Consider the following 288,358-nt stretch of genomic DNA (forward strand, 5'->3'; position numbering starts at 1 on the left):
TCAGTCCCCTCCCCCCACAGTTAAAATCACTCAATAGGATTCACATTTAACACCTTGATCGCCCCCTAGTGTTAACATTCCCTGCCAGTCAAGTTTACACAGTAATCCGTGCATATTTATAGCACTGTTCGCTGTATAAATGTGGATTTCCCCATAATAGTGTTAAGTGTCCGATGTGTCCGCCGCAATATCGCAGTCACGATAAAAATCACTGATCGCCGCCATTACTAGTAAATAAAAAGGCTATAAATCTATCCCCTATTTTGTATCCGCTATATTTATTTATTTATTTTACCAAGAATATGTAATGGCCAAAACTGAGGAAATTTTTTTTTTTTATATATATATATATATTTTTGGGGATATTTATTATAGTAAAAAGTATTGCTTTTTTTTTCAAAATTGTCGCTCTTCTTTTGTTTATAGCAAAGAAAAAAAAACGCAGAGATGACCAAAACCACCAAAAGAAAGCTCCATTTGTGGGGAAAAAAATATTAAAATTTCATTTGGGTTAAGTGTTGCGTGACCGCGCAATTGTCATTTAAATTGTGACAGCGCTGAAAAATGGTTTGGGCAGGAAGGGGGTGAAAGTGCCCAGTATTAAAGTGGTTAAACAGTTTTCCCTAGTCGTCTTCCAGGACAGCCCTTGAGAGATGGAGTCCCTCCCATCGAAACAGGAAACACATTGCCAGCAGTTCAAAAGGCGGTCCCTCAGATCCCTGGCCAGTCTTTTGTGTTTCCTCCGTCAGAGGAACATGTTGCCAACGGAACATGCTGGACTTCATCTCTCAGGGGCTTCCTGCAGGGAAATGGAGGGCGCACAGGGGACCGGGTCTTTTCTGTTGCACCCTGTGAAGTCTCACCTTTTTATGGTGTGGGCACGGGTACCGTTCAGCTTACAGGAGCAGGCCCGTTTTCTCTCCCCTTCCCGGTGCCGACATAGGTCTGTGGCAGCATGATGCGGTTCCACTTGGAGCGGTGGATTCAAAATTTGCGCCGTTCAGCTGGTGGCCGGAGACGCCGTTGCGTCATTTCCGGCGGAATCGCGTCATAGCTGTGCACCGAGACTTCCTGTTCCGGGTCTCCTGACGGCGCATGGGGGAGAAGGAAAGCCCAAGCTGGACCTGCATATCCCGGCCTGCCTCCAGCAATACAGGACGAGTGGCGGGATCGGAGAAAGGGGCGACCATGGAGGGGAATCCCCTGTTTACTCCGGAGGATGCAGGCACCAGCATTACCCAGGTAGGCTGCCGGGCATGTACTCAGTAGGTTGTTAGGTTAACTGTGGTGGCTGGGTGTCGCTCCATGGGGGGTCACATCCCAGGGGGAAACTTGGTGATGGTAGCAGCATGGGTGTACCCTGAGTAGGGGGAAGGGGGTTTGAGTCTTTTGTCTTTCTTGTCTTTTTCAGGCTAAAGAAGCCGCAAGGGAAGATAAGGCTAGCCGCAGGAAATGTGCAAGCTGTGGTAGCAAGTTATCATCCACTTATGATAAAAATTTGTGTAAACAATGTATCGCTAAATTGTTTTTAGGGTCCTTTAAAGAGGAAATGTCTTCCACCTTTAAGTCTCTTAGAGATTTAATTTCCAGTGTTAACATGGCTGCTACCACTAGTAGTGCTACTACAGTTTCCCTTTCTCCAAGTCCCACAATGCCTAGTTCCGGGGAGCCCCGTAGAGAAAGTGAGCATAGCCCCGAGTTGGTTAGACCCGAATCCTCTGTTTCAGATTCAGATCAGGAGGAGAATCAGGTCGCAACTAACAGAGTGTCTAAATACAAGTTATATATTAAAGAGGTAGATGAATTGTTAGGTGCCATCTATGACACACTAGAGATTGAAGAAGAGGAATCTCAATTATCTAGGCATGACACTATGTATGCTGCCCTGGGGAAGAAAACAGCCAGAGTGTTTCCTATTCATGAGGTCCTCTCTGATCTGGTCCGCAAAGAATGGGCGGAGCCAGATAAAGTCTTTTTTCCTGAATTCCCTCAAAAGAAGGTTTCCTTTTGACGAGAACCCAGAGGCAGTCTGGAACAAAGTTCCTAAGCTGAATGCCCCCCTGTCTAAGGTATCTAAGCAGTCGGATCTGGCCTTTGAGGACATGGGTCATTTGAAGGACCCAATGGATAGGACGACTGACATCAACCTAAAAAGGGCTTGGGATGCTTCCATGGCAGGACTTAAACCTGCATTGGCTACTTCTTGTGTAGCCAGGAACCTGGAGTTCTGGCTATCCCAGTTGGAGGAACACCTCAAGGCAAGTACCCATAGGGAAGACTTACTCAAGACCTTCCCTATGCTCTTTAAAGCAACTAGCTTTATTTCAGACGCAGCGACAGATGTGGAAAAATCTACAGCCAAATCTGCTGCGCTCTCTGTATCGGCTAGGAGATCGGTATGGTTAAAGACCTGAGCTGGAGACACAGCATCCAAGACAAGGTTATGCAGTGTTCCGTTTACTGGGGACCTAATTTTTGGGCCTGAATTGGATACCGCCTTGGAAAGGACGGCGGACAAAAAGATCTTTTCCTGCAAAAAAGAGAAATTTCTTTAAGAATTGTTTTTTTTTTCATCCCCCTCCAAAGAGTCTGAAAAAAGGGGAAAGAATTTAAGCCCAAAAAGCATTGGGCAGGCAAAAAAGGGAGAGGGGGCATACTTTTTAATCGCCCCGGTCCAGACCCCAAGCCACAGTGACGTCAGAGTTCCGGTGGGGGGAAGACTGAAGAACTTTCTTCCCCACTGGGAAAGAACAACCTCAAACAAATTCATTCCACAGCAAGCCACCATCCAAGTTCCTAGTGACAAAGTTGCCCAGTCATATTTGAAAAGGTTTTTGTGGTTGGTTTCTGTGACGGTATCGGTATGATATCCCCTTCTTCCCATAACGAAAATCACCCCAATATTCCACGAGGAGGGATATCCCTGGAATCGGCCAGAAAGCCACACATGCAAAGCTTACTGCTAGAACAAGACACTTTATTGCCACAAAAACTCAGCTTATATGTGGTTACAGCCTGTTAGGAACGCCCCCCCTCACACAGTGGGGTTTCCCATACAGATTATAGGAGACAAGTCGGAGCCGACCATGCAGACACATTTCTTTAGATAAAGACATCAGGGGAGTTAATTAATACACTGAAGCAATCAGAATAATTAACATACTACTTCTCTAATCATTTAGCCTGAGGATACAATACACATCTTTTAAGGGTAAACACAGATCTTCTTCACACAACACAATAGATCAATTAACGTTTAGAATAGTGAGGGGACATTAGCACGTCAATAACCTGTCAGAGGAATGAATCACACATGAAATTCCTTTCTACCTCTAACCCATATGGCTAGCAGGGAGCAGTAAACTGAGACATATAGGCAAATGTATCACAATGGCCCCCCTTTTGCTCCCTGCTCCGGCAAACCCGGTTGGACCTTCCCTGGTCCAGTAGGGTTGACGGGTTCAGAGCTTTTAGTCCGAGGTTAACTCCATTGGCATGACTGACCTCCCTTGACAACTGCTTCAGACTCAGGTATGTCACCGGGTCGTCAGATCACACGCCGTTCAGTCCCCAAGTCTTTGTGCGATCTGCAAAGTCACCAGAAGTCAGTGTGAAGACAGCGAATGGGTCTGTGCGCCGCCATCTAGGTGTCCCGCTATGGGAGGGGGCAGGTTATGGCTCTGAAGTGACAATCACAGGAGATTTATAAAAAGAAAAAGTTATATTTGTTGAAATGCTGTAGCACTGGTGCTCAGAGTCCGGGGGGGGGGAATCAGAGCCCCATAAGATCAGCCACCCCCTGCTCCCTCCGCAGCCGCCGGTTCTCCTCTTGGAGCTTCTCCAGCTCCATCTCCAGTTCATGGAGCCTGGGGGGGTCAGCCTGCTGTGACCTCAGGTGGTTGTTCTCCTCCTCCATGCGGCTTATGCATTCCTCCAGCTCTATGTACTCACGGATCAGCTCCTGCTTGCTCATGTCCTGCAGGCTCTCCACGTGGTCCTTCATCATCAGGAACTGGGTGGTGGTGTAAGGGGCCACCGGTGGGCCCTTGGTGAACATCCCGGCCCGCTGCGACTCCCTCTCCTCCAGTCGCTTCTTCTCCTCCCAGGTCAGCTTGTTATACGGCTTCCAGGACCTCTTCTTCTTGAAGGGTGGCTGGCGGTGCCTCTTTCTGCCCAGCTCCCTCCAGGGCCCCTCCGTCTCATGGCTGTCGCCCATGACCAGCTGACAATGGTGTTCCCTGTTGTCCGTAATACCAGATTGTACCGTGAGGACTTCGTAAACGGTGTCCGATGGTTCTTCCGGACCCAGCTCCTGGAGATCCCAAGCCGAGTCTACACAATGGGCTGCTGCTGGTGGGCGATACCCAGGTTGAGACCAATTTGACCTGGTGTTGTCACTCATGGGGCAATTCTGCTTGAAGTGACCCAGCTGTTTGCACCGGAAGCAGCGTTGTTCGTTGTCCTCCTGGCGTGGATAGCGAGGGCTAGATGTCATCGGTCTGTTAGGAGGTTGGTATCTAGCGGCTGGTGGGTGTGAGGGCACCGTTTGTGGTGGAGGTTGTACCCGTGGTGTGACCTGGTTTGTCTTGCGAGTATCCGCATATTCATCCGCCAACTTCGCGGCCTCTGGTAGAGTCATGGGCCTGCGATCTCTCACCCAGTCTTTGACGTCCGTCTGGATGTGATTGTAAAATTGCTCCAGGAGCATTAGTTGCAAAATGTCCTCTGCGGTGGTGGCCTGGCTGCTGTTAGCCCAGTTAGAGGCCGACCGGGACAACTGGCATGCCCATTCCGCATAAGAGTCTTTCGTGGTTTTGCGTGAGTCCCTGAACTTCTGTCGGTGGGACTCTGGGGTTACTGCATAACGAGCCAGGAGCGCTTCTTTAACCCGGGCGTAGCTATGGATATCTTGATCTAGCACGGTCCGGAAAGCATCAGAAGCTCTGCCTGACAGTTTGCCTGACAATATTGCGACCCACTCTCCTCTAGCTATTCGGTGCAGGTTACATTGTCGCTCAAAATCCGCCAGGAAGTTATCAATCTCACAGTCCTTTTCATCAAAAGCTTTAAAAGCGCTAAACGGAATCTTCCTTGCGTCTGCTGTGCTGTACTCACTGTTTGGAGAATGTGCGGCTGCTGGTTGGACTGCTGCCAGTTTTAACTGTAGCTCTGCGTCTCTTATTTGTTTATCCTCCTGTAGTTCTGCGTCTCTTCTTTGTTTAGCCTCCTGTAGCTCTGCGTCTCTTATTTGTTTAGCCTCCTTCGCTAACAGGTCCATCACTTTCAGCACCACATCCGGCGTTGGGTTCGGGCCGAACCAAGCTAGCTTCTCTCTCATTAGCTTGTTGGCTGGTGATTCCTCTTCCTGAATCACTGGTGTCTCCATCTCTTGTACTGCTGGCGTTGCTGCAATCACGTTCTCCTGGTCTAGCTCCATTAATTCTGCTATGATGACCCGCTTGGTTTTGTTGCTAGCAATCCTTCCACGAACTTCCAGTAGTTCTTCCAGTGTCTGCTTGGAATCCGGGTGTAAAGGGGAATAGAAGGGAAGATCCCGCTGCTACCAACCAATTGTGACGGTATCGGTATGATATCCCCGTCAACGTTCCCTTCTTCCCATAACGAAAATCACCCCAATATTCCACGAGGAGGGATATCCCTGGAATCGCCCAGAAAGCCACACATGCCAAGCTTACTGCTAGAACAAGACACTTTATTGCCACAAAAACTCAGCTTATATGTGGTTACAGCCTGTTAGGAACGCCCCCCCTCACACAGTGGGGTTTCCCATACAGATTATAGGAGACAAGTCGGAGCCGACCATGCAGACACATTTCTTTAGATAAAGACATCAGGGGAGTTAATTAATACACTGAAGCAATCAGAATAATTAACATACTACTTCTCTAATCATTTAGCCTGAGGATACAATACACATCTTTTAAGGGTAAACACAGATCTTCTTCACACAACACAATAGATCAATTAACGTTTAGAATAGTGAGGGGACATTAGCACGTCAATAACCTGTCAGAGGAATGAATCACACATGAAATTCCTTTCTACCTCTAACCCATATGGCTAGCAGGGAGCAGTAAACTGAGACATATAGGCAAATGTATCACAGTTTCCAACACACAGTACTGCACCAGTCCTTGAAATAAAAAGATTTAGAACAAGAAACAACTGAGTCGGTATAGAAACCGCATCAGTGATATAGGACTCCATCAGTGATATAGGACTCTATGGTGTGTCGTGTCAGGGGTAGGTGAGCCAATGATACCAGGTATAACATTTGTATAGAAAAATATCAAAATGTATTTAAATACATAAAAGAAAACATTTAGAATGCAATGATAAAATCATTGGTTGCCCTGTTAGACGAGATGCACATGAAAGTTAGATGCTAGTCGCCAACATGTTTCGCAAAAGGGAGCGTCTTCTGGGCGCCGCATTCATCTACAATACATTCTCATCTGATAATATGTGAAAGAAGAAAACAAATTAATCACATATAATGTTTAACGGGCATAGGATAAATGTATTCTTATATTAATACCCCCGCAGGGGGTTAAGCTGCAGCTCGGACAAGCTTCCACCTTGTGATCATTTCTATCTCCTCTCCCCCCTTTGTTGTATCCCATTTGTCTTCGCTGACATGGTTTGTTACTCCACAATTGTTGGTGAGCATGCATCTATTATTATTATTATTATTATTATTATTACTTTTTACGGTTTTGTATTAATATAAGAATACATTTATCCTATGCCCGTTAAACATTATATGTGATTAATTTGTTTTCTTGTTTCACATATCAGATGAGAATGTATTGTAGATGAATGCGGCGAGGGGATCAGGTACTACATTGAGGTCACCACATATAATAAGGGAACCCTGGAGAACTTTACGCATGAGGCCATTCCACAAATAAATCTATCTCTTGTTTGGGACATATACATTGACCAGAGTGTATTTAACACCATTGATATCACACACCAATATTATATAGCGACCAGAGGAATCAGAATGTTCCTCTATTAGAGAAAAGGAGACTGTGTCCCTGACAGCGATCATTACACCTCTTTTTTTAGCCTCCATGTTGGAAAAAAAATAATGCTGAAAAGATCTGTATGTACATTTGGGTGGAGCGCTACTGTGAAAGTGGGTCTCCTGAACACAGAGAACATCACACCGCGAGGAATCGGCTTCCTGCCAGAGCGACGCTCTCTTTACAGGGTGATTCAGACCATTTGCATTAATTGACAACATTTTAACCGGCATTACAGACAAAGTAACATAGTGCTATCAACATGGGCCTTGTGTACTCACGGCCCCGCTTCATCGAGGGTATTTCAAAAAAGCAGAATGTCCATCGAACACTGTTGATCCAGATCAAGTGGGTGTAACATAAGTCTCTGGCGGCTAGATAATCAAGGGAGATGCGATTCGTGGAATCTGAGAGGTGCGGTTCCTGCAAACAAGATTGGTTAAGAAAGAAGCACAAACATAAAATAAACCAAAAAAAATAAAATTTGAACTGTAAAAGGAGGGTCGAAACGACCCTAGTGCAGAAAATACTGCTCAAATACAGGGGAGCTTAAACGTGGAAAAGCTCCAAAGGCGGGACCCCAAATAGGGCCAAAACAACAAATGCACAGGGCAATGATGAAGGACAGAGGGTTCAGTCATTTTAGCGGTTCTTAGAGACTTGTTTCCAATCTGGGGATACCCTGCCAGGTGTATCAAAGCTAGCAGAGGGAGAATTGTCCTCGAGGAGAATCTTCCATTTCTGGAGTAGTTTGAAGCCCTTGGAAGGGGAGGTAATCACGTGCGTAGTGCCATCTTTGGTCACCATTAGCTTCGTTGGGAACCCCCATTTGTAGACGATGTTATGATTTCTTAAGGCCTTGGTGACCGTGTTCAGATTCTTCCGAAGTTGCAGGGTGAACTGCGACAAATCGGCATAAAACTGTAAAGGCGCATTGTCAGTGCCACCATGTTCCCCCTTGCGAGTTATAGACATCAGTTTTTCCTTAGACTGGTAAAAATGCATTCTAAAGAGGACATCTCTGGGAACATTCTCTGGTATAAAGGAGGGTTTGGGCAATCGATGGATTATATCAATAGACAGTTCAATGGCAGGGATATCAGGCATGAGGGCAGTCAGCATAGCATGGTCATGGCGTATGAACGCAGATTAGAGGGGGCCACAGTTTCTGGGATACCTCAGACTTTTACGTTGTTTCTACGTGACCTATCCTCTAAATCTGCTAATTTGATTTTTATCCACATTTGTTCTTCTTCAGCTGTATCATGAGCATCCACTAGGTCATTGATGGTGGTTGCGTATTCCCCCATTTTGGTTTCAATGTGATTTACTCTGTCACCCACTGCTGACAATTCAGTACTAAACTTCCTCATACAGGACATCATGTCCCCATGAATAGTGCTCCTTAAGGAGATGAGCATGTCCTTAAGGGTAGTGTCCAGGACTGGCTGATGCTGTGTGGGGAATGAGATTATGGAGTCAGGAAGCTCCCTTGTGTCTTCCTGTGAGTCAGCGTTGGACCTTACCTCACACTGCTGGGTGTCAGAATCATCCGCTCTGAAACTGGACTTTGCAGGGTTTCTGCTGAGCGGAGAGGGTGCCCGTGATGTCCCTCCAGCCTCAGGGAAGTCTCGATGGTCTGGCATAGCGATGGCCTGAAACTGTCCGTTGCAGGATCCAGACAAGGAGGAAGCGCCGGCGCCATCTTGCCCACGAGGCAGCGGCGATGAAGAGAAAAAGTCTGTGAGCTTTTTCGTCCGGTGCTCTGCCTGTCGCTTCTTCGTCATTTCGCCCAGCTGTCGGGCGAGTGTTCCGCCACTATTGGGGAGTCTCTGGGGCTAGAAATAGAGCCTCTGTGCGCTGTGAGCCGCTCTAAAAGTCCGCCGTAAGCCGGAGCTCAGGAGTCACACCGCCATCTCGGTGTAGTCCGGTGACAGCTGTTCTTGATCCTCTTGAGTCTATCCGGGTTGGTGTGTGCTTTCCATGTGAGAGCCAATCATTTTCAAACTGTTTCCTCAGACACATGCGGTTTGTACATGTGACTTTGTATGTACAGTTATTTTATCTATATCATATTTGATGAGATCTGTATGTAAAACATTTGTTTCTACCCTTATGAATTTTCTGTCACTTTGTGTAAATTGTTTACAAAATACTAATATTTATTTTGCATTTCTTGCATTATAGAACTTTCGTACCCATTTGACTTACAAAATACAGTAATTCAGAGTTTTTTTAACGTAAAAGGTGTCTACACCACTATGAATCACCACTAGTCTACCTATCCCTAGGGCAGTGTACTCTCATACATTTGCAAGATTGGGTACCATATACTTTGTTTTATATGAAGTCACCATTGTTCTTGTATATATTTATGTACTTATAATAAAATGTATATATTCTAATTTGCATATATATTTTTACTTGCATACTTGTCTGCCTATGATAGACCCATTAGGGGTTTCAATTGTGCATTGTACACAGGGTTTTCTATTTGTTTCAAATTTCAGGTCAGACAGACCAAGTGGTTTGTGATACACATGCCAATTCCTTCCCTTCCAATTCACTTGCTTTATGTAATCATTGCTGAACTGTACACATGCACATAATATATATGCTGTACGTTGTAATTCATTATTATAAATATTCCTCCTGCTGCAGCTTTGAGATCTTTATAACAGCAATCGGTGCTTGTATGGTGCACATCCCTAGATGCAACACAGAAAGAAAGAGAAAGAGACGTGCCATGCTACTTTACATCAGCATGTGGCACAAGTAAATGTCAGGATGAGGAAAAACAAAGCGCAGCACTAACTTAATAATCAATAACACAATAATAGTGGAACCCCTCTGTGGCAATCTCAATAAACTTCAATATTGCCACAATACCAGTCTCTGATATGTAACGTCACATAATACGCATCAAACTAAAAAGACCTACAAAATGACTGCAAACTTTGCAGGGATGGTGGAAACCCTTCCTACAGCTATTTGGCAGTGAACAGTGTCAGTAAAGCAGTGGAGGGTGTCCACTGCTTATGAGTGCAGCCTATTAGTGACCACTAGTGCGGCCTCATCTGTGCCCATATGTGCAGACGAGATCATTTACAGACATCAGCCAGATGATGGAGCAGAGATCTCCGGCTGTGACCAATGTATGTGAAACGCCAATCTCCATAATGTCCTGCCTCCTGGACCGGCATACGGGACATTACGGTAATCGGTTTTTCACATACAAAATCTGTTACAGCAGGAGGTTTCTGCTCTGTCATACGGCTGATGTCTGTTAACGATCCCTGCTCTGCAGTGAGATTGGGGTTGGTATTTCCATGGGCGGCACAGACCAGGATCTGAGACCCCCTCCGCCCACTACAGCAAGCAGGGACGGAAGTACATCCCTGCTTGCGTTGAACTACTAGTGGGAAGTGCCAAGACCGCTGGCTCAGAATACAGGAGGAATACTAGCCAGCGGTCTTGGACCCCATATACACTATTTGATTTTCTGCAGATTTTTGTCTACAGATTTACCAAAACCATATAATATGAGGTCAAAACTTAACCCCTTCCTGCCCAGACCAATTTTTAGTTTTCAGCGCTGTTGCACTTTGAATGACAATTGCGCGGTCATGCAACACTGTTGTACCCAAATTAAACCTTTGCCCCCCCCACACACACACAAATAGAGCTTTTGTTTGGTGGTATTTGACCATCTCTGCGTTTTTTTTATGCGCTATAAACAAGAGCAACAATTTAAAACAAAAAACCTTCTTTCGTTCATGGATGGACACAGCCTTAATCTTGACATAGTGGGAAATAGCCTTTCTTTAGGAGTGACTAGGCAGAAAGTGTTAACTTCAAAGCAGAACCGCCCCGTCCCACTGACTATCCTCTCAGCCTGCACCAAGCAGTTAAGTTTTTTTCTGCCTAGTCAAGGAGAAGACCTGGCTCCCTTCAGGCCCAAGGTTGGAGGCTTTTAGTTTAAGTTCATTTTTGGGATTTTTTGTTTAAGTTTTTCCTGCAATCTTTGATCAACTGCCGACTGGGTGACAGGCTGGATCCCAGGTCCTTGTAGTCCTCCCAGTTCCAGCCATCGAGCGTGTGCCGACCATAGCTACGCGCTGGATTGTCCACGACATGCCGGTCGCTCTACGGGGGGCCGGTGAGCTAATACGCTCCAGGGCTTGCATAGGACCAGTCTACAGGGCCGAGTCACAGTAGCCTGGCCGACAACCACCTCCGTTACCATGCGGTAGATGTGCTGTCCAGGATGCTTCCAGCATAAACCCACGGGAAGTGTGAGTGTAAGTAGCTACTACCTTTAGCAAGAAGACAGAGCTGGGCATCCCTGGAGAGGTGAGTAAAGGGCCTTATCCCTCTTCCCCCCCCCTCCTCCTCCTTCTTAGGCTCTCTGAGCTAGCTGCTGGGCAGGGATTCCTCTGGGGAGCTTCACTTGGGGAACCATAAGTCAGTAAATCAATGAATAAAGCTGCATAAGAGATTCTGCTTACCTGTGTGTCCTGCTCCATGCTGTCGGTGGCCATGTTTGGTGTGTCCATGCTGTATTTCTTTACTTACACAATGTATAAAGCTGCAGAAGAGATTATAATTTCCTGTGTGTCCTGCTCCATGCTGTCGGCGCCCATGTTGGTGTCCATGCTGTATTTCTTTTCCCACTGGCAGCCATGTTCTTATAGCCGCATCTGTATTGGCCTAGTTACACTCCGCGGCCATTTTCCTGGCGATTTCTGATGTGTACTGACTGCTGCATTACTCTGCTGCACCGTGGTTTTCTGCCCTGTTGGCCTCTAGTGTCAGATCAGCGGCCATTGTACCATGGATCAGACCATTTAAAAACTGCAGATGAACAGATAACACGTGAGAAATGTACTACAGCGCTAACTATTAAATTTTAAATGAAAAATAGGGGAAAAGCCTAGTGACGCGATCAACGGACGTTCATCCGTGTGAGGAGATCGCTATACTGAGCGGCTTGTAAGGCTATGTTCAAAGGCTGTATCTGAAGAGGGGATTCGTGAGTGCATCTGCTTTTTTGCTGTTGTCCATGCCTAATCTGTGATCCACAGTATTGCACCATATCTCTTTCCTTTTTTCTTTTTGATTTGTATCACCCTGAAGCAGCAAGGTGTCCTCATATGCTGTGCCATTTGGAAGCAATTAAGCACCAGTCCACACTTATTAATCTGAAGTATCAAGGTGTCTGCCTGTGTTTTGTTTGAAAGCTTAACACGTCAGCCTGTGTTAGCAAGTGGGTGTGGAACCCTATTTTTTATTATAAGTACTACTAATCAAACTGACATTTGCTACACTTGAGGTTGTTTTTTTTGCACTTATGGATCATCTCACAATTTATTTGTTTTTTTATTGTGTTTTCTTATTGATACCCACCTGAGTGTGTATTTTTGGTATAAATTCTGAACATATTGTACATATATCAGCAAAAGTTGATTTCAGCGCATCACTATTTTTCCTTTTTTTGAACAGATAACACGCTGCTGACTGAGCAGTCTGAAAGACTGACAAAAATCGCAGCCCCACAAACAGTCTTCGATCCCAGCTTTGGAGAGCACAAATCGACACACTCTGCAGGCAGCAGCTCTGCTATCTAAACCATCTACTACGGTTCCTGGGTGGTGAGTCCTCTCTGCTGCAGCCAGGAGTGGTGGGTTACTTGTTTGGGAGTCCCTGTGTCAGGGGTGTGGACAGCATGGCATCAGAAGCAGACGCTTTTTTCCCCCCCCAAGACACCTGAGCTGGCAATTGATGCCCCTGCACCCGGGGTATCGGACGCTATGTCGGCAATCCTAGATGCCTTTGTGGCCAAGGTGGAAGCAGTGCGTGGGAGAATGGGGGCTAGAAAGCGCCCCCGCCATCTGATGCGTAGCCGGATCCAGCTAGCGCTCATGACCCTGGCTCTGAGGTATCTGAGGATGTGGACCAAGATCGCCCGGACAGTGAGGACGACCTCGGACCCAGGTCAGCACCCGATAGGGCTCTAGTAAGTGACCTTATCACCGCAGTGCGAGATACTAAAAAAATACAGCAGTCTGCAGAAGCATCAGACACTTTTGGGTTCTGTAAGGCAACCCGCACTGCTAAAGTGTCTCCTTGTGTGTCTAATTAGACAAACTTTTATACAAGGAGTGGGATAAACCACAAAAAATGTATTCAGTCCCTAAAAATCTAGTGGTGCGTTACCCTCTTGAAGAGAGTTTCTTGAAAAGATGGACCTCGCCCCCGATAGTGGACCCTCCTGTGTCCAGATTAAACAAGCTCCACCATACCAGTGGAGGGGGCTCCCGTCTTCAAAGACCCTGCGGATGAGAATGCTGAGGCGATCATCCACAACCTGTACACGGTAGTGTGTTTGGCGGTACGCCCAACCATAGTTGGGGCCCTGATGTCTCAGACACTCACGGAAGGGGCAAAGATGCAGGCGGTGGTGTTACGTCTACTTTGGTTAAGATTTGGTCCGTCAACCAATCTTCCAAGAAAGTTCTGATGGACTTGCCCTTTAAGGGTGACAGACTTTTTGGATAATTTAAAGATGCTACAGGAGGTAAGAGCACACTGCTCCCACAGTCCAAAAAGGGGAAGGAGCCACGCCGTAGACAAGGGCCCTTCTTTACCGCACACAAGCACGTTTTTCGTCTGCCCAGTACGCGGGTAAAAGATCACAGGCCGATAAAGCGCCTGCTCAGGGACTGAGACGTCCCTGGTTTTGCAAACTCCACAAACCTGCAGACAAAGCTACGTCCGCATGAAGGTTTGCCCCCACCCATCTCTTCGTGAATTTGCGACCAGGTGGACATCTCAGGTCCCCGACCGGTGGGTTTGCAAAGTAATGTCTTCAGGGTACAAGATAGAACTTTTCTTGCCCACCAAAAAGATTTTTTTCCCGCCAACTACAACCGACTCGTCGGGAAGCCCTATTTGGGGCAGTTCAAGACCTGCTGAAACGCGTGGTGGTTATTCCTGTCCCAGTACAGGATCGGTTTCAGGGGTTTTACTCCAATCTGTTCATAGTACCAAAGAAGGAGGGCGTTCGCCCAATTGCTTCGTGAAGGTACAAGATTCCCGGATGGAATCCGTTCGCTCTGACGTCACTGCCCTCCAGCCGGGGGACTTTCTGGCATACTTGGACATCAGGGATGCCTATTTACATGTCCCCATATCACTATCAATTTTGGCTCTCCCCTTTTGGCCTGGCGTCCGCACCAAGGGTGTTCAGCTAGGTGCTTGCCCCAATTTTCGCCCTACTAAGACAACGTGGCATCGCCATCGTGGGCTACTTGGACGACCTTCTTCTGAGGGCCTCTTCAGCCTCTGAATTGGATGTGAGCGTGTCTATAACATGTCAGACCCTCAGACACTTTGGGTGGCTACTGAACATTCATAAGTCGGTTATGGTACCGACTTAACGCCTAGTATATCTGGGATTGATTCTGGACTCCTCAGAGGCAAAGGTTTTCTTCCCTGTGGAAAAGTTGCAGACCCTTCGGGCTGCGATGCGGTAGTTGACATCCCAGAAGGGTCGTCACTCTGCTTTTGCATGCAAGTCCCGGGCCTCATGGTGGCCTCCTTCGAGGCGACACCATAGGCGCAATCTCACACGCGAGTGCTACAGAAGGAAATTCTGTCCACATGGGACAAGCGCCCATCATCCCTGGATTATCAAATCAGGGTGAGCCACTTGGTCACTTGGCCTCCCTTGTTTGCTGGCTTCCCTGTCCGGGAAGTCGTTCCTTCCCTTTCACTGGATAGTCATCACGACAGACGCCAGCCTTACCGGTGGGGGAGACTGGGGGGTTCAGTCGACCCAGGGTCGCTGGTCTCCAGAGGATTCCGATTTGCTGATCAATTTCCTGGAACTTCAGACGGTCAGGCTGTGCCTCGCCGCATGGTCTCAGACTACAGGGGCGTCCAGTCAGGATCCAGTCAGACAACGTCACGGCGGTGGCATATGTCAACCATCAAGGAGGAACAAGAAGCTCGGCTGCAGCGTCAGAAGTCATCCACATCCTAAGGTGGGCAGAAAGGAGCATACTGGCACTGTCAGCCATATACATTCCAGGTGTGGAAAACTGACAGGCGGACTACCTGAGTCACCAGATGCTGGACCAAGGAGAATGGTCTCTGCACCCGGAGGTGTTTCAGCTCCTTTGCCCAAGATGGGGCACGCTAGACGTAGATCTCCTGGCGTCTCCATTCAATCGGAAGGTATTGAGGTTTGTGGCCAGGTCAAGAGACCCATGGGCGTATGCGACAGATGCGTTGATGGCGCCATGGAGTCAGTACCGCCTAATATATGCCCTCCCTCTAAAGCTCCTGCCTCTTCTGCTTTGCAGAGTGGAGGCAGAGGGGATTCCTATGATCCTAATTGCTCCGGATTGGCCTCTGTGTCCTTTGTACGCGATTTAGTGCGGCTAGTAGCAGACGTCCCTTGGCATCTACCGCTAAGAGGGGACCTGCAGTCACAAGGTCCCATACTGCATCCTGCTTTACAGTCGGTGGCTTAACGGCATGGCTATTGAAAGCCATGTACTAAGAGACCGGGGCCTATCGGATTCTGTAATTCCTACCATGAGAAAGGCTAGGAAGTTATCCTCTAGGAGGATTTATTATCGCACTTGGAGAGCTTACTTGGCCCTTTGCGAGGAAATTAAGTGGTATCCATGGACTTATTTGGTGTCCAGAGTCCAGCTGTTTTTACAGCGTAGGTGGACCAAAAGCTTGCTTTTAAGCACAATTAAGGGGCAGATACCTGCCCTGGCTTTTTTCTTTCAGCGACCCCTGGTGACTCTCTAGTGAGAACATTTTTACAGGGGGTTCGGCATGTGGCCCCTCCGGTCCGTCCTCCACTAACTCCGTGGGGATTTGAATAGCAGACGTCCCTTGGCGTCTACCCATACGAGAAGACCTGCTGTCGCAAGGTCCCATAGGTCATCCTGCTTTACAGTCAATGGCTTTAACGGCATGACCTCTAGGTGCCTCAGAAACCACCGTTTGAGAACATTAGGGAAGTTCACTTGACACTTTTTTAGAAAGTGGTCCTTTTGGTGGTTGTTAGGTCAGTTAAGATTTTGAGCTGGCAGCCTTGTCATGAAAGGCTCCCTATCTGATCTTCCACAAGGATAAGGTGGCGCTGCATCCGCAGGCTTTTTTCTTCCTAAGGTCATTTCGACCTTCCATCTCAAGGAAGACTTTGTACTGCCATACTTGTGTCCTCATCCGTCGAATCCTAAAGAGACGACGTGGCATCCCTTGGACGTTGTCCAAGCTCCGAGAATATACTTGTCTTTTTCTGCTCCGTTCCGGAGTTCAGACTCACTGTTTGTTTTGGAGGCTGGTCCCAAGAAGGGCCCAGCGGTCTCTTCGGCCACCATTTCGAGGTGGACCCGACAGATCCTTATCAGGCTTACGCCATAAAGGGTCGGGCACCTCCCTATCACCAGGGCAATGGTGCCTCTTTTGGCTTTCTGACATCAAGTGTCTGTTTCCCAGGTGTGTAAGGCGGCGGGCGACCTGGTTGCCTGGTCACACTTTCACTAAACTTTACAAGTTGATGTGAGTGCATCTTCAGATGCTTCTTCGGCCGCAAAGTTTTGCAGGCGGCTGTTTAGAATTACACCACCTCAGTTGAGGAGCTCTGTTTTGGGGTGAAGTTACATTTTATGCTTTTCCCACCCCTCATTTTGACACTGCTTTGGGACGTCCCACTATGTCAAGATTAAGGCTGTGTCCATCCATGAACGAATGAGAAAGTAGGATTTTATGCTCACCGTAATCTTTTTCTCTGAGTTCATGGATGGACACAGCTCCCACCCCTTTTTTTTTTTAAGTTTGTACTGCTTGCTACAAACTGAACTGCTTGGTGCAGGCTGAGAGCATATAGTCCAGTGGGACCGCACCCTGGGCGGGGCGGTTCGGCTTTAAAGCCGAACACTTTCTGCCTAGTCACTCCTAAAGATAGGCTATTTCCCACTATGTCAAGATTGAGGCTGTGTCCATCCATGAATTAAGAGAAAAAGATTTTACGGTGAGCATAAAATCCTATTTTTTTACTTTTTGATTTAATAAATATCACATTTAAAACAAAAAGTTTTTCCTCGGTTTAGACCGATACGTATTCTACATATTGTTGGTAAAAAAAAAATCGCAATAAGCATATATTGATTAGTTTACGCAAAAGTTAGTGTCTACAAAATAGGTGATAGATTTATGGAATTTTTATTGTTGGTTTATTTTTATTTTTTTATTTATTTTTTTACTAGTAATGGTGGCGATCTGCGATTTTTTTATTTTTTTTTGTGACCGTGACATTGCGGCGGACACTTTTGACAAGTTTTTGGGACCATTTACATTTATACAGCAATTAGTGCTATAAAACTGCACTAATTACTGTGTAAATGTGACTGGCAGGGAAGAGGTTAACACTAGGGGGCGCTGAAGGGGTTAATATGTTCCCGAAAGTGTGTTCTAACTGTAGGGGGGAGGGGACTCACAAGGGCACGAGACCGATGTGTGTCCCTCTGTACTGGGAACACAACATCGGTCTCCTCACCTCTGACAGGAGGTGGATCTGTGTGTTTACACACAGATCCACACTCCTGCCGTGATCACCGGCAATCGCAGGTGCCCGGCTGACATCGCGGCCACCAGGCACGCGTGGTGCCGGCGGCGCGCGCCCCCCTAGATTGCTGGGAAGAAAGTATGTCGTATGACGTCCACCTGGATCGGGGGAGGGTTCCTGCCGGCGTCATTTTATAATGGCCCGGTAAGGAAGGGTTTAAGAGTTTTTCAATTTGTATGCAATCAGGCAGGCCCTTGCACTGTATGGTTTTGGTAAATATGAAGACAAAAATCTGCAGAAAATCAAATGGTGTTTATGGGATCTAACAAACAGGAAACCACTGGAGATTAACTGTTTTTCTGCAAAATGTATCAGGCTGCTACAGAGCTCAGAAGAAGATGGATGGCATAGTTGGTAAAGGTAGATCAGCAACAAGGACATGGGGGAAAAACGTTGTTTTTCCCGTAGTTCTGCTTTAAAGAAAAGGCTGAAGAAAAGGTATTTATCGTACACCACGGGACACAGCCAGTCATTACATAATGGGTTAAGGGTCACCAGCGGTGATTGGACACTGGCAAACAAATTGAAGACAGTTCCCCTTGATATAACCCCTCCCATCAGGGAAGTACCTCAGTTTTTTCGCCAGTGTCTAAGGTGTTGGACGCGAGTAGGATGTGCTAAAACCAAACCAAAGAGACCTTCTGGGGGGTAAAAAGCTATGCTTTCAGATCCATCCAAGAAGACAAGATTTACGCTAAAACTTAATGAGATCCGGCTCTCAGACATGAGGCGTCACCTGTACTGTCTCTCTGCGGAGGACTGGGCTCTATTGTCCATCACTTTCGCTACTCAGCTAAAAGTCCTGGTAAGAGTCTCTTACAAGGCCCAGGGGAGAGGTCTCCTTCAAGTAGGAAACCATATCCCTGAAGGTTGGCGCACAAAACCCCGCCGTGATGGGTGAAGATTAGTTCTGTCTGGTTTTCAGCAGAAACACCTGCAACGGGGGTAAGGTATGAGGTTAGAGTCCTAAGCAGAGTCTTTAGGACCTTTCCTATATGTTAGTGGGTATCTTCTCTAATGCCGCCACTGGGGGAGAATAAAGAGCTGAGTTTTAAACTTGCCATGCTTTTCAGTGTCTGTTCCCTCGGGCCAGTTCACTACTTCCTCCACTGCAGAGCTCTGCCTTCAGACAGGTCTCCTCCCTCCTTCTTGGATGGCTGGGACAGTTTTCAGGTAAACTTCTCAAATGATAAGAGTTTGTTCCTTTCGGCCATAAGGGAGATGGCTTCCCTCACCTCTCCCCCGCTGCCGTTTACTTAGGGGGCACGCTTTATCGGCGGTGCGGGGGGGGGGGGCCAAGCGTCCGCGGGCACGGACAGATCTGAAACAGCTGCTGATTACAGGAAGCTATAAAGAGCTACAGATGCCGGCAGCTTATTCCTTGAATGGGACACAGCAGCATACGTGGACATGTAGGACTCCATGTGGTTGGGCTGGGTATTGGCAAGAGAGACACCCACTCTATGCATGAAACTGTGTGTTTAAGTTGCATACTTTATGTAGATTGCTAAACTGAGCACAGTAGTATATGCGTTGTGGTACCTCGGCTTTGCTTAGCAGTATGCCTTCCCATGGAAGAAATTGAGAAAAAAACGAAAAAAGCACTGCTGCCTGAGACAGGAGGCTCTAGCCGTGCCTGCTCGGTACCTTCCTCTCCTGTATTATCTGACGCACCTGTACAGGTTGAGCCATTGCCGCTATCAGGAGTAGTGGCTTCCCATGTGGAGCCTGGGCCTGCATATGTCACTAAGGACACTCTGACAGCAGCCCTAGACAACTTAGAAGGCAGAATCGCTACGTTAATCGCAACGTCCTCACAAAAGGACTAAAAGCGAAGCAGATCTCCTTATGTTGTTTTAGACCTCCTTTCAGAAAAATCTGAAGACGTGGATGATGATACACCAGCAAATAAGGATGAGGTGTCGGATGGATCAGGGACATCAGATGAGCCTTTCTCTGCTTCCCAGATGCTAAGGTCACAGGTGCAGTGTTATGCTGAAACAGTGCGTTCTACATTTAAGTTGCCCTCTTCGGTGTTTAAAGATCCTTCAGAAAATAAATTGGAATCTTTACTAAAATCATCCTTCCTTTTGGCTTGTTGAGTTGCCCAACCTGCTGTAGCAGCAGTGGGTATGTGTCAGGTGCTCAAGGATCAGGTAAAACAGGCTGAAGGATCTGCCTCGAACAAGTCAAATTTTGAGAGACTTTGCCTTAAAGCCTTATGTTTTTACAGTAGATGCCATGAGAAATTTGATTATGCAAGCATCTCGCCTCACACTCAGAGGCGAGAAAACTTTTGGCCAGTTTCCCCTTTCATGGCGAACGCCTCTTTGGGGAGGATTTGGAAAAATATATCCAAAAGATATCGAGTGGTAAGCCCACTCTATTACCAGAGTGGAAGAAAAAAGTGTCCTTGTTTTTAAGCATTCTCTTTCCCCGGCTCCCGGAAGATCTGCCTCCAGACAGTGGCAACAGCATTTTCCGCCAACCACAAAGATAAAGAAAATCAGGCTCAAAAGAACAAGAAGCCGTGGGGTTCAAAAGCAAATGAGCAAAACCTCTTTGTGAAGAGGCGCCCCGCTTGGCCGAGTGGGGGGACGGCATTGTCGGTTTTCAGCGGCATGGCAGACAGAAATCCAGGACAAGTGGGTAGTATCCACAGGATCCCTAGGGTACAGACTGGAATTTCGAGAGATCCCATCTTTTCATTTCCGAAGTTCAAGGCTCTCACTAAAAAGAGGATCCTTCAACGGTTTGGATCACTTGCTGTCTCAAGGGGTGATCACAGAAGTACCCCTAAAGGAGCAAGGTTCAGGTTTTTATTCAAACCTCTTTGAGTCCAAAACCAAACGGAGACGTTAGACCAGGGGTGGCAAACACAAGGCCCGCGGGCCGAAACCGCTTGTTACAGTGCCGCCCTTCAGGCCGCACAGCGGGAGGTAAGCGGCGCCCGCGGCCTGGACAGGGTTAACACAGGTCGCGGCCGCCGCTCACCTACCGCTATGCGGCCGCGCCTGTGTCATCTCCGGGCTCCGGCGCGGCTGATTGGCTGAGCTGTGTGTCTCTCTCACACACAGCTCAGCATCCACGCTGACAGTTCAGCTTGGACGCTGCTCCTCCTCTCCCCGCCTCTCTACACTGTGTGGCACGCCCACACCCCCTGCGTCTTCCCCGCTCACACATCTCCGGGAAGATGCAGGCAGCCCGCCCCTGACCCTCCATCCTGGGGTGAGTAAGCTCACCCTCTCCCACCTCCCAGTGTATATATTAAATGAATTTAAGGGATACTCTGTGGACTCTGGTGCAAGAGGGGGGCTTTGGTGGGCAGAGCCCCCCTTACATCAGTTTCCCCCTTTACATCCGAGTCCACAGCATTACAAGGGGGTCTGTGCGGACTCTGATTTAATGGTGCTCTGTGCGGACTCTGATGTAATGGTGCTCTGTGCGGACTCTGATGTAATGGTGCTCTGTGCGGACTCTGATTTAATGGTGCTATGTGCGGACTCTGATGTAATGGGGGTCTTTGCGGACTCTGTAATGGTGCTCTGTGCGGACTCTGATGTAATGGGGGTCTGTGCGGACTCTGATGTAATGGGGGTCTGTGCGGACTCTGATGTAATGGGGGTCTGTGCGGACTCTGATGTAATGGGGGTCTGTGCAGACTCTGATGTAATGGGGGTCTGTGCGGACCCTGATGTAATGGGGGTCTGTGCGGACCCCTACATTCCTGCACTGTGTATGTAGCATAATCCTGACGTAATCCTGAACTCTGCATTCTGTATGTAGTGCGACCCATATACAACTGGCTCTTTGAGGGCAACCACACTGCTGATGCGGCCCTCGATGAATTTGAGTTTGCCACCCCTGCGTTGGACCCATCTTGGATCTAAGATCTCTAAATCAGTGTCTAAACGTTCGCCATTTCCGAATAGAAACTATTCGATCCGTGGTCGCCACCCTGCAAGGGGGAGAATTCATGGTGTCTATAGACATCAAGGACGCATATTTACATGCGCCTTTTCATCCCGCTCACCAAAAATTCCTAAAGTTCATGGTAGAACATCGCCACTTACGGTTTGTGGCTCTGCCCTTTGGTGTGGCTACCACACCCCAGATATTTGCAAAGGTGCTAGCCCCTCTATTGGCAAATCTGAGGGCACAAGGCGTAGTGGTAACTGCCTATTAAGACCATCTGCTTGTCATAGATCGGTCAATGGCGGGATTAGATCAAGTCGTGCTCACTACAGTAAATTACCTGGAGCCTTTATAATGGATTATGATCCTACAGAAATCCTCTCTACAAGCCCAAAGAAGGGTAGAGTATTTGGGCATGATCATAGATGCAGCCCAAAGCAGGGTATTCCTGCCAGAGCCAAAGATCAAGTCGCTAAAGGACCTGATCCATAAGGTCAAGACAAAGAAAAGGCCCTCTATTCGCCTTTCCATGAGGCTATTAGGGAAGGTGGTGGCCTCCTTCGAAGCTGTCCTACGCCCAATTTAATTTAAGACTACTTCAGGGCAGTATCTTAACCGCCTGGAACAGGAAGATCCAAGCTCTGGATCTACCCATGCTCCTGTCTTTACAGGTACCCCAAAGCATCAGTTGGTGGTTGAAGACCAAGAACTTGCGGAAAGGGGAAATCCTTAATCCCAGTCACCTGAAAGGTGGGGTCTATGGATGCCAGCCTATTGGGCTGGGGAGCAGTCTTAGAAGAAGCTTCTAACACTGCGGAAGACCGAAGAGAACCTGCCCATCAACATACTGGAGATTCGGGCAGTATATCTAGCCCTCAGAACCTGGACACACAGGTTACAGGGCTACCCTGTTCGGATTCAATCTGACAATGCTACTGCAGTAGCTTGCATCAATCACCAAGGAGGCTACCCCGCAGTCAGAGTGCTCAGGAGGTGAATCGGATTTTGGCATAGGCAGAAGATCTTGTTCCTTGTCTCTCTGCAATCTTCATTCCAGGGGTAGAGAACTGGCAAGCGGACTACCTGAGTCGCCAGCAGCTGTCACCAGAAGAGTGGTCTCTCCACCCCGATGTCTTTCAGGCAATATGCCAGAGATGGGGGACCCTGGATCTAGACCTGCTAGCTTCCAGGTTCAACAGGCAGTTGGACAACTTTTGTATCCAGGACGAGAGATCCTCTGGTCTACGGATCGGATGCTCCAAGAATTCCCTGGAATCCGTTCTCGCTGATATATGCATTTCCTCCGATTTCTCTCTTACAAAGACTACTTGGCAGGATCAAGGAGGGAATTCCAGTACTCCTAGTGGCCCCAAATTGGCCCAGGAGGCCCTGGTATTCCGAAATCGTAAAGATGGTGGTAGGAAGGCCTTGGAAACTTCCGCTTCGTCACGACCTGCTGTCGCAGGGTCCAGTGTTCCATCCTTCCTTACAAAAGCTAAATTTGACGGCCTGACTACTGAGACCCACATTTTAAAGAAACAAGGTCCAGTGCTTTCTAAACTCATTAATGCTAGAAAGCCAGCCTCCAGGTTTTTCTACTATAGAGTCTGGAAGGCATATGTTTCCTGGTGTGAAACCTAGAAATGGAATCCTCAGAAGTATGACATAAGTAGGATTCTCGCCTTTTGCCAGTTAGGAGTGGGGTCTAATATCGGCTCTATCAGTCTTTTTTCAAAGACCGCTGGCATCTCATTCCCTAGTTTGGGCTTTCATTCAGGGGGTACTGCGGATAAATCCGCCAGTCAAGTCTCCCTTGTGCCCATGGGATTTGAATTTGGTATTGTCAAAACGGGGGGTGTGGCATGTCTGTGTGAGAGGATGTGGGAGGACACGGGAGAGAGCTCCTCGTTTGAATGACCCCCCTCCTCTATCAGTTTATTACCCTTAGCTGTTCACCATCCGTACCACTATGGTAGTTTTATTTGCAGTTTATCTGCCTATTTGTACCACTGATTATCTGGATTGTTTGACAATCACCAGCAGAAACGAGCAGTAACCGAAGGATGATTAAGCGTGGATGCTTTTAAATGAAACTGATACTGTGAACTATAGTGTTGGCTGCTCTAGTTGACTGCCGTCTGCCATCTGCTATCCTGATGCCAAGATTGATTAATGTGTAACTGCTGATATCCTGGACATCTTTGTTAATACCGCTATTGCTGACAGACTCTGAAGAATAAGGCTGGGACGGCTGAGAAGGCTACACCTAGGACAGGGCTGAGAGGCTTGGCTTTGTGTGCGGTCTTAAGTGTTGTGTCCCGAGCTGCAGATCGCGGAATACAGCTGGTGTCCATTGGCGCTTCTGGTACTAGGATCGCTCCAGGGCTGGCGGCTCCCGTCCCCCCTTCTCTCGCGCTCTATTGGGACTGATCTGAGGCGGGGGGAGAGCGAGTGGCGGGGAGCTGAGAGGCTCCACCTGGTCCCGACACGAATGCGGCGGCTGCCGCTCTTCTCGGCTCTTGCGTGACTCTGCAGGACGATCCAGGCGGCAAATTCGAATCAGTATCTGACAAGTGATGCTGGCTGGTTGCAGGCACTACAGCTGAACCTGGCTGACGGATCCCAGACCTCATTTCTGCTTATCTCTGCCCAGGACTCCAGGTAACCACAAAATACTTGTCAGCAGATATACTTTTGTGGACTTTTTTTTTTTTGCTTCTGGTTTTGCTTATAAACCTGGTGGCCAATGAAAATATACAAACAGAACACTTTTTGCTTTTCATGCCTTTGCCTCTCAAACCAACAAGTTTGTGTAACCCAGGGTACTTAAATTTTGTTTTTGTTTTTTCTATTTATTTATTTTTCCTGTGGTGAGAGGATTGAAATACCCAATTGAGTAGGGTGACCAGACATCCCCGGGTTTCCGGGGACAGTCCCCGGATTGAGGACACTGTCCCCGGACCAAGTCTGTCCCTGATTTTGTCCCCGGATTGGATTTAAACAGGGACTGGGGCAATTTCAAAGACAGTCAGTGTAGAATAAAAAAATAAAAATAAATCTGAATTACACCCCCCTGCTCTGCCGCTCCTTTAAGCTTAGGGGTGTATTTTTTCCATTATCTCTGCCCCTTCCTAATGATCATGTGCTGGTCAGAGTGGAGAGAATATTTCTTCAGTTTCGGGTGCATGCCCATTCGGCTCCACTCGCATGTTCATCTGCCTTGGCCCAAGTCCCGGCCAGCCGTCTGCCCGCTAATCTACTTGCCTTCCCTGGCAGAGTGATTTTCCTCCACTCCCCACCCAGTAGTAGCCGAGGCCCGGAGAGTAAGACTTGACAGGCTGTGAAGTGGGTCAGAGTGACAGAGAGTCGCTGATTACTGCCATTACTAGTAAAAAAAAATATGTCCCCGGATTTCATTTAAAAAATCTGGTCATCTTACAATTGAGGAACTGTTGATGGCTGCTTGATAAAAATAAAACTGCTGAGATATCTGTACGTTCTGTACTAGCAGGTATACTGAGGCTTGCTCTCCTTCCTTCCTTTTTTCAACTTATAAAAAAAAAAATACATAAAGTAGAGCGACTGGTGTGAGTGGGGTGAAAACAAGCAATTGGCAAATGCATCTGCATTTCAGTCCCTAACAATGACACGCAGCAAGAACAAAGCTGTGGGGAATGAGGAACATACTGTTAAGGACGGCACTATACAAAGCAACTCAGATAAAAAGCATCTTAATAAGCCTCAAAATAAACAGCAAGACATAACAGCCCGGCTTGAACAATTTGCCCAAACCCCTACTGCTGTTACTTCTTTGTCTAGCTTCAGACACGGACCAAAATTCAGCTAAAGGACCTTGCCCCTTTTTGCGATTCGGCACTGTGTCGCTTTAACTGACAATTGCGTGGTCGTGCGACGTGGCTCCCAAACAAAATTGGCGTCCTTTTTTCCCACAAATAGAGCTTTCTTTTGGTGGTATTTGATCACCTCTGCGATTTTTATTTTTTGCGCTATAAACAAAAATAGAGCGACAATTTTGAAAAAAAATCCAATATTTTTTACTTTTTGCTATAATAAATATCCCCCAAAAATATATAAAAAAAAATAAAAAATTTTCCTCAGTTTAGGCCGATACGTATTCTTCTACCTATTTTTGGTAAAAAAAAATCGCAATAAGCGTTTATCGGTTGGTTTGGGCAAAATTTAGAGCGTTTACAAAATAGGGGATGGTTTTATTGCATTTTTATTATTTATTTTTTTTACTACTAATGGCGGTGATCAGCGATTTTTTTTTTTCGTGACTGCGACATGGCATTCACTTCGGACAATTTTGACACATTTTTGGGACCATTGTCATTTTCACGGCACAAAATGCATTTAAAATGCATTGTTTATTGTGAAAATGACAATTGCAGTTTGGGAGTTAACCACAGGGGGCGCTGATGAGGTTATGTGTGACCTGAAGTGTTTACAACTGTAGGGGGGTGTGGCTGTAGGTGTGACTTCGATTGTATCCCCCTATAAAAGGGATGACACGATCGATGCAAGCCAGTAGAATTTATAGAAAAATGGCTTAAAGAAGTTCTGGGAAGAGATCAATTCACCCCCCTCTTTGCAGTAGAGCGCGCACATAGTCGTCGCATGGTCCACATCTGAAGGAGAGTATGTAAAACCAAGAACATTTATTCTGAAGATGATGAACTATAAAGATAGAGATATGATACTGCAAAGAGCTAGACAGTTGGCTGACATAATATAGACAAAAAAAACAGAAGGCTGTCGTTGCGCTGGCGTGAAATATTGAATTAGTGACAGTGAAAAAATGAACTGTAAGCTGCTAGCACTAAACAACAAAAAAAAAAAAAAGGGAAAACAAAAGGAAATGCAGCGCTAGTGAATGATAAATAATATATAGTTCATGAGAATATATAAATATAAATACAGGCTCTTCCTAAATGGAGAGCAAGAAAAAAAGAAAAAGTTCAGTGTGATAAGGAAGAAAAAATCCCCAAAAAGCCACTCGGTGATGAAGGGTTAAAAAAGGAAATTCGAGTATTAAACTTGTGATAAAAACTGCTGCCAAGAGGAGGCGCATGCGCGGGGTTTCCAAGATGGCCGCCGGCGTCTAAAGCTCCGCTCCACCCTGGCCTGTATTCGATCACCGGAGCTGACTGAGCGCCCCCCCGGCTACATCACCGGGTCCCTTCTGTAGCAGAGACTCTCTGGGCTCCGCGGATGTCATCGCCGTCCGCCAGGAAGAACTTAACGGGCCGGATGGCGGAATCTCCTGGCCCCCTCAGCTACGCCAAGATGGCTGCGCCGCGAGGCCTACATGAATCGGACCAGCCTGGGGCCTCTATTGCGGATCAGGACCAGCCGCCCCCGCAATCGCCAGGTACAGACTTCCCTCCCTTGGCTGTAGCTGCTTCCCCTGCCTCTACTGAATCCCTGCTGGACAGGATGGGAGCTGGATTCCCCACTACTCCCATGATGGATCCACACACAGGTATGCTGCTATCTGTGTGTGAGGCGCAGGAGGAAACTCCTGTCCCCACAGATTTTCCCTCTATGATGGCAGCCTTCTCGCAAATGCTATCAAAAAGCCTGGCTTTAAATGCAGCACAGATAACCTCATCCATACATGCGGATCTGCTGCATTTGGGGATGAGAATAGACACTATGGAACAGAAGGCAGACCAGGCGGTGGCACGGATTAACCAGAATTCCGACAGGTTGCAGGAGGTTCAGGACCAATTGGAGATGGCGTTCTCTAAGATCGATGATTTGGAGAACCGTTCGAGACGCTATAACTTTAGGGTACGGGGGGTCCCGGAGTCAGACAAGGAGGTGCACCTGGCGATTTAACACACTCATTAAAAGCCTCATTCCGGATATTGCGGAGCACCGTCTGGAGCTGGATAGAGCACACAGGGCCTTGCAATCCCCCCGATCGGATGGACTCCCCAGGGACATCATAGTGAAACCGCACTTCTATGCAGTCAAAGAGGAGGTGATGAAAAGGGCTAGGCGCGCGGACAATCTCACTTTAAATGGTCACGAAATTCAAATCTTCGCGGACCTGTCTCCCTACACAGTACAGAAGAGGCGAGCGCTCAAGCCACTGCTGCAGGTCCTTATGGGACGAGAAATAACTTACAGGTGGTCCTTCCCGCTCCGTGTGAACTTTTCATACAGAAACAAAAATGTTGGCTTCTCATCATTTCCAGAAGGAGAGCGCCTGCTGACCCAGCTGGGTCTGATCATCCTGGAACATCCAAATCCACAAAACAGCCGGGGGGCTCCCGGTTCAACGAAAAGGCCTCCGCCGGCAAGTTCGCTGCAGCAAACCTCGCTGACGCAGAACCATAAGCGTTCCAAAGAGAACTGTCAAACATGAGGACTTTTCCCCTGAGGTCCGTTTTATCTGATGGTGACTCTGACCTCTGGAGACATACCCCGTCCGGGACAGGATGGGGTTCCTCTGTCTCCCTCTTGTGTGTCAGGAATTGCCTTACTGAGAGTGGTTAGTCCCCTTTAATGGCCCGGAGGCATTATTGCGGCCTTGCAAGGATTTTTTTTTTCTTTCTCCCTTTTTGCATTAATGACTAGCTTCGCTAGACACATTAATCTTTCCCTGGTAGAATCGATAATTGACCCGCAGGGACGCTACGTCCTTATTTCAGGACATATATAGAGGGGGAACTATACACTTTTGTCTCCTCCTAATAAGGGACAAAGACTCTTTTTTGAATCGTTATTACACAAACTGCAACCGCACTTTAGGGGCACTGTTTTTATGGGGGGAGACTCTAACATGGCGTTTGACTTCTCGCTGGATAAGTCAGCGGACGGCACGACAAAACCTAAACGACCCTCCAAACAGAGCAGCAAAATAGCCAAGCTCCTACATACTGTAGGGCTTATAGACATTTGGCGGGAAGCCAACCCGCGCACTAAGGACTACACCCACTTCTCTGCCCCCCACAACTCCTATGCCAGGATAGACCACATATTCACCCAGGCCACGTCAATTCCTTTGCTGTGTAACTCAAAAATCGTTGATTCCCCCCTCTCGGACCACTCAATGGTGACTCTGGTTACACGGAGGCCACAGGGCTCTAAGAATCCGCCTCGCTGGCGACTGAGGGAATCGCTTCTAAGCGACCCTATGCATTGCTCGTTATTAGAGGAGGCCATTAGGGAATACTTCCATATTAACGCCACAAGTGATGTGTCTCCGGCCACCGTCTGGGCGGCGCACAAGACGGTCATCAGGGGAAAATTGATCCAGTTGACAGCTAAACTTAGACGGGAACACAGGGCGGACAATCTTAAACTTACGGAAGAATTCCGTACACTGCAAAAAGCACACAAACGCCAACCCACGCCCGAGACACTGGCACGACTGGACGAAGCCCGCGCGCTTCTTAACCTCTCCCTCACAACGGCAGCGGAGCAGCATCTTCGGTGGTCCGGGGCAAAATTCTACTCCCAAACTGACAGGATGGGATCTCGCCTGGCCACTAAATTGAGTCCCAAACAGGTCTTTGGCCTTCCCTAAAATCCGGGAGCCCACAGGGGACCTGACACAGAACCCTACTAAGATAATGCATTCCTTTCTGCGTTTTTACTCAGACCTGTACAGCCCTGCCGGGGCGCCTCCCAGCCCGATGGTGGGGGGGGGGGGGATTCCTTGACGAACTTCCATTACCATCTCTTACTAGGGAACACAGGGATTTCATGGAATCTCCTTTTACCCAGGAGGAGGTTTTGTCTACTATTAAGGCGCTCAAGCTGGGTTCCTCGCCAGGACCGGATGGCTTTTCCACCGGTTACTACAAAAAATTTGGAGAATGCCTGGCACCACACTTGACGCGACTGTTCAACTCTCTCAGGGATGGAGCCCGATTTGGTACAGATCTAAACTCCGCCTATATATCGGTCATTCCGAAACCGGATAAAGATCCTAGCGAGGTGTGTAATTATCGGCCAATTTCCCTGATTAACAATGACATTAAGATAATGACAAAAATGTTAGCGAACAGGTTGTCCAGCTTCATACCTTCCTATATTCACAAAGATCAGGTGGGCTTCATCCCTGGGAGACAGGGAACGGACCAGATCAAACGGGCTATTGATGTCATCTCCCTCCTTAGATCACATTGGGCTGGGGATTCGTCACAGGAGGGCTACATAAGGCCTTACATAAGGCCTTTGACTCTATTGACTGGGGGTACTTGACGGGGGTTCTGGGAAGGTGGGGCTTTGGTCCTAGCTTCCTTAACCTCATCGGGTCATTGTATTCGAGCCCTTCAGCGCAGGTACGGTTAATGGGCAGATATTCGGAATCCTTCCAGATAGGCAGGGAAACTAGACAGGGGTGCCCTCTCTCCCCTCTCCTCTTTGCAATTGCCATTGAGACTCTAGCTAGCGGTGGCGTTGAGATCAAATCCTGACATCAAAGGGGTAACATGTGGGCCTAGGGAGCACAAATGCGCATTGTACGCCGATGACCTCTTGCTCTTCGTTACTTCTCCCCTGCTGTCCACCCCAATCATACTTAAGACATTACGGGTATTCAGTGAGATTTCGGGATTGCGGGTCAATTTGGGAAAATCCCTGGCTATGAATGTCTCTGTCCCCCCGCTTCTGCTCAAACAGCTCTCCGGGAACTTCATTTTCCCTTGGGCTCCAGCTCAGATTCCATATTTAGGCATCAAATTGACACTGGATTATACTGGCCTTTTTAAGGCGAACTATCCTCCTATGATCAGTAAGTGCAGGGGGGATCTCGAGAGATGGGCCAAGTGTGGCTTGTCTTGGCTGGGTAAGGTGAATGCGGTGAAAATGACCCTCTTGCCACGTCTGCTGTATTTGTTCCGTGCTCTCCCGGTAACGAAACATTTCCTCACTAAATTCCAGGCAGAGGTTATCAGGTTTATTTGGGGGAAAAAGGGATATAGGTGTCCCTCGAGTGTCCTCTTTCGGTTAAAAACTCAAGGTGGTCTAGGGCTCCCTAACTTTTGGGGATATTATCGAGCTGCTCAACTGACACAAATTTCGACAACTTTCTTTCGGGGTCCTAAGCCTGACTGGCAATGGAACGTCAAGCCATCCCTACTCATACCATTGACTATGTTTTGGGGTGCGACTCCAAATGCAGACCAGCCATTTTATCTCCCACGCTTTCCCACTCTGTAGCACTTTGTACCAAACTATTCTCCATTGGCGCCCTGATATCACCCTTGACACCCCTTTCGCACCTATTTCATAACCCTGACTTTCCACCGGGGATGGATATCAGGGCTTTTAGGTGGTGGACGGATAAAGGCCTGTATAGGATAGGACACTTTCTCTCCCCAGCGGGCCCACTTTCCCTTTCACATTGCAAATCTCAACTCGGCATGCCCGACAGTGAAATCTTTAGGTTCTCTCAAATTTCCCACTTTCTCCGTACTACATGGACGGATAAATCAGTGCCCCCCACTATAACTCCATATGAACACTGGTGTGCGAACTCCAGGGATCAGAGGGGCGGGATATCACAGATATATATAGCCCTAATGACCAGAACTGATAAACCCTCGTATGCAAGGGCCTGGGAGGAGGACCTGAACACCACATGGAACACGGAGGTGTGGTACCGCGCCTTGAATCAAGCATATAAAGGGTATTCTTAATGTGTGTCTCATAGAAGCTAGTCTTAAACTTATGCTCCGGTGGTACTACGTCCCTGCCAGGCTGGCGAATGTTCCCAGGGTCCTCTCCACTATGCTTTCGGGGGTGCGAATTGGAAGGTAATTTATTACATACCTGGTGGTCCTGCCCCCGCGTTAGATCATTCTGGAAAAGGGTGTTTCGCACCATCGGATCCTTACTTGGGTTAGTGGTAACCCCGCAGCCTAATGTGGCCCTGCTGAACCAATGCATCCCAGGCCTTCCTAAACACTCCCGGATTTTAAGCATTTTTATTTTATTGGGGGCCAAAATGACCATTGCCAAATCCTGGAAGAAAACCTCAGTTTCCTTCATGATGTTTAAGAGAAAAGTTTCTTGGATCATGTCCCAGGAACAAATCGTAGCTAAGTGGGAGGATCAGGTGGAAAAATTTAGGTCCATTTGGGAACCCTGGGCTACCTATTGCAATGTGTCGCTCATTCCTGGGATGCCGCCTGGTAGCGAGACCACTCCACTCTCTGTCCGATTGTGTCTCTCTGTCCTTTTTCTCCCTCTCTCTCTCCCCCACGTTTCTCTCTCCCTTCCCTCTGACACCTCTCTTGGTGTTCTGAACTGCGATCTGGTTCCTTACAATGTTATGTTCTAAGCTCCAATCGTTACTGATTGATCCGGACCGGGCAAGCTGTATCAAAAGGGCGTTTTGGCGGCTGCAGGTCTGTGGGGCCTGGGGCCCCGGCTCTCAGGACGCAGCGTGATCCCTATTAGGGGCGTCCGGGGAGCGGGGGTCGGAGGCGCCGCGCGGCATTAAAGTAGTTGCTAGTACGCCTTTGGAACAGTCACAAGCTTAAATCACCCTCCACTGCTTGTTTAATATAGGGGGGCTGAACTGCTAGATTGTTTTGGTATTGTTAGGCTGGAGATTTGCTCTCCGGACTTTATGCAGCTGTCTGGAATAGCTTGACCGTTTTACTTGTTCATGTACCACTGTTCTTTTTTGACATTGTATTGGAAAAATCTTCAATAAAAACTTTAAATATTAAAAACTGCTGCCAAGAAAGGTGATCAAGTGAAATCCAATTTTCTGGTAATTAGAATGGTTCTTCACACCGCACACGTGAATTAAGACTGCAAAAAGCAGCGAACAGAGAATGCTTCCATAGGAGAAGCATTCTCTGTTCGCTGCATAAGATATTATCCCGGACCCATTGCTCAGTGTCTTCTGATAATTACACGGATTGGTTCCAGGGAGACCTGACTTCCCTATGCTCCATGAGACTGATTGAAAACAGTCTCTCCTTTTGGTAAGCAGGCAGTCTAATTCACGTGTGCGGTGTGAAGAACCATTCTAATTACCAGAAAATTGGATTTCACTTGATCGCCTTTCTTGGCAGCACTTTTTATCACAAGTTTAATGCTGGACTTTCCTCATGTAACCCTTCATCACTGAGTGGCTTTTTGGAGATTTTTTCTTCCTTATCACACTGAACTTTTTCTTTTTTTCTTGCTCTCTTTATTTATTTAGGAAGAGCCTGTATTTATATTTATATATTCTCATGAACTATATATTATTTATCATTCACTAGCGCTGCAATTCCTTTTGTTTTTCCTAAGTTGGCTGACATAAGACTGGACGGTGCAAAAATTATTATTTTTTTCCGGATTTCTCGGCTAGTGTCCAGCGCCAGAGGGCAGGATTTATGGAGATAAAGCGACGGATGAGACAAAAGGAACAGATCTATGCAATGTTATTTCTAGCAAAACTGAGTAAAGACTAAGGACTACACATTTTTTTTTTTACTTCGCTGGAGTTAGCCTCCCAACAGTTGGATAATTATAAAGGGCCAAATTAGTTCCCCCAAGACCGTTTTTTTTCTTCTCCCCCTCCCTCCTTGGGGGTTGTTTTTTTTTTGGGGGGGGGAGGCGGGACGGAAGTGATTTGAATTGATTTTTTTTTCTCCCTCCGATCTGTTTTCCTCCCTCCTCCACTCGGCGATGGGGAGGGGAGTGGATTAGAAGGAAGAGGCAGATGGGAGAGAGGGATGGTGTATTCTAACAAAGGGGTCAGGGGGAGCTCTGTTTTCTGGGGTTCTCTTGGATCATAAAACCCCAATGAATGTTTTTTTGTTTAATATTTTTTCTTTAATTAGTTACTTTATTTTTCCTTTTTTTAATGTGATGTTTGTTTGTTTTTCTTTGTATATAGGACGATAGGGGTAGATATATATATTTTTTTTTTAATGCTTGGTGGCGGGGCGAAGTTGTGTACTGGCAAATATCTATATCCCTCCGCCTTACACACCAGAAATACTGAAAGAATTTCTTCTGTTTGCATCTGACAAAACAGATTATTTTTGGTTAATAATTGGAGACTTTAATAAGTGTATGACCCCATCAATTGATATGCTCTCTGCATCAGATAAACAATATCCGGGGGGCCCTACGACCCTCGCTAAATATATAAAGGAGATGGGTCTGATTGACTTGTGGAGGCTGCGAAACCCATTGCTTAGACAGTTCTCTTGTTTTTCAAGCACGCACAAATCTCTCTCGAATAGATTTGGCATTGGAATTTTGTTCTATACTGCCTTTTCTCAGTGTCATTAAATATGAAGCTAGAGGAATATCAGATCACTATCCTTTGTTCGTATCCTTCTCCTTTAAGATCAACAATGGGGATAAGCTATGGAAACTTCATCCCTATTGGGTGACATCTCTTTCTTCAGATGTAATTTATATCACAGATTAAAATCTTTCAGCAAATTAATAGACTTACTGTCTCAGCCTTAATATACTGGGATGGACAGAAAGCCTACCTTAGAGGACTTTTTATCTCTCAAATATCAAAAAAAAAAGAAACCGTTTGGGAATTGGGAAAAAACACTGGCTGATATGATGCAAGCTGAAACATTGTATGTCCTTAACCCCACTAAAGATAACCAAACCCAGTGGCTACATAGTCAGGAAAAATATGCACAGGTAGCTAAAAAGAGAGCTGTAAACAAAAGATTTTTTTTCTGCAGCAATCGTATTTTGAGGAGGGAGAGGGAACAGGACATGTTTTGTCTCTGTAGTTAAGACGCAAAATCCCAATACCATTATAACAGAAATTCAAGACTCCTTAGGTAGGAAGATTAATGATTCATCCGAGATCTTGGAGGTCTTTAGGACGTTTTACCATGAAAGGGGATATGGAGCATTTCTTACAGAATATTAATCTACCGAGATTACTAGAAGAGGAAAAGGAGGCCTTAGAAAGCCCATTAACCATGGAGGAACTGAGAGAGGCAGCAGCAAATCTATCTAATAATAAATCGCCCGGTTCAGATGTCTTACCAGGGGAAATGTTTAAAATATATGGAGAGGTGTTGTTACCTGACTTACTCTCAGTTTTTAATTATGCTTTTGTAGAGGGGTCTCTACCCCCTCGATGAATGAAGCATAATTATTTCTATTTTGGAACCAGGAAAAGACTTAACTAAACTTGACTCATATCGATGTTGACATCCGATGTCAAACTTTTGGCAAAAATACTAGCAATTAGACTCTCAAAGTACGTCGGTTTTATTCCAAATAGATCGGCAGCTAACAATATTAGACAACTGTTTCTAAACTTACAATTACCTGTAGACAATAAAGGGAATAGAGCCATCATGTAATTAGACGCAACTAAAGCATTCGACAGTATAGAATGGGAATTCCTATGGGCATGTCTAGAACAATTTGGAATAGGAACACAATTTATAAGGTGGATAAAATTGCTATATAGCGCTCCGAGTGCAAGAGTACAGATTAATGGTTCTGTTTCCACTCCATTTCTGCTGGAAAGAGGAACGAGTGAGGGTTGTCCCCTGTCTCCATTCCTCTTTGCGTTGGCTGTGGAGCCACTGGCAGAGGCTATCCGAAATAGTTTGGATATCGTAGGATTTCGCAGAAATGGATCAGAGGAAAAAATAGCTTGCTTCGCTGACGATGCTTTATTATTCCTAGGAGATACATATATATCTCTGACTAAGGCCATTTCACTTATAGATGCGTATGGGAAATTTTCAGGGTTTGAAATTAATTAGGATAAATCAGTGATTATGCCTATAGACCCAATGCAATTGGAGCTTCCACACCAAAACCACCAGCTACAATATGTTACATCATTTAAATACCTAGGGGTGTTAATAACCCCTCAGGTCAAAAACTACATAGATGATAATATTATACCCCGTGTGGCAAGATTTAGGGAACAAGGTAAAATCTGGTGTAGGTTCCCATTAAGGGCAAACCTAGTGAAAATGGTGTGGTTGCCCCAATTGCTATACTTTCTACATAATTGTCCAATTTGGATAACATTAAAATTTATTTAGAACAATTGATGCAACTTTTAGAGATCTCATATGGAAATATGGAAAACCAAGAATTAAACTGGAAACTCTACAACAAGCAAAAGATAAGGGTGGAATAGCAATCCCCAATTCAAGATTCTATTATATGGCGGCTCAATTACAGCATTGGAGTGGATGGGAGGAGGTAGAAAATCAAGACCCCATACAGAATATTATAATGACACAAACTAAATCACTTCCACTGGTACAACAAATAGTATCCCATCAATTTTATAGGAAGAGGAAAATTCCAACTTTTTTCTTAATCCATAAACTCTGGGAAACGATTCCTATAATTACACATCACACAGGTTACACTAAATACATGCCATTATGGGACAATTATTACTTACCTGCGTTAAATAAATTGCCGGAACTTGTAGAATGAAAAAGTGCAGGACTAATGTTTCTATGCCAATTGTTTGAGGGAGATGTGATGCTATCCTTTGATGTATTGAAAGAACGGTACCAACTGTCAAATAAGAACTTTTACCAGTATCTTCAAATACGACACGCCTTACAAAGTTAGACGTCAAATTTCCTCCTACAGTATAAACCATAAGAGATACTGATGAAGGCAATTTCGTCTAGACCTATCAAACGAGGACTAATAGGAGATATTTATACGATGCTCCTAAGCCTGGAAAGGGTAGATCTACATGTTAATAGTTTTATATGTTGGCAAAAATACTTAGTATCCTGACTGAGGAGGAATGGAAGGAAGCTATGGAGGTTTTACCCAAAGTTTCTATTTCATTATCGCAGCAATTAACACAGCTTTTTATAATACATAGAATACATTATACTCCGCAAAAATTATACGCTTGGGGAAAATACACATCTCCTTTATGTCCGAGATGCTCTGTATCTAATGGATCTTTAATCCATATGCTCTGGCGCTGTCCGAAGCTTCATAAGTACTGGGGAAAATATTTCAGACATTGAATACACTATGCCATACAGAGATAGCTTGTGCACCAAATATGGCAATATTGGGCATAGTCCCAGTTGGTACCTTGCCTATAAAGATGATTAAGATGTGGACTAGAACCCTTTATCTAGCTCGTAAGCCTATCCTACAAAAATGGATAGATATAGCACCACCAACCCACAAACAATGGTGTGATAAGGTCAACTATATATTAAAAAGAGAAAAATTGGCATATAAACATAGGGGAGCTCTGTATAAATTTGATAATATATGGTCATACTGGCTTGATCCCGGCAATTTGTTTTACGATGGAATGTGCAGAGAGGTGGGAGAGGAGGAGGGAGAAGGGGAATGGAGATACGATTTGTAATAGACATGGTAGCAAAGATCGAACCTAATGCCGCGTACAGACGGTCATTTTTTGTGATGAAAAAAAATGAAGTTTTAAGTGATGAAAAAAAAACGACATTTTTGAAACTTCATTTTCAAAAACGATGTAGCATACACACCATCGTTTTTCAAAATGCTCTAGCAAAGCGATGTTACGTTCAGCACGTATGACGGCACTCTGTTCCATTGAAGCTCGCTTCATAACTTGCTTCTGAGCATGTGCGGGTTTAAAAACGTCATTTTCAACGTCGTTTTGCCCACGCACTATCATTTTAATTGACACAAAAAACGACATTTTGAAAAATGACACAAAAAATTCGAGCATGTTCGAATTTTTTTTTGGTCGTTTTTTTCAAGCCATAAAACGACGTTTTCCCCACACACTCATTTTAAATGACGTTTTCAAAAACGTCATTTTTTTTTCATCACAAAAAATGACCGTCTGTATGCGGCATTATGATGTATAGAGGTGTATTGTTTTTGTTGTCTCATCCCATTAGATGTTTGTTGTTGAGTTATTGCTTTTTTTTTTCTCTCCTTTGTTTTGTTTTTCCTTTGTTTATTGTTTGAATACTTTTACTTTGTTGTAATATCATATTGTTGTGATAGTAGTTTTCTTTATAAAAAAACCTTTGTACCATATATTATATAATGTAAATGGGAACATTTTCTTTCTTCCCGACTACGTGTGTAAAAAGAGCAATAACAAAACCAAAATAAAAAATTGATTTAAAAAAAAGAATTTATTATCAGTATTGCAAAAGCAACCTTTTGAACCTATTCGCCAGATTCCTTTTATTCTTTTAAGCAGGATAGTGGCCTTTTTGATTGCTATCTCTTCTGCTAGAAGAGTATCTGAATCAGCAGCTCTATCTTGTATTGAGCCTTATTTGATTTGTCACAAAGACAAAATTGTACTATGAACATGTACTAGGTTTTGTTCATTTTGCCAGATGGTCCCAAGAAAGGGCTAAGCGGCACCAAAATCCATTTCCAGGTGGATTAAACAAGTAATTATTCCAGTTTATGGTTTAAAGAACGGGACGCTTCCTTTTTCTGTTAAGTCGCACTCTACCAGGGCGATAAGTGCTTCATGTGCAGTGCATCACCAGGCTTCGATGGCTCAGATCTGTAAAGCTGCAACTTGGTCTTCAGTCCACACATTTTCCAAATTCTATCAAATGGACGTGAAAGGACATGAGGATGCCGCCTTTGGGCAAAGTGTGCTGCAGGCAGCAGTATAGGGCTTCTTGTCCATAAGCGGCCTCCTTGATCTGTCTCCCACCCTTGATTGAGCATTGCTCTGGGACATCCCATTATGTAATGACTGGCTCTGTGTCCCATGGTGTACGATAAAGAAAACATGATTTTTTAACCTGCAAAATTATTTTCTTGGAGTACACCACGGGACACAGAGGTCCCTCCCCTCTTATGGGAATCTTATTGCTTTGCTACAAAATTGAGGTACTTCACTAATGAAAGGGGTTTTATGGAGGGGAACTGTCTTCAGTTGGTTGTGCCAGTGTCCAATCACCACTGGTGACCCTTAACCCATTATGTAATGACTGGCTCTGTGTCCCGTGGTGTACTCCAAGAAAAGGATTTTACAGGTAAGCCGTTATAAAAATCCTGTTTTCTCTTCCGTTCATGGACGGACACAGCAGCAATTGACTTTAGGGTATTATATCCTTCCTTCCAGGAGAGACTAGGCAGAAAAAACAGCACTTCAAGTGTTAAAACACTTTTCAGTACAGCTCCTCCCAGGGGGTGTGGTCCCTCGGGTATAACCCACTCTCTGAATCAGCATCTCCAGTTTTTCTGCCTAGCGTCAGGAGTAGACATGGCCTTCTGGAGTCCATGTACTCTGGAATTTTTTTGCGATTTTTTTTTTTTTTTTTTTTTTCGCTTTTATTTTGTTTTGTTCCTGCATTTTTGAATCCTGAGATTCTACTATCAACTGCCGACTGGGTGACAGGCTGGATCTCGATCCTTGTAGTCCCCCCATGCTCGGCCATCGAGCGTGTGCCGGGCCTTAGCTCAGCTCTGGGTCGTCCACGACATGCCCCGTTGCTCCAACTACATGTTCCAGGGCACACAAGGCGGCATAGTGGTGGGTCAACATGGAGTCTGAACAGAGGCTTCTACCCCAACCATGCCTGAGTTAACCCTTAGTGCCCCTGCTGTCTCTGTAGAGCTCATACGGCAGTCCCTTAGGCTTTTATCGCCAGGATTGAAGTGACAAGCGGCCAGAAGGGGGGTAAAAACCCCCTCCCTGCGCCTGCTTCTGGGGATGGCTCTGACACGGAACCAGACCCTGCTGCTGGCTCTGGTTCTGTCATGTCAGATGTTGCAGGCTTAGCCCACACGGTCAGTGAGGATGACTCTGCTTCAGGGTCAGCGCTTGATAAGGCGTTTTGGAGCTTTTATCACTGCGGTGCGGGATACTCAAAAACTTGGACGGCGGAGACATCAGAGATGCTGGTCCCTTTTGGGTTCCGCACGCTGCGGTCCGTTAAAAAAAAAAAAAAAAGTCCTCCGTCAGCGGACCCCCCTGTGTTCAGACTGAACAAGTCTACCACGTTGCCTGTGGAAGGGGCTCCCACCTTTATGGACCCCGCAGATAGGAGAGCTGAGGCTGTGGCCCGCTCCATGCTCCCAGTAGTGGGGTTGGCAGTGAGACCGGTTTTGGCCGGAGCTCTAGTGTCACAGGCAATTACCGAGTGGGCAAAGTCCCTGCTGCAGGAGCTGGAGGCGCATAATGCTCCTGAGCTCCGTGTGGGCCTGGCTGACCAGTTGGTGCAGGGCCTGCAGTTTGCCTGTGAATTGGCCCTGGATACGCTCCTCTTGCTCTCCAGGGCCTCCGCCGTGGTACTATGCCACCTTGTGTGGCTAAAGTGTTTGGTCTGCGGACCAAACCTCTAAAAGGTCCTTAGGAGGACTTGCCCTTGAAGGGTGTACGGCCTTTTGGGGCGTCCCTGGATGACATCATTATAGATGCTACAGGTGGTAAGAGCACTCTGCTCCCGCAATCTGGGAAAGGTAAGGAGCCTCGTCATAAGCAGGGTCCCTCCTTTACCTCCCCCAAGCGATTTCTTTTCGCCCCCAGGTGCGGCAGGAAAATGTTTTCCAGGGTGCTTAGGTGCCCGCTGTAGATCAAAAAGCGCACCTGGTACCGCAAGCCTGCAGACAAGCCTGCTTCTCCATGTAGGTCTGCCCCGCCAGACACTCGGGTGGGGGGCCGACTTTGCGGATGCGCGGCTCGGTGGAGATCCCTCTTTCCGACCGATGGGTTTGCGAGGTAATTTCCTTGGGGTACAAGATAGTTTCTCTCTTGTCCACCAAACAGATTTTTCCCTCCAGCTTCCTCCGGTACGCCGGGAGGCCCTGTCAGGGGCTGGTCAGGATCTGCTGGTCAGGGAAGTGATTATACTGGTACCTTCAAGGGAACGGTCCAGGGGTTTTTACTCTAATCTGTTGTCCCCAAAAAAGGAGGGGGTCCGTCCAATCCTGGACCTCAAGGCCCTTAACTCTTTTTTGTCAAAGTGCAAAGATTCAGGATGGAATTGTTCGCTCGGTAGTGGCAGCTCTCCATCAGGGGGAATTTATGGCGTCCTTGGGTACTCAGGACGCGTACCTGCATATTCCCATACGCGCAAAATACCAGAGGTTTCTGCGTTTTACGGACGAAGAGGACCATTTTCAGTTTGTGGCCCTCCCCTTCAGCCTGGCTTCGGCACCACAAGTTTTCACAATGGTGCTCGCTCCGATTCTGGCCCTGCTAAGGCAGCGCGGAATCACTATTGTGGGAGACCTGGACGACTTTCTCCTGAGAGCTTCTTTCAGCTCAGACTTGGGAGAGGATGGGTTCATCACCTGCCAGCCCCTCCAAAAGATTCGGGTGGCTACTGAATGCCCAGGAGTCAATGTTGGTTCCGTCCTAGCGACTGGAATACCGGGGTTGGTCCTGGATTCCTCAGAAGCAAGTTTTTTGCAAGTTTTTTCTCCCGACGGAAGAACTCCAGACACTGCAATCTGCGGTGCATTTGTTTGCGACCCAGCAGTGGTCGTCGCTTCGCCTTTGCAAGAGAATTCTGGGTACCATGGTAGCCTCTTTCGAAGCGGTTCCGTATGCCCAATTCCACACCCGAGTGTTACAGAAAGATTCTGTCACGTTGGGACAAGCTTCCTTCGTCTCTGGATTATCAGATTTGGGTGAAGTCGCCTGGTCAGGTACTCCCTAGTGTGGTGGCTGACCTCTCCGGTACTTCGGACTGGGAAATTATTTTTGCCGTGCTATCGGACAGTGGTCACGACGGATGCCAGCCAATCCGGCTGGGGGCGTTCTGGAGTGTCCAGTCAGCCCAGGGCGCTGGACTCGGGTGGAGTCCCGTCTGCCAGTCAATGTCCTGGAGCTCTGGGCTATCAGGCTGCAACTCCCCAAGTGGTTTCTGGGTCTGCAGGACCGTTCGGTCAGGATTCAGTCCGACAACACCACGGCCGTGGCGTATGTCTACCATCAAGGGGGCACGCGGAGCTCGGCCGCGGTGGTGGAGGTTGCACACATCCTCCGGTGAGCCACAAGGTACGCTCCGGCTCTGTCGGCCGTGTACATTCCGGGGGTGCAGAGTTGGCAAGCCGACTACCTAAGTCACCAAACGCTGGACCAGGGAGAATGGTCGTTGCACAAGGAAGTGTTTTCAGAGTTGTGACAAAAATGGGGCACGCCAGGCGTGGACCTTCGGGCGTCCCGTCTCAATCGGAAGGTGTCACGTTTCGTGGCCAGGTCAAGAGACCCTTGGGCGGATGCGTTGGTGGCACAGCGGGGTCACTATCGCCTAAATCTACGCTTTCCCTCCTCTGAAGCTTCTCCCTCACCTGTTACGCAGAGTGGAAGCGGAGGGGATGCCAACAATCCTGGTCGCTCCGGATTGGCCGCGCCTTTCCTGGTACGCGGACCTGGTGCTTCTGGTGGCAGATGTCCCTTGGATTCTACCCTTGAGATTAGATCTTCTGTCGCAGGGTCCGATTTTTCCTCACCCTGCTTTACAGTCGCTGGCTTTAACGGCATGGCTGTTGGGAGCCAGGAGCTGGAGGTCCGTCGGACTCGGAGATCTCTACCATGCTACTTGCACGGAAGTCTACTTCACGTAGGGTTTGCCATCGTACGTGGAAGGCCTACATCTCTTCGTGTGCAGAGATGAAATGGCACCCCCGCACATACGTGCTGTCCCGTATTCTGCTGTTCCTACAGCGGGGAGTGGATCAGGCTCTCGCCTTTAAGTATGGTTATGAGTCAGATTTCGGCCTTGGCTGTTTATTTTCAGCGACCGTTGGCCACGCACTCCCTGGTGCGTACGTTTGTACAGGGGGTCAGGCTTGTGACCTTCCTGTGTGTCCTCCACTGCCTCCGTGGGACTTGAATTCGGTCCTCTCTGTGCTTCAAAAGGGCTCCGTTTTGAGGACATTCGGGAGATTCCTCTTGATCTCTGTCCCAGAGGGTGGTCTTAGTAGCCATTCCTTCGGTCAGACGAGTTTTTGATCTGGCGGCCTTGTCTTGCAGGGCTCTTTTTATAATAAGGACATTGTTTTACTATCCTTATGTCCTCAGCCGAAAAACTCAAAGGAGGCCACATTACTTCCCTTGGACGTGGTGCGAGTCCTACGGGCGTACTTGTCTGCTACGGCTCCGTTCCGGAGATCGGACTCACTGTACATGTCAGTGAATGGTCCTGAGAAAGGTCTGGCGGTCTCGTCGGCCTCCATTTTCAGGTGGATCAGACAGGTCGTGCTCCAGACCTATGCCCTAAAGGGGCGGGCGCCTCCCTTTCTGGTTACGGCGCATTCGACCAGGGCGGTTGATCCTTCTTGGGTTTTCCGCCATCAGGCGTCTGTTTTACAGGTGTGTAAGACAGTGATCTGGTCGTCAATCCACACCTTTTCAAGTTTTACGAGGTGGATGTGAGTGCATCTGCGGGTGCCTCCTTTGGCCGCAAGGTTTTGCAGGCGGCTGTTTCAGGTTGAAGTTCCCCCGTTGAGGGACTCTGGTTTGTTTGGGGTGAAGCTTAATTGCTGTGTTTTTTTCCCCACCCCTCAAATTTTTTGACACTGCTTGGGGACGTCCCCAAGGTCAATTGCTGCTGTGTCCGTCCATGAACGGAAGAGAAAATAGGATTTTTGTACTCACCGTAAAATCCATTTGAGTTCATGGATGGACACAGCACCCACCCCTCCTTTTTGTTTGTACTGTGTGTTACGAACTGGAGCTGCTGAGTCAGAGAGTGGGTTATACCCGGGGGACCACGCCCCCTGGGAGGAGCTGTACTGAAGTGCTGTTTTTTTCTGCCTAGTCTCTCTTGGAAGGAAGGATATAATACCCTAAGGTCAATTGGTGCTGTGTCCGTCCATGAACTCGGAGAAATGGATTTTACGGTGAGTACAAAAATCCTATTTTCTGGGGCCACTTACCTGTCAAAATTTAAATTTTTCATAGTCACCTATGATCCTCTTAAAACATTCTTTGATGCGTTGAATAAATGTTTAGTCTGATGGACATGTATTTAACATAACTGCTAGGTTCATTTGTGGTAACATTTCTATGTTTGCATTTTCAGGATGAGGATGATGAAGATCCCAAGGAAGAAGATGAGGAGGATGATGATGATGATGATGGATTCTTTGTTCCACATGGTTACTTGTCAGAGGATGAAGGGGGTGTTTCTGATGAGGTGAAGCTTAACTGTCAACCTGTCTCTGAAAAGAGTAGCTTTTTGCATTGTCTTTTAACTCTAACATTAGTTGATTGATTGTACTCTTATGCTTCATTTCCATGGACATTTTTACAGCCACTTTTTTTAGCCTTTTTTACAGCTTAAAAACGCTTGTCCATGTTTGTTTGTTTTTTGAGCTGGAGCTCAAAAACGCTGCGGTAGCGTTTTTGCGCGTTTTTTTAACATCTGCCCTTTTTTACAGCTCTAACGCTGGAGCTTCAGAACGCACCGGTCCTGGGTTTTTTTTTTGCAGCTTAAAAACAGGTCAGCTATCTACAGCTCAAAAACATCATGGTGGGCATGAGGCCATAGACTAACATGGAGAGCAGTTTTTAAGCTGCCAAAAACGCTCAGAAAAGTGGCTGTAAAAACGTCCATGGAAATTAAGCCTTAAAAAAAGTGCCCCTTTCACAATTTATTTTAATTTGAACTCACTTTCTTGTGCTTTGAGGGACACAGCTATTCATATTTGTGAACAACATATGGGTTATACCTGCCACCTGTTTGAGATAATACACTAAGCACAAAATACTTGTGGCAATGCTCCAGGGATCAAGACACTACCTCCAACCAATCCAGTTCATTTTCACTTAGTCTCCTAAAGGAGGTAATGCTTCACTAAATACTTCAAGCAACAGCTTAGGTAGATTAGGCTAGATCAACGGTCTATAAACTGTGGCCCGGGGGCCAGATGCAGCTCTTTGACTTTTATCTGGCCCTTGTTGCATTATTCCATCCACTGATGCCAACAATGTGGTATAATTCCTCCCACTGACAGCAACAATGTAGCAGAAATTCTTTAACTGATACCAAGGATAGGACACTATACCTCCCACTGACAGTGAGGCACTATTTCTCCCACTGACATCAAAAGGGCAAAATTCCTCCCACAGACATCAATGATGGGATAGAATTCCATTGGCACCAACGATGGGGCACTATTGCTTCCACTGACATCAATGATGGTGCATTGTTTACTCCAACTGGACGGTAGGACATTTTTTACCCCCCCACTGGCCCTCCTGAAGGACAGTAAACGGCCCTTTATTTAGAAAGTTTGTCGACCCCTGGGCTACATCCTGATCAGCCACCAAGCACTGGTTTCCCCAATTTGTATAATATGTAATGCAGAATCACCTTGCCCACCAGGATCCGTACCCCTGCTGATGCTAAAACCTTTTGCTTCCTCTGAAAAGGGTGGCGCCAGCGTTCCATTTCTTTCCTGTGTGGACAACTGACCCTGCCGTCTCAGGTTTAAACAAGCATCTTACTGCTGACAGAGTTTGAAACTTAGGGTCTGTTTCTACTTTCACAGGCCAAGCTCTGCAACCAGGAATTGCTTCACTTTCTGCAAATAATTTTGTGACTGGTAAGCTAAAACTGCCTGTAAAGATGCCCCTTACATGTGCCTTTTTGAAGTACGATATTTCTTTGGAGATGCACTTGACAAAATCATCAAAGATGTCAAAAGAGAAAAGGTCTTAATTCTACATGAAAGTGCAAAGTCCCCTCCCCTAGAGGGAGCTTCTACCTCCTCAAAAGGAAGAACACCTCAACGCTACACAGGCTCAAAACTCTGCTCTTCCTTTTCTGTGCAAGACTTGGAACCTAATTTTTATTTTTTTATTTTTTCTTTAACATGATTGTGTTTTTAACCTCTTCCCGACTGCCCACTGTTATATGGCGACACTGTACGGCACTCCTGCGCAAACCGATGTAGCTGTACTGCAGCTTGCGCAGGCGCTGTTGTAGAAGCGTGCCTGCTGGTCTGGCAAACTCTCTCCCCCGGGACCCGCAATTGCCTTGTACACAGGCAGAATGGGTAACTGCCTATGTAAACAAGCCATTTCCCCGTTTTGCCTAGTGGCATGTCAGAGATCTATTGTTCCCAGTGATTGGGAACAGTGATCTGTCATGTCACTGGTAGCCCATGCCCCCCCCCCCCCCCCCCATAGTTAGAACACACTTATCCCCTTGATCGCCTAGTGTTAACCCCTTTCCTGCAAATGTCATTTTTTTTTAGTCACTGGTCCAAAAAAGTGTCATTTGGGGTCAGATTTGTCTGCTGCAATCTTGGATTTCCCCCTTAAGATACGGAAACCCGTGTTTTACCCGATATAGAGTGGTACACTATCGCACCTAATCTATGCGAGTATCCCAGTTAGGGATGCTTTCTGTTTATTAAACCGTTAACTCTATTACACTATCAAGTCTTTATTTCATACACTTATTGAGGTACCATACTGACGGGTCCAGAATTCCGGTGCAACTACAAGAGCCCAAAGGTGGTTCATATGCGTGTTTTAACTGCGCTTACACGCAAAGTTACACGCTCTGAGGTGAGCATTAAATACCTAAGGGGAGCACCAAAGTGAGGAACACCACGGCATGTTCTGGATTACCCAGGAACTTTATTGCACCTAGCAGTTTTATAATCGCATGAACTTTATTACTTTTTGGATACCTTACACTTGCACAGGAGCACTTCTTTGAATGACCCAGGATGCAATATTGATAAACTATGTGATACTGGATGCTATGCACATGCACAGGAGCACTTTTTTATGCATCAGTGGGTCACTGATATTCTGTACAGGATCATAAAAGTGGGAATTGCACTTCTTTGCTCAGTAGCACTTTAGATTAATTATCATTGTTTATGCTTTTTATATACACATTTTAAATATATATTTTTTTATATTTAATATGTGTTCATTTATTGCACTGTTGTCACTTTTCACTGTTGGTAAAGAAGTTTTTCACTATTGGAGGCTTTTATAGGTTTCTTTTTACACTGGTATAGTGTATGACTTTGAAAAGCGCAGTGTATATATTTATCCACATTTGCATGATATGATGCATGTTTAACGCTTCCAGCTGATTTTTGATTAAGGCCGTTTGGATTAGTGGAGGCTCACAGGACTCTTTGGTAGTGCTAAGCTGTTGGGGAAGAAGAGATACTATTGTATCCAGCGCTTCTTCTGGGGGTAGAGATCAGCCGCTGAAGAGGGGTAAGGGTTTTCTCCCCTCCCAGTTTTGTGAACAGCCCCTGGACTTGCTGCTGATCATCTAACAGCATTCCATCGCCCATCTGAACTCCCCCTTCTGAGACCATCAGCTTGTCTCACTGCCTGGGGAACTTCCGGTTTGCTCCGGCATTCTAGCACTCTCAGCGCCCTCTGTATCATCGCCGCTTCTTCCATTATGGTTAGGATGGGAAAACGTAGGGGCACCCCCAGCCCCATTTCCTCTGCATTTTTGCAACTGTCCGCTATTTCTCCCAGACAGTCCCAGGCAACGGGAGCCATGCTGGGCTGCTGATCACCGTCGAACAGCCGCTTGTTGAGCTCCCATTCTCAAACAGGAACTCCAGTTTCTCCAGGTCACATGCCTGTTCGAGGAGATCCAGTACCTCATCTCGGAAGTCCAGGATGTCCAACAGCCATCACTCCCAAAGTCTGGGTCTTCGTATATTTATTTTGATGGAGCAGTCCCACGCCGACATAGCCAATGCCTTCTGTCAGGCTGCCATCTGCTGTACCTGGCCACAGTTGAGCCGCGAACAACTGGAGGGCTCTGTAGCTGGACCAATCTTCCGAGCTCCGTCTTCCACTCATCTCGCTGTCTCTGGAACACCTCTCGCGCACAGTACTGCGTCTAGTACATTTCTGTGGAGGAGGGAAGGATCTTCCCCTGATGGTGGCACTTGTTGCTAAGTGTCTCTTGCCAAAATTGCCGGCGGATCACATCCCCCCCAGCAGAGCATGGTGCGCTCCGTCGCTGGTCCCCGATGTAGCTTCCACATGCCTTGCATCCTCCTCTCGAACTCGACTGACCGGATCTTGAATCCTGGTGGTGGTTTGAATGTCCTGGACTGCAGGAGACTTCTCAACGCTGCCACCACTGTGACAGATCTCCGATACCCTGGCTGGGCAAACCCCCCCAATCACGAGGCAAACCACACAGGTGTTGAAGGTTAAACATGCAGATCATAAAACTGTTGGGTACAAAACATACACTTTTAAACACAGTTAGGGACATTACCCTTAGCCTTGTCATGGGGGACAAGGAAGAACCAATGGAAACTCATCAAACGGCTATATTCAAAAAGCTACAGTTAAAACACACCAAGGGAATATGATGAGCAGGCAGCCCCTCCTTACACATCCTCCGCTGGGATGTGTCTCCATGCCTTTTGTCTGTGTGCCATGACCTAACCTAATTAAACACAGTAAGAAGCGGGGAATGGGTAGAAGGGATGCAACTTACATAGAGACTTCAGTATATGATCCCAATGCCATTTTGTCCCCAAGTTCTCTGTTGGGCCATTGTCTTTGGGTTGGCGGCCTGCCCACAGCCCCCTCCAAAGGCACAGTGACAGTGGGTTCTGTGAGAGTCACAAACAAAGGTCATGGAGACTCAGCTCTGTCAGGGAATCTCTCAGCCCGTGGTAAGCCTATCAAAATTATCGGAAAGCTTGGTACATGTTCAAATATTAAAAGTTTTATAAAACATGTCGGTCAGATCCCTAGCAATGGCAAGGGTTTCTAGGTTATGGATTCTCTCGACTGACCTTATCCACTCCTCTATAGTTGGGGTTTGACAATACTTGGGACTTGGCTGCATTCAGTAGGTGTTTAGTCAGCGAATGGTTATACCTTTCAAGTGCCTAACCATGTAGTATGTCTGGTGACACCTCCAGCAGTGATCAGAAGTCTGAGGGAACCATCTTTTAAGTTTAGAGGATGTTGCATACCATTGTGTCAGCACTTTATAAGAGGTCTCCTGCAAACAAATGCTGATGGAGCACTTATGCAACAGGATACAAGCATTTCTCTTATCGTCCATGGACGGACATAGCTCCTTAAATCTTGACAAGTGGGTTATGTTCCCTGTTTACAGGAGAGGACTGGGCAGAAACATGTTAAATGGTTAAATACATGTCACATTAACAGAGTTGAACAGCCCTGCCCAGGGGGTGGTCCCTCCAGACATAACCCTCCTCACTGCAGCATGCAGACTCAGTTTTGTTCTGCCTAGCAAAGGAGCAGGACGTATGGCTCCCTTTGGGCCCAGCGCCCTGAGGAAAATATTTTACTTTATTTTATTTTTGTTTTGTCTTTTTGACTTCTATCAACTGTCGGCTGAGAGACAGGCTGGATATTATAGATCCTTGTAGTCTTCTTAGTTCGGCCAGCGAGCGTGAGCACAACTTTGCAAAGAGGCTGGGTCTGCCACGACATCCCCCATGACTCCTGGGATGGCCAGTGAGCTTTGCTCCAAGGTCCGCACATGACTGGGCTGTGATGTTGTCTCACTCACAGTGGACCGGGCCGACGGCTACTTCCATTGCGGTTGTACGCCTGTCTGGAATGCGTCAGTGAGTCGTCGCATGGACGGGTGAGTACAGTCCCTCCCTCTTAAGGGGGGTGGTACGGCTGAGCATTCCTGGGGTTTGGGTATCCTCCCTTTCCCCCTTTTTTCCCTCTGCTGTTTTACAATTGCTGTGGGGGGCACCTGGTTGAGGGGACTGTGCGCCTGTGTTTTGCCGCCGTTCTGGCAGCACTGGTGCAATTTTTTTGTGGATTTTCAGTTTCTATTGAAAATCCCATTGGTGGTCATTTTGTTGTAGCCGCGCCATGAGGCTCCATATGCTGTGCTCGGTGGCCATCTTGCCTGTGCCCTCGGCCTCTAGTGTTGATTCCTATTGCGCGCAGCGCCGTTCTCACACCGCACCATACAGCTTCCTCACGGTTTTCTCCTCACACAGAGAGAGGTGTGCGGGACATGGGCAGCGGCGCTGAGCAGTCTCCTCTTGTGTGGTGAGTCCCCTGGACCCCCCCGGGTCAGCGCAGCAGGAGTGGTGGTTTTTTTCTGTTCAGTCTGAACTGGGCCCTGGGAGTTTTTTACTTAAATAATGGAGTCAGTGTAGCTCAGTTTATCTGTAAGGACAGGTGCTGCATGCACCTACATGTTATATGCATTATGTAAATGTTCTTAAGCTACGGAGTCAGTATCTGGGTCCTTCCCCCAACATGATGGAGATGGCAGCAGGTTTTTAGCACCTGGGATTCCCACAGAGGCTTTATTATTGGTCCTGGACACTTTTGTGCCAGGGTGGGGGCGGACTGCGGATGGGCGGGAGTTAAAGAGTGCCCCCTTCCCACCGTTATCCCCTGGGGAATGCTCTGTAATGGAGCCATGGACCAGATACCTGGGTCGGTGCAGGATAAGGCATTATGGGTGCGCTTCTCACTGCTGTACGGGACTCTATTCAGCTGGTTTGTGGAGCTGGATTTCCGCCGAAGGCTCTGTCTTTTTTGGTTCACAATTCAGACCGCTCAGTGTAGGTTTTTTTCCTTCTGTGCCCTTCTCTGGTAATTTCTTAGATTCCCCTTTGAGGAGAGCCCTTTCAAGAGGTGGGCTTCTTCTCCGGTGGTGGACCCTCCGTGTGTCTTGTATAGGTGACCATTATCCCTATTGCGGGGACCCCCGCTTGTATGGATCTGACTGACAGCAGATCTGAAGTATTGACCCTTTCCATGTTTCAATGCTGGGGTCTGACTGGTGGCCTATTGTGGCCGCTACTCTGGGGCCTCAGTCACTCACGGAGTGAGCATTTTGCACCAGACAGCGGAGGAGCGCGACTCTCCCCTGAAGTTATTAGGCTAGCGCACCAGCTGGTCCAGGGCCTCATATAGGTTATGCACACGGTGGTGTAGTGGTTAACTAGATTACCTGGCACGAATCGGACACTGACACCAATCTGCCTGGAGCTTGCATTGTCGCTCCCTGTATCTGTGTGGGTTTCCTTCGGGTACTCCGGTTTCCTCCAAGGGTGTGTGCATACACCTACTTAATATTCACACACACTGTGTGTGTGTATTATGAGAAACCCTCCCAGGTCGTCAAAGGCCCAGCTGGGGGTCTAATCTGTCCCTGGGTGCGTAAGCGATCACGCCGGCACCCAAATCCTGCCAATGTATGTAGCCTTCCCTCCCTGTCTCTAGGTGGGGGGGCAGCTTGCAGGTCCACAATTCGGTAAAACCTTCCTGCTCTCCGACCAGTGGGTCTGCAAGGTGGTCTCTTTGGCGTACTAGATAGGGTTTCCTCCTATCCACAGAACAAAGTTCTTTCCTTGTGTCTTCCTCTCCCGGCCCGTCGGTCTGCCTTGGGCAGTGTGGGACTTGCTAAGCTGGGGGGTAATTTTACTTTCTCTTATCGTCCATGGACGGACACAGCTCCTTAAATCTTGACAAGTGGGTTATGTTCCCTGTTTACAGGAGAGGACTAGGCAGAAACATGTTAAATAGTTAAATACATGTTACATTAACAGAGTTGAACAGCCCCGCCCAGGGGGCGGTCCCTCCAGACATAACCCTCCTCACTGCAGCTTGCAGCCTCAGTTTCGTTCTGCCTAGCAAAGGAGAAGGACGTATGGCTCCCTTTGGGCCCAGCGCCCTGAGGAGAAATTTTATTTTATTTTACTTTCCTTTTTTCTTGAAGAATCTTCTTTCAACTGTCGGCTGAGAGACAGGCTGGATAATATAGATCCTTGTAGTCTACTCAGTCCGACCAGCAAGCGTGGGCACACCTTTGCAAAGAGGCTTGGTCTGCCACGCCATACCCCATGACTCCTGGGGTGGCCAGTGAGCTTTGCTCCGAGGTCCACATATGACTGGGCTGTGGTGTTGTCTCACTCACAGTGGACCGGGCCGACAGCTACCTCCATTTCGGTTGTAGTTCTGTCAGGAATGCGTCAGCGAGTCCTCGCTTGGACGGGTAAGTACAGTCCCTCCTGCTTCGGTGGGTTGGTACGGCTGGGCATTCCTGGGGTTCGGGGGTCCCTTCCCCTTACTTCCCTGCTCCTTTCCCTTGCTGCATTGCTAACATTGCCGCTGTCAGGGGGGAGGGGGCCTTCCTAAGGGGACTGTGTTATCTGGCCTGTGCTTTTTCTTTTTTGTATTGGGCTTTCCTGTGAGGTAAAAAGCCCTGTGATGAGCACAGATATATATGATTATACTTCAGCAGACGCTGACTGATTGGTGACACCTGTAACGGTTTTGCTTTTTATGCTGTATCTGTGTCTTATCCTTACATAAAACAGCCCTAGGAGGCTTTTCCTGTTTAAACACAGGTCCCTGCAAAAGTTACCTCACGGTTCTTTTCCTCACAGGCAGCGCTGGGCAGTCTCCTCCTGAGGGAGTCCCCTGGTTACCCCTGGTCAGCGCAGCAAGTGGGTGAGAGGCCCTGAATAGGGCTCTAGGAGCTTTTGTCTATTTGTATGGACAGGTGTGCATATTATAATACACACTATGTAAATATTGGAGTCAGTATCTGGGTCCTTCCCCACATGCTGGTGGTGGCAGCAGGTGTTAGCACCTGGGATTCCCACAGAGTTTTTATTGTTAGTCCTGGACACAGTTTGTGCCAGGGTGGGGTGGACTGCGGGCGGGCGGTAAAAGAGTGCCCCCTTCCCCCGTTATCCCCTGGGGAATGCTCTTATGGAGCCATGGACTAGGTACCTAGTTTAAAAAAAAAGGCACAATAAGGCATTTATGGGTGCGCTTTTTACTGCTGCAAGGGACTCTCCTAAGCTGCATAGTGCAGCTGGGTTTCCGCCGAGGGCTCGGTCTTTTTTGGATCACACAAATCAGACCGCTGTGTAGGTTTTTTCCTTCTGTGCCCTTCTTTGATAATTTCTGAGATGCGGAATGAGAAAAGCCACTGAGGGCTTTTGTAGTCCCTCACCGCCGGGCGGGAACCCCCGCTTGTATGGATCTGACTGATAGAAGATCCGAAGTACTGACCCGTTCCATGTTTACCATGCTGGGGTCTGGCTTGCGGCCTATTGTGGCCACTACACTGGGGTCTCAGTGGTCGCTGGCGCTATTTTTTGGGAGGTTTTTCAATTACATTGAAAACTCCCATTGGCGCCCATTTTGTCGTAGCCACGCTATGGCGCAGCTTACATTGTGCTGGCCATTTTCCTGTGGCCGCGTTCTGAACGCTCGGCGGCCATCTTGGAGTAGTCCTGACCCCTAGTGCTGTACACAACTCACAGAGTGAGCTTTTTGCACCAGACAGTGGAGGAGCACCGACTCTCTCCTGAGGTTATTAGCCTAGCGGACCAGCTGGTCCAGGGCCTCATATAGGTCTGTGATGCTTCATTGAATGCTGCGCCCTTGTTATCCAGGGCGTCTGTTTCAGAATGGTTTTATGCACACGGTGGTGTAGTGCTTAACTCCATTACTTGGCAGCAAAAGAGTCATTGGTTCGAATCTGCACACTGACGCCAATCTGCACACTGACGCCAATCTGCCTGGAGCTTGCATTGTCGCTCCCTGTGTCTGCGTGGGTTTCCTCCGGGTACTCCGGTTTCCTCCAAAGACATGTGTGCATACACCTACATAATATACATACACACTATGTGTGTGTATTATTTAGGGGCAACCCTCCCAGGCCGTCAAAGGCCCAGCTGGGGGACTAATCTGTCCCTGGGTGCATAAGCCGATCACGCCGGCACACAAGTCCTGCCAATTTATATAGCCTTCCCTCCCTGTCTCTAGGTGGGAGGGGCGGCTTGCAGGTTCACAATTCAGTGAAACCTCCCTGCTCTCTGACTAGTGGGTCTGCGAGGTGGTCTCTTCGGAGTACTAGATAGGGTTTCCTCCTATCCACAGAACAAAGTTCTGTCCTTGTGTCTTCCCCTCCCGGCCCGTCGGTCTGCCTTGGGCAGTGTGGGATTTGCTAAGCTGCAAGGTAATTTTACCTTTCCTGCAGGACGAGAGTTTTGGGGTTTTCTATGGGCCTCAGGCCCTAAATACCTTTGTGAACGTCGGGTAGTTCCGCATGGAATCCATTTGTTCGGTGGTAGCTGCGCTTCATCCGGGGGATGTCCTGACGTCCTCGGACATCAGGGACGCATACATGCATGTCCCGTTTTGCACATGTCACAGTGGTTTTTTTTCTGTGCTTCGTGATGAGAGAAGGGTCTCTGTCAGCCTGTGGCCCTCCCTTTTGATCTGGCGTCAGCACCATGGGTTTTCAGCTAGGAGCTTGCACTTATTTGAATTTTGTTGGGACAGCGAGGCTTTGCCTCATTGGCTACTTTGACGACTTTCTTCTGAGAGCAGCTTCTGTCTCCGACCTAGTGGATGGGTTATTCCCATTCAGACCCTCCGAAGATTCGGGTGGATGTTAAACGTTTAGGCCAGAAAGTGTAGCTCAGTGGCAGCAAGCCTGCCCTCCATGTGTGCGACCCAGGGTTCAAATTATGGGCATGCTAGGTTCCGACTCAGCGTTGGAGTATCTAGTGTTGATCCAGACTCCTCAGTGGCAAAGGTCCTTCTTCCCCTGGAGAAATTGCAGACTCTTCAGTCTGCGGAGAAGGTATTGGCATCACGCAATCGGTCTTCTCTCCGGGCGCCTGCTGGTTCGGGGTCTGTGGGTAGCCTCCTTCAAGGTGGTACTGTATGCCCAGTTCCACACCCTGGTTTTCCAGTGGAACTACTGTCCAGGTGGTAAAAATCTCTTGTCTCTGAAATCATTAGATTCCTGTGCGCCACCTAGTCAGAGTCTCTCTGAGTTGGTGACAGAGATTCCCGACTCTTCGGTCCGGGAAGTTGTTCCTTCCTTCCAGTGGTCGGTGTTTACGACGGATGCGCTGGACTTGCGTGGACCTATGACCACACCTCCTTGAATGTGTCTGGTCTCGGTAGCTACCCAGGGTCGGGCCTGGCTAGTGCCTGGTGGGAGACTGCCTGGGAATACCAGGTGCTGTCTACTGTTCATTGTCCTACTATTTTAGGCGATCAGGCTATGCTTCTCCTTGTGGTCGACCGATCTGGTTTCTGCCGGACAACGCCACGGCCGTGGCTTCAGTCTACCATCAGGTATGCCGGCAGGCGGACTACTGGAGTCGCCAGATGCTGGACCAGGGCGACTGGTCTTTGTGCTTGGGGTGTTTCGGCTCCCTTGCAGGAGGTGAGCCTCACATGGCATGGATCTCCTGGCAGCTTGTCTCCGCCGCAAGGGTGTCAGTTAGTGGCCAGGTCTAGTGATCTTGTACAGACGCGTCAGTCGCGCTGGTGGCCCTGTGTTGTCTGTATCGGTGATTTTTTGCCATTCCTCCATGGTAGTTGCTTCCTCGGCCGCTCCACAGTGTGGATGCTGAGGAGATCCCGATGATTCTAATCGCTCCAGATTAATCTCGGCGTCCTTGGTACGCTGATATCGGGCGCCTGGTAGCGGAGGCACCCTGGCGATTGCCAGGGCAGGAGGTTCCTGTCTCAAGGTCCCATACTTCCTCCTGTTGTACAGTCACTGACTTGCTTAACATGGTTATTGGAAGCCAGACTTTAGGTGACCAGGGTCTGTCTGACTCGGTCATCTCAACAGGGCACCGTAGTCTTCTTCCGGAGGATCTACCGTCGCACCTCTCTTGGTGCGAAGGGATGGAGTGACGTCCACGGGCGTACTCTCGGTGTCCAGGGTCCTGCTGTTTTTAAAGCTTGGATTGGATCTAAAAATTGCTTAAAGCACCGTTTGGGGGCAGATTTCAGCCTTGGCTGTGTTCTTTTAGTGGCCTTTTTGCGGCCCGTTCCCTTGTGGGTCCCCTTTTTTTGTGTGCAAGGGGTTTGTCATATACTTTCCCCTCTTGGCCCATCTCTTCCCCCATGAGTTTTGACTCTGGTGCTCTCGGTTCTTCAGGAACCTTCCTTTTGGAAACATCAGAGAGATTTTCTCTTGACACTATCTCAGAAGGTGGCCCCTTTAGTGGCCTTTACCTCTGTTAGAGGGGTTTCTGAGTTGGCGGTCTTGCCTTGCAAGCCGCCATGCTTGATCCCCCATAAGGATTAGGTGATGGTGCGCCCGCGACCTTCCCTTCTTCCGAAGGAGGTTTCGGCCTTTCATACTTTAGGCGTGGTACGCGCTTTGCGGGTATACCAGCCTACTACGGCTCCATTTCGGAGCTTCTGACTCTCTTTTGTGTCGGTGTCTGGTCCACAAAAGGGCCTGGCGGTCTCGTCGACCACCATTTCTCGGTGGATCGGGCAGGCCGTCATACAGGCCTATGCTCCTAAGGGCGGGCCCCCCTTTCCGGTCACGGCACTTTCGACCAGGGCAATTGGTGCTTCCTGGGTTTTTTTTTTTTTTTCGACATCATGCGTCGGTCTCACAGGTGTGCGAGGCGGCGATTTGCTCGTCCGTTCACGTTTTTTTCCAGAATTTACATGGTTGCTGTGAGTGCATCTTATGATGTTTTTTTCAGCCGCTAGTTTTTGCCGGCGGCTGTTTAAAGTTGCACCTCCTCCGTTGAGGAGCTCTGCTTGTTTTGGGGTGAAGTTAAAATTGTTTTTACTGATATATTTCCCACCCCTCGTTTTTTGACACTGCTTGGGGACGTCCCACTTGTCAAGATTTAAGGAGCTGTGTCCGTCCATGGACGATAAGAAAAAATAGGATTTTTTGTACTCACCGTAAAATCCTTTTCTCTGAAGTCCATGGACGGACACAGCTCCCACCCCTCCTTTTTAGGTTTGTACTGCTTGTTACGAACTGAGGCTGCAAGCTGCAGTGAGGAGGGTTATGTCTGGAGGGACCGCCCCCTGGGCGGGGCTGTTCAACTCTGTTAATGTAACATGTATTTAACTATTTAACATGTTTCTGCCTAGTCCTCTCCTGTAAACAGGGAACATAACCCACGTGTCAAGATTTAAGGAGCTGTGTCCGTCCATGGACTTCAGAGAAAAGGATTTTACGGTGAGTACAAAAAATCCTATTTTTCCTGCAGGACGAGAGTTTTGGGGGTTTTCTATGGGCCTCAGGCCCTGAATACCTTTGTGAACATCAGGTAGTTCCACATGGAATCCTTTCGTTTGGTTGCTGCACTCCATCCGGGGACGTCCTGGCGTCCTCGGACATCAAGGACGCATACATGCATGTCCCGTTTTGCGCATGTCGGTGTTCTTTCTGTGCTTTAGGGTGAGAGAGGGTCTCTGTCAGCACCATGGGTTTCCAGCTAGGAGCTCGCACTTATCCTTACTTATTGGGACAGCGAGGCTTTACCTCGTTGGCTACTTGGACGACTTTTTTCTGAGAGCAACTTCTGTCTCAGACCAAGTGGATGTGTTATTCCCATTCAGACCCTCCAAAGATTCGGGTGGGTGTTAAACACCAGAAGGTGTAGCTCAGTGGCAGCAAGCCTGCCTTCCATGTGTGCGACCCAGGGTTCAAATCCTGGGCATGCTAGGTTCCGACTCAGCGTTGGAGTATCTAGGGTTGATCCGGACTCTTCAGTGGCGAAGGTCCTTCTTCCCCTGGGGAAATTGCAGACTCTTCAGTCTGCAGTGAAGGTATTGGCATCACGCAATCGGTCTCTCTCCGGGCACCTGCGGGTCCAGGGCCTGTTGGTAGCCTCCTCCGAGGCGGTACTGTTTGCCCAGTTCCACACATTTTTTCCGGGGGAAATACTGTCCAGGTGTTAAATCGATTGTCTCTGATATCATCAGATTCCGGTGTGCCACCTAGTCAGTCTTTCTGAGTTGGTGACAGGGATCTCCGACTCCTCGGTCCGGGAAGTTTTTTCCTTCCTTCCAGTGGTCGGTATTTACGACTGATGCCAGCCTCTAGGGTTGTGGGCCTGGGGGGTCTGAGTCGCTGAACTTGTGTGGATCTGCGGCCACACCTCCCTGTATGTGCCCGCTCTCGTCTGGCCTCGGTAGTTACCCAAAATCGAGGCTGGCTAGGTTTTGGGTGGGTGACCGCCTGGGTCCACCAGTTGCTGTGGACCCTGTCTACCGGTCTTTGTCCTATTTTAGGCGATCAGGCTATGTTTCTCCTCGTGGTCGAGGAGGTTACAAGGTCGTCCGATCTGGTTTCAGCCGGACAACGCCACGGCAGTGACTTCGGTCTACCTTCAGGTATACCAGCGGGCAGGCCACTGGAGTCGCCAGATGCTGGACCACGGTGTCTGGTCTTTGTGCTGGGCTCCCTTGCAGGTGACACTCACAGGTCATGGATCACCTGGCCGCTCGTCTCCACCGCAAGGTTGTCAATGCTAGTGGCCAGGTCTGGTGATATGGTGCAGACGCGTCAGTCGCGCTGGTGGCCCTGTGGGGTCTGTATCGGCAATATTTTTGCCATTCCGCCATTGTAGTGCTTCCTCGGCTGCTCCACAGTGTGGAGGCTTAGGAGATCCCGATGCGTTTAAGCGCTCCAGCTTGGCCTTGGCGTCCTTGGTTCGTCTACCCTGGTGGTTGCCAGGGCGGGAGGTACCTCTGTCTCGAGGTCCCGTGTTTTCATCCTGTTGTACTGTCACTGACTTGCTCAACATGGCTATTGGAAGCCGGACTTTAAGAGACCGGGGTCTGTCAGACTCGGTCATCTCAACAATGCTGAGGGCACGGTAGTCGTCTTTCGGAGGATCTACCGTCACACCTGGCAGGCCTACTTCTCTTGGTGCGAAGGGATGGAGTGACGTCCACGGACGTGCTCGGTGTCCAGGGTCCTGCTGTTTTTATCGCTTGGAGTGGATCTAAAAACAGATTTTTAGCCTTGGCTGTGTTCTTTCAGTGGCCTTTTTTTGCGGCCCTTTCCCTGGTGGGTCCCCTTTTTTGTGTGCAGAGTGTTTGTCAAATACTTTCCCCTCTTGGCCCATCTCTCCCCCCATGAGTTTTAAATATGGTGCTCTCGGTTCTTCTGGAACCTTCCTTGTGGTAACATCAGTGAGATTCTCTCTTGACACTATCTCAGAAGGTGGCCCCTTTAGTGGCCTTTACCTCTGTTAGAGGGGTTTCTGGGTTGGCAGTCTTGTCTTGCAAGCTGCCATGCTTGATCCTCCATAAGGTTTAGGTGGTGGTGCACCCGTGACCTTCCCTTCTTCCGAAGGTGGTTTCGGCCTTTCGCAGGAATAAAGACATTTGTTTTTCCATCCTTCTGTCCTCGGCCGGCGCATCCTACAGAGGTTGCCTTTCATACTTTTGGGGTGGTACGCGCTTCGCGGGTGTACCAGCCTGCTACGGCTCAGTTTCGGCATTCTGACTCTCTTTTGTGTCGGTGTCTAGTCCACAAAAGGGCCTGGCGGTTTCTTCGACCACCATTTCTCGTTGGATCAGGTAAGCTGTCATACAGGCCTATGCTCTTAAGGGGCGGGCTCCCTTTCCGGTCACGGCACTTCCTGTTTTTTTTTTCGACATCATGCGTCGGTCTCGCAGGTATGCGAGGCGGCGACTTGCTCGTCCATTCACGTTTTTTCCAAAATTTACATGGTTGCTGTGAGTGCATCTTCTGATGCTTCTTTCGGCCACTAGTTTTTGCAGGCAGCTGTATAAAGTTGCACCTCCTCCGTTGAGGAGCTCTGCTTGTTTTGGGGTGAAATTAAAAATGGTTTTACTGATGTATTTCCCACCCCTCTTTTTTGACACTGCTTGGGGACATTCCACTTGTCAAGATTTAAGGAGCTGTGTCCGTCCATGGACAATAAGAGAAAATAGGATTTTTTTGTACTCACTGTAAAATCCTTTTCTCTGAGTCCATGGACGGACACAGCTCCCACCCCTCCTTTTTTAGGTTTGTACTGCTTGTTACGAACTGAGGCTGCATGCTACAGTGAAGAGGGTTATGTCTGGAGGGACCGCCCTCTGGGTGGGGCTGTTCAACTCTGTTAATGTAACATATATTTAACCATTTAACATGTTTCTGCCTAGTCCTCTCCTGTAAACAGGGAACATAACCCACTTGTTAAGATTTAAGGAGCTGTGTCCGTCCGTGGACTCAGAGAAAAGGATTTTACGGTGAGTACAAAAAATCCTATTTTTCCCCATTGGTAATCGGTAAATTTAGTATGTTTGATGTTTGTGCTGGATCACTGTGACCCTTTATCCTTTTCTCCTGATGCATGCTGGGGGAGGGGCTGTACCAGGAAGTGAGTCAGTTTGTGTGGGACTGGATGCAGCAACATGATACATAGAAGGTATTAAATCTGGTAACGAGAGAAGCCTGTTGTATTAAGACTCCTCCATGTAAGAAAGTCATCATGTTTCTGAGTAACAAACCCTTCCATGGTTAAGGAGTGCATCCGGCCTGTGTGTAACTTTCTGAGTGTATTCTGGCAGCATTGCTAGCAGCACCCTGAGAGACCCCACGTTTAAGGGACATAACCGTGGCGACAAGGATTGTGGATTTGGGAACACATGGCCTTCATAGGGTTTATTCAACCATTTGATCCTGCTGCTGAATAATGCAGCTCCTGGGTGGAGAGGCTGGAGCAGTATATGGAAGCAAATAGTGTGGCTGTAGAAAAGAAAGTTGCAGTTTTCCTTACAACATTGGGTCAAGCTGCATATGGCACTCTCGGAGACCTCCTTTCTCCAGACAAGTCGGCCTCTAAGCCCCTGCCTGAGTTAATTCAGTAGCTACATGAGCACTACAACCCAAAGCCATTAGAAATTGCAGAGCGGTTTAAATTCTACAGTAGAAGGCAGCATGCTGGGGAGGACATAAAGAAATATCATTGCTTTACGTAAACTAGCTGTCACTTGTGAGTTTGGAGACTACCTGCAGACGGCTCTCCGCGGCACGTTTGTCATAGGACTTTGCGATCCAGCCATACAGAAACGTTTACTCACAGAACCCAGCTTGACTCTGACGAAAGCTACTGACCTTTCTATGGTCATGGAGTTGGCCACACGACCCCACCCTACTGAAGGCACCACCTAAAACTCCTGCAAGCCAGGGAGAGAAAATATTCCACTCTATCACCCGACACCCAAGACGGCCGTCCCCAAATCAGCCTAAACCTCGTCATCCTAATTCTTCTGTCTCTAGGACAGCGACTTGCTACCGTTGTGGTAACACTACTAGTGCAAAAAACAGTGGGTTGATATGGCGCACTCTGGATATAGCTGTCTAAAAAGAACGATAAAATATATGAAAGGAAAGTGGATGGGCAGGGAAGGGGTTAAAATCAATGAGATTCCATATATGTTATATAGTCCATGTAAGGAGGCATACAGGAAAGTTGCTGAGTTAGTAGATAGCTGCCAGTCCAAAAAGCTAGAAGAGAACAAGAAGAAAGAGAACGGCACCCTCTAAGTGCAGCATATTTAAAACATCTTTAATAAAAAGGGATTAAAAACACTCACATTTGAGTAAAGATAATCTGGCATGTCAAGGGTTAAGTGTGTTTCATCCGCATTAGTCCCGGTGGAGTGTGTACATCACAGGCTGATGGTTGAGATCTGAGTCCTGTAGCACTCCTGTCTGCACTGAATGTGTTCAGCGCTGGGACGGGGATTGTGGAGGCGCCGTGATGTGATGCTGTCGTCACTTCCGGGATTGTCTGGCGGGCGGCGCTATGCGATCGGGACATGCTTGTCCCTTCTTTAGGCTTGACTACTCACAGTGCACCTGCTTGCAAGTTTAAGGATGTAGTTTATTTTCTTTGTGGAAAGATTTGTCATATTGGGCGTGTTTGCCGCAGCACACGCTCCCCGAACACTACCACAAAAGGTCGACGTAAACCGACATTTCATATGGATACTGACAATAACTGCTCCAGCTCTGATGAAGAGACCTGTGTCCAGCATGTTGGACTGTTTCGGGTAGCTGTAAGTACTCCTGCGATAAAAGTGCATGTCGCACTCAATGGCTGTCCTGTATCCATGGATGTTGATACAGGGGTGGCTGTCTGTCATTTCATGCACTGATTCAAAGGCATCGGGTCTGTCCCTACCGCTCCAACCTACGAATCTCACACTACAAACCTACATTTTGCAATGAATTGTCGGATTACTTCATTAATAAAATTGAGGGGATCCGACAAAGCATTCAGCAAAATAATTCCCCCCTCAACTCTCCCCGTAATGATTTACACAATACCTGCAGTAATTCACCACAACCAGGTAAGTTCACGCTGGAACCTATCTCTATCCATGCCACTAAAAATATCATCGGTACTCTGCGTAACAGCACCGCGCCGAATGATATCATCCCCACTAAACTGCTGAAGGAATGCGCCGACATCCTGGCACCTCCTATCACGCAGCTTATCAACCAATCCTTCAGGGAAGGCATAGTGCCCTCCCAGTTGAAGGAGGGTATAATTCGACCCATCTTGAAGAAACCCAACCTGGACCCCAAGGACCCACTCCACCGTCGTCCAATAACAGGTCTAAATGTACTCTCAAAGGTAATGGAAAAAGTAGTGGTACAACAGCTGCAACATCATCTAGATACCCACAACCTACTTGACCCATTTCAATCGGGATTCCGGCCTGGACACGGGACAGAAACCGCATTGCTCAAAATATGGGACGACGCTCTCGAGGCCGCAGATGAAGGAGAATCTTGTCTTCTGGTTCTGTTGGACCTGAGCGCAGCCTTCGACACAGTAGACCACAAGCTTTTATTGACTCGGCTAGCTGAAGTAGCCAGAGTCGCAGAAGGCGATTTATCTTGGTTCTCCTCTTTTTTGGAAAACCGATCGCAAATAGTGAAGTTGGGACCTTTCACTTCTGAGAAACGCACGGTATCGTGCGGAGTCCCTCAAGGATCCCCTCTGTCGCCGGTGTTATTCAACATCTATCTTCGCCCTCTTTTTGAGATTATTAGCAGTCAAAAACTGCTCTACCACTCATATGCAGACGACACGCAACTATATTTCCGCATTTGCAATAAAAAGGATCATCACCTCAATCTAGAGACATGCCTCTCTTTGATAGAGGACTGGATGACAAAGAGTTATCTTAAACTCAACGGAGAGAAAACAGAACTTCTCCTGTTTCACGCCAAGCGTATGAATCAACCTACAACAACTTGGACCCCCCCGCCCATTCTGGGCAAAATCATCACCCCTAGCGCCAAAGTCAAAAGTCTCGGGGTCATCTTTGACTCTCACATGACATTGGACGCACAAATAGGGTCAGTAGTCAGCGGATCTCACCATCTGCTGCGCCTACTACGCAGACTTACTCCTTTTATTCCCAAGGAAGACATAGCGGTCGTGGTGGGAGCTATTGTAAACTCAAGATTGGACTATGCAAATGCCCTTTACCTCGGACTCCCCAAGTACCAAATCGCTCGTCTACAAGTCGTTCAAAATACGGCCTCTAGACTTGTGACTGGGAAAAAACCTTGGGAATCAATCTCGCCTCCACTGAGAGCCCTTCACTGGTTACCAGTAAAAGACAGAATCACTTTTAAAGCACTCTGTCTAACGCATAGATGTATCTATGGGAATGCTCCTCATTTATGCGAAAAAATAAAAGCTCATAAACCCAATCGCGTTCTGCGTTCCACCGATCAAAATTTCCTCCAGATACCCAAAGCCAGATAGAAGTCCAAAGGAGAAAGGAGATTCGCGGTCCAAGGGCCTAGACTATGGAACGCTTTACCAACCAACATTCGGTTGGAGGAGAATCACTTGGCATTCAGGAGAAAGATCAAGACTCATCTCTTTTGATACCAAAGGAGACAGGAACAACAAGCGCCCAGAGGCGATTAAATTCGCATGTGCTGCGCTATATAAGTTTTCATTCATTCATTCATTCATACAGCAAGGAACTACTACAGCCCTTGGGTTATGTGAAACTCCTCCTTGTTACATTAGGCAACCGCAGTCAAACTCTACACCTTTATGTTGTAAGTAAAGGAGGCCCTCCGCTGTACGATAGGGACTGGATCAAAGCCCTGAGCATGCCTCCTCTTGCCATTGCCTGATGTACATTGCTCTCTGAGGTAGACCATTGGGTGGAATCCCTGAAGTCGGGCTTTAAGGATGTTTTTGAGGACTCTTTTGGGCACAGTCATTTTTGCAAGGCAAAATCTGTACATTTTTTCTTGCGGAATAAAGTGGAAGCAGAGCTGGACCACCTTATTGGCTTAAAAAAATTCAAAACTAAAGTTGATAGACGTGAATGGGCATCGCCAATTGTGCCTGTCAAGAAAAAGAATGGGGACATTAGAATTTGTGGAGATTTTAGGGTTGCCCTGAACAACCAACTTCTTGTGGATCAATACGCATTGCCTTGACTTGATCTATTTTTTGCTCACTGGCTGGGGGGCAAACGTTTACAAAAATGGACTTAAAGCAAGCTTATCTGCAACCACACTGAGATTCACGCCATCTATTGACCATTAACACCCATAAAGGATTATTCCAATATAACTGCATGGTTTTTGGCATGGCTCCAGCCATCTGGCAGCGAATCATGGATGAGGTCCTGGCAGGCATACCTTTCACTCAATGTATACTAGATGACATGCTCATCCCCGGTCCCACTGATGAAGACCACAGAATGTTGAAGCTGTGCTGGAGAGACTGCAAAGGTATGGTTTACGTGTCAATCTTTCAAAATGCTCATTTATAAAGTCTTGACTGGAATTTTGTGCCCACAATGTGGACCGATATGGGTTACACACTACTAAAGAAAAGGTTAAAGCCCTTACCTATGCCCCTAATCCCCAGAATGTCACACAGCTCGGGTCCTACCTTTGGCCACAGTTTCTTGCCGAACCTAGCACACCAGCTTTATCCATTACATCACTTACTGTAAGCAAGAGCTAAATGGATACGGACAGCCAAATGTAAAGAAGCTTTTCAGCTTTCTAAAAGACTCATTCTGTCTTCTCGTGTTCTGGTCCACTATGATTTAAAGAAACACGTCACCTGGGCTTGTGACGCCTCGCCTTATGGACTGGGTGCTGTGCTTTCCCATGTCATGCCAGATGGCACAGAGCGCCCCATTTGTTTTGCCTCCCAGGTCTATAACCTCAACAGAACAAAACTACTCCCAGATAGACAATGAAGCTTTGGCCATTTTATGGGCCACAAAACTTTAATGCGTACATCTATGGTTATGAGTTCACATTGCATCACTGACCACAAAACTCTATTGTCAATACTGAACCCTCAGAAATTTCTACAACATCATCATCTCGCTTACAAAGGTATGCTTTTTTCTTTGGAGCTTATACTTATTCTATCAGATACTGCTCCCATGATGCCTATGGCAATGCAGATGCCTTTTCAAGTTTGCCAATTGGAGACCACTTACCAAGAGACGTTCGCATAGTGGAAATACACAGGCCAAAATCATGCAAGCCCACCTCCCTAATTGCCAGACATACAGCCACAGATCCTTTCCTGTCTCAGATATTCTCATATGTTCAAGCTGGATGACCAGAGAGTCCCAGGTGAATTTCATCTATACTTTGCCAGATAGTGTGAGCTTGTGACTAATGCTGGTTGCCTACAGTGGGGCAATAGTGATTATACCTCAGTATTTGCAACCAACCATGCTAAGGATACTGCATGAGGAGCCTTCCTGGCATGGTATGCATGAAGCAGCGAGCCCGGTGCTATGTTTGGTGGCCACAAATGGACACCACAACAGATTGTGGCTCAATGACCTGGGTGCTGTCAAGCTCAGCGTCCCCAAAAGAAAGGAACCCTGCTACCTTGGCCATGGACAACAGACCCGTGGTAAAGACTCATCTTGATTTTGCTGGCCCAATCCAGGGTAAAGTGTATTTGATCATGGGAGATGCACATTCAAAATGGCCGTAGGTTTTTCAAATGCCTTTGATTACCTCAGCTGCTACCATTTTAGTCTAAGGAAGCTATTTGCTCAATATAGCTTGCCAACAGCCATAGTCTCGGACAATGGGACTCTGTTTACATTGCATGAGTTTCAGTCCTTTCTCAGTGGCTTGGGCATCCTACACTACAAAGCTGCTCCTTATAATCCAACCTCGAATGGACTGGCAGAACGGTTTGTGCAGATGTTTAAAAAGCACTTAGTGTCCACACTGGACCAGGTCGAAATGTCAGAGAAGCTGCTGGAGTTCTTGACCATGTACCGAAACACAACACGCTACTACTGGGCTGTCCCCAGCTTTTCTTATGTTTGGCAGGCATTGCCGCACCAAACTTGATTTATGCCGAAGAGCGGTTCACCCTTGCGACTAGGCGCACTCCACCCCCTGGAGGTGAGACAGGGAGAAGATGGCACAAAGAGGCATAGGCTACCACGGAAGGAAGACTTGTGTAGAGGTCCTCCTGTAGAGAAGGGCAGCTGTGCGATGACTGGGGGTCGCAGGACAAGAGTTCCACAGAAAGTCCAGAACAGACAGAAGATCAAACACAAGAGTCCAATGGCAGATCCGAGTACAGTTCGAGGGTCAATGACTGGAGACAAGAGGCAGGTCCGGGTCACAGGCATGAGGTAAAGCACTGGAGACATGAGACGGGTCCAGGTCACAGGCAGAGGGTCAAACACTGGAGACAAGGCAGAGTCCGTAGGCAAGCCAGAGGTTAGTGCAGGAGAAGAGCAGAATGGTCACGGTCAATCCGGGTCACAACAGGTAATCGGATGCAGGAAACAGGAAGCAGAACAAAACAGGAAGCTGAAGACAAACCAGCAATTCCTCTGAGCACTTTCTCAGCTTTTATAGGCAGCCAGGAAGTCATGTGATGCGTGCACTAAGCAGCTGACAGCTTCTCACTGTCAACTTTGCTGCCATCTAATGTTCAATGTATAATATGCTTCTCTGATAGTGCCCCCCCCCCCCAAACGACGGCCTCTGGATGCCCAAACTGGACATTAACTCTGGGTGTTCCTGATGAAAGGCTCGAAGCAGGCGTGGAGCATGTCAATTTCTAGAAGGTTCCCAGGAGTTGGCTTCAGGGGGATACCCTTCCATTTGACTAAGTACTGGCGCTGTCTACCCCTTTTCCTACAACTCAAGATAGACTCCACCTCGAATTTATTTTCTCGTCCATTTCGACCGGAGAAGATAGTTCTTGTCTCTTAGAGAAGGGACTGGGGATGACAGGTTTCAGTAGGGATGTGTGAAATACTGGATGTATTCTGTAGGACTTAGGCAAGGCTAGTTCGAAGGCCACAGGGTTTACCATCCTTTGATTTTGAAGGGACCTATGAACCTTGGGCCCCAGCTTTCGTCAGGGGAGCGGTAATCTGAGGCTGATAGCCAGACTTCTTCACCAACCTTAAAAACTGGATTCTCCATCCTTCCTTTTGTCATAATAAGTTTTGTAGTTGTCCTGGGGCTTTTGCATGTTTTCCTGAATCTTCAGAAAGTTCTGCTGGATAGAAGATATCCGGTCCTGGAGGGGCATGGTCTGGACATGCCCTATTTTCAGCGATATATCCAGTTAATACTGGCATGTACTCTGCTGGGAAACGCAGAGGAAGGACCAGCAAGTAAACTAAGAAGCCAGCTCCCACGCCGCAGAGAACCAGAGCAATATACCAGTACTTCCCTGGCTCTCAGGACTCATCACCAAAGATGGCAGACACCACGTGGCTCGACAGACATGTAAATGCATCACAGCACAACACAACTCACCGCCGCCTTCCCTGACTCCTTGCACCCTGATCTTGCTACTCCTGCAGTGCTCCGCTGTGACTTCCAGACCTCACCCCTCCTGCACCTTACGTCCCTTACCTTACATGCGGATGCGGAACTGAGGGCACTACTATGGGCCTTACCGACCAGAGCTGACTTTGAATCTCTAGCCAGCAGGCTGGAAGCCTCTCACCGCAGGGATATAGCTGCAGTATGTTCTGATATCACTGCACTGACGGAGCGCATGGGAGCGGGGGAAGCTACAGTGACAGAGCTAGAAAGGAGATTGAAAACAGTCAAGGACACACAAGCCACCCAAGCGGTGTCCATGCTGACCCAGCAGCTACGTTTTGAAGACATTGAAGACCGTAGCAGGAGAAATAACCTGAGACTCCGGGGCCTACCCGAGGCCACTGGTACAGAAGATCTGGCAGCTACTGCTCTAGCCATATTCAGGGATATAGCAGGTACTGACTTCCCAGCTACTATGTCGTTCGATTGGATCCACAGGGCTCTGGGTCCACGGTCGACTGATCCGAATCGCCCAAGGGATATGATTTTCCCGGATCCACCGGTATGTACATAAGGAAATCATCCTGCGGAAAGCCTGGGAGGTGAGACGTTGAATTTGATGGAACTACCATCCAGATTATACCAGATATCTCGAGCCACCCCAGATTATACCAGATCTATTCTCCCACCCCAAACCCTCCCCCTATTATATTTGTTATTTTTTTTTATTTTTTTACACGGGCGTGAAGGACCATGTTACGGTTTTCTCGCTGAACGCTAAGGGGTTAAATGTACCTGAGAAACGCTGTATGCTCTTGAATAATCTCAAAAGAGCTAGAGCGGACATTGCGTTCATTCAGGAAACCCATTTCAAGACCAGGGCACCAGCCATGCTTGAAAAAACAGTACTTTCCGCTTACCATGCCACAAACCCATTGGCCAAATCCAAGGGAGTATCCATTCTTCTTGCAGGGAAGATACCCTGCACCTGTCGGGATTCTAGAATTGACGCGGAGGGGTGATATGTGTTCATTAAGAGGCCTATAGGGGACGTGTTGGTGACTCTGGCTACGGTCTATGCACCGAATGACAGACAAGATACCTTTTATACACAATACACTGACCAACCTGATGGACTTTGCTGAAGGCCCGAGGCTGGTGAGTGACTGCCCCTCCACTCTCCCCGGGACCCTCTGCCTCTCCTGAACAGGGCCCTGACATGGCTGATTTTCTGGGAGATGGGGACATAAAACGCCATATTTGGTCCCTTCCTACCCCGGAAGACCTTGAAAGATTTACAGCCAGGGTGGAGAAGGCCTTCAGGGAAGATATAGCCCAGCTTAAGGCAGATTCTAACCACTTGGGAGCCAGGAATTGAAACTGTGGAGCAGAGACTTGATGAGGCCCTGCCTGCCATCTCTGCGCTTCAAGACAGATGCAGCTACCAGGATCAGAAGATTGAAGCTCTATTGTGTCAGCTAGATGATTTTGAGAATCGCAGCAGGCGTGCGAACATCCGCATGCGCGGCCTGCCTGAAGCTACCACTCCAAAGGACATTGTTCCCACGCTGGAGGATATATTTAGGGAGATTCTAGGTCTACCTGCCACTACGCCTATTGAGATTGACCGTGCCCACAGAGCCCTAAGGCCGCCATCCCAGGATGTGGACAACCCTAGAGATGTTATCTGTAAGCTCCACAAATACACATTGAAAGACAGGATCATGCAGAAGATGTGTGGGAAGCAATACTTTGACTTTGGGGCCCATCTTTACTTTTATCAAGACATCTCCAGGTGCATCTCATGCAACGTAGGGCCCTCCGCCCCCTGCTGGAAGCTATCCATAAAGCTGCCCTGACTTACCGCTGGGGGTTCCCCTTTTACCTGCAGGCGTCCAGAGATGGCAAGCAAGCTACGCACCAAAGATGATCTCCCACACTTTTTGGACACCCTGGGGCTGGAACCGGTTGACTTCTCGGACTGGAGGGTAGCTCCCCCAACCCTGGCTACCAGCTAATCGCAAGAGTCGCAGATGGGATCGCAGACGCCCCACTTCTGCCTCTCCCTCTGGCCCAGTGTCGCCTCTGCACTGATTTAGAGCTCCCTTCCCCTGAGCTGTTGTTCGTTTTTTTTTGCCTACATGATTGGAATGTTTCCTCTAGCTTTAGGTTCCCTCTCTGCCCATTGTGAGTGGCCTAGGCCCTCAGAAAACTCTGCTGTCTGGAGCTGGGACATGGACTCGGGTCGTTCTGTATGGTATGGTTCATCTCCCTGCTGGACCACTTGCCTTTTTAACTGTTACTTAATGTTGGCTCCTGTTGTTAGGGGAGACCAGACTCTATGGCCCCGGTCCTACCCACTCAGATTCACCTTCTGGGCATCCTGTTTCTTTTGTTACTCAATTTACGATTTTTGTCCCTGTTCATAAGTCTTTTTTCAATTTTATAATTTTTTTTTTTTTTTCATTACCTTTTTGGTAATTTCTCCCCCGCCACATTTTGCCCACTAGTTCAGAGATGGCGGTGGACGGGGACTGACCCCCACGCCCTTCCCTCTCGTGTTGGTCCACGTTCCCCACGTAGGCCGTACCTTTTTAGGTATATCTCCTTGTTTGGAGATGGAGGTGGGTGCCGGGCTCATCTCCTATATGGGGCTGGGCACGGCATCTGCCCCCCTGGTATCTTATGTTGTGGTATTGTTACCATTGACGCACTGTGTTTTTATGTATGTTTTGATGTTTCTCACGGTTTTCTTTTCTTTCCCTTCTGCTTTTCTTCTGCTTTCCTATGTTTCTCTACAGGACCTGCCTCTGCCTCCCACTCTACACCTGCAGTCGTACCACGTGTTTCGTCCACTCCGCTGAATCTCCATGGCGTCACTTAACCAGTTAGCAACCGCCCTATAGACGAAATACGTCTACAAGGCGGTTGCTTAACTCTGGGAGGGCGTCAATGTACGTCCTCCCAGAGTCGCGCTCCCGCGCGCCCTGTGGGGCGCGCACACGGGAGTCTCCGTGACCGCCGGGTCCTCTGGACCCGGCTGATCACGGATCACGGTAAATCGCCGCTGATAGCGGCGATTTACCACGTGATCGCTCCGTCCAATGACGGAGCGATCACTAGTAAACAAACCGGCGTCATGTGATGACGCCGGTCCCTCCCTCTCCTCTCTGTACCGAACGGTACAGTGTGAGAGAGGAGAGGGGAGAGAGCGGAAGCAGCTGCTGCTGCGGGCTGGATCTGTGACACATGTAGTCACAGATCCAGCCATCCATCCATCCCTCCCTGTGCAATACTCTGCAATGCCCCCATACTCTGCAATGCCCCCATACTCTGCAATGCCCCCATACTCTGCAATGCCCCCATACTCTGCAATGCCCCCATACTCTGCAATGCGCCCATACTCTGCAATGCCCCCATACTCTGCAATGCCCCAAAATACTCTGCAATGCCCCAAAATATTCTGCAATGCCCCAAAATACTCTGCAATGTCCCGCAATACTCTGCAATGCCCCGCAATACTCTGCAATACTCCGCAATGCCCCACAATACCCCGCAATACCCCACAATACCCCGAAATACCCCGCAATACTCCACAATACCCCGCAATACCCTGCAATACCACACAATACTCTACAATACTCCACAATACTCTACAATACCCCACAATACTCCAATACCCCACAATACCCTGCAACGTCGTCTATGGGGATTTTTAAGTAGCAAAGTTTGGCGCCATTCCACAAGCGTGTGCAATTTTGAAGGGTGACATGTTGGGTATCTATTTACTCGGCGTAACTTCATCTTTCACATTTAAGCAAAATAATGAAGAAAAAATACTAAATGTGCCAAATTTTATAACAGAAACAAAGAAAAATTATTATTTTTTACAGAATTTTCAGTCTTTTTTCTCTTATAGCGCAAAAAATAAAAAACCCAACGGTGATTAAATACCACCAAAAGAAAGCTCTATTTGTGTGAAAAAAAGGACGAAAATTTCATTTGGGTACAGTGTTGTTTGACTGAGTAATTGTCATTCAAATTGTGAGAGCACCGAAAGCTGAAAATTGGTCTGGTTATTAAGGGGGTTTACGTGCCCAGTGGTCAAGTGGTTAAAGGGGGGTTCCAGCCAATATTTGTTTATTAAAAGTCAGCAGCTACAAAAAGTGTAGCTGCTGGCTTTTAATAAACAGACACTTACCTGTTCCAGCGACCCGCCGGCCGGAGCTCCGCTCCTCTCCCCAGCCAGCGTCTTCATTGTCACTGGGCACCCAGCCGTGACGGCTTTCGGCTTCACGGCTGGGCACCCACTGCGCATGCGCGAGTGGCGCTGCGCTGTTTGATTGGACAGGCGATCGCCTAGGACCTGTCACGTGTCCTAGGCGATCGCCTACAGGGAGGGGCTGCCAAAAGGCGATTAAGCTTAATCGCCTTTGCAGCCCCTCGGCGGAAGGAGGTAGTGGGACAGGAAGTCCCCTTCTCCTGAAGCCCCCACTCCCCCCCCCCAAAAAAATTACATGCCAAATGTGGCATGTAAGAGGGTGTGGAGTGGGATAAGCGGAAGTTCCATATTTGGGTGGAACTCCGCTTTAAGGTAATTTCTTACAATGTGCGTGGTCTCTGCTCCCCTTGTAAGCGTAGTAAGCTATGGTGGGAACTAAAGCGGTCAGGGGCGCAAGTGATTTTTATTACAGGAGACGCACTTCACACCCCAGTCTATTCCCAAACTGGCCACCCATCTCTATAACCAGTGGTTCTTGAGCAACTCCCCAGTTGCAAAATCCAGAGGCACGGCCATTGCCATCCACAAATCTTGCCCCCTCCAGGTCACTGAGAGCAGGGTCGATCCCCAGGGGAGGTTTGTTTACCTAAAGGGGGTCATTGCGGGTCAGAAGATTACAGTGGCTACGGTCTATGCCCCCAACTCCAACCAACTTGCCTTTTTAGACAACGTTCTGGACAGCCTGACTTTAGAGAAGGGCCCCCTGGTCCTAGAGGGTGACTTTAATGTAAGCCCTGACCCCCAGCTAGACACGTCGCACCGACGCCCCTCCCACTCCCACGCTTTCCTTAAGCACTTTCGTAAATCCTTGTAGACCCATCGCCTCTGAGACAGTTGGCGAGTGCTTCACTTCTCAGACAGGGATTTCAGCTTTTAATCGAAGGTCCATGATGTTTACACCAGAATAGATTTGATCTGTGTTGATCACTTGGCTCTGGAGATGCTGCAGGCCTCGTCCATTGGGAATATCACTATCTGATCACGCCCCGGTGATGGCCACTTTGACTCTGCCACAGTGCAATCATAGAATTTGGCCGTGGCGCTTGAATGAATCCCTGTTGGATGACGCGGATGCTGTCTCCAGAGTCACGGAGGTCCTGTCCCATTATTTCAAGGAGAATGCCACTGAGGATTTGAGTAAGGGGACTATCTGGGAAGGCCACAAGGCCGTGGTGAGGGGCGAACTGATTTCTCAGGGAGCGAGACTTAAGAAGGCCCGTCAGGTAGACTTTACTAGGGTACTTCAGCGCTTCAGCAACCGGAACTTTAACACAAACAGGGCGGGGGCCCGGAGGCTCTTGGGAGGCTGACGGAACTGAGGGAGTTGTTCCTGCGCCTGCTGAATCGTCAGGCGTGTAGACAACTGCGCTACTTGTCGCATAAATATTATGAACACGGCAACAAGTGTGGTCGTATGTTGGCCAGAGCCCTTAGGAAGAAACGCGCACTCATGTATGTACAGAAGCTGCACCTTTCCTCGGGTGACCTTGTGGTCAGGTCCTCCCAAATTGCCTCTGGGTTCCGAGACTATTATGCCACCCTATACAACCTGGGCTCTGAGATGCCTCCAGACGCCCAAACTGTGAGACTGACCTATATTCGAGCTTACCTGACTGCAGGCGGCCTCCCCCCGCTGACAGATGACCAGTGCTCCATGCTAGAATCTCCTATTACGCCAATGGAACTTGAGATTACGGTGAAGTCCTTGCCTAACGAGAAGAGCCCCGGTCCAGATGGGTACACCAAAGCCTATTACAACATGTTCTTGCCTCTGCTGTCTGGGTCGATGTGCAGCTACTTCAACTCTATAGCAGATGGCAACGCAATCCCTAGCGAGGCTCTCTTGGCCCATATGTCAGTAATCCCCAAAGACGGAAAGGACCCTTCTCTCCCCCAAAGCTATAGGCCCATATTCCTCAGTGTGGATATAAAAATGTTGGCGAAGATCCTTGCGTCTAGACTTAAACATCTAATCCCACTCATCGTCCATTCGGACCAGACGGGGTTTGTCACGGGATGTGAAGCTAGGGACAACTCCATCAGGGCAATCCACCTTATCCACTGGGCACGTACTTCTCCTGATACCCCCCCCCCCCCACCTGATCCTGTCCACTGATGCGGAGAAGGCCTTCGATCGGGTGAACTGGACCTACTTACGCGCTGTACTGGAGGCTCTGGGTTTGCGTATGCATATGTTAGCTTGGATCATGGCCCTGTACTCGGATCCGAGCGCTCAGGTCAGGGTCAATAGCTTTCTTTCCCCTAGATTCTCAATCAGTACAGGCACAAGGCAGGGATGTCCTATTTCGCCAATTTTCATTCTCTTTCGCACTGTTCGGGCGAACATCAACATTAAAGGAGTTCTCTGACCTAAAACTTTTAACCCCCGCTGTGCCCGGGCTGTAAAACTATACAAAATAAACTTTCACTTACCTGCCCACGATCCCCCGTTGTTCCGATATCGCCGTCCCGGTCTCTTCCGCTTCCTGTGTGTCGGTGACTCATAGTGCGCTCAGCCTATCAGCGGCCGCGACGGGACATTGCTGCGGCCGCTGATAGGCTGAGCGCACTATGAGTCACCGACACACAGGAAGCGGAAGAGACCGGGACCAGAGAACGGGACGGCGATATCGGAACAACGGGGGATCGTAGGCAGGTAAGTGAAAGTTTATTTTGTATAGTTTTACAGCCCGGGCACAGCGGGGGTTAAAAGTTTTAGGTCAGAGAACTCCTTTAAAGGACTGAAGGTATGTCCTATGGAGCATAAACTCTCGGCATACGCAGATGGTGTGCTCTTCCACCTGATGGACCCCCTGATCTCTCTGCCTAATCTAATGCGAGAACTCCAACTAAAGTCAGAGATACTACCTATCCAGTTACCCCCCTCTTTTTCCAGTAGGCTGCAAACTGCCTTCCCATTGACCTGGGCTCAATCGTCCTTGAAATATTTGGGTATACGGCTGACTGATGTGTTTGACACTCTATACTCTAATAACTTTCCTTCCCTGTTGGCGGCTGTAAAGACTGATATGGCTCTGTGGACTAAGACAGCTTTCACTTGGACGGGGAGACTCAATATTATAAAAATGAATATCCTCCCACACATATTGTTTTATATGCAGATGATACCCATGTCCCTACCCAGGAGTTTTTTTGCACAAATGTCTAGTATGGTGTCGGACTTTGTCTGGAATAATAAGAGGCCGAGAATTGCGCTTAGACTGTTAAGCCGCCCGAGAGAGGCAGGGGGTTTAGGCCTCCTAGATATACAAAAATATTATAGGGCCATCGTCCTTCAGAGGATACTTAACTGGCTCTTCCACACTAAATCCAAATTATGGGTCTCCCTAGAAAAACACATGGCTGGTAGAAACTTGTCTTATGCCCTGTGGTTGGCCCGAGAGCACAGGGGGCTGTCTGATTTTGCCTCTCCACTGGCGGTCCAGGCTCTTCGTTCCTGGGACCGTTTCAATGCTACGTTAAAGCTGGCCCCCCGTGTCCCTACTGGCTCCACTGGGAGGCTACCTATGGTTCCCACCTGGAGAACAGACGGCCTTTTTTGGCCCTTGGGTGGACGATGGCAACGCTAGTTGTGGTAAACTCATGCAGGACGGTAAGCTGCTCCCCTTGGAGACCCTCCAAGCCTGAAATGGGAGTTTTCCAATGGACTTTTGGCGCTATAGGCAACTCCATAATTTTTTTAGGACGCGGGGCGACACCATATGGGATATTTCAACTCACGCCATTCGAACGCCTCTTTATAGCAGAAGAACCGACCCCACATATGATCTCAGAACTTTATCGACTGCTTGGTTCCACTGTGAAGCCCACATACATCAGGGCCTGGGAACGGGACTTGGAGACAAATTTTTCCCCTACCCAATTGTCCTCTCTTTACCAACTTACTCGCTCTAGCTCTATCGATTCTAAGATGCAGGAATTGAACTACAAAATATTGATGCACTGGTACCGGCAGACCTAGCCAGAATTTACCCATCCACGTCCGATCGTTGCTGGAGGGGGTGAGGTCTCAGGGGTACCCTACTGGGAGGACATTAAGTCCCAGATTAAAGGGATTACGGGCATAGACATCCCTCTCTCTCCGGTCCACTCCGGCACATTCCTCCGATGCCAGTGAGCCAGTACAAGAAAAGTGTGCTGCCTCACCTGTTGAACGCAGCTAAACGGCTACTTCCCATATATTGGAAGCGCCAGCAAACTCCAGGTCGGGAGGAGTGGCGCCGCAAGGTGGGTGACATCAGAGATGCGGAGGACTGGATTGCTACCTATAGGGGTAGCAGGGATTGCTTCTCTGCCACTTGGTCGACCTGGGATGCACATGTTTTGGATGGAGGCCATGTGTCCTCCAGCTTGGACGTGGCCCTGTTTAAGCTCGCGGAGCCGTCCCTTAAAGGGTGACCTCGGGGTCCTCAGGCGGGAGCTGAGGGCTGATGCCCAGGGATATCACGCAGTTGTTTAGCTGATGGTGGGAGTTAGGACGAGTGGTCCTTTTTTCTTTCAGCTACCGAGTATGTGCTAAAAAGGCTGATGGAGTTTGGAGTGGTGGTGGAGCTGGACGTGGGATTTTAGGTATGTTCTAACCTTTCCTTTCTCTCTTCCTCTCTCTCCCCCCCCCCCTTTTTTTTCTCTTTTTTTTATTTTATTTTTTTATGTGTTTCTATCTGCCATGGCCATCTGTCTCAGGGCGGTCCACCTGCTGGGTGACGGATGTTATGCCGGCTGGCTCGGTGGACTTGGGTAATAGGCCATCATGGGATTCCCGGGTCAGTTCCGGGGTCTGACGCTTTTTTTGTCACCATGGTGTGGGGGCCTTGGCCTGGGGGGATCTGGGTGGGTTGCGGGGGGAGGTCAGCTGGAGGCGTGTAGTCGCCCCATCCCCTCGAGCCCGCTTGGCTCGCCCCTGGCTTTGAGGGCTCTGGCTGTCATCTGTGTGTGGTCCGGGGAGCCGGTCGGCCTGCTCCTGCGCCTGATTACTCCTCCTTGGAGGACAACTTAGCCCTAAATGTTAAAACCCGGCGTTCAGGGCTCAGCTCCCTCGTTGCGTGGGTGGGGGCCTCGCCACTGACCCGTTACCTGAATATTGCACCTCCTATGTCTTGGCTGTTTAACAGTTTTTTTTTTTCTTTTTGTTGGATTGTTATTTCTGTTTTCTTTTTCTTTTTTTATTGTGGTGCACTGTTTGACCTCTACCTTTTTCAATTGTATACTGAGATGTGTGCCTTGTCTTTCATAAAGATTTTACAAAAATTTGGCACACAGGTCCCTGCAGATGCCGCACAGTTACCTCACGGTTCTTTTCCTCTCACACGCTGTGTGCTGAGAGCGGACTGCAGCGCTCGGCAGTCTCCTCCTGAGGCGAGTCCCCTGGGTACCCCTGAATGTATGCAAATATTATTAATATTTGGAGTCAGTTTCTGGGTCCTTCCCCAACAGTGCTGGTGGTGGCAGCAGGTGTTGGCACCTGGGATTCCCACAGAGCTTTTATTGTTAGTCCTGGACACGTTTGTGCCAGGTTGGGGGTGGACTGTGGACGGGCGGTAAAAGAGTGCCCCCTTCCCCCGTTATGCCCTGGGGAATGCTCTGTTATGGAGCCATGGACCAGGTACCTGGGTAGTTAAAAAAAAAAAAAAGAGCAGGATAAGGCATTTATGGGTGCGCTTCTCACTGCTGCAAGGGACTCTCTTAAGCTGGATAGTGCAGCTGGGTTTCCGCTGAGGGCTCTGTCTTTTTTGGGTCACACAAATCTGACAGCTCTGTGTAGGTTTTTTCCTTCTGTGGCCTTCTTTGATAATTTCTAAGAGGCGGAATGAGAACAGCCGCTGAGGGCTTTTGTAGTCCCTCACCGCCGGGGCGCTTTATTGCCCCATTGAGGAGAGCCTTTTCAAAAGGTGGGCTTCTTCTCCAGTGGTGGACCCTCTAGGTGACCACTCTCCCTATTGTGGGAACCCCTGCTTGTATGGATCTGACTGATAGAAGATCCGAAGTACTGACCCGTTCCATGTTTACCATGCTGGGGTCTGACTTGCCGCCTATTGTGGCCACTACTCTGGGGTCTCAGTCGGCGCTGGCGCCATTTTTTGGGAGGTTTTTCAATTACATTGAAAACTCCCATTGACGGCCATTTTGACGTAGCCGCGCTATGGCACAGCTTACATTGCAGTCGGCCATGCGTTCTGAATGCTCGGCGGCCATCTTGGAGTAGTCCTGACCCCTAGTGCTGTATACAACTCACGGGGTGAGCATTTTGCACCAGACAGTGGAGGAGCACTGACTCTCTCCCGAAGTTATTAGGCTAGCTGGTCCAGCACCTCATATAGGTCTGTGATGCTTCATTGAATGCTGCACCCTTGTTATCCAGGGCTTCTGTTTCAGAATGTTTTTATGCACACAGTGGTGTAGTGGTTAACTCCATTACTTGGCAGCAAGAGAGTCATTGGTTCGAATCCGGACACTGACGCCAATCTGCCTGAAGCTTGCATTGTCGCTCCCTGTGTCTGCGTGGGTTTCCTCCAAAGGCATGTGTGCATACACCTACATAATATACATACACACTGTGTCCCAGATTCATGTAGATTTGCCTATCTTTAGGCGGGCGTAGCGCATCTCAGATACACTACGCCGCCGTAACTTAGAGCGGCATGTCCCGTATTCTCAAAGAACTTGCGCTTTAAAGCGGTGGTTCACCCTTAGTAACAACATTATAGCATTAAATTCAGCATAGTAACGCGAGCTACAGTATGCCTTTATTTTTATTTTTTTGCCCCGTACTCACTGTGTAATCCTATAGAGAAGATTCCGACTCCCCGCGGGGAATGGGCGTTCCTATCCAGAGGCAAGATGATTGACGGCCGGCTATGGCACGTCACGCTCCCCGAAGATAGCCGGAGTAGGTCTCGGCTCTTCCCGGCGCTATATGGCGCCTGCGCACAGACATCGGAGCTGACTGCGCAAGCGCCGTGAAGAGCAAACACCTATTTCGGCTATTTCCGTGACGCGCCATAGCCGGCCGTCAATCACGAGCCCTCTGAATAGGAACGCCCATTCCCCGGAAACTTTAAAACGCGATTACAGAGTGAGTACGGCGCCAAAAAAAAATATAAAGGCATACTGTAGCTCACGCTACTATGCTGAATAAGATGCTCGAAAAAAAATGTTTTAGGGAGAACCCCCGCTTTAAGTTACGCCGGCGTCGTGTAACTGGGCCGGCGTAAGCCCGCCTAATTCAAATGTGGAAGTGGTGGGCGTGTTTTATGGAAATTAATCTTGACCCCACGTAATTGACGCTTTTAATGAATGGCGCATGCACCGTCCGTGGACGTATCCCAGTGTGCATGCTCCAAATAACGCTGCAACTACTCAATGCTTTCGACGTGAACGTAACTTACACACAGCCCCATTCACGGACGACTTACGCAAACGACGTAAAACGTGAAAAATCGCCGTGTAAATCGACGGAAGCGCCACCTAGCGGCCAGCGTAAATATGCAACTTGGATACGATGGCGTAAGAGACTAACGCCGGTCGGATCTAAGACAAATCTATGCGTAACTGATTCTAAGAATCAGGCGCATAGATACGACGCCTCACACTCAGAGTTACGATGGCGTTTCTGGAGATACGCCGGCGTAACTCCTTTGAGAATCTGTGTGTGTGTGTGTATTATTTAGGGGCAACCCTCCCAGGCTGTCAAAGGCCCAGCTGGGGGACTAATCCGTCCCTGGGTGCGTAAGCCGATCACGCCGGCACCCAAATCCTGCCAATGTATGTAGCCTTCCCTCCCGGTCTCTAGGTGGGAGGGGCGGCTTGCAGGTTCACAATAAGGTGAAGCCTCCCTGCTCTCCGACCAGTGGGTCTGCGTGGTGGTCTCTTCGGAGTACTAGATAGGATTTCCTCCCATCCACAGAACAAAGTTCTTTCCTCGTGTCTTCCTCCCCCGGCCCGTCAGTCTGCCTTGGGCAGTGGGGGACTTGCTAAGCTGTGGGGTAATTTTACCTTTCCTGCAGGACGAGAGGTTTGGGGTTTTCTATGGGCCTCAGGCCCTAAATACCTTTGTGAAAGTTGGGTAGTTCCGCATGGAATCCATTAGTTCGGTGGTAGCTGCGCTCCAACCGGGGGACATCCTGGTATCCTCGGATATCTGATGATTTCAGAGACAAGAGATTTTTATCACCTGGACAGTATTTCCCCTGGAAAACCCGAGTGTGGAACCTGGGGGGTTCACAAACCTGGGGGGTCCAGTCGACCCTGAGTCGCTGGACTTGCGTGGACCTACTCACCTCCTTGAATGTGCCCGCTCTCGTCCGGTCTCGGTAGCTACCCAGGGTCGTGCCTGGGTGGGAGACCGCCTGGGAATACCAGGTGCTGTCTACCGTTCATTGTCGTACTATTTTAGGCGATCAGGCTATGCTTCTCCTCGTGGTCGAGGAGGTTGCAAGGTCGTCCGATCTGGTTTCAACCCGTCAACGCCATGGCCTTGGCTTTGGTCTACCATCAGGTATACTGGCAGGCGGATGACTGGAGTCGCCAGATGCTGGACCAGGGCGACTGGTCTTTGTGCTTGGGGTGTTTCAGCTCCCTTGCAGGAGGTGACCCATCTCAGGGCATGGATCTCCTGGCCGCTCGTCTCCACCACAAGGGTGTCGAAGTTAGTTGCTAGGTCTAGTGATCTGGTACAGACGTGCTGGTGGCCCTGTGGGGTCTGTATCGGCGACTTTTTGACGTTCCTTTAATGTAGTTGCTTCCTGCGTCCTTGGTACGCCGATATCAATACCATCTTGAGGAGGTGAGAGTTCTGGGAGACCAGTGGGAGGATTCTATTTATATTTATAGTTCACAGCACCCGCCTGAGTGTTTTTCATTATTCCCTATGGACTAACTCCAAGGTTACCATCATTTAGTTGACCTTTGGGACTGACACCCATATAGCACTAGCACTTTAAGTGGAATTCACGTGCACTCTTAGTGGATTTTATTGCACACTCACATTGATGGACTGTTGATATTTATTGATTTATATATAAAAAAAATTGAGTCGTCAATATCATTATTTATTTTGTTTACCTTAGATACACGTCTTAGTATTTACTATTTTTAGTCCACATCTTTCACACTTATCTGGTATCCTACAATATTATTTTGTTTTGTAAATATTTTTATTTGTCTTAAACGGGAGCGATATCATTATCAATTTTTTTTTTTTTTTTTTTTTCAACAGAAAGGCAGTTCCATATCAACCAAACAATAAAAAGAAAAATACAGTAGCAATATTCCAGTAAACATAGCATATGTACATTCCATCATTTAGGTAAAAGAAAAACGCCACCTTCAAACATAGGACTTTAAACTATACCTATGGGAAATACACAGCCCCTCCCTATCTCCCTAAGGATGGGGTTTATTATACCACTGAATACGCTAAAGAGAAAAAAAAAGGAACCACCTACCTAATTAGTTCTTCCCCTGTTCCCTCCTCCTCTCCCCCCTCCCCTTACCCCAAAAAAAACCTTTCCCTTTTCCCCTTTATTGTGGGGTCTGATCTTCCCACACTCCTATCTTATGCTTACTCTTGTCACTGTTTCCCCTTTCCTTCCTTTCCCTTTCCTCTATCCTTCCGTTGTATTATCAAGGAGAATTCCCCCCTCCCCAGAAGCCAAATAGGCATTCCAGGATGCCCACGTCATGGAATATCTCTCCTGTTGATGGTATGAGGATAGGACCAGGTCTTCCAATTTACTGATCTCCCTCACTTTACGAGCCCACATCTGTATTGTTGGTGGTGATGTTGATTTCCACTTCAGTGGAATGCAAGATTTTGCGGCATCTAGAGGATGGCAGATGATAGATTCTTTATTTCTTCATCGCCATATCGTTTACATGTAAGAGACAGAATGCTGGATCTGCCGGGATTATAGAGTCTGTAATGTGTTGCAGAATTCGTATAATCTCCTCCCAGAAACTTTTTAGCCTGGGACAGTCCCAAAAGATATGTAACATAGTACCGACCTCTCTCTGACATCTCCAGCACCGATCTGAGGTGTCAGGAAAGATTTTTTTTTCAATTTCTCTGGTGTTTTATACCACCTAGTCATGATCTTAAAATTAGTTTCTTGTATTTTAACGCACCTTGACGTTTCATGTGTAAACTTTAGCATCCTTTGTTGTTGTTCCTGATCAAAAGTCTTCCCCAGCTCTTTCCCATTCCTGAACACACTCCAAAGGAACTCGTACTTGGTCTTGCTTAATTTGAACCCATAGCTTATTTCCTATATGCCTATTCCAGTCAATGACTCTGTTCAACTGTGTTGCTTGATAATATTTCCTAATATCTGGCACTGCTAGACCTCCTTGTCCCATTGTGAGCATTAACTGCTTCCGTTGAATACTTGGGTGTTTATGTGCCCATATAAACTCAAATATTAGCCTCTGGCTCTGTTTAAAAAATCTTGGTGGAATATGCACTGGTAATGCTCGTAAAAAATACAGGAATTTGGGGAGTATACTCATCTTAATAATGTTACAAGGTCCCAGCCAGGTATGATAGCCCGAGTTCCATTTATCTAATAAGATCTTGACCTTTTGCAATAAGGGTAAAAAATTTAACTCATAAATCTTTGCAATTTTTGTTGGGAGTAAAATGCCTAGATACGTCAGAGCCCTATCTGTCCACTTGAACTTAAAGTTGTGCTTTAAATGTAATATCGCTATTTGTGGCAAATTCACCCCCATTGCTTCAGATTTCTTAAAGTTAATACGCAAGTTCGAAAGTAAACCAAATCTCTCAAACTCTTTCATCAAATTTAGGATAGAAATCAATGGATTGGTATGTGTAAACAGCATATCATCCGCGTAAGCGGATATTTTCGATTGGATATTCCTTGTTTGTATCCCTACGATATCTTGATTCATACGTATTGTACACAGAAAAGGTTCTACTGACAGGGCGAAGAGGAGTGGGGACAGGGGGCATCCCTGTCGTGTCCCGTTAGAAATCTTAAAAGTCTATGAATATACTCCATTGACTCTCACCCGAGCTGACGGGTAGGAGTATATAGAGAAAATCCATTGTAGTATTCTGCTACCGAACATGTGCAGCACTGCCTTCATGTAGGTCCATTCCACCCTGTCAAAAGCCTTCTCTGCATCAGTGTTCAAGAACACGCACTGTGTCTTATTTGCGTTCACTATTTGTAATAAATTAATGGCTTTGATAGTATTACCTCGGGCTTCCTGTAAGGGGACAAATCCAACCTGGTCTAAATGTATTAAATTTGGGACAAACTGTTGGATCCTGTTCCCCAAAATCTTAGCGAACAGTTTAAGATCTAAATTTAACAGAGAAATTGGGCGGTAGCTTCCGCAGGAAGTAGGGTCTTTCCCCTCCTTCGGTATCAGAACAATATGTGCTAGCAGGGTATCTTTAGTTAAAGATGCTGAGGACCCCAGTGCATTAAACAATTTAGTCATATACTCCGATAGAAAGGGAACCAATATCCTATAATATTGGGCTGTAAGGCCATCTGGCCCTGGCGCTTTCCCCAGCTTCATGGATCCCACAGCTTCCTCTGACAGTCTAGGCATTAATGTCGCTGAGAGATACTGTTCTATCTGATTTAAGGTGGGGGGTTTACTTTGCAAATTATAGAGAGACTGATAGAAATTTTGAAACTCTCTCACTATATCCTGTGGTTTTGTAACCTTTACTTTGTTTGATGTAATAATATGAGAAATATAATTACTTAATTTCTGCTCTCGTAGAGTTCTGGCGAGTAGTTTCCCACATTTATCCCCTGCCTCATATGAGAATTTCCTACATCTTTGTAATGTTGCCTTCGCTTTATAATAAAGGAGATCTGTAATTTGTGTTCTCTTTCTAGTCAGTTCCCTAATCATTATCAATTTTTATACTTTAGGTGCACAGTGAACACGTTTTAGATATTGCCGCTTTGAGATTTTCACCCCATTTGATTATTCACAGTAGCGCGAGAGACAACCCCCACATTTTAGAATTGCTGAAAAGCCAACAATGAATCGCCTGTAAAAGTTAGCAAAACCTATTAACCGTTGTACTCCCTTCTTGTCACTTGGGGCTGGCCACTTCTAAATTGCCTTGACCTTTTGTGGGTCCATTGCAACCCTGTTGGTGGAGATGATGAACCCCAGGAACTGCACAACAGTTTGTTCAAAGTCACATTTTTCTGCCTTGATATAATTTATGTGCTCTGAGGATGGCAAGAACTTTTTTGACATGGACTCGGTGCAAGTCAATGGTGGAGGAGAAAATGAGGATGTCGTCCAGATACACTACTAAGAAATTGTCAAGGTATTCTCGGAAAATATCATTTACTAGCTGCTGAAAAGTGGCCTGGGCTTTGCACAGTCCAAACGGCATTACCAGGTATTCGTAATGTCCAAACCTGGATCTGAAAGCGGTCTTCCACTTATCCCCAGCCCGAATCCGAATGAGGTTGTAGGCTCCTCGCAGATTAAGTTTGGAGAAGATTTGGGCGGATCGGAAACACTGGGATAAGTGGCAGCGGGTATAGGTTTTTAACAGTTATTTTATTTAATTCCTGGTAGTCAATGCATGGCCTCAGAGAACCGTCGTTTTTTTTTTTTTTTTTTTTTGTCCACAAAACAGATACCAGCTTCAGCTGGTGAGGACGGACGGATGAAACCCTTCTCCAGGTTCTTATCTATGTAGGTTTTGAGGGCTTTCAACTCCGTCTCGGACAGTGGAAAAATGCGGCCAAAAGGGACCTTGGAGCCGGGTAACAAGTCAATGGGGCAGTCATAAGACCGATGAGGTGGTAGGCGGTCAGCCTGTTTGTCAAAAAAATCTCTGAACTCAAGGTATACAGCAGGAACATGTTGACAGGTGCAGGGGAGACAGTTAGGCAGGCAGTGGGAACCGGAGAACAACAATGCTGAGAACAGTAATGGGATTTCTTCCAATTTATTTGGGGTTTGTGGGCCTGCAGCCAGGGGAGCCCCAAAATGATGAACATAAAAGGAAGGAGATCAAAGTGTAGAAGCTCATGGTGACCAGAGTCTGTGGTTGTCTGAATGGGATTGGTCTCCTGTGTGATGAGTCCAGAACGTAGAAGACACCCGTCTGCCAGATGTACCTGTCGTCTGCTTCTTGGTCTGAAGAGGGATGTGCAGTTCCTGAGCTAGTGAGGTATCCAGGAAGCAGCTACAGGCTCCAGAATCAATTATAGCTGGCATGGCGGATTATTCTTTCCGCTAACTGTAAAGAGATGGAGAGTAAAGCAAGTCTATTATGACTTAATAGTTCATAATAAAACGTGGAAAAGACTGACTGGGCCTCACAGGGCAGTTACAAAGGGAGTGGCCTGCACCCCCGCAATACAGACCCAGGTTGGCTTGGCGCCTGCATTGCTTCTCCTCCAGGGTAAGGGGACCATCCCAAGTTGCATGGGTTCGCCTTCAGGAGTAGGAGCGGCCGGAGGATCCGCGAAAGGCGGATGAATGGGAGTCGGTTTAGGAAGCATCCAGCTGGGATGAGGAACCTGGAATCGCTCCCGCATGAGCCTGTCCAATTTAGTGGCTGACTGGATCAAGTCCCCCAAAGTAGCCGGGGTTTACACCCTGGCTAGCTCACCCTTAAGAGCTTCTGACAACCCCTGATGGTATTGGTACTTGAGAGCAGGTTCATTCCAGCCAGTGTCCGCTGACCACTTCCGGAACTCGGCGGTATAGTCCTCAACTAGCCTATGCCCTTGGGACAAGTTATGCAGGGTGGTCTCAGCCATGGCTGTGCGTTGGGGACCCTAATTTTACCACTTCAGAGGAGAAAGTCCTGGGCTGTAGGGCTAGGTAAAGAGAACAGGCATTCTTAAAGGCCCGATATTTCTTGCGATCGCCTGCAAATCGCTCCGGTGTCGGAACTCTAGGCTCAGGGAGGACCATTACCACAGTTGGATTTGAAGAGGCTTGTGAAGAGGCCCCACTGGTGGGTGCAGGAGCTGTGACTGTTGGTGAAGATGATCCGGAAAGTTGCTGATGGGGACCATCAATCCGGGTGTAGCCTTCCTGCAGATTCTGAACTGCATCGGCAAGTGCAGTGACTTGCTGGCACAGGATATCCGAAGGGGGAACGTGCTCTGTCAGCCTCTGACATCTGGCTGGTTTGTACTGTCAGAGTAATTACTGAGGCCAAGATGCCGAGATCGGTTCGCTCTTGCGACTAGGCGCACTCCGCCCCCTGGAGGTAAGATGGGAGAGGATGTCACGAAGAGGCTCAGGCTACCACTGAAGGAAGACTTGCGTAGATCTCCTCTGTAGAGAAGGGCAGCTGTGCGATGACTGGGGATTGCAGGACAGGAGTTCCACAGAAAGTCCAGAAAAACAAACAAGGCGCCTCTAAGTGCAGAAATATAAAACTTTTAATAACCCCTAAAGGGGTTAAAAACACTTACAAGATGGTGGGTGAAGCAGGCACGTAGCAGGTAAGTGTGTCCAGAAGATGTTCCAGTGGCAGGGCAGTCCCAGTCTGATGATAAAGCTTCCAGGGAAGTCCACAGGATAACACAAATTTACTGTTATCCTGTGGACTTCCCTGGAAGCTTTATCATCAGACTGGGACTGCCCTGCCACTGGAACATCTTCTGGACACGCTTACCTGCTACATGCCTGCTTCATCCACCATCTTGTAAGTGTTTTTAACCCCTTTAGGTGATATTAAAAGTTTTATATTTCTGCACTTAGAGGTGCCTTGTTTGTTTTTCTGTTCCCATTAGAGATTGCTTGTCTCCCTGAGTGCTGCCTAAAGTGTGTGAAGATCTGCTACCCTCTCCAACACAGCCTTTTTTCTGTCAGGATTCAAATTCTTGGAGCGCCCTGGATATACACATTTTTCTGGATCCACAGAAAGTCCAGAACAGACTGAGGATCAAACACAGGAGGCCAAAGGCAGATCCGGGTACAGGCCGAGGACTGGAGACGAGAGGCAGGTCCGGGTCACAGGCAGGAGGGCAAGCACTGGAGACAGGTCTGGGTCACAGGCGGAGGGTCAAACACTGGAGACAAGGCGGAGTACGTAGGCAAACCAGAGGTTGGTGCAGGAGAAGAGCAGAATGGTCAAGGTCAATCCGGGTCACAACAGGTAATTGGATGCCGGAAACAGGAAGCTGAAGACCAGCAATTCCTCTCAGCACTTGCTCAGCTTTTATAGGCAGCCAGGAAGTCATGTGATGCATGCACTAAGCAGCTGAAAGCTTCTCACTGTCAATTTTGCTGCCATCTAGTGTTCAATGTATAATATGCTTCTCTGACAACATTAGTCTTGACCTTAGGGTTATATTGCCACCTTCAGGAGAGGACTAGGCAGAACATGTTAAAAACCGCAAACTTGCACAGGGAGAAGTCCTAGTGGCTATAACCCCACATACTGCATTCAACAGCTCAGTTTTTTTTTCTGCCTAGTGTAGAAGGACCTGGCTCCCGGTGGGGACCATTGGTCCTGGGAATTTTTATTTTATTTTTGGTGCCTGTGATCTACTATTAACTGCTGGGCTGGGTGACAGGCTGGATAATATAGATCCTGGTAGTCTCCCCAGCCCGGCCATTGAGCGTGAGCAAACCGTAGCTACGCGCTGGGTCAGCCATGACATGCCTCGTTGGTCCAGGGTTGGCCGGTGAGCTATATGCTCCGGGGCACACATATGACCGGGCTACTGCTGTCTGTGTCACAGTGTGCCATGGCCGGAAGCCACCCCGTACAGCTCGGGTGATAGGCCTGTCAGTGAAATGCGTCCAGCAGTTCCCACAGGAGGGGTAAGTAGGGGTTCCAGCTGTCTCAGCAGGATGATGGAGCAGCTGTGCATTCCCTGTCTTTTTTCAGTGCCCCTTGGCGGCTCATTCATTGGTGAGTACGTTTGTGCAGGGGGTTCGACATGTGCCCCCCCCCCCCTTTTTGACCACCGCTGCCTCTGTGGGATTTGAATCTGGTGCTCTCGGTACTTCAGAAACTGCAGTTTGAAAACATTAGGGAGCCTTTCTGGTGGCTATTCCGCCAGGAGGGTTTGAGTTGGGGGCCTTGTCTTGCAAGTCTCCCTACCTGATCCTCCACAAGGATAAGGCGGTGCTACGCCCGCAGCCTTCGTTTCTTTCTAAGGTTGTTTCGGCTAACAGATTGCAGCACTGTGCGACCCCCTTCTGAAAGGATGTCGTATGACATCTACTCAGGAGGTAAGTGCCACAAGCCGTCAATCTGCTATAGGCTGGGCAGGAAGGTGCCAAGTATTGCACTTACATTGTATAAAGCACCCACAAGTGGTATACAACTCCACAAGCCTGTTCATGCGATTCGCTGTGCGTGCTGACGTCACAGATATTGCATCAGCCCAGCATCACAGCACAGAGTATGTAGCCCCAGCATCACAGCACAGTGTGTGTAGCCCCAGCATCACAGCACAGTGTGTGTAGCCCCAGCATCACAGCACAGTGTGTGTAGCCCCAGCATCACAGCACAGTGTGTGTAGCCCCAGCATCACAGCACAGTGTGTGTAGCCCCAGCATCACAGCACAGTGTGTGTAGCCCCAGCATCACAGCACAGTGTGTGTAGCCCCAGCATCACAGCACAGTGTGTGTAGCCCCAGCATCACAGCACAGTGTGTGTAGCCCCAGCATCACAGCACAGTGTGTGTAGCCCCAGCATCACAGCACAGTGTGTGTAGCCCCAGCATCACAGCACAGTGTGTGTAGCCCCAGCATCACAGCACAGTGTGTGTAGCCCCAGCATCACAGCACAGAGTGTGTAGCTCCAGCATCACAGCACAGAGTGTGTAGCCCCAGCATCACAGCACAGAGTGTGTAGCGCAGCCTTACAGATTGGCGCAAACTAAAAAATTACACTGTTAGTAATGAAGGACTCTGGGCATGAGATTACCAGATGATACTGCGGACATACTGCACAAGATTACCAGATGATACTGCGGACATACTGCACAAGATTACCAGATAATTTAGATAATCAGGTAATTTAAATATAAAAGATAAATTGTTAGGGGGAGCCCTGCGGCCGCTATTTTGGCTGAACAGATAAATTGAAAAAAAAAATCTTAATAACCGGGCGGGGGGTGGGTAGCATGGCCGCTATTTTAGCCGAACATTTAAAGCGGGGGTTCACCCCAAAAAAATAATAATTTTACACACATTAGATCCAGCATAGTAAGGGCATTTACATTCGTCGTCTTTTTTATTTTATTTTTTGCTCTGTACATACCTTTTATAATCTGTTTTTCTCCAGGGCTTCCAAGTTCCGATGACTGCAGGACTGGGCGTTCCTATCCTTTCGTTGGATGATTGACGGCTTGTGAAACAGGTGACCTGTCGCACAACACGCGTCACTAGATGTCGGGAAATAGCCGAGCTGCAAGTCGGGACTACGGCGCCTGCGCAGTCAGCTCTACACGGCGGTCGCAGGCGCCGTATAGTGCCGACTCTTAGCTCGGGTATTTCCGGAAATCTGGTGACGCGCGTTGTGCGACAGGTCACCTGTTTCACAAGCCGTCAATCATCCAACGAAAGGATAGGAGCGCCCAGTCCTGGAAGCCTGAGGCAGGGATAGGAACGCCCAGTCCCGGAGTCATCAGAACGCGGAAGCCCTGGACCAAATCAGAATATAAAGGTAAGTACGGAGGGAAAAAAAAAATTGCCAAAAGTATATGCCCTTACTATGCTGCCTCTAGTGTTAAAAAATCGTTTTTAGGGTGAACCTCCACTTTAAGTAAAAAAAAAATAGTTCATAAGGGGGGGGGGGGAGAGTCGCGGCTGCTATTTTCGCCGAACATATAAAGAAAAAGATATTCAGCAGTGGGGGGGAATGATGGCAGCTTCAAGGGGGGGTTGTTTGGACGCTGCTGCTGTCTCAGTCTACATAATTACTTGCTCCGCTTCTTTACCTGCTATGGACCCGCTCAGGCGATGCTTTCCACTGAGCCAAGGTCTCTTCCTGTACTTCAAGTGAAATAGGCTCTGTACTGTGTGCGCCCGCAATACAGTCCATCACGCCGGAAGTTGTGGCACGATGGACAGCACCACAACGGCATTTTTTCGCTGCCCATGAGATTGCAGAAGAGGCGCTACATTATTGCACAGACGATGTGCTACCCGTCCAGCACTGTGCCCGGCACCGGGACACAGTGCACACAAGGACCTATTTTAGATTTTTTTTTTTCTTCAAGGGATATGTTTAAATAATTGCCCGCTATCTCCTCTGCTCTTTGCAATCCCTATAGAACCATTGGCAACCCTGGTGCGGGACAGTACCCACGTCCAAGGGTTCCATTATGGCGCATTGCAGGAAAAGATTGTTGTATGCGGATGACATGTTACTCTTCCTGGGGGATCCCTCCCACTCCTTACCGGGGGTTATGTCTATAATTAGTTGGGTCATTATTTAGGTTTGACCATCAATTGGTCAAAGTCGGCCTTGTTGATGCTGTACGAGGACTGGGAGGTGGAACTTCCTGACTCTTGTCCCATCCCTGTGGTAACTAGCTTTAAGTATTTGGGGGTACAGATTTTGCCCAGATTGGGGGTCTACTTCTCCCTTAATGTGCATCCCTTGCTATCTCTATTTCGAGATAAAAGTAATACATGGAATACCCTCAAAATGTCGATTGCAGGCAAGGCCAACCTAATCAAAATGATTTTAATGCCCCAGTTGCTTTATTTCCTACACAACTCACCTGTTGTAATACACCTGAAAATCTTCAAAGTGGTGGTAAACATCCTTTTTAGGCGGCTGGCATGCGAAGCCCCCTAGGATTCGGTTGTCGCAGCTGCAGCAGTCCAAGGACAGCGGAGGGTTGGCGGTACCCAACCCTTGGCTTTACTATAGCGGGGCCGCTATACCCAGCCATATGTAAACTTAACGCATTTCGAATGCTCCTCATCAGGGAGTACATGTAAATGAGATCAAGATGATGACGTCTAAATTGCTTGTTATAGTGAGGTACAGCGCTAAAATATGATCAAGTCCCCTTAGTAAAAGGGGATTTGAATAAAGTGAATAAGGTTAATACTGAAATGTAACCACTTCCGTACCGGCCCATAGTCGTATGAGGGGATCTCCCATCCCGGGTGGACGTCATATGACATCCTGGGCTTTGTGAGGGGATATCTGAATGATGCCTGCAGCTAGAGGCATCATTCAGATATCGTTGTTTGCCGGTGGCGATTCTGCGCACCATAAGAACGATCATAGCGGCGGTTTCGCCGCTTGATCGTTCTTATAGACGACGGGAGGGGACATATCCGGTGCTTCTCCGGTGCCCTCCCGTGCCATCGGGGGCCCGGAGAAAGAATAGTCCAGCGCCGGATGGGAAGCAGAGATGACTGGTGACCAGATGGTCACCTGTCATCTCTGACTGTCAGAGGCCCGGGCACGATGTGATTTCCGGGTACCCCGGAAATAAACAAAGCCACGATTGCGGCTAGTAAGCATGAGATCGGTGAATTTGTTTTCCTGATCTCATGCTTTCCAGCCTGAAGGAGAGATGTGGGGTTTTTTTTTTTTTTTTTTTTTTTCGTTTAAATTATTTTATTATTTTCACATAAGAAAAACTTTACAAACTTTCTTAAAAAATTTTAAAATCAACAATCATTATAAAATTCATAAGTTATTCATACATATAACATTCACATATACAAACTACATGCTACAAAAATACAAAAAACATTTGTGTGGGTACAGAGCTAGGTGCATCCTTATAATACTACCTCTATGATGGTGTTCTTTATACTAGGGCACATTCCCCTCTCCCTCCCCCCTCCATTGAACCCCCCACACAAAAAAAAAAAAAACACTAGTGAAAAAGAGGGAGTAGGAGCGAGGTTTTTTTTCCAAGTACTTCCATATAGTCCGTCCTTGCTCCCCCCTGCGCCCAACCCATTCCTTTATATATTTTTATATATATATATATATATATATATATATAATATACCCATGTGTCTCTTGTCATCAGACCAAGAGAGAAGAAAAAAAAGGGGGAGGGGGGGAATTTCCCTTCCCCTCTCTCCTTTCACCCTCCTCCCTTCCAAACCCTGGGGAGATTACCCCTTTTATAGTGTAACCCATTCCTATCCCTGTGTCCATATATGTCATTATTTTTTAAGGAAGTGAAAGAGTGGGCCTTCTGTCCTCCCCATCACTTCATTTTATGTAAAAAAAAAAAAAAAAGAAAGGGGGGGGGGAAGAGAGGAGGAGGAGCAAAAAGAGGAAAGAAGGGGGAAAAAATAAAAATCTTTCCCTTTTATTTCCCCCTGTAAATTTTCTTCTCTCCCCATAATCTTCAGATAAATCGAGGATTGCTTAAAAATGTATCCATTTCCCCCAAATTTCTTGGAATTTTATTTCTGCATCTTCTTGAGAGCTTATTAACGCCTCCATTACTCTTATTTTATCTACCTCATTAAACCATTCCTTTATCCTTGGATCCTTCATTCTCCAATATCTTGGGATTAATGCTTTCGCTGCGTTAAATAGAAATGGAGTAAGGGCTGCTCTATATTCTTTCCTCTGACCTTCCATAGCATGAAATAAACATTTCCAGGGATCCAGTCCTATCTCCTTCCCTTCTATCTGTTTCATTAGGCCTAGTACCTCCACCCAATATGTTTGAATAGGTCTACATTGCCACCAGATATGAGCATGATTTCCCTCTTCCCCACAGTCCCTCCAACACAGAGGTGATGTATCTTGATTTATTTTATGCATTTTAGTGGGGACATACCATTTGGTCAATAATTTATAGTTAATTTCTTTCACCTTTGTATCCTTTTGAGGTGGAATGTACATAGTCCATAACCTTCTTCTTCAACCTCTCTGGGATTTTTTGGTTTAATTCTATCTCCCATTTTTCCAGAGGGTGTGTTAACCCATCCTCAGAAGCTATCAGCAACCTATATATTTTAGAGATCATCCCTTTTCTGCTCATCCCTCCTTGGTCTATCAGTCTCTCCCAGGGATTTAAACTTTCAACACTTCGCAAAGGTTTTAGAAGGGATTCAGTAAAATGTTGGAGCTGCATATATCTCCAACTATCCCACTGCAAAGTTCCGTATTTCTCTCGTAGTTCTTCTAATGGGCATAGCCTATTCCCTTTTAAAACATCCTTTAGTCTCAATCTATCTGAATGGGTCCACTTTAGGTACAGTTTATTATTTTTCCCCGGTGGGAAATAATTATTTCCCATTAAGGGCATCAATGGGCTATTATGACGCCCCTTCGTATCCTTGATTACTTTATCCCATATCTTCAATGTTTCTATTGTAATTGGGGCAGATGCTTTAGAGAGGTCTCTCTATTTTTTCGGGATCCAGATAATCTGACCTAACTCCATTTTACTCATATTCTCTTCTAGGGACACCCATTTCTTATGTGATGTATTATGGACCCAGTCTATAACTTTTTATTACTGCTGCTTCATAATATTTTTGGGGGTCTGGAAGTAGTATCCCCCAATTTTCTTTTGATCTACTCATTACTTTATATGAGATACGACTTCCTTTCCCCTTCCAAACAAATTTTTGTATTAGACTTCTCAAGGTTATAAATATGCCCCGGGGATACAGATTGGCAGGCTCTGGAAGATATACAAAACTTTCGGAAGTGTCATAATTTTAATTACATTTATCCTTCCTAGCCATGACAATCTGTATGCCTGGTATCCCTTCAGATCCTGTTTGATTTTGTTCAATAGGGGAATATAATTATCTTGATATAAATCTGTTGTTATTACTGATAGATAGACTCTTAGATATTTCAGTCCCTTTTCTCTCCACATAAAGGGAAAACGTGCTTTTAATTCTCTTTTATCTTTTAGGGATGTGTCTATATTCAATATCTGTTTTTTCCATATTTATTTTAAAATCCGAGATCTTTCCATATTCATCCATTTCTTCCATCAATTTTGGAAGTGATTGTCTAGGATTTGCTATGAATAACATAATATCATCTGCATAAGCAGCTATCTTATGTTCTTGCCCTGTTACATTGATACTATTTATTTCTTGGTTCTTTCTTATAGAGGCTAAAGGGGGTTCTAAAGATAACACAAACAATAAAGGGGAGAGTGGGCATCCCTGACGTGTCCCATTATGTAGCTTAAATGTCTCTGACAGAGTCCCATTCACCTGGACTTGAGCCGTAGGATCTGAGTACAATGCCCCTATCCATCTCATCATTCGTGATTTCAGGCTAAATCCATGCAGTGTCTGTAACATATATTCCCAGTTGACTCTGTCAAAGGCCTTTTCGGAATCTACAGATAAGAAAAGAGCCGGTTTCTTTCTTTTTTTAGCTTCATGTATTAACAAAGTTGTCCTTAATATATTATCCCTTGTTTCCCTTCCGGGGACAAAGCCTGCCTGGTCTGTCTCTATACAATCTGGCATATGTAGTTTCAGTCTTTCGGCCAAGATCCTAGCGTAGATTTTTTTGTCTTCATTAATCAGGGATATTGGCCTAAAGCTTGAGCACAGTGTTGGATCCTTGCCTTTTTTTGGTAATATTGTTATATGAGCTCCTAGTGCTTCTTTACGTATTTTCATCCCCTCTCCGATGGAGTTCATATAACAATAGAAATGCAGTGTTAGTATTCCAAGAATTTTTTTGTAATACAGGGATGTATACTCATCCGGTCCTGGGCTTTTTCCATTCTTACTATTTTTAATTGCCTGCTGAATTTCTTCCTCAGATATCTCACATTCTAATTTATTTGACTCTTTTACTGAAATAGTTTTATTTTCTTAAGATATTGTTCAACTTTCTCTTTCCTATTCTGTATTTCTTCTTTATCCTGACTATCGCTTACTTTATATAAAGATTGATAGTACTCAAGGAAGTTTTTACTGATATCTCTAGTTGTATGTTTCAGGGTCCCCTTTTTGTCTTTTATTTTTGCAATATAATTCCGATTTCGTCTAGGTTTAATTGCTTCTGCCAATAGTCTCCCAGACTTATTGCCAAATTCATATTGTTTTTTAGCTGTTTTTAAGAATACTCCTTTTTGTCTCCTGTTCCAACAAATTCTTCAATAACTCGTTTTCTTGTTAGCTCCTCCATTATTTTGCTGTCAATTGACTCTTTATGTACCTGCTCCAGCTCCTGAATTTCCTGTAGAATCAGTTTTTTTTTTCGCTGCCCAGATTTTCCTTCTTTTTGCCCCTTCCGCTATTAATCTCCCTCTCATAAATACTTTATGGGTTTCCCATAGTGTAGATCAGGGGTCACCAACCATTGGCCCGGGGGCCACATGTGGCCCGCGGAGCCCTCTGATGTGGCCCGCGACCTCCTGCTCTGGAATGGTGGGTTGGCAAGCCCAGATCACAGGTTGCTGACCCGCCATACCACAGAATCAGTGTTGTGAATGAAGCTGGTGGTAGAGGAAGCAAGCGGCTGTGGAGCAGAGCCCCATAAGCCGATGCATCCTCTACAGCGCCAGCTTTTACACAGGCGGAGTCTATGGCAAAGTTCAGCTAACCCGCAGGATAGACACAGGTGCACTACGCTGCGCCCGGGGTGTGGGTAAACCACAGAACATCAGTGTGAAAGCAGTCTTAAGCCCTTTTCACACGATCAACCGGACCAAATGGGGCCCTCAATTTAACTCTATAGAGTGACAGATGTCCGTTTACGCCCGCCTACCTCCAATCCGAAAAACAGAAGGGAGTTCGCCCCCTTCCATCTGGGCGGATCAGAGGGCCCATAGAGTAGCCGTGACCTGTCATCCACCCGCTACGCTCATTGTGGCCCCTGACTGGTTACCAAGTTGCTTAAGTAGCCCTCGATCTTCAAAAGATTGGGCACCCCTGGTGTAGATGGTGCAATATTTTCTATATTATTTTCTTCAAAAAATAAATTTAAATCCCTTTCCAGTGCATCACTAACACTATGATCATACAGGAGAGATTCATCTAATCTCCAGGATCTCTGCCTAACCGGAACATCTTCTAAATCTAATAGGGCCATCACTGAAGCGTGATCCGAGAGGGTTATAGATTTCACCTCTACTTTCGTTACCTCTTCCATGAGCTGGTGGTCTAATAAAATATGGTAAATTCTCGAGTAAGGGGAGTGTACCTAAGAGTAGTATGTGAAATCCCTTCCTTTAGGGTGAAGGATCCTCCAAATTTCTACTAATTGTTGGTGTAATTTTCTTTTAATAACCTTAAGAACCCTTCCTTCCGAACGCAGGGAGAGGGGTTGAGTATCCAGGGCTGGATCAAACAAAGTTAAGATCACCTGCCATAATCACACCCCCCTCTATGAATTTTTCCAGTTTATTCAACACTTTTCCAAAAAAGAGACAGGGGTGCGTATTAGGGCAGTAGATGTTAACTAGAGTATACATTCTATTAAACAAGGAACCCTTAACAAAAAGATACCTCCCTTCAGAATCTGATTCCATATGTTTTAACACAAAGGGGGTATTCCTATCAAATCCTATTGCTATACCTTTAGATCTTTTATTAGGTGAATATCCATGAAACCATAGTGGGAAGTGTCTAGAGTTTAATCCAGCCCTAGAAGACAACTTAAAATGAGTCTCCTGTAAAAAAAAAAAAAATATTTGATGCCCAGTTTTTCAGTTCTTGCAGTATTTGATATCTCTTGGAGGGACTATTTAACCCTCTAACATTTATATGTAATAATTTTTAAGGGTGCCATTTCTCAGAAGAAATCAAGTGTATACTTTTTCTTTTTCCTCTCTCAAAGGTGCATTTTTCATATATACATCACAGAGCTTATATCCTTTTGTATAACGTTTTCCATAGGATGGACCATTCAGTGTACCCAGACAATAACAAACATAACTAAACATCACAAAAAAATGCCTCTCCCCCCCCCCTCCCTCCATTGAAAAACAATGTTATGGTCAGCCAAGTTGGGGCCTATTGCTAGCCTCCAAACCTGGCCAGACCTTCCTAGGGGGGGTCTGTAGATGCCACTCCGGGCTCATGGGCCCCATCTCCCATGTGGGAGTGGGCCCGAGGGCCCAGGCGGGCACCGCCAAATCCTCCCAAGGAGCAGATATCTCTTAGTGACCCAGACTCTACCTGTCTGCTACCCTATTGTTTATTCTCCTCCCTATTTCCATTACACTTTATTCCATGACTGGTTCCTAATGGGGAAATTCTGAAGTTTTTTTTCCCAGTTTTCTATATTAATATATGGCAATTCCATCTTGGTACAAAATTCTTTCAGATCTTCTGGGAATCGCAGGACAGCTGATATCCCTAGGTTTTTAGCTGTTCAACATGCCGGGAGTCCCTATCTATAGTAAATCTTTTTCTCTTGTAACTGATTAATCAAAGGTTTCAGAGCTCTTCTTCGTGCCAATGTTTCTTGTGAAAGGTCTGTAAAGAGAAGCAGCCTTGATCCTCCGTATTCAATATCTTCAGTATTTCTCATACCGTATTGAACTTGTTGTTTATCCTTATATTGGAAGAATCCTACTATTACGTCTCTTGATGTTTCAGGAGCTTTCATGGATTTCTGTACTCTGTGTATTCTATCAAAGGCTAGCTGTGTTTTTGCTTCTTTTTTCCTTATTTTATTAAAGGGTCACTAAAGGAATTTTTTTTTTTAGCTAAATAGCTTCCTTTACCTTACTGCAGTACTGGTTTCATGTCCTCATTGTTCGTTTTTGCTTTGAAGTAGCTGTAATTCTGCTGTGATCTCCACACTTCCTGGTTGCCTGTTTCCTTATAACCACAGTACTGGGAGCTTTCTCACGGTGGTCTAAGCTGTCATTAATGTGTGTCTAAAACTCCTCAGAACCAATCAGATTAATTTTAAAAACAAAACACTGCCCTGGATTTGTTTGTTTTTGTTCTGTGCGTCTTCCCGACTCACCTCTCACCCGGAACTTCATGTATGTACATTTAAAACCAAAGTGAAACTAGAGGCACATTATATGATAAATTAAATTCAATTTTTAATCATTTTTAAAAGGAATCGGTTAACTTTTATGTCTCTATACCCTGTAAACAGTCATTTCAGCAAAAAAAATTTTTTCCTTTAGTGACCCTTTAAATATTTCCTGAATCACATCTTTTAGGTCTTTACTTTCTACCGATTCTGGTAAACCTCGGACCCTTAAATTACTTTGTCTGCTTTTATTTTCTTGGTCCTCCAGCTTATATCGGAGGTTCCTCATTTCTATCCAGTCCCTATCGGCTCTTTCCTGTAATTCCAGGATAGCTTTTTTGTGTTCATCTAATTGTGCCTCCGATTCTTCAACACGAGTTAATACACCTTTTAATATCTGCTCTGGTTGCATTTAATTCACCTTTAATCGTGCATTCCAAGTATTTCATCAGCTCAGCCATGTCTTGTTTGGTAAAAGGCATTTGGGAATTATCCATTACTTTTCTATTCTCCACCTCTGATGTTTGCTGTTGCTCTTCTTGAGGAGGTTTTATTTCCTCCCTATTAAGATTTCCAAGTATTGAACTCTCTAAAAGGGGGGCTAGTTCTTCCGTCTCCTCCACCTCTTGTTCAACCCTTTGATCTGCTTTATCCTGTACCATTGACATCTTTATGGAGTTCCCTTTCCCACTTTCTGTAATTTTTGGGCCTTTCTTTCCCATTGTTTTATTCCGTAGTTCTGTGATCTAATATTTAGTTATTAGTTATCGGTTTCTCTTTTCCCCCCTCCCCTTTCTCCCTCCTTCCCCTTTCCCTCCCTTTCTCCCTTTTCCCTTCTTTTAATTAATTGGTGGATTTATTTAATCTCGAAGTGTAAATATCTATCTATATATCTATTTTATGTGTTTATGTGTTTTCCTATATATCCAATCTTATTATACGGTATTACCTACTACAGTACCAAGTGTCACTACCCCTTATTTATCCAATACCCTTACCCTGGAAAAAAAAAAAAACCCTATCTGTTAATATATCACTTACAGCCCCCCAAAAAAAACCTATATAGTTATATAATTATACAATTATAACAACATTTATACAATTAAACACCCAGTTATGACAAAAAAAAAACACCTTTGTGATGCGTGTACGTGCCAAAAAAAAGGGGGGGGCAACAAAAAAAAGTGGGGGGACTAGTTTTTAGATTCAAATGTCCAGTTCGTGTTTAGTTATTTTTCCTGTAGGGTAGGGTTTATCAAGTACAGGGATCTTAAAAAAAATAAAATAAAGGAAAAGACCTTCTTCTTCTCTGTCCTGCTGTGATTTTTATTGTAGCCCCCCCCCCCCAAAAAAAGAGCTGGGACGCAATTGGACAGTGGTCTATTAGCAGTGTTAAGAGGATGTACAGCATTCAATGTTATCAAGTAGCGGGATAGGATATTATATTTGGCATTTGATAATTTGATATTTGTCCTGGGTATCTGGGTGTCTTCAACTTTACTCAGAGTACCCCCTGACTACTGCCTCTCTCCCCTTACTATAGCGCAACCAACACTGTCTCAGATCCCAAGGGATCTTTTTTTTTTTTTTTCTTTCACCAAATAAAGAGTGCGTTTCTTAATTCAGTCCAGCAACATGCCAAGTACATCAAATCTTACCCCGCATTTTTCATAGTACTTTTCACTGACCACTGACTTTTCACTGACCAGTCAAAAAGTCATTCAATCGTGGCTTTCTAGTTTTCCCAGCGAACCAAAATCTTCCCCTCAACAAGTTACCACAAATTGTCACTGGCCGTTTCTACCGACCTTTATGGCTCAGCGGCTTCACCCCAGGGGAATTTCTGAGACTCCAAAATGCACAGCTCACCATCAAGGGGGGACCAACTTTCCTGCTCAGCACGATCTCCTGAACCCCTCCGGGGTCCCTCTCCAGGGATCTCCAGCCACGACACGTTCAGCAGCTCAGCACGGCTCAGCTCCAGCCACTGTCCCGACGCCCCCACCACACGCCTCCCGGCACCTCCGTGTGCACGTCTGCGGGCCTCTCTCTCACTCGTTCACTCATCCAGTGCGTGCCGGCGTCCGTCCGGATCTCAGGTACGCTAGCTTTGGGGGAGAGTAAGTGTGCAGTCCGGCCAGGTCACCCTCTCTCCACTCCTCCTTGCTGCTCTGCACTAGGTCGTACTTTCTGCTTTTCCTGCGCTCCAAAATCCGAGCCGAAGCTGGTGCGGGTGACGGCGCAATGCCAATGTCCAACAGGTACCGTCTGGTTCGTCCCGGGGATAGCTTCAGAAAATACAAGAAAAATTGGGTAGCAGGGTGGGCTTTTTCTTTATCGTTACATCACGGGACACAGAGCGGCATTCATTACTATATGGGTTATATGGAGTACCTTCAGGTGTTGACACTGGTAATCTCAAACAGGAAATGCCCCTCCCTATATAACCCCCTCCCATAGGAGGAGTACCTCAGTTTTTACGCCAGTGTCTTAGGTGTTAGTCATGGTTTAGCTTGCCTCCGCATCCTTGGGATTAGGTGAGCTAACCGGTTCTGTCCAAAAAAGCCTCAGCGCTAAAGTGGTCAGTAACCGGACCCCAAACCCTTGGGGTGTAGCCCATAATGCTTTTCTTTTTAGAGAGCTGGACCCTGGGCCCAGAACTTGGAAATCCTTTGGGTGCCTAATGTTTTCTGTTGCCAGGGTGCTATATGGGCCCAGGACAGTGGATCCTTCATAGGAACCCAGGACCTGAAGGTCTAGACATCCCCACCGAGATGGGGGAAGATTGGGCCTCTTGCTTGGCAAAGTCCTGCGGCATGGAGCAGGTAAGTGAGGGGAAAACTTGCGGAACTTGGTTCTTAGCAGGTTTTTTCTGGGGGGTCACAGGGGACATGCCTAAAGTTATGCACTGCATCTGGCAAACTAGTCACATATCATAAAGATAGGATGGCTCTATATGTATTATTCCCCATAAGATGTGACCTCCCTTGTAGTGTTGGAAAAGCATTGAGTGGGGCCTGTGTATAAAGTGTATGTGTGTGTCAGAGAGCTGTGCTTACCTGCAAGCCTCCAGGCGATGCTCCATTCAATCTTCCTCCTCAGAGCCTGCAAAGCAGGCAAAACGCTGACCTCCTCGTGTGTTGCAGGCTGCAGTTTGCTGGAGCAGAGAGGTCCCTTCCTCCCAACCCCCCCCCCCCCCCCCCCTGTCGGCGGGCACGTATTATAGGCGCAATTGGCGCCGTTTATCTGGGGGGGAAGGGCGGGTCAGTGGCTTAAGGAAGGGGCGGCCCTTCCTTGTGTGTTCCAGACAGCTCATTCATCACTTTGGAACTGGGGAGGAAAGACCAGAGCGGCAGCACGGGGCGCCGAGGACACAGTGGCCAGAAAGAATATTACAGTCTTCAGAAGACTGTTTTCAAGCCTAGGAATAGGCTGTTTCTTTTCCATCTCATAGTTTTTCTTGCAATACTACTCAGGGGGACAGAATGTTTTTTCTTTCCTAGATTTGAAAAAAAAAAGAAAGAAAGATTTTTTTTTTTTTTGAAAAAAAAAAAGTGTCATCTAGGGGAGAGGAAGCATTTTTTATCCCCCAAACAGGTGTTTGGGCATTTAACTATTTATAGTCCCAGGTACCAATAAGCTAGCAGGTGTACCTCGGTATTGTACCATGGCATCCGGGTCAGAGGGTACAAGAGGTGGGGATTCCCCCAGAGAGTCTGAGGTCTCGGACAAAGCTATGCCGCTGCTTTCCCCACAGGGAGCCTTGGGGCCATCAGGATCTGGGGCTGGAGCTGACGCGGGTCAGTCCAACCCTAAGATGGTCACGGAGGAGGTATTACTCACCTCTTTAAAAGAGATGCAGAAAAGCATGGGTAAAATGATAGCCGCAGCTATGCGGGGCAGTAAGCGGAATAGATCTCCGTCGCCCGAGCGCGGACCCTCAGAAGAGGAGGTCCTTTCCTCAGGGGAATTGGGCGACCTCTTGGACAAGGACCAAGCAGGTTCAGGGATCGAAGATCCGGATACAGAGGAGTCTGGGGCAGTCTCCCTGAGGGAGAGCTGGTGGATTCAAGGATTATCGGACTTGGTCCATAAGGCATTCAACTTACCAGTACCAGATCTCCAGGTATCGACGGTTTCAGCTTTGGGCTCACTGAGGGCGCCTCAAAGCAATGGTGTGTTTCCGATCCATCCTCTATTAGAGGGAGTTTTGTTCCAAGATTGGAACAAGCCAGATAAGATCTTCTTACCACCTAAAAGATTCTCTGTCCTATATCCTATGGAAGATAAATTTTCCAAAAGATGGGCTACTCCTGCAGTGGACGCAGCCATCTCATGTGTTAACAAATCGTTAACATGCCCTGTAGAAAACATACAGGTATTCAAGGATCCAGTTGATAAGCGCTTGGAAGCACTACTTAAGAACTCCTTCACTACTGCAGGGGCAGTAGTACAGCCAGCTGTGGCTGCAATTGGGGTCGCTCAAGCATTATCGGATCAATTTAAGCAGATGCTTAAACTTATTCCTGCCCAGCAGGCAGAAGAATTTTCGGATGTCCCTAAGGCCATATGTTTTACGGTAGACGCAATCAAGGATTCTATCCAGCAAGCGTCACGTTTATCGTTATCCCTTATCCATATGAGAAGACTCTTATGGTTAAAAAGCTGGGAGGCTGAGCCCCCATGCAAGAAGCTCCTGGTAGGGTTCCCCTTCCATGGAGGACGACTCTTCGGAGAAGACCTAGATAAATACATTCAGACCATTTCAAACGGCAAGAGTACTCTCTTGCCAACTAAGAAGAAGGTTCAGGGGCCTGCGTTTAAACGACAGTATTCCCCTGGGCAGGGGCCCTCTAATGCCAAGCAGTATCGACGGCCTCCTGCAAAAGCAAACTTCGGCTTCAACAGCAAATCACAAGGACAGGCTGTTAGAGGCAAAAGGCAGTGGTTTCGCAAACCAGCCCCCAAGCCAACCTTATGAAGGGGCGCCCCCACCCACGAGGGTGGGGGGAAGGCTGCGACTCTTTTCAGAGATTTGGGAAGCCAGCATTCCCGACGAGTGGGTACGGTCTTCCGTGGCCACAGGCTACAAATTAGATTTCCTAAGGTTTCCTCCTCCTCATTTCCAGGAGTCGAGGATTCCAAACGATCCGGAAAAGGGAGCCGCATTAAGATCGGCATTAGATCATCTACTTTCCCAGGAAGTAATAGTAGAGGTACCAGTCCTGGAACAGGGGCTGGGTTTCTACTCCAACCTATTTATCATCCCAAAGTCCAATGGAGATGTCAGGCCAATTTTGGACCTAAAGATGGTAAATGCATACCTAAGGGTCCGCTCATTTCGGATGGAATCCGTGCGGTCAGCAGCTGCCACACTCCAAAAGGACGACTTCATGGCGTCCATAGACATAAAGGATGCCTACCTTCATGTTCCAATTTATCAGCCACATCAAAGATACCTACGCTTTATGGTGGCTTCGCGTCATTTCCAATTCGTGGCGCTTCCCTTCGGGTTGGCTACGGCCCCCCGGGTGTTCACGAAGGTCCTAGCTCCAATCCTAGCCAAGCTAAGGATCCAAGGGGTCACGATCCTAGCATACCTGGACGACCTCCTAGTCATAGACCACTCGTCTCCCGGCTTGGAGCGAGCAGTGGCCCTCACGGTCCAATACCTCGAGAGGTTCGGCTGGGTCCTAAATCGAGAAAAGTCAGCTTTCCAGCCCACAAGGCAGTTGGAATATCTCGGCATGAGATTAGACACGGAACAACAAAGAGTGTTCCTACCTCGGAGGAAGGTAAAAGCCATCAAGGAATTAATCCTACTGGTTCTAAGCAAGAAAGAACCGACTATTCGCCTATGTATGAGGTTACTAGGCAAGATGGTGGCCACATTCGAGGCGGTACCATACGCCCAGAGCCACACTCGCATCCTACAGGCAGCCATCCTGTCAGCATGGAGCAGAAGGCCACAGGCCTTGGATATCCCGTTGCCGCTCTCATCAAGAGTCCGACAAAGTCTGTGTTGGTGGTTAGACCCTCAGAATCTACTGAAGGGGAAGTCTTTCAGCCCAGTGGCTTGGAAGATAGTGACCACAGACGCCAGCCTGACGGGCTGGGGAGCAATTTTGGACGGTTGCACTCGCCAAGGTACTTGGGCAAAGCCAGAGAAGCAGTTGCCCATCAACATCTTGGAGCTCAGAGCTGCTCGACTAGCCCTCAGGGCTTGGACGTCCAAATTGCAGGGGTTCCCGGTGAGAATTCAATCAGACAATGCCACGGCCGTGGCATACATAAATCACCAAGGGGGAACCAGGAGTCAAGCCGCTCAGAGAGAGGTGAGCTTGATTCTCCTATGGGCAGAGGCTCATGTGCCCTGCATATCGGCAATATTCATTCCAGGAGTGGACAACTTTCAGGCGGACTTCTTAAGCCGCCAGACTCTATGGCCGGGGGAATGGTCTCTGCATCCACAAGTCTTTCAAGCACTCTGCCAAAGATGGGGAGTGCCGGACGTGGATATCATGGCATCGAGACTCAACAAGAAGCTAGACAGGTTCATGTCCCGCTCAAGGGATCCGATGGCCTGCGGAACCGATGCGCTGGTTTGCCCTTGGCATCAGTTCAAACTTCTTTATGCGTTTCCCCCGCTCCAGTTACTACCCCGCCTGCTGCGCAGGATCCGGGTGGAGCACATACCAGTTATCCTGGTAGCTCCAGCATGGCCCAGAAGGGCATGGTACTCACTAATCCTAAGGATGGTAGTGGGAGACCCTTGGACTCTGCCTCTAAGGCCAGACCTGCTATCGCAAGGTCCGATCCTCCACCCTGCCTTACGGCATCTAAATTTGACGGCCTGGAAGCTGAATCCTTGATTCTCAGGGGTAGAGGTCTGTCTCAGAAAGTAATCTCTACCCTAATCAGAGCCAGGAAACCGGTCTCTAGGGTGATTTATCACAGGGTCTGGAAGGCCTATGTAGGCTGGTGTGAGTCCAAGCTATGGCTTCCTCGCAAGTTCACCATCGATAGAGTTTTAAGTTTTCTCCAGCTAGGAGTGGATAAGGGATTGGCATTAAGCACAATCAAAGGACAGATTTCTGCCCTGTCAGTGTGGTTTCAGCGGCCGCTGGCCACCCACTCGCTGGTTAAGACCTTCCTTCAAGGGGTCTTACGTATTAAACCTCCAGTTAAATCCCCGCTTTGTCCGTGGGATTTAAATCTTGTTCTGTCAAGTTTACAGAAACAACCGTTTGAGCCGTTGGCTGAAATTGCTTTGGTTCTACTGACAAGGAAATTAGTATTCTTGGTTGCCATAGTTTCCGCAAGAAGAGTTTCGGAGCTAGCGGCCTTATCCTGTAAGGAACCATATCTTATTTTTCATAAGGACAGGGTCGTTCTCCGCCCTCATCCTTCCTTCCTACCGAAGGTCATATCCAGTTTTCATTTGAACCAGGATTTGGTATTACCATCCTTCTTCCCTAAACCTACTTCCAGAAAGGAAGGGTTGCTGCATACCTTGGATATTGTCAGGGCCATGAAGGCCTATCTTAAAGCTACAAAGAAGATCCGGAAAACAGATGTGCTGTTCATTCTACCGGATGGGCCCAAGAAGGGGCAGGCAGCTGCAAAGTCCACCATTTCTAGGTGGATTAAGCAATTAATCACTCAGGCCTACGGCTTGAAGGGGTTGCCTCCTCCGTTATCATTAAAGGCTCATTCTACTAGAGCCATGGGCGCCTCCTGGGCAGCACACCACCAGATCTCTATGGCTCAAGTTTGCAAGGCGGCAACCTGGTCTTCTGTCCACACGTTTACAAAATTCTACAAGTTGGACGTAAGAAGGAATACTGATACTGCCTTCGGGCAGGCAGTGCTGCAGGCTGCAGTTTGAGACCCTCGGATTCCGGGGGCTCCTCTTTTTTGAGTTAAATTTAAAATTTAAGATTATTTTTCTCAACTAAGTTGGATTTATTATGATTTGAGTATATCTCTAAATTAAATCCTTTTGTCTTGGAGATGTTCTCCCTCCCCTCATTGTAAGCATTGCTTTGGGACATCCCATATAGTAATGAATGCCGCTCTGTGTCCCGTGATGTAACGATAAAGAAAAAGAGATTTTTAATACAGCTTACCTGTAAAATCTTTTTCTTGGAGTACATCACGGGACACAGAGCTCCCACCCCTCTTTTTTGAGGACCATTTTGGGAGGCATACTGCTTGCTACAAAACTGAGGTACTCCTCCTATGGGAGGGGGTTATATAGGGAGGGGCATTTCCTGTTTGAGATTACCAGTGTCAACACCTGAAGGTACTCCATATAACCCATATAGTAATGAATGCCGCTCTGTGTCCCGTGATGTACTCCAAGAAAAAGATTTTACAGGTAAGCTGTATTAAAAATCTCTTTTTTCTCATGTTCTCCTCCCGCTGTTTACTAGCTGTTTGTTAGCTCCACGCGCCAGAAGCTTTAGAAGGAATCTCCCATCTGGTCTGAGTCTGGGTCCTTTCACTGAGTCCTTAATCGGCTCCATCTGCTCGGGGATGGAGCCGGGGGAGCGAGAGTCTCAGCGCTCAGCTGCTGACCGGCGCCACCATAAAGAGGACCTGTCGCACACTATTCCTATTTCAAGGGATGTTTATATTCCTTATAATAGGAATAAAAGTGATAAAAACGTCCCTGTCCACAGTAGCTTGTGTGTAACACGCAAGTCCCGCCCACGTATGTAAACGCCGTTCAAACCACATATGTGAGGTATCGCCGCGTGCGTTAGAGCGTGTGCAACAATTCTAGCACTAGGCCTCCTCTGTAACATTAAACTGGTAACCTGTAAAAAATTTCAAAGCGTCACCTGTGGAGATTTTTAAGTAACAAAGTTTGGCGCTATTCCATGAATGTTGCGCAATTTTAAAGCGTGACATGTTGGGTATCTATTTACTCGGCGTAACATAATCTTTTATATTTTACACAAAAATTGGGCTAACTTTACAGTTTAATTTTTTAATTCATGAAAACATTTTTTTCACCCCAAAAAAAAGGAGTTTGGAAATTATTGCGCAAATACCATGCAAGATAAAAAGTTGCAATGACCGCCATTTTATTCCCTAGGGTGTCTGCTTAAAAAAATATATATATAAAGTGTGGGGGTTCTGAGTAGTTTTCTAGCAAAAGAATGATTTGCTAGCTGGGCAGCTGCAGCATTTGATCGGTGTGCTCGGCAGTGAGGCTGGTGCCGAGACCATCCCCATCCCGGGGCTAGAGGTGCAAATGTTCCTGAAATCCAACAAACAAGCTCAAACGCTTTCGCTAATAAAAAAAAAGTTTGTAACAAGGGCAGGCAACTCCAGAGGGTACAGGGATTCACGGAATATAGCCCTATAAGGGACAATCAATCATACGTGGAGCTGGTTAAGTTGCAGCAGGGGTCCAGGTGGCGCACTCATGGTGTGACTTTGTTATCCTAAGTATTTACTAATGGTAAGCTGCTGACCTTCCCCGAACTCCAAACAAAGTTTGACCTACCCGTCACCATGCATTATTATTACCTTCATCTCCAGCACACGGTTGCTGCGCAGGGAGAAACAGTGGAGTGGGCTCTGTCACTCGCTCCTGTGTTCCATGTGCTGCATACCAGTACTACAACTAAGGGGATTTATTTCCCAATGCTACCAAATGTTACTAGCGAGACACCTGCGGGCGTACCCTTGTAAGGCAGAGTCCTTGTGGGAGAGGGACCTTGGCCAACTTACGGGAGATCAGTGGGAGGAAGCCATGCAATCCATTACATCATGTTTTTTAAATGTGGCACAGAAAGTTTCCAAAATTGTATATTTTGTTGAGAGTACATTACATCCTGACAAAACTACATAAGATGGGTAGGCTGCCAGACCCTTTGTTTAATCGCTGTCTGAGTCACAACAGGGACCTCATTCATCTCTTGTGGCATTGTCAAAGCTTCACAGGTATTGGAGCGAGGTGGTGGGTACACTCAATGGAGTATTTAAAACAAAAGTCCCTATAGACCCTAAATGCTGTTTGCTGGGGGTCCTGGCAGATGTGATCCCTGAGGAATTGATCAGGGCTGCATTCTCTAGAGCACTGTTTCAGTCCAGAAAACTCATTGATGGGATGGAAATCGACCTTGCCACCTGCCACCGCCTCATGGATAACACATATGGGGAACACACTCATTATGGAAAAGTATGTCTACCAACACCAGGGGATGCCCAGGCAGGTTCGAACGTATATGGTCACGTTGGCTAGATGCACCTGGTTTAAGCCCTAGGGAGCTTGTGATGTCTAGAATTTTACATTGTCCATAGAACTGTCTTGCATATGTGTGGAGAATCTGGTGATGTCGTACTGGAATGTTAAACTTGTGTGTGTGCACATGTTATTTGCCGAAATTTTTTGCAAGTTCCCATACATCGCAAACTGTTGTGATCTTTGTAGTGTTCGATAAAAACCTTTTTGATAAAAAAAAAACTCAAAAATACTCTCTATTGCAGTGAAAAAAGCTGCACTGCTAAAGAAATCAGTCAGTGTATGAGCTCCTGATCTATCCCTTTAAAACATAAACGCAACAAGTGCAGGAACCTGTATCTGTGTGTGTGTGTGTGTGTGTGTGTGTGTGTGTGTATTCTATATAGAACATTTTTAAGACACAAATCACAAATCTTCTACTGTTACTTTTTACTTCTAGGAGTGTAAAAACCCTGAAAATCAGAAAGTACGTCAGAAACTCAAAGCAAAGGAATGGGATGAACTGCAAACAAAAGGGAGGAAAATTAATGTGATTAAGCCCATTTTGATTGGGTGTGTATGGTTGGGAGGTAGTACAGAAGAGATTCCTTTCCTCCAAAAATTTTCTGCTTGTGTGTTGGATATGGTCATCCCCATTGAGGAAGAGATGGTTCTAGAATGCAATTCCAGCCGAAGACTAGAAGACAGAGAAAGTAAGTCATTGTTATAACTTTAATAGGAAGAGTTTTGATAATGCATACTTAAAAAAAAAAAAAAGGTAAATCGGTCTTTTTGATGACTTCTGAACGTTCATGCAGTCGATCCTGAAGTAACGACACACATTCTATATACATATTTTTAAACAAGGCACTTTGCTATATGTCCACATCCCTTTACAATAATATATGTGTTGAACTGTTTTAGTTAGCCACAGATAAAAAACGAAACTGACAGGATACTGCAAAAACATAAAATGTCAATTTTGGGTTCACGTTGATGTAGTGATCCGAAGAAATCCATATGTAAACTTAACGCATTTCGAATGATCCTTACATGTACATGTAAATGAGATCAAGATGATTTCTAAATTGCTTGTTGTGAGGTACGGCGCTAAAATATAATAAGTCCCCATAGTAAAAGGGATTTGAATAAAGTGAATAAGGTTAATACTGTAATTTAACCACTTCCGTACCGGCCCATAGTCATATGGCGTCCACAGAGGGAATCTCCCATCCCGGGTGGACGTTATGATGTCCTGGGCTTTGTGAGGGGATATCTGAATGATGCCTGCAGCTAGAGGCATCATTCAGATATCATTGTTTGCTGGCGGCGATTCTGCGTACCATAACGATCATAGCGGCCGCTTGATCGTTCTTATAGACGGCGGGAGTGGACATCCCCCCCACCGCCATCTGGTGCTTCTCCGGGCTCTCCTGTGCCATCAGGGGCTCGGAGAAAGAATCGTCCAGCGCTGGATGGGAAGCATAGAGATGACTGGTGACCAGATGGTCACCAGTCATCTCTATGACCGTCGGAGGCCCGGGCGCGATGTGATGACATCACGCCCGGGTACCCGGAAGTAAACAAAGCCGCGGTTTAGTAAGCATGAGATTAGTGAATTTTTTTTTTCCTGATCTCATGCTTTCCAGCCTGGAGGAGAGATGCAGGGTCTTATTGACCCCGCATCTCTCCATAAAGAGGACCTGTCACACACTATTCCTATTGCAAGGGATGTTTACATTCCTTGTAATAGGAATAAAAGTGATTAAAAAAAAGTAAAATTAAATAATATATATATATTTTTTTTAAACGCCCCTGTCCCCAGTAGCTCATGCTCAGAAGCAAACGCACATGTAAGTCCCGCCCACGTATGTAAACGCCGTTCAAACCACATATGTGAGGTATCCCCACGTGCGCTAGAGCGTGTGCAACAATTCTAGCACTAGACCTCCTTTGTAACTCTAAACTGGTAACCTGTAAAAATTTTCAAAGCGTCGCCTGTGGAGATTTTTAAGTAACAAAGTTTGGCACCATTCCATGAGTGTGCGCAATTTTAAAGCGTATCTATTGACTCGGCATAACATCATCTTTCATATTATTTTACAAAAAAATTGGGCTAACTATAGTTTTATTTTTTAATTCATGAAACCATTTTTTTTCCACAAAAAAAAGCCGTTTGGATTATTATTGCGAAAATACCGTGCAAGATAAAAAGTTGCAATGACCGCCATTGTGTCTGCTAAAAAAAAATATATAACGTTTGGGGGTTCTGAGTAATTTTTTTTAGCAAGAATGATGATTTATACATGTAGGAGAGAGGCCTGGTATGGAGGTGGGTATAAAAGCCCTGTATTGAAGGGGTTAAACAAATAACACTTCAAAAAACAATTTAAAATTGGTGAATAGCAGTGTATGAAAACTTGATATAACAGTGTAAAACAGTAACCATCAGTGAAAAGGTTTTTTACATTTTTTTTTTTTTTTTTAGGATTGATATAAATGAATAAATACAAAATCCAAATGACCATAACACTAATCAAAAATAATATCAAAGTCCCAAAATCCAAAACCTATCACAAGTAAATAGGTTCAAAGTCCCAATTGTGAATAGCTGAAAAAATATTCATGAAATTAAACTGTGTATTAAAAATTAAAGATGTAATTCCATAGATATGCAGTTAAAAACAATTGTGATGCTAAAACCTTCATCCACTGAGGACACCCAGAAGTAAGTATGTAGTCTCCTTACCACAGATAGATGACCGCTATTACGGCGATCTCTCCAGGCACAGGGGTTTACGGTCTCCCAATAGACCTATGCTGGTGTCTGGATATCAGAGATTTGTGACCAATCCCTGCATCTCAAAAGGATATAAACAAAAGAAACTCCATAGTGTAATACTGTAATACAGGGTTTATTAAGCCCAAAAAAAAATGCATTTACAAAATTAAAGTTCGTAATGCATCTCCACAAGGCTTCCTGTGTTTGTTTTCTCCCTGTGACCATCGACAAGGCGTGACAACGTCAGAGTCACAGGCCGCATCCGACGCGTTTCATCACAAAGGACATCGTCTGGCATCTCCTAAATTGCTTATTTTAAAACCACACAAAGAAACAGCGTCGGCTGGAAACCGTAGTAAATTAAATATTTCCATCCCATATAGGACATGGAAGAAATGCCTGTGATGCTGCTGGACCTTATAATGACTTTGATGTGACATGATTGGTCTACTACTTTGACTTAAGAGATTTTTTTTCATAATGTATAGAACTTTTATATACACCTTGATTGTCCCTTTTAAGACCTGTTCATAGACTGATGATTCTTTGCACCCCCAGATCCTGCAACAAGTACTGTACAAGTGCTTATCCATGCTTTTTGACTTTTTGAAATTGTACAAGATAAGAAAAGGGTGGTCTTTCATGTCGATATGCCTCCTATAGGATGGAGATATTTCATTTGATATGGATTCAGCTGATAATGCTTTTGTGGTGATTTTTAAATAAGCTATTTATCTCGATTTCATTCATTCCTGAGGAAGATCATTCGAAACACATTGTTTTTATGTGGATTTCTTTGGATCAGTACAGGACACAGCCTTTTTTAAATCATTGCGACCTGATTATATGCAGCTACCTTCAGGAACTAACAAAATAGAAGGCTGCAGGGACATCCCCCTATTTAACACGTCCTGCTTCCAGCTAGCCTTAGTTTTTTTTGCTGTTGTGCTTAGGTGATGGACCTTTTCTCTGTTACTGTATTCTATGGAGGTGCGCTCTGGATGATTTATTTTCAAGATACACATTACTTGACTGCACCTTGGCTTCATGCAGCTTCTGGTTCTGTGAGCTCTTAGGTAGAGCCTTGTGGGACCACAACTGGACCCCCATGGTTGAAAGTATACATGGTAGGCCTGTAATGTTGCTTTAAACTGAATCCTCCTGTGGACGCTGCCCTCGGCACACAGTGCAATGTGTGGAGTTATACACAGACGAACAATAAAATGCACATTTTTTATTTTTTAACAGAACAAATGTTTATTGAGAGAACACAATACACTTGTAAATAATAGCATATGTAGAATACATTGAACTTGATTAGATATCATTACAACTTAGGTTAGCATTGGCAAAAGATAAGGTACACCACACAGGTGACAGAGTATTTGTAAACTTGTTCTGTGTCATGGTACTTAAACAAACATGCCTGTATGGCATATAACAGAATAGGGATAACTCAAACCACCCTATCATCCAATACTTCCTATAGGTAGAAAGGCAGGGGGAGTGAGAGCAAGGGGAGTGGCAACCCAGCAGGATCATGGTTGCACAGGAAACCGGGGAGAGGGGAGGGAGGAAAATGGGAAGGAACTGGAGACAACCACCCATAAGGCGCAACGGAACCCACAAGGGGCAGCCATAACCCTAGGGAGAGGGGGCCCAAATATGACAAAGTAGCGCAGGCTCCCAGATCAGCACATGAAGATCCAGTAATAATTTATACAGTAATTGTGTGTTCACGATGCCCAGATTTTATCACATGTTTGTGGACAGTTACGCCCCATATAAGTAAGCTTATATAAAGGTAGCACGTTTATCAGGGCCTTCCAAGCTGAAGGCATAGGGATCTTCAACCTGGCTAAAATAACCTTCCTAGCATAGGAAGACCATAAAATACAAACAGCTTTGTATGTTTAGTAGTAGCCAGATTATCAGTGATGCCCAGAAGGAATGCTAACAAATCCATGTCCAGCTGAAGCTCAGCCACCTTGTTAATGTCGGCTACCACTGCTCGCCAATAGGTCTGGAGGAGAGAGCATAACCATACCTTGTGAATAAAGGTCGCCGCCTGCACTTCGGACACGTGTCCTCCGTCCCTGGGTAGACAATGGACAGCCCGTGGGGAGTATAGTGCACCCAATGTAAGAACTTGAGTTGTACAAAGCGATCCTTCACAGATATCAGTGAGATGCATTGTCACAACCCCTCAGTCCAATCCTCCTTTGTCAAGGCAGGCACTTCCCGCTGTCACACATTAAACCCGCTGTCACACATTAAACAGTCTAAGCATTTTAGAGGTGTCTCTGTAGGTGAGTCTGAGATGAATGGAGGACAGTGTCTGATCCAGATAGTTACATAGTTAGTCAGGTTGAAAAAAGACACAAGTCCATCCAGTTCAACCACAAAAAATAAAAAAAAACAAAATAAAAAACACAGTAAAATCCTATACACCCAACTCCATACCCACAGTTGATCCAGAGGAAGGCAAAAAACCCCAGCAGAGCATGATCCAATTTGCTACAGCAGGGGAAAAAATTCCTTAGTTCGTTAGATCGTTAGTTGTGAGGAATGATTTGACCGAGTGGGCAGCAAGAACCACCCCATTAGAGAATTGTGCCCGGGCAGCATGTCTGAGCTGCAATTATCTGCAAGAACATCCATGGAGGAAATTTAAATTTGTTTCATCTCGACAAATGAGAGAAGACGTCCCTCAAGTAGAATATTGTGCAGCGCCCAAATCATGTCTAGCCCAGATCTGTGGATCCGGCACAGATCGGAAATACTGTAAAGTAGGGTTTCCCCACAACAGGGTATGCGGAGAGACAGTGCCAGGGTCTTGTAGATGCAAGGTAACTTGTTTCTAGACTGCATTCGTCGCCTTCATGGGGGTAATGACCTGGGGGCTATATCTCGGGCCTCTGTACTAAATTACTAAGTTCTAAATAAGGATCCTAGGAGCGCTGCTTTTTAAAATTTACTGCAGGATTGGATAGGTCTTGGGCAAACCACCTTCTTACAGTAACCAACACTGCCACCCAAAAATATTTCTTAAAGTTAGGCATAGATAGTCCACCCTCTGTCAAGGAAAGCTGCAGTGTAGTTTTAGCCACTCTAGGGGTCGAGCCTGCCCAAACAGTTGATGGCCTGATCGAATTTAATAAAAAAGGCTTTAGGGACGGAAGGCATAATGGAACTTCGAAATAACGTTTTTAATTCACTCCCCCTACTGAGACCAAACCGCACCGAAGAAATTGTTGTAAGATAGAATATAGATTATCTTCTAAGTAACGTTTTGGGTCTTTTTGTATATAAATTCCTAGGTATTAAAATCGTGACACCCATTTAATGGGGACCTGTAGATTAGCCGGGGGAGTCCTATCAGATAGGGAGAACCGGAGCAATTTTTCCCAGTTCACCCTGATGCCCAAGAAGGAGCCAGAGCGGTCAATGTTGGCTAAAGCCGCCAACTGTTAGGCACCTCGGAGATATTAGGAGCGCGTCGTCGGCATATAAAGGATACTTTTTCGATTAGTTGGGAAAAGGAAATACACTGGGCTTTATAAAATTCCACAGGAAAGCCATCATCCCCTGGGACCTTCACTGATTGTAGTAAACTGATAGCACCTTTGCGCTTCTTTACAGGACCATCGCATAACAAGGGTACTTCCATTGACACCGTTTTTTTTTATCTGCAAATTTGGCCACAGTAAGTGTAGAAAAACTGTCAGTTTCCCTTGTTTGCAGGGGAAGAAAAACAGCAGTGTCTGCATCCATGAAGGAAAAATTGGTCAATTAGGCTCAAATGGAGAAGCAAGGGTGGTCTCATTCAGTGTAGGAGTGGAGCAGCCATCCATGGCTGGCACAGTCATCCCACACAGAATTTTGTAGTCCACAGTGTCCATGGCTCTGTATAGAGGGTGCGAGTTGTGGGAGACTAACGGCAGGCAGTACCTGACCGGTTGTGCGGGCCACTCCAAGTTAGTAGGTGAGACAACAGTTTCCCCCACTGAGGGCAGACAGCAAATCAAGACAAGGGGGAATAACGTTATTGGGAAGAGGGAGATGTAGAACCAGCTACTGCATTGGCAAAACAGTCTCTCCATCCTGGAGGAGGGCGGGGGAACAGCATACTGTAGCGCACTCCCTTGACACGCAAGGCCTGCTTCACCGCATTAAAGGACTTACGAAGCTTTTGGGTGTCAATCGAGAATTCTGGTGGAAAAAACATCATGCGCGCAGCCTCGTGGCAGATGTCATTTATCTTCATCTCAGGATTAGGTCTCGGTCCCTAAAATTGAGCAAACGAAAGATGAAAGTACGAGGCGGAGCTCCTGGAGGGCCGCGGGCAGCTGGCATCCTGTGAGCCCGCTTCACAGTGAAGGAGGATGAGAAGGTTTGGGGGAAGAGCGTGCGGAGCAGCCGCTTTCCGTGTATGCAGATGGATCGGAGCCCTCAGGCAGACCAATTATCCAGAGGTTGTTCCTCCAGTTGAGGTTCTCCACGTCCTCTTCCCTGGGAGGCTGAGTGATCTCGGACAGTGTCCTCTGCATCTCCCACCCTCCGCTCAACTTCAGTGACACGTTGGCAGACCGTAAAAAATCGTGTCTGAGGCCAATGTCCTGCTGCACTGTATCGATCTTTGTAGTGAGGAAGGATAAAGTAGATTCGCAGCCCTCATGCAAGCTATCGCAGACTGACAAGTTGCTTTGCTCCGTGAGAGCAGGCTCAGGGTCCTCAGTCTGTCGCCATGCTGCCAAAAGCTGCCACGTGTGCAGAAGCGCCGCAAGAAGTATGAGTATTCCCGAGATTTCAATGCTCCAATTTCTTTTGGCTCAGTTTCATTATCCGCAGGGAGAGAATGGGAGGGGAAGTGGGCACTTCAGAATAGTTTCAGGATACGAAAATTGGATAAATTCCCTGCGTTGGTGGCAGAGCTCCTTAACTAGGCATCCATCACCATTGCCATCTTGGACACGCCCCCAAAATGCACATTACATGAAAGAAGTGTTAATTTATTTTTCCTACAGGATCCTGCAAAGCATTGCACCCATGATCGGTGGATCGCTGGTGCAATGTCAGGTTCTTGCAGACATGTCTTCTGACTTTTTGCCTGTACCTCCTGTATGGGCTTTCTGTTACAAAACTGGAGGATGTTTGAGTGCACTACAAGGGCAACTGGCAGTTTTCTCATTTGATTTATGTGAATGAATGGTGCAGCTGTGTGGGCTAATGCACGTCTCCAGATTTCCAGGATGAGCTTTGCAGAGAATTTTTTGGTTGAAATGTCCAGACAACAGAACCCCCTTGTAAGGATCGCTCTGAGCATCTACCATTTTGAGGGCCAATGCCTGTTTGGTTCCACGTTGGATAAGTTTATTATGTTAATTATAGGGGGTAAAGGTACGGTCACCCCCTTGGGGAAAAAAAAGTAGGTCTTCCACTCCTGAGGTTAGGATTAAGTGTTTCTTTCATCCATCTCAGCATCCAAATGTTAAGTCTAGAATGGCATGGCTGTCCAAACCAGCCACGGTCTCTTCACAGTGATAGGGTTCCCTTGCGGGGGTGCGGCACCTGACGGCCTAGTCCCAGAAAATCTTGGATGCCTGTGTCCAGAGTATTTCTAGGGGCCTATTCTTTTTCTCTATGCTTCATGTGCTCTAACATGTCTCCTCCGTGACACACAGATCTGCTTGCTGCTTTTTAACACCCCTTTTCATTACCCACTTGCCACCAGGAGAACCCTTTTAGGACTGTTCTTGAATCTTTTTGGTTCCCAAAACGAATGAGTGTTCAGCTCTGAATCCACTTTTTCACTACAGATTCAAAAGTTTTGTACAGGAAATGCCAGGTTGGTCATTGCCTCCCTCTTTCCTGAGGATTCTTTGCCCTTCGTACACATCAGGATGTCTGTGTAAATCTTTTGTTTCCGCCTCATGAACATTATTCACTTATTGCAGTGGGTAACCAACATTACAACAAGTCTTCCTTCCCTACTGTTCACCAAGGTTCTTGCCCCAGTTTTGACTCTCTCATTCCCTGGCAACTTATTTTGTGGGATACTTGGAAGATCTCGTGTTTTAAAGGACCAGTCCTACCTTTCAGCCAACATTTAACAGCAAAAGCTCTGCAGACCTTTGTTGGATCGTTAAAGCTAAACTCCAACTTCCTTTTCACTAGAACTGAATGGAATAAATCATACCCCTCTGTACCATGTTGCTCCGTTGTCTGCAGATGCATACCCAGCCTAAATGGCACAGTGAGAGCGACACGTGTTTGGGCATACCATGCGTTTTCTGCGCGAATTGCATGAGCAAGCAGGCATGCATGAGTGCCCTCTTAGTAGGCGACAGTGGGGCAAGAGGAGGATTGGGGCTGCTCTGTGCAAAACAGAGCAGGTAAGTATAACATGTTTTTGGTTAAAAAAAATACAAAAATTGCCTTAACCACTTTCATTTTCTGACTAAAGTTCAATTTCCTGCTTGCTCCCTATCAACGGCAGAGAGGCATGGAGTGTGGGCAGGGATAGCACAATTATATTCCTCTCCTTTTACCACCCACACAAAGGCCTAGAAACGCCCACAGTAAACCTTAGACCCTTTCACATCAAATTCCACAGCTGGTACAAGTGACTCCCATAGCCTTCCCTGAAACTAGAGGCTCAAAGGATCATGGGAGATGTAGTATCAGGACTAGGGGTGCAACGGATCGTCACCGATCCGTGATCCGAACGGGCCACCCCGTTCGGATCAGGACCACCACACGATCCGCGGAGCGCTCCGGAGCCTTGGCCGTAGGAAAGTCCCTGGCTTCGGCCTAGCTCCGGAGCGGCCGCCATCTTGCTCTACCCCAGTGGAGACTGTGTGCTTGCCAGTGACCCTTCACAGCATGGGACTGAATTCCCCTGGAGCAGCTGACAGAAGCGATGGACTCACCGTGATTACACAGTAAGTGTCTGGAAGGGGGAACTTTACTGTCTGGAAGGGGGAATGGCCAGCCTCTGCTCTACAGATAAGATAATGTTAGGTGAGGAATCGGGAACAAGTGCACTGTATAGAGAACTAATCCAGCAGTGTGTGTTCAGCTTGTTACTTCCTCTCACTCACTTTCTCCTCTCCCTAACCTGCCTGCTTGGAATTCCGTGCTGGAACAATCACACGGGGCTGTGAGGGGATCATGAGAGTCCTTAGGAGGGGTGGAGAGGGCTTAACCTGTCGGTGTGTGTTTGTACATCGCTACTGTCTGTGTGTGCTACACTGAGACACTTCCCCCCCCCCACTGTATACACAGCATGTCACAGTACACAGTCCCTTTGCTTCACACACTGTGTATGGCATTGTCCAGGTCCCTGTTTAACCACTTCACCCTCGGAAGATTTACCCCCCCTTCCTGACCAGAGCATTTTTTTTGCGATACGGTACTGCGTCGCTCATATATTTAGGCCAATATGTACTCTGATAAATGTTTTTTGGTAAAAAAAAAAAATCGTTTTTTATTTATTTTTTGTGAATAGCTGTGTTTAATGGCACCTTACATGCTTGCTAATGTGACAGAACATCTCTGATATTAATATTTAACTTAATGTGAAAATCAGAGGTGTTCTGTCACATTAGCAAGCATGTAAGGTTTGCTGCGGATTTTAAAATGTAACATGTAAACAGTCCGTCAGATTTACATATTCTGTATTTAAGCTCCGTTTTGTGTTGAAAACAACTGTGAAACCTAAAACTCTGTTGGGTGTAACAAGATTAGTATTTTTTTTTCATTTTTGCTGATCCGAAAAATGATCCGATCCGTGAGTTTTCTGATCCGTTGCACCCCTAATCAGGACTGGCAAGAAATGAAAAAAGGAGATATTGGGAAGAGTGACATCAGACACAAAAACATACTTTATACTAGGGCTGCAACTAACGATTATTTTCATAATCGATTAGTTGGCCGATTGTTTCGATTAATCGGATAATAGCCTTAAAAAAAATGGCATTTAAAAAAAAAATTGGGGCCAATTTGTTGTTGGGCAGATTACAAAACACAAATTGCCGCAAAAACACATTTACATTCTTTTCTGCAGCTTCTCCATTGAAGTAAATTTAACCAAAAAAAAACCAAAATGGCACCGTTTTGCGTTAATAAGTCCTTGCCCTTTCCAAATACACAGCAGCTGAAAAAAAAAAATCATGAATGTGAACGTGTCCCATCGGAAAACATAACTGAACTATAGTGTGTTTCTGCAAAAAACAGGCGTGAACCCAGGCCTGAGATATTTAGTAACATAATGGGGTTAAAAAAAATGGAGTTAGGCTTACCGGTAACTCTGTTTCTGGGAGTCTTCCAGGACAGCCTCTTGAGACCTTGGGTTCCTCCCTCCGGGACAGGAAACACGTACACCCTTTTCTTTAAAAGGTAGTCCTCCAGGTCTCCTCAGTTTGCCCGAGAAATACCAGAAGATCCTGAAAGACACAATCTACTAACACATCGTTGGATCATTACCACAATACCAGTTCCTAAATTGACACCGGGTGGGAAAAAACTCTGGCTGTCCTGGAAGACTCCTAGAAACAGAGTTACCGGTAAGCCTAACTCCGTTTTTTCTCTAGTCTTCTTCCAGGACAGCCTCTTGAGATGACAAGCAAGAAACGTACTCGTTTTAGGGTGGGACCACTGTCTGGAGGACCCTCCGTCCGAAGGCCTGATCTTTGTCTCACAGCAGGTCCAGCCGGTAATGCCTTGCAAAGGTTGAGTAAGATGTCCAGGCTGCCGCCTTACAGATCTCTTCCGGGGAAGCTCCGGCTCTCTCAGCCCAGGAAACTGCAACTGCCCGGGTAGAATGGGCTTTGACTATAGGTGGTTCCTTACCCCCTATCTGATAAGCCTCGATAATCAACATCCTAAGCCACCTGGCCATGGAAGATTTTGATGTCCCGTATCCTTTTACGGGCACCCGAAAAAATAACAAAAAGGGAATCACTAAGCCTGAATTCCTTTGTGACTTCTAAATAAAATAAAAGGTTTCTTTTAACATCCAATAAAAACAATAATTCCCCCTCATCATCATCTGAAGAGGAATAAAGGGTTGGCAGGATAATATCCTGAGTTCTATGAAAGGTAGATGCCACTTTAGGCAAGAAACTAGGATCCGTCCTAAGAATGATCCTGTCATCCAAAACTGTCATGAAGGGCTCTCTAATAGAAAGGGCATGTAGGTCACTAACTCTCCTGGCTGAGGATATAGCTACTAGAAACGCTGTTTTTAACGTGACATGCTTCAGAGAAGACTCCTCCAGTGGCTCAAACGGTTTGTTGGTAAGAGCTTTCAGTACCAGTGATAGATCCCAAGTGGGGAAGGCTCTGACCCTTACAGGCTTGGACCTTGTCAAGCTCTTGAAAAAAATTCTAACAAAACGATCTTGCTGAAGAGGAGTTTCCAAAAAAATACTTAAGGCAGCCGCCTGTACTTTAAGGGTGCTGAGACAACCCTAGCTCCACCCCCGCCTGCAGGAAATCCAGAACTGATGGAATGTTAGGTCGGACAAAACCCTGTTCTATCTTCCAGGAATTGAATCTCTTCCAGATCTTGGAGTAGATTGCCCTTGTTACCGGTTTACAGCATTTCAAGAGGGTTTCTACCACCATGTCTGAAAAACCATGGGCCTTCAATAGTTGCTCTTCAGAAACCAAGCGGCTAGATTCAGACTCTTTATCTGAGGATGAAGGACTGGACCTATGGATAACAGGTCCTCTCTTACCGGAAGTGTCCAAGGTGGATACAGGGCCAGTCTCTTCAGGCTGGCGAACCATGGCCGCTTGGGCCAAAAAGGCGAGACCAGAATTGGGTCCGTAGGTTCCATGAGAAATTTCCGAATCACCTTGGGAATTAACCTCACCGGGGGGAAGGCATAGGCCAGGCTGAAATGCCAAGGATGGGCGAAGGCATCTATTCCCATCGCTCTGTCCTGTGGGCGAATAGAGAAGAACACTGGAGTCTTCCTGTTCCCTTCTGCCACAAACAGGTCCACCTCTGGAAGTCCCCAGAGAGACACTATCTGTTTGAATACTTCCCTGTCACTCGTCTTGATTTATGGGTTGTCTGCTGAGAAAATCGGCCAGGGTATTTAGAGAACCCTTCAAGTGGACTGCCGAAAGGCACACTAGATTCTTCTCTGCCCAACTTAGAATTTGTGCAGCCGTGGCCTGAAGGGCTGGACTCCTTGTGCCCCCTTGCTTTTTTATGTAGGCGACCGTGGCAGCATTGTCTGTCCTCACTTGTAGGTGCTTTCCTACTAAACGGGACCTGAAGACCTGTATGGCCCTTAGAACGGCCAACAGCTCTTTTTGGTTTGATGACCTTAGGACTTCTGAGGATGACCATTGCCCCTGGGTCCAATCTTCTTCCAAGTGGGCTCCCCAACCCTTCCTGCTGGCATCGGTGGTCAGCACCAAGGCTGCTGGAGGGTCCCAGGAAAGACCTCTCTCTAAGTTTCTCCTGGACCGCCACCACCACAGATCTCTCTTGATGCTGTTTGGAATAGGCATAGGAAGGTCCAATCCCTCCCTCCTGCCATTCCAATGCTTGAGCATAAGCCCCTGTAAGGGGCGTAGATGGGACCTGGCCCAGGGCACCGCCGGGAAACAGGCCGACATAAGGCCCAAGACTCATCACTTGTCTGATGTTGGCCCCCTGATTCGTCTGAAGCTGTGCAATAGCCTGCTCTAGTTTGAGAACCTGCTCCTGAGGAAGGAAAATCTTCCTCTCCACCGAGGAAATCCTGTACCCCAGATATGACTTCTTGGGAAGGTACAAGCTGTGATTTGTCCTCGTTGACCAGCCATCCTAAGGAGCGCAGGAAGGACAGGGCTTCCTTCAGGTCGCCCTCTAGTTGGGGACCTGACGGGGCTACAAACAAGAGGTCGTCCAGGTATGGAATTACCGTGATGCCCTGGATTCTCAGGGGCGCCAAGGCCTCTGCTAGGACTTTGAAAATCCTTGGGGAGGATGAAAGCCCGAAGGGAAGGGCCCTGAACTGGAAGTGCTTGATGGCTGACCCCATCCTCACCGCTAGCCTCAGGAATTTTTGACATTCCGGGCGAATCGGTATATGCAAGTATGCATCTCTGAGGTCCACCGTAGCCATAACAATTTGGGAAGATAAGATTGGTCACTGAAAATATCGACTCCATTCTGAAGCGCTTGTACCTGACAAACCTGTTGAGGGGACGAAGGTTTAAGATCAGTCTGTATTTTCCGGAGGGTTTTTTCACCACGAAAACATGGGAATACACCCCCTGACCTTTTTCCGTCTGGGGAACCTCTTTTAAGACCCTCTGGTCTAATAGGTCTCCCAGAAGGAGGCCCAAAGCCTCCGCTTTCTCCCGATCCCTTGGGAGTTGGGTGACCAAAAATACCGGGGGGGGGGGGAGAAAAGAACTCCAGCCTGTAGCCGTTTTTTACGACGTCCTGAACAAACTAACTGACTATTGACTCTGTCCATTGCAAGAGGAACTCCCCCAACCTTCCTCCCACAGGGACCTGAGCGTCACTGGGATTTGGGGGTAGCCTGAGGAGGGTTAAACAAGATTTCTCCTCTACCTCGTCCCTTCTGGCCTGACCAGTGTTTTTTAGGACGGGTATCCCTATCTTTCTGGTTCTGCTAGAACCCTCGAAAAAACCTTCTGTTCCCGTCTTTTTTCTTTCGGGAAAGGCTTTTTTCTTGTCCTGCGTTCTTTCCAACGCTTCTTGGAGACCAGGCCCAAACAGATGGTCTCCTGAAAACGGCAAGCCACAGAGCTTCAATTTAGATGCGGCGTCCCCGGTCCAGGTCTTCAACCAGACCGACCTCCTGGCTGCGTTGACTAACGCCGCTGATCTAGCTGCCAGCTTCACTGATTCTGAGGAAGCATCTGCTAGAAAACCGACTGCCTTCATGAGCAACGGAAAAGATTTTAAAATCTGTTGCCCGGAAGTACCGGCAGTGATGTGAGCTTGAAGCTGGTTGAGCCAGCATTCCAAATTTCTGGCCACGCATGTAGCCGCTAGTGCTGGTTTCAGCCCTATAGTGGAAGCGTCCCATGCTCTTGAGCAGGATTTCACCCCTTTTATCCATGGGGTCCTTAAGAGACCCTAGGTCATCGAAAGCCAGGTCGGTTCTTTTAGAAACCCTGGCCAGGGGAGCATCAAGTTTCGGGACCTTGTTCCAGGGATATGATGCGTCATCTTCGAAAGGAAATCTGTTTCAAATTTCCCGCAAAAAAAGGCCTTTTTTCTGGCTGCTCCCACTCCAGCAAGATTGCTTCCACAAGCGACTTGTGAACAGGAAAAAACCCTGGTCTTTTGAGCACCACACCCCTGGTATAGCTGGTCGTGCTTAGACAACTGGACCGGTTCCTCTTGGATCTCTAAGGTTTCATAAATCGCCTTAAGCAAGTCTCCCACATCATCCAGAGACTGCTTGTACCTCGTCCCCCTGGAGGAGTCTTCCTCTACCTCTGAGCCGGATGCTGAATCCACCTGGGAGGAAGCCTGGGATCGTGTAGACCAGGCTGCCACCTCCTCGTCTTGCTCAGACACCCCAGCTGGGGCTGCCAAGGATGGTGCACTAGAGGCCCTATAAATGGGGAACGGCATCTGCACCCTGTCCATCATACCCCTGAGAGACTTAAAGGTGGATGCTAGTTCATCCTTGACGGAGGCTAAGACTTTGTGGCATTCTGCCGAGGAGTCATCCTTTACCAAGCTGGCGATGCACTCTGCACATAAAGGCTTTTTCCAGTTTGAGCTTAATTTTTCCCCACACACAGCGCATTTTCTCTTAGGGACTTGGACTGGTGTCTTGTCCTGAGCTTTGATCTGAAAATTAACAAACAGCCAGGACAATAGTCCATCAGAAAACGTCCCCCTGACCATACACCACTGTGTTTTATGTCGGCTACAAGTGCGGGGAATCCCTCCACCAAAGGTTCCCCACCCAGGGAGGGAGAAAAAACAATGGTCCTGAGAAGTCTCAGACCTGGTCCCCCAGAGTAAGGAAAGAACAGCCTTGCCACCTTACCTGGGAGATGCCGGAGCCGGTGGACCCGGAGTCTGTAGACGCCCTCACTTCCTCCATCAGTCCTGGCGTCCTGTGCAGCCCAGCTGCGCTTGTAACACACCGCTCCGGGTGCCTACGTTCCCCTGCTGCGCCTATGTCGAACGGGACTACATCCGGCGGTGTCCCTTGATGACGCCATTCCCGATGACACACTTCCGCCTCGTGGAACGCATCCGCCCCGCCGCTCAGCGCCGCTCCGGAAGGAGGAAGTCTACATTGCAGAGCGGCATGGCTAAGCCAGCGTCTCTCGCCGCTGCTATACCCTCCGCTGGGAAACCAACGCTGAACATGTCTCAGGTACAGGGGATAGGGCGGGTGCCGTGTCAGCAAGGGTTCCCACTCTCCCCGAGCGTCAGGACAGCAGTGGGAATCGGTGACCACCTCTTCCGACTAGGAACAGAGGGGTACCAAGGCAGAGAGGGAAGTCCAGCAGAATCTTAGTCCCTAACGTGCTCCTTCCCTTCTGGCAGGAAACACAATAACTGAGGAGGAGACCTGGAGGACTACCTTTTAAAGAAAAGGGTGTACGTGTTTCCTGTCCCGGAGGGAGGAGCCCAAGGTCTCAAGAGGCTGTCCTGGAAGACGACTAGAGAAAACAAAAATAAGTACAAAAAGAGCAAATAATTGCTACTGTAAGGGGTTCATTTTTTTTACTGTGGGACAGTGAAAGTAATATTTACAGTAGCGATTTGCTTTTTTGTACTATAAGGGGCTATTTTTTTTTTTTTTTTTAACCCCATTATGTTACTGGCCGATTAATCAATTATGAAAATTGTAATTGATTAATTTCATAATCGATTAGTTGTCGATTAATCGATTAGTTGTTTCGGCCCTACTTTATACAGCTAAAGGAAATAAGTTGCACATAAACTGACACTGGGGTTGTGATTTACATGTACAATGCATCTGTTTTGGGGAGGAAAAGCCTGAGTTTTTCTTTTAATCTCCAGAAGTCACTGCAAAAACCTATCTCGCAGATTGAGAGAGTCCCGGGTTCTGGTGATAAACATGATCTTGTCCAGAACCTTTTTGCCACAAGAGTATTTGTAGCTGCTGACTTTTTGGGGGCAGCCTGGAGATACCAGGTGGGTTCTACCAAATAGATGTTCAGGCCACCTCTGATGCCTAGTTCGTATGTAATGTGTTGCAAGCTGCTCTTGACATTTCTGTCAATGTTGGCATTGTTTTCCATACATCAGTTGGATTTCTTTTAACCACTTTCCGACTGGGCCATAGCCAAAAGATAGCTGTAGGGGTGATGGCGGTGTCGTCCGAACCTGGCACATCACAGATCGATGTGAAGGGCCGATGACGACAGCCTTTAACCACGTGATCGCTCGGTTCAATGAGAAATGTCTGGTTTAGCTCCTCCCCTCTCACCCATCCATATGGTGTGTGAGGAGAGGAGGGAGCCAGGCGCAGCAGCACTTGTGTGGTGGATGTGAAGTGCTCATTCGTGCCACATCGGTGCATCATATACTGTGGCAGCAGGCAAGTTAAATTCCCTGGTTGCATCCAGGATGCAGTGTATATATCCCCTAGGTTCAAGCTTTATGCCAGTTTATACCTCTAGGGGGAGTGCTGGGAGTCCTGCTGGGAAGACTTGATGGGCCCAGCTGAATTAGGTGAGCTCATAAGGTCCTCTACAAAAACTCCCAGCATGCAGAGAGAGATGCTCCAACCTGGAACCAGATCTGTGTGATTAGTCTGCTGAGTGGGATCTCTGTGTGATGAGACCAAGCCTGTGTGGCTTTTGCTAAAGAGATTAAAACAGCAGGGAGTCAGGGACTGGGGCAGCACAAGGCTGTACCCAGTTGTTAGTTAGGGACACCAACATTTATAGCAAGCAGGTCACGTTGACCAGGATTTATTTTTGTATTTCTTTTGTTTTCGGTCATATTTTAATGTTTATTTAGTTCAAATAAAACCGCACCTTTTTGTTTTCCTCCTACCACTGTCTGCTGTGCCTAGTGTTTTTTGTGTGCTGAACCCTTCCAGGGGGTCTCACACACTCACTGCCGGGCTAACCCCTCACAGTTGGTGAAGAACCAGTGGCAGTTTTTTTTAAAGGCCAGCATGGATAAGATACTGAAACAGCTGGCTCTAGCAAATGCCAATCAGCAGCAGACAAATGCAGGTTTGCAAAAGAGCATTGCATCTCGACAACAGATTCTTGCAGCCCAGTAGCAAGCTCACCAACAGAGCCTCGCAGCCCAGCAACAAGCTCACCTGCAGAGTTTGGAAGCCCAGCAACAATCTGAGGCCCGCTTCATAGACTTGTTGCAGAAGCAAGAGCAGAGACTACAACAACAAATGGAGACTTTAATGCAGCAACGTCCGCAGACCAGTGAGGCAAGTGGTTCTAATACCGCACCCTTTGGGGTGAGTCGTTTACTGACAAAAATGACTAGAGAGAATGATCCAGAGATGTTTTTGACCACATTTGAAAGGACTGCTGAAAGAGAAAAATGGCCCAAGGAGCAGTGGGCTGGACTGGTGGCCCCTCTGTTAACTGGCGAATCGCAGAAGGCTTATTATGACTTGGAGCCTGACCAAGCAAAAGACTTTGTGGTGCTAAAAACTGAAATATTGGCGCGGCTGGGTGTCACCCTGGCTGTCCGGGCTCAGCATGTGCATAACTGGACTTTCCGGCTTGGAAAACCCCCCAGATCTCAAATGTATGATCTCATTCACCTGAGCAGGAAGTGGCTACAGCCAGATACTTTGTCCGCTCCAAAGATTGTGGAATGTGTTGTGATCGCTTCCTGAGAGCTCTTCCTACTCCCATCCAAAAGTGGGTAAGCCATGGAGACCCAGAAACGGCCGATAAGCTTGTGGATCTTGTTGAGAGGTACTTGGCTACAGTGAACCTGACTGCCTCTTCCAGAGACTCATGGACTTTCCCCCCTAAGACCAGACCATCCCCAGTGGCGGGTAAGCCCATTCCAAGGGGAATGGGTGGAGAGAGTGAAAGGGTGGGGGTTCTCCCTAGTGTCTGGCGAGAACAGCCCGGGAGGTCAAAGCCTCAAGAGGCAGCAAAAAGGATTGTTTGCTACCGCTGCCGGCACGAGGGACACATTGCAGCAAATGGCCTGGTTGTGGATGAACCCATGCAATGCGACTTTCTAAGGGACAGACATCAGTTGCTGTTTGCGACAATCGCATGCACTGCTATTCAGGGAACTGAGAAACATTTATGCAAAATGTGTATTAATGATAAAAATGTTGTTGTGTTGCTAGATTCAGGTAGCCTAGTGACACTGATAAAAGCTGAGTTAGTTACTACAGAGGTCTCTGGGAATGACAAGGTAGCTGTTATTTGTGCATGGGGACATCCGAGAGTATCCTGTGACTATAGTGTGTTTTGAGACCTCCAAAGGTACCCTCTCACATCCGGTGGGGTTAGTGTCTCACTTACCACATGCCATTTTGGGAAGGGATTTTCCAAAATTCTGGGGACTATGGGATCACCCTGAGCCCCCCACTGGTGCCTCTACATACCAGGAATCTGATAACCAGAATTCCTCTGAGTGGTGAGGACTCTCCAGAATTCCCCTTGTCAGTATTGGCAGGCAGTGCCGATCCTGACCTCCCCTGGGGCCCTAAGCAAAATGATATGGCACATTAAAAATGAGAAGCGGGGGGCGCTGACGACAGTGACATGTCACATTAAAGAAAGTTGAGAAGCGGGGGAAGGGGGTGTTCTGCTGTCGGAAATTACTCAGCCAGCGAGTTTAGAAGCGGGGTGAGGGGGCGAAAATGACTTTGCAGCTTTGGGCAGCCCTTCGCAGCTTTGCGGGGCCCTAAGCGGCTTGCATAGTGAGCCTATAGGGAGGATCGGCCCTGTTGGCAGGGGAGACTCAAACTGGGGAGGAGCCAACATCCTCAGACGAAAACATGTCGTCTGTAGAGTTTTCTGATTTCGAGGTTCACAGGGAAAACTTTGCCACCGAACAGTTAAGACCTCACCCTAATAAAGGCACGGAAGTGAAAATAGATGGCGAGTTAGTGAACCCATGTACGACCTGCACTTACCCGTACTTCATCATGGAAAGGGACCTACTCTATCGGGTGGCTCAAAAGGCAGAAGAAACATTGAGCAACTTGTGCCCAAACCTTACAGGAAGTTGGTGTTAGAGTTGGCCCATGGGCACTTTCTTGGAGGTCATCTGGGTACAGAGAAAACCCGAGAGAGAGTGTTGCAGAGATTTTATTGGCCTGAAAATTATTGTTCCTCCTGCCCTGTGTCGCCACCTATGCCACATTCCCTTAACCCGCTAGTACCCCTTGCCATCATTGAGGTTCCCTTTGAGAGGATCACCATGGATTTGGTAGGTCCAATAGTGAAGTCCGCTAGGGGGCATCAGTACATTTTGGTTATATTGGACTATGCCACCCGTTATCCGGAGGCGATTCCTCTCCGAAATACCTCGGCCAAAACCATAGCCAAAGAGCCATCTCTTGTTTTTAGCCACGTGGGTATTTGTAAGGAACTGCTTACGGACCAAGGTACACCCTTTATGTCCTGGGTTATGAAAGAACTGTGCAAGTTGTTCAAAGTGACACAGGTATAGGTATAGTTGATCCAGGGTAAATCCGATTGCCTCTCGGGGGATCAGGAAGGAATTTTTTCCCCTACTGTAGCAAATTGGATCATGCTCCGCTGGGGTTTTTTGCCTTCCTCTGGATCAACTGTGGGTATGGAGTTGGGTGTATAGGATTTTACTGTGTTTTTTTATTTAGTTTTTTGTGGTTGAACTGGATGGACTTGTGTCTTTTTTCAACCTGACTAACTATGTAACTGACTAACTATGTACGCAATTGTGTATCACCCCCAAACAGATGGGTTGGTTGAAAGATTCAACAAAACCCTTAAACAAATGTTAAAGAAGGTGGTGGATAGAGATGGAAAGGATTGGAACTGTCTTATTCCCTATTTAATGTTTGCCATTGGGGAGGTACCCCAATCCTCTACGGGTTTCTCACCCTTCGAGTTGCTGTATGGGAGACACCCAATAGGGCTGTTGGATATCGCCAGGGAAACTTGGGAAAGTGAGAGTTCTCCCCACAGAAGTGTGATTGAGCATGTCGCCCTGATGCAAGATAGAATTGCACAGGTAATGCCAATCGTAAAGGAACATTTGGCCCAAGCACAGTTGGCACAACAGAGAGTGTATAACCGTGGGGCCAAGACCCGTACCTTCTCCCCGGGGGATAGGGTATTGGTACTTATCCCTACAGTTGAGTGCACGTTCCTCGCCACTACGAGATATTGGAAAAAGTGAGCGAAGTGAATTACAAGGTCAGACAACCAGGCAGGCGAAAGCCCGAACAGATCTATCACATCAATCTGTTGAAAGCCTGGAGGGATAGGGAATCCCTAGTCACAGAAACATTGTCACCAGCTCAGTCTGGTTGCGTGATTCCTGAGGTTGGAATAGCAGTCACCTTGTCAAAGCCCCAACAACAGGAGGTTAAAGCGGTGGTTCCCCCTTAAAAACAACATTTTTTTATTCCACTGCCCCCCCACATTCCATCACGATTAAGGCTATTATTTTTTTTTTCCTGCTGTACATACCTTAGTACAGCATCTTCACCCGTGCATCCGGGTTGCGAGTCCCGCGGGAGTGGGCGTTCCTCACATGCTGTTGATTGACGTTTTGCTCAAAAACGAGCTCCCCCTGTCGCGTAAGCCGCGTCACGGTTGGCGAAAGGAGCCGAACGGCGAGTCGGCGCTATACTGCGCATGCGCATCGCCGTTCGGCTCCTTTCGCCAATCATGACGCGGCTTACGCGACGGGGGGAGAGCTCGTTTTTGGGCAAAACGTCGATCAACATCATGTGAGGAACGCCCACTCCCGCGGGACTCGCAACCCGGATGCACGGGTGAAGATGCTGTACTAAGGTATGTACAGCAAGAAAAAAAAATAATAGCCTTAATCGTGATGGAATGTGGGGGGGCAGTGGAATAAAAAAATGTTGTTTTTAAGGGGGAACCACCGCTTTAAGGAGTTTGTGCTTCGCAACAAAGAGGTTTTCTCTGAGCTGCGGGACAAACCCAGGGCCGGCCTTAGGTGTTCAGGCCCCCTGTGCGAGCTAATCCTGTGGCGCCCCCCCCCCCCCATCTTCACACCTTGTCCCCTGGTCACCTAAACATACACAAACAGGACAAAAATATTTGTAACAAATAATTTGTTTTAATTTAACTTTACTTTACACAGCACCCTGCATCTCTGGACCCCTTTACATTACACAGCACCCTGCACCCCTTTACATTACACAGCATCCTGCGCCTCTGGACCCCTTTACATTACACAGAACCCTGCACATCTTTACATTACACAGCACCCTGCACCCCTTTACATTACACAGCACCCTGCACCTCTGGACCCCTTTACATTACACAGAACCCTGTGCCTCTGGACCCCTTTACATTACACAGCGCCCTGGACCCCTTTACATTACACAGCGCCCTGGACCCCTTTACATTACACAGCACCCTGCATCACTGGACCCCTTTACATTACACAGCACCCTGCATCACTGGACCCCTTTACATTACACAGCACCCTGCATCACTGGACCCCTTTACATTACACAGAACCCTGCAGCTCTGGCCCCCCTGCATGTTACACAGACCCCTCTTCAGTGTATCCACCCCTTCAATGCAGACCCCCCTCCCCCCATTTAAGTGCAGAACCCCCTTCAGTGTAGCCCCCCGTTCAGTGTAACAAATTATTTGTTTTAATAACAGACAAATTTAAATGCATGTGCAAACAATTACAATAATAAATAACTGGATAGACTGGTAACAATGATGTATATTAAATACATTAAACACAGAAAAAAACATGGCACCAACCAACAATGGGGCACAGTTCCTCCCAATGACACCAACAGCGGGGCACAATTCCTCCCAATGACACCAACAACGGGGCACAATTCCCCCCAATGACACCAACAACGGGGCACAATTCCTCCCAATGACACCAACAACGGGGCACAATTCCTCCCAATGACACCAACAACGGGGCACAATTCCCCCCAATGACACCAACAACGGGGCACAATTCCCCCAAATGACACCAACAACGGGGCACAATTCCTCCAAATGACACCAACAACGGGGCACAATTCCTCCCAATGACACCAACAAAGGGGCACAATTCCTCCCAATGACACCAACAAAGGGGCACAATTCCTCCCAATGACACCAACAAAGGGGCACAATTCCTCCCAATGACACCAACAAAGGGGCACAATTCCTCCCAATGACACCAACAAAGGGGCACAATTCCTCCCAATGACACCAACGATGGGTCATTACTCCCCTCACTGACACCAAAAAATGGGGCATCCTGCTAATACCGGAACATTTTTCTATTTCCAGTGGCCACAGTCCGGCCCACCTAAAGTCTGAAGAACAATAAACTGGCCCTTTGTTTAGAAAGTTTGGAGACCCCTGTCCTAGATGATTAACCCCTTGCCAGCCAGTGTCATTATTGTACCAAAAACATTGGCATTTATTGGGATATTTTGTACCAAAAACATTGGCCTAAATTTATGAAAAAACGTAAAAATAAATAAAATTGCAAATTTTTTATTTTTTTTAAAGACCAAATTTGAAAAAAAATAACGCAGAGGTGATCAAATACCACAGAGAAAAAAAATCACTGCAAATTTTGTGTACAGCATCGCATGACCGCGCAGTTGTCGGCTTAAGTTACGGCAGTGCATATCGCAATATAAATAAACTCTGGGCAAAAAAATGTCACTGATTAATTACGTGACCTCTGGAAGATTTACACCCCCCCCCCCTTCATGACAGGCCATTTTTTGATATGTGCACTGCTCAACTGACAACTGCGCGGTGGTATTTGATCACCTCTGCGTTTCTTTTTTTTTTTTTTTTTTCTTCTTCTTCTTTTTTTAACAAAAGACCAATTTTGAAAAAATAAATACAAATTTACGTTCTGCTATACATATGCAATTTTATTTCTTTTTTTTTTACGTTTTTTAATCCATTCCAAGTGCCAGGCTCTCATATGTTATGGTGCCTGCCCGCGCCCCCCCCCCCCCCCTCATTGCAGTACAGGCGAAAGGGGGAGGAGGGAATGACAGGTGTGTGTGAAGACACTGACAGCCTGAGCCTGCTAGATAGGGGGGAGGGACGGGCGGTCTTACCGTAACTTTTCTTTAGAGGATCAGAGCACGGCAGCCTGTCAGTCCCATCTTCAGTGCGAGTCTGCTCCTGGCGCCGTTAATTTGAAGTTGCATTACGCACGCTTTACGCAACGGCGTCGGCGATACCCAGTACCACCAGGCAACAAGGAGAGGAGGAGGAGGGAGGGGACCAGTGTCGGACACTTCGGCGCGACGGCGCCCCCCTGCAGCGCCAGGGTGTTGTGCTACTGAGAAGTGACCTGGCCGACCCTGCCTGTGATGAATATTAAACTGACAGCGAGCTGTGACGGCCGCACGGCGCCCCTGTTGCTCATGGCGCTCTGTGCGGTCGCACAGCTTGCACAAAGCAAAGGCCGGCCCTGGACAAACCTCTGGGGTAGAGCATGATATTATTACCCTGCCTGGTGAAAGGGTGAAGCTAAAACCCTATCGCAGTGATGGCGAACCTTGGCACCCCAGATGTTTTGGAACTACATTTCCCTTGATGCTCATGCACTCTGCAATGTAATCGATCATCATGGGAAATGTAGTTTCAAAACATCTGGGGTGCCAAGGTTAGCCATCACTGCCCTATCGCATCCCAGAGGCCCGACGGGAGGCAATACGGGAGGAAGTACAGAAAATGCTTAAGTTGGGGGTGATGGAGGAATCCCAAATTGATTGGTGCAGTCCTATAGTCTTAGTGCCTAAACCGGATGGGTGCTGGCGTTTTTGTAATGATTTTCGACAGCTGAACAAAGTTACAATATGTGACCCCTACCCCATGCCACGTATCGATGAGTTAATCGACCGGCTGGGAACAGCCCGGTACATGACAACAAAAGGGTATTGGCAAATTCCCCTGGCTAAATCGGCCAAGGAGAAAACCACATTTTTAACCCCAGACGGGGCATTCCAGTATAAAAAAATGCTTTTTTTGTTTTCCTCCTACCACTGTCTGCTGTGCCTAGTGTTTTTTGTGTGCTGAACCCTTCCAGGGGGTCACACACACCCGCTGCTGGGCTAACCCCTCACAATACATAGACAACTTTGTGTGTAAAAAAGTTTCATTTTCTTTCCACGTTTTCCAAAAACTTGTGGAAAAAAATGACAACTTTTAAAAGACTCATGTCTCATAGATTGTGTTAGGGTGTTTTGTTTTCTAAAATAAGGTCATTTTGAGTTTCCATTGTCCTGGTGCTCCAGGGCCTTCAAAAGTGCAAGATGTGGTCATGAAATTAAATGTGTAATTTATGTCTTAAGAATACATGATGGCGCTCCCTGCATGTTGGACCTCTCTGTGGCTAGGCTGTAAAAAAAAAAATTCACACGTGGTATCGCCATACGAAATGTGTTTTGTGGTGTAATTTGTGATATGCACATACCATGTGAGAGAAGTAACCTGTTGATATGAAAATTTTGTTTAAAAAAAAAAAAAGGTAAAATTTTCTGGAATTAACGCAGCTTTTAGTTTGACTGCCTATCTAATTTCTTGAGGTGCTAAAGCGGCAGGGCATGACCCCATTTAGGAAAGTAGACACCCCAAGGAATTTGAGAGGCTTGTTGAGCACATTGACTATTTTTTTTTTTTCATAAGTGATTAAAAAATTACAAAAATAAAAATGAACTCCGTTGGCACTGAAATTATTTATTGCTCAAACATGCCATGGACATATGTGAAATTACACCCCAAAATGGTGATAGATAAGTACAGTCCTTCCTGCCTCGGCGGGTCGCTACGGCTGGGCATTCCTGAGGTTAGGGTTTCCTCCTATCCTCCCTTTCCCTGCTCTGTCACATTTCCCTCTGCTGCTCTACTGCTGCTACCGGGTGGACCTGTGGGGGGGGCTCCATTTCCCACCGCTGGACTGTGGGGTATCTGGGCCTATTTTTTATCTGTGGTGGTGTGCTTTGCCTCAGGGAAGCCCCAGTCGGCCTTCTCATCCACATCACAGCGTTTCGTAACATACTGATAAAAGGTCCGAGGCGCTGACCCGCTCCATGTTAACCATGCTGGGGTCTGCATTGCGGCCTATTGTGGCTGCAACCTTGGTGTCTTAGACACTGAATGGGCAAAAGTTTTGCACCAGACTGTGGAGGAGCACCAGCTCCCTCCCAAATTTTAGACTGGCCGACCAGTTGGTCCAGGGCCTTGTATATGTCTGTGATGCTACACTGGATGCGGCCCCCTTGATATCCAGAGCCTCTGTTTCGGCGGTGGTTTTGCGCCGCCTGATTTGGCTGAAATGCTGGTCTGCTGACCAGGTGTTCAAAAAAGCCCCGGGAAATTTACCCTTGTAGGAGACTAAATGTAGGAGACTTTTTGGTACCTCGCTGGATGACATTATTAAGGATGTCACTGGAGGTAAGAGCACTCTCCTCCCTCAGTCCACCAAAGGGAAGGAGCCGCCCCGTTAGCCGGGTCCTTCATTTCCCACTCAGAAGCGGTATTTTCATCAGTCAGGACCCTCCCAGGCCGACAAAGGCTCAGCTGGGGGACAGAAACGTCCCTGGGTGCATAAGCCGAACAAGCCGGCATCCAAACCTGTCACCACATGAAGTTTTGCCCCCGCCCGACTCATGGATGGGGGGACGGCTTTGCAGGTTTACAGCTCAGTGGACCTCCCTGCTCTCTCCGACCACTGGGTCTGCGAGGTGGTCTCTTCGGGGTACAAGATAGTTTCTTTCCTGTCCACCGAACAGATTCTTTCCCTCAAATCTTCCGGCTCATCGGTCTGCCCTATTGGGCGCATTGCAGGACTTGCGGGGTAATTTTACCTGTTCCGCAGAACGAGAGGTTTCAGGGATTTTATTTGAATCGGTTTATGGTCTCAAAGGAGGACTGGGTCCATCCAATCTTGGACCTCAAAGCCCTAAATGCCTTTGTGAGAGTAAGAAAGTTCCGCTCGGAACCCATTTGCTCGGTGGTGGCTGCGCTCCATCCGGGGGACTTTCTGGCGTCCTTGGACATCAAGGACGCAAACTTGCATGTCCCAATTTGCGCGAGTCACAAGAGGTTTCTGTGCTTTGCGATAGGGGAAGACCACTATCGGTTTGTGGCCCTTCCCTTTGGCCTAGTGTCAGCGCCAAGAGTTTTCACCTAGGTGCTCGCAACGATCCTAGCTTTGCTGAGACAGCGAGGCATTGGCATTGTGGGCTAGTTAGACGATCTGAGAGTAGCTTTTGGCTCAGAATTAGAGGAGGCTGCGTCTTTAGCCAGCCAGACCCTCCGAGAATTTGGGTGGGTGTTAGACATCCAGAAGTCGGTCCTGGTTTGGAGTACCCGGGGTTGATTCTGGACTCCGCAGAGGCGAGAGTTTTTCTACCCCTGGAAAAATTGCACTCTTCAATCTGCGGTGAAGCTGTTGGCATCCCGCAAATGGTCGTCTCTCCGTTTTTGCATGCGAGTCCTGGGTCTGATGAAAGCCTCCTTCGAGGCAGTACCGTATGCCCAGTTCCACACTTGTGTATTGCAGAAGGAGATCCTGTCCAAATGGAACAAATCTCCATTGTCTCTGGATCGCCAGATTCAGGTAGGCCACCTAGTCAGAGTCTCTCTGAATTGGTGGCTGAGATCCCCAGCTCTTCGGTCTGGGAAGTCGTTTCTTTCCTTCCAGTGGACGGTGATTATGACAGAAGCCAGCCTCACAGGTTGGGGGGCGTCTGGGGGTTTGCAGGAATCCCGTCTACCAATCAATGTCCTGGAACTTTGAGCGATCGGGCTATGCCTCTAATTGTGGTCGAGGGGGTTGCAAGGTCGCCCAATTGGGATTCAGTCGGACAACGCCATGGCGGTGGCTTATGTCAACCATCGGGGAAACATGGAGCTCGGCTGCAGCATCCGAGGTCGCTCACATCCTGTGGTGGGTGGAAATAAACGTGTCGGTTGTCTACATTCCGGGCATAGAAAACTGGCAGGCAGACTACCTGATTTGCTAGATGTTGGACCATGGGGAATGGTCATTGCTTCTGGAGGTGTTTCAACTCCTTTGTACAGTGGCGTAGCGTGGGTTGTCAGCGCCCGGGGCAAGGCAAGTAATTTGCGCCCCCCTAACCTGCGGACTTTTGGCACTCCGAGTTCCTTCCCTTCCTACAATAGTACTGACCTACCTGACCACTAATCTACCTGATTCCTACACTGACCTACCCGATTCCTACACACTGACCACTACACAACTACACTAGCCCACCTGATTGCTATACTGACCGCTACACAATACACTACCCACAGACCACTACTCAATACACTACATACTGACCGCTACCCAATACTTTACCCATAGACCAATACACTATACACAACACACTACATACTGACCACTACACAATACTCTACCCACAGACCTATACACTATACAATACACACAATATACAATACACTACATACTGACCGCTACCCAATACTCTACCCACAGACCAATACACTACACACAATGCACTACATACTGACCGCTACACACTACCCACAGACCAATACACACAATGCACTACATACTGACCGCTACACAATACACTACCCACAGACCAATATACAATACACACAATACACTACATACTGACCGCTACCCAATACTTACACTACACACAATACACTACGTACTGACCGATACACAATACACTACATACTGACCGCTACACAATACAATACCCACAGACCAATACACTATACACTACACACAATACACTACATACTGACCGCTACACAATACTCTACTTACAGACCAATACACGATACACTACATACTGACTGCTATACAATAGTCTACCCACAGACCAATACACTACACACAATACACTACATACTGACCGCTACACAATACACTACCCACAGACCAATACACTACATACTGACCGCTACACAATACTCTAGCCACAGACCAATAGACTATACAATACATACTGACCGCTACACAATACTCTACCCACAGACCAATACACTACACACAATACACTACATACTGACCGCTACACTATACACACACACTACCTACTGACCGCTACACAATACTCTACCCACAGACCAATACACTACACAATACATACTGATCGCTACACAATACTCTACCCACAGACCAATACACTACACACAATACACTACATACTGACCGCTACACAATACACTACCCACAGACCAATACACTACACACACTACATACTGACCGCTACACAATACTCTGGCCACAGACCAATACACTATACACTACACACAATACACTACATACTGACCGCTACACAATACTCTACTCACAGACCAATACACTATACAATACACTACATGCTGACTGCTACACAGTACTCTACCCACAGACCAATACAGTGTACACTACATACTGACCGCTACACAATACTCTACCCACAGACCATTACACTACATACTGACCGCTACACAATACACTACCCACAGACCAATACACTACACACACTACATACTGACCGCTACACAATACTCTAGCCACAGACCAATAGACTATACAATACATACTGACCGCTACACAATACTCTACCCACAGACCAATACACTACACACAATACACTACATACTGACCGCTACACTATACACACTACACACACACTACCTACTGACTGCTACACAATACTCTACCCACAGACCAATACACTACACATAATACACTACATACTGACCGCTACACTACACACACACTACCTACTGACCACTACACAATACTCTACCCACAGACCAATACACTACACAATACATACTGATCGCTACACAATACTCTACCCACAGACCAATACACTACATACTGACCGCTACACAATAACTACCCACAGACCAATACACTACATACTGACCGCTACACAATACTCTAGCCACAGACCAATACACTATACACTACACACAATACACTACATACTGACCGCTACACAATACTCTACTCACAGACCAATACACTATACAATACACTACATGCTGACTGCTACACAATACTCTACCCACAGACCAATACACTACATACTGACCGCTACACAATACTCTACCCACAGACCAATACACTACACACAATACAATACCCACAGAGCAATATACAATACACTACACACAATACACTATGCACTACACAAACTACATACTGACCGCTACACAATACTCTACCCACAGACCAATACACTATACACTACACACAATACACTACATACTGACCGCTAAACAATACTCTACTCACAGACCAATACACTATACAATACACTACATACTGACCGCTACACAATACTCTACCCACAGACCAATACAGTGTACACTACACACAATACACTACATACTGACCGCTACGCAATACTCTACCCACAGACCAATACACTACATACTGACCGCTACGCAATACTCTACCCACAGACCAATACACTACATACTGGAAGGGAGGGAGGAAGACGGCAGCCACAGAATGCCTGTCCTGTCCCTACGGTGACTCGGGGGGGGGGGGGGGGGAGAAGACGGCGGCCACGGACTTCCTGCAGCGACGGGGACATAGTGACCCGGGCTGGAGAGGAGGAGGACAAGACCGTGGCCACAGCGAAGGCCAGCCCCGCTCCCCCCGCGATTGAGGACAGGCCAGCCTCACATGACCCCTTTCGCCCAATCACAGGGCGCCAGGGGCCAGCCTGCGAATTAACATGGCGGCCAGAGTGCGGGGTCACAGAAAATTTAATGTATGGAGTGGGGGTGAAACATACTGGCGCGGTATTGGGCCCCCCCAAATGTTGCGCCCGGGGCCTAGACCCCCCACGCTACGCCACTGCCTTTGTAGGAGCTGGGGCACACCGAAAGTGGATCTCCTGGCCTCTTGCCTCAACCGAAAAGTGTCGAGGTTCGTAGCCAGGTCCAGAGATCCCTGGGCGGACGTCAGACGCGTTGGTGGCCCCATGGGTCAGTATCAGCTAATTTATGCCTTTCCCCCATTGAAGTTGCTTCCTTGGCTGCTCCGCAGAGTGGACACAGAGGGGATCTCGATGATTCTAATCGCTCCAGACTGGCCTCGGCATCCTTGGTATGCCGATCTCATGCGCCTGGTGGGGGATGCACCCTGGCGACTGCCAATGCGGGAGGACCTTCTGTCTCAAGGTCCCATACTTCATCCTGCTTTACAGTCGCTGGCTTTAACGGCATGGCTATTGAAAGCCAGGTATGAAGGGACCAGGGTCTTTCCGACGCGGTCATCTCAACCATGCTGAGGGCATAGAAGTCTTCTTCCAGGAAGATCTACCATCGCACCTGGAAGGCCTACATCTTTGTGCGAGGAGATGGGTGGCGTCCACGGACGTATTCGGTTTCCAGGGTCCTGCTGTTTTTACAGCATAGAGTGGATCACAAACTTGGCTTAAAGGGTCACTAAAGGAAAACCAATTTTTAGCTAAATAGCTTCCTTTACCCTAATGCAGTCCTGGTTTATTGTCCCCATTGTTCGTTTTTGCTGTAATACTTCTCTGTTCTGCACACTTCCTGCTTGTCTGTTTCCTTATGAAAAAAAGTACTGGGAGATTCTCTCTGTGGTCTCTAATCAAGAAGGTGTGATTACTGTGTGTCTAAAACCCCTCAGAACCAATCACTTTCGTTTTAAAAACAAACACTGCCCTGTATTGGCTCTGTGTCTCTGTCCTTCACACAAGCTTGAAACTAGATGAAAAACGAAACTGAAAGTGCAGGCACATTATATGATTGATTTTTATCTATTTTTAATCATTTTTAAAAGGAATCGGTTAACCATTATGTCTCTATACCCTGTAAACAGTCATTTCAGCAAAAAAAAATTTCCTTTAAGCACCATTAGGGACAGATTTCAGCCTTGGCTGTGTTCTTTCAGCTGCCTTTGGCGGCCCATTCTCTGGCGGGTACCTTTGTGCAGGGGTTCGTCAAATACTTCCCCCTTTTAAACCACCTCTTCCTCCATGGGATCTGAATTTGGTGCTCTCGGTTTTTCAGGAACCTTCCTTTGAAAACATCAGAGAGTATCCTCTCTTGACACTGTGACGGTATTAGAATGATATCCCCATCAAAGATTCCCTTCTCCCCATAAAAGAACATCCCATCCTGGAATCGCCATAATAAGCCACACATGAGTCAGTGCTTACTGCTGGAACAACACAGCTTTAATGGTATAACACAGAGCTTATATGTAATTTACAGAACTGTTAAAATGACAAATCTCCGCCCCCTCACACTGGGGCTTCCATACAGATGATTAGGCAGACACGACGGAGCCGACCCTGATGACATTTCTTTAGATAATGACATCAGTGACGTTAATTACTAGTTCAAACAGAATACATTATCTAGACAGTTTGACTCCAGATAATTACCACAATGAAGCAATCAGAATAATTAACATGAGCCCCTTCTAATCACAGTAAACAGTAACCACAGGGCTTCTTTACACACACAATAGATCAATTAACCCTTTGAAATAAGGAGCTGGCTGAGGAAGGGTCATTAACATATCAATAGTCTGTTAGAGGAGTGAGTCCCACCTGAAACCACCTTCCCTCTAACACACACACACAGCAGTAAACTAGCAGGGAGGATTAAACTGAAGCATATAGGCAAAAAGTCCTTCACAGACACCATCTCAGAAGGTGGCCTTTTTAGTGGCTATTACTTCGGTCAGATGTGTTTCTGAATTGGCGGCCTTGTCTTGCAAGTCACCATACTTGGTCCTCCATAAGGATAAGGCAGTGTTGTGCCCGCAACCTTCCTTTCTTCCGAAGGTGGTTTCGGCCTTTTCCCTTAACGAGGATATTGTACTTCCATCCTTTGTGTCCTCGGCCGGCGCATCCTAAGGAGGTTGTGCTTCATACTTTGGACGTGGTACGTGCTTTGCGGGTGTACCTGTCTGCTACGGCTCAGTTTCGGAGGTCTGACAACATTTTTGTGTCTGGTTCACAAAAGGGCCTGGCTGTCTCACCTGCCACCATTTCTCGGTGGATCAGACAGACCGTCATACAGGCCTATGCTCTTAAGGGGCGAATGCCCCCCTTTCCGGTCACGGCACATTCGACCAGGGCAATTGGTGCTTCCTGGGCTTTCCGACATCAAGCGTCTGTCTCACAGGTGTGTAAGGCGGCGACTTGGTCATCCGTTCAAACTTTTTCCAAATTTTACAAGGTTGACGTGAGTGCATTTTCTGATGCTTCCTTCGGCCACCAGGTTTTGCAGGCGGCTGATAAAGTTGCACCTCCTCCGTTGAGGAGCTCTGTTTGTTTTGGGGTGAAGTTGTTTGTTTTTACTGATACTGTTCCCACCCCTTATTTTTTGACACTGCTTGGGGACGTTCCATATATCAAGACTTGTGAAGGCTTTGTCCGTCTATGGACGAAAAGAGAAAATACGTTTTTTTTTTGTACTCACCGTAAAATATTTTCTGGTTTAATACAGCTTTAACTTTTAGTCTAGAGCCTAATTGAGTCAAGTTTTATTTCATACTATGTTTCCAGAACTCTAAATTGTAGGATTGTAATCCTACGAGTTAGAGTTCTGGAAACATAGTATGAAATAAAACTTGAATCAATTCGGCTCTAGACCAGTGGTTCTTAACCTTGTTTGAGGTACTGAACCCCACCAGTTTCATATGCGCATTCACCGAACCCTTCTGAATTGGAAAAATAAAATATGATTTTTTGTGTGATGGGCACAGTGGCGACAATTGATGGCACAGAGGCTTCATGTGATGGCATAGTGAGGCTGCTAAAATATATATATATATATATATATATATATATTTTTTTTTTTTTCATTATTTTTTTTGCTAGTCGGAGAAGGCTCATTTAAAATAACACAAAAACATTTTTTTATCTGCCATTTTATATTAATAAAGTGCTGGTCACCTCACCTCAGTCAGCCTCCCCCCAATCCAGCCATTTAATTATATGCTCTTAACAGGTTCTACTTACTTTTAAACAAGTTCAGTAGTCTTTTTTAGCACTGTCTGCTAGGTTCAAATTCCACTAGTCAGGCAGGCTCCTCAAGACTAGTCCTTGCCTCTCTAGCTCGTCACAGGCAGCGCCGACACACAGCTCCCTGCGCAGCGCTCCGAGTACCCCCCTTCCGGCCGTGAGTGGAGTGACGTCACGCCGCTGGAAGGGACCAAGAGACTCCATAGGGGGAGTAAACAGGCTGCAGCAGACAGGAAAGGGAGATGGCAGGCGACGGTCCCGGATGCAGGAGTGCACTCGGCACACAATTTGTACAGTGACGCTGGCCGCGCTGGCGGCCGCAACCGTGGCAGAGCTTCACCTGTGGCTGCGCCCCTCCTATACGAAATGGTATTGCCCAGGGCACTCGTCCGCCCCTGCATTGTACCGGCGGCCCTGTGTGACCTCCGCCGAACCCCCGCGACTCGCTCACCCCTGGGGTTCGATCGAACCCAGGTTAAGAACCACTGCTCTAGACTAAAAGTCTAGACTAAATAGATATTCTATCCACACTGAAATGTATAGGTTTACCCCAAAACATTTGATTTTTTTGTGTCTTCGAGAAATCGAAGATAAGGCTATTAAAACTATTTGTTGCATTATCTGACATTATTTAGTGTGTGTTTATAAAATATGGATAATAAGGATGTTTCTAAACTATGTATTTTCTTTTATGCAGTACTTATGCATCTTCTCCCTTTGCTTCATGGAAACGTCAATGGAAGCAAAATAATTATCAAGGAGTTTCAAGAGTGTTGCAGGCGTGGCATCATTTCTTTGGGTGATGGTAGCAACATTGCTATAACAGAATCCACTAGTCCAAATGCTTGCCACCAGATGCCCAGCAGTTTTAATATACCTTCCAAAGCACGACTGAAACGTATAATTTCTGAGAATTCGATGTATGAAAAACGCCCAGATCATCGTTTGTGTTGGTATGTGCACAGTGACATTTTGAAGAGCTTTCAGCAAGATAGTCTTCCTGTACCATGTCAGTGGATATATATCACCCAGTTGAATTTGCCCAGCAGAGATGAAATTATAAGCATTGGTGGACAGACACAAGCAACACCTTCATCTGGCAAAAGAAAATCTGCTGGCAGTATGCCCATCACCAAGTTTATGAAAAAAGCTACAATAATAGGATCACTCAATAATGTAAGTAATTGTTTTTCTAAATCAAACCTATTCAGACACACTGTATGCTATGGTTCATGCCAAATCCAAACCTTTACCTAATCGTGCAATTCAGGCTCTTTAAAACTTGAAAACGTTTTTTTTTTTTTTTTTTTTCTTGTCAAAATATTTTATTGTTAATTTCAAAGTGTATTAGATAAGTAACATAGAGTAAATATTATACAGTCAAGGGAAATAAGCTCACTTGCACTCATTCAAAAACAAAATAATATATAATAAAAGGTAATAAAAAAGCGGTACCTGGTAAAGTATTTAGGTGCTGTTGATAATGAATCGTGGGTACTCTAGATCAGGGGTGGGCAATTATTTTTTCGATGGGGCCACATGAGAAACTAAAAATATTTTGGAGGGCCGGGCCAAAAGGCTAAACTCAATACTGCATAAAATCAATTGTATTTCTTTATAAAAAGCAGTAAATATCATTGTTGGACAACTGGTACGAGTACTTGTTATAGACATGGCACAGGAGGGGGACAGAGGCTGGGGACATGGCACAAAAGGGGGACACAGGCTGGGGACATGACACAGGCTGGGGACATGACACAGGCTGGGGACATGACACAGGCTGGGGACATGACACAGGCTGGGGACATGACACAGGCTGGGGACATGACACAGGAGGGGGGCAGAGGCTGGGGACATGACACAGGAGGGGGACAGACGCTGGGGACATGACACAGGAGGGGGACAGACGCTGGGGACATGACACAGGAGGGGGACAGACGCTGGGGACATGACACAGGAGGGGGACAGACGCTGGGGACATGACACAGGAGGGGGACAGACGCTGGGGACATGGCACAGAGGCTGCAAATAAATTATCATATCACTTCTTCACATCATCAGTATGCTGTCTTCCTCCTGTGCCCCTTTTACCTCAGATCTGACCTGTGGAGAGGTGAAAGGGGCACAGGAGGAGGACACAGCATACTGATGATGTCTAGGTAGGATAGCACTTCACACTCTGCTGCTGGACTGAGGAGGACTCACCAGACAAGGCCAGGGCAGTGGCACTGAGGGCAGGCAGCAGGCGTCGCGAGGAGTCCTACTCCAACGAAAACAGTGGAGACCAGGGTCCACTCCAGGTCCGGGCACCAGCATGGCGGCTGGCCGACTGCTACAGTCAGTCGGGCGGGCAGGCAGGCGCACTGGTCGGTCTCCGTCTGCCTTCACTCAGTCCACTCCGTCACAGTGGGGGTGCGTCTGCAGTGTGTCCACTACATCTGCTGCTGTGTGCTATCCCGCCGGTGCCGCTCTCCACAGAGTCCACACATTCTACGATGTTCCTCAGTTTCCCCGCGCTGCTCTTTTGAATAGGCTGGCAGCAGTGTTAGCGCGAAAATGCGCTTTGATAATTGGCTGCGCGGCGGGTGATGGTGGGCTGGGCGGTCAGAGAGGGCGAGGCTATGCATAATGTAGGAGGACTAGACGCTGCCTGCGCTGCGGCTCACATTCGGATCTTTTTACGGGCACATTTCCCTTATTACGGACTTTTACGAACAGGGAAAAAGTGCCTTTTATTTACGTACTGTCCGTAATTCTACGGACGGTTGGCAACTAGGGTTGTCCCGATACCACTTTTTTAGGACTGAGTACAAGTACCGATACTTTTTTTATGTACTCGCCGATACCGAATACCGATACTTTTTTAAATGTGTCCCCAAATGCAGCCATGTCCCCCGTATAGCAGCCATGTCCCCCGTATAGCAGCCATGTCCCCCGTATAGCAGCCATGTCCCCCGTATAGCAGCCATGTCCCCCGTATAGCAGCCATGTCCCCCCGTATAGCAGCCATGTCCCCCCGTACAGCAGCCATTGTCCCCCGTACAGCAGCCATTGTCCCCCGTACCTACTGTTATCACCGCGGCGGGGAACATTACAGACAGCGTTCGTTTGAACAGCTGTTTTCCCCGCTGCGCATAGACACTCCCCCTTGGACGGATCTGTCCAATCGCGAGCAAGGGGGAGTGTCTATGTGACTCCCCCTTGCTCGCGATTGGACAGATCCGTCCAAGGGGGAGTGTCTATGCGCGGCGGGGAAAACAGCTGTTCAAACGAACGCTGTCTGTAATGTTCCCCGCCGCAGTGATTAAAGTGGCAGCGGTTTCGGCGGGGGGGGGGGAGTATTCTATTTTAGTATCTGGGGTATTAGCGGGAGTACGAGTACTCCCGCTAATACTCGGTGTCGGTCCCGATACTGGTATCGGGACAACCCTATTGGCAACACTGCCCGGGGGCCGGATTAAAAGGTCCGCCGGGCCGTAGTTTGCCCAGGTCTGCTCTAGATTGTATAGGCGTAAACTATATAAATAAGAGCTTCAAAATCATATTGGAAATAATAAAAAGGAAGAGAAAAAAAGGGTAGAGGAGTCTGGGTAGACGAGTCTGCGAGGTTAAGCCGAGAGCCACAACTACAGTAAAGATATTTTAAATCTTATTGCTTCAGCTAACATCCAAGCCTTCGCTAACATTCGTTTAGCTGCTGTGAAGACCTGCACTAGCAGATTAAATTAAGTGTGCGTTAAAAATTCTTGTTTCAGGTTGAGTAAGGTCGTTACAGGATCGAGAGAAATTCTCTTTCCAAACAATTTTGATGTGATATTAAATATTCCCTTACAAAATATTTGAGCTTTTGGACATGACCACCAAATATGAAACGGTGTGCCCAAATCCAAGCAAACTAGGGTTCAAACTAATTAAAAACTGTTCAAACTAATTAAAAAGCAGAAAAGGCCACATGACGCTGAATTTACAAGACAGATCCCAATAGATTGGCTGATCCATATATTGATATAATCTGTGTGTGTGTGTGTGTGTGTGTGTGTGTGTGTGTATATATATATATATGTGTGTGTGTGTGTGTGTGTGTGTGTGTGTGTGTGTGTGTGTGTGTGTGTATATATATATGTATATATATATATATATATATATATATATATATATATATATATATATATATATATATATATATATATATATATAGAACACTTGTTCTATACAGTATATACTGTATTCGTGATTCGTTTTTGTTTATCTTTGTGATTTTCTCAAGATTGTTGGTCTCATTTGAATTAAATGCAATCTCTGCTAGGTATTATTAATGTGAATGTTACTGTAATTTCTGGGTCATCTGACTTTTTATGCATTTTAATTGGTTTTCAGCTTTATATTTAGCTTTTCTTGAAATTTTTGTAATAAGCAGATTTTTTTCATGTTTTTTTAAAAAAAAAATTAAGAATTGCCTAAAGCTCATATATGTAGTATCAGTCTTATGTTTGAGGGGTTAAAGTGGTTGTAAAGGCTGAAGTTTTTTTACCTTCAAGCATTCTATGCAGTGTGCAGCTTAAGCTCGTTCTAGATCCAGCGATGTGCATGAGACCCAAGGCTCTTCCAGGTCTCTCCTTCTTGATTGGCTGAGATGAAGGAGCCATTGGCTCCCGCTGCTGTCAATCACAGCCAGTGAACCGCGCTGTCTTATGTACGCAGAGAGCCGTCTCGGAAGCGGACACACATTAGTGCCCCCAAGTGGCTTGCTATGGGAGTACTCAGCAAGGAGGATGGGCTTAAAGTGCCAGCGGGGGACCTGAGGAGAGATTGGGGCTGCTCTGTGCAAAACCACTGCACAGCAGGCAAGTATATAACTTGTTTGCTTTTGTTTTTTTTGTGTTTTTTTCCATAAAAGTTTTTATTCAAGACATAGCATGAAATACATGACAAGGTAATTATCACTGAACAGAGAATAACAAGGTTATGAAAAGAACCCGCCACAGAATACAACAGAAAGGCATTAATTAACATGTTCAGACCATAAACGAGGTGCAAAAGGGTAAATAAATCGGAGGATCTTAAATTTCAAGTTTCCCATACCCCCCCCCCCCCTCGCCAAGTGCAGAGGGGGAAAGCAGTGCAGGGCCTCATTGTTGGTCAGTAATTAGTGTATTGTAACGTGAAAGCATTAGGGTCAAGTGCCCAAAAGAAGAGGGAAGAAGAAACAGGAAAGAGAGGGAAAGAAGGAGGGAAGAGTGAAGAAAGGAAAAAAAATAGGGGGGGGGGCAGAGGGAACGGGGAGGAGAAGGAGGTAGAGAGAACAAGAGCAAGAAAGCACAGCAGGGGGAAAAACAGAGTGTAGGGGGGTGGATCGGATCCGCGCCCGCCCCCCCACAATCCGGATAGGGGGGGGACACCAGGTGCCTCAGGCGTCTCGAGACACACTGACGGTAGCGATCAGTGGTAACAAAATGGTTCCAGCAAGCCCAAGTGAAGGAGAATTTCTGCACTCTCTTGGGAAATGTGAATCAGCTCCTCCATTTCTTTTAGAGATCTGTGCAAGCCATTCTCTGATTGTCGGGACGGTGGTAGAGCGCCAATGTCTAGGAACGCAAACTCTGGCAGCATTAACCATATGCATGGCTAGAGACTTGAAATAGTCTTTCTTGGGAAGCGATGTATGATGTAGAAGGAATTGGGATGGGGTGTAATCCAGGGTGTAAGTAGTAATATGTGAGATGAGATCGTGGACCTCCCTCCAAAAGGGCTGAAGGGCTCCACAGTCCCACCACACATGAAGCATAGTTCCCACCCCCGCACCACATCTCCAACAGGTGTCAGGGATATTAGGGGAAAATTTGTGGAGGCGCGACGGGGTTCTGTACCATTTAGTGATCACTTTGTAACCGTTCTCCTGGACGGCCACATTCGCTGAGCCCTTGTGGGCATATTCATAGATAGTATTCCAATCCTCTACTGACAAGGGCGCCTGAAGGTCTTTATTCCATGAGAGCTGCGGCGGGGTGGGTGTTTGTGACGGGCCTTCCACTAAGAGGGTGTACAGAAGGGAAATCGGGTGTCTTTGTGGCGTTTTACGATGACACAGAGATTCAAAGGGCGTTGTCGTGCCCAGAGTGATTCATCAGCCGTAGTCGTATGAAAGTGCCGGATTTGTCTGTAGGTCCAAAATGAGAAAAAATGTCTTAGCCCAGGTTCACACTGGGTGCGATTTCATTAGATTTGAGATGCGATTTCACATGTGAAATCGCATCTCAAATGCCGCCAATTGTCGGCAATGGCGCCGTCCTAATCGGTGCGACGCCGCATCTGCGGCGCTGCACCGATTTCAAAAAGTAGTTCTTGTACTACTTTTTGCGATTTCGGGCCGCGATTTACATAGACATCTGTGCAGAAACCTGCACAGATGTCTCTTAAATCGCGGCCGAAATCGGGACTGCCGGCGGGAGTGAAATCGTGCGAGTTCAGCTGAACTCGCACGGCTTCACTCCCGCAGCCCAGTGTGAACCAGGGCTCAGTGATAGATTTCACGGCTTCAAAAGATAAAGGCTTCCCGGCTGAATAAAACTGGAGGGCTAGTACATCCTCATAGGGCCATTCCTGACCCAAGAATTCCCCCGACAAACCAGGTGGAAAATCTGGATTCCCCCGTAGGGATGTCAAAGGATTCGGTTGAAGGCTAAAGGTGCTTAGCAGGATTGTTAAATGGGGGCTTGGTGAGCCCTATTAAGGGGGTTTCCCTTATGAGGCGTTTTAATACTACACCCAAGTACTCTTTTTGTGGCTAGTAAATGTCTTCAAAAAAGAGGAGCAGTACTAACACTACAGGGAAGGGCACACCTATGTCAGTAGTTCCCGCTGAACCTAGTCATAGCACTACATCATCTAGTGCATTAAGGAGTGATTGTAGAGGTTCTTGTATTCAAAAGGGGCACATGGTTTTACTCAAACCTGTTTATGGTTCAGAAACCAAACAGGGACATGAGGCCCATTTTGGACCCAAGATCCCTGAACAAGTATCTATTGATACAGTCCTTTCAGATGGAGTCAGTCTACTCAGTAGTGACCTCACTCCATCTATATAAAAGACGCGTATTTACACGTACCTATCTTTCACAGTCATCAGAGGTTCAGCCCTAAAGGTTCAGGTGCGTCGGATAAGGGGCACCAGACAACCCTCCATTTGGCTCTGTATGAGTCTTCTAGGGAGGATGGTATCCTTCAAGGTAGTGCCCTCTGCCGAGTTCCTTTCCAGGCCTTTACAACAAGACATCTTGTTGACTTGGAACAGAAGTGGACAAGCCCTGGATTATTCAGTGCTTATCTCCTCAGGCACGCTTAAGCCTAAACTGGTTGTTGCAGGATCAGAACCTGCAAATGGGAAATTCCTTTCTCCTGGTAACTTTGAGAGTACTGACTACAGATGCCAGTCTCTCAGGCTGGGGAACAAACCTAGAAGGGCTCAGGGTAAATGATCAGGGACAGAACAGATTCTGCCCATCAATGTCCTGGAATTATGGGCAGTACCTCTGGCCCTACGGTCCTGGACGGTGGAGCTTCAGGGACTTGCCCTATCATGGTTCAATCTGACAATGCCACTGCAGTGGCCTATATAAAGCACCAAGGCGGTACCAGGAGTTGTTCAGCTCTGAAGAAGGTGAACCACATACTAGCCTGGGCAGAGGAACGTGTGCCAATTCCATCAGCAGTCCATATCCCAGTAGTAGAGAACTGAAAGGTAGATTATCTCAGCCACCAGCAGATCTGCCCAGGGGAATGGTCCCTACACCCAGAGGTGTTCCAGGAGATTTGCCAATGTTGGTGATGGTTGACCTACTGCCATCCAGGTTCAACAACAAACTACAGCAGTTTGTGTCCTGAACAAAAGTTCCTCTGGCAATTTGAGCAGATGCTCTGATAGTTCCATGGAGCCAGTACACCCTGGTTTATGCTTTCCCTCCAATCTCTCTCCTTCCGCATTTGTTGTGCAGGATTTGGAGACATGGTGTTAGTCATTCTGGTGGCACCAGCTATGGAGATTGCGAGACTGACAATAGACGGGTCATGGATGCTTCTAAGTCACCCCAATCTACTGTCTCAAGGTCCTATATTCCACCCCAATTTACAGTCTCTAAATTTGACGGCATGGCTATTGAAGCCAGGGTCATGAAGGGCTGTGTCATGTCGGGACCACTAGTGTCTACCCTAGTGAATGCTAGAAAAGCAGTCACTAGGAAGATTTATCACAAGGACTGGAAGACTGTTGCTTAATGTGAAGCCAGAAAATGGCATCCTCGGAAATGTGATTTGGGAGAATTCACTTTTCTCCAGTCAGCTGTGGAAATCAAATTGGCTTTGAGTACAATCAAAGGTCAAGTTTTCGGCCCCATCAGTATTCTTATTTTAGCCTCCCATTCACTGATCCAAACCTTTATGCAGGGGGCAACTTGCTTGCTTCCCCCCACCTATGTCACTTGACTTTGGTGCGGTCTGTTACAGAAACAACCATTTGAACCTATTAAAGGGTCACTAAAGGAAAAAAAATGTTTTGCTGAAATGACTGTTTACAGGGTATAGAGACATAATAGTTAACTGATTCCTTTTAAAAACAGATAACAATCAATCATATAATATGCCTGTAGTTTTTTAGTTTCGTTTTTGCATTTAGTTTTGTTTTAGCATGTTATACTGTATCTGTGCTGGACAGTGCCATAGAGCAGTATTGGTTTAAAAACTAAACTAAAATCTCCCAGTACTGTGGTGATCAGGAAACAGACAACCAGGAAGTGTCCAAAACAGAGGAGAATTACAGCAACATCAGAGCAATAACGAACAATGAGGACATGAAACCAGGACTGCAGTAAGGTAAAGGAAGCTATTTAGTTAAAAAAAAAAAAAAAAAATCCTTTAGTGACCCTTTAAGGAAATTCCATTAGACTTGCTGTCATGCAAGCTAGCCTTCCTGATGGCCATCACCTCAGCTAGAAGCGTGTCGGAGTTGGCTGCCCTTTCGTGCAGTGAACTATACCATGTTACATCCTGTTCCATCCTTTTTGCCAACAGTGTTGTTGGCCTTTCATTTAAATCGGGACATTATTTTGCCTTCTTTATTCTCTCTGCCTCGTTCTGTGGAAGAGAGACGACGGCATTCTTTGGAAGTTGTCAGGGCAGTCAATGTTTATTTGTCTAGCTCTGCAGAGATCCGAGGATCAGACTTTTTTTTTTTTTGTTTTTGTTTTACCAAAAGGACTCAAGAAGGGGCAGGCAGCTTCCAAGGCTTCCATTGCCAATTTGTCCGTCAATTGATCATTCAGGCCTACGATCTGAAAGATAAAGCTCCTCCTTTTACTGTGAGAGCTCATTCTACCAGGGGTGTAGGAACCTCCTGGGCTTTTCGCCATCAGGTATCTGTGGCTTAGATTTGTAAGGCTGCTACCTGGTCTTCAGTGCATAAGTTTACAAAAGTGGATGTTCGTGCACAAGAGGATTCAGCTTTTGGCCTCAGTGTACTGCGAACTGCCGTCTGAGTTCTGATATGGTTTGGCAGGGTGTCTGCCTCCCCTCAAGGCTTTTGCTCTGGAATGTCCCAGCAGGTAATGAATATTAGCCTGACTTTGTGTCCCATGATGTACTCAAAAGGATTTCTCTTCCGTTCATAGACAGACACAGCCTTCTTTGACATTGGGGTTATGCTTCTTCCTACCAGAAGTGTTTAGGCAGAATTTAACAGCACTTAAAGCGTTAAAACCTTTCCTTCGTGCCGCTCCTCCCAGGGGGAGTGGCTCCCCCAGGCATAACCCACACCCTGCTCTAGGAGCCTCAGTCTTTTTCTGCCTAACGACAGGAGAGGAGTCGGACACTTCTAGAGTCCTGTACTCTGGAGTTTTTTTCTTGCGATTTTTCTCGCTTTTATTTCGTCCCTGCATTTTTGAATCCTGTGATTCTTCTATCAACAGCCGACTGGGTGACAGGCTGGGTCCTCGACCCTTGTAGTCCCCCCATGTTCGGCCATCGACCGTGTGCCGGCCCTTAGCTCAGCTTTGGGACGTCCACGACAGGCCGGGGAACTTCGGTTCTATGGCACACATATGACCGGTCTCTATGGCTGTGTCAGTGTGTCTGGCCGACAGCCATGCCGTTTACGGACGTTGGTTCTGTCTGGGATACCTCCAGCTGGGTAGTCGCAGGACGGGTAAGTAGTGGCCCCTTACTCAGGTAAGTGGTCTGGCTGGAATGTTCCCAAGGGAGGTCGACTGAGGGTTTTTTCCCTGCTTTCCTCTCTCCCTTATTCCTCTCCCTCCTTCCCTTGTGGGTAGCGGCTGTGAGGGTTTTTTTTTCTGCAGCTCATATACACCCGGACCCGTGTGTGTAGCAGGGGGCTGTGTGTTGTCACTACAGAGGGCACTGGTGTTCACTACAGGGCCTTTCATGTGTGTTGAGGTGATTTTTTTTTTGTGCTGGCATTTGCTGTCACTGTCTTTTTAAATGCTGCGCAACGGCCGCCATTTTACCGGAGCCCCGCTCTATATAGCTCGGCATTTTCCTGTGGTCCTATGCTGTTTTCTCAGCATTCGGCGGCCATCTTGCTTTTTCATCTGCCTCGTGTGACGGCTTTGGCGCTGCAAAAGACCGCGGATCTGTCTGAGGAGAAGACAGACACAGTGCTGCACGGCTTCTCAGCACACCTAGTATATATATATTTTAAAAAAAAATTTGGTTTCAGATTTTGGCACCAAAAGTTCCGCATCGCATGTCTTACCAGGGTCCTTCTATGGGCAAATTGTTTCCTGGCATTCTGCAGGGATGGCGATACTGGTTTGAAGCCATCAGTGGATAGGTGCCCTATGGCAGTGGGGAGCATGAGGTGTGGGTACCCTGGTGACTGCTTTGGTCCTGCAGCTGTGCGCTTGGGTGGTTATGGGCTGCAGACTGGCGCTCTCTCTAGGCCCAACTGCGGGTTGGAACGTACCACACTGTTGGCCTGGCCACGACTGTGGCCTCCTGGGTGGACTTTGGTGCCCGCCATCTTGAGCATGGGCATTTGCCCTCTGCTGCTGTAATGTCAGTATCACATGTTGAGACATTTCTAGGCGGTGGGCCGACCCTGGGTGGGCTTATGGGCATCCACCCCTTTCTATGCTTGGGTTCTATTGGGTGACTGCAGCTGGCAGACATCTTTTTGTGGCCTTTTCCACACAAAGCAGAACAAAATTCACTCTGCCATGGCAGCTGTCCTTGGCAGCCAAAGTCTATGCCTGTGGGCAGAGCTAAAGGGGTTAATGCTGCCGAACTCTGCCGTACCCCTTCTGCCTAGGGAATCAACCCTATTAACCCCCACCCTGCCTCTCTCATGGTCCCTGGAAGAGGATTAACCACCTGGGCTGTGATGGCGCCCCTTATTGGTCCATTGGAACCGGGGAGGGGTTTTTCTCCTGCCAGCAGGTATATAGTGGCCCATGGGGGGCATCCATGTTTTGTTCTTTGAACCGCCTGTGGGGGCAGATGCTGCTTGCATGTCAAGCCCACCAATAAATGGATACAGCTCGAATTTTCAGTGGTCTCGGTAAGAGGGTTATTTTCCCCCGCTGCCTTGCGGGGCTCCTCTGTTGAACTGAATGCACCATCTGTTTGGCCGTGCATGCTCTGGCTTGGGTGCCTGCGTTCTTCCCCTCAGCGACGAGGACGGTCCTTACGGGGGATATTCTGGGGCTGTGAGCCCCGATGGATAGGTCTATTGGGGTTTTAGCTATGGGCCCTGGGGATGTCCATGAATGTCTCTGTGGTCCCCAGGCGATTGGGACTCGTTACCCCTTCGGTAGGCTCCTCTCTCATGGTGTCTTGAAACCCCCCCCCAATTGCTTGGCTACCCATAATACCAGGGGTGGAGCTCTGTCCTTTAAGACTGTAGGGTGGACTTTTGGCCTGTGATGGCCATGGACCTGGTTTCCCTGACACTTGCCACATGGACCAAGCTGCGGTGACCTGGTTGGAATACCAGACATGTGCATCGGGTGTGTTATGGCTCTGGTGAACCAGTTTTGGTTCAGGGCCACAAGTGCATATGTGGTACATCTATTGCTGCTGCTTCCCTGCTTTTCAAGCTCTCAGTTTCGCTGTGGTGCCTTGGTGAGTATTGTGGCTCGAGTGCCTGACGTTCCTGCCATTCCAGAGCTATATTCTCTGGGGTACTGCCTTGAACGACATCCAGCTCCTCACTGCGGGTATGGGTTTTCTTACAACTAACCACAGTGGGAATGGTGTTGTCTGCAGTCTTGTTTTGTTTTCGCTGCACTCAAAGCTTTGAGGTCATGCCACCATGTATCTCACAAAAGTGAGTACACCCCTCACATTTTTGTAAATATTTTAAATATATCTTTTCATGTGACAACACTGAAGAAATTACACTTTGCTACAATGTAAACTAACAATGTAAATTTGCTGTCCCCTCAAAATAACTCAACAAATATTTAATGTCTAAACCGCAATAAAGGGGAGTACACCCCTAAGTCAAAATGACCAAATTGGGCCCAATGAGCCATTTTCCCTCCCCGGTGTCTTTTGACTTGTTAGTGTTACAACAAGGTCTCGGGTGTGAATGGGGGAGCAGGTGTGTTAAATTTGATATCACTCTTCATCTCTCATACTGGTCACTGGAAGTTCAACATGACACCTCATGGCAAAAAACTGAGGACCTGAAAAAAGTATTGCTCTACATGATGGTCTAGGCTATAAGATTGCCATGACCCTGAAACTGATCTGCAGCATGGTGGCCAAGACCATACAACGGTTTAACACGATGGGTTCCACTGAGAACAGGCCTCGCTTTGATTGAACAAAAGTTGAGTTCATGTACTCGTGGCATATTCAGAAGTCTTTGGAAAATAGATGTATGAGTGCTGCCAGCATTGCTGCAGAGGTTGAAGGGGTTGGGGGTCAGCCTGTCAATGCTCAGACCATATGCCACATACTGCATCAAATTGGTCTACACAGCTGTCGTCCCAGAAGGAAGCCTCTTCTAAATTTGATGCACAAGAAAGCCTGCAAACAGTTTGCTGAAAACAAGGAGACTAATGACAGGATTACTGGAACCATGTGTTCTGACGAGACCAAGATAAACTTATTTGGTTCAGATGGTGTCAAGTGTGTATGGTGGCAACCCAGGCGAGGAGTACAAAGACAAATGTGTCTTGGGGCTGCATGAGTGCTCCTTGCACTGGGAGCTACAGTTCATTGAGGGAACCATGAATGCCAACATGTACTGTGACATACTGAAGCAGAATGCTGCCCAGTCTCCCTTCGGAGACTGGGCAGTATTCCAACATAACGACCCCAAACACACCTCCATGCTGACCACTGCCTTGCTAAAATAAAAATTAGGGTAATGGTGATGGACTGGCCAAACATGTCTCCAGACCTAAACCCTATTGAGCATCTGTGGGGCATCCTCAGACAGAAGGTTGGGTGGAGCACAAGGTCTCTAAAATCCACCAGCTCCATGATGTTGTCATGGAGGAGTGGAAGAGGACTTCAGTGGCAACCTGTGAAGCTCTTGTGAACGCCATGCTCAAGAGGGAAGTGCTGGAAAATAATGGTGGCCACACAAATATTGCCATTTTGGGCCCAATTTGGACATTTTCACTTTTGTTGCTAGCGGTTTAGACATGGCTGTGTGTTATTTTGAGGAGACAGCAAATTTACACTGTGAGGGGGTGTACACACTTGTGAGATACTGTAGGTCAGGCTACAAAATAAAATGTCATTCCTTTCAGCAGAACAGAGCCCTGTTCGGTGCTGTCCAGGTTCTGTTCGATCGAAGAGTGATTGTTTCGGTGCCCGAGTTGGAGCAATTATGGGGTTTTTACTCCAATTTGTTCAGTTCCCTAGATGGACCTCAAGTTCCAACTGGAATCTATTTGCTTTGTGGTGACCTCCCTTCACTGGGGGTGATTTTCTGGCGCCTATAGACATCAAGAATGCTTACCTGCAAGAAACTTCGGTTTGACCTACGCTCCTCGAGTGTTTACCAAGGTCTTGGCCCCAGTCCCAGCCTTGCTGAGACAACAAAGGATTGCTATGAATGGCTTCCTGCTTTCAAAATTCCACTCATCCCTGCTGGACAGTGCTTTCCTTACTGGACTTGGACTTGTAGTGCATTCTGACCCCAAGCGCTTATAATGTCTAGGTGATTTTGAACCTGGATCCTTCTGGTTCTGATGCTGCAGCTCTATTCATCCTGCCACTGGATAATCAGAGTCTCTACAACATGTACTCTGCTTAGTGCTTCTGCCCCTCCACAAGGAGAAAATTATCATATCCCTGATTGACTCTCCATTCTGCCTGTTATCCTTGGGTATCCATGGTTGCAACAGTACAACCCTTCTTTTGGCTGGGTTAATGGAGAATTCACCTCCTGGGGGTCATATTGTCTGCAGAACTGTATAAATCATCCCAAAAGACTATATCAGTCTAATGGCTTTCGTGACCTCCCACCTTTCCTCAAGAATACAGTACTATGACTTTCCCGATGTGTTTTGCAAGACACTTCTACCCCCACACTGTTTTGTTGACTCTGCAATTACCTGATCTCTGGAGAGCCTCTCCCAAGATGAGACATATCGGTTGTCACAGATTGAACACAAGTCTGTGGAACAGTATATACTGTACAGGACAACTTAAAGTGGCTTTATCGGTCCTCCCTCTTTAGTAGGGGCAGGATTTTTCTGTGTGGAAAATGAAGTTGGGGGGCCTCTGACCGTGTATTAAACCAAATCACTGTAAATGATGCTTATCCTCTGACCCTTATGCAAGCGCTATTTTATGTTCTGAAAGGAGCCAGTATTTTCACCAAGCTGGACCTGTGAGGGGCCTATAACTTGATTTGTATATAAGAGGGTGATGTGTGGAAGACGGCATTCAACAATCGCATTGGACACTTGAGTATCTAGTTATGTCATTTTTTGGACGCTGCAACGTTCCTGCTGTCTTTCAGCGTTTCGTGGACAATATATTTCACGACTTCAGAAACAAGTTTGATAATCTACCAGTGTTATGACAGAGAAAAACATGGATGTTTTTTATTCTCTCTATTTTTTTTTCTCCCTCATAGTATTTTGTCGGGACTCTTCTCCTCGTAGTCTCGTTAACGCAAGTGTCTTATTTATATGAGGCCTACTAGATAATGCGTCTGGTCTGTTGGAGCTTTGTTCAACACTTTCCGGTGAAACCAAACAATGAAACAAAGTGTTTGGGAAAATGGTACAGTGGCCGAACTTGCCTTCCCTAGTAATGGGAGACTTTAATAATAAAATGAATGAGGAGGAAGATAGGCATAGCACCATAAAGGGCAAACATGGGATGAAGAGAACTAGGTTTGCCAGACAATTACAAGAGATGGGTTAATTTATATCTGAAGAGTTGGATATCCATTAAGAAGAGAATACTCATGTTGCTCGAGCACATATGGATCTCTCGAGAATAGATTTGGCTCTGGAGAACAATCATTTTCTGCCATGGGTAGACTCAATCCAATATGGCCCTAGGGGGCTCTCGAATCATTCCCCACTTATATTGAATATATAGCTTGAGGGACAGACATCCTTTCCTTTATGGAAAATTAATCCACAATGGATATTACTGATGGAGGAAGATGAGAGAGAATTACAGCTGACTGAATTTTTAAGAAAAATAAAAACTCAACATCTTTTATTAGTAGTTTGGGATACTATGAAGGCATATATACGTGGAATAATAATTAAAGAAATCCATAACCTTAAGAGTTCATCTAGGAGGCGGAAATGATGCAGATAGTGACTATAAGAGCAGGATTAGATTATGGATCCCATAGAAGAAAAGCGTTTAGCATGGCAAGAGGCTCAGGAAATTTTATAAAACTTTAGCCTTAACTAAAGCAGAAAATAGATTTCTCTTTTGTTCATGGATGGACACAGCCTTAATCTTGACATAGTGGGAATAGCCTATCTATCTTTAGGAGTGAATAGGCAGAAGTGTTAACTTCAAAGCAGAACCGCCCAGGGTGCGGTCCCACTGACTATATCCCCTCAGCCTGCACCAAGCAATTCAGTTTTTTCTGCCTAGTCTAAGGAGAATACATGGCTCCCTTCAGGCTCATGGCTTGGAGGCTTTTAGTTTGGATTCATTTTTTGGATTTTTTATTTATTTAAGTTTTTTTCCTGCGATCTTCGATCAACTGCCGACTGGGCGACAGGCTGGATCCCATATCCTTGTATTCTTCCCAGTTTCGGCCATCGAGCGTGTGCCGACTATAGCTGCGCGCTGGGTCGTTCACGACATGCCCGTCGCTCTACGGGTGGCCGGGGAGCTATACGCTCCAGGGCTTGCATCGGACCGGTCTACAGGGCCGAGTCGCAGTAGCCTGGCTGACAGCCACCTCCGTTACCATGTGGAAAATGCTTCCAGCATAAACCCACAGGAAGGGTAAGTAGCTACTACCTTGCTTTAGCAAGAAGACAGAGCTGGGCATCCTTGGAGAGGTGAGTAAAGGGCCTTCTTCCCTCCCCCCCTCCTCCTCCTAGGCTCTCTGAGCTATCTGCTGGGCAGGGGTTCCTCTGGGGAGCTTCACTTGGGGAACCATAAGTCACTAAATCAGTGTATAAGCTGCATAAGAGATTCTGTTTACCTGTGCGTCCTGCTCCATGCTGTCGGCGGCCATGTTTGGTGTATCCATGCTGTATTTCTTTACTTGCACCATGTATAAAGCCGCATAAGAGATTCTGTTTTTCTATGTGTCTTGCTCCATGCCATCGACGCCCAGGTTGGTGTCCATGCTGTATTTCTTTTCTCACTGGCGGCCATCTTCTTGTAAGCCGCATTTTTCTGGCGATTTCTGCTGAGGTGTACTGACTGCTGCATTACTTTGCTGCACCATGGTTTTCTGCCCTGTTGGCCTCTAGTGTCAGATCAGCGGTCATTGTACCATGGATCAGACCTTTTTAAAAATGGCAGATGAACAGATACATGCTGCGACTGAGCAGTCTGAAAGACTGACAAAAATCGCAGCCCCACAAACAGCCTTCGATCCCAGCTTTGGAGAGCACAGATTGACAGACACACTCTGCAGGCAGGAGCTCTGCTAGCTAAACCATCTATTACGGTTCCTGGGTGGTGAGTCCTCTGGGGGGAACCCCTCGTCTCTGTTGCAGCCAGGAGTGGGGGGTTACATGTTTGGGGGTCCCTGTGTCAGGTGTGTGGACAGCACGGCGTCAGGAGCAGACGCTTTTTCCCACTAAGACACCTGAGCTGGCAATTGATGCCCCTGCACCCGATTTATCAGTGGACGCTAGGCGGCAATCCTAGATGCCTTTTGTACTCAAGATGGAAGCAGCACGTGGGAGAATAGGGGCTAGAAAGCGCCCCCTCCCTCCGCCATCTGCTGAGGACAACTCGGATGCGTTTCCGGGTCCAGCTAGCTCATGACCCTGGCCCTGAGGTATCTGAAGATGCGGACCAAGAACCCTCTTTAAGAGAGTTTCTTGAAAAGATGGACCTCGCCCCCGATAGTGGGACCCTCCTGTGTCCAGATTAAACAAGCTCCACCAGAGGGGCGTGGCCGGCCGGAGACAGTGATGGACGCCTGAGCTCTCAGCGCTGCGGACGGGGGACATAATCCAGCGAATAGGGCCATCCTCGCTCCTTTTACAGGCATCCACGGTGCAGACACACCGGAGACCGCAATGAGCGCATCCCGGAAAAGATTGACGGACCACAAGCCCCAGAAACTCACCAAGTTTGCTTACAAGCTGGCGGGGACACAATGGAACCCAAGATGGCGCCGAGCCGCGGGACTCTTACACAGACCTCCCGGACGAATTCCCAGAGCCATCGCCTGATACAGGTACCCCAGAGCACTCTGCCTACCTCCCAAGCAGTGACACCCTCCCTAGCAGCCCAGCAAAGGCTAAAATGCGGCTAGTCACGCGGCCGCTGCACACACAAATTGAGGCCCAGGCTTTCAATCCCCTTCTAGCTAACCAGGCCCTAAACTCATCCATGGCGTCCTTCCCCACATCAGGCCAACCTGTTATGGACACAACCTTAAAGGACATGTTACTCTCTCTGCAAAACATCCCTCATGACAGATCTTTCCTCCCTATTTGCTAAAATCACCTCAGTTATGCACTCTCTAGATGACAGAGTGTCTAATGTGGAAACAGGCCTAACTGAGCGTACCTCCACTGATGTTATTGACTGCTTTGAAGATATTAAAGAGGAACACGCGTGGATGCGCACCAAGCTGGCCGATTTTTTGGCAGAAATAACATTAAACTGCGTGGGGTCCCTGAGACTGTTCTGCCTGCGGACCTGGCCAGTTATGCCAGAGAGCTAATGCACATTATCATGCCTGACACATCACCACGTGACAGGATCCATAGAATCGCAAAACCGTCTCACCTGGCCCCATCGGTCCCTAGGGACGTATTGATGAGGATCCATTTCTACCACACTAAGGAAAATCTTTTAATGGGGGCCAGAGTGAAAACACCCCTCCCAGCTCCATTCACGGGAGTCCAATTTTTTCCTGATCTCTCCAAGTTCACCCTCCAGCAGCGACGCCAATTGGGCCCTGTTACCAAGGGGCTTCAAAACCACAAGATACCATACAAGTGGCGCTACCCAGCCACCCTCCTCATCACAAGGAATGGCCAATCTCATGTTATAAACGACCTGGAAAAAGGCCTGCGCCTCCTTCACGCCTGGGGTATCATACTGGAACCGCCCAAGCCTGCACCTCTTGATAGAAGACCAAATACACCCCGCAGAACCAAGGATCGCAACCGCACCTAAAAGATGCCTACATCTGCACTTTATAGGGCCAATCACCACAATGCCTTTTAAGTTCCCCTGAGCTCTGCATTGTATGTTCTTCTTGTTCGACATCTGCCTGCCGATTAACCTTTTTTCCCCACTTAGAGGAATACACGGTGCTTGTCACCCCCTCTTCTCCCTATCTGCCCTTTTGGAAACACAGGATTACTGCACTATCCCACTAACAAATACTTCACAGTTCTCTCTTACAATTATTGTTCCTTTTTTTTTGTTTTTTTCTTTCAGTATCCCTTGACTTTTTCTGATACCCAACGTATTGCTCTATTTGCAGCCCAACACCTCATCTTACCACCAGGTCCCTGGCTTGCCACCAGCCTAACGTACAGCCTCGCTAACGGTTCCTATCAACTACGATATACAACGCCTAACTGGAAGTTCTTCTCCATACTCGCTTTGCCCACACTCCCTCAAGATGCTATTCACTATTTTATCACTAAATACCAATGATTTGAATCACCCACCCAAACGCCACTCACTGTGGAGGACCGCTACGGCTCTCCACAGTGACATCCTCTGCGTGCAGGAAACTCATCTGCTGTCTACAACCACCTCCCTTTGTAAGCATAATAAGTTCCCTCACATCTTCCATGCTTCCCATTCTACTAAGACCAGGGGAGTTATGATCGCATACGAGACAGACTTTAAACTCCTTGATCTCATCGCAGACCCGGATGGTCGCTTTTTAATCCTTGTCTCCAACATCAACCAGACTCCCTACACATCATCAATTTATACGCTCCGAACTCCCACCAGATGCAATTCCTACGAATGGTTCTGCGCAAAGTTAGTTTGATCCGGAAAGGTCATCTAGTGCTATGTGGGGACTTTGACTTGGCCCCCGATATCTCTATGGACTCCACCTCAGTTGTGAAAAGGCATGAATCGCCTTTGAAACAATTCCTCCCCACTCACGATCTATATGATGTGTGGAGATGCCACCATGGCTCCGAACGGGACTTCACGTTTTTCTCATCAAGACATGCCACGTATTCCAGAATAGACTTATTCTTAACAGACAAATGGACTTTGCAAAAAATTTGTAACTCTGAAATCCACACCACGACGTGGTCGGATCACGCCCCAATATCAATTACTTTCGAAGACTCCTGTCCACAGCGTAACACATATCTGTAGCGGGCAAACAACTACATTATTCAACATACTACCTACGCCTCAGAAATTTCTGAACAAATCACTGATTATTTTAGTGTGAACAGAGGGCTCCGTACCTGATACTGCCGTGGTGTGGAGCGCACATAAAGCGTTTGAGAGGTGTACTGATCAAACTAAGTTCCTACCACAAAAAAGAGGACGCAGCGTCTAGACGACCTGACTGCCCGTATAGCTGACCTAGATTTAAGACATAAGGCCAATCCTCAAAACCCCCAGACGATCCTATTGTTGTCCCTCAGGCAAGAACTCAGGACTCTGCTACTACACTCCTACGAATTCCTACATAGGAAACTGAAAGCCTCTACCTATTCCACATCCAACAAAGCAGGGAAACAATTGGCCCAACGCCTTAAAGGCAGACGAGTAAAATCTAAAATCACGAGACTTCTTCACCCCCACACGCAACAACCCCTAACCAACCCCCAAGACATCGCTGACGCTTTTAGCGCCTACTATGGGGACCTGTACAATCTGAAACCGGACCCCCATACCCCTCAACCCACACAGGAAAATATTGACCAATTCCTCTGCAACCTTAATCTGCCTAAGTTGACAACTTTCCACCTTGACAAACTTAATGCCCCATTCACAGACCTAGAAATTAGGAATGCCATAGATACTTTACCAAATGGTAAAGCACCCGGCCCTGGCGGTCTGACTGGAGAATACTATAAGCAATTCTCTGACATATTAGCTCCATCCCTAACTGAGGTGTTTAACCACGCTGCCTCCTCTTCTTCCTTTCCTGATGAATATTTGAAAGCATTGGTTATAACAATACCAAAACAGGGAAGGAGTCGGATCTCCCCCAAAACTTTTGCCCGATATCCCTTCTAAACCTTGATCTCAAAATATACGCCAAAATGATTGCAACGCGTTTTGATAGATATCATGCCCACCCTAATCCATAGTGACCAAACTGGCTTCACGAAGGGCAGACAAACTTCTGATGCCACCAGACAGATGATTGACCTCATCCATCACGCCGAGACTAGCGGAACGCCTTCTCTGCTCCTGTCTTTGGATGCAGACAAGGCGTTCGACAGAGTCCACTGGGCGTACCTCAAAGCAGTACTCAGGAAATTTGGATTTCAAGGACACATATTGACTGCCATTATGGCACTATACTCCAACCCCCTTGCCCAGGTGTTCACTGAAGGTATGCTTTCGCGCCCCTTCGCCATCACCAACGGCACATGCCAGGGCTGTCTGTTGTCCCCGCTTATCTTCAACATGGTTATGGAACCCCTAGCAGAGCATGTTCGCTCCCACCCAAGCATCTCGGGCATACAAATAGGCTCAACTCCACATAAAATCAGCTTATTCACTGACGATGTCATTTTAATTCTTACCGATCTGACTTCTTCCCTGGCAGAAGTGCAAAAATTGCTTACCTGGTTCAGCACGGTCTCGTACTATAAAGTAAATGCGACTAAATCCTTCATACTGGACATTAACATAGACGCTACCACGAGGAATCTACTTCAATTACAATACACGTTTACATGGGCAAACAGACATATCCTACCTAGGCATCCAACTACCGAAATCACTTAAAAACCTTTATTCCTGTAATGTCCTACCTCTCCTCAGTGACATCCAGAAAACCACCTCCCAATTAGCAAAACATGAACTATCCTGGTCAGGCAGACTGGCAGCCTTTAAAATGGTTTGCCTCCCTCAAATATTATATTTTTTCAGGACCCTTCCAATTCCCCTACCGGCGTCCTTTTTCAGAGCCCTTCAAACGCTGTTAAATAGATATCTATGGAAAGATAAACGCCCTAGATGTGCCCATCTACTACTGATCAAACACAAATTGGCGGGAGGCACGGGATCCATAGACTTTGAAGACTACCATCTAGCAGCAGTACTAGCACAACTCCCCGCCTGGTTTCAGACTCAACCGAACACGTCCTGGGGCCAAATAGAAAAACTTACACTCTCGCTCTCGCGTCCCAACTTAAAAAACTGGCTGTTAAGTACTCCCCTCAGAGCCTCTATCCCATCGACCATATCCCCAACTATGAGAGCTTCAGCTCTCGCCTGGAAGAAAACGACCAAACTCCTGAACTACACCCCAGATACTCCACAATATAATATACCTCTGGAAGTCCTCCACTACCTATTCCCGGACTTACCACTAGCTAACTGGAAACTTAAAGGGATCCATTCGCTCCAACATATACTTCAGGACGCCCGTATTAAACCCTTCTCTGTCTTACAATCTGAGTTTAAACTATCCAATACTGACCACCTTACATTCCTTCGCATACAACACTGTCTGGACACTATACGGATCCCCCGTACAGTATCCATCCAAAAACGTGGAAATATCTCACTGATCCCGCATCAGGGATCAGGGGAATATCCCACTTCTATAACACCCTGCGCCAAAAAAACATCTTAACTAAAACACGCCCGCATCAACGATGGGAAGCTGATCTAGCTCTCACCTTTAATGACACCCAATGGCAATATGCGCTCAAAGCCATCTACAAATCCACCAAGTGCTTGAGCCTTTGGGAACTTACAAAGATTTCGTTAAGGTGGTACATGACCCCGTCCAGAATAGCCTCCTTTGGCACCAGCGTCTTCAGCTCTTGCTGGAGATGCGGGACCGAACTAGGAGATATGAAACATATCTTTTGGACCTGCCCTGCCATTCAAAAGTACTGGAATGACATCTTTAGGTTCACATCACAAGTTACCAAACACCCTATCCCCCCATCACCTGCACTTGCAATTCTAAACCTAACCATTGAAGATATACCCTACCCGGTTAGACATGTTACTACCCATATATTACTTGCAGCCAGACTTAGTATAACGAGACTCTGGAGATCTACTGTCATTCCAACTCTGGCCCAGACTAGAACTAGTAGCCCTGCACTACAGTTACGAGACAATAACTGCCTCCAATAGGAGACAGGCTGAGAGACACAGTACTGACTGGCGGCCATGGACCGACTGGATTAATGCTGCGACTGGTACCTGAGTGATTGATTCATGCCCCGAGTAGACTACTTTATTCTTGCCCGAGCAATACTTTGGACCTGTGCATTAATTGTTTTGTACCTTGTTATATTAGCTTCAATACGGAATATTATTGAAGGTTGGACACCAGGGGCGGGCCCCTCCCGCTTAGGTGGCACTAAAGTTCCCATTTGGGGTGCCGCTCTACTGGAAGGCACGGGTTCAGCTCCAAACTATTATTGTTAATATTATCCAACCTACCTGATGTTGTTGTTACTACTATTGTATTACAAATAGTATCTCGTTAGTGACCTTGCCTACTTATTCCATGTCATTGCAAACAACGTCGTTGCACGACGTACAATGTTTAATTGTACACTGTATTACATTTGAAACCTAATAAAATATTTGAAGGAAAAAAAACAAGCTCCACCATACCAGTGGAGGGGGCTCCCGCCTTTAAAGACCCTGCGGACAAGAAGGCTGAGGGATCACCCGCAACCTGTACACGGTAGTGTGTTGACGGTATGCCCAACCATAGTTGGGGCCCTGGTGTCTCAGACACGCACGGAAGGGGCAAAGATGCTGCTCAATGGGTTACAAGAGTCAGGTTCCCTCGAACGAGGTAGCCCTAGCTGATCTACTAGTACAAGGCCTAAAATTCATTTGTGAATCAGCCTTGGTCACTATTCCTCTGCTGGCCAGAGCTTCAGGTCAGGCGGTGGCGTTACGCTGTCTACTTTTGGTTAAGATTTGGTCCGTGAATCGCGCTAACTCTGAACATCAATGGGTGTTGAGATGGCCACCTAGCGCCCTCTAGTGGCTACCCACTCCCATCACACGATATATTTTTTGATACAGCTATATATAGCATTTAGAAATCACTGTTTGGTGCTTTCAATAGGTCCTTATGTTCAGAGTTGGCGTGATTTATATTTTTCTCACACTCTTTTCTTGTACTTATTGTTTACTTGTTTATCGCAGCTCTCAGTGAATAGGCCAGCATTGGGCCGTAGGTTTTCTTTCCTTTCCTTTCACTCCTTTTGGTTTATGGTATTTTGGCGCAGTTTCTTTCTGTTTTTCCTTAAGATTTGGTCCGCCAACCAATCTTCCAAGAATGCCCTGATGGACTTGCCCTTTAAGGGCGACAGACTTTTTGGAACTCCCCTGGATGAAATAATTAAAGATGCTACAGGAGGTAGAGCACACTGCTCCCACAGTCCAAAAAGGGGAAGGAGCCACGCCGTAGGCAAGGGCCCTTCTTTACCACACGCAAGCGTTTTTTATTTGTCCGCCCAATACGGCGGGGGAAAAGACCACAGGCCGATAAAGCACCTGCTCAGGGTCTGAGACGTCTTTGGTTTCGCAAACTCAACAAACCTGCAGACAAAGCTACATCCGCATGAAGGTTTGCCCCCACCCATCTCTCAGGTGGGGGGACGTCTTCGCGACCCGGTGGACATCTCGGGTCCCAACCGGTGGGTTTGCAAAGTAGTGTCTTCAGGGTACAAGATAGAACTTCTATCTTGCCCACCAAACAGATTTTTTTTCTCCTCCAACCGCCAGCTGCAACCGACTCGTTAGGAAACCCTATTTGGGGCAGTTCAAGACCTGCTGAAACGCGGGGTGGTTATTCCTGTCACAGTACAGGATCGATTTCAGGGGTTTTACTCCGATCTGTTCATAGTACCAAAGAAAGAGGGCGTTCGCCCAATTCTGGACCTCAGGGCCCTCAATTGCTTCATGAAGGTACAAGATTCCGGAAGGAATCAGTTCGCTCTGTCGTCACTGCCCTCCAGCCGGGGGACTTCTGGCATCTTTGGACATATGTCCCCATCTGCACAAAGCATCAGACTACTGCGCTTTGCGGTCGCGGAAGACCACTATTAAGTTGTGGCTCTCTACCTTGGCCTGGCATCGGCACCAAGGGTGTTCACCAAGGTGATTGCCCCAATTCTCGCCCTACTAAGACAACGTGGCATCGCTGTTTTGGGCTACTTAAACAACCTGCTTCTGAGGCCTGCTTCAGCCTCAGAATTAGAGGTGTCTATAACATCAGACCCTCAGACACTTGGGTGGCTACTGAACATTCAGAAGTCAGTAATGGTAACGATTCAATGCCTAGTATATCTGGGATTGAGTCTGGACTCCTCAGAGGCAAAGGTTTGCTTCCCTGTGGAAAAGTTGCAGACCCTTCAGGCTGCGGTACGGTAGTTGACATCCCAAAAGGGTCGTCACTCCGCTTTGCATGTGAGTCCCGGGTCTCATGGTGACCTCCTTCAAGGCGGTACCATAGGCGCAATCTCACACATGAGTGCTACAGAAGGAAATTCTGTCTAGATGGGACAAGCGCCCATCATCCCTGGATTATCTAATCAGGGTGAGCCACTTGGTCAGGGCCTCCCTTGTTGGTGGCTGACCTCACCGGCACTTCTGTCCGGGAAGTCGTACCTTTCACTGGATAGTCATCACGACGGACGCCAGCCTTACCGGTGGGGGAGTCTGGGGGGTTCAGTCGATCTAGGGTCGCTGGTCTCCAGAGGATTCCCATTTTCCGTTCAGGTCCTGGAACTTCGGGCGATCAGGCTGTGCCTCTCCACATGGTCTCGGAGGCTACAAGGGCGTCCAGTCAGGATCCAGTCGGACAACGCCACGGCGGTGGCATATGTCAACCATCAAGGAGGAACAAGTAGCTCGGCTGCAGCGTCAGAAGTCGCTCACATCCTAAGGTGGGCAAAAAGGAGCATACCGGCACTGTCGGCCATATACATTCCGGGTGTGGAAAACTGGCAGGCGGACTACCTGTGTCGCCAGATGCTGGATCAAGAAGAATGGTCTCTGCACCCGGAGGTGTTTCAGCTCCTTTGCCCAAGATGGGGCACGCCAGACATAGATCTCCTGGCATCTCGACTCAATTGGAAGGTATTGAGGTTTGTTGCCAGGTCAAGAGACCCATGGGCGGACGCGATAGATGCGTTGGTTGGCGCCGTGGAGTCAGTACCGGCTAATCTATGCCTTCCCTCCTCTAAAGCGGTTGCCTCTTCTGCTTTGCAGAGGGGATTCCTATGATCCTAATTGCTCCGGATTGGCCTCGGCGTCCTTGGTACGCTGATCTAGTGCGGCTAGTAGCAGACGTCCCTTGGCGTCTACCGCTGAGAGAGGACCTGCTGTCACAAGGTCCCATACTGCATCCTGCTTTACAGTCGCTGACTTAACGGCATGGCTATTGTAAGCCAGGTACTAAGAGACCGGGGCCTGTCGGATTCTGTGATAACTACCATGATGAAGGCTAGGAAATTATCCTCTAGGAGGATTTATTATCGCACTTGGAGAGCTTACTTAGCCTTTTGTGAGGAAATGAAGTGGAATCCTCGGACTTGTATAGTGTCCAGTCCTGCTGTTCTTACAGCGCGGCGTGGTCCAAAAAGCTTGCTTAAGCACGATTTAAGGGGCAGATATCTGCCCTGGCTGTTTTCTTTCAGCGACCCCTGGCGACTCACTCTCTAGTGAGAACTTTTGTACAGGGGATTCGGCATGTGGCCCCTCCGGTCTGTCCTCCACTACCTCCATGGGGATTCGAATAGCAGACGTCCCTTGTCGTCTACCGCTACAAGAGTACCTGCTGTCGCAAGGTCCCATACGGCATCCTGCTTAGTCAATGGCCTTAACGGGAATCTAGGTGCCTCAGAAACCACTGTTTGAGAACAATTAGGGAAGTTCCCTTGTTGACACTTTCTCAGAAAGTGGTCCTTTTGCTGGCTGTTATGTCAGTTAAGACGAGTTCTGAGCTGGCAGCCTTGTCATGAAAGGCTCCCTATTGATCTTCCACAAGGTTAAAGGAGTTGTAAAGGAAAACATTTTTTTGCCTAAAATTGATGTCTGCAAGGTAGACAGACAGAATAGTGTAATGATTCTGTTAAAAACCGAGTAAATACCTATTAAACTCCTTCATCTATATCACCTCCGGCATTCTAGTTTCTGTTCTCTCATTCACTTCCTGGTTTGCATCGCTCGTTCATGTAAGAACTACATTTCCCAGTATGAATTGCGGCACGCCCAGTAATTCACACCTCCTTGAAGTCTCTAACACGTAGAGAGCGTCCTGCCACACAGATGTAGTTCCCAGGAGGGGTGAGCACGTTACTGACCACCGCAGTAAAGCCTCCCATCACGGTGGTCAGTAAAATCAGACAAGCAGGAAGTGAACAGAAGAAATAGAGCAACTTCTGAGCAAAAACTAACAATGAGGAAGTGAAAAGAGGAATGTCTGCAGGTAAATGATGCATATTATGAAAAAAAAATTCCTTTACAACCCCTTTAAGGTGGTGCTGCATCCGCAGCCTTTTTTCTTCCTAAGGTCATTTCGACCTTCCATCTCAAGAAAGACATTGTATTGCCATACTTGTGTCCTCATCCGTCGAATCCTAGGAGACCATGTGGCATTCCTCGAACGCTGTCCGAGCTCCGAGAAGATACTTGTCTGTTACTGCTTCGTTCCAGAGTTCAGACTCACTGTTTGTTTCGGTGGCTGGTCCCAATAAGGGCCCAGCGGTCTCATTGGCCACCATTTCGAGGTGGACCCGACAGATCCTGATCAGGCTTACGCCATAAAGGGTCGGGCAACTTCCTATCACAATGCATTCGACTAGGGCAATGGTGCCTCTTGGGGTTTCTGACATCTAGGTGTGTAAGGCGGCGATCTGGTCGCCCGGCCACACTTTCACTAAACTTTACAAGTTGATGTGAGTGCATCTTCGGATGCTTCTTCGGCCGCAAAGTTTTGCAGGCGGCTGTTTAGAGTTACAACTCCTCAGTTGAGGAGCTCTGTTTTCGGGTGAGGTTTATTTTTATGCTTCCCACCCCTCATTTTGACATTGCTTTGGGACGTCCCACTATGTCAAGATTAAGGCTGTGTCCATCCATGAACAAAAGAGAAAATATGATTTTATGCTCACCGTAAAATCTTTCTGAGTTCATGGATGGACACAGCACCCACCCCTCTTTGTCTGTACTGCTTGCTACAAACTGAATTGCTTGGTGCAGGCTGAGGGGATATAGTCAGTGGGACCGCACCCTGGGTGGGGCGGTTCTGCTTCGAAGTGAACACTTCTGCCTAGTCACTCCTCAAGATACATAGGCTATTCCCACTATGTCAATATTAAGGCTGTGTCCATCCATGAACTCAGAGATTTTACGGTGAGCATAAAATCCTATTTTTTTTTTCAAAAACACTGACATGGGGGAACAGGTGGGATGCATGCTGGCGGTTATAGCTCAGGCACAAGAGGGCCCGATAACTATCACAGCATTCAAGGATACGGAAGGAATGGTGATGCATGATACAGGTAGCATCCAGAAGATATTAGTTTACTTCTACACTTCACTTCGAGTCCGTCAATGAATCAAGCCAAACAATTTTTGGATAAATTGGCTCTCCCAAAACTTAAAACGGAGGATAGAGAAGCTCTCGATAGTCCCATATCCCTGGAGGAATTAAGCCAAGCTGTTATACTTACTCAAAATAATAAAGCACCATGGATGGACGGATTACCGACAGATATATAAAAAATTTAATAACGTATTACCAGATATTTTAGAGGTACTAAATGATGCGTATGAAAAAAAGTCCCAGAATTAGGAAACAATAGTATAACAATAGTGATTTCAAAACAGGGTAAGGCCCTAATGCTGCCCGAGTCTTCTCGCCCTATATCTGTCCTCACCTCTGATGTTAAGATTTTGGCTATGGTTCTTGCAAATTGGCTATCAAATTACATTAACAGTTTGATACATGAGGATCAAACATGTTTTATCCCAAAGAGAGCAGCCGCAATAAACATCTACAGGTTATTTTTGAATTTGCAATTACCTATGGAAAATATGGGATCTAGAGCAATACTATGTTTAGATGCCCAAAAAGCCTTTTGTAACGGACCTATGCATGCTGCCGGGACATCGATGATCTTCATGCAGGGAGGACTACAAGGAACTGCATGGCTTGTCACAATTGGATGTACCACAGTGTATTCTGAGCTCAAAGGGTTAACTGGACAAAGGGTCTCTTTCACTGCTGAATGCTAATGTTCCCTTCGCATAGCTAATGAACTCTCTTTTGTGTAGGTAACAGCCCCCTGTGAGGTGTATGCTGATGGGGATTATGTGTGAGTGATAATTGTTTTAAAGGTTAATTGAATTCTATTGTCTGATCAAGTTAAGTTTAGGAGCCAAGACGGCTAGCGGCTGATTGGCTCAAGGGAGTGTCATTTGTTTCTGTACAGTTTGTAACCAGATATAAGGAGGAAAAATGTGGCATTAAAGGGCAGTCTGCTTGACTCTGCAAACGTAGCCCGTCAAGTTTCTTGAAAGGGCGTTCGATGGGATATACCGGCGGTACCTGCATATCGCAGCTTGCCAGGGAAAAGGACGTCTCCAACGGCTGAGACCCTCACACTACATGGGTAGCCGTTACATTGGTTGGCAGCGGTGGGATGGTCCTTTTATCCAAAGAGCAAGTGCTGAATGGAGTCGCAGTACGCCAGGCTGAAAAGATCCACACTAAAAGATCTATTGGAGAGTCGTGGTAGGAGCGCCAGCAACAGACCACGGAGGGAGCTGATAGCTGAACTGCTGGAGCTGGATGAAATGGATGGATCCATGGAAGGAACTGAGCCCCTTGCACCTGTCAGCAAAGAAGATGTAATTACTGGGATTGTACAGCGGAGATTATCCTTGTATCCAGAAACATCCGTGGAACTAATAAACCAGCTGTTCCGGGAAGCAAGGGAAGAGATACAAACGAAGAGGGGACAAGAACTGGAACTGGTAAGAGCGAGACAGCCCATTACACCTGCAGTTCCTACCCCCCCCACCTGCTGCTACAGGAAAGAAAATACCGTTCACTGCATTTAAAGCTTTTGTAGAAAGTGAGGAGGAAATAGATGGATATTTGGCGGACTTTGAGAGGCAGTGCTCACTACCCCAGGTACCACCAGACCAATGGGTCACTATTTTGTCAGGGAAATTGTCGGGCAAAGCCAATGAAGCCTTTCGGGCTCTCGCTCCAGAGGATATTTTACAATACCAGCACGTTAAAAAGGCGCTGCTAACCTGATATGCCGTAACGCCAGAAGCCTACCGCCGACGCTTCCGGGAGTCCAAGAAGATGGCTGTGGACTCCCACATGGAATGGGCCAACCAGTTACAAAGGGTGGCATCCCTTTGGGTCCAAGGGTGCAAGGCCAACACCGGGGAGGAAGTATTGCAGCTATTCCTAATGGAACATTTCTTCCAAGACCTGGCCGCAGACATACAAGACTGGGTACGAGATTGCCGTCCCGCTAACTTAAACGAGGCGGCTCGGCTAGCAGATGAGTACGCGGAGACAAGGAAAGTAAGCCAGGGTACTATGCGGCTGGCTCAGAAGGTAGAACCACGTACTCCAACCGTCACCCCACGCCCAGAGTCTCGGGCTCCAGTCCCACCACGTTCTCAGGGGCCTAGCAACTACCCCCGGGATTCGCCTAGGGTGACGTGCCATCACTGCAGCGACACGGGACATATTGCTCGTTATTGCCCTTTGAGAGCTACAAATAACAATTGGAGACGCACAACACCCAACACAGAGGTCACTCCATCACGTCCCTCTGTGGCCCACTGCCTGGAGACTGAGGGGGCCCTGAGGAATGTCTGGGAATTTGGTATGAGGCAGACCCAATACAAGCGGCCTCTCCGGATAATCGTCGGCATCACCGTCAGGAGGTACGGGTGAATGGACAAGTAGCACAAGGCCTAAGAGATTCCGGGACTACTATCACTCTGATTCAAAAACATCTGATAAAGCCAGAGAACGTGTCCACTCGCACAGTTGCCGTCCGGGTCGCAGGGGGTGCTGTATTTCGCGTATCCACCGCCCGGGTGCACTTAGACTGGGGAGCCGGGTCAGGAAAGACCACAGTTGGTATCATGGACAACCTACCTCCGAGGTGGTGCTGGGCAACGACCTTGGCCCTCTGACTTCGGCTTATTTACCTACACCTGCTGCTGCTTGTCCCGTGACCACCCGCGTTGCTGGAATCAACCCGCTTGCTGCTGAGAACTGGGTAAGACTACCTTCCCCGACATGTAGTGTAGATCCGGCACAATATCACAGTCTAAAATGGGAATGTGACAAGTTGGCCAGTGAGAAATCAGAGATGCAACGACACTGTCATGTATTATGAGATGTCCCGTGGCTTGAACATTGAAATGCACAAACAGGCGGAAATTGTCAAAAGATTAAATGGGATTTGCATCCAGGTGGTGCCGTATCTGTCCCAAGAGCATCAGCAACAGGTTTTGGGAGCCATTGAGAGAGCAAAGCAAGTGACTGTTCCAGAATTGAATTCTATTATTCACCGTCACCATCAGCTACCGACCTGCTAAGCCAATGGGAAGGCCGATGGACTGTCCAGGCAAACGGAACTTTTACCCTAACAGCAGACCGGACATCCCCAAGTTGATCCGAAAAGGATCAATCCGGGTCTGCCGGAGTGTTCCACAAAAGGGGAGTAGTGTAACGGACCTATGCATGCTGCCGGGACATCGATAATCTTCATGCAGGGAGGACTACAAGGAACTGCATGGCTTGTCACAATTGGATGTACCACAGTGTATTCTGAGCTCAAAGGGTTAACTGGACAAAGGGTCTCTTTCACTGCTGAATGCTAATGTTCCCTTCGCATAGCTAATGAACTCTCTTTTGTGTAGGTAACAGCCCCCTGTGAGGTGTATGCTGATTGGGATTATGTGTGAGTGATAATTGTTTTAAAGGTTAATTGAATTCTATTGTCTGATCAAGTTAAGTTTAGGAGCCAAGACGGCTAGCGGCTGATTGGCTCAAGGGAGTGTCATTTGTTTCTGTACAGTTTGTAACCAGATATAAGGAGGAAAAATGTGGCATTAAAGGGCAGTCTGCTTGACTCTGCAAACGTAGCCCGTCTCGTTTCTTGAAAGGGCGTTCGATGGGATATACCGGCGGTACCTGCATATCGCAGCTTGCCAGGGAAAAGGACGTCTCCAACGGCTGAGACCCTCACACTACATGGGTAGCCGTTACACCTTTGATATGGTGGAGTGGGAATATCTATGGGATGCACTGGAGGCTTTTGGAATAGGATTTTTAAAATATAAGGACCCTAAAACAAGGGTAAGAATTAATAATACACTAGCCCATTTATTTTATCTAGAGCAGGGGTCTCCAAACTTTTCAAACAAAGGGCCAGTTTATTGTGCTTAATGCCGCGTACACACGATCGGTCAATCCGATGAGAACGGTCTGATGGACCTTTTTCATCAGACCAAACCGATCGTGTGTGGGCCCCATCAGTTATTTATCCATCGGTTAAAAAATTTGAAACTTGTTTTAAAATTAACCGATGGATACCTAACCGATAGAAAAAAAACGATCGTTTGTAGGCACGTCCATCGGTTAAAAATCCGCGCATGCTCAGAATCAAGTCGGCGCATGCTTGGAAGCATTGAACTGAGTTTTTTCAGCACGTCGTTGTGTTTTACGTCACCGCATTCTGACACGATCGGTTTTTTAACTGATGGTGTGTAGGCACGACTGATGGGAAAAATCCATCAGACCGTTCTCATCGGATTGACCGATCATGTGTACAGGGCATTAGACTTTAGGAGGGCCGTATTGTGGCCAGCGGGGGCAGAAAATTTTCCGGGCCAAGCATCAGTGAAAATTAATATGGCCTCAGGGTTGGTGGTCCGTAGGAGTGGTCGTACCCCTATTGGTAGAAGCAATAGTATCCAATCATTGGTATCGGAAGAAATGATGCCCTCTTACATAGTTACATAGTTAGTCAGGTTGAAAAAAGACACAAGTCCATCCAGTTCAACCACAAAAAATAATAAAAACGGTGCAATCCCATACACCCAACTTCATACCCACAGTTGATCCAGAGGAAGACAAAAAACCCCAGCAGAGCATGATCCAATTTGCTACAGCAGGGGAAAAAATTCCTTCCTGGTCCCCCGAGAGGCAATCGGATTTACCCTGGATCAACTTTACCTACAAATCTTAGTAGTCAGTTATTTTATGTACATTTAGGAAAGTATCCAGGCCTTTCTTAAAGCAATCTACTGAGCTGGCCAGAACCACGTCTGGAGGGAGTCTGTTCCACATTTTCACAGCTCTTACTGTGAAAAAACCTTTCCGTATTTGGAGGTGAAATCTCTTTTCCTCTAGACGTAAAGAGTGCCCCCTTGTCCTTAGTGTTGACCGTAAAGTGATTAACTCAACACCAAGTCCGCTGTATGGACCTCTTATATATTTGTACATGTTGATCATATCCCCCCTAATTCTCCTCTTCTCAAGAGTGAATAAATTATGTTCCTCTAATCTATCCTCATAGCTGAGTTCCTCCATGCCTCTTATCAGTTTGGTTGCCCTTCTCTGCACTTTCTCCAGTTCTCCGATATCCTTTTTGAGAACTGGGGCCCAAAACTGAACTGCATATTCCAGATGAGGTCTTACTAATGATTTGTACAGGGGCAAAATGATATCTCTGTCTCTGGAGTCCATACCTCTCTTAATACAAGAAAGGACTTTGCTCGCTTTGGAAACCGCAGCTTGGCATTGCATGCCATTATTGAGCTTATGATCTACCAAAACCCCCAGATCCTTCTCCACTACAGATCCCCCCCAGTTGTACTCCCCCCTAGCATGTATGATGCATGCATATTCTTATTCCCTAAGTGCATAACTTTACATTTATCAACATTAAACCTCATCTGCCACTCAGTCGCCCAATTAGACAGAGCATTGAGGTCGGCTTGTAAATTGGAGACATCCTGCAAGGACGTTATTCCACTGCATAGCTTGGTGTCATCTGCAAAGACAGAAATGTTACTTTTGATCTCAGACCCAATATCATTTATAAATATATTGAAAAGTAAGGGTCCCAGCACTGAACCTTGGGGTACACCACTGATAACCTTAGACCATTCAGAGTAAGAATCATTAACCACTTAAGGACCGCCGCATGTACATATACGTCAGCAGAATGGCACAGGCAGGCACATGCACGTATATATACGTGCTCTGCTTGACGTGGGTCGGGGGTCCGATCGGGACCCCCCCCCCCCGTACATGCGGCGGTCCCCGTGGCTTCAAAAGCGATCCGGGACGACGGCGCGGCTATTCGTTAATAGCCGCTCTGTCGCGATCGCTCCCCGGAGCTGAAGAACGGAGAGAGCCGCGTGTACACGCGGCTTCCCCGTGCTTCACTGTGTCGGCGCATCGATCGCGTCATTCCCTTTATAGGGAAGACACGATCGATGACGTCATTCCTACAGCCACACCCCCCTACACTAGTAAACACACACAAAGTAAACCCTAACTCCTACAGCGCCCCCTGTGGTTAACTCCCAAACTGCAAACTGTCATTTTCACAATAAACAATGCAATTTAAATGCATTTTTTGCTGTGAAAATGACAATTGTCCCAAAAATGTGTCAAAATTGTCCGAAGTGTCCGCCATAATGTCGCAGTCACGAAAAAAATCGCTGATCGCCGCCATTAGTAGTAAAAAAAAAAAAAAAAAAAAAAAAAAAACTATCCCCTATTTTGTAAACACTATAAATTTTGCGCAAACCAACCGATTAACGATTATTGCGATTTTTTTTACCAAAAATAGGTAGAAGAATACGTATCGGCCTAAACTGAGGGAAAAAAAATGTTATATATGTTTTTGGGGGATATTTATTATAGGAAAAAGTAAAAAATATAGCATTTTTTTCAAAATTGTCGCTCTATTTTTGTTTATAGCGCAAAAAATAAAAACCGCAGAGGTGATCAAATACCACCAAAAGAAAGCTCTATTTGTGGGGAAAAAAAGACGCCAACTTTGTTTGTGAGCCACGTCGCACGACCGCGCAATTGTCTGTTAAAGCGACGCAGTCCCGAACTGTAAAAACCCCTTGGGTCTTTAGGCAGCATTTTGGTCCGGGGCTTAAGTGGTTAACCACGACTCTCTGAATTCTGTCTTTCAGCCAGTTTTCTATCCATTTACAAACTGATATATCCAATCCTGTAGACCTTACCTTACACATGAGTTGTGTGTGCGGAACTGTATCGAACGCTTTTGCAAAATCCAAATATATCACGTCCACAGCCACGCCTCTGTCCAGGGTTTTACTTACCTCTTCATAAAAGCAAATCAGGTTTGTCTGACAACTTCTGTCTTTCATGAATCCATGCTGTCTGCTGCTTAAATAGTTTTTTTCCAGCAAGAACTCATCCATGTGGTCTTTTATTAAACGTTCCAGTATCTTCCCAACTATAGAAGTTAGACTAACAGGTCTATAGTTACTTGGTAAAGACTTTGTTCCCTTTTTAAATATGGGCACCACATTGGCCCTGCGCCAATCCAGTGGTACTATTCCTGTCATTAATGAGTCCCTAAATATTAGATACAGTGGCTTTGAAATGACAGAGCTCAACTCACCTAGGATCCGTGGGTGGATGCCATCTGGTCCAGGTGCTTTGTCCACCTTTATTCTGTCTAAATATTTCTGGACCATATCACTTTTAAGCCATTGTGGATTTGGGGCTGTGTCACTCCCACCCCCATTTTGGACATGAGCTCCCCCATGCTCCATTGTATACACAGAGCTGAAGAAAGCATTTAATAAATTTTCCTTCTCTTTGTCCCCAGTCACCCACTCTAGATTATTTTGTAAGGGGCCTACATGCTCGGACTTCACCTTTTTACTATTAATATATTTAAAGACTTTTTTGGGGTTTGTCCTACTATCTTTTGCAATCTGTCGTTCATTTTGAATTTTTGCATCCTTGATTTCCTTTTTACATATCCTGTTATATTCTTTGTAACATTTAAACAACACTAGTGTTCCTTCATTTTTATATTTTTTAAAAGCTACTTTCTTATTGTTTATAGCTTTTTTAACTTTGACCGTGAGCCACATAGGTTTTATTTTTAGCCTTTTAAACTTATTGCCCATGGGAACATACTTTTCAGTGAGGTTCCACACAGTCTTTTTGAAGAATTCCCATTTCTGTTCTGTGTTCATCGGTGCCAATAGTCCCCCCCCCCCCAGTCCAAGTCCTGGAGAGCAGCCCTCATCCTTGGAAAATTTGCTCTCTTGAAATTTAGTGTTTTAATATTTCCTGTATGTATTTCTTGCTTATAGTTAACATTAAATGAAATCATGTTGTGATCACTGCTACCCAGGTGTTCCTTTATCTGAACATTAGTAATAAGCTCTTGTTGGCTGTCAGTGGGAGAAATGGTGCCCCAAGGGCCGGATAAAGGCTAGCAAAGGGCCACAGTTTGGAGACACCTGATCTAGAGGGACAAGACAGGGTTGTCCCCCGTCTCAACTATTGTTTGCCATAGCAGTGGAGCCTCTTGCCCTTGCAAATAGCCAATCAACTACAAGTTAAAAACCCCTCTAAAACCAAGCCTCTAAAATTCAAATTAAGGATACAGTGAAATATTTGGGGATAGAGAGCTCACGGGATGTAAAAACTATATTAAAGGAACACTAAATGTTTGTTTTTTATTAGATCAATTGATTGATATTTAAATGCTCTAGCTTACAGCACTTACCTCGTTTTTCCTTTTGACCTCCAAAATACAGTAATCCAGGTTTGAAAATGCCATTTCCTGTCACTCCTCTTCATGCTTTCTACCAGCACCTGAGCTGTTTTGCATTGTAGAAAGCAGAATGTGCTCACCACCTCCCTATGACTACAGCCCTGCGTGAAGATGCTCTCTTATCCCTCACAGGCATGGAGGCTAAGCCTAATGGGAACTGTAGTTCCCATTAGGCCGTGATATAGCAAGAATGAATGCACACCGCAAACCAGGAAGTCAGTGAGAATAATGATTCAGGAGTGCTGGAGGTGAATAAAACAGCTCGATTTCAACAGGTATCAAACTAGTTATAATGCAAAACATTACTTTTTACTTTATCAGCTACTGTCAGACTTTAATTTAAGAGGAAAATGTTTTTGTCTTTACAACCCCTTTAACTTGAAATTGAAATCTCTATTGGCAAAATTTAAGGAAAAATGCCAAGGTGTAAGTTACCCCTGTCGGTGATGGGTAGAGCAAACCTTATCAAAATGATTTGGGCCCCGCAATTACTCTACGTGTTTAATAACTCACCTATATGGATTGCAGCATTTTGGGTTAGAAAAACAGAATCTCTCTTTAGAGCGTTGATCTGGAGAAACAATTGCGTATAAAGTTAACAACCTTAATGTTAACCGAAGAAGAGGGAGGCCTGTGATTCCCATTCCTCCCCCCCCCCCCCCTCCTCCATCCCATGCCCTCACAATTGCACAACATCTCTGCGGATGGATGATAGTATCAGACTCCGATCCTATACAGAGTCTACTACTATCAGTTTATAAAGTTCATCCATTAATTTCTTCATTAGAATAGGGAAATCAATTGCGTGATAAAGGATTCCTTACGGGAAATTTATTTGACAAGGTATGGCAGGAAATGAGGCGAGCTACAGTAATATAGGGATATACGTCATATACTCCAATTTGGAACAGTATCTATCTGGAACTGATAAAATTGGAGGGGTTTGAGATCTGGAGGCAGATGGGACTAAGGTATATGGCAGTTATTTAAAGGGGTTGTAAAGGTACATTTTTTTTTTTTTCCTAAATGGCTTCCTTTACCTTAGTGCAGTCCTCCTTCACTTACCTCATCCTTTGATTTTGCTTTTAAATGTCCTTATTTCTTCTGAGAGCCTCACTTCCTGCTCTTCTGTCTGTAACTCCACACAGGGATGCAAGGCTTTCTCCCTGGTGTGGAGTGTTGTGCTCGCCCCCTCCCTTGGACTACAGGAGAGTCAGGACAGGCTCTACATTGCAGAGAAATTAGCTGTGTGTTAGTGGGCATCCTGACTCTCCTGTAGTCCAATGGAGGGGTGAGCTCAAAACTCCAAACCAGGGAGAAAGTCTGTGTGGAGTTAGACAGACAAACAAGAAGTGAGGATTTCTCAGAAGAAATAAGGACATTTAAAAGCAAAATCGATACTTGACAAATGGCGACTTGGTTCCCATTCTTGGTTTGGCCGCATTAGTATAATTAAAATGTCCGTTCTTCCGAAAATTTTGTATTTACTTCAAGCACTACCAATTAGGATTCCAGTGACTTTTTTGCGTCAGATACGTAGTCGATTTATGAATTTTATCTGGGCCGGGAAACGTCCTAGGATTAAAAGAGATCTGTTGACTATGCCTAAGAATCTTGGTGGAATGGGGGTCCCAGATATATTTAAGTATTATTATGCAGTACATCTATCTAGATTAGTCGACTGGTGTAGACATATTAGATCTAAGAGGTGGGTTGACATAGAACAGCAGCTGAGCACAGTTCCTTTGGGTAGAGCACCTTGGTGCTATACAGTATTACCAGCTCCTCTTAAAAATCACCCTATAATTGGCACAACACTAAAAATTACTGCACGTATATGTCAAAACGGGAACTTTTCCACAGTGCGATCACCTTTGTTTCCCAAGTTTTAGTCCAGGTAATGAAATAGGATCTTTCTGGTTATTAATAGAGAAAGGAGTATATCAGGCCTCACATTTTATTATATCAGAAAACTGGCCATCGATTAAAACATTAACACAAATAGGAGGTCCTTTTGAAGTCAATATCTGGCAGGCGTTATAATTAATTTTCATCATCCGTTAACAATCTGAGTCGTACTGTAATGATTTAGAACCACTAGCCCGAGGGATCTCTAAAATGTATGGACTATTAAATAAACTTAGGGAGGATCAGGAGATACCAGGCCTTAACAAATGGGAGAAGGACCTAGATAGGACCTTCTCTGCATTACAACGTAAACAGATTATCTTTTTGACTCTAAACTCTTCAATCTGTACACGAACTCAAGAATTAAACTATAAAATCTTGATGCAGTGGTACCATACTCCAGTACGACTTAAAAAATTCTGCAATAAAAAATCTGACAGATGTTGGAGATGTGGAAAAGAAAGCGGGACATTGATTCATATATATATATATATATTTTGGTTTTGTAAAAAAAATAAAAGTTTATTGGTTGTCAATTATGAGAATCTTGCAAACAATTTGAGTTAAAAATACCCAATGATCCCGCTTTTTTCCTACTTCACCTATCCGAGATCCCAGTTCAGACTTATCGGAACTCAGTACTGTGCCATTTGGTGAATGCAGCTAAAGCAGGTATACCCCTTCGGTGGAGGGATACTACGTCACCAACAGTTTTAGAGTGGATAAATAGAGTTAGAGATATAGAAGCTATGGAAGACCTAATTCTCTCAGCTAAGGGTAAAAATAAACAATACAAAGAAACGTGGAAGAGCTGGAATTTAAAAATTCAGATGAGGGGAAAAGATTAATGACTGAACCTGATTAATGAAGAATCAGATACGCGCAGGGAATTATAATGTAAAATATAATATGAAGGATAAACCGACTTTCCTGTTATGATTTATGGTTTAAGGGAGAGTATGGGGTTCCCCTTCTCTCCCCCTCTTTTATCTTTTTTTCTTTTATAAAAAAAAAAAAAATTTTCCTCTCTCCTTTTGGGGGGGGGAGCTGGGAAAGGGCGAATCACTTGTCTCTCTGAGAGGAAAAAAAATCGAAAGATGAGGTAAGTGAAGGAGGACTGCACTAAGGTAACGGAAGCTATTTAGGAAAAAAAATTGGACCTTTACAACCCCTTTAAGGAAGATGAGATGAAAACCTTTAGTGAATAAAGAAATTAATATAATATTCCAAATCAAAGATTTTTCCAATTTCTACAGCTCAGGCATGCAATAAAAGCATGGGGTAGATCCCATTAATTGAAGTTTAATGAGTCGGTGGCAATAACCTTGCTGGATAAGATGGGGGGGGGGGGGGGAGAATGGGTTTGCTATCACAATTATGATCTATTTGACAAATTTAAAGGTACTGTGGATATACCAGAAAGATCAGCCTGGTCAGGTGTTATAGGGCCAATTTCAGATGAACAGTGGGCACTGGCACTTTCGGCAATACCCCAGGCCTCTCTATCTCCAACATAAAATGTATCACAATTATTCACAGGGCACATTATACACCAGAGAAATTATTCAAATGGAAACCGAGATACAGACAAATGTCCTAGATGTAAAGGGAGAGCAGCCAATTTAATTTGCATGCTATAGAGATGCCCTAAACTCCATAGATATTGGTATGAGGTGGTATCTATGATTAATGCCGCGTACACACGATCATTTTTCGTCATGAATTATTTTTTTTGAAAAACGTCATTTAAAATGATCGTGTGGGCTACACATAATTTTTCGGCTTCTGAAAAACGAAAAAAAAAAATTCGAACATGCTGCATTTTTTAACGTCGTTTTAAACAATGTAATTTTTCGGGTTGTAAAAAATTATCGTGTGTGGGCTAAAACAACATTTTAAACCCGCGCATGCTCAGGAGCAAGTTATGAGACGGGAGCGCTCGTTCTGGTAAAACTACTGTTCATAATGGAGTAAGCAAATTCATCACGCTGTAAAAGACAGAAAAGCGCAAATTGTCTTTTACTAACACGGAATCAGCTAAAGCAGCCCAAAGGCGCATAGAACTTCCCCTTTAGAGTGCCGTCGTACGTGCCACGCTTTGTTCATCATTTTTTAAAAACGATGGTGTGTGGGCAACGTAGTTTTTAATGATGAAGTTGGAAAAACGTTGTTTTTTGGACATGCTGAAAAACAACGTTTTTTTTCATGCCGAAAAATGATCGTGTGTACGCAGCATTACAGTGTATTTGAGTGGGTTGTCTTTTGAGCTGGGGGTATGTCTTCTGGATGAATCGAGAGCTCCGGGGGAATCTTTGGTTTCAATTAATAGAAGTCAGTTTCAGGCTCGAAGCTCATAGCACAGTGGTTATCACCATTCCCACCTACTGTTACAGAATGGGAAATGCAAGTAAGGAAAAATATACTTTCTTACATAGAGGTTGTTTAGGGAAATTTGAAACTCTCCTGGGGGTGCTTTCTGGCTGCCATATGCGGGGGCCCCGGGTGTTTTTCTGCCTGCTATGCGAGTTTAGCTTCTCCTCATGCGGCCATTTTGGCGGAGCAGGCGCTGTTTTGTTCTCTCTCTCGGCGGCCATTTCCTTGTAGCCGTGCGCCTTATTTACAGGTCGGCCATTTTGTGAGGGAGTTTTGCCTCTAGTGTTAGAACTGCATGAACAGCCTGGACACACTGCAGTGAGGCAGAGTGACACTGGCTGCTGTACGGGGAGCACCTCTGATGGGATAGGCGGACGGCAGCTGTGCAGTGACCAATTCGGCTGGTGAGCCCCTCCTTCTCTGTGGCAGCTAGGAGGGTGGGCTGTGTACCTTGTCGCGCGTCCCTTGGGGTGTCAGGCTCGTGAGTCCGCATGGCGTCGGAAGCGGACGCCTCTTCCCCAGTCATATCTGAGTTGGCAACTGGTGCCTCTGCACCTGCTGGATCTGTGGACGCTATGTCGATCCTGGAGGCTTTTTTTTGCCAGGGTGGAAGCGGCGCGTGGGCCACGGGGGTAAAAAATGCCCCCTTCCCGCCATCTTCTGGGGACAATTCTGACACAGAATCTGGCCCAGCTGCGGCTCCCGGCTCTGATGTGTCATAGGATGTGGACCTCGACTGTTCGGACAGTGAGGATGACTCTGGGTCAGTGCATGGTAGGAGCACTTAACACTTAGCGACAGAAATGTTGGTTCCTTTTGGGTTCCGTAAGCCGACGCGCACTGCTAAGGTGTTTCCTTGTGTACCTTATCTGGATAAGCTTTTATACAAGGAGTGGGATAGGCCGCAAAGGGTCTTTTCGGACCCAAAATGTTCAGCGGTCTGTTACCCCTTTAAGGAGAACTGATTCCGGTGGAAGGGGCTCCTGCTTTCAAGGACCCCGCGGACAGGAGGGCTGAGGCTGTGGCCCGCTCCCTGTTCTCCGTGATGGGGTCAGCAGTGTGTCCTGCTGGGGCTCTGGTGTCAGACACTTACTGAATGGGCAAAAATGCTGCACCAAGGGTTAAGAGCATCAGGCTCCCCCCGGACTGGCCGATCAGTTGGTACAGGGCCTTAAGTTTGTTTGCGAGTCAGCCTTGGAATACTATTCCCTTGCTGTCCAGAGCCTCAGTCTATGTGGTGGTGTTGCGCCGCCTGATCTGGCTAAAGTGTTGGTCCGCGGACCAATCCTCTAAGAAGGCCCTGCTGGATTTACCTTTTACGGCTGAGAGGCTTTTTGGAGCCTCTCTGGGTGATATTATCAAAGATGCCAAGGGAGGTAAGAGCACTCTGCCCCCTGCAATCCAGAAGGGTAAGGAGCCACACCATAAACAGGGCCCTCCTTCACCACACATAAGCATTTTTTTCGTCCGCCGGTGCTGCAGGTAATAGCTCCAGGGCGATACGACACCTGCTGTGAAGGACAAAAGCGTCCCTGGTTTCGCAAGCCTCCAGACAAATCTGCATCCGCATGAAGGTCTGCCCCCACTCAACACTCGGGTGGGGGCCGTCTTCGCGAATTTGCAGCACAGTGGACGTCTCTACTTTACGACCGATGGGTTTGCGAGGTAGTTTCCTCAGGGTTACAAGATAGTTTCTCTCTTGCCCACGAACAGATTTTTTTTTCCCTCCAACCTCCAGCTTCCTCCGATTCATCGGGAAGCCATGTTTGGTGCAGTTCAGGATCTGCTTGTGCGTGGGGTGATCATACCTGTACCATTGCAGGAACGGTTACGTGGTCTCAGAGGCTATAAGGACGTCCAGTTAAACAATGGCGGGTGGCGTATTTCAAGCCATCAAGGAGGAAACAAGAAGCTCAGCTGCAGCATCGGAGGTCGCTCACAACCTGAGGTGGGCAGAACGGAGTGTGCCGGCTCTAATCGGCCGTATACATTCCAGCTGTAGAAAATGGCAAGCGGACTACCTAAGTCGCCAGAGCTGGACTAGGGAGAATGGTCACTACACCCCAGAGGTGTTTCAGCTCCTGTGCCGGAGATGGGGCACTCCAGACTTGAAACTCTTGGCCTCGCGACTCAAACTGAAGGTATTGAGATTTGTGGCCAGGTCAAAGGCCCATGGGCGGAACGCGACAGACGCGTTGGTGACATGTGGTCAGTATCGGCTAATTAATGCCTTTCCCCTGCTAAAGCTTCTTCCCCCATGCCGAAGGGATTCAATGAGCCTAACTGCTCCAGATTGGCCCTTGGGTCGGTACGGCTGAGCATCCCTGGGGTTCAGGGGTCCTCCTATCCTCCCTTCCCTGCTCTATCATCTTTGCCTCTACTGCATTGCTATTGCTGCTGCCTGGGTGGCCTGTGGGGGGGGGCCTCCTCACCAGGGGACTGTGGGGTATCTTAGCCTGCATTTTTTTCTGTGGGGAGTTTTTGACACTGTAGGGCCCCTCTTAGGCCTTCTCATCTCGTTGCGGCGTTTTCGCACTCTCCTCCCTCAGTCCACCAAGGGAAAGGAGCTGCGTCGTAAGCCGGGTCCTTCGTACCCAGTGAAGGTGTTGGCATCCTGCAACTGGTCGTCCCTCCATTTTTGCATGCGAGTCCTGGGCCTGATGGTAACCTCCTTCGAGGCGGTTTCGTATGCCCAGTTCCACACTCGGGTATTGCAGAGGGAGATCCTGTCCAAATGGAACAAATCTCCATTGTGTCTGGATCGTCGGATTCAGGTAAGCCAACTAGTCGGTCTCTCTGAATTGGTGGCTGAGATCCCCGGCTCTTCGGTCCAGGAAGTCGTTCCTTCCCTTCCAGTGGATGGAGATTACGACGGATGCCAGCCTTGCGGGGTTGGGGAGGCGTCTGGGGTGGTCAGTCGGGCCCAGGGTCGCTGGACTCTAGAAGAATCCTGTCTGCCAATCAATGTCCTGGAACTTTGGGCGATCAGGCTTTGCCTCTCCTCGTGGTCGAGGAGGTTGCAAGGTCGCCCAATCAGGATCCAGTCAGACAATGCCACGGCGGTGGCTTATGTCAACCATCAGGGGGGAACACGGAGCTCGGCTGCAGCGTCAGAGGTCGCTCACATGCTAAGGTGGGTGGAAATAAATGTGCCTGCTCTTTCGGTCGTCTACATTCTGGGCATAGAAAACTGGCAGGCAGACTACCTGAGTCGCCAGATGCTGGACCAGGGGGAATGGTCATTGCATCCGGAGGTGTTTCAACTCCTTTGCAGTAGGTGGGGCACACCGGACGTGGATCTCCTTGCCTCTCGTCTCAAGGTGTCAAGGTTCGTGGCCAGGTCCAGAGATCCCTGGGCAGATGCGTTAGTGGCCCCGTGGGGTCAGTCTAGGCTAATTTATGCCTTTCTCCCATTAAAGTTGCTTCCTCGGCTGCTCCGCAGAGTGGAGGCCGAGGGGATTCCGATGATTCTAATCGCTCCAGATTGGCCTTGGCGTCCTTGGTACGCCGATCTCGTGCATCTGGTGGCGGATGCACCCTGGCGGCTGCCAATGCGGGAGGACCTTCTGTCTCAAGGTCCTATACTGCATCCTGCTTTACAATCACTGGCTTGAACGGCATGGCTGTTGAAAGCCAGGTATTACGGGACCGAGTCTTTCCGACTCAGTCATCTCAACCATGCTGAGGGCACGGAAGTCTTCTTCCAGGAAGATCTACCATCGCACCTAGAAGGCCTACATCTCTTTGTGCAAAGAGATGGGTGGTGTCCACGGACGTATTCGGTTTCCAGGATCCTGCTATTTTTACAGTGTGGAGTGGAGCAGAAACTTGCCTTGAGCACCATTAACCACTTGCCCACCAGGTAAATTCTGGCACTTCTCTCCTTCATGTGAAAATCACAATTTTTTTGCTAGAAAATTAATCAGAACCCCCAAACATTATATATTTTTTTTTTAGCAGACATCCTAGGGAATAAAATGGCAGTCATTGCAATACTTTTTGTCACACCGTATTTGCGCAGCCGGTCTTACAAGCGCACTTTTTTTGGATAAAAATCACTTTTTTGAATTAAAAAATAAGACAACAATACATTTTGCCCAATTTTTTTATATATTGTGAAAGATAATGTTACGCCGAGTAAAATGATACCCAACATGTCACGCTTAAAAATTGCGCCCGCTCGTGGCATGGCGTCAAACTTTTACCCTTAAAAAATCTCGATAGGCGACGTTTAAAAATTCTACAGGTTGCATTTTTTGAGTTGCAGAGTAGGTCTAGGGCTAGAATTATTGCTCTCACTCTAACGATCGCGGCGATACCTCACTTGTGTGGTTTGAATACCGTTTTCATATGCGGGCGCTACTCGCGTATGCGTTTGCTTCTGCGCGCGAGCTCGTCGGGACGGGGCGCTTTAAAAAATTTTTTTTGGGTTTTCTTGTTTATTTTTATTTCGTTTTATAATTTTTTACACTGAAAAAAAAAAAAAAAATTGATCACTTTTATTCCTATTACAAGGAATGTAAACATCCCTTGTAATAGAAAAAAGCATGACAGGTCCTCTTAAATATGAGATCTGGGGTCAAAAAGACCTCAGATCTCATAATTAGACTTAAATGCAAAAAAAAAAAAAAATGTCATTTTTTCAAATGACAAAAAAAAAAAATGTTTCTTTAAGAGGCTGGGCGGGACTGACGTTTTGACGTCACTTCCGCCCAGCAGAGCTATGAGGACGGGTGAAGGAGATTTCTCCTTCAGTCCCGTCCCCGCTCAGCTGCGGACACATCGATCCCCTCCGCCGCTACCGACGGCTCCGGTAAGCGGCGGAGGGCGCGGGAGAGCGGCGGCCCCTCTCCCGCCACCGATAACGGCGATCTCGCGGCGAATCCGCCGCGGAGACCGCCGTTATCGTGTACACCACCGCCCCCTGAAAAGATGAATATCTCGGTTGTGGCAGCAGCTGCTGCCGTTATCGAGATATTTAACTTTAAAAAGAGGACGTCTTTTTGACATGGGGCGGTGGTCAAGAGGTTAAGGGACAGATTTCAGCCCTGGCGGTGTTCTTCCATTGGCCTTTGGCAACAAATTCTCTGGTGGGTACCTTTTTGTGCTGGGGGTTCGTCATATACTTCCTCTTAAACCACCTCTGCCCCCTTGGGATTTGAATTTTGTGCTCTCGGTTCTTCAGAAACCTCCCTTTGAAAACATCAGAGAGATTCCTCTCTTGACACTATCTCAGAAGGTGACCTTTTTGGTGGCAATTACTTCTGTCAGACATGTTTCTGATAGGAAACGGAAAATTGTGCTAACCCAAAACAATATTAAAAATGTGTCAATATTAAACCAGAAGGCTTCAGTAAACTGTGTGGACACACATATAGCCAGATGCAGAGAGAGCGCCGCATCTTTAAGGCGGCGTATCGTATTTACGATACGCCGCCTTAAGTCAGAGAGGCAAGTACTGTATTCACAAAGCACTTGCCTCCTAACTTACGGCGGCGTAGCGTAAATGGGGCCGGCGTAAGCACGCCTAATTCAAATGAGGATGGGGGCGTGTTTTATGTAAATTACTCGTGACCCGACGTGATTTAAGTTTTTTACGAACGGCACATGCGCCGTCCGTGTACATATCCCAGTGTGCATTGCTCCAAAGTACGCCGCAAGGACGTATTGGTTTCGACGTGAACGTAAATTACGTCCAGCCCCATTCACGGACGACTTACGCAAACAACGTAAAATATTCAAATTTCGACACGGAAACGACGGCCATACTTGACATTGGCTACACCACCTAGGGGGCGCTTTATGCGGCGTATCTTACGCAAACTACGTATCTTTACTGCGACGGGCGCACGTACGTTCGTGAATCGGCGTATCTAGTCAATTACATATTCTACGCCGAACTCAACGGAAGCGCCACCTAGCAGCCAGCCTAAAAATTACACTTTAAGATACGAGGGCGTAGGAGACTTACGCCGCTCGTATCTTAGCCTAATTTAAGCGTATCTGGTTTCCAGAATACGCCTAAATTTAGGACGGCGTAGATTCAGAGTTACGTCGGCGTATCTACTAATACGCCGGCGTAATCTTTCTGAATCCAGCTAATGAAATACAAAACAAGAAAAAAAACTGCGCCAACACAAATCAACTAGCACTCATGCTAGATAAATGGTGACATAAATAAACATATAAGTCAATATGTAAAAAAAATTCCTAAGAGGTAATAAATCTTGTTGGTGTCAACATCTGAGACGAACAGCACCACAGTGAACGTTTATAACATCCGTGAGAACCTTCACCACATGGAAAGCCTCTTACCAGAATGATAAGTAAAAACAGCCTTAAAGAGATATGGTCTCCGTCAATGGGTTTAAACACAGGGTACGGGAGCCACAGGATCAAATCATCCAACGAGGGATCGCTACCTCCTACACCAAGATGGTCCGTGGATCATATATGACAAAAAACGGATCATAGCATAATATCGTTTTTTAACGTTTATTTTTTAAAAAAGGTTGTACTCACAAACAGAAATTCATAAAAGCGTGTAAAAAGATGCCGGCCGGCACTAGAGGAGCCCTTCCTCCTTCACATCGAACACGGTGACGTCACTGTACGCCGTCCCAGACGCGTTTCGTCACAAGTTGACGTTTTCAATGGGGATGGGCAATACACTGACTCACCGCAATAAATAGCCAGACCTCGTTCTGACGTGCAAGGAAATGGCAAGAGAAAAACACCATCTTAACTATGGAAAGATAGCAATTATGCCCACAGTGGCTCTGGAATGACTACACATTTCAAATAGCTATGGGCCATACAGCCAGGAGCATATTCGTCACCAGAAACAATAAAGTTAAAAATGACAAAGTAAATTGATCATACAATGTGTTCAGCAAATAATAATACTAATATTATTGAATAATACCAATATGTAAATTAAACTATTAGTGACTAAATGACATAAAACAGTGTTAGTATTAAACTAATAATTACTAAATACCGATATCTAAACCTGTGAATCGGTTAGAAAATATAAATATATTAATTAGACCCCTCAAGGCCCAACCGCCTCCCTACCTTACGGCACCCAATATGTGAATATTAGATCAATAAACCATACACCATGTAACTAAATACATGATACTATGTTGCAAAATAAATTAAGAGAAAAAACAAAAATTGAATTTGATATAGAAACACTCCAAAAAATTTTAAAAAAAAAAAGGTTTAAATTTAAAAAAAAAGTTGCATGTCACAACTAGGTTCAAAGAATACATTATATAGCATCACGTATTGTTTATAAAAGCATTTACATCCGTGTCTATATTTAAACCATGAGGTGTATAAGACTTTAATCGGTATATCCAAGCCATTTCTTTTTTTTTATAATTCTTTATTTTATATATCTTTTTTCTCTTTTCCTCTGTTCTTTCCACAGACATAAAACAACAGGTACAGCTTTTACAATATCTTCATCGTTATAACATTCATTGAAATCTTCACCTTACATCTCATAAACTCTATATTACAGCCTCCTATTTCATTTCTAGTCTCCTCTATACTGGCCCAGGTCCCCTATCCTTCGTAGACCCACTATCTTCGTCTACTATCCTCGGAAAGGTGTTCTGAGCCCGAGGAGATATTAATCGCCCACCCTGTGTCCTCCCTCCCACCCCCAAAAAAAAAAAATTGCATCCGTTCAACCCTAGTCTCTCCCCCTTCCCCCCCCCTATAAGCTCCGCTCCCTATATTCAATGTATGGAGTCCAAGTCCTCCAATAAGTCTCCTCTCGTTCCTGTATTCCCATTGTGAGGTTTTCCATCATCTGTATCTCATTTATTCTGCTAAGCCATTGCAGTTTTGTTGGGGAGGCGGTACTCTTCCATAGGATTGGTATGCACGCCTTTGCGGCTGTTATCAGATGCCGTAATAGGGATTGTTTATAGTTTTCCATTGATATGGGAATGTCGAGTAACAAGAATGCTGCAGGTCTGTCTCCTAAATTTGTCCCGGTAATTTCCAAGATTGTCTCCGAGACCATCCTCCAGAATTCTCTTATCACCAGACATTCCCAGAAATATGTGTACCATGGTGCCCTCCTCTTTCTGACATCTCCAGCAACTTTAGACGTGTTGGGAAAAAAACGGTTCAGTATTGTTGGTGTCCTGTACCACCTTGTCATAACTTTATATCCCCCCTCCTGGTACCTAGATGCGATTGAGGCTTTATGTATAAATTAAAAGATCTTATTTTTCTGAGTGTCTGAGAGCTTGATGCCCAGATCCCTTTCCCATGCCTGTATGAAAACAAGCTCTTGTGGCGCGTTTGATTCGATCAATAAAGTATACATATATGATAGCATATGTCTCGATGGTTCTTTTTTTAGACGGATTTCCTCAAATTTGGACGGGGTCCCTATTTCTACCTCATGGATCTTCAGAGATCCTAAAAACGTTCTCAGCTGATTACGTCTCCATATATCTATATCTTCTCCATATACCAGTTCTAAATCTTCGTTCTGCATTACGTGATTCTCTCTCATGAAATGTATCAGCCTACTGGCTCCCTTCCGTCTCAAGTTATTAAAATATCGGTCTTTTAACCCTGGCACAAAGCTCGGATTACCCAGGATAGGTGTCATCGGGCCGATACATTTCACCAGATTCGTATTCTTACATACCCGTCTGATAACTCTAAGTGTGGCCTTTATCTCCCTCACGAGAGAGCTTCCTCTCCAATTGGGTTTAAATTTGTCGATCCCCAAAAACAAGGTCCCAGATGGATCCCAATCATGTGCTAAGAGATAATGTTTCGACACCGAGTGATTTTTGAACCCAGTAATATTGGTAAGATGCTCGTTCAAGCGTACCCGAAGTGGGCGTTTAGTCCGGCCCACATACTGCAGGCCACACGGGCACTGCAGCATGTAGACTACCCCTACAGTAGCGCAGGTAATAAAAGGCTTTATACTATGCGTTTTCTGAGTAGCAGTACACGTGAAGGTAGTGGTCCTTCGACTGGTGCAAGAGTTGAGGGAGCACATGTAGTGATATAGATATATAGTCCTCCGGTAGTCCGTTAGATAATTAATATCTTAGATGTTAGTACGATTACTATAAATTAAGTTGTTTCACAGCAACACAGGTTCTCCAGAGAACGCAAATTTAATTAACTTCCAATAACATACAAAGTCCACAGACGATACAAATCCAGCAGAGTATTTCAGAATCCCATCTTTTCCTAGACCTGTGCTATATTCATCATAGAGTGACAAGACTGCCCCAAATATTGGTCTCACACTGGAGGGGGGGGGTCAACCAAATCTTCCCATTGAATGAATACCCCCCCTCAAGTCTAATTACCATCAATAAATACTTCCTTATGTATGTAAGGAGGTTATCCTTTGAGGTTAACAGGCCATCTCACACACGCCTAGGTAAATTAACACATCTAAGGGTCTTCAGCTGTCCCTTTGATCTGTGTTTGACCACTAACCCTTTTGGTCAGCAAACACCTTTTGATGATGTAACCTTGAATGCCTGTATGTAAACCATGCCATATATATATATATATATAATTATATATGTGATGCAATTGCCTATATATGCTTCAGTTAATTCTCCCTGCTAATTTAATGCTGTGGGTTAGAGGTAACAGGTGTTTTCATGTGTGACTCGTCTCTCTGTGAAGACTATTCATATGTTAAATAAGGCTAGCTTTTGAAAGGCCTTTAATTGTGTGATAACACTGTCTAAAACCTTTTTGATGCTCAGAGGTGTTAATAGGTGTCAAGCTGCATGCAGGGACGAAACGTCTGCCTAGGAAACTCAAGTGTGTGAAGGTGATTTGTTGTTATGCTGTTTAAGGAATGTGCAGTGATTAGACATGATAATTATTGGTCGGTGCCGACCTGTCTGGAATGTTTTAGTAATTAGCCTTAGTGTGTGATTAGGGGGGGGGGGGGGTGGAGATCTCATTGTTGCTTTAATGTCTTGGACTGTATAAAAAGCTGAGAAGAAAACCATTAAAGTGTGTTGTTCAGCAGTAAGCTTGGCATGTGTGGCTTATTGGGGGCGACTCCAGGAATATTCCCCCTTGTGGAATATTGGGGTGATTATCTTTATGGGAAGACTTTGACATGGATATCATTCTAATACCGTCACTATATTATATATATAGTATAATAATATAACACAATATTTTAAATACCTACACATCTATATTAATATTACAACATATTCCCCCACTTGAAGTCGGTTCTAACTCTAGAACTGACTCATAATTCAAACAACAAAATTATGGTTTGAGGTTCTGGATGCTTTACAATGGCTCATATGAAATATGAAGTTGAGACATGTTACATCTCTCTTCACCAACCTCTAAAATATCCCCATGAAACAGTTATTAGATAATATAACTTGGATCCATGACTGTTAAAGTATTTAGTAAACATCCATGGCCAGTATAGCTGTTAGGCCTTATTTCAAAGATGCTCCTTTTTTTTTTTTTTTTAACTCGCATCAATCTTAAATATTTTGTGCAAAAAACGAGCTGATCTCACCGTCCATTCTGACTTCTCACATCTCTCACCATCTCACTGAAAGTAAAGCTTGGTATGTTTTGGGAGGTCCAATCCACATAAGTCCAGGATTCTCTCATCTCCAGGCTTCAAAGTTTTCATTTTTAAACATGCTTTTACACAAACACCAGCAATTCCTGAAATTCTTCCATATTCCATCTTTGTTGTAAGAAGAACCATTAATGTATCAGCAGTCGCTTCCAAGGTCAAAAAGGTTTGGATCCGGGAGTAAAAATTCTGTGCTGCAAACTATTTCCTTGCACTTGACATGGGAGCTCCTAAGTAAATGCATGCTCTTCCAAGGCTTTAAATTCTAAACCCAAGTTTAGCCCTTCTTGCTTGGCCCCAAAGGCCACCAGGCCTCACCAAAAGCCCAATTCACAAAGGGGGGCACAACACTTACGGGGGGGGGGCATCTGTTGCAGATTGTAACTCGGTCACCGTTGTCTGTGCTTCAATTTGTGGTTTCCAAAGGTTACAAGGTAGTTCAAGACTCTGCTGCCTACCTGGCTTTTTCATAACAGTCCAGATCTGCTGTCTCAAGGCCCTCTATATTCCACCCTGCTTCAGTCTCTGCTTTAACGGTGTGAACGGTTGATACCTAGGTCTCTGAGACTGTGATTGCTTCTCGCTAAAGGCAACATCTGAAGGATTCAGTATCCTACCTAAAAATCTTACATCGCCTGGTGTGAGTTCAATCCCAGAGATTACGCCCTACCCTGCCTCTGTCCTTTACTACCAATTAAGCTTTGACCAGCATTTAACTCCCAGCACCATAAAAGGGCAAGTTTAGGGCTATATACATTGTTTTCCAAAAGCCTCTAGCTTTACATTTCTTTTAAACCATCAGGGATATACCTTGGAGTCTTCTGCTGGTAAAGTAGCCCTTTTTGGTAGCGATCGTGTCTGTTCGATGCATCTCAGAACTGGTGGCTCTTTCCTATAAAGTGCTTCTCTGCAAGCTTCACATCACAGTCATATAAGATCATCTTTCCTGCCAAAGTAAATTTTTAATGTTTCATCTCAATGAGTATTCCAAAGATGCTAAGCATCCAAAGGAAGTCTTTCTACATTGCCTGGATGTTCTTGGAGCCATTAGCATGAACCTAAACCTACTGCTTCCATTGTACAGATTACAAAGAACTGAAGCTCTCAAACACTTCCTCTGCACGAATATTGAGGGCGTATTACTCCACCAGATCTCACAAAACCTATTACTCTCAAAGATACAGGTTTTATTAACATATTTTATCTTTCTCTACTTCTGGTCTTTGAGCACCTCTGAAAGGGCAAGTCTCTACATCAGCCACCTTCTTTTAGAGACCTCTGACTCTGTTAAAGCTTTGTTCAGGCGGTGACTCATTGCTGTGCCCCCAAACCACCTACCCCTCCCCCCCAGGTATATATCTGTCTTGCATTAGGATCTAAAATTTTGGCCTGTCAGGTCTATAGAAGCGTCCTTTTGAGCTCATTCGCAATATTCCCTTGGTTGACTTTGTAATTTTTTTCTTTCTGGCTATCGTACCAGCAAGAACCCTCATTTGTTCTTCATAAAGAAAAGGCAGTTTTGAGACCTTGACCTTCCTTTCTCCCTAAGGTGGTTTCCTCCTACAATTTATGCAAAAACAATGTGTTGCTTAAATCAAACTAACTACCATCCTTCCTGAGTAACAGAGACCACTTCCCCCTGAGGAAGACATGTGACAGTGTTGACACATGTAGGGGAGGGGCCAGGACAGTGACAACCTCTGCCCCCAGCGTGGCACTGTGAGTCGGATCATTGTCTGTGAGGCTTGTGTGGAGAGAGCATGTGTTTAAAACCGCTTTTAATGCTTGTCAGAACCTGGTGCTCTGCAAGCACCTGAGCAATGTGAGTAACCTGTACTTATTTAATAAATGTTTTATGGAGGATATAAGCACTATTGTTTTTCTTTACCTGAGAGGAAAACATCAAGGAATTTCAAAGCCCAGGGAGGCTAAAAGGCTTGTATGATTCCTGGAGGGGGAAACACTTGGAGGTGATAATGGAGCACTTATCTGAGCTGCCTGAATACTAGTTGGGAGTAAGCATTCTGTGGGACGTTGCTGCTCTTAATGGGAAGCTGCATCTTAATTGCTTTATTGCTTTTTCACTGTTATTTATACAGGGCTTTTTGATGTAACCTCCCTAGCGGTATGATTTCAGATTTTGGGTGCTGAAAGCGGTACCATTTGTTGCAAGGAAATTTGGCGTTTTATACTGTAGGCCTGTAATTCATAGGAATACCTCACTTAAATCTGACCAAACAAGAGTCTAGTAGGCATCCCGGGTATGACATTTTTTAAAAAACAAAATTATAATATAATAAATAATTATAACAAATAATATAATTATAATAAAAATTATTCAATAATGTAATCAACTCAAAATCACAGAAATTTGCTCAGTTGCAGAATTGTCGCTGTCATTACTTTTATTTTTTTATGACGAATTTCCCCACAAATCGCTATCGCTCAATTCTGCAAGTGATTATAATTTATTATCGCTGTTTTCTAGCTGCTCTAAAACCATTTTTTACATAAAGGGACACTTTTGGTTGCTATGAACAATCTACAGTTTGCAGGCAGAAAGAACAGTTTTTATTATATAAAAGTACATGTAGGGCACTGGGCAGACCACTAGGGACAAGGGGGGTGTGTATTTTTTACATACAGTACTGTAATCTATAAGATTACAGTATACTGTATGTAATGTGTTTGTTTACCTTTTTGAATTTGGCGCCGTTCTCCGCCCCCGTGCGTCGTAACGTCGCAGGGAACTGAGATCGGCGGCACACAGAGACACTGTGTGAATCGAGCGAGCACCCGCTCGCTCACACAGCGCGGTGGCATCGCTGGATCCAGGGACAAGGTAAGTAAACCATGCCTGTGGATTCTGCGAGGCGAGCCCGAGTCTGACTCGGGGTTACCGATCGCAGCACAAACATTTTACCCAGAGTCAGACTCGGGAATACTGCCAGGGGGGTTAATTCAAGGAATGCATTAAGGTAAAAATGTTTAGGCTTTATAACCACTTTAAACCTGTTAAAATTGAACATATTCCTTCATTTAAAGATTCTGCAGACAGAGTTTAAGACCCTCCTAAAGGCTCTCTACTATTTCTGACTATGTGCATGGGTGCTTGCTGCTTTTCTTGCCCTTCTCAGAATTCAGGGCATCTGCTTTACAGGTTATGTAGACAATATTCTCCAAAAGGACTTCTCTCCCTTCCAGTTGTCTGCAAACGTCCACAAGTCTGATGCTCTAGTATCTGTTGGGTGATCAGTTTTCAGAAATCTGCTCTCCAGCTGCCTTTTTTGCCTGGTCTTCGACACATCCCAAGCAATGATTTTCCTTCAAGAAAATAAAATTATTTTTCGAAGAGTTCCACGCTTAAGAATTGAGGTCAGAGAGGTATCTCACAATGAGATTTTTTATTAGGGGACTAGGCCTCACAGCCACCTTCAAAGCTGTACTATTCACCCAATTAAATTGGAGACCCCTACAACACAATCTCTTGTCAACCAAGCATGCTCCCTCTCTAGACCAACACTAAAACAGATTTATTTGGCCAGAACAAACGTTCATAAATCCATGCTGATTACTATTAATGATATTTTTCATATGTAGATTCTTGTGTATAGTCCCTTATCCCCTCCAGAAGTTTACTTACTATAGATGTTGGACTGACTGATCTGTAGTTCCCAGGTATATCTCCGTCCTTTTTTAAATATTGGTACCACACTGGCTTTTCAACAATTAGCCAGTACTAATGGAGTTATTAACCACTTCGTTACCGGGCCTATTTTGGCACTTCTCTCCATGTAAAAATCAAAATTTTTTTGCTAGAAAATTAATCGGAACACCCAAACATTATATATATTTTTTTAGCAGACACCCTAGGGAATAAAATGGCGGTCATTGCAACTTTTTTTCTCACACGGTATTTGCGCAATCATTTTTCAAACGCCTTTTTTTAGGGGAAGAAAACTGTTTCATGAATTAAAAAATAACAAAACAGTAAAGTTAGCCCAATTTTTTTGTATAATGTGAAAGACGATGTTACGCCGAGTAAATAGATACCTAACATGTCACGCTTTAAAATTGCGCACACATGGAATGGCGCCAAACTTCGGTACTTAAAAATCTCCATAGGCGACGCTTTAATTTTTTTTACAGGTTACTATTTTTGAGTTACAGAGGAGGTCTAGTGCTAGAATTGTTGCACACGCTCTAACGCACACGATGATACCTCGCATGTGGGGTTTGAACGGTGTTTACATATGTGGGCGGGACTTGCATGCGCGTTCGCTTCTGCACGCGAGCGACTGGGACAGGGGCGTTTTAAATTTTTTTTTATTATTTTTTTTTACTTAATTTTTTTATTTTTACACTTTTTTTTATTTTTTATTTTTTTTTAATCACTTTTATTCCTATTACAAGGAATGTACACATCCCTTGTAATAGGAATCACTGTGACAGGTCCTCTTTATGGAGAGATGTGGGGTCAATAAGACCCCACATCTCTCCAAACAGGCTTACAAGCAAGAAATCGGTGAAAAGAAATCACCGATTACATGCCGACAGCCGCGATTGCGGCTTTGTTTACTTCCCGGCTACCGGGCCTGCGTCATAACGTCGCGGCCCGGAGTCCCTCCGACGGTCATAGAGACTGCCTGTGACCGTCTGGTCACCAGTCATCTCTATGGTACACCAACGAGCGCCGGCCGATTCGCTCTCCGGGCCCCCGATGGCACGGGAGAGCCCGGAGAAGCAGGCGGGAGGGGGGGGACGTCCCTCCCACTGCCTAGAAGAACGATTGAGCGGTGGAACCGCAGCTTTGATCGTTCTTCTGTGCACAGAGAATCGCCGGCTGAAGACGGTGATATCTGAATGATGCCTGTAGCTGCAGGCCTCATTCAGATATCACCGCACAAAGTCCAGGTCGTCAGATTGACGTCCTACGGGTCTCAAGTGGTTAAACTGTCAATAAAAAGTGGAAATAACGCTACCTCTGAGTAGAACTCCACCTTTTTTGGGGGGTCTTGTCTTAAGCCTGTTTCTGTGGAAGGGAAAATAACTGGGAAATGGCTTTCCCAAGTCTGCTGACTGCATCAGAGCAAACATTTTTTAGTGGGGGAGAATTTGTATTGGTAGGCAGAACGATTTCACTAGTTCAAAATTGCATGAAATAAATCGATGAAAAAAAAATGTAACTGCTGTAAAATGTCAGTGTCTGCCTGAATCCCTGGCTGTGCAGTAAAAACTAGCTGCTGCTGCTGCTGCTGAGTTAGAGGGAAGCCATAACTGATATGCAAGTGCTTCTGGGACACTAGTTCGGCCTTATTTTTTTGTGGCTGACATGACACGCTGGCGTTCGCCACTTCAGCAGGATTATGTATAGTGCTGCTGGGTGATTGCCTGCTTCTCTCCAGAATGCTTCATCCTTTTGTAGACACCTTTCCTTTGTTTATTGACCTACTGCTCTCCATGGGTTCAAATTTTAAAATCTCAAATGGACAGCGAGTGCTCCCTGCTGCCTCAGCTGTCATGCTATGGATTTTAAACACTTACTCGCTGGTGTGCATTTTTTTTGGGACGTGGTGTTCGCTGGCTCAAGTGACACTATACAGGTGTGACTGTGGCTTTGGGACAGATGTGGCTGCCATCAAGGACACAGTGGATGGCTGTGTTGCTTAAGCTTGTCACTGCTTCAGAATTCAGAACTAGTCTATTCCATGGATGTGTTCACTTTTGGAGAATGCACTGTTCGCAGATTTACATCTGTGCCACACACTTTCTATTTCTTAGTTGCTTTCAGTGTTATCTTGTCTTCATGTAATGTAGCTTATGCCACAATACTGATGCACCTGAAGTTGAACCTTTCCTGTGTATTAGGCTGCATTCACACCTAAGCGACAGCCGCGTACGCGTGTAGCGGCAGATTTGCCGCGATTACAAATGTATCTTTTTTTTTTTTTTTTTTTCTAAAGTATTCCCATTGCTGTCTATGGGAAAACGCGCCTGTCGCGTGAAAAAAAGGGTCCGGGACTTTTTTTCAGGCGACAGGCGTTGCGCGTCTATGAGATGTGAACCATCTCCATAGACGGCAATGGGAATTCTCCCCTCAAGCGACAGAAGCGTCCCGCGTCGGGCGTTTTGTCGCTTAGGTGTGAATGGGGCCTTAATAATAAAATCACTTATAAATCCTTGATCACAGGTGATTTCCATTAAAGTAACAATGCAACTTTGGAAAAGACTGCAATAGTATAAGGATGCTATTGACAGGCTGCGAGGAAGCGATGTAATGCCTGTTTTAACCCAATTTTTGCCAAAGGCAACTGTGTATATACACACTTGCCTTTGTCAAAAATTGGGTTAAAACAGTTATTTCCTTTGCTTCCTCACAGTATGTCAATAGCATCCTTATACTATTGCAGTCTTTTCCAAGTGACAAGCCTAAGCAACACAGCCATCCTTTGCAGTGGGGCTGTTCGCGGTGCTTCCTTATTTGCTTTACTGTGTAGCATTCAGCGGACTTGAAACTTTGCTGCGGGCACAAACTTCCCCATCTGTTGCCTATTGGGGGGGTCCGCTGGCAGGCGGCAAAAACGCACCTCAATCACACATTGCCGCGCGCCGCCCCACCACCACAACACATCTAAACAAAGCCTCATTTTAAAAGAATATATAAGCAGCAAATATTTATTCTGTTAAATTTATTGCAATTGCTGATATTTGACTGTTTTTTATTTTAGATAACTGTAACTGAGGCCAGATGGTTTCCAGGCAGACACAGAAGAAGATGAAGATGATAATGATGACTGTGTGATTCTAGAGGAACAGCAAAAAAAGAGGTGGATATTTATTTTTCTCCTATGTGAAAGATACTGGTATTTGCTTTCCATATCTTTCCAGCTCAAAGGCACCTTCCTTTAATATTCTGTACTACGTTGTAAGTAGTTTACCCTCTAAAGGTCTAAACAAAACATTTGAGGGGGTCCAATACTTTAGATGGGCAATAAAACTTTTTTTTTTTTTTTTACATATACTGAGTTCAGATATAATTGTATAGAAATCTAAAGATGTATGGGCATCTAAATCATTCATTAACCCCTTTGCGCCGGTGTCTCCCAGCCCATTAAGAGGTTTCAGATGCCAGGACCATGGGTTGCAGGAATGAAATTTGCATGATTCCCCCATCAACACAGGTGGTGCTGATGATGATATCGTATGTGAATCAGGCAGGCTGGTTAGGCTGAACCAGGCGAGGTTTGAACAGTGTATAGCCGGTCTTGGCCCTGAACTAGTTCAAGATTCTTTTCAGCTGCCAGGGTTTTAGGCTGCTCTGTTCTACTTTAAACTGTGCCAAAACCCTTTTGTTCATGGTCTTCAGCTGCAAACTTAGTGACTGCACTGCTGCCATACAGAGAAGTGTCCTGTAAATTGGCACTCAAGCGTTTAAGTATCCCATTACCCATTGTTCTCCTTATGTTCAAGTTTCTACAGCAATAAGTAAAAAGGGGGGTGACTAAAGCGCTGGCCAATACTAACAAAGTGAGGGTGAGAAATGTGCTAACAAAATATAAATAAAAAATCAATGCAGCTCAAATCTAAATTGTGCTAACAACAAAAATATGAAATGAATAAAGTGAATGATGAGCGCAAAAATATGGAATGTTGCATAAAACACATCAATAATGTGAACGATTTAAAATAAATAAAATATATAAGATCCTCATGAAATGAGGAACTAACGCAAAAAAAAAACAATCACCACTAATGACTAGTGGCAGCTGAAGTGTGCAATCAGGGGTGATTAACAGTACAATGTCCCAAGATGTGATAATAATAAAGGTGTCCCAAGTGACAGCAATATATTGATCCGTGTATGGAGGCTGGCAGCGATGAAATATATCCAATACAGAGTGATGTAAAATTTCATACGGCAGGTGGGCTCACAGAGCGCTTACCTCCCTCACATGGGAAAACAGCATAGAAGTCCTCAGATGGAATGCCTGCAAAGTTCTCCCTTCTCGGATGGACGACTGTAGTACAATGGTCTCTCTCCAGAAGCGTGTCTTTCTCTCTGTGTGTAATTCCAGGCTTCACCAAAATGGCCGCTCCGTATCCAAACAATCACAGGTGGTTGAAAGAAAAGAAGGGCTCCAATAGTGAAGTATTTCCAAAACGGAATTTAATAGACTTCCATAGATAAATAAAATAGCTTAAACATAAAAAACTTTAAAATACAGCAACGCGAGGTGTCAAGCAGCGATAGTGCAGACGGGATGCCGCGTCACTTCCGGTTACGTCTAGATGCGCCTTACGCGTTACGTCACGACACGTGACTTCATCAGAGGCTAGGGATTGGCTAGACTGGCTTTTGTTAAATAGTCCAATAGGCAGAAGTTAAATGCGGCCATTTTGGATGATGGATGCCCTTAGACCGACCCGCGGCCATCTTGTGTGTGGGAATCAACACAGCATCTTTAACCGACAGAGTGGGCAACATGTATCCAGTTAGAATACTGGAATGTGTAAAAAATTTGTCAATGTGTCTCCTGGGACTAGATTGTGGAGACTGACTCAAGCACATTACATCTATTAGATGGTAATGATAAAGGTGCAGAACATTAGAAAAGGAACACATGAGTGAACGCACAATGGTCACTGATTTCATATAGGTGATTGATGACAATGATGAAAATCAATCAAATATATAAATAGAGTGGGGGGGGGGTGTTTACCATCAAATTGTGTGTAAAATTACATATATTAAACGTTAAAATGTATTAAAATATAATAAAATTATATAAGTGTAAATCTTTACACTATGAATATTAAAATATATTAAAAATGGTTAGGTCCAACCTGACCCAAAAAATGCCTACCATCAAAAAGTACAGTATGAACCAACTGTCTAATAATGGAAGACGGGGTCACTGACATTGCATAAATATAGGCAAGGCAGGGGAAGATGGGGTTAAAAATTGAAGACTAAACCGAAGTGCAGCTTCATCTCATCCTTTACAATCAATAAACTACAATAAATCATTAGTTAAAAGTTACTGAGAAAGCAGTTGACATCAAAGTCCACATTTAATCCATCAGGCACCAATGTATGTAAAGTATGTATCCACTGAGATTCTTTTTGGCTTATAGTTCTAACTAGATGTGCCCCTCTCCATGGTTTGTTGAACTTATCTATAGCCCAGAAGGATAAGTGTCGTGGATTTCTATTGTGGACCTGATCAAAATGCCTGCTAACATTGTGTTTATCATAACCCTTTCGTATATTTTTGATGTGTTCTTTAATACGAACCATCAAAGGTCTTTTGGTTCTACCTACATATTGTAGATTACATGTGCACTGTAGAACGTATACCACACCCTCCGTATGGCAACTGATGAAATCTTTGATAGGGTGCCATACATTGGTGTGGGTACCCAAAAATTCTGTCCTCTTCAATTGAGGCCCTTTTGTGTGTAAGCACGCAAAGCAATACTTGCAAGGAAAGAAACCTTTTTTGTTAAAAAAAGTGTACCCACTCCTGGGAGGAGGATCAACTACATATTTGACCAACATGTCGCGAACTGTAGGGGCTCTTTTGTAGACAATGTTGGGTTTGGCAGGCAGAATTTTCTTCAAATGTTTGTCTGCTGTCAATATATGCCAATGTTTCCTAAATAGTTTTTCCACATCTCTATGTTGGACATTATAGTCCAGAATAATGACTGGTGCTTCCACATTGCGTTGAGGTCTCATGCTGCCTTGCAGCATACTCTTCCTGTCCAATCCAGCAACCGTTTGGATTTGTTGCTGGATGAAATGTTCCGGATAGCCTTTCTTTTGGAATCTTTCCCCAATAAATCGAGCTTGGGTAAGGAAATCAGTCTCCTTGGTGCAGTTCCGTCTAATACGGACAAGCTGTCCTTTTGGAATATTCAATAGCCACGATTTGTAGTGGCAGCTTTTCAGTGATAAGTAACTATTCGTATCTACGCTTTTAAAGTGAGTTTTGGTGATAAGCTGATTCTCCATTATCGTGATGTCCAGATCTAAAAAGTTCACTGTTTTATTACTGATGTTAACCACCAATTTAATATTTTGGTCATTGGAATTAAGGCCTGTAAAGAATTCTTCCAAAGTGTTCTTAGACCCTTTCCAAACAATCAGCACATCATCAATGTACCTTTTGTACAGGGACAATTCTGGTGGGGTGTTTAAATACACTGCTTCTTCTTCTTCCCACTGTGCCATAAACGCATTAGCCACAGATGGGGCAAATTTAGCCCCCATGGCAATGCCTGTTTTTTGGTTGTAGTACGTTTGATTATACCAAAAATAATTGGATTTCAAGCAAAACTCAAGGCATTTGATAAGGAACTTGCGTTGCTTACAAATTAAAGTAGTGTAATTCTTTAAAAGCCATTTAGTTGCACTACACGCTTGGTGATGTTTCACAATCGTGTATAAAGATGACACGTCAGCGGTGGCAAGTAATGTGTTACCTTCTGAGACTGGTATTTCTTCTAATATTTGAAGGACATGTTTTGTGTCCCTCAAATAGGACTTAGTTTGCTGACCTGCCGGTTGCAAGAAATGGTCCAAATATTGGCCCATCCTTGCAGTCAGGGAATCAATCCCATTGACGATCGGCCTGCCCGGGGGATTGTTTTTATCCTTATGTACTTTCGGGACGGTATAGATTACAGGAATTCTGCAGGTTTCTGGAAGTAGAAAAATGGCCTTTTTTATTCAAAATATCTTTTTTCTTGCCTAAATGGATAAGTTGCTTTAATTGTGATTTATAATTGGCGATGGGGTTGATCAATAATTTTGTATACGTGTCCTCATCTTGAAGTTGTCCAAGGAGTTCCTGATGGTATTGCTCCTTGGATTGGACCACGACTCCTCCCCCTTTATCCACCGGGCGAATCACAATATCCTTCCGTTTTTTTAGGCTTTGAATACCTCTTTTTATATGTGGGGGGTCCGAGACCTTCTTTAATTTCAGGCCATCCAAATCTTGGAGCACTAGTTTTTTGAAGACTTCTATATGTTGACCATTTCCAACCTGAGGGTTGAACACAGAATTGTTTCGAAGCATGCTGTGTTGTATAGTGTCAATTTCTATAGATGTGGATAGTTGACATTTAGCTGGGTTTCCTAGAAAGTACTTTTTGATATTAACTTTTCTGATGTATTTTTGGATGTTGATATACGTGTCAAACTTATTTAAGTTTTTTACAGGTGCATGTTTGAGACCCCCTTCCAACACGACCAACTCATCAGTCGATAATATTTTGCCACTTATGTTGAAGACCCCCTCCCCTTTTCCACTCTTTCTTTTGGGATCTCTTTCCCGCTCTGCATCCCCGTTTTCTTCTGGAGTACGGATTGCTCTTTCCTCCTTTGATCTTCTTGGGGACCTGTGTGATTCTTGAGTTTTCCTTGGGGGTGATTGATCCACTTGAGTGTATCTTCTTGGGGATCAATAGGTTTCCTGAGGGTATCTCCTTGGAGAAAGATCCCTCCGATCTCTGTCTAAAAAAGACCTTTGGGAATCGTGATTGTATTGGTGTGTTGGATAATGATGTTCCTGATAGTGTCGTAGGGGCTCATAGTGATTGTAGGTACGAATTGGACTCCGTTGCGGATGATTATAATATTGGGGATAATAGGGTGGAGGATTAGGTGGCGGTGCATGGTACACCGGTCCTCTATTTTCCCTATAATCTCTCTCCGAATTCCGACGGTTCCAATTAGATTTTTTAAACGTTTTTTTGAAGGGTTTCTTTGATTTGTTATTATGAGGTGTACGATGGTTAGACCCCTCCCTATTTTTTTGATGGTTTTGTGGTTCCTGTTCTGATCTTGCGACTACTGGTGCTTTTATTTGCCCACCCATATACTTAATGGGTCTACTTAAAGTAGGATCTTGGATTTGCACTTCCTTCTCAGGTGTGGAATGCGTTGATGTGGGTGGTAAGGCTGTAGTCTTAGCCTGCCACTTAAAAACCTGATCCGCTGTGTAATCCGAAATATCACGTTGGTATTTTTTAGTTTTCCTTTTTTGGTCTTCTGCATCCTTAATAGCTAAGCTATTATTCAATTGGGTTGCTAATTTTTTTAACTCAGCTGAGTCCTTAAACGGCTCCAATTTCAGTTTGGTGTCTTCTATTGTAGCATCAATCGTGCGTACCCTTTTCTGTTTGCGTTTTAGAAGGAAATGAATTGCTTCTATACTTTTATCGTTAAAAAAATGAAACCATTCATCTATAGATTGTTTGTCCAGAAGGCCATCATTGGGGGGAACATCCCATCTGAGCCTTCTGGGGACAATTTTCTCTTTTATATACCTGTCAAAGGTATGAATGTCCCACCATAAATTGACCTTTCTTTCCATATTGTGGGCCAATATCCTAAATTGGCTATTCAGGTCAGTATCTCTGTGATGGTTATTGACATTAAAAACCTCATCCAAGTCCACCTGACGATGTTCCATATAGGAAAGTGCTTCCATGGCAGCTGCTTTAGTGGTGTTAGAATGAAGTGATATGTAAAAAGGGGGGTGACTAAAGCGCTGGCCAATACTAACAAAGTGAGGGTGAGAAATGTGCTAACAAAATATAAATAAAAAATCAATGCAGCTCAAATCTAAATTGTGCTAACAACAAAAATATGAAATGAATAAAGTGAATGATGAGCGCAAAAATATGGAATGTTGCATAAAACACATCAATAATGTGAACGATTTAAAATAAAATATATAAGATCCTCATGAAATGAGGAACTAACGCAAAAAAAACCCAATCACCACTAATGACTAGTGGCAGCTGAAGTGTGCAATCAGGGGTGTAAAGTTCCACTTTAGGGTGGAGCTCCGCTTTAAGTGTGTGGGAGGGGGGAGTGGTCCCTCTGAGTCCTGTCATAGAGCTCTGGTGGATATTGCAGCATATGCAACCTTGGAGCAAAGCTTCCCTGCCATTGGTGACATCACCAGTGATCTAATCCAGCAAGTTTTGAACAGCAACCACTGTTCATTGTCAAGGAAGGGCTCACTTCCCACTGGCTGTGGGAAAGCCATCTTATCTGCAGGAAGCTGTCCCAACTGCTTACTGCAGTCCAAAGCTTCCCAGAGGAAGGGTAGAGTCCAGGAACCATCACTGGAATGGTCCTCAATGCTGTAAAAATGTTTACTTTTACATAATGGCTGGTCATCAGTTGGGGAAAAAAAACTATCAGCCATGCTTATGGTATTACTACCAAGACATTGGATGGCAAGTGGTTATATCGCCCACGCGGCACTTTGCCCTTCATAAAAATGTTCGATGTTACTTAGCTTCAGAGAAATTTTCCCCAATGGGGTTTTTAGGCAGCTCAAGTAAAAAATTTGGATGCAATGTGTATAAAAGGTTTTATTTGGGATAACACGTACAAAGAGTGTAAAGGGAAGTAAAATTAAGATATGAGTTGCGGTATTACAAAAGCATTAAAATTCCATACATTGACAGTACACAACAAATATTTGTAAGGCTTGATACTGTGAACATATACAAATAAGTGCTAACGCGTTTCGACCCTAAGGGTCTTCTTCAGAGGTTTTGGTTGTTACTGAAAAGAAATTTACAAAAAATCATTATTATATCTTTTATCAAATTGAGGTAGAACATCAACGGAAAGGATTTTTTACCAAGTTGATGAGTATGGAACAGTCCAAATCAAGCTTCCTCGTCGCAACAGAGGAGGGCCCGTTAATCCCTTGGATGATGTGCTGACCTGAAGGTGCTCCCCCCCACTATGGTATCCCTATGTGATTGCCAAGTGATCAAGTGTGACGCCACAGGAGATCACCGGACGCTGGGCGACGCCCGAAAAAGTGGTGGGTAGAGAGGGAATGGGAGGGGGAGTTGTTTGACACATGCAGTGAAAATGATTGAGAGGTATTATTAAATATTAGGGTTATTCTGGCGTGTGCACATGTATGTATGCACTTTACCTAGACACCCTGTATGTTGATAATTTTAAACCATATAAAACAAAATAAAACAGCCAGTCATGGCAAATCCCAAAGCACAAAAATGATAGTATAATAATTGGATTAATTTTGTTATTACGTGATATATTAAAATTGGAATCAAAATAAACAACCAGGTGAGACGAGGTCCTTGCACAATGGCATCAATGTGCTGGCTCATATACGTTATTGATCCTCCTTTAGAATGACTGGATGGATGCAGGAAAACAAATAGACTCGAAATCCCCACGTCTAAATAAAAAAGGATGGACGCTTACCAGATCCGTCGGACCCCCACAGGGATCAGAAAGGCTCAGAAACGGGGATATCCGCGGCTGGATCAGAAGCGTTCAATCCAGGTCTCCTCCTCCTGCTGTTTTCTCCCAATAGTTATTTCCACAGTATAGCAGCCTCACCAGATCATGTGGGAACGTGTAGGTTTAAAGGAAAAGGAATACTTCATAGTGCAGTAATTCGTTAAAAAGTTACTCTTTATTCCACTCAAAGAAAACTGACATCTAAAAAAACTGCACTTGTTACAAAGGTTCAAATTTTGGAAGCGTGTGCAACTCAAACCAGCATCAGCACAGGCCGATCAGCTGGGGGCGTGGTGACGTCAGCGATACTCGCTCCACCCGACTTTGCGTTTCTCCCGAATGGGCATCAACAGGGAAAGGAGGCGTAGGATCGGACGTCGCACACCACACTCTTATATATACACAAAGCGGAGAGTGACACCGGAAACTCCATAATACAGCACCCCGATGTGAACACAGTTCGGCCAGCTCCTTTACTTCCACTAAGACACGGCTCCGACTCCGGGAAGAAGGACATGTGCATGGCTCAGTGTAAAAAACAAAATAGAAACCTACCAATAGTTACATTTAAAAAGCATGAAAATCTATTTCTATGCCTGGCGGGATAAGGACATGCATAGGTGGAAGCCACGAACAGAAAAAAGGGGGGGCTAACTTCCCTGATATGTAATCTCAAGGTCCGAATGAACCAACGAATCAAAAATATAATTACAATATGCGCATTTCTCCCACCAAACACCTAACGGGTACATTTAAATAAATACATGGAATTAAATTAAAAGAACAGGAGAACAAACACTGTAACCCAATTATGGGTAGGTACAGAGTGCCAAGCTGCATGGTAGCCTGCTGCCCGCAAAATTCTCATTGAGAACCCCAAAAAGGGGGATGGACACCCACCGCAGGTGGTTAAATGGAATCTCAATATACCTTAGGTGTGTCTCCCCGAGAACAAACGGGAGAACAGGCCAGCGCCCAACTCAGTTTAGGTCCCATAATCCTGTCGGATTTCAAAACCGACCAATGTCTTTGTCTTACCCTTCTGACCCACCAATGCTGGGATGAAAAGGTGGTCAGAAAGGACCATTAAAATTCCCCATTGGACCTTTCCTGATTTTTCACTTTGGGGACCAATAGGTTTTGTCTATCCAAAGTAGCAACAGTTTTGATATCCTCATCCAAAGTAGATGTCAAATACCCCCTCTCCTCAAAGCGTTTCAAAACTTTTACTTATGTTTCAAATACCTCTACACGAGAACAGTTTCTCCTGATCCTCTGAAACTGACCTCAAGGTATGGCCTTAAGCCAGTTAGGATGGTGGCCACTATCCCTTGGGATGTAGCCATTTCGATCTGTGCTTTTAAAAAAAAAGCTTTGGTTAGAACATCTTGCTCTTTGAAAATAACCAGATCTAGAAAGTTGACAGATACAGAACTATGTTCATAGGTAAATTTTATCCCCCAATTATTATTAAGATTGGTCATGAAGCCCTCCAAGGATGGCACATCCCCCTTCCAAAGAAAAAAGGCATCGTCAATATATCAATGCCAAAAAAGAAGGCGGGGCTCCTCTAAAGAGAAAAGTCGATCATTTTCCCACAGGGCCATAAAGAGTCCGGCTAGGCTGGGGGCAAATTTCGCCCCCATAGCCACGCCATAATAGAAATAATTGTATTCCATCGCGAAACAACAGTTTCATGACAAAATCTAATGTGGAAGATTTCAAGGAAAGATCTTTTTTCAGAAAGGAATTCTGCTGCCTTATATCCCAAATCATGGGGAATAGTCGTGTACAAGGAGGAAACGTCTGCTGTTACCAGCAGGACGTCCTCCTCCACCTTCAACTCGGCAATTTCTTTGATAATCTGCATATAATCCCTCAAAAAAAAATGGCGTTTTGACTACCACAGGCTGTAGGAAGTGATCGGCAAACTTCCCCACTCTAGAAGTAAGAGAATCTATGCCACTCACTATAGGGCGGCCGGGGGGTTGGATGGGATTTTTATGTACTTTGGGGATGTAGTAGATAATGGGAGTCTTCGGAGCCAGCGGTATCAAATACATTAATGCTCTTTATAATTAATGACTCCCTTCCTATGTCCATTTTGATGCCCTCCTCAGTATTTTTCTGTCTGTCCTTTCTAAATTGGACTTGTGATAGGTCCCGTAATATAATTTCTTTAACCTCTTGGGACCCGCGCTATAGTCAAATGACGGCTACAGCGCGGATCCCAAAATCCAAGTGGACGTCAATTGACGTCCGCCCCTTTGCGCGCTCCAGAGCGCGCAGCGGGGAACTGCTGTGCTGGCCGTGTCCCTTGGACACAGCCAATCACAGATCGCCGCGAACGGCCAATCAGAGTGGCCGTTTGCGATGTGATCTGTGCGGCCAATGAGAGATGATCTCATATGTAAACATATGAGATCATCTCTCATTGCCGTTTTACACAGAGACAGCGGTGCTGTCTCTGGAGAGGAGACCGATCTGTGTCCCTTGTCCATAGGGACATAGATCGGTCACCCCCCTTCCCCCACAGTTAGAACACTAATTAGGGTACACATTTAACCCCTTCCTCACCCCCTAGTGTTAACCCCTTCAATGCCAGTCACATTTATACTGTAATTAGTGCATATTTATAGCACTGATCGCAGTATAAATGTGAATGGCGCCAAAAATGTGTCAAAAGTGTCCGATGTGTCCGCCATAACGTCGCAGTCCCAAGAAAAATCGCAGATCTAGTAAAAAAATAAATAATAAAAAATAATAATTCTGTCCCTTATTTTGTAGGCGCTATAACTTTTGCGCAAACCAGTCGCTTATTGCGATTTTTTTTTTTTTTTTTACCAAAAATATGTAGAAGAATACGTATCGGCCTAAACTGAGAAAAAAAATTGTTTTTGTTTTTTTAAATTGGGATATTTATTATAGCAACAAGTAAAAAATATAGTATTTTTTTCAAAATTGTCGCTTTTTTTTGTTTACAGCGCAAAAAATAAAAACCGCACAGGCGATCAAATACCACCAAAAGAAAGCTTTATTTGTGGGGAAAAAAGGACATCAATTTTGTTTGGGAGCCTTGTCGCACGACCGCGCAATTGTTAAAGCGACGCAGTGCTGAAAGCTGAAATTTCACCTGGGCAGGAGGGGGGTATATGTGCCCAGTAAGCAAGTGGTTAACCACTTCCATACAGGGCACCTTCCCGCCCAAGCCAATTTTTTTAGCTTTCAGCACTGTCGCACTTTGAATGGCAATTGCGCGGTCATGCTACACTGTACCCAAACAAAATTGGCGTCCTTTTTCCCCACAAATAGAGCTTTCTTTTGGTGGTATTTGATCACCTCTGCGATTTTTTTTTTTTTGCGCAACAACTAAAAAAAGACTGAAAAATTTGAAAAAAAAATAAGTTTTTATTTTTTTCTGTACATTTTTTTGTAAATAAGTGAGTTTTCTCTTTCAATTACGGGCACTGATATGGCGGCACTGATGGGCACTGATGGACATCGATGAGGTAGTACTGACGGGCACAGATGAGGTGGCACTGATTGGCGGCGCTCATCGGCGGCACTGATGGGCACTCATCGGCGGCACTGATGGGCACTCATCGGCGGCACTGATGGGCACTCATCGGCGGCACTGATGGGCACTCATGGGCGGCACTGATGGGCACTCATGGGCGGCACTGATGGGCACTCATGGGCGGCACTGATGGGCACTCATGGGCGGCACTGATGGGCACTCATGGGCGGCACAGATGGGCACTGTGGGGTGGTACTGATGGACACTGTGGGGCGGCACTGATGGACACTGTGGGGCGGCACTGATGGACACTGTGGGGCGGCACTGATGGACACTGTGGGGCGGCACTGATGGACACTGTGGGGCGGCACTGATGGACACTGTGGGGCGGCACTGATGGACACTGTGGGGCGGCACTGATGGACACTGTGGGGCGGCACTGATTTACTTATGTTGCCAGTCAGTGCCCATTTGTGGGCACTGATTGGCATCTTTTTTTTTCCAGGCTTTTTTTTTATTTTTATTTTTTACAGACTTTTTTTGCCCCCTTTTTATTTTTTCCCTTCCCTGGTGGTCCATGTGGCGATCCGAGGGGGGTCTGCGCTGATAAACAATCAGTGCGAACCCCCCCTGTCAGGAGAGCCGCCAACCGGCTCTCCTCTACTCGCGTCTGTCAGACGCGAGTGAGGAAGAGCCATCTTCCTGTTTACATTGTTATCAGCCATGGTTGGACACGGCTGATCACGTGGTAAAGCGTCTCCGTGAGAGACTCTTTACCGAGATCGGTGTTGCGGGGTGTCAGACTGACACCCTGCAACAACGATCGTCGCGATGCGCGCCCCCGGGTGCGCGCAGCGGCTCAGAATCCTAAGGACGTCATATGACGTCCAGTCAGGATTCTACAACCACTTTGCCGCCGTCAATATGTCATTGGTGGGCGGCAAGTGGTTAAACACTGTAATACTCGCAGCTGGTTTCGCTGAGGGATTAAACAGCGAAGCATTCCTGAGTCCTGTACCTGCTTGGTTGCCAATGGTACTTTGATTCCTAAGGATTGGATTGGTCATGAAGTAATGTTTAATATTTAATTTCCTAGTAAATTTCTGCACATCAAGAAACATCTGGAACTTATCCAGAGATGAGGTATCAGCTGACCCAGGGAGGAGGTGTAGATTGAAATTAGAGGTCCAAGAACAGAACATTGGGGGACCCCAACAGAGAATGGAAGAGGAGAGGAGGAAGTTGAGTTGTAAGTAACGCTAATGGTGCGGTTGGATAAGTAGGTAGAGAACCGGCGAAGAGTACAGTCACGGAGACCAAAGGTGTGGAGGTTTTTGAGGAGGAGGGGGTGGTCAACCGTATCGAAGGCAGCAGAGAGGTCCAGGAGTAGGAGTACAGAATAGTGTCCCTTAGTTTTGGCCGTTAGTATATCGTTTGTTTTAGGCGAGCAGTTTCTGTGGAATGTTGAGGACGAAATCCAGACTGAAGGGTCAAGAAGGTTATTAGCATGGTGGACGCTCAGTTGGTTGTAGACTAGAATTTCAAGGAGTTTGGAAAAAAAAGGGAGCAAGGAGATGAGGCGTAGGTTGTCAAGGTTGGATGGGTCCAGTGAGGGCTTTTTAAGCATGGGGCTGACTAGTGCATGTTTCAAAGAGTTAGGGAAGATGTCAGAAGAGGGAGAGATTGAAGATGTGGGTTAAAGAGTGTAGAATAAAGCCAGAGGGTGAACGTAGCATTTGCGATTGAACAGGTTCCAGAGCGCAGGTGGTAAGATGGACGCTAGCAAGTAATTTAGCAACCTTGTCTATAGTGGTGGGGTTGAAAGAGGGAAGTAATGATTGTGCCTGAGGGCATGAGGTGTAAAGCGTGAAGGGTATCTGAACGGTAGAGATCTCCTCACGAATTGTATCAATCTTCTGTTTGAAGTGATTGGCGATCTCCTGTGCGGTGAGTTAGTGGGTGAAGGACGGAAGAGAGTTGAAGGTAGAGAAGGGGGACGGGATAATAGGTTTTTAATGAGGGTGATGAAATGGGTCTTTTTGGCAGTGAGGAGGCTGGAATTTTATTTTTGGAGGGTAGATTTATACTGGACGAAATCTTTCTGGGACTTAGTCTTACGCCACTGGCGCGCCAGAGCACGACTGTTTTTTCAGACTTCTAGTATCGTCTTTTTGCCAGGGTTGAAGGGGATGGGGCCTTATTCTGCATGTAGTGCAAGGTGCCAGTCTGTCCAGTGATGCTAGAAGAGAAGTGTTGTAGACAGAAGTGGCTAGGTCGTTGCAGGACAGGGGTGCGATTTTGTCATAGAGGTGGTCAGTCGCAGAGTATAGAAGAGAAGGGTTGAATATGGTGAAAGTCTCTATGAGTAACCATTAGGTGTTTGGGAGGAGAGGGAGGGAAGGAAATGAATAAGGAAGTGATCATAGAGGGGGTAAGGATAGTTAGAGAGGTTGCATGGAGTGCATAGGTGGGAAAAGACAAGGTCAAGGGTATTGCTTTCAGAGAGAGTAGGAGCGCGTATCCATTGCTTCAGGTCAAAGGAGATTAGACTGAGAAGTTTGGAAGTTGCAGGAGTGTTGGTATTAATAGGGATGTTGAAGTCACCAAGAAAGAGTGTGGGGGTTTCAGAAGAAAAAGTAGGGTAGTCAGGCAGAGAAGTCGTCAAAGGATAATACTGGACCGAGGGATCGGTAGATCACAGCTATCCTAAGAGAAACTGGGGAGAAGAGATGAATGCAGTGTGCCTCAAATAAGGAGAGTGACAGAGGGAGGTGGGTGAGGTACTTGAAAGGTGCTATGTGGGGCTAAATGGATTCCAACCCCCTCCTTTGTGTCCACTGGATCTGGGGGAGTGGGTCCAAAGAAGACCACTACGGGATAGAGCAGCAGAAGACGCAGTGTCTGATTCGTGAAGCCAGGATTCAGTAACGGCGAGTAGATTAAATGAGTTGGTGATGAAGGGATCGTGGAGGGGAGGTGAGTTTGTTACAGAGTGAGTATTCCAAAGGGCGCAAGAGAAAGGGAGTCTGGCCTTGGGAAGAAGAGAAATGGGAACTAAATTGTGTGCATTGCGGCTGCAGCCAGAGGGTGTAGGGTAATGGGTGTTTTGAGTACAGTTATAAGGAGGAGGCCCATGGTTTGGGGATACATCACCAGAGGCTAGGCGAAGCAGAAGGGTGAGGGAGGTAATGTGGGAATGTGATTTTATATGAAGGGACATGCCCCAATGGTTTGGAGTAATAGGTGTGTGAATTTAGAATTAGCCAGAGTTGGTGAGTGCAGTAATAAGGAGAGAAAAGAAGTGAGGGTGATATATATAAGGTGTGGGGTAGGGTTGTCCCGATACCACTTTTTTGAGACCGAGTACAAGTACCGATACTTTTTTTCAAGTACTCACCGATACCGAAACTTTTTTTTTTTTTTTATGTCATGTGAAAGTGGCAGTAATTTTTTTTTTTTTTTTTTTTTTTACAGTGATTTTTAATTTTTTTAGGGGGATTGTCAGTGTGTGTTTTTTTTTTTTTTTACATTTTTGTTTTTTAATATTTATTGCAATTTTTTTATTTATTTTTTAATCAGCCCTGTTGGGGGTCTTTGGAGAGATATCAGGGGTCTTAACAGACCTCTGACATCTCCCCTTTAAGACAGAGAAAGGGACTAGGGAAACAGATTCCCCAGTCCCTTTCTCAGCTGCACTGGAAATGAATGGACAGGAGACAGAGGCTCCTATCCATTCATAAACTGAAGCATCGTAAACACAGTTTACGATGCTCAGTTATATGAATGGACAGAGTCAGTGATCACTGACTCTGTTCATTCTAAAAAGGTAGGAGCCGGGTTTAGCGGCTCCTACCTCCGCTCTCCCCCCTGACAGATTGAGGGGGGAGAGCGGCACGGAGCGGGGGAAGAGAAGCCGCTCACGGAGCGGGGGGAAAGAGAAGCCGCTCACGGAGCGGGGGGAAAGAGAAGCCGCTCACGGAGCGGGGGGGGAAAAGAAGCCGCTCACGGAGCGGGGGGGAAGAGAAGCCGCTCACGGAGCGGGGGGAGAAGAGAAGCCGCTCACGGAGCGGGGGGGAAAGAGAAGCCGCTCACGGAGCGGGGGGGAAAGAGAAGCCGCTCACGGAGCGGGGGGGAAAGAGAAGCCGCTCACGGAGCGGGGGGGAAGAGAAGACGAGCATGGGGGAAAGATGGCTGCCCAGGTATCGGGTGAGGCATCGGAGCATTTCCCCCGAGTACAAGTACTCGGGGAAATGCTCGGTACCGATACCGTATCGGTATCGGGACATCCCTAGTGTGGGGTGGAGAAGAGGGGTGAAGGAAAGACAGTTAAGGATAGAAGACACAGCTGTCAGAAGGGGTGGTAGACAGTGCATTTTAGAAGGGGGAGCAATAGCCGACAGCCAGAAGAGTATACCTGTATTATAAGTTTCAAGGTGTTTTGTGTACCCTCGCTTTGTGCATTCGCGGAAGTGCTTCCACTTATAGAATCAGCCCCACCTGAAGAAATAGCCCCAGTTGCAAATGTGCCCCCTGCAAATGCTTCCCCCAAAAGGATGCTTATTTTTATACTGATTGGGATAGGGGCTGGGTGCATTTCCATTATCTAATCAGAAGGGAATAAAGGTTTGCTGATCAACAGGGCAACATTCTTACTTCAGAAACAGATCAGCAAGAGGGCACCACAATTCAATGGGCCATCATTTTGGGTAAGACGAGGAAGATAAAGCATTGTAATGTGGACAGGTCTACAGAGGGTTAAGCAAAAATAACATGCCAGTATTTTTAAATAGACCTAAGCAAAGCAGATGGCAGTCTTTTTTCAGTTTTTGGGTGGAGAGGTTTCAACTGCAAGACATACCAAAGCTATTTAGGCTAGGGGAAAACAGTTTTAAATTCTGGGTGGATCAGTGTGAAGTGAAGGAAGATTGTCTTCCCCTTCTGCTGTCATCCCCTGTCCTCCCAGCACATGGTCTCCATACCATCCAGTATGATTTGATCCCCCCCATTCATCTGTCCTTCCTGCCAGGGACAGATCAGATGTCATCAGGCCCATCCTACATGGCATGGCTCTCCATGGGCAGAGGATAAGCTCTGAGCTCCTCTGGACTGGGAGTAAATGCAGCCGTTTGAGAGGCGAGGAGGACAGCCCGTACAACTAGCATAACATTAACCACTGCCTGGCTACCCCTCCCCTACCTGCCGCACATTTAACACTAGCAAGTCCCATCCAGATGTACTTTTCCAGGAATTTCAATAAGCATCCCCCCCCTCCTCCTCCCCAGACCCAGTACACAGGCAGCTGCTACGATCACACTGCAGTGACGAGACCACAACACAGTCTGCTTAATCGTACCCACCAGCAGCTTCAGTAATATGCCCTGCTCACCGGCCGACTCCTCCGCTCATGTCTCGTGTTCCATCCTGCGGATAGAGAAATGGATGGACAGCTGCACTCCAAAAAGTCTTAAAAAAGACGTGCTCTTTATTGGTGGAAAAAATGCACAGCATACAATCAGCATACAGTGGGGAAAAATATCTGACGCGTTTCGCATTGACTTTCAATGCTTAATCATAGCCAATGGCTAGCTTTGGCTATGATTAAGCATTGAAAGTCAATGCGAAACGCGTCAGATATTTTCCCCACTGTATGCTGATTGTATGCTGTGCATTTTTTCCACCAATAAAGAGCACGTCTTTTTTAAGACTTTTTGGAGTGCGGCTGTCCATCCATTTCTCTATCCGCATGTCCTGTGCATTGCCAGCACCCATTTGGTTCCTGAGCAGACAGTGATTGCCTGGAGGTGCTCACCTGGAGCGGCGGCTTTCTCACCTGTTTCTCGTGTTCCATCCACCTTCAGATCGGACCAGCTTGTATGAGTCGCTCAAAAAAACAGAAGTGATTGGGGGGGTCCGATAAAAGCACCGTCCTAATGACCCGCAAATCACTAACCACCACAGGACACACAATGCCAGAGTGGGAGTGTTTGGAGCACTGATCTCTGCGCTCCGAGGGCAGTCTAAAGGCCAGCAAATAGCTCTGCTTGCCTGCAACCACGTGATGATGTAATGCTTCCCATAGCATCTGTGTGTCCGGCGTTGCATTTTTTTTTTTTCCATAGCTGTTTTTATATATATAATATATATTTATTATTTCAATGGTAGTTTAACTCAAATGTTAGGATTTTACAGTGGGTACAATCTGTTTCATTAAATTAGTCAGGTGCCTTTCCAGCTTATGGAAACATTTATACACTTGCTTTGCACAGTTGACTGCTAAAACAAGTTGACTGCAAAAAAAAAAAAGAGAAACGGTTTACAGTCCTGTCCAAAATGACTTAAAAAAAGACTGGCAAAGTATAGCCTTACATGTGTTGTCCATTTAGCTTAGCCACTGTCTCATTTCTGTTTTACAGATACTGACCCCATATTATGCACAATGAACGTCAACTTGAGTGAACAGCTTCTTCCCAAGCCGGAAATTTCAAGAGGATCAAACTGATTTTTCATCCGAATGTTTTAAAGCTTTCTGGTTAATTGTATAATATATTAAAAGTGGACATACATTTGACGTCAACACTGAGGAGATTTTTAATATGCATCCTAATAACCTCATATGTCTCAAATAAAGCACAAATTAAAAAATCAAACTCAAAGCGGACCTTCAGTAATTTCTTCATCTTTTCATCTATTAAATCTTCTGTCCTTGTTTTAACTTTGGATAGTAAAATAGTTTTGCCTTTTAGTTATACTTTTTTCTTGAATGTTTTAAAGCTTTCTGGTTAATTGTACAGTATATTAAAAGTGGATGTGAGTCTATAGGCAGCTTACAAACAAAAAACTAAAGATATACTATGATTGAAAGAGAACCATGTCCCTGTGCAAATGTCTACAGGGCAAGTTGCCCTTGATTAGGCAAGTATACAGTGAACTCTGTTTCTATGCTTCAGTTTGTGAATGAAAAGGACCCTCCGTAAAGAGCTTTCGGTTCATTCACAGGACCTGTGGCTGCATTAAAAGGATGGTGGGGGGGGGCATGGATAGCATGTGAAGAGGAGGGGACATGCTCCGATCCTGTCCCTGACTTTTAGCTACTTTACAGGGCTCTCTTCGCTCCCCGTGCTTCATTATCCACCCTCCTGCTTCCCTAAGCCTTCCTCCGAACCAGCATGTTGTAGGGTTCCACCGATTACTCCTGGGGCTCCAGCACGCCCTTTTCTGCTGCGCTTACTGAACTATCAGGATCGTGACCGTGTCCTGTCGGCAGCCCGCGCCATGCCTGAAATAAAATGAGAATGCCAGACTGTTCTTTCCGGATTTCTCCCAAGAGGTGCAACAATGGCGCAAATCCTTTACCAATGTACGGAGACCGCTTCAGGAAAAGGGGATTCGTTTGGCCTCCTATACCCTAGCAAGCTGAGGCTTACTGATGGCGATAATACCCATTTTTGACACCCCTGAAGCTGCATCAGCATGGCTGGATACCCACCGATGACCTCTCCTTGCCTCCTAGAAGCTATGATTCGGATCAATTCTGGGCTCAGCTAAGTATTACATTCCCCTGTAATGTGTTGCTTTGTGTTATGCAGCTTTGTCCTCTGTTCACCCCCACTCCTGCTCAAGATTCTATCCTAGTTTAATCACATGTTGGTTCCATGATGTTTGGACCTCCGTACATTTCTCCTGTCTGAAGAGCTCCAGCGTTGCTCTCCAGTTAACCCACATTACTCCGGGTAAGAACTTGTTCCATCTTTTCACTGCTCTGGGCAAATAACCTGTTCTCCCTTTCCCTGCCACCCTCCTTTTACTTATTACTCAGCCAAGATATTTCTGCCTGTTCCGGCAGCTCCCCCCCCCCCCCTTCCCTTTCCCCTGTTTCAAGACTAGAGCCTCAGTATGTGATATGGTAAGTATCGAAGTTGGGGTAGTGGCGCTGCCTGGGTGTGCTAATGCCCACTGTGTACCCTAAAGTGGTCTACCCGATGGAGGGACAGGTACAGTGTGTGGATACACCCAAATAGTGAGAATAAAACAATTACAAAAAATGGAGGAGTTACTGTGCAGACTAGAAAATATGCAAACATATGATACGTAATCAATAAATATGAGACCATGCATCAAACACAATATACACTATGTGCTGATACCTGGGCTACTGCCCCATATAAGGAAAAAAAACTGTAAACAAGAATGTCCACTTAATACTGCAACAAGGCACCAGATAAGATGCCGTGGTATATAGCCCAATATGGGCTGTGATGTATAAAGTCCAGCACTCACAATAAAGATAAAAAAAGTAGATATATATAATATGAGCAATGTCCGTGGTTCCTATAATAAGGGAAAAGACAATAAATCTGTAACCACTAGACTGTTTTTTATATGAACATCTGAAATCATCAATATTGCTTGCAAGTAAATAGGAGTCCAGCAAGATGATCCAATGTGAAGGGAGTGCTCCTATGACACAATTCGAGGTGGTCCCGGTGCTCCCCTCAGGGTTCCCCACTCACCAGATAGAAGCCCCCGCTTGGGGTAACATGCGTATAGGAAAGGTTCCTTGGATCACCGCTCTACTCCGCTGCTCTCTCGCTCCTCTGATAGGCTCTCCAAAGTGTAGCTTTCCAGCCGTAAGCAGTGTATGCAGCCCAGCTCCCTCTGTGCCTCAGTGGGAGAAAAAGGGGACTCCAATAGTGCAATAATGTATGACACCGTTGTGACATATAAAAAAATGTATTTATTCCATAAAAAATAGTGTCATAGCCTGCGGTGGGGAGCACCGTATTCCTGTGCAGGATGGCTAGAATGACAGTATGACCCACATTGAGGCTCAGCCTCTAGCGTGCAGACAGAAATAAAAACAAGGAAAAAATAGGAAGAAAATAAAATGTCTAAAATGTAAGTTGCCAGCGTGTAAACACTAGCTAAGCTGTGCTGGGTATCGAGCGTGTGGTTTGCGGTACTGGCGTGCGTTCCAGCCAAGAACCACCTGACGCTCACCCGGAAGTGATGTAGCACGTACAAGCCTGACGTACGTTTCGAAATCCTTCCGTCTTCTGAGGCGTGTCTGTGCTTCGTCGTCGGCTGTTACTTATGGGTGTCACCGTGCAACGTCAATATGCCCACCCCCTGGGGATACATCCAATCCAAGTACCCTTAAGGCAGTGAACTGCCAATGTGTGTAATTTGAAGGAGGGGCCAAAAGATCCCATGGATATGATAGGCCGCGGCACGGTACAACACCCCAATAACATACAGACTAGTTCAACAATATACAGATAAAAGGGGACCATGGTAGAATCATACAGGTAATGCCATGTTACACCCATATATGTGAGGGATTATGTGAAGGATACACCATAACACTAGTAAAGGCACCACTCTATACTGACATAAATGTATATGTTGCGATCATCCAATAAAGGTACGGTAATGGCATATAACCCAAAAGTCATCCATAAACTCATAAGCACAACTGGATGGGTGAATAGATGGTCATAGTAGTATACATCTATGGTAGTACTATATGGGAACGTGTGAAATTCCATAATCCATCAGACTGGATACTAATAAATGTATAGCCCCTTGGGAATATCCTCGTCTGGACCCAAGGGTATGTAATAGTGGACGTGAGGGTAGTGGTAGGACAGATATGTCCATAAGATAAATAGAGGTATAAATAAATAAAAATGTGAATAAATGGGGCTAGCAATAAACCCATAGAAGGAGTAGACAACCAGGTATAGTACCATGCTATAAACCAGATAGACATGGAAACTGGATCTGCTACCGTGATAGGGATATAATCCCTGTAATATGTGATATAAACCCCAAAAAAAACTATAAAGGAGGCCTAAGAAGTGAAGATATTATAATAAATATAATGTGAAAAGTAATGTGTAAAATAATAAATAGATCATAAATGCACCAATATAGGTACTATGATAGTGATATGATTAGAACTAGACGTGTCTATGTACGACCTATAAAGAGGGGGTATATGTGTGCAGTGTCACATACCCCTTGGCCCCTACCGGGTCGATAGTGGCAAGACTTACTATTCCCCCAAGTATATATGGGGTATCACACTGATGGTTAAGGGTTAGCTAAGAAACAGTTGAGATCAATGTCAACATTGAGGCCATGTGGCACGAGTGACCCCAAACGATAAATCCAACTCGTTTCGTTTTGCGAGATGGCAATTTGTTCCCTCCCCTCCAATTATCTTTTATCATGTCTATTCCGTAAAAGATAAGTCCTGAAGGGTCCTTGTGGTGGAACTGTTCCAAATGACGTGACAAGTTATGCTTGGGAAACCCCTTGCGTTAGCTTCCTGGTGGTCCTCCCTACATATTGCAGGTGACATGGACACTCAACAACATAAGTAACATGGGTAGTATTACAGGTGATCAAATTTCTAATTTTGTACACTTTCTGATCTGTCCTAGACCTAAATTCAGTTTTTCTGCGGGGTTGCTTCTTACTCTCCCTGCATGCCAAGCACCTTTGGCATTTATAGAACCCCTTTAGCTCCGGACATATCTCCACTTGTTTCGGTGGATTAATGATGTTGTGTACCAGGTGGTGTCTGAGGGAGGGGGCCTTTCTGTATATGAATGAGGGCTTATTAGGGAGGAGTTTGGATAGGGTACAGTCCTCCTTCAGGATCGGCCAGTATTTTTTTAGGATTGTCTCGAATTCTTTATACTGGGTGTTAAATCCTGTAATGAAAGAAAAATTGCTTTGGCTTTGAGTTGCTTTTTTTTTCTGCATAAGTAGGTCTTTGCGATCCTTCTGTGAGATTTCAGTTTTCAATCTTTCCAGACTTTCAGGTGTATATCCCTTCTCTTTGAATCTACCCAGCAGTGTCTGGGCTTGACTATCATAGTCATCATGTGAATCGCAATTCCTTCTCAGCCTAAGCAGTTGTCCTTTAGGAATATTGGCCTTCCATTTTGGATGGTGACAGCTTGTAATAGGAATATATCCATTCCTGTCAGTTTCTTTTTTTTTTTTTTTTTTTTTTAAACCACCTCAGCTTTTTACCAAATTCTAGAGACCAGCTCATGATTTGATGCTTCTTACGTCTCAATTTGTGGTTTGCATCATATGTGGTATTTATTCTGCATTTCTTTTTTTTTTTTTTTTGACTTAATCATTAGTATTTCGGTTTCTATGTCAACCAACCATTGGGGCAAGAATGCCTTGACCGTAGTTACCTCCCCAGCAACCCCCGTTAAGGCTGGTCGAAACCCAATACAAATTAACCAAGCTTCTTGAAATTGTTTATACCCCCCCCCCCCCTCCCCTAATGGCTCCCAGGGATCTCATCCTGTTCCCCTCTGAAATGTCTCCTAGCCGGTTCAGCAAAGGAAGCTATATTTTCGCAGCGCTCTAAAAGAGATCCGAATAATGCATCGGAAAGGTGCAAACGAGGAGGTGCTAGTGGATTGAGGCCCACTTTTACGTTTCTAGTTCCTAACGAACCCTGACTCTCTCCGCGTAACTCCATGTTTTTTTGTATTCCTTTTTATTTTGCCCATTTCTCCCTGTATTCACTGTTCCTTTCCAGGTAGCTGTCCTTTAGTTCTTCTAACCTGTACATTTCCTCCACTTCGTCTATCCAGTTCCAGACGTGTGGGCTTTCCTTCTCCTGCCACTTTTTAGGTATAAGTTTCTTGGCTGCATTTAAGAGATGGGGAAGTAACGACTGCTTATATTTTTTTACCCCTTCCGGACTGCCGTGGAAGAGCACGGCCCAGGGGTCTTTCTTTATCTCCTCCCCCATTATAACCTTGATTTGGCTCAGTATTGTGTCCCAATAGTTTTCAATTTTTGGGCATAGCCACCATAAATGGGCCATCGTGCCTATTTCTGAACAGCCCCTCCAGCACTCAGCGGACTGGTTTACTTTAAATTTATTGGCTTTGTCTGGGGTTATGTACCACCCTGATAGGCACTTATAATTTGCTTCGGCAGTGCGAACATCTATTGCGGAAAAGTGGGTTAGTTGAATGATCCTCTGAAAAGTATTTGTCCCTCTAGTGCTTCCTAACTGTCTTTCCCATTTATCTATAAAAGGTGCTTCTCCCCGAGACCCTATCTTAACCAATATCCCGTAAAGTTTAGTGATAGTGCCCTTTGAATTCTTCGATTTACAAATCCTCTCAAGTGGGGTCAGCTCCGCCTCCGTCCGTAATGGGCGGGGGAGGTGCTGCACAAAGTGGTGTAACTGGGAATAATGCCACCTATCAAGATTCCAATAGTCCGTTTTGGCTTTCAAATCTCCGTAGGTCATTATGTCACCATTTTTAATAATATCTCCTAAGTGCACAGTGTCTTCCCTAATCCAATTCCCTCCAATTTTATTTTCCCCCGGTGCAAAAAACGGATTTTCTTTTGAAATTCATTAGGGGGGAATTGAATTTCCCCTCTAATTGTGCCTGGGTTCTATCCCACATTCTTAAAGTGAGTCGTGTAATGTCCTGTGTTTTGTGCTCTAATGCTCTATATTGTGCAGGGATCCATATGATATTGTTCAAATATTTGCTAGTTGACGCTTTCTCAATTTGTACCCATCTTTTATCTGATCTGTTCCGGGCCCATTCGACCGCCCGGGATAGAACCGCCGCTTTATAATAGCTTTTGATATCAGGAGCCGCCAGCCCGCCCTGCATCTTTCCCTGTTTTAATATGGAAAGGGATATTCTATGCTTTCTGTTTTTCCATACATAGTTTAGTAGCAGGGTGTTAAGAATGCTCAGGAACTGCTGTGGGAGGGCGATTGGAACCAATAGAAATTTATAAAGAATTTTAGGGACTACCACCATCTTCAACATATTAATGCGACCTATCCATGAAATTGGTTTATTTACTGTTTTTTTTAATTCGTTCTTGATCTCGTTTAATAAGGGGACGTAGTTTATTTTATACATCTTCTGTGCTGTATTTGCAAGTTTAATACCTAAGTACTTTAGTTCTTTGGTCCAAGGATATGCGCAGACTTCCTTTACTGATCCTATCTCTCTTTTATTTAGATTGATGTTCAAAATTTCTGATTTGGTAACATTGATTTTAAAGTTAGAGATGGCACCGTATTGTTTCAATACTTTTGAGAGCTTAGGGATGGATTTGACCGGATTGGTTACATAAAATAATATATCATCGGCAAAGGCCGATAATTTATGTTCCTCCCCGTCTACTCTTACTCCGTTGATATCAGAATCCTTACGGATAGTAGCCAATAATGGCTCCAATGATAAAATGAAAAGAAGAGGGGACAGGGGACACCCCTGCCTAGTCCCATTTTTCATCTCGAATGGTTCCGAGAGTGTACCGTTTATTTTAATTTTTGCGGTGGGATGGATGTAAAGTGTTTTAATCCAACGGGACATCCTGCATCCTATCCCCATGGCAGTGAGGGTCTCCGTCATGAGCCCCCAATCTACCCTGTCAAAGGCTTTTTCAGCGTCAACTGACAAGAGCAGACCGGGGGTCTCATTTTGCCTAATGGTCTGTAGCAAAAGGATTGCCCTTAGGCTATTGTCTTTGCCCTCTCTGTTGGGAACAAATCCCACTTGGTCAGGGTGCACCAAAGAGTGCATAACCCCCTTCAAGCGTCCCGCCAAAATTTTGGCAAACAGCTTGATGTCTGTATTTAACAGAGAAATGGGTCTGTACCCTGAACAGAGAGAGCTGTCTTTCCCCTCTTTTAAAATTATCGTAATCACGGCCGCTGTAGCTTCCCTGCTGGTTTCGAATTCCGAGCCTAACCCGTTAAAGTATTTGCACAACCTTGGAATCAGTATATTACTAAATTTCTTATAATACATGGTAGAGAACCCGTCCGGGCCCGGGCTCTTACCGCCCGAGATGGAGTTTAGGGCTGTTTTAATTTCTGCCTCCGTTATGGGGCGATCCATGTTCAGACTTTCCGTCTCATCCAATCTAGGGAGACCCGCCTTAACAAGAAAGTCTCTGGTCTCTTCCTCCCTTTCTGCCAGCCTGAATGTTTTATTGTGTATAGGTCCTCATAATATTTTTTAAAGCTGTCCGCAATTTCACCGGTTGCGTACACCAAATTCCCGTTTTTCCCTTTAATTTTTTCAATGTAGTTCCTAGTTTTCTTTTTTTGGGCCATTTTGGCTAGAAGCTTACTTGGTTTATTTCCCCATATGTACCTCTCCTTAGAAATGCAGTTTAGTTTGTACCTCACTTCCTGTTCCATAATTTCCTTAAGTGCCTCTCTTTTCAGGGTTAAATTCTGGTAGGTCTCTTTTAGTCTTTGCTCTTTATGTTTGCGTTCGAGGGTCTCTATCTCTTTCACAAGGGCAATGGTTTTACTTTTGCTTTCTGTTTTTTTTTTAGCCCCCTCAGCGATTAGTATTCCCCTTATGTATGCTTTGTGCGTCTCCCACAAGATTGCACTGGAAATCCCTACTGTATCATTAATGAGAAAGAATTTTTCCAGTTCGGCCTCCACCCTTCTTGCCCCTTCTTCGTCTCGGATCAGGCTATCGTCTAGTCGCCACATCGGCCGCTGTTTCTTTTGTGTGGATAATATGATTTTCATTGTTATTGGAGCATGGTCTGACACCGTCATGATTCCAATTTCTGTGTCTATGATAGAGTCAAGCAACCCGTGATCCACCAAGATGTAGTCTATTCTAGAGTACGTTCCGTGGGGGTGGCAGAAAAATGTATAATCGTGTTCGTTTGGATGGAAAATCCGCCAAACGTCTACTAGTTGACGATCATGTAGCTTATGTTTAATTCTCTGTAATTGCTCTATTTTTGTCACCTTCCCACGGAACGTACTGTCTTCTGTAGGATTGAGAACAAAGTTTAGATCCCCCATCAGGATTATATGACCTTCAGCGAAATTATTCAGTTTTCCCAGAATTTTGCCTAAGTATTGGGTTGGGTGTATGTTTGGAGCGTATATATTTGCTAGCGTGTATGTAATGTTATCTAGCTTTATTTTGAGAAATAGGAATCTCCCCTCTGGGTCCGTTAACCTCGCCTCAAGCGTAAATCCTAAACCTCTTGTAAACCCGATAGCCACACCTCTTGCTCGTTTTGAGATAGAGTCGCCGTAAAACCAAGTAGGGTACGCCGGGGAATATAGCTTGATATTTGCGTCTATGGTCAAATGGGATTCTTGAATAAATACCACATCCGCTCTAAGTTGTTCAATCTCGACCAGAACTTTTAGTCTTTTGACCGCTGAATTTAAACCCTTTACGTTATAGGATAGAAATGTAACTTCTGTCATTTCCTATTGCTTGATCGTTTCCTTATACATGCTGAACTTTCTAAGAGATCCCTTGGGAGCCATATTCCCTTTTCCCTCCCTATTTTGGAGGGGGGGGAGTGTTCTCTCCCCCTCCAAGCCCACCCCCCCCATCTCCCCCTTCCCTCCCCTTGCTTAGGCCAGTACATCGCCTCTGAACCGTAGGGATCCTTGGTAACCCCTACCCGTTGGTTCTTTTGGATGAGGTGTGGCCCCCTGCGCCCCTCCCACACGTTGTCCCCCGGAATTCCCCGGTGACTCGATCTTATGTGTGTGGGGATACAGATCCGCACCGCCTTATTCCCCTCTCTAGTCACCCGCCCTCCGTCCCCCCCGCCTCTCCCGTCCCTCTCTGCCCATTTCTGAAGGCCCCCTCTGGGGGTAGCTATTTTCTAATCGCTATTCCACCCATCCAGGTAATTCAATCACCGGAATGTCCAGTTTGTGACAGAACCCCCCCAGATCTTCCGGAAATGTTAGTTTAGCTGACACTCCCTCTTTATATAAAAGTGAAGTGATGAGCGCAAAGGAATGTATAAATGAGTGAGCAATATATCAAAATAAAAGTTTACGATCCTCTAGTCTAGAGGAAAAAACTCCAATCATCATGTGATGACGTGAAATATGTGCTAAACACAAAAAAGTCCAATCAAGTGATGAATGTGAAACTGAAGAAATAAACAATGAAATGTCCCAAATAACATCAAACAATATATGTGATTCGTGTGAACGTGCTGGCAGCGATGGGGTGATCCAGTTGTATAAGGTGAATAATGCCCGATGATCGGGCTCACAAAGCGCTTACCTCCCTCACAGGGAAAAACAGCATCGAAATCCACGGCTGGACTGTCCCACAACTTCTCCAATGAACGACCGCCGTCCTCTCAGATTGTTCTCAGGCGCGTGTCCTCACCTCTGTGTGTGGTTCCGGTCTTCTCAAAGATGGCGACTCAGTATCCCAGCAAACACAAGATGATAAAGGAAGAATAAAAGGGGGCTCCAATAGTGAAGTAGTTCTCACGAATGTTTAATAGATAAAAAAATTTGGATGCATAGCAGAAAAATTTTCAGGAAATCAAAATGACATGCAGCAGTAGTACGGACGAGATGCCGCAGCACTTCCGGTATTGTTGGATACGCCTTACGCGTTACGTCACGGCACGTGACTTCATCAGAGGCTGGGGATTGGTTGAGCCCGCTCTTCTTAAATAGAGCAGCGAACGGAAGTTCAATGCGGCCATTTTTAATGCTGGATGCCCTTAGGCCGAGCCGCGGCCATTTTAAATGAGGGAATACATATAGCTATCTTTACTAAGGAGTTGGCAAAAACAAAACACGAATATAAATCCAAATACACGAGCATATTGATCAATGTATTGACAGGGGGGGATTGCACATATAAACAAATGGTCATAAAAGTGCATAATGGGAAGACCAGAGCATATCATGAGCACGGAAGGTCACTTGAACCGTTCTAACGGTGGATCCCGGTCTGTGCTGAATCAGATATGGGAAGAAGCAGTGAGCTTCTCATATATATATAAAATAGCATAATAAAATGATAAATAAGTTAAAATAGGTCCATGTAGAATGTCATCAATTTAATATATTAATATAAAATGGGTCACCGCCCAGAATAGATAAGATAAATGATAAAATAGTAATAAAATCCACCCTGGCTCAAAAATTGCCCGAAATTAACAACCTAGTAAATGCTGGTTGCCATAGAATATGGGGCAGGCAAGGAGTGGAAAAAAGATTTTTTTAGAAAAAGTAAACCGAAGTGTGGCTTCATCTCATCCTTTACAATAAACTACAATGTAACGCCACTTAAAATTTACTAAGAAAACAATTGACATCAAAGTCCACATTCAATCCATCAGGAACCAATGAATGTAAAGTATGTATCCATTGGGATTCTTTTTGGCTTATCGTTCTGACTAGACGTGACCCTCTCCATGGTTTATTATACTTATCAATAGCCCAGAAAGATAAATGGCGTGGATTCTTATTGTGGACTTGGTCAAAGTGTCTACTAACATTGTGTTTATCACAACCCTTTAGTATGTTTTTGATGTGTTCTTTAATGCGAACCATTAAAGGTCTCTTGGTTCTACCTACATATTGTAGATTACATGTACACTGTAAAACATATACCACTCCTGTGTGGCAACTAATGAAATCTTTAATTGGATGCCATACATTTAGTATGGGTGGCCAAAAATTCTGTTCTCTTCAATTGGGGCCCTTTTGCATGTAGACATGCAAAACAATACTTGCAAGGAAAAAAACCTTTTTTATTAAAAAAGGTATATCCACTCCTAGGGGGAGGGTCAACTACATTTTTAACCAACATATCTCGAACCGTAGGAGCTCTTTTGTAGGTAATGTTGGGTTTGGCAGGCAGAATTTTTTTGAGATGTTTATCTGCTGTCAATACATGCCAATGTTTCTTAAAAAGTTTTTCCACATCTTTATATTGGACATTGTAATCCATAATGATAACTGGTGCTTCAAAATTCCGTTGGGGTTTAATGCTCCCTTGCAGCATACACTTCCTATCAAGTCCTGCAACAGATTGAATTTGTTGCTGGATAAATTGTTCCGGATATCCTTTCTTTTGGAACCTTTCCCCAATGAATTCAGCTTGGGTGCGAAAATCCGTCTCCTTGGTGCAATTGCGTTTGATCCGGACTAACTGTCCTTTTGGTATATTCCATAACCACGATTTGTAGTGACAACTTTTGAGAGATAGGTAACTATTGGTGTCTACGCTTTTGAAATGTGTTTTGGTTATGAGTTTCTTCTCAATGATCATAATATCCAAATCTAAAAAATTCACCATATTGTTACTGATGTTTGTTGCCAATTTAATGTTGTGATCATTAGAGTTAAGGCCTATAACGAATTCTTCCAACGAATTTCTGGAACCATTCCAAACAATCAGCACATCATCTATGTACCTTTTGTACAGGGTTAATTCTGGTGGGGTGTTGGAATACACTACCTCTTCTTCCCACTGTGCCATAAACGCATTAGCCACTGAAGGGGCAAATTTAGCGCCCATGGCAATGCCTGTTTTTTGGTTATAAAATGTTTGGTTATACCAAAAATAATTGGATTTCAAACAGAACTCAAGGCATTTGATCAGAAACTTTCGTTGTTTACAGACTAAAGTGGTGTAATTCTTCAAAAGCCATTTAGTTGCACTACACGCTTGGTGATGTTGCACAATCGTGTATAGTGATGACACATCAGCGGTGGCTAGTAATGTGCTACCTTCTGAGACTGGTATTTCTTCTAGTATTTGAAGGACATGTTTTGTGTCTCTCAAATACGACTTTGTTTGCTGCACTGCTGGTTGCAAGAAATGGTCCAAATACTGGCCCATCCTTGCAGTCAGGGAATCGATCCCATTAACGATCGGTCTGCCCGGAGGATTAATTTTATCCTTGTGTATTTTCGGGACGGTGTATATGACAGGAATTCTGCAAGTTTCCGGTAACAAAAAGATGGCCTCCTTTTTATTCAAAATGTCTTTTTTCTTGCCTAAATGGATCAAATGCTTTAATTGTGATTTATAATTAACGATCGGATTAGTCAGTAATTTCATATATGTGTCCTCATCTTGAAGTTGTCCAAGGAGTTCCTGATGGTATTGTTCCTTGGATTGGACCACAACTCCTCCCCCTTTATCCGCGGGGCGAATCACAATATCTTTCCGTTTTTTTAGGCTTTGAATACCCCTTTTAATGTGTGGGGGGTCCGAGGCCTTCTTTAGTTTCAAAGCTTCCAAATCTTGAAGCACTAGTTTTTTAAAAACTTCAATATGTTGGCCATTACTGACCTGTGGATTGAACACAGAGTTATTACGGAGAGTGCTGTGTTGTACACTGTCCATTTCTCTTGATGTGGGTAGTTGACATTTCGCTGGATTTCCTAGAAAGTATTTTTTAATATTGACTTTGCGAATATATTTTTGGATATTAATGTATGTATCGAATTTATTTAGATTTTTTACAGGTGCATGTTTGAGACCCCCTTCCAACACCACCAACTCATCAGTGGATAGTATTTTGCCACTTATGTTGAAGACTCCCTCCCCTTTTCCAATCTCTTTCTTTTGGGATCTCTTCCCCGCTCTGCATCCCCGTTTTCTTCTGGAGTGCGGATTGCTCTTTCCTCCCTTGATCTTCTTGGGGATCTGTATGGTTCCTGAGTTTTCCTCGGGGGTGATTGATCCACTTGCGTGTGTCTCCTTGGGGATCGATATGTTTCCTGAGGGTGTCTTCTTGGAGACCGATCCCTCCGATCTCTGTCTAAAAAAGACCTTTGGGGATCATGGTGGTATTGGTGTGTTGGATATTGCTGTTCCTGATAGTGTCGTAGGGGCTCGTAATGATTGTAGGTAGAAATTGGACTCCGTTGCGGATGATTGTAATAATGATGGTAATAGGGTGGAGGATTAGGTGGCGGTGCATGATACACCGGTCCTCTATTATCCCTATATTCTCTCTCCGAATTACGGCGATTCCAATTAGATTTTTTAAAAGGTTTTTTGAAAGGTTTTTTCGATTTATTATGCGGTGTACAATGGTTTGACTCTTCCCTATTTTTTTGATGATGTTGCTGTTCTTGTTCTGGTCTTACTGCCACTGGTGCTTTCGTTTGCCAACCCATATGTTGAATGGGTCTACTTAAAGTGGGATCTAGAATTTGTACTTCTTTCTCAGGTGTAGAGTATGTGGATGTAGGTGGAAAGGCTGTACTTTTAGCCTGCCACTTAAAAACCTGATCTGCTGTATAGTCAGAAATATCTCGTTGATATTTTTTGGTTTTCCTTTTTTGGGCTTCTGCATCTTTGGTAGCTAAATTGGTATTCAATTGGGCTGCCAATTTTTTAAAATCAGCTGAATCCTTAAAAGGCTCCAGTTTGACTTTGGTTTCTTCTATTATCGCATCAATATTGCGTACCCTTTTTTGTTTACGTTTTAAAAGAAAATGGATAGCATCTAAACTTTTATCATTACTAGGTTGTTAATTTCGGGCAATTTTTGAGCCAGGGTGGATTTTATTACTATTACTAGTACTATTTATTACTATTTTATCATTTATCCTATCTATTCTGGGCGGTGACCCATTTTATATTAATATATTAAATTGATGACATTCTACATGGACCTATTTTAACTTATTTATCATTTTATTATGCTATTTTATATATATATGAGAAGCTCACTGCTTCTTCCCATATCTGATTCAGCACAGACCGGGATCCACCGTTAGAACGGTTCAAGTGACCTTCCGTGCTCATGATATGCTCTGGTCTTCCCATTATGCACTTTTATGACCATTTGTTTATATGTGCAATCCCCCCCCTTTTTTTGTAGCACATAATTAAGTCCTGTCAATACATTGATCAATATGCTCGTGTATTTGGATTTATATTCGTGTTTTGTTTTTGCCAACTCCTTAGTAAAGATAGCTATATGTATTCCCTCATTTAAAATGGCCGCGGCTCGGCCTAAGGGCATCCAGCATTAAAAATGGCCGCATTGAACTTCCGTTCGCTGCTCTATTTAAGAAGAGCGGGCTCAACCAATCCCCAGCCTCTGATGAAGTCACGTGCCGTGACGTAACGCGTAAGGCGTATCCAACAATACCGGAAGTGCTGCGGCATCTCGTCCGTACTACTGCTGCATGTCATTTTGATTTCCTGAAAATTTTTCTGCTATGCATCCAAATTTTTTTATCTATTAAACATTCGTGAGAACTACTTCACTATTGGAGCCCCCTTTTATTCTTCCTTTATCATCTTGTGTTTGCTGGGATACTGAGTCGCCATCTTTGAGAAGACCGGAACCACACACAGAGGTGAGGACACGCGCCTGAGAACAATCTGAGAGGACGGCGGTCGTTCATTGGAGAAGTTGTGGGACAGTCCAGCCGTGGATTTCGATGCTGTTTTTCCCTGTGAGGGGAGGTAAGCGCTTTGTGAGCCCGATCATCGGGCATTATTCACCTTATACAACTGGATCACCCCATCGCTGCCAGCACGTTCACACGAATCACATATATTGTTTGATGTTATTTGGGACATTTCATTGTTTATTTCTTCAGTTTCACATTCATCACTTGATTGGACTTTTTTGTGTTTAGCACATATTTCACGTCATCACATGATGATTGGAGTTTTTTCCTCTAGACTAGAGGATCGTAAACTTTTATTTTGATATATTGCTCACTCATTTATACATTCCTTTGCGCTCATCACTTCACTTTTATATTCACTATTTTTGTTGTTGGCACCAATTAGATTTGAGCTGCATTGGGGTCTTTTCCTTTTATGATTTATTGATTGTCAGCACATTTTTATATCTCATTTGGTTGGTAAAAGCTAGCGCTTTAGTTCCCCTTTTTATTCACTCCCTCTTTATAGCCTATCAGGCAGGCTGGGAACCCCCATTGATAGGTAATGTTAGATTTCCGCATCTGTTCCAATAAAGGTTTTAAATGCCTTCTTCTAGACAGGGTTTCCCAGGCCAAGTCTGTGTAGATCTGAATCTCCGTCCCCTCAAATAATAAGGGGGGCTTTCTTCTCAGTTTCTGCCATATTTCTTCTTTGTCTTCGAAGTGCCTGAACCTGACTATTATATCCCTATACCACTTGCTTCCTCCCTCCCTGGACTTTCCCACTCGGTGTACTCGTTCTATTTTTAAGGGGCCTTCCCTCCCGTTGTTTAGGAGGGGGAGGAACAAGTCGTTAAGAATTTTCCTCAGGTCTTCACCCTTCTCTTCCTTAACCGATCTAAGCCTTAGATTTTGCCTTCTGTTACGGTTCTCATAATCTTCCAGTCGGTATTGCAACAGCCTCTGGTTTTGTTTCATAATTAGATGTTGGTTATTTAGTTCCTTGATTGCAAGATCCTGCTTTCCTATCTTTTTCTCGGCTTCCTCCACCCGTTCTAACGTGTGAAATAGGTCCGTTCTTAGAGTGCTAATTTCCTGTCTTATTGCATTCTCCAATCTCCTAAGCATAGTGTCCATTTCCCCCTTAGTGGGAATATGAGAATCCGAGCTGAGATCTTCCATTTGGCCTGTTGCATGTTCGAGTTCTACTGACGTATCCGCACTTGGGGTTTCCGCCCCCCCCTATTCCCTTTTTATTTGTCCCCGTTTTTTCTGCTTTTTTTTACCAAGCCTGGGCTCTTAGCGCTGCCTTCCGGCGTCATGTAGTGTCTGATCGTGCTAGTGGTGGCAGTGTCTTTAGGGATTTTAGGGGCGGCGCCCCTTGTTGATCTGTTCATGTTGTGTTTCCTTATCGCTCTAATGCGTTTTCCCAGTTTGAAAGGGGGATGGAGAGCTGCACTCCCCCCCCTCCTTTTTTTTTTTTTTTTTTTTTTTAAGGGAGGTTTTTAAACCTCCCTGGGGGACACTTTGAAGAAGTTTCGGGGGTATTAATTGATTCTTACAAAAAAAACTTGACACCTGATGTAATCCGAAGTTAAGGAAGGGTCAGGGAGTTCGTCCGTTTGTACAATGATTGATTTCAACCCGATGGGTTGCTCGCCCACTGATGAAAGAGCCCGACTGCCCCTAATACGATTAAGGCTTTGCTAAGAATCCTGCCGTTACCGAGAGCCTTGCGTCTTACAAAAGGCAATAGTCCTATGAAGCGGGTCGTAATTGAACCCCCTACTTTTTTTTTTTTTTAGACGCCAAATCTAGATACTTTCAAATTGCAGGTACCGCCCCTCCTAAGTTTGCGAAGTGTATAGGCTGAGGGCTTGGGGTCTTGATGTAATTGGGTCGTTATTTAGTAAGATGAGATATTATCCTATTTTGGACAAGTATCCCACCTTACTCAATGATATGGGATATATTGCCTGACGTCCCCTCTGATGACCCCCAAGGATTCGGGGCTTATCCCTTCTTGGGTTTTAGCTATGATTTGTAGGGTCAGGAGCAAGATCTAAAGCTTTTCAGGTTCGCTACCAAGTTAAGTGTCCGCGGTATGTAAGACAGTCACCTTATGGATGCAATAATTCCCATAGAGATAGATGAGCATACAATTAGGTAAGGCGTGTGCGGACTGGTTTGTAGGATCAGGAGCAGAATCTAATGCTTTTCTGCTAGTCCGCCAAGGTAGGTATCCGCAGTATGTAAGACAGTCAACTCATGGATGCATTAATACCGAACCGATATGGGCACAAATAGTTAGGTAAAGCACGTGCTGGTTGGATTGAAGAGACAAGAGCAGAATCTGCTGCTTTTCTACTAGTCCGCCAAGGTAAGTGTCCGCAGTATGTAAGACAGTCAACTCATGGGTGCATTAATACAATACAGATAAGTGCACATGTGCCGACTGATTTAAAGAGTCAGGAGCAGAATCAACTGCTTTTCTACTAGTCCGCCAGGGTAAATGCCCACAGTGTGAAGGACAGTCAACTCATGGAAGCTTTAATTCCACTGCAAATACGTGTACATTCAATTGCAAAAAGCAAGTGCGAACAGCATTGACAATAGGTGTCCCTCTGAGATTCGTGAGATTACCAGGTTGCACGTGGACTCCTTTTAAATAGTTCCCTCCATGCGCTTATTTAACCATCCTTAGAGGATCGGAGTATGCGACCCATATGACAATTCTCCTTCCCTGTCTCCACTGATGGAAGGCGGGTCATAGGTTACTCTCCTTGCCTAATGCAGTTCATATATCAGGGACCCCAATAAGCAAGAGAGAGGACAGCAAACGCATGAAAAGAAAAAAAAATGAGGGCTAAATATTACCGGTTTGCCGTGTGCTGCTGATTTACTCTATTTCCTGAGCTGGTCAGCTGTAGTCGCGGTGTACAGCAGGAAGAGGGGAACTGCCACCACGCCACGAGGGGGGGCTTCCTTGCTCTTCCTCCGTACCTTACCTTGCCTGCGGTCTCATGGGGGAATGCGGGGTGCGACGGAAGGCGGGCTACTACCGGAGAGCGGTGATGGCAGGTGGACTCCGCGGGGTGGATGGACTATCCGCTCGGTGGACTCCCTCTATGCGGCGCATCCGCTGTCGCTGGGCCACCTACGGGTCTCTGTCCTCCCATCTCCCGATGCGCTGTCGGATCCGTGGCGCGGACGGCTCCTCCCTCAGACGTGCGTGTCACGTACACCACGTCATCGTGTGATCTTCGTGCACTCACATATGCTAAACTATTTTTTTCTGTCAGTTTCTTTTAAGAATGTCTTAGTGTGCAGTGCTGTACCACTTTTATAGATCTCCAAATCTAGGTATTCTATGCTCTTTGTGCTGAATTTACCGGTGAAGCGAAGATTGAATCTGTTATCATTGAGCTCATCAAGGAAATCCTGGAGAGTTTTGACTGATCCATCCCAAAGGATGATGAGATCATCGATGTACCGACGGTACATCTTGATCTCCAAGTGGCCTCCATTGTAGATGTACTCATCCTCCCATACATTCATCAGGAGGTTGGCAACACTGGGGGCATAACAAGCCCCCATGGCCACCCCCCTGGTCTGTACGTAGTACTCTTTGGCGTACCAGAAGTAATTACACTCCATCGCCAGCTGTAATCCCTCCAATATGTACTGTATTTGTTCTTGTCTGTATGTGGTCTTCTCATACAGGGCAGTTGCAACACCCATGATCCCATCCTCCTGCTCGATACTCGTGTACAGAGAGCTGACATCTATGGTGACCAGCAGGAGATTTTCTGCCCCCTCGACTTCTCTCAGTTCTTGTATCAGTTGGAAGACTGTCCCTTAGATACGATCGTCCCTGTTTGACTAGGGGTTGTAGAAAGGTATCGAGGTATTCCCCAAGGCGTGAAAAGAGAGTTTATGCCACTGATTATTGGCCTTCCGGGGGGTTTTGTCAGCTTTTTATGGATCTTCGGGGTATAGTACATAACTGGGGTTTTCGTAGAGTTAGAAATTAGATATTCTGCTTCCTTACTGCGAAGTATTCCCATGTCTTTCCCCTTTTTCACGTATTTCTCAAGCCATTTTTGATATTTTTGTTTTGGATTGCCATTGAGTTTCAGATATGTGTTGGCTACTGAAAGGAGGTTGCTCATTTCTTCCTCGTAGTCACTCAGACTTAGAATGACCAATCCCCCCCCCCCTTAACCGCTGGGCGGATAACCACTTCATGCTTTTCCCCAATCTCTTTAATAGTTCTCCATGTACTTTTGCTTTTCCTATTTATCTTCCTTTCTAATTTTCTAAGATCACCCTCCACCATTTTTTTTAACGCTATAACGCATTGGTTCCCTTAATTGGTGGGGTTAAAGGTCAAATTGTTCTTCAATTCTGTTTGTTTGTAACGAGAATCTGTTGCCATACTCTCCTCTGTATTTGTGGCAAAGTATTTCTTCAGATTAATTTTCCTTAGGAATTTTTGAAAACCTATATATACCTCAAACTGGTCCAGAGGCTTATCGGGGGCGTACTTGAGGCCTAGGTCAAAGATCCTAATTTCTTCTGTTGTAAAGGCCACCCCACTGATGTTAGATTCCTTTACCCAGTATTGTCTTGGCCTTTTCCTTCTTCCCTCCCCTGCATCCTCTGGGCCGTATTCTCTTTGGGTGTGCCTCTGCGGTAACCCTATGGGTTGCCCGGTGTGTCTGTTGTTCCGTGTTGATTCTTCTGGATCCATTTGTTGTTGTGTCCGTGGTCCTCGATGATGGTCCTCTCTTCGGGTATTCCCATGCGTACCCCCTCGGTTGCCACTCATCCCCCTCCAGCCTGGATTGCTGTAAACTGGTCTCGCCTGCCAGCGGCCCGGAGGTCTGTTGCGTGGTCCTCCCCTGTGAAAATCCCTACTTTCTCTTCCTCTTTGGTTGGGGGACGCCCCCCTGTGTACCTGATAGTGACCACTTTGATGGTGGCCATACTGAGGATAATGTGGTGTTGGTTCGTATTCATCAGAGTAATCATCGGACAGAGGTGAGTATCTGTTCTGGGTGCTGGGGGTCCGTCTAGTAGTGGCTGGGCTCATGTTGTTTTGGTACCTCACTCTTTTATTGCGTGGTCTTTGTTGCTGCCATCCCTGGTTGGGTGGCTGTTCCCGACTTCTACCGCCCGACACATTCCTACTGGGTATAGGGTTGCCACTAGAAGTAGGAGTGCCCACAAGATTTAAAGCTGTTGAATCCATGCTACTAGCTTCCATGAGTGTTTCATCCAGATCTTCATTTGGATCTTCCATAGATGCCTGCCATTTGTATACTCTTAGATCTTTATAGTCTATTACGTCCCTTTTAAATTTCTTCTGTTTCTTTGCCTGAATATCTCCGTCATACTTCTTGATTATCTCTTGTAATTCTATGAACTTGTCTTTGTAGTCTTGTTGACTCGAGAAAGGTGTCAGTAGGCTTTGTATCTCAACGATACTAGACTCCATCAACCAAAGTTTGAAGCGCCTTCTGCTAATGATCTTATGTAGCAGCTCATTCTCACAGTTATTAAAAAATGAGTACCATTCTGCCATAAGTGCTGTATCTTCGATGTTATCGTTAGGGTGTATGTCCCACCTTAACCTCCTGGGGGTAATCTTTTCTTTGACGTACATCTCCAACGAGGCGATGTCATACCACACTCTGAGCTGTTTTTCCATAGTGTGTCTGAGTGACTTCATCAGCCCCTGCATGTCCTGCCTATTGGTGATGACCTCCTGGCTAAAGATTCCCCCTACATCAATCTGTCTATTACATATGTAACCAAAAATATCCATAGCAGCAAGGAAAAAGTCTCACCCTAAGGTGAGTAAGTGAATAAGTAATGAAGACCTGCGCTGGGATATAGATGGTAAAGGCTGCTGCCCCCCTAAGTCTGTCCCCTGAAAGGGGATAGATGTAAATTGGTAAGTATCGAAGCAATATTGATGATTTCAGATGTTCATATGAAAAACAGTCTAGTGGTTATAGATTTATTGTCTTTTCCCTCATTATAGGAACCACGGACATTGCTCATATTATATATATTTACTTTTTTGATCTTTATTGTGAGTGCTGGACTTTATACATCACAGCCCATATTGGGCTATATACCACGGCATCTTATCTGGTGCCTTGTTGCAGTATTAAGTGGACATTCTTTTTTACAGGTTTTTTTTCCTTATAGGGGGCAGTAGCCCAGGTATCGGCACATAGTGTATATTCTGTGTTTGATGCATGGTCTCATATTTGATTACGTATCATATGTTTGCATATTTTCTAGTCTGCACAGTAACTCCCCCATTTTTTGGAATTGTTTTATTCTCACTTATTGGGTGTATCCACACACTGTACCTGTCTCTCCATCGGGTAGACCACTTTAGGGTACACAGTGGGCATTAGCACACCCAGGCAGCGCCACTACCCCAACTTCGATACTTACCAATTTATATCTATCCCCTTTCAGGGGACATACTTGGGGGGGCAGCAGCCTTTACCATCTATATCCCAGCGCAGGTCTTCATTACTTATTCAGTATGTGATATGCTCTGAAGGTACTGAGGATTTTTCCAGGTTTATTGGACACAGTATTGCACTTTTGCCTGTTATGGTTTATGGGTACAGGCCCGCTCTGTGCCTTCCTCAGTTTCAGAGGATGGTCACAAATATGGGCAGGGTGGGCACCTCGGTGCCCAACCGGGTAATTTTTTGGGTTTTGTTTTTTCTGTTTTTCATATACCTTATGATTCTATATGAAACATATAGGTGTTGGATCCCTTGGTCTTTGGTGCTTTGTTTGAGACCCCTGAATATCTCAGGTACCACGATCCCTACCCCTTTGCTGTATGGTGCCATCAAATAGCTCCACGTTGTCCCGGAATGTACGTGGCTTGAATTCCAAATTTAAGAGCTCTATTTCGTTACCTTAAATCTCATTCCCTTCAGTTAATATTTCTACAGGAGATGCATCTTGTGGGCAGCAAACTGATGACACTTAAACTGTGGATTCGCAAAACAAACCACGCCTCCTATTCCACGTTTGCCCATTGGATGTCTGTGTTGATGAACAAGTCTTTTCCGTGTGAGGTTGAGTATGTCCACACAGACCCTCAGGGCAAATATGTGGTGGTGGTGTTGAAGCTATGTCCTATTGTGGTAAATGTATATATCCCCCTCCCTTTTCCTCTACATTACTGTTTGTTATCATGGAAAAGATAGTCTCGTACTGCCCTGCTAAGATACTTCTCATTTTATTGCCATCTTGGCTCCAGATCTTGATAGACCCACTCCTCCCAAACACTTTTCCACAGAGCTGATTGCATGGGCCCAGGCGATTTGGGGGTGGAGGCGATATGGAGATGGAAACATCCCAATGATAGGTCTTACTGCTGTTTCTCCACCACATACAAAATGGCCTCATGAATTTACCTAGCCTTTGCTAATCTGACTTTAATGTCAGATGTGTTGAATGCTGCCTAGTGGCCTTTCTGACCATAGCCCCCTGGCAATTTTCGCTCCCCATGCTCGGAATACGCTACTGACCCTACTGATGCCCATTTAGCGCCAGAAAAAGGACCTACATCTCCATCTAGCTGAGGTTACTAGACTGGACCTCTAACAATAAACAAAGATTTTTTGAGCAAGGGGACCGTAATGGATGCCTATTAGCAATGTTGGCGCAACATGACCGGACTCTAACCCTAATACCCGAAATTAGGACACCATTGGGAGGGTCAGTCTACTCCTCAGATATACTTGATGCCTTTCTGCAATTTTATGACGCACTCTTGCACATACGTATTGCCACAAGATTTTAATCCCAGTGACCTGGTGAAACATCTTGCCCCTTTGGCTCTGGGTTGGCTTTCAGATGAAGAGCGTGCCGCTTTGGTGGGGCTGATTACCCCGGAAGAGGTCCTTGATGCATTTAAATCTTTCCTGGCTGAGAAGTCACTAGGTCCAGATGGTCTCCCCATCCAGTTCTACAGAAATCATGGGAATCTCCTAGCGCCAATTTGTCTCCTGTTTATACCTGAAGGGTTCCACATGTACTGTCACTTTAAGACTGGCTCCACCCAGGAGTGATGACAAGGGGCATGGTAGCCATCTTAGAACACATGTAAGGGAGCATAATAAGATATACCTGTCCTGAGATGCATGTTGGAGTGTACAGTGAGTACTGAAATAAACATTGGTTGTTCCAGACCAGAGTTTTGTGTGTCTCACAACTCAGAGAATATAACAGTGGTGATGAGGATGGGATTTACAAAGTTGCAATCAGTCTGAGAGAGGGGCAAAGGCAGTGTGGATTGTCACCTGGTTAAAAGCACTCAGAGCCTAGCAGGGAAAGGTCATTGATCGGGACATTAAGTGAAATTGATGGAGAACAGACATCCTGGATTTCCTGGGTTGAGAGACGAACAATATTTCAGTGCAAATGCCATCCTAGGTGACAGACAAAAAACAGTAATTCTGGCAGTGGTTGGTGCTAAAACATATGACACTCTTGGGGATCTCCTTTCCCCTGTAAAACAAGCAACTAAGACATTGGAAGAGCTCCTGACACTGTTAGAGGATCACTTCCAGCCTAAACCACTAGAGATGGCAGAGAAATTCTGGTTCTATCAGCAGCAGTCAGGTGAAGAAATTAAGGCTTATGTGCTCGCCTTTCCCAGACTAGCCTCTACCTGTTCTTTTGGGTAGTACTTGCCTACTGCACTGAGAGATAGTTTGTCATGGGACTGAATTGTGAGTGTAGCCAAAAGAGACTTAACAGAGAAAGACCTTACCCTTACAAAGGCAACTGAGATAGCTTCAGTGATGGAAATGGCTGTGAAAGATGCAGAGGACTTGAACTCCCAGGGCAGAAGGGAAGAGGTGAAACAAGAAAGTTTTCAGAACAGCAGTCAAGCCTACTGCCGCAAACTGGAAATACAGACCCCCACCGGGAGTCAGCTTGCTACCATTGTGGGAATACAGACCATGACCACAAAGTCTGACGGTCTAAGGATCAGACCTGTCATAATTGCAGTAAGATGGGCCATCTTAAACAAGTGTGCTGTAGCAAGGTGTGAGATAAACAATCTCTAAATCCCAAGACATATATATGGTGGGAAGATATACATCATCATCTGAGCCGAAAGATGAGCAAGTGCTCCACAGATTAGACATACATCTTATGCATTTAGCAGCCTCCGCAATGACTGTAGAGGTTACCATTGAGGGAAAGAAACTCTAGATGTAAATACAGAAGCAGCAGTTTATCACCCAAAAACAATGGAGACAACTTCAGACCCGGCTAAAAAAAATAGATTGGGCTTTAAAGACACACGGTACAACTAATATGAAAAAACTAGAAAGATTTATCGGTATAGAAATATCATAAAAGCAGTTATAAACATAAAATCACAAAAGAAATTGAATGAATAGCTGGTTCCACACAGGTTGTCACAATGGTTATATAATTCCAACATAAAAGAGCTTAAATATAAAGCATAATCAAGAACTTGGCTGTATAATGTGTAACCGAGTGGTGATCCAGAGGAGTAGGAGGACTTGCTCTACATGTTGCGCACTTGTGAATAGCGCTTCCTCAGGAGCATAGATATTTGAATCTAACAAAACATATACAAGAAACATGGTGAGTTTACAAGTATAAATACATCAGAATTACATAGAAAAGATAATAAAAATAAATATAGAAATATGCAAGGAGATTGCATGATAAACACAAAGTTGAAGTATGTGTATATACTAGGTTCAATGTTAGATGTGTGACAGAGCATCAGGGCAGTTCACCACGCAGTTCCCAATGGAGGGAAGAGCAAAGAAGAGAATGAAAGAAAATGGAAAGAGGGAAAGGGTGGGGGAAAGGAGGGAGGGAAAAGGAAAGGGGGACTGGAGGGGAAGAGGAGAACAGAGAGAGGGGGGGGATAGAGGAAAGGGATAGGGAGGGGAGGGGAAAGAAAAATAAAGAGAGGAACAAGGAATGGAAAGTGTTGAAGATGCAAAGTGAGGCATGTGCAAGTGGTATTGGAGTAACCAGTGTTTGCAATTTACCATAAGAGATTTATATATTAAACATACAAACTTATGAAAGATGAGCCGCGTTGGAGATAGACAACGGTCGGTCTTATGTTAGCCTAACATTAGCTGTGGTTCAAAAGAACACTAATCCAGCCAGTCAGGGGGATAATATCTGTGGATAGTATTACATTTGTATTAGTAGATCTTAAAGCAATTCGTAACAAAGCAATGTATGCTCTTAAAATTTGCAGAGCCAAAACTATAAAAATCAGAAATGTATATAATTGAAAGAGGCTTTTTTATGTAATTTTTATTTACTATCTTTTCTATGTAATTCTGATGTATTTATACTTGTAAACTCACCATGTTTATTGTATATGTTTTGTTAGATTCAAATATCTATGCTCCTGAGGAAGCGCTATTCACAAGCGCGCAACATGTAGAGAAAGTCCTCCTACTCCTCTGGATCACCACTCGGTTACACATTATACAGCCAAGTTCTTGATTATGCTTTATATTTAAGCTCTTTTATGTTGGAATTAAATAACCATTGTGACAACCTGTGTGGAACCAGCTATTCATTTAAATTCTTTTGTGATTTTATGTTTATAACTGCTTTTATGATATTTCTATACCAATAAAACTTTCTATTTTTTTCATATTAGTTGTACCGTGTGCCTTTAAAGCCCAATCTATGTTTTCAGCCAATTCTATCAATATCAGGGCGGTGGCGCACTTAATATTGGTGCATCCGCAGTATCACCCTGCGATTGATGCACGTTAAATCTAGGCCTCTGTCTTCTCATACAACTTCAGACCTGAACTGTCCGCCCAATACAATTAAACTGTAGATGCTCCACCCACTGGGTTGCGTGAAAGTACAGGTATACTACAAGGGTTAGACAAAGAGACTGCCATTATCTATCCTAAAAATGGGGGATCCCCTCTTTGGGAGAGACTAGATTGTTCACTTTGGTATGCCAGAAATCACCATAAACCCCGTGACACGTTACAATTCCATTAGGAGATGATGAGGGATGGGTGGTGTCCCTGAAGCAGTGGTTCCCAAAGATCTTTGATGACCAGTTGGGGAAAATAAAGCATGAATGTATGAGACTCAGGCTGAAACCCAACAAGACGGGTGTCCTTTATCCCCTGCACTGTTTGCCCTTGTGATGGAGCCCCTGGCTGAGGCCTTGCGGAGTTCGACTCTGGTGCCTCGCTCGCCGGGGTGCTTCGGCTTCTGGACAGTTTTGCGACTCTCTGGCCTCCGAACCAACTGGAGAAAATCACTCATTCTACCCATAGACCCCGGGGCAAGAAGGCATCCCACTTCACCTCTGCAATGGGCTGACACCATTAGATACCTAGGGATTAAGATCTCTTCCAATACCCAGGATTTTCTCAAACTTAACTTATCCCCGGTCCTGCAGTGGTGTAAATTAAAACTGAAGGCTTGGTCAAACCTCCGATTATCTCTTATAGGGGGAATTAATTTAATTTAAATTAAGCTACTCCCGGTCTTGTATATCTTACTCTCCGGTCTCGATTCCCAAGAGTCTTCCGGCAGCTAGACTCCTCAGTGGCTTCCTTCTTATGGCAATCGCGCCCGGCTAGATTCAGTAAGAAGATCCTGCATAGGCCGTGGACACGGGGGACTTGCCTGCCCAGACTTTCACACCTACTACTTGGCGACAATGCTTACCCATGCACATAACTGGCTGGTATTGGACGATACCAATGCATCAGTCGTCCTGGAGGCAGCATATTTTGGATCCTTTAAGGGCCTTCACAACGCCCTCTATAGGGGGTCGTGGGGTTCTCCGGTACTTTAAACACCGGCTATGAAAGCGATTAAGGCATGGTAGTGATCAAACCTAATTTGGCGAAGACCAGATGGTCTTTAATACACCACTCTGGTGTAATCCAAGGTTGCAGTAATTCCACTCTCTGCAGGACCCCAGTTTGTGGGCCAGTAAGTATTTGAGGGATATCTGTGAAGAGTTTAACATTCCAAACTCTTTTTTTTTTTTTTTTTTTTTTTAGGTTCCTGCAGCTCCGCCATGCCTTTAATTCACAAGTCGGTTCAGATTCGGCTGGAACCTGATGACTTGGAGACTCTCCTAGGTGATGCTGATCTCTCCAAACCATTATCCCAAATTTATCGAGCATGCCTACCATCCATCCAGGTTGGATTGGATGGTCTGCACGGTTTGTGGCGGGCGGAGGTGCAGGAACTGGATGGTGAGGACTGGGAAGATATGTGGGACTATCCATTCCAGCAGCTGGTTGCTACTAGGGAAAAACTGATCCAATTCAAAATCCTCCACAGGATCTACTACACGCCCCAATGCCTTCATCGCATATACCCAGCCTTGTTGGCCAGCTGCTGGAGATGCTCTGGTACTCCAGCAGACTTCACACATATATGGCGGGAGGTAACTCAATTTATTCACAGCCTAACCACCAACCCTATTCCCCTGACAATTAGTGTCTGCCTCCTTGGCCTGGTGGAGCAACTGGCATTTGCCAAAGCAACACGCACCCTAATAGGTATCCTTCTATTTTATGCGAGAAAAGCCATAGTATTAAAGTGGAAGTCAGCCACCCCACCCTGAGCGCGTGGAAACAGCTAGTTAACACGATGTATACCCCTCTATAAAGCGACATATCTGTCTTGAGGATGCCCCAAAAAATATGAAAGTGTCTGGCATCTGTGGACAAACTCGGAGTCCACAACAGACGACCAGCCCTCTGGGGAGTAACTCCGATCCCCTTTGTACTCACCTGCAACACTAAGAGCTGAGATCCACATTCTGAATAGGTAAACGGAGGTGAAGCATAGACAACTAGATAATCGTACCTACTCCCAAATGCTCCTGTAGCTTTCAATTCAGACAATAAGGAATGGGATGAGGTCCTACAAGAAACAATAACTCCTTTTGTAGTCCTGAGAGGTGTTTAGCTAGACATATTTAGCGTTGAGGTGTGATGTTAACTGTTTTTTGTTGTGCATGTAGTGTCAAAGATCAATTTCCCTTCAAAACAGGAGAAGCTTGCAATGATTTACTGGCCCAGTCTGTTGAAAACAAGAAGAGAGACACAGACACAGCTCTCTTTGCTTTAGAATGGAGAAAAGGCCGAGCTCCAGCCAGGTATTAGTTTTAATAGCCTCATGACATCACAAATACATGCATTTGATTGGTTCACATTAAACAGAAACACCCACCGATCCCTCCCATTCACCCTGTGACGTCTGTAGCACATGTTATTCAATGTCCATACACAGGGGTTCCTTGATCAAAGAGTTACCCAGTCCAATCAGATGATTACACGATTTAAAGTTTCTTTTAGTCATCCAATAAGGCAAGAGGTTTGCCATATAAGGTACAAACAGTCTTGAGACATAAATTCCTTTTGGGGGGAGGCAGCAAAAGATGTGCAAGGGCATTATGACTTTAGCAAGTGCACATTCCCCTGTCCATCTGTCAGTTAATTTAGTCCTAATCTTCATGTCCCCACAGATCCAATACACATCTCCCAAGGATTGAATTTGATTTTGGACTAGATCTGCGGATACACTACTGTATGAAGCACAGTATCCCTCAGAGAAGTTACCCAAGAACCTCCCTGCTCCCTGGTATTTCCCATAACATGTGTAATTACCGGGACATATAGTGATACCCTCCCCGGGCCTTGCTGTCTTTGTTATTATTGGATATTCCCTTTTCCATGTTTCACACTGTGAGTGATCAGTAGTAGTATTGGTAAACAGGCTCAGAAAACACTCCTCTTGAGTGGGAGGTATGTTTAATGGTACTGTTCCCAAATGGGGTTTAGCTCCACTACACACGTAACAGTTGGATCTGTTATGTTTCCCTGCACTATACCTCATCCATTCGAGCCACAGGTTGACATCCGAGAAACCAGTCTCTGCTGCCATTGTGTCTTTGAATGTGGGATCTGCTATGGCCACTATATCTCCTAGGGTGCTTTTATGTACATGTGCCTCAGGGGGATCACTTGATGCTTGAAAGGCCTGCCATTCAGGTGAATTATACATGTCCTTAAGTTGGAACTGTATGAGTGGTCCCTTCTCCCCTACATTTGGTATCCTCTCCTGTTCACTATACCGTAACCCCATATTATATGTGCCTGCATCCGCAGGACTGGGATTCCTTATGGTTAGGGTAAGTTTTGTGCTATGTTCCACCTCACTACCCGACCATATACCTGTTTTTATCAAGTAATGGCTCCCCATATTTGTCTTTTTTATTCAGGGCATGCTGTGGTCTGTTTTCCCAGTCATCACCTGTATTCCAACCCACAGATCCCCAATTGTCACAATCCTCAGTTGCATCACATAGATATGTTTCCGCGGGCAACAAACAGCCGTCGGTATGCAATACACCACTCCCACACATTTGGAGGATATAAATCACAGTAATCAAAAAGGTAGCCACACGTGTGTCTGATGAATTATACCAGAATTGCACTATCTGTTCTGTTTTTCTAATAGCCACCTCCTGTGTATACACAATTGTTACTGTAAAAAGGATATATAACTTCATTCTGATGCGGGTGGTGCACAGTCCTTAGGAACTGGAGCCTTTTTGCAATGGGATGCGTGTATCCAAGTGTTCCTTCCGGCCAACTTTACTGAAGTAGCTGTTGTCAGCAACACTTGGAATGGACCATCATATCTTGGCTCTAGAGAATGTTTTCGGAGGAACTTCTTAACCATCACCCAATCACCAGGAAGTATACTGTGAGTACCGGTATCTAAATCAGGAACTGGAATGGAAGAAAATATTTGTGCATGGATATTAGTTAATTCTTTGGCAAGAGCCGTTACATAATCTACCAAAGGACAGACCTGTGTCCTTGGCCATTTTCAACATTCGGGTTTTAAGTGTCTGGTTCATTCTTTCCACCTTCCCACTACTCTGAGGATGATAAGGTGTGTGTGAAACGCTAATGTGGTACCTAGGGCCTTCCATATTTCTTTTGTAACTGTAGCAGTGAGCGCAGGACCTTGATCACTCTCTCACCTCGGGTACCCCATATCTGCAAACCACCTCCAAAAGTAACTTTTTAGCTGTGGTTTTGGCTGTCTGATTCGCAACTGGATAAGCCTCGGGCCATCCTGAGAACATGTCTACTACTACCAGGGCATACTCAAATCTACCACTCTTTGGCATTTGTATGTGGTCCATCTGTATCCTCTGGAAGGGGTAGAGTGGTCTGGCTGAATGTTTCGGGGGGGGGTTTTTGTCCAGCCTTCCGGGATTGCATGCTAGGCAGGTGTGGCAGGACTTGCAGTACTGGTTAGTTAAAGTAGTGATTCCTGGAGCTACATAGTGTTTGGTTATAAGTGAGTTCATCAAAGTCTTTGAAAGATGGGTTGGCCCATGGGCCCACTGTACCACAGCTGGGTACAAAGCTCTGGGGAGACATGGGCGGGTTCCTACAGTCCAAAGTTCATTCATCCGTACTGCTCCCATCTTATTCCATGTAGTTTTCTCTTGGTCTGCAGTGTCTCAGTCTTTTTGAGTAGGTCTTTTTGCACCGCTTCTGGCTGTGGATGGTATATCCCCACAAAGTCTGTGGTTTGAGCCTCTAGAGGGGCCATGGCTGCTTGTTTTGCTGTTTCATCGGCAAGGTAGTTTCCTCTGGCTTCTGGTGTGGTTCTCTTTCCATGGGCTTTAATCTTGAGTATTGCTACTTGTTCAGGGAGTTGGAGTGCTGTTAGGAGCGCATCTATTGCTTTGCCATGCTTCACTGGGGTACCAGCTGTCAAGAAGCCTCGAGTCTTCCATATCACCCCAAAGTCTTGGGCGACGCCCAGTGCGTACCGCGAATCAGTATAGATGTTTGCTGTTCGTCCTTCTGCAATCTGGCAGGCTACTGTAAGGGCATAGAGCTCAGCCTCTTGAGCAGACATGGATGCTGGGAGCGAGGCGGCTTTCATAACTGTAGTCTCTGTGGTAACCGCATAACCTGTATGGTAATTGCCGAATGAATCTGCAAATCTGGAGCCATCAACATACAAGGTGAGTTGAGGATCTGGGATCGGTGAATCCAGGACAGAGGGTAGATGGGTGGTTTCCGCCTTCATGAGTTCAAAGCAATCATGTTCATATTCATCCAAGGTAGGAGCAGGTAAGTCTGTGTTCTCTTCTTCCTGTTCGTCCAGAGACATATCACGATTCCCCCCTTGGACAAGAGGAAGAAGAGTAGCGGGGTTCAGCTGCTGGCATTGAAGAAGTGTGACATTGTCAGGCAGGAGTAGAGTGCATTGTAACCGGAGGTGGCGGGCAGAAGATATATGCTTGGGCTGCACTTGATTCAAGATGGCAGAGATATCGTGAGGGGCAAGCAGCTGTAGGGGATAACCCAGAACAATATCCAAAGTTTTGTCAAATAGGGCCTGGGCAGCAAAAACAGCTCGGAGACGAGATGGGCCTCCTCTAGCAACTGAGTCCAGGCGGGCAGAATAGTAACCAATGGGGCGGTTACGGAGTCCATAAATTTGTGTCAGCACCCCTAAAGCGTGGCCCTGGGTCTCAGAAATAAACAAGCGAAAGGGCTTTTCATAGTCGGGGAGACCGAGTGCAGGAGCAGAGCTGATCGCCTTTTTCAAAAGGTAGTAAGCGCTTCTTCGGACAGTGCAAAGGGGACACATGGCAGGTTGTCATATAGTGGCTGCATGAGAAGGGAAGCCACAGGTATCCAGGCTCTGCAATAAGAGATCAGTCCCAAAAAAGCATGTAGGGCCTTGGCGCTACTGGGGGGCGAAATGGCTTGGATGGCTTCAACGCGTTGTTGCGTAATGTGCTTTGCGCCATGAGATATGCAATGTCCCAGGAAGACAACATGGGGAGAGCACCACTGTAATTTCTCTTTCGAGGCCTTGCATCCTTGTTGAGCTAGGTACACCAGAAGGCTCACAGAAGATTGTTCCGCTGTTTCCTGAGAGGGGGCACAGACGAGCAAGTCATCCACATATTGGAGAACCACAACCAGGTCCGGGTGGGGGTTAGGCCAGTTGGAGAGGATGAGGGACATGGCCTTGGTAAACTGGTTGGGCGAGTTCTGTGCGCCTTGAGGGAGAACAGCCCATATATACTGTTTAGAGGCATGTGTACTGGCAGGAGGGGTCCAATGGGACACTAAAGAAGGCATTTGCCAAATCGATGACAGTGAAAATCTTTGCAGATGGGGGAACCCCTGACAGAAGAGTGTGCGGATTGGGGACAAGTGGTGTCTCCAAAACGGTGGCCTCGTTCACTGCTCTAAGATCCTGTACTAACCGAAACTTATCCGGGTGACCCTTGGGGGTCTTCTTTTTAATAGGAAACAAAGGGCTATTGCAAGGGGAAGTACAGGGTATCAGGGCACCATTCCCCAACAAAACTTAAATTTGGACAGGTTTGAGGGGCTATTGTGCCCTTCTGGGAAGAACAGCTCCTGGTTTGAGAAGGACTACCACCGGGGGAACTGACAACCTACCTACATCTTCCGGGCCAATGGACCAGAGGCAGGAAGGTATTTGATCAAGGAAATGGTCAGGGATAGCGGTTGATGAAACCTGCAGGGCCATCAGGATGGGGAGGGAACATAATGCTGACGTGTCACCCTCACTCAGGGCAGTGGACACGGAGATGGACCCATCAGCATTATACAAAATGGAGGCCTGAAGCCTGGAAAGAACATCCGCCCCCAAGAGATTGAGGGGACAGGTGTTCGAAACCACAAATCTTGCCAACAATGCGGGGGTAGTACCAACTTGTAGAGGTCTTGTGAGGGGGCTGGACCGAGACTGACCGTCCACACCCACACAGGACACATCTATAGAGGATAAGTAGGAGGGGTCAGGGATTTCTGCCTCCCGAATGACACTACGACAAGCACCTGTGTCCACAATAAATTTGGTGGGGCGGCCCTCTATAGGAATCAAAATATTTGCTAGGGGACCCGCCCCTGACCGGGTTGTGGCGGCCATTATTGGAAGGGGACGAGACAGAGGACACAGGGTTGCCGTTATCCTATGCGACAGGTTGAGGGCGCTCCCCTCGGGGAGGAGGGAAAGCCCTGGCGTTCCGGCGCTGGTCATACCTGAGGTCCGGGTACTGATCATACCTGGAGTCCGGGTACTGACCATATCTGGAGTCCTGGTTCCGATCATACCTGTAGTCCTGGTTTCAATCATACCCACGGTCATACTGGGGGGGGGTCACGGCTAAACCGTCTGGGGGCCCTACAGTCCCTCTGGTAGTGACCCTGAATCCCACAATTAAAGCAAATATGGGCTCTCCGGGGCTGGCTGGGAGCCACGGCCAGTGGGGGGTCGGGAGCCACAGGTAGTGGTTGGGCGGGAGTTAGTCATTAGGGGTGTCACCTCTGGGAGTGGTTGTTGTACTTCCAGACCTCTTGCAACAGGCAATAAGGTGTCTAAGGATAATGTCCTATACTCTGGAAGGGCCACTATCAGTCCCTTCCGTATCGGTTCTTTCAAACCTGCGACAAAAGCACTTGACAGCATCTGATAATGAGCTTTGGTATGTATAGAAAATCCTAGATCAGTAAAGACCTGAGTGAGTCTCATGTAAAACTTTTCCACTGACTCCGTCGGGTCTTGTGTCACATCCTGAATGCTAGTGCTCTGTTCACAAAACACAACCCCCGAGTAATATGAGACCTCGCTTGCTAACCGGGCATTATTAAAATGTTTCTCCATTATTGGCCAGTATGCATCTCCTGCTTTAATTTTACACAAGCTAGCTAGATCCTTCCATGCCGACGAGTACGTATTTTGGATCTGTGCAATTCTACGAAAAAATGGCATAGGATGTAATTCAGGGAGAGAAACTACTAGGGTGGATGCTTGCGAGGGGGAAAAGGAGGCATACCTGAGCGGAGCGTCTGGCAGCATACGGCCGGGCCCCGAGTTCCAGGTTATCTCGTCCTTCAGGCCCTGGGTTCTACACCTCTCATCAGCACCTTCCCATTCAGAACCTGCTGGGTCATAGGAAGGTAGGCTGGGAGTTTGGCTGGGGGGTGGTAGTGGTGCAGGAGGGACTAGTGCCCTTGCAGGGGTAGATTGAAGGGGCCCTGATACTGGAGCGTATTGGGCGGAGGCAGCGGATGGCTGGGCCAGGGAGTCCGATCCTGCAGGCATCACCAGGACGACGGTCGGTGGGCAGTAGTAGCTGCCATCTATGTTCAATACTGGACATAGGGGATAGGGAGTTGTGGGTGGGGGGGTTGCGAGACAGGAGGTGGGTCTGTTTGCAAGGGGGAGGACTTCTGGGGGAGGTCCTCCGACTTACAACTGCATTCGTGGCAGAGCCCAGGGTGGTCAGGATGTGGGAGTCCGGACCTCCCACATTCCTTACACGCCCAGTTGGGAAAAGATTTGGTTCATGTATGAGGGCATGATGTTGCCAACATCCCTATGTCAATGCAAAAAATGGATACCTCTAAGTGAGGTGGGACTTTTAGGGCAACCAAAAAAGTGTTGGTGACAACTAGGTCATAAAAATATAAAGATTTATTACAAATAATCAAAACATAAATACTTCACAATATAACAACATTAAAAGTGAAAAAATTCTAGTTTAGAAAAATTGCTGCTAAAGGAACATCGTGTACCCCAGGGCAAAACTAAGGGTATGGATGGTCGTTTCCGACGCGTTTCAGATGCTTTTTAGTAATACATCCTTCTTCAGGGAGCATTAGCAGTAAGACTTTTCTGTAAAGGTGAAATATGAGAAATGCATATAATGAAAAATACTTATCAGACATAAGCATTGCAGCATGTGGACAGTATGGGGAGGGAGTAGGAAGGCTCAATATGCAGAGGAAAGGAAAAAGACTCACCCTCTCCCAAGCATGGAGCGCCTAGATCATCCCCAGGGAGCTTGTGTGTGTACCGGAACCAGGACGGCCAAGCCAGGCGATATATTCAATGCCCATCGGGCTCCCCCACTCCCAGAGAGCTCCAGAATCATGGGGGGTGTATGGGATAACAAAAGTATCCACCAAAAGATGTCAGCAACCAAGGCTGGGTATAGAGTGTCACAGCTAAGAAAAGATTTAAATAGGTATGAAAATTATCATTAGATTATCCCTCAACCAAAAAAGACCAAGAGTATAGATGGAACGCCTTAAAAATACTCACCATTCCTAGTGAATTAACTCAGTATGGATGAAACAGGCATTCTAATCAAGGGTATAAATTAGAAAGAAATTAGATACCAAAATAGCCTCCCACTCCAGCAGGAGATGGGAGGAAAATGAGTGCTGACAGAACCCCCCTGACTCCCTTATATACTTACCTTTTAGACAGCGCCCCAGGTGTAATCAATCCACTCCAATGGCGATACCGCTGTCTTTAGACCAGGTGGTGAACTTGCTTATGGAGAGGGCGATGGGCGCATGTCCACAAACGCCCTCGCCATCTCCAATTTAGCTGCATTAAGGGGGAAGGTGCGGAGCAGTACGCTCAGTGCAGACATCGCTGTCAGCTGACCTAGCTGCAACCAATAGAAAGCGCCGCACTATGGCTCGACAGCCGGTGTCGCATATACGATGCGTCATCCAGCATGAGCCCAAACCATCCCGTCGCGTCCAGCATATCGCGCGATTACAGCGCAACCAATCGGGTGCGCATAGTCACGCGGCTGTGACGCGGCAGGAGCAGTGGCTGCGGTCGCATTTTTAACGCATCACCAAAGGCGCCGCTGTGGGCGCCCAATTATTAGATCATGGCCATGAAAGGACATAAGTGTCCGCACAAAGGGATGATTCCCACCGCCCACAGAGAGAGGCGCACAGGACCACTAACAGGGTCAGATCGAATCCAAAAAAGAAACTTAGTTTTACAACTAAACGGTTGCAATTAAAAACACCTAGTTAAAGCAAGAAGCAAAATAATTTTTTGGAATAAGATTGGCAGAATCACAAAGATATAATGTAAATAGGAATTAAATAGAAAATAAATAAAAAATGGATAGTGGGACAGCTGATACGTAAAAAGGAGTGGGAAAAGGGCTGGGGGATCTTGCCACCAATCCACCCGAGAGGTGGAAGAGGAAACAATATTCCTGGAAACACTCCTGGATATGGTGCAAGAAGATTGAATTTAACTTTGATTTTTAGTTAATACCCTAGTGTCTTATACACTAACAGGCTCAAAGCCTGTCAGTTACAGTAAGGGGATACAGTCACCACTGCCGGATAGGAGAATGCCTCCAGAGCATGAAAGCTCTGGTGGAAGAGCACCTAGGTGCTCATCTCCCCCGGCAGTGGATGGAGGAGCCCTCCTGAATTGGGAGAAGGGGGAGCGCCCCAGACACCAAAAGGAACGCCGAGCGAACACCAATCCGGACCCGGTAACCCCCACACATGGATCTCCCAGATGAAAGGCCACAAGGTATGCTGCAGGCATATTGCTGACATCTGACAACAAGTTTACAATCAAAATCAAAAAGGAAAAATTAAATATTGTATACACATCAAAAATACATTTCAATCTGTATCATTACAAAGTCAAATAATTTAACAAAGTTAGAATCCTACTTTTCAAAATCTCGACCTATATCCCAAATATCCCAGGTCCCTGCGAGGAGGGGAGAAAAGGGAAAAATAAAAAGCGAGGAGGGAAAGGTGGGAGAAAAGAAAAGGGAAAAAAAAGGGGAGAAGAAGGAAAGAGGGGAGAGGAAAACGAAAAAGAATAAGGGAAAAGGGGATGGTGGGGAATGGAAAGGATAAGGGAAAAGGCAAATGGGAGAGAGAGCATCAGTCTGTTTTCCCAGAGCTGAACCCCTCCAAGAAGGGCCTGAAGCACTCCATCTCATTCAGTCCTGGAAAGATTGTTGCCTTCAGGTGTCTAATCCAGCGCATTTCGTGCTGGAGTAGCACCTTGTTCCAATCCAATCCCGGAGGGGGATGTGTATTCTGTCAAGGACAGTGAAATTAACTTTGGGCATATGATACCCGTGTTTTTTGGCTACGTGTCTTCCGAGAGGTAAGTACAAATTACCAATTCGCATGGAGTGCATGTGTTTCTCCACTCTTTTAAAAAGAGGCTGTTTGGTCTTGCCAACGTAGAAGGAACCACACTGGCACTGCATGAGGTAACTACCCCCACGTGTGGTGCAGTTGCATAGTGCTTAAGCACAAAGGTCTCCCCGTTGGGCAATGCCAGTGTGGTCCTTCTACCGATGACCTCGCATCTTGCACAGTGTCCGCATGGGAAAGTCCCATGCGTCTTGCAAGGATCTTTGGTGGAATTACCCCTATATTCGCTCCGAACCAGCATGGTTCCCAGGGAATCCGCCCGTCTAAAAGTAAGTTGGGGTCTATCCAAAATTAGATTTTGGAGGATGGGATCCTCTGTAAGTATAGGCCAGAATTTGGTTATTATCCTTCGGATTCTCGTGTGTTCGTTTGAGAATCCCAGGATAATTCTTGAGTTATTTTCTTCTGACCTAACTTTCCGAGATTTGGTTTTAAAGATCAGTTGGCGTCTGTCTAAGGCTTTCACTCTGTTGAATGCCTTCCGGAGACAAGTTTTTGTGTACCCCCTAGAGCAGGGGTGGGCAATTATTTTTTCGATGGGGCCACATGAGAAACTAAAAATATTTTGTAGGGCCGGGCCAAAAGGCTAAACTCAATACTGCATAAAATCAATTGTATTTCTTTATAAAAAGCAGTAAATATCATTGTTGGAAAACTGGTACGAGTACTTGTTATAGACATGGCACAGGAGGGGGACCGAGGCTGGGGACATGGCACAGGAGGGGGACAGAGGCTGGGGACATGGCACAGGAGGGGGACAGAGGCTGGGGACATGACACAGGAGGGGGACAGAGGCTGGGGGACATGACACAGGGGACATGACACAGGAGGGGGACAGAGGCTGGGGACATGACACAGGAGGGGGACAGAGGCTGGGGACATGACACAGGAGGGGGACAGAGGCTGGGGACATGACACAGGAGGGGGACAGAGGCTGGGGGACATGACACAGGAGGGGGACAGACGCTGGGGACATGACACAGGAGGGGGACAGACGCTGGGGACATGGCACAGGAGGGGGACAGACGCTGGGGACATGGCACAGGAGGGGGACAGACACTGGGGACATGACACAGGAGGGGGACAGACGCTGGGGACATGACACAGGAGGGGGACAGTGGCTGCGTGTGATTGGCACAGTGGCTGCGTGTGATTGGCACAGTGGCTGTGTGTGATGGGCACAGTGGCGACAATTTATGGTGGCACAGTAGCTGCGTGTGTTGGCACAGTGGCTGCGTTGTGTTGGCACAAGTGGCTGCACAGTAGCTGCGTTTGATGACACAGTAGCTGCGTTTGGCACAGTAGCTGCGTTTCATGGCAACAGTGGCTGCGTTTGATGGCACAGTAGCTGCGTTTGATGGCACAGTAGCTGCGTTTGGCACAGTAGCTGCGTTTGATGGGCACAGTGGCTGCGTTTGATGGCACTGTAGCTGCATTTTATGGCACAGTAGCTGCGTTTGATGGCACAGTAGCTGCGTTTGATGGCACAGTAGCTGCGTTTGATGGCACAGTGGCTGTGGTTGATAGGCACAGTGGCTGCAATTGAGGTTTTTTTTTTTCATTTTGAGCACCAGCCGCCACTGGTCAGAGACCTATCTGTACTATCAGGGAAGACATCCACTGGTCATGTATGACCCGCTGATCAATGACAGCATGATCTTATAAAGTGAAATTCCATTCTCAGCTCTACAATACTGCAGTGTTGCTTTATGGGTAACAGATTTGCTTTAAACATTGCTGTAGTTGCAAAGGATAGGGGGTGAGCGTGAAATAAAAACATCTCTTCTAGATTATTGGTTACCCATTCACCCTGGAGAAATGTATTAGCACTTATGTTGTAAGCTGCGCAGATGGTATTTTCTACGTGTATTTTACTCTTAGGGTTGCGGTATAACAAGCTTGGCTAACTGAATGCTTCATTTCATATTTTAACAAGCATCCCGCATCAAAGGGAAAAAAAATAAGCAATAGTCTTTAAAGCTTTTGAGATTCAAATGCACTTATTGCTGTCAGCATTCAGCTCCTAAATGACACATTATGAGAGTTAAATGCAGAATGCCGTAGATTTGCATTAAGAGAAGTAATATCTCTCGAATGCTCATTTGCAAAATTGATATACGTTGAATTATCAGCGTTCAGCTTTTCACATTAAATTGTGCTGGCTGCAAAATGTTCCCGGCTTTCACAATAAACAAAAGTAAAGTTCTAACAAGATGTATTTCATTTCTGGAAGAAGAAAAAAGTTTTCGCAACTTTTTGACCTCATGCACCCTGAGCATCAAAAATGCTGACCCCTCCCGGCCCTGCCTACTGTTATCACCGCGGCGGGGAAAATTACAGACAGCGTTCGTTTGAACAGCTGTTTTCCCCGCCGCGCATAGACACTACCCCTTGGACGGATCTGTCCAATCGCGAGCAAGGGGAGTGTCTATGTGACTCCCCCTTGCTCGCGATTGGACAGATCCGTCCAAGGGGGAGTGTCTATGCGCGGCGGGGAAAACAGCTGTTCAAACGAACGCTGTCTGTAATTTTCCCCGCCGCGGTGATTAACGTGGCAGCGGCGGCGGCGGCGGGGGGGCCCGGATTAAAAGGTCCGCCGGGCCGTATACGGCCCGCGGGCCGTAGTTTGCCCAGGTCTGCCCTAGAGGATAAACGGAGGGAGAGCGCATTACACTGTTCATGGAAGTCGTCTTCCAAAGAACAGTTTCTCCTAATCCTAAGGAATTGGCTAAAAGGTATTGACCTCTTGAGGGGTTCGGGATGAAAACTGCCAGCATGTAAAATGGTATTCCCGGCAGTCTCTTTCCTAAAGAGAGTCGAGTTGATCTTACCATCTGGATTTTTCCTAATGCTGATGTCCAAAAAATTGATTTCCGATTGGTTATGAGACATAGTGAAAAACAAATTAAATTTGTTAATATTCATAAGTCTCAAAAGTTCCTTGAGGCCACTTTCCGGTCCGTCCCAAATAATAAAAATGTCGTCTATGTAACGCTGCCAAATCAATATATGGGCAGCGCACATAGACGCATTCTCTCCCAGGAGGAAATCCCGCTCCCACTCCCCCAGGTACAGGTTGGCATAGGAAGGTGCACAGCACGTTCCCATAGCCACACCCTGTACCTGGAGGTAGTGGGAGCCCTGGAAGAGAAAGGTGTTATGATACAAAATAAATTCCAACATGGTAAGGATGAAAGTGTTGAACTTCCAGTCGGTAGTTGGCCGCTGCTTTAGAACCTGTTCAACAGCCCTCAAACCCAATTGATGGGGAATGCTGTTGTACAGGGTCTCAACGTCGACGGAAACCAAAAAGGCGTCCGTCGGTATCATCATATCTTCAAGCATCTGTAACAGATGTATAGTATCTTTGGTGTAAGATGGTAGGTTGAGGACGTGCGGTCTCAAATATTGGTCAATAACCTCACTGACACCTTCGGAAATTGAGCCCTTACCTGAGATTATAGGTCTCCCTGGAGGGTCCACAAGACTCTTGTGGACCTTGTGCAGGGCGTAAAAGGTGGGTTGTCTGGGGTGTTGCACCCTTACAAATTCCCGCCCAGTTGGAGCCACCCTCATAGGGAGGGGGCAGGATTTTACCTTTGTGATATACAGTGAGGAAAATAAGTATTTGAACACCCTGCTATTTTGCAAGTTCTCCCACTTGGAAATCATGGAGGGGTCTGAAATTGTCATCGTAGGTGCATGTCCACTGTGAGAGACATAATCCAAAAAAAATTCCAGAAATCACAATTTATGATTTTTTAACTATTTATTTGTATGATACAGCTGCAAATAAGTATTTGAACACCTGTCTATCAGCTAAGAATTCTGACCCTCAAAGACCTGTTAGTCTGCCTTTAAAATGTCCACCTCCACTCCATTTATTAGCCTAAATTAGATGCACCTGTTTGAGGTCATTAGCTGCATAAAGACACCTGTCCACCCCCATACAATCAGTAAGAAATCCAACTACTAACATGGCCAAGACCAAATAGCTGTCCAAAGACACTAGAGACAAAAATTGTACACCTCCACAAGGCTGGAAAGGGCTACGGGGAATTTGCCAAGCAGCTTGGTGAAAAAAAGGTCCACTGTTGGAGCAATCATTAGAAAATGGAAGAAGCTAAACATGACTGTCAATCTCCCTCGGACTGGGCTCCATGCAAAATCTCACCTCGTGGGGTCTCAATGATCCTAAGGAAAGGTGAGAAATCAGCCAGGAGACTACACGGGGAGGAGCTGGTCAATGACTTGAAAAGAGCTGGACCACCGTTTCCAAGGTTACTGTTGGTAATACACTAGACGTCATGGTTTGAAATCATGCATGGCACGGAAGGTTCCCTGCTTAAACCAGCACATGTCAAGGCCGTCTTAAGTTTGCATTGACCATTTGGATGATCCAGAGGAGTCATGGGAGAAAGTCATGTGGTCAGATGAGACCAAAATAGAACTTTTTGGTCATAATTCCACTAAACCGTGTTTGGAGGAAGAAGAATGATGAGCACCATCCCTACTGTGAAGCATGGGGGTGGTAGCATCATGCTTTGGGGTGTTTTTTTCTGCACATGGGACAGGGCGACTGCACTGTATTAAGGAGAGGATGACCGGGGCATGTATTGCGAGATTTTGGGCAACAACCTCCTTCCCTCAGTTAGAGCTTTGAAGATGGGTCGAGGGCTGGGTCTTCCAACATGACAATGACCCGAAGCACACAGCCAGGATAACCAAGTAGTGGCTCTGTAAGAAGCATATCAAGGTTCTGGCGTGGCCTAGCCAGTCTCCAGACCTAAACCCAATAGAGAATCTTTGGAGGGAGCTCAAACTCCGTGTTTCTCAGCGACAGCCAGAAACCAGACTGATCTAGAGAAGATCTGTGTGGAGGAGTGGGCCAAAATCCCTCCTCCAGTGTGTGCAAACCTGGTGAAAAACTACAAGAACGTTTGACCTCTGTAATTGCAAACAAAGGCTACTGTACAAATATTAACATTGATTTTCTCAGGTGTTCAAATACTTATTTTCAGCTGTATCATACAAATAAATAGTTAAAAAAATCATACATTGTGATTTCTGGATTTTTTTTTTTTTGATTATGTCTCTCACAGTGGACATGCACCTACGATAACAATTTCAGACCCCTCCATGATTTCCAAGTGGGAGAACTTGCAAAATAGCAGGGTGTTCAAATACTTATTTTCATCACTGTACATACATCAGCCCCCTCCTTATTCTGCATTTCCGTTCCACCCACCCCTCATCCATCAGACCTTGTGCAACACGAAGGCAAAGCTTCTGCTGCTGAAAACAAATTACTATTAGCCAACAAGCCCTTTTCAATTAACAAGATCCTGCCATTGCTCTGGTTTGAAGGTCTGCCGCCACTACCAAAAAAATTGGCAAGCTTTCATTAACTTTCTCCAGCCTTTCACGCCCTGCTGTCCCTCCCACTGAAGCACAAGGTCATAGGCTAGTGTACACCTCGGCTGGCCTAGTAAGTTGGGAGCCCCATGCTCAACCCTCCCTTAGGTAATGGCACCAGCAATGGGCTAAATCCAGGCTCCCCACAGAAATATTAATTATGCAGAACAGGAGAGAAGTTAAAAAGGAAAGAGAGGTAAGTAACGAAGGTAAAGAGGAGGGGGGTGAGAGGGGTGTTTCAGCAGTGAAGGGGTTGACAAGAAAAAAAACAACTGTAGGTGAACAGAAAAGACGGGGAAAAAAAGAAATGGAGGAGAGGGGGGGTGAGAGGGGTGTTACAGCAGTGAAGGGATTGACAAGATGGAGGTGTGTAACGGATCATGGACTATTCTGCCTGGACATTGATAATACTGCAGGACTTGTCACAATTGGATGTACCACATTGTATTCTGAGCTCAAAGGGTTAATCATGCAAGGGAACTCTTCACTGTTGAATGCTAATAGTCCCTTGCATAGCTAATTGACTCGCCGTTGTTTAGTTAATCCCTTCAGAATACGGAGGCTGTTATGTGTGAGTGATAATTGTTTTAAAGGTTAATTGAATTCTATTGTCTGATTAAGTTAAGGAGCCAAAACGGCTAGCGGCTGATTGGCTCAAGGGAGTGTCATTGTTTCAAAGTGTGTGTATTGAAGTCCCCCCTGGGTGGGGGGGGGGAGTGTCATTTGTTTCTGTACAGTTGTAACCAGATATAAGGAGGAAAAATGTGGCAAATAGAGTCAGTCTGCTTGACCCTTCAAACGTAGCCCGTCTCGTTTCTTGGAAGGGCGTTCGATGGGATATACCGGCGGTACCTGCATATCGCAGCTTGCCAGGGAAAAGGACGTCTCCAACGGCTGAGACCCTCACACTACTTGGGTAGCCGTTACATTGGTTGGCAGCGGTGGGATGGTCCTTTTATCCAAAGAGCAAGTGCTAATTGGAGTCGCAGTACGCCAGGCTGAAAAGATCCACACTGAAAGATTTATTAGAGAGTCGTGGTAGGAGCGCCAGCAACAGACCGCGGAGGGAGCTGATAGCTGAACTGCTGGAGCTGGACGAAATGGATGGATCCATGGAAGGAACGGAGCCCCTTGCACTGGTCAGCAAAGAAGATGTAATTACTGGGATTGTACAGCGGAGATTATCCTTGTATCCAGAAACGTCCATGGAACTAATCAACCAGCTGTTCCGGGAAGCAAGGGAAGAGATACAAACGAAGAGGGGACAAGAACTGGAACTGGTAAGAGCGAGACAGCCCATTACACCTGCAGTTCCTACCCCCCCCACCTGCTGCTACAGGAAAGAAATACCGTTCACTGCATTTAAAGCTTTTGTAGAAAGTGAGGAGGAAATAGATGATATTTGGCGGACTTTGAGAGGCAGTGCTCACTACACCAGGTACCACCAGACCTATGGGTCCACTATTTTGTCGGGGAAATTGTCGGCAAAGCCAATGAAGCCTTTCCGGGCTCTCGCTCCAGAGGATATTTTACAATATCAGCAAGTTAAAAGGCGCTACTAACCCGATATGCCGTAACGCCAGAAGCCTACCGCCGCGCTTCCGGGAGTCCAAGAAGATGGCTGTGGACTCCCACATGGAATGGGCCAACCAGTTACAAAGGGTGGCATCCCTTTGGTCCAAGGGTGCAAGGCCAACACCGGGGAGGAAGTATTGCAGCTGTTCCTAATGGAACATTTCTTCCAAGACCTGGCCGCAGACATACAAGACTGGGTACGAGATCGCCGTCCCGCTAACTTAAACGAGGCGGCTCGGCTAGCAGATGAGTACGCGGAGACAAGGAAAGTAAGCCAGGGTACTACGCGGCTGGCTCAGAAAGGTAGAACCGAGTACTCCAACCGTCACCCACGCCCCAGAGTCTCGGGCTCCCAGTCACCACAGTCCTCAGGGGCCTAGCAACTACCCCGGGATTCGCCTAGGTGACGTGCCATCACTGCAGCGACACAGGACATATTGCTCGTTATTGCCTTTGAGGAGCTACAAATAACAATTGGAGACGCACAACACCCAACCGGAGGTCACTCCATCACGTCCCTCTGCGGCCCACTGCCTTGGAGACCGAGGGGGGCCCTGAGGAATGTCTGGGAATTTGGTATGAGGCAGACCCAATACAAGCTGCCCTCTCCGGATAACCGTCAGCATCACCGTCAGGAGGTACGAGTGAATGGACAAGTAGCACAAGGCCTAAGAGATTCCGGGACTACTATCACTCTGATTCAAAACATCCTGGTAAAGCCAGAGAATGTGTCCACTCGCACAGTTGCTGTCCGGGTCGCAGGGGGTGCTGTATTTCGCGTACCACCACCCGGGTGCACTTAGACTGGGGAGCCGGGTCAGGAAAGACCACAGTTGGTATCATGACAACCTACCTGCCGAGGTGGTGCTGGCAACGACATTGGCCTCTGACTTCGGCTTATTTACCTACACCTGCTGCTGTTTGTCCCGTGACCACCCGCGTTGCTGGAATCAACCCGCTTGCTGCTGAGAACCGGGTAAGACTACCTTCCCCGACATGTACTGTATCCGGCACAAATATCACAGTCTAAAATGGGAATGTGACAAGTTGGCCAGTGAGAAATCAGAGATGCAACGACACTATGGCACGTATTATAGATGTCCCGAGGCTTGAACATTGAAAATGCACAAACAGCGGAAATTGTCAAAAGATTAAATGGGATTTGCATCCAGGTGGTGGCCGTATCTGTCCCAAGAGCATCAGCAACAGGTTTTGGGAGCCATTGAGAGAGCAAAGCAAGTGACTGTTCCAGAATTGAATTCTATTCTTCACCGTCACCATCAGCTACCGACCTGGTAAGCCAATGGGAAGGCCGACGGACTGTCCAGGCAACCGGAACTTTTTCCCTAACAGCAGACCGGACATCCCCAAGTTGATCCGAAAAGGATCAATCCGGGTCTGCCGGAGTGTTCCACAAAAGGGGGGCAGTGTAACGGATCATGGACTATTCTGCCTGGACATTGATAATAACTGCAGGACTTGTCACAATTGGATGTACCACATTGTATTCTGAGCTCAAAGGGTTAATCATGCAAGGGACTCTTCACTGTTGAATGCTAATAGTCCCTTTGCATAGCTAATTGACTCGCCGTTGTTTAGTTAATCCCTTCAGAATACGGAGGCTGTTATGTGTGAATGATAATTGTTTTAAAGGTTAATTGAATTCTATTGTCTGATCAAGTTAAGGAGCCAAAACGGCTAGCGGCTGATTGGCTCAAGGGAGTGTCATTGTTTCAAAGTGTGTGTATTGAAGTCCCCCCTGGGTGGGGGGGGAGTGTCATTTGTTTCTGTACAGTTGTAACCAGATATAAGGAGGAAAAATGTGGCAAATAGTCAGTCTGCTTGACCCTTCAAACGTAGCCCGTCTCGTTTCTTGGAAGGGCGTTCGATGGGATATACCGGCAGTACCTGAATATCGCAGCTTGCCAGGGAAAAGGACGTCTCCAACGGCTGAGACCCTCACACTACTTGGGTAGCCGTTACAGAGGTGAACAAGAAAAGGCGGGGGGAAAAAAAGGAAATAGAGGGGGGGGTGAGAGGGGTGTTTCAGCAGTGAAGGGAATGACAAGATGGCAGCAGTGAAGGGATTGACAAGATGGAGGTGAACAAGAAAAGGCGGGAAAAAAAAGAAATGGAGGAGAGGGGGGTGAGAGGGGTGTTTCAGCAGTGAAGGGATTGACAAGATGGAGGTGAACAAGAAAAGGCGGGGAAAAAATGGAGGAGAGGGGTTAAGTAAAAGAAAGAAAAAAAACTTCAAAATCAAAAACAAAAGTCAGCAACAACAGCAGTTGATATATACAACAAGAAAAGACAGATACATGTACATATATCGATATACAGAAAGAAAGGGCAACCAGCGCTTGTTTCTCAAAAAAAAAAAGAGGAAGAGGGGTGTGGGTGGCAGCGGAGGGGTTTAAAAGAAACAGGCGGGAAGAAGGGGAGAAGAGAGAAAAAAAAAGGTTTTGTCCTGTCCCCTTTTCCTCTTTGCAAGCATTGGCACACTAGCCAGCAAGGAGAGTGTTAATATGAACAGAAAGGGAGGGGGTCCTTTTGAGCTGCTGGGCAATGAAAGAGAGAAACAAAGTCTTTGAAAGAGAATTACATGCAGCAGTGAAAGGGCTCGGATGTCTGTCCTATGGAGAAAAGACAGAACGCATGCTTAGGTAGAACAGGTAACAATAAGCAGTTAGTAACACAAGTAACAATAAGCAGTTAGTATAACATTAAACAACACACAATCTGAATACAGCCATTTTCAGTGTGTCTGTCTGCAAAACGATAACCCCTAACCCCAATCTTACAGCTAACAAAAAGAGATTTGGTATACATATACCACAAGTCATATGTATAGCAAACCCATATAGAGTACTTAAACACCCTCCCCTTCAAAATCGCGGCCCTACTTGCCACGCTAAATGTCCAGCGCTCCACGCTAGGCCAAAGCAACCCCCAATAACCCCAAATCGCGACCCGCCTGGCCACGCCAAATCCTGACCCCTGTCAGGCCAAATCCCAGCGCTAATCGCTAGGCCAAAGCAAACCCCCCCCAATTTAATTAATTATTTCACTGCCTCCTACAGACATGTACTAAAAGAAATGGCCACATTTAGTTAACACAGAACAACACGAACGACAGGACAAATATCACAGCAAAGCAATGCAAGCCGACGGGTTCGCTTTTTTCTTTAAAAAAAACATTTTGGACAAGAATAAATACCGTCTTTGCAAAGGCTAGGAATTTGCAGACGTAGCTGTATTGAAACAGAGGGTGTCTAAATTGAAACAAACACAATGCATGGAGTCAAAAACTCGCACTTACCGTGTTTAGGGTTTAATGTTAGACCGGTCCCTCATTCTCAGCCAGCTTCTTGCGGGTCAGCGCAGTCCTGCCTCAAGTCCAAAATAAGCACGTTGAGCGCCACTGTCCAAAGATCAATTTCCCTCAAAACAGGAGAAGCTTGCAATGATTTACTGGCCAGTCTGTTGAAAACAGGAAGAGAGACACACAGACACAGCTCACTTTGCTTTAGAATGGAGAAAAGGCAGAGCTCCAGCCAGCAATTAGTTTTAATAGCCTCATGACATCAAAATACATGCATTTGATTGGTTCACATTAAACAGAAACACCCACCGATCCCTCCCATTCACCCTGTAATGTCTGTAGCACATGTTATTCAATGCTCCATACACAGGGTTCCTTGATCAAAGAGTTACCAGTCCAATCAGATGATTACACGATTTAAAGTTTCTTGGTAGGTCATCCAATAAGGCAAGAGGTTTGCCATATAAGGTACAAACAGTCTTGAGACATAAATTACTTTTGGGGGGGAGACAGGAGGGGGGCAAAGTCAGTTTCCTCTTGAAGCTATACAGGAAATACAGGGGGGATGCGAGAACATTTGCCGGTCTCAAAACAGGCTTGTCCTTCAATTTCAATGCTGTGTTCTTTTGACTATAAAAAACATCATATATCATTCCTGATATAAACTCTTTAAGGAAAATAATCTTGTTGTGATACATATATTTCACACATGCATATATATAAAAAAACAATATAACTTCATAAAAAATATATATAAGAAAAAGAAATAAAGATAATATAAAAAGGATAAGCTTAACTCAAAAATAGGCATTATTACAGAAATCTATCACAGTAGTTACGTGCAATGATTGGCCGGGGTATGCCCCTATGGCCCTGTTTTGTAACTCAACATGAAAAAAGCTTTAATAAAAATAATTTTTTTTAAAAAAGTAGAGCACAGCGCGTGAGCATCACCAGTTGTACCAGTAAAGAAAGCAATTGGGGACTTGCGCATTTGTGGCCATTTTCCGCATGGCACTGAAAACCCAACACAAACTCCAAACCAGGAACTCCAAACTGCTTGTGTTCCTGGTCCATCCATCCCGTGATGAGTGGACCATCTAGCAGGCACTGCATAAAAAGGAATTTCCGCCAAAATCTCGTCCATTTTTTGTTGCCAAATGGCTGGGGCAGAGGCTACACCAAACGCCATCCGATTGTATTCATACAGTCCCTTGTGGGTGTTGATGGTTAGCAACTTGCAAGAAGGATTGACCTCAAACTGTAAATCTACTCTGGTTATCTCCAGTTGGGAGTTCAGAGCCACCCACAAGGGACTGTATGGATACAATCGGATGGTGTTTGGTGTAGCCTCCGCCCCAGACATTTGGCAAAAAAAATGGACGAGATTTTGGTGGACATCCCTTTCCTTTCACGCAGTGCCTGCTAGGTGACATGCTCATCACGGGAAGCACAAACCAGGAACACAAGCGGAATGTAGCGCTTGTGTTGGCGAGTCCCCAAGAGCAGAGTCTAAACGTGAACTTTGTGAAATGCCAATTCATGGTGTCTAAATTGGAGTTTTGGGGCCACCTTGTGGGTATACACACCATGAAAGCCAAGGTTGATGCTTTAGTCAAAGCTCGAGCCCCAACCAAAGTCCAGCAGCTGCGATCATACCTTGGCTTGCTGAACTATTGCCACAAATTCCTGCCAGATCTGGCACACACCTTGTTTGTTTCAGTTGAACAAGCTTTTGGAGAAACACTCCAGATGGGACTGGTCGGCTCCATGCCAACGTGCTTTCAAAGTTTCTAAACAGAAGCTGTTGACGTCACACATGCTCTTGCAAGAAGCCTCTCGGCTTGGCTTGTGATGCCTCATCCTATGGTCTGGGGGCTGTACTATCTCACATCTTACCAGATGATTCACCTCCAGGTCTTTGACAAAAACAGAAAAGCAATTATCCACACATTGACAAAGAGGCTCTTGCGATGCTGTGGGCAATTAAGAAGTTTCATATTTACCTGTATGGTAGGGAATTCACCATGCTGACAGACCATGAACCACTCCTTCAGATCTTTAGCCCTGACAAAGGCATCTCTGAGGCCTCGTACACACGGCCGAGGAACTCGACGTGCCAAGCACATTGAGTTCCTTGTTGAACTTGTCGAGAAGCTCGACAGGCTTGCTTTGCGTACACACGTAACAGACAACAATTTGGTCGTTCTCCAGCGCGGTGACGCTCACCACGTATGACGCGACTATAAAGGGGAGGTTTGATTTTGTTGGCGCCACCCTTGGGGCTCCTTTTGCTGATTCCGTGTTTACGCGTGTTAGTAAAAGTTTGGTGAGTGACGATTCGTGCTTTTCAGTCTTTGTGCTTTCAGATTGATCTCTGCCGTTCAGTTTGTGCTTGTGGGGGTCGTATCTAGGCAATCGGGACGTGCGGTCAGGTCGTATTGTTTTACATTGCGGTCCTGTCCCCGCGTTTTTCATTGTCAGGGTCGTTCTTCATAGGTCTTGCTGTTCTTCACTGCGGTCTGTTTAGTGCAATTCTGATTTGTCGTTCGTTCCTAGCCTTGTAGCCATGTTGCAGGCACCTAGTCGTCGCCGACTTAGTGCTAAGCATCTTCTGTGTGTAGGTCTGTTTGTTTATGACCCTAGACGATGAGGAGTTTCATGAACAGGAGGAGGACGCGTTCATGGACCAAGAATTGGTTGCTCCGTAGGAACCAATTCTCTCACATGCCTTTGCTGCGGGAGCTTCAGGAAAATAATCCTGTTGATTACAGGAATTTCCTGAGGATGTCTGATCCCGTCTTTCAGCACCTGTTGGCTTTGGTGTCCCCCTATATTACCAGGCAGGACACCGTTATGCGGGAAGCCATCAGTGCTGAGCAGAGGCTAGTTGCCACCCTCCGTTATCTGGCAACTGGGAGAAGACTTCAGGACTGAAAGTTCTCGACGGGCATCTCCCCCCAGGCTCTGGGCCTCATCATTCCTGACACCTGCTCTGCCATCATCCAGGTTCTGCAGGAGGAATATATGAGGGTAAGTTTTCTCCTTTAATATCACATTTTATGTCTATAATGTATGCTAATGTCTTGTAGTTATCTCCTCCTTCCCTAATTACCATGTTTGGAATATGCTGTGAATGTCCCCTTTGCCCCCATGCATGCTGTAAACTTTATTCATGCCCCTTTTTTGGCCTACATGCATATTTCCCATCACTTACCTCCCCAGCATGCTATCCTGGGCCCCAACCTACCTAGTCTAGTCACTTCCCAATGTATTGTGTTATATCCATTGTAATGTCCCCCCCCCTCCCCTCCAAAATGTGTTGTAAAGTCTATGTTCACCAATATTCAATAATTTTTATATTTGTTTTTTGGACTCCCAAACTCATCTAGCCCTCCCCTCCCAAATGTGTTGTAAAGTCTATGTTCACCAATATTCAATAATTTTTAATTTTGATTTTTGGACTCCCAAACTCATCTAGCCCTCCCCTCCCAAATGTGTTGTAAAGTTTATGTTCACCAATATTCAATAATTTTTCATTTTGATTTTTGGACTCCCAAACTCATCTAGCCCTCCCCTCCCAAATGTGTTGTAAAGTCTATGTTCACCAATATTCAATAATTTTTAATTTAGATTTTTGGACTCCCAAACTCATCTAGCCCTCCCCTCCAAAATGTGTTGTAAAGTCTATGTTCACCAATAATCCTAATTATATTTTTTTGGACTCCCAAACTCATCTAGCCCTCCCCCAAACTTGGGCACTGGCCCATCAGAGGGGGGTGTTTAATGTGCTAATTGTCTAAATATATTTAGATATAATATGCTAGTTCCCAGAAATGTTATAATGCTTATAATGTCTTTGTCTAATCTGCTTGCAAGGTTATGTGGCTAATTTTTGGATTTTTTCTTCCCCAGCTTCCGTCCACACCACAGGAGTGGCAGTCTGTGGCTTTGGACTTCCAGACCCGTTGGAACTTCCCCAACTGCGGGGGAGCCATCGACGGGAAGCACGTCCGCATCGTGCCTCCACCCCGTTCAGGATCCCAGTTCTTTAATTATAAGGGGTTCAACCCAAATGTGCTGATGGCGGTGGTGTCAGCACAGTACGAATTCCTTTTTGTGGATGTCGGGATGAACGGACGGATATCGGATGGGGGAGCCTTCAGGCAGACGGAGTTTGCGCTTCGCCTTCAGGATGATGATCTGTCATTGCCACCGGATGACCAGAATGTAGAAGGCCTGCCATTTGTTTTCCTGGCTGATGAAGCGTTTGCCCTGGGACCCCATCTTATGAGGCCATACCCTCAGCGCACCCTCACCCCAGAGAGGAGTGTCTTTAATTTCCGGCTGGGCCGAGCACGCAGAGTGGTTGAGAACTGTCATAGCATAATTAATAACGCACGTACATAATTAATATAAGCTATAAAAATCTTTTTGTCTATATAAAAATTAAAACAAAGAATAGCGCTGCGAAAAAGAGAAAAGTATTACATTTATTCATTTATTGATACAGAGAAGAAACTTGTATTACTCTAACATTTACAACTATAACATAAAGGATATCACTTGTTAAAACAGAGAGGATATTGCTGAATGCTGATACAACATACATTTATGGCTATAGAGAATTCAACAATAAGTAATGCTAAGTGGTAGAGAGAGACAGAGGGAGGGAGAGAGAGAGAGAGACAGAGAGACAGGGGGAGGGAGAGAGAGAGACAGAGACAGAGAGACAGGGGGAGAGAGAGGGAGACAGAGAGACAGACAGAGAGAGAGAGAGAGAGAGAGATTACATCACCAGTCTTTTAGGTCAGCTCCTTCATCATGCTTCAGTCTGCTTGGTCAAGGCATCATACACTGATCCCTGTCAAGCTGACTTGACTGGCTTTATACCCCTCAGACTACACCTTTTCTCTCAAGTTCCCGAGGATTCGATTGGTTGCCTCTATGAGTCTTTTCAGTAATGACCCCCAACCGGTAACCTCCTCTTGACACCTACCAACTTCCCTTGTGATCACCCACTCACATATTTCCCACACTTAGTATCTCACAAGGACATAATTGGACATGTTCAATTAACACAGGGAGACCTATTGTGTTCCTTAATCAGACAGAAGATGAAAGTAACCTCTCTTAATATACACACACACCTGGTATTATTATCTAATTAACACAGTTCAACTAAATGTGGTCTTCATACAGGAGGTTGCAGGAAATTCTCTTAATTCAATGAGGGACAATTCCTATCAGATTCCCCCCCCCCCCATGGAGATAACATCCTTATGCTAACGTAGGTTCAAAAGCCTGTTGTTTGGTGAACTTTAACACTGGGTCACGCTGTTGACAAAAAAAACCTGTCCCAGTCATATTAATAAAAAACCTTGTAAACGAACGACATATACCTCTTCATACAAATCTTTAGAAATATGGATATGAAAAATCTCTACCACAGTTCCCCCTGAAGTTCATCCTTGAACTTATGTCCTCCTTCAATGATTCGGTACCCACCCACAACGGCCCAGAAGCCCCGACCCTTCCCCCCACCACCACTGCGGCCTCTTCCTTTCTTGAACTCGCCGTAACTCATCAAGGTAGACTTGAGACAGTCCTGGTGCCTTTGAGACTTCCGATCCGAACCCTGAGTGTCTGTACTGCAATGTTTCATCGCCCCTCTGCATTGGAGGAGTGGAATTCCAACATTGATGGCGGGATCCTTATATATTTAGTCCTGTATCTTGGAAAGATGGTGTTCTGATTGTCACCATTGGATCGGACCGCGAGACCGCACTTTTTCAGCATGATGAAGAAGGGTTTCAGAGTGTCTTATTCATGGCACGTTTGTCTTCAAAAAAAAAATACTTGGTTGTCGTTGTTTCTTCAGGTGGTGGTTGGGTGGGCCTCCAGACAGTCATGTATGAATACAAAAGGAGAAAGGAGAACGTCAGTGTACAGTTATTGGAGGAATGTCAGACAGGAGCCGTAGGGTGGCCTTTATGATTATAAAGCCGTAGGTAGACTAGGGGAGGTAGAATTACTTTAAGACATGAAAACCTGGATGTCCAGGGATATTTTGGTCAAATGGGTGTACAATATGGCACTGGCGGGCAGGAATTCTGACACGCCTTAAAAACAAAATATGATTGAAGTTCTAGTTACATTATCCTGAGAAGATGTATGATAGAAGCCAACAATAAACTAATATTAAAGGAGGAAAGGAAGAGAGGTGAGTAATGAAAAAGAATATGGAGAATAGAAAAAAAACATAAAAAATAAAAACTACAGATTTAATGCTGCTCCAACCAAGCTCTCCAGTTTAGATTCCACTTTCGATTGTTAAAGAGCATTGAATCGGTATTCAAAAAACTTAATAAAAAATAGAACATTGTTCCGTTCAAAAAAACGACTCCCCTCTCCTAGTAATTGGTGGTATTTTTGCTGGTCAGGTACACAGATAATAACGAGAGAGAGATGATTTAAATTTGTAGAATTTGGGTAAACCTGACCGCACGTTATTATTACAAATTGAAGAGGCTTATTCCTAGATCAACAGGAAAAAATATAGTTCTAGGGTCCTCTATTAAAAAAAAATTGACTCTTCTGCCCTATTGGTGTTCAACAGGTGAACATGATCATGGTCACTTAACAATGTACAAGTCGGGTTAAAAACATAAAAATGAAAATATTAAAATGAGCGGCTAAACAATGGTTGCCAACAAACTTTGTAGACTTTAGTCAAACCCAACTGTACTTCTTACTAAAAAAATTTTTTTTAGAGGCTCTTCCCCAAACCAAAGAATAATAATAATAAATAATAATATATAGTTCTCCAATAAAAGGGCAATTAAAAACAATGCATTATTTATTCTTTTCTTTCCCGGTCTATGCACTACTCCCCCCTTCAGGTGGAAAAAGTTCAAACCTTTTGGAACCTTTCTCACCTGAATGAAAAAAAAAAAAAAATATCTAAAAAAAAGAATACTGAAACAATTTAAAGTAAAAAAATTATAACCATAACCCTTCAGGGAGAAAAATGAGAGAAAAAAAATAAAAAATAAAATAAAATAAAAATAAAACTGACAAAAATAAAAATGAAAAATGAGAAAAATTGATTAAAAGTTACTAAAAATTAAAATAAAACCGAAAGAGAGAAAAAAATAATAAAAAAAATAACTTTTACAAAAATTAAAAAAATGTATAAAAATTAAAAGTAAAAATTTTTAATGGATAAAAAATGAATAAAAAATAAAAAATTGAAATAAAAATTACTAAAAAAATTACACGAACATGATAAAAATTTAAACTAGGAGTATTAAAAAACGGTACATTTGTACTGGTCTGGCTTGGAACAGGCTTCCTCAGAAATTTGTTTCTGAGTCAGTGGCTTGTTTCTCAGCATCTCTCAGCACATTTAATATTTAATCCTGTTGTCCAAAATCTACCAGCCAAGCCTTTAACTCAGCCCCAAATCCCAGAGGAAGTTTCTGTAGATGTATGGGGGTGTCAGGTTTGATATCAAGCCTTTTCTCTGGGGTAACAGGGGTACGTCCTTGTGTCCCGGCTATATCTATTCCCAGGACCGGGGAAGATGTACAGTTCAACCCGTAGGCAGAATATAGGGCATCATTGGGCATTTGATGCCAGCACCAATACCCTTGCCCCAAGCATTCTACACAAGGTTGGGACAATTCCTCGGCATCCAGGAGACACGACCCCTCCCCGTGCCAGCACCGTTGTCTCATGATCCTATCCTGTTTCCCCCGACACAACACCACCCCTTCCCCTCTCCAGCACCCACCAGTATCAATCATTTGAGGTTGTTCCGACTCAGAAACCATCAGATCCTGATGGACTCGGGGGTGTAACACGGTAGCCCGCTATCTATTCGGTAATTCCCAGCAGTTATTATTTGTTCCACCCCCTCCCCTTAGCGTATAAATCCCTTGAGACGGGTCTTTTTATTGACGCCTTGCACAAACTGTTGGCACCATTTAAATCCTGTTGCCCGAAGTTTAACTGCCTAACTTTTTTTAATTCCTCCCCGAATCCCCACGGAAGTTTCAGTAAGTGTAAAGGGGATGTCAGGTTTGCTAAAAAAAAACTTTCTTTGGGGCAACTCGGGGTGTAACCCGGGGTTCCGTCTATATCCATCCCAAGGACAAGAGAATAGGTACAATAGACTCCCCAAGGTAGTGTACCCTGCTGAGTACAATTCAACCTAATGCTGACAACAGTGCATCACTAGACCATCACCCATACCCCAGCATTCGGTATTGAGTACAACAGCACATATACCGTTGAAACAATGACAAAACCCACAAAAACTCCATCCCCGTGACTTGATTTCAGTGACCATGCCCCACTACCACCTGGTAGGTCCAAGGAACACCCTAGTTCCATGACTAACACCCCATCGGTATCCTCTAGTTTGGCCAATAGACACCCTATTATGCATAGATGCCAGTCTCCTGGATACCTGCACCACATACATTTATGTCATACTAGTCACCCATTCCAATATTTCTTTGAATTCCTGTCTGGACTCACAACCCTCAGAACAGGAATGGACTCCAGGGTATAACCCAGTAGAGTCAGATAGGATAGTACCCAAATTGACCGTGATATATGCACAAAGTTCCGTCCATGCCCAAAGTTCCTTCCCTTAGGGATGAGAATAGAATGAGTTGGATTTACCTAACCCTTCCCTGATATGTAGCCCAGGGCCTCCCAATGTGTTCCTGATTATCTCCAGCTCTATAGTGATTACGGTACCCAATGACCCATCTCCCACTCCCAAGACAGTCGCCATTGAGCCTCTCTTTATTATGGGAAATAGTCTGGATACCCGGATTGAAAACCACCTGCCACCAGGTACACCCAATCCCTCATAGAGGCTGCACACTTTCTCCCTCCTCTATCAATTCAGTAATTAAACTATGTGATTCTTCACCCCTACAAAACACACTGCCTTCACCATTCAGACAGGACTCCCATGAAAGACAGGAGTCTAGTGCCACCCTGGGGCACTGATATTCTTGGCATGCAAGTCACAGACCACCAGTTAAGGCACCCAAGTAATCTAGGACAGGAAGGACACCTATGGATATTAACTGAGGAGAATACTGCATGCCCACATATATATCGGAAGTGAGGGCCTCTGGAACAGCCAAGAGCTGATATCACCCCATACAATCTTCCTGCACACCTTTTCTCCAGACTCAACCCAAAAACTATACAATACAAGGCCATACCTATGCACTTTCAACTCGTATGCCACCAGGCAGGCCCTCGTACTACATGTCTGCCGGTAACTCTAAAATAAATTGGAAAACAAGAATTGCATAATGTGTATCCAGCTCAAGGCAACGGGTGCTGACCAATAGACTAAGAAAAATTCCCTTGTAGCACTGAGGCGCCGGGATCACTGAACAGTAGGGGATACACAAGCCGACCAGTGTGCCTGGACACACACAGCTATTCATTAGGCAATTGGTAACAACTAGCCACCACAACTGACAAAAATAAAAACTCTAGGAGAGAAAAAAATAAGTGTTGCATGGTGACACGAAAGGAAACCGCTGTGAACTTAATTTGGGGACATACAGATAGCTAGGGACATTAGCATACCTTAGCCTGAGGCAATGCAACCTTGTACAGCCAGGCTTAACAGCGGGGGGGGAGTTTAAGAAGTCCTAAAAACACAAGTCTGGCCAAAGTAGCATCAGGATTTTATCTATTAGATCTATGGAACTACACGTGTCAGCATGGCTGATCTTCGGTAATAAGAAAACAGATATGCTACGGATCTATGGTCGATCCATTTCAACCTCTGGAGAATACCCCAAAACCCTTTTACCACTAAGTGTGGTACCCCCGAACGCTACTTAGCCTAATATATGTGTTAGAGTGCCAATTATCCCTTGCAGTCTTACTCAATTTTTCATAAAAAACTAATACACGGACCTCAGTTAGTTGGTTCTGCTATTCAGTGGATCAGCACATGTAACCCCCACTAGGTGGTCCAAAAACATAGCCAAATGGACTGACCACTAGACGTTCCAACTAGATAATGGTCATGAAACCTAAACCTTGTGAAACCCGACCGACTAACCAACCTAAAGATTTCCTCTTATTCTGAAATCCTGAAAAACACAGTTATCGATTCTGAGGGATAAAACACAAAATAAAAGTTTAGTAATAAACATTCAATTTTTTCTTAACCTGGAAACAAAAAACAATGGTTATATATCTGTAACAAGACATTAGCATATAAAACACAAATATACATTACATTATATTACATAAACCGTGCACTTTCTTTTAAAATACCAAAAATTGTTGAGCTCAACGTTTCATTAATATGTATTACTATAATACATATTAATGCCATATGGATTTTTGTTCTATGGTATACCAATAATTCCCCCCTAAAAAATGTATTCACCATGGTTAGAAATGAGCAGTTTTAAAACAAACACATTTTTTATAAGTTTCCCTTTTGTCTTGCAAGACAGTCCTACTTCATCACAACGTTTTCGCAGAACCTTCTGTAAAGAAAAACAAACAAATTTTTGTAATTGCCCTTTTCAATTCACCATTACAGAATGCAGGTCATTTGCAAGTCAATAAGATCTCTTTTTCCACTCTCCCAGACCTAGAGAAAAAAAGAAGACCTGGAGAGAAAAAAAAAAAAACGAGGGGGGGTAGTTTGGGCTGTCAGCAGCAGAGAACACACGTCACACACTCTCACACCTTTCCGCAAAACCTGTTTAGCTAGGTCAAATATGACCTCACGACCTTGCACAGATCCACATGTTCTATATCCTACTTAAACCCATAACCTCTGTTTATCACTTCAAGTTTTAGGCTCTCTGGGAATGTGGATTCCCTATTAAAAATACTCACCTCATCAGTTCTAAAATCCTACCATCCCTGCCCTCCAAGCATCTCGCATTTCTCTTAAAAATACCGTTTCCAGTCTAGCGATTCCCATCATTTATATATTTCACAGCCCAAGGTCCATATTTATCTATCATTTCTTCCCTCGGAGTCAAGTGGTAAGGTTCCCCACAGTTCGACTTCCTTTCCAAAGTGATTTGATTTCCCATCCTCTACGGACGAAGGACCTTGAGCTGTTCCGCAACCCTTAGAGGGCGCTTATCCCAAAGCTAGCTACACTTTGACATGATTGGGCCGGCGGGTTACCTCCCCCGTCCACCTTTACCGATTTTTTTTTCACTACTTGCCAGAACAATCTATGTACTGATTATAGTCCTTCAAAAAATTAGCCCGGAGATTTTCCAAACCAAATGGTTCAATCTCCCCCGCGGACTTTCCAAAGTATTCTAAAAGAAATGCTTACTGTACCACAGGGCTTCCCAAGCGTTAAGCATGATTAGACCCTATGATGGCTTGTACTACAGGAGGCAATTTTAACTGACGAACACCTAATTACACTATGATTTTTTCCAGTTACAATATAGCCAGTGTTTCCAGATTCAATTACACCGCTTACCATCCCCAGTTATTTGTTTAAACAGAGGAATAGATTCACATACATCCAGATAATTCAGTGTGATTTTAGTCTCCGTTTCCACTGATGCGATTTGCCATGCGACTTTGGACCCAAAGTCGCATTACAACTCGCAGCCCATTGATTTCAATAGCACCCATTCCAATCTATGTGGCTCAATGCTGCAGCGACCGATAAAGGTACCTGCACCATTTTGATGCGACTTCTGGCTCGAAAAAAACGCATTCAACGCCACACCACAGTCGCACTAAAGCTGCATTTCCAAATCGCACCTTGAATCAGGCCACATTGGAGTTGCACCAGTGGAAACGCAGCCCAAAAGCATAGGTGCTGACAACAACTGAAAATTAACATTTGTGAGATGGATAGGAAAGCTTTGCTCAACAAGAAAAAGCTTCATTAAGCACCTACTATGGATCTGGCCTTTATCACAGTATACAGCAACCAATACCAACAATTGTAAAAGATCTTCAAAAAGTATTGGCCCATTTTGAAAGAGCACAGAACTTTAGTAGCGGTATTGCCATCATGACCCAGACTCACCCACCGCAGAGCACCAACACCACTAACACACCCCGTCCACAATGCACTCGATCCCCCAGGGAAGCGAACACCTGTCCAGAACCTGAAGGACTCCACGGATGCCAGAGATGCCCACCGTGCAAAACAAATAAACCCCAGCCTCTGAAAAAACAACATTCAAGTCCCCTGTACATAATAGAGAATTCCAGATAAAATAACGTATTACTTGTAATAGCACCCATGTGACCTACGTCATAGAGTGCCGCTGCCAACTTCAGTATGTGGGCCGTACCATCAGACCCTTACGTGTAAGAACACGTGAGCACATCCAAAACATACGTAATGGATTCCCAAAACATAGTCTCTCTAGACATTTTGAGGAAAAACATCATAAGGATCCATCCTGCCTCACATTCTATGGGGTTGACATTATTAAAGACCACGGGTGGGGGGGCAACAAAAAGATCCAGGTCTCACAAAATGAGACCCGTTGGATACACAGGTTGGGGTCTCTAGTTCCTAATTTGAATTGCTTTATTTCTAATTTTAAATGTTTTTTTTTATCACAAGTTACTTCTCTTTGCTGGCCTGCACAGGGTCCTGACTTTATTCATTCATCTATTTCTCCTACTAACGTGGAGGTTTCTTGGACACCAACTATTGGTGTAGGTTCACCAACTGAGTCACATAGGTTTAATAACCACTACACCCACACCTTATTGAATATTAATCATTATAGCGGCGCCATCGCCCCACTGTTTATTTACAAAAGCATAGGTGTGTTTCACTCACAAAGATTGGCCTAATCTCATTCAAAGGGTCAACTGCATAGAGGCACACTGGGCCAGATTCACAGTCAGCGGTGTAAATTTTGTGCGGGTGTAACGTATCCGCTCTACGCTACGCCTCTGCAACCCAGACGGGCAAGCGCTGTATTCTCAAAGCACTAGCTCCGTAAGTTGCGGCGGTGTAGCGCAAATCAGCCGGCGCAAGCCCGCCTAATTCAAATTTGGATCAGGGGGCGTGTTTTTTGTAAATCTACTGTGACTCGACGTGATAGACGTTTTTGCCGAACGGCGCATGCGCCGTCCGTGGAATTTCCCAGTGTGCATTGCTCCAAAGTATGCCGCAAGGACGTCATTGATTTCAACGTGAACGTAGATGACGTCCAGCCCCATTCACGGACGACTTAACTACGTAACTTTTTAAAATTTCGACGCGGGAACGACAGCCATACTTAACATTGGTACGCCGCACTTATGCTTCATATACCAGGGGCAACTATACGCCGGGAAAAGCCTAACGTAACTTTACTGCATCGGCCGGGCGTACTTTCGGGAATTTGCGTATGTAGCTAATTTGCATACTCAAAGCGGAATTCGACGGAAGCGCCACCTAGTGGTCAGGAGAAAAAAAAATATGCAGTTACGATCCGACGGTGTAAGAGACCTACGCCTGTCGGATCTTATGGATATCTATGCGTGAGCGATTCTAAGAATCAGGCGCATAGATACGACGGCTCGGATTAGGACCCACGGCTGGGCACCTGGCGTTGCGCCGTTTTAAGTCCTTTCTGAACCTGGGCCACTGTCTCCACGATTCCAAACAGAAATCCTTATTATCCGCACTGACACCCTGCTACAATTTCATTCTATATATATCTACATTATTCAAAATCAGTCTCATAAACACATTCGCATAGACAAAAAAGAAAAGGTTAAGTTCTGAAAAGTTAACTCTCCTTTCACACGGGGGACCATTTGTCATAGCATAATTAATAACGCACGTACATAATTAATATAAGCTATAAAAATCTTTTTGTCTATATAAAAATTAAAACAAAGAATAGCGCTGCGAAAAAGAGAAAAGTATTACATTTATTGATACAGAGAAGAAACTTGTATTACTCTAACATTTACAACTATAACATAAAGGATATCACTTGTTAAAACAGAGAGGATATTGCTGAATGCTGATACAACATACATTTATGGCTATAGAGAATTCAACAATAAGTAATGCTAAGTGGTAGAGAGAGACAGAGGGAGGGAGAGAGAGAGAGACAGAGAGACAGGGGGAGGGAGAGAGAGAGAGAGAGACAGAGACAGAGAGACAGGGGGAGAGAGAGGGAGAGAGAGAGACAGACAGACAGAGAGAGAGAGAGATTACATCACCAGTCTTTTAGGTCAGCTCCTTCATCATGCTTCAGTCTGCTTGGTCAAGGCATCATACACTGATCCCTGTCAAGCTGACTTGACTGGCTTTATACCCCTCAGACTACACCTTTTCTCTCAAGTTCCCGAGGATTCGATTGGTTGCCTCTATGAGTCTTTTCAGTAATGACCCCCAACCCGGTAACCTCCTCTTGACACCTACCAACTTCCCTTGTGATCACCCACTCACATATTTCCCACACTTAGTATCTCACAAGGACATAATTGGACATGTTCAATTAACACAGGGAGACCTATTGTGTTCCTTAATCAGACAGAAGATGAAAGTAACCTCTCTTAATATACACCACACACCTGGTATTATTATCTAATTAACACAGTTCAACTAAATGTGGTCTTCATACAGGAGGTTGCAGGAAATTCTCTTAATTCAATGAGGGACAATTCCTATCAGATTCCCCCCCCCCCCCATGGAGATAACATCCTTATGCTAACGTAGGTTCAAAAGCCTGTTGTTTGGTGAACTTTAACACTGGGTCACGCTGTTGACAAAAAAAACCTGTCCCAGTCATATTAATAAAAAACCTTGTAAACGAACGACATATACCTCTTCATACAAATCTTTAGAAATATGGATATGAAAAATCTCTACCACAGAACGCCTTCGGCATCATGGCCAGCCGGTTCTGCCTTTTCCTCACCTCTCTCCACATGGCGGAATATAAGTGGAATACAATTATCTTTGCATGCTGCATACTACATAATTTTTTGCGGACACAATCTCCTAATTATATGGCCCTGGTTGGGCCCGAGGCACAACTTTTGTCTCCATCAGAAACTTTGCCGGGCCTTGAAGCTGGCCACACAGGACTGCCCCCCCAGTGTGCCCGTGAAGTGCGGGACAAATACATGGACTATTTCATGGGTAGAGGGGCAATACCATCTCAAGCCAATTTGCCATAATTTTATCTTTACCAAAAATAAATACAAATATTTTGAAAAAACTTGTTATGTCTTGCTTGTGTTGCTTGGAGTTGTTTACTAAGTGTAACTAAGTGTATTTTCATTATCAACTAGCAAACATTTCCCAGGTGACCCCCAACCCAAACCAAACACATAGAAAATTTGACGTATTTTATGAAAAACACCACACACTTTTTTCAGGTTCAAAAGCTCTTTATTTTCTGAATTATTTTTTTTTTTGGGGTTTAACAAATACCCACAAAAATAATTTTTTTTTATTGTTTTTTTTTATTTTTTGATCATACAATATCCAATAATCATTTTTTTTGTCTTTTTTATCATACAATATCCAATAATCATTTTTTTCATTTTTTTTGTCTTTGTTATCATACAATATCCAATAATCATTTTTTTCATTTTTTTTTGTCTTTGTTATCATACAATATCCAATAATAATTTTTTTCATTTTTTTTGTCTTTTTTATCATACAATATCCAATAATCATTTTTTTCATTTTTTTTGTCTTTTTTATCATACAATATCCAATAATCATTTTTTTCATTTTTTTTGTCTTTTTTATCATACAATATCCAATAATCATTTTTTATTTTTTGTTTTGTCTTTGTTATCATACAATATACAAACATTTTTTTTTGTTTTATAATATTTTGATTAAATAATCCTTAAAATCTGGTTTTGTTATTTTTTTGTGTTTTTGTTTATAAAATAATCCTTCAAATCTGGTTTTGTTATTTTTTAGTTTTTTTTTTATTAAATAAACTTTCAAATCTGGTTTTGTTATTTTTTTGTTTTTTTTTGATTAAATAAACCTTCAAATCTGGTTTTGTTATTTTTTTGTTTTTTTTTAATTAAAAAAACCTTCAAATCTGGTTTTGTTATTTATTTATTTTTTTTTTTGATTAAATAAACCTTCAAATCTGGTTTTGTTATTTTTTTGTGTTTTTTTGATTAATATTAAATACTAAAAAATCAGATTTTTTTTGGTTTCACAAACTTTTTTCGTAACATTCAGACTCTCCCCAAAACATCTATTACATTTTTTAATTTATTTTCCACCCTCCTTGTTCGTTCTTTTATTTTTCTGTTGGCCAGATGTATCTCCTCCACCTCTTCTCTGCAGGCCCAGATTTCTGAGATCACCATCTGGACAGTATGCCTGTCCAAGTCCAAGCCACCACCTGCTCCTGAAATGTGGGACAAAACCATTTATTAAAATTAGGCAGGCCTACATCTACATTACCTGAAGCTGGGTTAGTTATATGTTACTTTACCTGATGTGGTGGCAGGCTGCGCATCATCACCATCCCTCGGGGGTGTGGCTTGCGTGATGACTTCTTGCTCCCGTGTCGAAGCTTCATGACGCCCTACGAGAATGAAGAAAATGGAAACAGGATTTTAATAGCTTATAGGCCTGAAAGAGGAATATGATTCACTTTATACAATTTCTGGGACTATTGATGTTTCGAAAAACCCCTCTGGGCAAAACACAGGATTGTAGGCATTCACAAAGATCATGACAATTCTTGTACCTTTGGTCTACTTTTAAACATGTAAGCCAACCAAGTATACACTGGATCACCTCACCTCTGTGTGAACCCCAAAATGGGTTATTAAAGGGGACAACAATCATGCAAATGAGTCCACATGTGTCACCGACTGCTGAGCAGACTCTCCTTTTACTGTATATATTTTAATTTAACAATAATTGAATGTTTTTAATAGCACATCTACATAAATTTCAATATTGATCTCACCCAAATTTTTTTTAAATGTCATAATTTTCTTGATTTTATGCACAATATTTTGTCGTATGAGTTGTCGTTCAGAATGTACGTCCACTTTGACGACAAATTATTGGGCAGAAAAACATAATACAGTACAACCTGAAATTAAAAACACATGGCGCGGAACAAATAATAATAAATATATAAAAAACGTACTTCTTCTAATCACTCTCCTGATCCGCTTTATTTGTTCCGGCTCCCGCTTTTTGAGGTCCGACCACCTTTTTCTGATCAGGTCATGGTCATGTTGGTGGCCTTAAAACGGATTCTTCTGTGGATCCCTCGTCCCGCCTGGCCTGGCTCCTGTATTGCTGCCATATTTCCTAATGTGCTCCCAACCAAAAAAAAGAATGAAAAGGGGCGGGGAAAAGACTACACCACGAACGTCAGGGGCGGGGAGACGTGCGTAAAGTCACACATGCGCGTGTATAAAGGGCTACCACGTGAGTAAAAGGGGCGTTCACAGTTTGTGGAAGACGGCGGAGATAACGATCGGGTCAAACACCGGTATGTAACTACATTTTACATGTTATTCTTGATTGAATGATTTTGTGGGCTACATATTATGTTCATAAACTAAAACATAGCTAGTTCTAAAATTGAAGGTAATGGTCCGCTATAGTGCCGTCGTACGTAACCAACGCTTTGCTTATGCATTTTGATCCAACTACTGTTTAGTAGCCAATCTCGGTTCTCAGGATGTCTTTAGAAAAAATGTCGTTTTAAACATGATGCAAATGGTCGCTTTTATGTCTTGACCAAACTAGATCGGAGTGCTTTTCTCTAACGTTTCATACACAAATGAGGAGGAGATCTGGCTTATTAGTTCAACACAACTGGTCATCTGTTTCCTACGAACTGACCCAACATGATCTGCTGCCAATTCCTCCTTGTCGTTTTCGCGACGGAAGATAAGGGGCGGGGGGAAACATCTAATTTTTTAAGCATGGGCGGATGACGTGTGCGGAGTGTATATAAGGCTCGAACACACGTAGCGTCCATACGACCGGGTTGCGTAAGAAAGACGTTTGAACGACAAGCGTGTAGGTATGCTTCGAACTTGGGACAGCAGTGGCATATTCAGGAAAGACAGACATTTAAAGGAGCAATAACCCCAAATTGTTTGGGGCAGAAATAACTTACTTTACATTATATCAGTCTGGATTTCATGTCCTCATTGTCCGTTTTTGCTTTTAAGCAGCTGTAATCCTTTGCATAAATCCTCACTTCCTGGTTCTCTGGCTCCCTCTAAAATTTATCATGGGAGCTTCTCACTGTGGTCTAAGCTGTGTGTCTAAAAATCCACAGAAACAATGCTAATAATTTTTTGGAATAAAATATGCCCTGGATTTGTTTGTTTTTGTTCTGTGTGTCTCTTTACTTCACAGAAACATTAAATCAGTTTAAAAGCAAAAGTGAAACTATAAGCACATTATATGTATGCACTTGTATGTCTCTAGACACTGTAAACAGTCATTTCATCAAAAAAAGATTTATCCATTAGTGACCCTTTAAGGGCTAGCTGGTGAGAAAGAGTAATTAACTTTATAGACTGTGTATTGACATTATTTATTTCTCCTTGGTTTTGGACAGGAAAAGATGAACCTGTTCAATAGATCAGAGTTTTTGGACATCTTTATTGACCGGTGGAGAGAACTTCCAGTTCTGTGGGCCACCAAAGACCCCATCTCCCGCAACAAAGACTTGCGGAAAACAGCACTGGAGAGCCTGCTCCCACTTGTGCGGAGACAGGTGGGGTTTGATGTGACGACTGACCAGTTGGAGGTCAAAATTGGGACCTTGAGAGGCACCTACAGGAAGGCACACAACAAGGTCTTGGCTTCGATGAGGTCTGGAGCTGGAGCAGGGCAGGTATATGTACCCAAGTTGTGGTACTATAGTAAACTGAGCTTCCTGGATGAACACCTGGAGGTAAGGGAGTCACTTTCTAGCCTTGCCCCCAGAAGGAACAGAAGGTCCAGCCTTCCCTCCAGCCTTCCCTCCAGCCAACCTGCTGCTCCCTCTGCAGATGAACCCTCTCAGCAGCCTTCCATCCTGGATGAAGATCCGGATTTGCCCAGCTGGAGCCAGGTATATAGTACTTTCAATGTGCAAATGTGTGGTGTTTAAATGTTGTTAAAGAGATGTAAATTAAGATGTTAAAGGTAAAAAAAAGGTAGAGATAAAAGTGTTATACAGATCATTTGTCAGTATTGGCCAGGAATTATTTTTGTGTGATTCACCATTAAACATGGGTCACAATGATTGGCTTAGCTAAGTCGTGACTAAAAAATATGCAACAGTCAGGAGCTGAAAAATTAGTCTTATTTTTAAAAAAGAAAGTAAAACTGTACTTTTTTTCCATACACAGGACGAGACCAGCCAGCAGGAGGATCGGGAAAATGCCAGGCAGGAGGAGGGGCAGGGTGAGTGGCTTGGAGGAGGCTGCAGGCCCAAGTATCTTGGACGAGGTGGCAGGCCCAAGTGGCTTGAACGTGGTGGCAGGCCCAAGTGGGTTGGACGAGGTGGCTGGGCGAAGTACCAGATGTCAGGTGCCTCCTCTTCGCCTGCGTCCGAGAAGGCAGGTGAGGGATACAAGGGTGCGTGACGCCTCACTAGCCCTCATTCGGGACGCCCATGCAACCCTTCAACAGCCTCCCACTGCTCAGGAGGGATTTGTGACGGTGGTTTTGGCTAAAATGGCAGACATGAGAGTGGACCAGCGCCTCCTCTTTGAGGGACTCCTCATCACCCTAGCAAATCAAGGGGTGAGGGGGTCTTCTCACGGAGAGGACACTGTCATTTGCCGCCATCCCCATCCTCAGACACCAGATAACTCCCAACCTCCTCCACCTTCTTCTTCTCATGCTCCTTCTCAACCTCCCCCACCTTCTTCTTCTCATGCTCCTTCTCAACCTCCCCCACCTTCTTCTTCTCCTGCTCCATCTCAACATTCTTCTTCCTCTTCTTCTCCTGCTCCTTCTGAACATTCTTCTTCCTCTTCTTCTCCTGCTCCTTCTCAACATTCTTCTTCCTCTTCTTCTCCTGCTCCTTCTCAACATTCTTCTTCCTCTTCTTCTTCTACTACTCCTGCTCCAGCTCCTTCTACTGCTCCTCCTCCTTCTACTGCTCCACCTCCTTCTACTGCTCCTTCTACTACTCCTCCTCCTTCTACTGCTCCTTCTACTACTCCTCCTCCTTCTACTGCTCCTTCTACTACTCCTCCTCCTTCTACTGCTCCTCCTCCTTCTACTGCTCCACCTCCTTCTACTACTCCTCCTCCTTCTACTGCTCCTCCTCCTTCTACTGCTCATTCTACTACTCCTCCTCCTTCTACTGCTCCTCCTCCTTCTACTGCTCCACCTCCTTCTACTGCTCCTTCTACTACTCCTCCTCCTTCTACTGCTCTTTCTACTACTCCTCCTCCTTCTACTGCTCCTTCTACTACTCCTCCTCCTTCTACTGCTCCTTCTACTGCTCCTCCTCCTTCTACTGCTCCACCTCCTTCTACTACTCCTCCTCCTTCTACTGCTCCTCCTCCTTCTACTGCTCATTCTACTACTCCTCCTCCTTCTACTGCTCCTCCTCCTTCTACTGCTCCACCTCCTTCTACTGCTCCTTCTACTACTCCTCCTCCTTCTACTGCTCCACCTCCTTCTACTGCTCCTTCTACTACTCCTCCTTCACCTCCTCCTCCACCACCTTCGTCTACTCATCCTCCACCACCTTCGTCTACTCATCCTCCACCACCTTCGTCTACTCCTCCTCCTGGCATGAGTACTACCCCTGTGGCACCACCTCCAGCCAGGCAGAAGAGGAAGGCTGCTGAGAAGGCTGCAGAGAAGGTCAAAGAGCAGGCTGCAGGGAAGCCACCAAGGAAGGCCTTGAAGAAAACAAGAAAGTGACTCCCTTACTTCCATGTGGTGTACCAGAGTTCAGGCTGCTATAGTACCACAACCTGGTGACATCTGCCTGCCCTGCTCCAGTTTGTGACCTCGGGGAGTCCAAGACCTTGATGCGTTCCTTCCTGAATGAACCTCTCAAGTCCCCATTTTGGCCTCCAACTGCTCACCAGTCACATCAGGCCACACCTGGCTGTGCACAAATGGCAGCAAGCTCTCCAGTGCTGACTTTTGCTTACTTACTTTATTTTTCAAACCAAAATAAATGGTAAATTTTGATTTTACAGTTCATACTTGTCCTTGTTTTTTTTTGCTTTTAAATTTAGCTTGTGAGAAGGCAGGTTATGTTTAAAAAAAAATTGGATATAAGGTGTAATTTGAAAGGGACAGATGAGATAAGACAAAGCAATAAGGTTTCTATGGGGGGAACTTGACATTCAAAAAAATAAGAGGATTTGCATTTTTGATAAATAAAAAATTAAGGTGAATATTAAGAGCAGGATTTAAAACACAGGACCAAAATAAGGTGAGAATTTTTTAAAATAATATTATTGAGATCAGTAAGAAAAAGGTTCCACCAAATTTTAATGAACTCTGTGTGAATATCCTAACAAAAGAAAAAAAGAATATTGCTGTTTTGTGCCCTTACAAAAAATTGTGTAAAGCGCTGCAAATAAACGATGCAATAATGTTGGAAGCGAGACGAATGTGCTATCTCCATTCCAAACGCTACTTTTACCGATGTTGTTCTCCAGTGTCTAAGTTTTTCACAGGTTTATTAGCATACACACGACCGAGTTTCTCGTTGAAAAAACAGCCCGATGAAGAACTCGTCGAGCCAAAATCCACTCCCATCGAGAAAATAGAGAACCTGCTCTCTATTTGCTCGACGAGTTCCTCGGCGGCTCCATCGGGCCGAAAGTGTACACACGACAGAGTTTCTCGACAGAATCCGGCTCTTCACCGAGTTTCACGACAAATTCTGCCGAGAAACTCTGTCGTGTGTACGAGGCCTCAGACGACTGGCCTGCCTTCAACAGCTACAAAACACAGTATTGCGGTCATAATGCTAATGCAGATGCAATGTTCCAACTGACGGGGGCGTCGACGGACTCTGGAATTAACTATGGCTGGCAACTGTGTTTTATGGAGAGACTGATCATTCCACAGACCCTCCGGAGACTCGTTCTGGATTGGGTACATACTGGTCATCCCAGGGGCACACGTATGAAACAAAAGGCATAAGGCTATGTGTGGTGGGCAAACCTAGACTTGGATATCACAACATATGTGAATGCTTGTGCTTTATGTGCACAAACGGCAAGAGACCCTCCTCGACGGTGCGTCCAGCTCTGGACCTGGCCCACGGTTCCCTGGTTTCACCTACACTTGGACTTTGCAGGGCTGATCAGAGGACACACCTTAATTATAGTGGACGCCCATTCAAAGTGGCCTAAGGTGACAATTTATATACTGTTACATCTTGCTATGCTTGGATACCCCAGAGAAATCGTCACGGACAACAGTGTACAATTCATCAGTCAGGAATTTCAGCGTTTCCTGACTGCCCACAACATCAAGCACAAGTTGATCGCACCTTACCACCCGGCCTACAAATTGATCAAGCAGAACGGTTTGTGCAGACTTTTCAAAAGCTACAGTGGCTGTAAGTAAAACAGTCCCCCATCACCCCAGCAGCTGGACTCCTTTCATTCTGCTTACAGAAACGCACCACATGCAACCACTGGGAAAACTCCAGCTGAACTCCTGGGTCGGCAGCCATAGACTGTTTGTACATGCTCCACCCCTCAACGGGCCTGATCTTATGGGGCTTCCAAACATTCGTTGGCTTCTGCTCTTGTTGCAGAGTGACTTTGGGACCCATGATGTTTAAGTCTAGCCTGGAAGATGGTTCCATTTGCAGACGGCATGCGGACCAACTGCGTCCCTCGTTCTCAGCTGCACGAGTCCCCCGACACAGGCTGAACCCCCAGGTGTCCCCTTGGGTCTGCTCCCAGCGGATCAGGATTGCACGGGACTATGGATTAGGGAGATGCAGAACTTTTGAACTCAGCTCCAAACATAGAGACTTCCAGCCCTGGTCCGGGAGGCCTGTTTACCCTCTGAGCTAGTGGATCCCTTCTTGGCCCTGCCGGTGCCCATTCCGGCAAGCCCCGTTTTCCTCCTGTTGCGAATCGCTGGGTCGCCCTCAACACTGTTGCCCACCTGAACAATTTCAGCTGTAAGACCAGTTACGAGACTATCGACGGGAACCTTCTAAAGTGATCCTATGCCATTTTATCCCCGTAGCTGTCCCTGGAAGCTTGTTCTCGCATCTGGATGCGGGAGAAGTCCTGTGAATCTCATGTGTTTTGGAGGACTGTTATTGGACAGTTATTAGTTCTTTTTTTTTTTTTAGGGATAGATGGAAGGTGTTATACCTGAAGCGCTCCACATGTACTGTCACTTTAAGGCTGGCTCCACCCAGGAGTGATGACAAAGCGCATGGTAGCCAATCTTAGAGCACATGTAAGGAAGCATTATAAGATATACCTGTCCTGAGATGCATGTTGGAGTGTACAGTAAATGGTCTGGAACAACTGATGTTTTATTTCAGCAGAGTCGTGTCTCTCACAACTCAGAGAATATACACTCAAAACCACCCAAGACCCCACCTCCTGCGCCTCAATACCGACCTATTGCCCTTCTCAATTTGGATTTTAAATTTCTTACCAAACCGTTACCCTTGAGACTTCAACCCCTATTACCTACTATTATAGAGTCTGATCAAACCGGGTTCACGGCCAATAGATCAACTGACCTAAATTTGCGAAGATTGCATACCAATATCCATGCACGACACTTTAATGTAGTGAT

At 45.9% G+C, this 288,358-nt stretch overlaps 2 protein-coding genes across 2 annotated transcripts; one reads left to right on the forward strand and one right to left on the reverse strand.

Annotated features, from left to right (window-relative positions):
* The first annotated feature begins 29,352 nt into the window (after nucleotides 1-29,352).
* On the forward strand, nucleotides 29,353-217,585 carry LOC120929153 (chromatin assembly factor 1 subunit A-B-like). Its single transcript, XM_040340407.1, has 7 exons — nucleotides 29,353-29,697; nucleotides 42,593-42,722; nucleotides 43,558-43,709; nucleotides 108,038-108,290; nucleotides 142,208-142,686; nucleotides 199,833-199,931; nucleotides 217,346-217,585. Exons 1-6 carry the CDS (start codon nucleotides 29,353-29,355, stop codon nucleotides 199,881-199,883), a joined length of 1,410 nt encoding a protein of 469 aa, XP_040196341.1. The 3' UTR covers nucleotides 199,884-199,931; nucleotides 217,346-217,585.
* A 36,406-nt stretch (nucleotides 217,586-253,991) lies between these two features.
* LOC120929219 lies at nucleotides 253,992-257,849 on the reverse strand. The gene is made up of 3 exons (XM_040340508.1): nucleotides 256,915-257,849; nucleotides 254,236-254,779; nucleotides 253,992-254,150 (listed from the first exon to the last, which is right to left on the reverse strand). The coding sequence occupies exons 1-3, from the start codon at nucleotides 257,847-257,849 to the stop codon at nucleotides 253,992-253,994; spliced, it is 1,638 nt and encodes a 545-aa protein (XP_040196442.1).
* Between the last annotated feature and the right edge of the window lie 30,509 nt (nucleotides 257,850-288,358).

This window comes from Rana temporaria, chromosome 1, assembly GCF_905171775.1.
Source record: "Rana temporaria chromosome 1, aRanTem1.1, whole genome shotgun sequence".
Lineage (NCBI taxonomy): Eukaryota > Metazoa > Chordata > Amphibia > Anura > Ranidae > Rana > Rana temporaria.

Excerpts from the sequence above, each read along its gene's own strand:
- LOC120929153 (XM_040340407.1), top strand. The coding sequence starts at position 29,353 with ATGGAATCTCCTTTTACCCAGGAGGAGGTTTTGTCTACTATTAAGGCG. Across the intron at positions 42,723-43,557 it reads AGTGAATGGTCCTGAGAAAG|GTTCATTTGTGGTAACATTT; the intron begins GTCTGGCGGTCT and ends CATAACTGCTAG. Across the intron at positions 142,687-199,832 it reads TAATAGGATCACTCAATAAT|ATAACTGTAACTGAGGCCAG; the intron begins GTAAGTAATTGT and ends TTTTTATTTTAG.
- LOC120929219 (XM_040340508.1), bottom strand. The coding sequence starts at position 257,849 with ATGAGGGTGGCTCCAACTGGGCGGGAATTTGTAAGGGTGCAACACCCC. Across the intron at positions 254,780-256,914 it reads TCCCTCCGTTTATCCTCTAG|GGGGTACACAAAAACTTGTC; the intron begins GGCAGACCTGGG and ends CCCCTGCTCTAG. Across the intron at positions 254,151-254,235 it reads CATGCACTCCATGCGAATTG|AATACACATCCCCCTCCGGG; the intron begins GTAATTTGTACT and ends TGTCCTTGACAG.